The sequence below is a fragment of the Malaclemys terrapin genome, chromosome 6 (genome assembly GCF_027887155.1).
Source record: "Malaclemys terrapin pileata isolate rMalTer1 chromosome 6, rMalTer1.hap1, whole genome shotgun sequence".
NCBI classification, from domain to species: Eukaryota; Metazoa; Chordata; order Testudines; family Emydidae; genus Malaclemys; species Malaclemys terrapin.
The window spans coordinates 102,687,044-102,975,401 of NC_071510.1; the positions used below are offsets into that span (position 1 = coordinate 102,687,044).

General features: G+C 42.3%; 1 protein-coding gene across 2 annotated transcripts; it reads right to left on the reverse strand.

The window, feature by feature from the left end:
- Positions 1-65,693: 65,693 nt before the first annotated feature.
- PARP8 (poly(ADP-ribose) polymerase family member 8) lies at positions 65,694-237,285 on the reverse strand. 2 transcript variants are annotated; one of them, XM_054032717.1, is made up of 26 exons: positions 236,429-237,285; positions 235,444-235,498; positions 158,494-158,531; positions 156,678-156,767; positions 154,300-154,370; positions 151,013-151,090; positions 138,895-138,989; positions 133,766-133,826; positions 128,216-128,306; positions 124,419-124,485; positions 121,968-122,093; positions 118,642-119,230; positions 116,482-116,535; positions 116,283-116,378; positions 95,254-95,346; positions 91,178-91,303; positions 89,805-89,870; positions 88,483-88,550; positions 88,058-88,106; positions 79,203-79,315; positions 78,923-78,995; positions 77,492-77,561; positions 76,213-76,289; positions 74,493-74,562; positions 73,542-73,626; positions 65,694-66,103 (listed from the first exon to the last, which is right to left on the reverse strand). In XM_054032717.1, the coding sequence occupies exons 1-26, from the start codon at positions 236,517-236,519 to the stop codon at positions 66,001-66,003; spliced, it is 2,595 nt and encodes an 864-aa protein (XP_053888692.1). In that variant the 5' UTR covers positions 236,520-237,285; the 3' UTR covers positions 65,694-66,000. The 2 variants fall into 2 exon arrangements, with proteins under 2 accessions (XP_053888692.1, XP_053888694.1); XM_054032719.1 differs by having other exon boundaries at positions 118,642-119,206; positions 236,429-237,283.
- Positions 237,286-288,358: the final 51,073 nt, after the last annotated feature.

Sequence of the window (288,358 nt, forward strand, 5' to 3'; positions counted from 1 at the left end):
TCTGGAGAACATACAATGGGATTTCACCCACCCCATCTGTTTATCTTTCACCGAACACGGAGAGGGGGTGGGGGTGGGGGGGGACTTCAAACTATTAGCTGGGAAGTGAAGATCTCTGTCTAGTCAAAGGATTTTTCTGCTTGAAATTACATCCCCGTAGAAGAAAGGAATTCGGTGTCTTACCTGACTGTGTTTAAGGAGTTATGATGACCATGTTAATTTCTGCACATATATTTTCCTGGCAGGTGCGTTTCCAAACTGATTTAACCAAACCTAGCTTTCTCCGTGAAAAATATTGTTTTAAAAAGATTAAGGGACATACAGTACGATCTATGATGCTGTGCATAACTTCTCCTGGTTCTTGGTCTTTTTCCCTGGCACCCCGATCCTGGCCCATTCCCACTGTTCTTTCCTTTTGCAATCTATGTGGTTGTGCTTGTCCCTTTGTGACTTGTGTGTGCGCGTGTGTTTTATTTATTTATTTTCTAGCTGTCCTTTTGTTGTTTGCTGTGTGTATAACCCGCAGAAATGAAACACATATGCAACTCTGTCTCCTTACATTTTCAGATGTTTCTCACACTATTGTCTGGTGCAACCCATTGGAAGTGCGAAGTGAAAACAGATGTATCAAAGATGAAAACAAAACATCCACACAAAGCCTACGGGCGTAGAGACTAAATCGGGTAAATTCCCGGAAAATAAATAAATAAATAGCATGTAAATGGATAATGTGCCTCTAGGATTCGTGGCGAGCACAAGGGGGCATTTTGGTGAGATTTGATCATTTCCTTCTGCCTGGACAAGAAGAAATCAATGGGGGTAGGGATCTATAAATCAGCCATCATGTCAGGACAAATCAAAATAGTGCTTCTATTATTTCAATCAATACACCATTTTTATAACTAACATCTGATCTACACGGCGTATTTGTGTTGGAAATTTGCAGAGCCGCTTTGCACAAAAACAAACCATTAACATACGTGTCAATCACATTAAAAATGTTTGGAAAAGCTGTAATATTTCCGCCCGGGGCGGGGTAGCAAAACAAAACAAAACCAAAGCCCCGTTTCCAGTCCCTATGAATAAGCTTCAGAAACTTGTTGCAAAAAATATTTTTATGTGGCTAAAATCAATGAGCGGGGGTGGGAAGGCAGGGACATAAACAGCATCCTGGCAAGCAGGGAGAGGGTTCTCATTATTTGAAAAGGCTCCTTAAGATTATCCTATAGAGGTCGCATTAAGAGTTCAAATACTTTTTTATAAACCCGGACAGCTCCACCCCACTCTTTCGAAGGAGCAGGTATATTCGGCGTGTAAAGCACTAATTGCTGGGAGGGTGTGTCTTCCTACGGGGGTTGCAGTTTGTTTTGTCAGTAAGCAGATAAAGTTCAAATAATTTCCCAGGTTTTTGGGGGGGTGAGGGGAGGAGAGAGAGATGCTGATGCGGTCTCAGTACTAATCGGAAGAAATCAACAGCCAAATAATGTGCTGTGTTGAAAGGGTCACGGTTCCTCTTCGTTTGGATCAAGTTTGTGCCGTGAATCTCTCTTTCTCTACTTACACTCATGTCCAGATAGATACAGAGATAACGAAGATAACAGATGGGTTTTCCCCTACAACTTGGTGTTCAGTTCAGTGCCTGGGTTGTTTGCAAATCCACCAAATAATTCATATCAAACAACCATTTATAAACCATTGTCTTTGTTCCTTTGAAACCGTACTGTCCAGCTCCATCTGTCTGCTATAAATGACTAATCCTCCTTGATACCATTCCTGATCCATTTCTTTCCAGTAGAATTGAAAAGGGGGAAGGGATTGATAATCTCTAAAGATGGAAAACCCCAACAGCCACAGATCCTGCGCATTTATTGCTTAAAATTAAACAGATGTCCCCCAACCCCGCCCTTTCCCTATGATTTAATTTAGGACAAACACGTACATTTTCATAAATAAAATTCCCTGCGAAATTCTACGAGTTTAGCGATTTCGTTCGTTTATCTAAGGGCTAAATATCACCAAGCACATATGATGCTAATTTAATTATGCCTATTAAAAATGTATTTTAGTCCTTTCGGAGAGGCAGTATCATGCGCCTTTGAATATTAAAATAATGTTTCACTTTCCTCCAACGATGAATTCTTCCCATTTTTGTGACATTTTCCCTGGTACACTAAGTACGAGGTGATCATCTTTAATTCATTGTTTGGTTGGAGTGGGGGGTAGGACCTGAAAGGGCTGCAGATTTTTCCACTAGAAAAGATAAATAGGGTGGAGAGGTTGTTTGGATCCTAATCTTCATTCCCCCACGGGTTTTGTTTGCTTGTGTGTTTGTTTCATTTTAAGTGATAAGATTTTTGTGCCTCTCTCTAACCTCATTGGAACAAAGAACCTTTGAACCTCTTTTCATGTGAACAGTAAACGCGTGTTCACACCATACCCTGGACACATTTGCTTTGCCTCTCGCTCTCCCATTCCCCATGATTATATTTCTAACCTAATTACTTATTTCACTCTTTAGTCATATTTCCATATAGTCCCCCCCCCTTTTTTTTTTGATCCAAGATCAAATGAAAGCTTTATTGTATTTTCAGCTGTCTGCAATATTATGATTACGGCTAGGATTTTCACAACCAAAGGGTTTAAAATGTTTAATGCATTTGGGTCTTTTCTACAAAACGTTTATGAAGGAGGCATCAGGACTGAACAACAAGAGAGTCAATACCCAGCTTTTGCACGGAGACAAGAACACATCTTTGTGTTGAACCCGCTGGCTTTGCTCGCTATTTGGAATCTAATGCAATGCAAGGTAGATACGAGCAATTGGAGGCGCAGGGCTGTGCGGGTGAATGCGTTCAAAATCCCGATTTCTGCGGTTCCTAATTTTCACAGCCCTGGGAGAGCTGGACGCTGGGTAATTAGCCCGATGCAGAAACCAGCAGGTTCCTTCGAGTGGCCTGGCCGGTCTTTCCATCTCCCCTCAGTGCGGGGTTCTGGACTCAGCAGCGCCGGGGCACGGAGCTACCAGCCAAGAGGCTTCGCCTTGCCAAGCCGGCGCTGGCAAGAGAGTAGCAGCGCCGGGTAACATTGCAGTGGGGAGCCAGTGGGCTCCGGAGGAAGGACGCACCCTGTCCTTCATCAGCAGGCATTTGCCTTCGGCGGCTGTGTTGTTTTGATTGAGCAGGCGGGGACTTTACAGTGGGGAAGGGCTTGGAAACGAAAATTCAATTACATTGAATTAAACTTTGCCGTAAAGGACAGATTTGAAGTTACTTTAGCCAGCCACACACGTGTGTGATAGCGGTGTCTCTCCTTAGGTACGGATTACGCACACTGCATCCACGGAGTAGGTTTCTGTGCCACACACATATCTGTTCTATTTGCCCAGCTATACACACGGTGCCCCTATAGCTGAAATTAACAGCGAAAAGTACACAAAAATATAACACACCCGTTTTAACTGTATATAAATACATCGAGAAAACTTGGATGGCAGAGATTTTTTTTAACAAAGGCGTAATAAGAATGCGATTATTTCTTTCAGTGGTTCCGTATCTTTTATTAAAACGAGGCAGCAGGCATGGTTTCAGCCGAAAAAATACCAGCAGTAACCAATGAATTAACGAAGAGGGTTTTGATGATTATTATTGTTATTCTGGTAGCCTACTTTGGGATGGGCAGTCCAGTCCCAAACCCAGAATCAAACGTTTCTTCGCGTTTCGTAATTTCAAAGTGACTTAAGTGCTGGATCATCAGCTTTTCCCTTTGTCTGCCCCAGTTGTAAATAATGGCTTTGAGATTAGCTAATTACGGTGCATTAATCACTGATAGAAAGGGGATAAATCAAAGCTTTGTACGAATTTTCAGACGCACCACGGTGGCTGCGCATAGTAACTCTATCTGCAGCAGATAGGTGCTGTTTAAATGACTGGGGCTGCAGAGTAAACCACATCCACGTCACTATAAAATGAAGATTTTATTTATACATACCAGTTGTGCAGTTAATTGGGGGGGTTCAGTCTAGTTTTTGTAAAAAGAATTCGTATGATTTTGCAATCTGAAGCCAGCAACGTTTGACCTGCGCTGTATTAAACTTCTTGGGGGGGAAAGCAGACAGATAGATAGATAGATAGATAGATAGATAGATAGATAGATAGATAGATAGATAGATAGATAGATGTCGGAAATCCAGTTATTGTAATATTTTTTCTGCAATTAGATTCCATAGAACTCTGTATAACAACATCCACAACATTAGATGCTACAGTAAAAGGGGGGGGGGGAGGGAAGTATCTAACAACCCTCAGTCTAGCATCAGAAAAAAACCCTGCCTAGCTCTCCCCATTCAAAGCACGACTTTTGTTACCAGTAATGTAGATTATTTCTATAGTATTTTGACGTTTCAATATTAGACGGCGAGGGATCCTGTAATGAGTCGATGCCATAAGCAACAAGCCAGGTTCCAGTCAAAATGTATTCAGCTCATGCAAAGAGTGAACTATGCGGCAGAAAATCCAGCCCCCCTCTCCCCCCCGCGCACTTAAAATAGATTTTCCTTCTCTGGACACAAGAAAGTGGCTCCCTCTTCTCCCCCAACCCTTGTCTCATTTAAACCAGCTATTCCCTCTAGCACAAGGATGTAGACGGCTTCTTGAAAACTGTGCTTTACTCCAGGGTTTCTGCTCTCCTAATTCACACAGAGACCATACCTTCTTCCAGGCTGCGAAGCCCTTCCCAGCAGCAGCTAGCTCGCCTGCCCTTAAAGCTGTCCCAAAAGTGTAGCTGGAGAAGACTCCATAGCCCAGACCCCCAGCCACTAAAGCTAACACACAATAATATAGTCTGTCCTTTGCTGGGCAATGCTGCCAAGTGCAGGTGGCCAAGGCTCTGAATGCTAAACCCTCTGAATGGCACAGCCTCCCCCCTTTTCTTTAGTCAAGAACCTTATAATTAATTTTAAGTTACTCAATGTACCGTATCATTAAAAACAGGCTGGAAAAACAGCGTCAGAGACCCAGAGAGAGGGGGAGACGGGGAGAGCGAGAGAAAAGGGGTGGGGAGGGGAGTGTGTTTTGCATAAAGCTTTGTCTTTAGTGGTGGCTGGGCTGCCAAGGGTTATAATGCTAATTGCACAAGATTAATGTGGAGCTTGTTCGCCTCTGGTTACTAAGATTTATTTAAGCCCAGAACTGCCTAAGACCCCAAGGATGTATAACAGCTACATACCAGCCTGCCTCCCAGGAGCACAAGCTGGGGAATCCCAGGCTCAGCGTCCCCGGAGATTTGTGGCCAAAAGCTTCCCCATGACAATATCACCCTGAAGAATAAAAGCGCCGTTTTACGGGCGAGGTGTTTAAAATGTCTTCTCCTCTTTTTTAGTTGTGTTGTTGTAACGACAGACATTTCTTGGCGTTTGAATCTCTCCCGGCTCTGAAAGGACAGTCCTTGACTGTGCCTAGTGAGGATACAAAGCCGATGCAGCAGCGCTACCTAGTGGCCGACGTGGGAATAGCAGAGAGGAGAAGCATCCCCTCTCGGGCCCGTGCAGTTGTACAGCGGTGTGATGCTGTCACTTAGCGGACTGAGAGGGAACTAGGTTGAGCTTCGGGGAAAGATGGGGACATTTTGCCGGGTCCTGTTTAGTGGGGATTATAGGACAAGCTGCGACTACTTTTAGGTGAGATAAGCTCAGCTCCTGCTGCAGACACTACTTGAGCTTTTGGTTAACGTCTTCTACAAAGTAATTTCTTTGGCATTTGGGGTCTCTGTTGTACCTGTAAGGTACCAGAATAAGGGCATCTGTCCTGGGCAAGGGCAGATGCCCTTATTCTGGTACCTTACAGGTACCCCTCTCTGTGTGGGAGGTGACATGGGGAATGGCACTGGTTAAATTTGACCCAAAGTAGGAGAAACAATCATCTTATGGTTAATACACTAGCCTGGAACTCAGGCGATTTCTGCTCAGCTCTCAGCTCTGCCACAGACTTTCTGTGTGACCTTGGGCAAGGCTCTCTGTACCTTAGCTCCCCAGAGCAATACTCCTTTCCTCCCACCCTTTGGCTGCCTTTTCTCTTTGGGGTGTCGGTCTAGTTTCTAACAGCAACCAGTATCAAGTGCTGCCGAGGATGAAATCCTTCAGAAGGCAGTTATGGGACAGGCTACCTCAGGGACTGGTTCCTTCTCACCCCCAGTAAGTATCGGTTGCCTTATCAGGGATACATGAAACTTCATATCACTTCCAAAGCTCTTGTTTATTTTTAAAATACTATTATTCTCAACATTCTTGTTAGGCACATAAAATGTCCAATCTTTTTTGAATCCAACTTGTTTTTGGCCTCAATGATATTTGTGGAAATGAGTTCCACAAGCTAATTGTGCACTGTGTAAAAACATATTTTCGTTTATCAGTCTCATACCATGTCATTTAATTTCATATTGTATTGTAGAAGTTCCCAATCTACCTTCTCTGCAACATTCATAACTTTTTATACATGCCTCGTGTCTCCTCTTATTCATCACCTTGCTAAGGCAAACAGTCCCATGCTTTTCAATCTCTATTCATATTAGTGTTCTCCATGCCCCTAATCAACCTTGTCACCCATCTCTGAAATTCCCCCTTTTCTGCACTACCATCCCTGAGATGGGGTGAGCAGAACTGAACACAGCATTCCATACCAGGGTATATGATTTATTTATAGAATGGCCTAGGCATCTTGACATTTTGTGGTTTTGACCACTGAACAGAAATCTTCTCTGGGCTGTTCATAGTGATGTCTGAGTTTTTTTTTGCTTGATCTGATACCATTAATTTAGAACCCAATAAAATGCATGATTAGTTCAAGTTATTCTCTCCAATGTGCATTGATTTGCATATATCAACACTGAATTTCATCTGCCAACATGTTACCCATTCATTTAGTTTGGTTAGGTCTCTCCAAAGTGCCTGGCACTTCCCAGCCTTTACTAACCTAACTTAACTTCTCTTATAATGTGTTCAGACAGCACCTTGCACAATGGGGGGCCTTCTCTCAATTAGGACTTCTTGGCACATCCGTAATGCAAATGATAATAATGTGACTGTGGGGGGCTGGGGGGGGGTGTGCACTTGCATTAAAATTGTAAAATGTTCTTACTTTACTTCTATTCGGGGTGTTTCTCCCATGGTTATTTACCATTGGAATCTGACTTTTATTTTACAGGCTATTGTAAGAAGAAGAGACCAGCATAAACACTAGCTTACAGTCCCTAGCTTGTCTCTTTTACTGCATTGTTTTGTAGTTTACTGGGTACTCTTTCCACACAGAATCTATAAACTTGGATAGCTATTTAACTAAAGTGCTTCACAAAAATATTATCTTTCTCTAGATTTCATAGAACTACATTTTAAAACTGCTTAAGTAACAGTGAGGCTGCAGACTAAAAGGCTGGTGAAACAGAGGAACTGAGGGCTCAGGTTAATCAATTTTTGTCACTTCCTAGCCTGGATTGTACAGCTTGCTAGCCATTTTTCTTGCCTAGCTTTGGGTAAGTAATTTAAAAAACAAGTGTATTAGAAGAAAGTCTCATTCAAGACAGGGCCCCACTAAGTATTTGCACTCACATTCACTATACTCTGGCTTGGGAATTTGATCTGGGTACTAAGAAAATAAAATTTCTCAGAAGCAGGATAGGAGCACTAAAAAGGTCCAGAGTCTTCATTAGAATTGTTCTTCCTCAAGACTTTCTGTTGAAGTCCTTTGTGAGAAATAAGGTACCCTTCAATGCCACTAGCATCTAGAATGCAAAATATGAATTTAATGAGGTCCTTAGTTCAATTCCCACCTCTGCCACAGGATTGCAAAAAAGCCTTGGGCTAGTCATTTCGTCTCACTTTGCCTCAGTTCCCCATCTGAAAAATACAAACAATGATATTTCCTTTCTCCCATCCTTTATCTGGCTTGTTTATATGTAGGTTGTAAGTTCTTTGTGGTAGGGGCTGTCTCTTATTATGCAGGTATGCAGTGCCTAACACAATGAGGACTCAGGTTGGGTCTCTAGACATGACTCTAACACTAATAATAATAATCCCATATCGGACCATACCATCGTACCACTTCTCTGTACAGCCAAGATGAACCAAAAACATAATTTTGCATCCATAACTTTACAAATAAACCACCATAAACAGTAATAAGTGGTGATATCTTGTGCCTCTCACTGTAGACAGCAGCCATGCATGCTCACCACAGGCTCTGATTTACTTGAAACTGTGGTAGGTTTCTTCCTCTGCTAGCCACCAACAACTGATTTCTTGTTCTTTCAGTAATGCTTTTAGAAAATGCTTGGGGTTGGCCCCAGGCAACTCAGAGCAGAATATGGCTCTGAATATTTAAATTTATTTGCAAATTCCCAAAGGTATAGTAGCTTTCCTGAGATTCACTCATAAAGAATACAGAGCATCAGTGCCTAAAGATCAAATGAGCTAACCTCAAAATGCTTTGACTATTGGGATGGAGCTGTATGCAAATGAAATGCTGGCTCGCCCAGATCAATATGCTGTCAAATTGAGACTGAAAGGACATGCTGCAATTTGCAGTCTTCCCTTCTGCTATATCCCCAGTTATCCTGATAAAGTGAAGGGTCTTGTTGACCCCTAACAATTGCCATTGATAACTGCCGAGAAAGTGCTTTGCCCATGGGGGTAATCCAACAGGAAGGACCCAGCTGACACATGAATGAGATAAGCTGCTTTAGAATTACTTTCTTCACTGTTATTGTCAGATCCTACAAAATCTTGAATTTATCCCTTAGAACTTATTGCTACAGGAATCTTGCCCTGGATTTAATTAGGAGTCAATGGCTCAGGCCCTCAGCAGGTGCAAATCAGCATAGCTGCTTTTGTAAAGGGACCACTCACAGTGCAAGAAACACAGTCTATTTACAGTACTGCAAACTGGGAATGTGCTGCTTTATTCAACTATATAACAGACAATTTTGGGGGGATGGGACACACCTATTAACTAAACAGGAAGTTTACTTTACTGCACTAAAGTGAATGGCGTTATTCCAGGTGAGGATCTGAGTCATGTCTCTTTTGCTACCTCATGAACATCACTCAAAGTATTGTCCAAGGAACATTCTCTATAGGAACGTAAAGAAGATTTTCTTTCGTGATGTCACTTATAAACTCTTTTAATTGAAATGCACAGATACTGTTATATCTTTTAGGAGATTCTGCTGATGCAGCTTGTTGTATCACCTGCTGACGAATATGCAGCTGAATCTGAAAAAAAAATCAGATCTGGATTTGGATGTGGATGAAACTTTGTTCAAAGGCTGGGGGCAGTGAGGTCTTGAGAGCTTTCTCTGGGTCCATCTCTAGCCTGGCATTTGCTGATGAGGGCGAGTTAGCTCTTTCATTACTTTCTGCATGACTGTATTCATGAAATCATAGCCACTGAAGATGGGAAAGATCTATGTTGTCATGTAGTCATTATTATATTATTAAAATCTAAAGAAACTACTTTAAGATACCACATGAAACAAGAAATCCACTCAAAAGGCAGCAAGTCTTCCAGGAAAGGCTAAACCAATCCCACAACCTCACCCTCAAAACATCTAATGAAGACACAAAGACAAAACAATGGAAAACAGGTTTAACTCTGAACATAAAATCATAGGACTGAAAGGGACCTCCTGGGTTATTGAGTCCAGTTCCCTGCTATTGGAGGCAACTCTATGATACAATCCCATTCATACATTTCTCAAGCTCTGTCTTAAAACTAATTAGGTGTTTTGACCTCACTACTACTTTTAGAAGGCTGTGACAGAACCTCACTCCTCTGATGCTTAGAAACCTTCTTCTAATTTCCAGCTTAAATTTACTCATGGCCAGTTTATACTCATTTGTTCTTGCGCTGACATTGTCCTTTAGCTTAAATAGCTCCTTTCCCTTTTCTCAAAAAAAGAACAGGAGTACTTGTGGCACCTTAGAGACTAACAAATTTATTAGAGCATAAGCTTTCGTGGACTACAGCCCACTTCTTCGGATGCATATTTTTGCAGATACAGACCATTCCCCGATCATCCTAGTAGCCTTCTTTGCACCTGTTGCAGTTTCAATACAAAAGAATAATTCTAGAGAATTTAGTTTCCTCATGAAGAGAGTGTGTCACATAGCTCAAAAATTATGCATGAATGAGCACAAATCGTTGCCATGTAAATATGTACACATGGTCTCAATTAAAAGAAACCAGTTGGCAACACCTATGTTAATGTGTTGTCACAAGTTAAATGCTTCAGCTCATCACCTTAGATATTTTGGGGAACTCATTGAAAACTAGTGACATAGGGCTTGATTCATCCTAGGGTTATGCTTGCAGAAGGGTAGAAGCATCCGAAGCATCTGCACGTCTGCCCTGAGGAAGGTTTCAGTATTGCAAGACCCCCAGATCTCCTGCTTTGTCACTGAGCCTGCAGAACTACTTAGTGCAGGGGTGGCCAACCTCTGGCTCCAGAGCCACATGCACCTTTTCAGAAGTTAATATGCGGCTCCTTCTACAGCCACCGACTCCGGGGCTGGAGCTACAGGCGCCAACTTTCCAATGTGCCGGGGAGTGCTCACTGCTCAACCCCTGGCTCTGCCACAGGCCCTGCCCCCACTCCCCCCTTCCCACCCCCTCCCCTGAGCCTGCTGTGCCCTCGCGCCTCTTCCTCTCCCCCCCCCCCGAGCCTCCTGAACGCCACGAAACAGCTAATTGGGAGGTGCTGGGAGGAAGAGGGAGACGCTGATCGGCAGGGCTGCCGGTGGGCGGGAGGCGCTGGGAGCCGGGGGTGGGAGAAAGCTGATGGGGGGCTGCTGACATATTACTGTGGCTCTTTGACAACGTACATTGGTAAATTCTGCTCCTTCTCAGGCTGAGGTTGGCCACCCCTGACTTAGTGCTGGCTGGACAAGGAATATGATTGATTGAGCATATCCTTAGAGCAATCTCTGTTGCAGCAGCTCCTCTTGAGCACTTTCTGCAAGTGAAAGCTGTTTACCTGGGGAGAAACCTCAGCACAGAGTTGAGATGCAAACAACACCTGATTTCTTCCTGATGTGCAGTAGTCCTTCACCAAGAGAAGCCAATTAATCCTGAATATTTTATGTATCCTCATAAGCAACTATTTCCTTGGCAAGCTGGAAAAATATCTGTGTACTAGGGGTTAAACCACAGAAGGATGGAATGCAAGCAAGATAACTACTAAATCAACGAACCCATAATTGTAGGAGAAATGTAATAAAAGAATTAGAACATAATGCAGTTTAGCGGGAAACTCTCCTGTAAAATCTTTGAACGGTATTATTTCAAGTCAAAACTCATGTAGGACATAAAAAATGAGACTCATAGTGCTGTAGAGGAGCATAACCAATATACCCAACATTGTACAAGTACGTGAAAGGAAAACAACACAATGTAGGCTAAGTGGAAAGGTGCTGGTTGAGAGACATCTTCAGTGCTAGCAAGTTAACATCTGAGGTCAATGAGGTAATGTACAAGTTCCAAAGGCAAGTACTCTACAATCAAGAGCAAGAGACTGTTGATAATATCTTATCATAGGGTTAATGTCAGTGAGCATGTGAATAGCAGCAAATAAACCAGTTCATGTGGAAATAATAAAAGTATCTGGAGGAACATTAAGCCCCACCATCATTGTTAGATTTCATAGACTATAAACATAAATAAATACAATGCTTCCTTTATTTCCTTTAAAGAAATTTGTGCTCACGAAAGATCCCAGATTGGCAGCACTGGAAATCGAAATTCTCCTCTTATCCTAAGAAGAGTTTTGACATAGGCAGATATCAGTACCAGCTTCTCCTCACTACACCATCGAAGTACTGTCACCAAGCTCCAGCACTGCTTTAGTGGTAGGAGGCTATAATTTATATTCCAGGCCCATTCAGATCCTTGTCTCTCTGCTGACAGTGCCAATTAGTGCCAATTCAGTTGTGTTTGTCCAAAAGGAAGTAGACTGAAATCACCAACTGAGGCTTCACAGAGTCTGTAAAATATGCTAGTAACAGCTTTTTGTTACCAATGTGCTAATCAGGATTTGAATTGGTAACCAGTGTACAGCAAGTGATCCAAAACTCAAGGTGCTAGGATGGCTTTATGAATGTCTGTCTGTATTATTTTATCCCACCATCATCACATGGCAATCAGGTACCACATTTTCAATCTTAGGCACCTGATGTCCTTATTTAGGGTCATTAATAAGTGGCCTGATACTAAGAGATCCACAACTCTCCTTGCAGTCAGTTAATCACTGCTAGTTTGCAAATATCTCCCTGACCCCACTTAGAACTTGTGTCTTATTCCTGCTTCAGTTCCTGTTGTAGCAGAGAAAGTTGTTATGCGGTGCTATAAGAGCAAATGGAATATTGTTTGACTCATCCTTTGTGATTTCAGAGGCAGCTGAATGGACAGAAGGTAACAGACCAACAGACTTCTAAAGATGATTTATCTCCTGGGTTGGAAGACTTACTCATCTGCTATAGTGGGGCTCAGAATTGTCAAGACATTCTGGCCAGATATACTTTGCACTTGTGAGACTGAATAAAGCTACTCTTAGAACATCCCTAAAAATTGGTTCCCTGTTCTCTTCTCCCTGCCCAAATCAAATTCAAACGCCTTCTTCTCCCATTCAAGGGAAATGGAAACAACTTCAACATTTCAATTTTATTCCCCATGAAACTGTTTTCTCTTTTTACTGCTACCTCTACTTTAGTATGTTTGATGAGCAACCTTAATGGAAATATTGAGCTATATATCCTATAGCGTGACCAAAGCAATGCAAGGTCCATGGGGGAAGATGCCAATGCTACAGGCAAGTCTTGATATCTAGGAATGAGAGCTGCTGAAATACGGTTAGTGTCAGTAAGCACGAGACAAAGCACCACGTTTGCCAGTGTAACATCTGATGTACTTTTTTAATGATCTCTTCCACAATAAGGCAATATTTGGATCCATAGGGTGTACTCACATGGCCCTGAATAGTAGTGCTTTTCTAGATGGGCCTGAACTAATATTCTATTGGCTTATATGTCCCAGGAGTTTAGCTCTGCAGAAGCAATACACTTGAAGAATATGGGTTAGTAAACCTCTCTTTATCTATAATTGTGACTTGACAAAACACTCATGCTTTGTAATGTGTTAAGTAAGCGCAGAGAAGTGACAGCTGTCCTACCGGAAATCGTAATAGTAATAGTAATGCTTTACACTTACAAAACACATTTCCGTGCCAGATCGTCCGCAGCTGAGGATCAGGACCTTTATCTGGAGATGTCAAAGCACTTTATAAAGATGGTTCAGTATTTCCACCTGTGACAAAGTGGGGTTTTATTCATCTTGTTACGTTGCATGTGAGTCTTACTGTCCTATACTAATACTGTGTGTACCTCCATTTCCCTGTGTACTGCAACAATATTTTGGTGGTGGGAATTGGGTGTGTGATTTTTGCTGTGGCCCACGGGGCAGGTCAGGCTGGCCAGCTGTCTGCACTTATGTAACCTGAGACCCAGGAGGGAGATGCGACCAGGTGACACCTTTTGCCTGGGAAGCAGGACAAAGAGGACAAGGAGGAGCAATGGGTGTGTAGGAGGTCGGATCGCTGGTAGCTGGGCAATCTGGCCCAGGACTCCCCAAGATGGACTTGGCTGAAAGTCACTGATTTCTGTGATAGCAAGCTCTGTTCTACACTGTGCTCCTGTCAACTAATACACCCTTCTGTTCTACATGCTGGCTGAGAGTCACTGCTGACTGAGGAGTTAGGGTGCAGGACCCTCTGGCTTCCCCAGAACCCTGCCTGGACGGACTCGCTGTGGGAAGCGCACGGTGTGGAAGGGGATGCTGAATGGTCCGAGGTCAGACCCAGGAAGGTCGAAGCTGTGTAAGCTTCTTGCCCTGCCAACAGTGTGTTCAGAGAGAGGAGGCATGCTCCTCCAGAGTCCTGACTGGCTTTGTATGGAGTAGTTCCCGAGCATTGGCCCGGTGACTCCATGACACCACCATTTTCTGTCTTTGATACTTATAGGGCCACCTTCAACATAATAGCTGAATGTCTCACAATCTTTAATGTATTTACCCTCATAACACCCATGTGAGGTAGGGAAGTGCTGTTATCCCCATTGTGTAAATGTGGAACTGAGGAACTGAGAAAGTATGGGTACAGTCTACATTGCAAGATGACAGTAGACATACAAGGGCTAGCTTTGATCAAGCTAGTGTGCCAAAAATAGAAATGTAGTCACAGTGGCAAGATGAGCTAGCAGCCTGACTAAGTACATAAGGTCCCGGGCAATGATTATACTCTGGGTGTCTAGCCCATCCCACTGCCTGTGCTATGCAGCTACTGTTGTTCTATTGTTGCATGCTAGTTCGATCAAAGATAGCACACGTATGTCGACCCAAGCTGCAGATTACACCTCCATCTTGAAGTATAGACATACCCTGTGTGATTTGCCCAAAGTCATGTAGGAAGTCTGTGTTGGAGCAGGAAATTGAACCCTGGGTAGTGTCCTAACCATTGGACCGTCCTTCTGCTATTTTACGGTTAACTGAAATGTCACATTAGTTGTCCAAATCCACACAATGAGTGAATGGCAGGCAGGAACAGATACCAAATATACTGACTGACTGACCCTCAGCCTGTGCTCAGGTTGGTAGATCTGATACACCTAATGGATTCCTGCTCCATAACCAAATTATGGTTCACCTTTTATGGAAAAGTACTCTAAAAATTAATAGGGATCATGAAACTAAAGGAGTTCTAGAGGAATGACTGTAAAATCCTATAGAATTTAATAGCAAATGCTATCCTCCACAGGATTTGTAAAACTGAATTATAGAATTTAATTAATAGAAAATTATGACCATGCTATAGAATGTATAGGTTAGATTAAAACTACCAGAGAGAGATTATCATTCTCAATTAAAGACTATAGGATTTTTCCATAAAAGAACTGAGGCCTTATAAGCTTCTTATACAAAATAACTCTGACATCTCCCACATTTTTGGCAGTATCAGTTCTCTTTCACAAAGTCAGTGTTTTCCAGTGCAATAAGGATGATAAAAGAGATGGCTGGACTTCAGCTAGATGCCTTTGAAAAACCATACTGTGTGACCAGCAAGCAGATGATTATCTGTCAAACATATAATCCAATTTGTTAAGACCTGTTGGAGGTCTTAACATCTATTATGGAGGCAAGCACCGATTTGTACTAAATCGGAATTTACTCCAAACTGAAAGAGATTCAACATATTTAGCTTTAACTTTTTTTTAGAGTCAGGCCCAAACTGGAAAGTTCAAAACTAGATTCTTATTCTGATCTGATCTTTGACAAAGCTTAGGCAAGGTGTTTGGCTGTAGGTTTTGATTTGGCCAATTACTGGAAGAAGAAGCTAGCCATGATATTTGGATCCAAATCTAGATTCTGATCTGATTTTTCCTAAAGTTGAGTGGTGTTTGGACTTGTGGTTTTGGTTATGGTGGATATTTCTTCATTTTTAGTTACCTTTTCACCCATCATTGTTCTTTCTGCTATTAGCTAAAATTGGAAGTACTGAAATATTATGAATCATGCAAACAAACAAACCTGTACTCACAAGATTTCTGACCAAGTGAAAACAGGAAATGGTAGAACTCTTTGGTTTTGTGAGATTTTTCAATCTGATTTCCACACAATAGAGTTTCACAACTTAGATGAGCATCTTTTTGATGATTATCTGAATCTACTTCCAAGCCTTTGTGGTTAGGTGCCCAGTATTAATCAACACATATGAAATACGTCTCCTTTTAGTGAATGAATTTGGAATATAAATAATTGCATAAAATCTGATAGTGTCATGACACAGCGGTTAAACACTTGTAAGATTTACAAAACTCCAAACCTGTGTCTTCTTCTGCATTTACCCATCTTTCCTATTGTCAGTTACTTTCTCAGAATTATTCTATAATCAGGGCTTTTAAAGTTAGTCTATAGCAAAGTGCACAACTTTGTGGCGTTTCCCTCTGTGAGAGCTGTGAAGAATGTTATATTCAATCCTGGATAAGTCACTCTGCCAAATCAAGCATTTCTCAACATCTGGAATCCTTTAATTTCTCCTTGGCCAGTCTGAAAGTGTTCCACAGGGCAGGAGTCTAACAAATTCTAGAGAGATCATCCAAAATGACTGCTGCTTCTAATCTCCTGGTATGAGAAATTTTGGGCCAGGTACTGACATTCTCAAAATTACCTGCATTAGGATCCCTTACTTCTATTATGTGCAAACTTTCCAAGTCTGATCTACTGTTCAAAATTTTGTATTATCTTCCAAGGAGTGATTTTGGCAGCTTTTCTTGTGATGTCATTAGAAAAGTAGTAGGAATGATTTATAAGCATACAGCTTTGAAGTGATTATTTAAGGTATTTGATTAACTATGTACTGTATTTCGCCTCACATTCATCTGCAGGAAAAGATGCATATATGGGATGTTTTCCAGATCTCTTTTCATTAAAGTGAAGAGGTCATCACTTTTTATATGATACTAACTTAAACTGTGTTTTATACTGCAGATTATACTGTGTGTGCTTAGAAAATACTTCACAGCAGGCAAGTCAGGTGGAAAGCTGTACTTTCTATTTTCCCAAGAGCCAGTTGTCAAAATCTTCTTTTCCTCTCAAAAGTTAAAGGCTTTTCTGTTAGGGTGACCGGATAGCAAGGGTGAAAAATCAGGCAGTGGATGGGGGATAAATAGGCGCCTATATAAGACAAAGTCCTGAAAATCAGGATGTCTGGTCACCTTATTTTCTGTGCACTTTTAAACTGATATCCAGCATGCATTCCTTTAAAATGTCTGGGATCCTGTGGCTCTTTCTAATAACTATCAAAGCACACCAGACCATCGCAGAACCAGAATGGGGATATTGGCTAGCAGTGGCGTAGAATCCAAAGCATAATAGACTTGATACAAAGCCCATTGAAGAAAAATAGGAGTCTTCCCATCAACTTTGAGGCTTAACGTTAATACCTTCCCTATCCCAAGAGTCTAGAGCCTCTTTTTATAACTGTTGTTTTGTAGTAAATCCTTGAAATTTCAGGACTACTACCTGGTTTATTTTATTATCTGCCACTGTCTTGTAGGGTCAAGTGGAGAAATCAATGAATTTTCCTGTAATCATCACATATGGCGACAGTTATAATATTGAACAGTTTCTAATATTCTGGTACACCTGTACTGAGTCATCCTCTCTTTACTCACTATGGTATATCATGGAAATTAGGTTTATTTACAAATGTACACTATTAAATTGGGCCAGTTTACCAATTGGTTTAGGGTAAGTGTGAAGAAAGGGGAAGAACACTGAAAAGTCAAGGGATAAAATATTCACTGTTGGTTTCTAGACTAGTATGTTAGTATTGGTTAACATGAGTACCCTTGGAAAAAACCTTCTTCGTAGGCAGTTCTGCAATCACTTTGCATATGCAACTTCACTGAATTCAGTGGGAGTTTTACATGCACAGTGGCTGCAGAAAAGGCACTATGAATAAGTGTATTTCTGTAGTCTGCAACATAACTAGCATTTTAACTGCATAAACTATCATGATTACAGAACTGTCAGTGATATTTTTCTAGACAATTTATAAAACATACATATCAAGCAATTCAATATTTAGTCTTGACTTAAAGCATTTATGGCTACATAGCATTGTAACTATACAGATGGAGTTAGATAGACAAATAGACGCCTCATTTCTGATGTCAGTATAAAAAAAGGAATCTAAAAGTAACCTTTTCTCCTATCTACACTATGCACTATAGTTATCATGGCCATAATCACAGCGCTTTTTGTTTCTAATTTTCTCTTTTCCTCCATAGAGCACCTTCCTCTTCATGTCAAGTTCATTCTACAGTCTCATATTTCAATTGCACTGGTTCAAGAAAGTGTCATGTTGTGTTGGATTCTAAGAATAGGAGGTGCTCATCAATCAACAGTTTTACAGGGTACTAATCCTCACCGCAGTTAGCTGATTTGGTACTCTAGATTTTGACCACTGCCATGGTCAATCACTGAGCAGTTCTATTCATCTTCATCATCTACCTATTCTTATAGATTGTTTTTCATCATGGTCACCTAGATAAAAAAAAGAAAAAGAGGACAAAAGTCATCAAAACCCATGTCTCCTGAGAGAAATATTCAACGTGACCTGAATTCTTCATGTAATGCTTGAAATAACCTAAGATTAAAAAAAAACAGACTATGAACAAATAAAGTGAATCTGATTGTATAAAATAAGAGTTTTTGTTTGTAATAAATGACCCTTTTCACCAGTTGAATGCTTTACTTTTCTCAAAAGGTTTTCATGCACAGAACCTGCACTGTCTGTGTATTTTCTCTCTCTTGTTTTATATGCTGTACTAAAATGGACTGGGAATTACTCAAAACAATAGTCACTACGAGCTAACAAAATGTTACTCCAACTGTAGTTACCAAATATATAATGTGGTTTACACTTTGGAGAATAATACCACATTATTTTTCCATGAGGATTATCTGTTGTAGGTGAGGCAGCTAAAACCCTCACATCATAATGTTCATACTCTACAATTAATATTTTCACCTGACATTCAGTAAGAAGAGAGATATGAAGGAGTGTCTTTTCACCTCAGGAACAATCTCCCATGCAGCAGCATTTCCACCAGCTCCACTTGCCTTACCAGCATCACTGAGGAGCTGGAGCAGATACTTGGCATAGAAGATTACTCCTCCTTCACTAGGCCCCAGTTTTCCATTAACATGACTATAGCTCTATGATAGATGACTGTTGGAAATAGCAGGTAGTCTCACCCTACACCCAAGTGGATGACTGTCTTCCTGAGGTCTCCCTATGTCCCAACCTCAAACTGCAAGAAGAGGTCAAAACATGATGAGAATGAAATTCATCAGCTGATAGTGAGCTCCCTAGACTCTACCTAAGATTCACAATAAGATATGACTTTGTGAGTACTCTTTGGGACTAGAAACCACATGAATACATTCCCCACTACACTCTGCTGGGCTCTCTCACCGAAACATCAGTCTGTCCCCGCTAAGCCAAATGTCAGTAAGCATGCGGGAGTCTCCCCATCAGTGACCTCCAGATGCCCCAATGAGGCTGAACAAATGGACAGCGGGGATGTTATATGCCCCAAACGTCATAGACACTAGGGCAAATTCTTTAATGAAAATCTCCAGTACCATTGTAAAGGAGGATGAGTTGGGTGCAAGCTTTATAAAAAGCTAAGAGTGGGACAAAGTGAGAGAATGGTTATTAGTGTAGAAAAGAAAATTATAAAATTATATGAAGCAAATTGGTGGGATACCCTGTCAGGATTGGCCCTAATCTTTTTGCTGTCTTCAGCAAATATGAAAATGTCTTTTTCCATTTCCCAGGCCCACCCTTCTAGCTCCCTCTTTATTTTTCTAACATGTTTTATTGGATTATTTATTGTAACCTTTTAGCAGTAAGCTTTCTATTAAGTGTTTTAATGACACTAACACTGTCTGTTCTGCCTCCATTTCACCTTCCCCTCACTCTATTTTCTATTTCAATCTTTTTTCTATATATCTGTCTTCTGATATCTTTTCCTCCATTTCAGTAGGTTGTATTTGTTGATATTATGTGGCAATTGATCTTTGTCTTTACTATTCACTCCTTTCATCCTGCTGCTTCACATTCCTCTTGCTTCCCTCTGTGCCCGCTCCTACATTCACTAGTCCTATATATCATCACTGGTCCTTCTAATTCACTCCTTTCTCCTCTTGCTTCCCCTTCCTCATCAGTCCTTCCAGGGTTTTTCTCAGTCTCTTGCCTTCCACTTTTAAATTTTCTCTCCACTCTACCCACCACAACCCTCTCATACCCATCTCCTTCTCCTGTCCCCATACTCAAAGCCTCATTCTCTTTCCATCCCCACAAATCACATCCATATATACTTGCCCTCTCCTCCCACTACCTCCCTCAAGTGTCATGTAACTGTTTAATTAATTACTATGATGACTGAATTTCTGAAATTTCAATTAATTTTTTTCACACAAAAAATCAAGCATTTTTCACAAATAAAATTCAGCATTTTTTCAAATGGATGTAATTATTCTTTGAGGTTATTTTGGAGGCTTCATGAACTTAACAAACTCATTTTATATTAATAAAAGTTGTTGGAGGAATCTTCAGTGCAGGTCTAGCTTCCTCTGCTGCAGGAGAAATGGAGCCCACATGCTTATGTCTCTGCATAGTCATCGATGCCAGCACTGAAAGACTTTTTCTCGAGGGGACAGTTCTCAACAGAAGCCATTGTTAATGTCAAAGCAAATCAATTCTAATAGGAATAAATGGACTCTATATTAGGGAAATAAAAGCCCCAATCCTGCAAATATTCTGGTGAGTAGTCCTATGGACTTCACTTCCAATTGACTTAATGTGCTTAAAAGTAAGCATGTATGTAAGTATTTGCAGGTTCGGGGCCTGAGTGTCGAGGACTAATAGTATTGCATGGGCCCGGATGTGGATGCTAAAACATCTAGAGCTGGATGAGACAACTGGAAAGTCGGGCCTGATTCTGCTCCCAGTGAAGTTACTGTAATTCAAAGGCTGAGGTGAACCCTGGTCAAATGCAATGCTTTTTCTGTCATAGCTAAAAGAAATACAGGTGTTGAGTCTTATTTTCTCGTGTAGTTTTGACGGGGGGTGTAGAGAGTCTGGAGAGTCTTTTTCCCTTTTGTTCCCCTGCCCAGGGTCCAGACACTGATAGTCTCAGACCCAGCGCACAGGGAATAAAGCTTTCACTAGAGTAGCACCAGCATTTGCAAAAGGGTGAGATTCAAACTATGGCTTTGCCCCCATTGTACCTGCAGGCAGAGTGGGCCCTGCAAAAGGAAGGAGGAGAAAGCATGCTGCATCCTTACATACCATGGTGCAGCCTACACAGTCCCTCAACACAGTGGGCTACTTGTGTCTCCCTGATGCACAAACCCTCCTAGACCTCCCCATGGGGCAGTGAAATCTGTATTGCCCTCTAGTGGGCCAATGAAACAGTAGCAATGCAATAATTTGCCTCTCTCTCTTTTGTATTGATTTATGCATCGAAAATTAGAACTATGACATTTGCAATAATCAGTTGATTAATCTGACATTTTAGATCAAATATATAAACAAATTGTGCTAAAAACAGCCCACAAAAATGCATGAAAATAGCAACAATCCTACTGAGGCACTAGAAAGCAAAAAAAAACCTCTTCCCCATCAGATATTTAGCTAAATATTCCAGGGGCTTTAGGACCATATTCTAACATCAACTTAATGTCATTTCTGTCTGCAAAATGTCTCTTATTTATCATTGCCAATCACTGTCCCGACACTCACCACAGCACTTCCAGCCTTTACACTCCTAGACATGAGTCTGTAACAGCTTCACTAAATGAGCATGAAGAAAAGCTTGAAGCTGAAATTAATAAAAGATGCACTCAGTTATTGGTTTTTTCTTTGTTTTGTTTTTAATTAAAATCCTATTTAGGCTGAGCATTGGTTAGGGATGTGCAGAAGCTATTTTATTATATTTGTTTTGATGGTAAACATGAAAAATTAAAGTAAATGCTGACAGGATTTGCCACTTCATAAACAAAATATGAATACACTCACAGCACAGTCTATCTCACAGCACAGCTGTCTGGGGCCTCAAAGAGACATTATCTTAAAAACTCACCTAAACAAATCTACTCATATATCAAAATGCATTTGGCTGGGGATGATATATAGGTCATCCACACACCGTTCATACTTAACTGCTGTACTTGGGTTTTTCAATTGCCAGCATTTAGTTCCACTCCACACTCCATATCTCATCATATATATATGGTTATCTTTGTAGCAGCTCCAGTATCAGTCCAGTCACTGAATTACCATTTAAGTTCCAAACCAGTGAAGCCCATAAACTTAAGTGTAAGCATGTAAGCAGCCCCACTGAAATCAATGGGACTGCTTCTGTTCTGAAATCTAAGCATAGATGTGAGTGTTTTGCAGTATCAGGGCCTTAGCCCAGATCCTGCATTTAAGGGGGAAAAGTAGAAAGAAAATCTAGAGAACAGGGAAGATTAATACTCTGGGATTTGCGAAAGGGGATCTCAGGGAAGACGGCTGGGTCATGATATACTGATGGCTGTACAAATAGAAAGTGACATGCAAGATGTGTTCAACCACTTTACTGTATGTCCTAGAATACTACAGGTGAACCCTTTAGCAAGCCTGGGGCCCACACCTGCCCATCTTCACACACATACCGTCCATGCATAGTGAACCCACTGCAATATGACTTTGTTAATTAAAAAGAGGTGCAGGGGAACCCTTGATATATTGCTATGCCAGAGAGACTTGACAACTTGACAATATCAGTATAATATTATATGTGCAGCAGCCAAGTCAGGAAATGACTGAATTTAGAAAGGAGATTATGGAGCAAACAGAAAAGCCTCTCAACTATCTAGTCTATCCAAAGATTACCAGGGCTAGAGAAAAAACTAAGGCCTGATATATTATTGGGTGCAAAACTCACAGTTTCAGTGAATTATAGACATGGTGCACTAGACTCAGCAAAACATCTGGCACATATATTGCAATTTGTGGAATGGTCCATCTGTATCCTTGCATCCCACTATGTGTTGTCTCCAAAGATGCATCTGTCTAAGCAATGGGCAGAGATATTCAAAAGCAAGGTGCTTTTAGAGAAGTTATTGATTTCATATCCCAGCAAACAGAAAACTAATGAGAGATCCAGGGTCTTGTGCTTCTTTTCTAACTTGTAACTGATTCTCATTTAAACTGAGCTGAAAAGTTTCTGTTGTCATCAGTACCCAGTAGCACATGCATAGCCTAGAGGAGCAGCTAAGTCTAATGTATTATCTTTCCATCCCTGTAAGGAAAACAAACCAGATCTTAGAATCTGTAATTACAAAGAAACAACACTTCAATTTGATATACAATGAAAAGAACTCACAGGAGTGAGTCACAGAATGCTATCATCATACCTCTTTGTACGCTGCAAAGTAAACCATGTGACTGAAATAAGGAAAAGTCAAAGAAAAGCCAAAGAAAGAACAATAAGGAATGATGGGCACAGGAATGAAGGAAGAGGTGGGAATACAGGCATAGTCTGGTACTGTATTAATTATAACTATTGTTTGTATTACAATAGTGACAAGAGACCACCACCATAACTAGGGAGTCCATAGTGCTAAGTGCTGTATATACACATGGCTAGAGATAGTTCCTGCCCCAAAGATCTTACAGTCTTTGCAGGATCTCTCCTATCCTGCCAAAAGAACCACAACATTAATAGTCAAGCTACCAGATCCATCGAAAAGTGCACTGGTAAGAGACAAACTGAAAAAACATAGGGGTCGTTAGTATAAACAGCACACAGTAAAGTACTGCAGTCAGCAGATCCACACAGACCCAAGTGTCTCAAGTTTAACTCTCTCTCTTTCTATAAAGAGAGTGGTCAAAAAGCAGATATGCTTCTTCAAATGTGGTCTAGCCAGTGCCCTACAAATTGATAGTACACGTAGATGTATATGCTGCAATACATCTGTGTCCATTTTCTCAGTGCATTGAAAGGACTACTGTACTACCTTAGTGATGCTTTCAGCAAGGCAGCTGAGGTGTTGTTGGAATGGCCAGCTGTGAGTGGATGGGCTGTTGTGGACACAAATCTGGTATTTCAGCTTTGGAGAAGGACTAGTTTAATTTCATGTTTTGTTTCTAATAAAACAAGCAGGTTAAGAATGGGATCCAAACCTCAAAGCTCTCTCATGCAATAGGAATTACACCGCTACCTCAATATAATGCGACCCGATATAATACAAATTTGGATCTAACCGGTAAAGCAGTGCTCCAGGGGGCGCGGGGGGGGGGGGGTGGGGGGAAGGGCTGAGCACTCCAGTGGATCAAAGCAAATTCAATATAATGCAGTGTCACCTATAACGCGGTAAGATTTTTTGGCTCCCGAGGACAGTGTTATATTGAGGTAGAGGTGTATCTTTACTTTAAACTTATTTTCTAACATTAGCACTTTCCTGGAGAGCAAAGAATTTTCTAAGACCTTACCCAGTATGACTGTTATGATTATTTAGTGGGGGCTTATCAGAAAGTCAGACACAGTTCCTTGATTCTCTGCCCACCTCTGTCCCAGCCTCAGTTCCAGCATAAGGGAAGGCAGACTAGGGGCTGTTCTAACCTATGGTAGCTGGCAACAATCCCAATGGATCTGGCTACACCCCTGACACAGCCCCTATACTGGGAAATTCAATTTCAACAGAAGAGTTTCAAATTCATTCTCATTTTTTTCATCACTTGATTCATTATTTCTCTGTTCAGCAAATCTGTTGCACTTTTTCCCCCTATTAATAATGTTGTGAGTAGTCAGGTTTCCTGTAAACAGCAGGTCTTAATTATCCAGGGTGGTCTCCTAGGACAGGTGGTCATCTAATAAAGGCACTTTCTAAAATAGGTTCCACTTTATAATACATGTCTTGATGCAAACGGAAAGTGATGTATTACAGCGAGGAACTGTACAAGGAAATAAACAAGTACAGATAAGAATCTCTTTTTCCTTCACTGTCACAAAGCAAGCTAACGGAACATTATTCTATAAATGTCATCACCTCTTGGAATATTTTAAAACCAAATTATGCATGAATTAATACAATTGAAATGTAAATGAAGTAGTTCAATATGGCCACTAGAGACAGCGAATGGCACCACACTGTCTCACTCTCTGCTTCATCTTCAGAACATTCTTTCATTTACAGGGGCGAAAATAAGAGCTTTGAGGCTGAGAGTCTGGGAGTTTGGTTGTATTTACTGTAATCCAGTTTTTCTAAGTGACAGTAATGCATGCATGCAAAAACCCAAGACAAATCCAGTATATTCATTTACATCCTGAGGACTGTCTTGAGCCCTGACTTCTTTCCTGTCTTGTCCTTGTACCTCGGGATTCCTTGATGCGCGCGTGCACACGCACACACACACACAAACACCTCCTGAGAATCTCAGTTCATCCTTCACCCAAGGTTGCTGGCAGCTGTGAAACCAGCACTGGGGAAATTATTTATAGCACTGTTATGAAATGAGGACTCTTTAGCAATGGTAGCTGTTAAAATTGCCATAAACATTATGTCTCTGGGGACATCGATGATATAGGTAGTGGTGAGCAGAGAGGTGTGCTTTTGTAGTCATGTCTCAAGATGCTAGATACTTACAATACTCTTTTTTTTTCACTCCATATACAATGCTAAAGCTTTGTGGTGATTCACTCAGAAACCAGAATTATCAGCGTGATAGAATAACACATAGTTTTCTCTGATGAATATTCACATGTTGAGGAGTGTGACCTTTAAACTGGGTTCATTTGGAGAGGAAAACGTATGGGAAAGAAGGAAGATGTGAGATCGATATTCAATTCATACAATTTAATAAATAAGTAATCTGTACCTACTGGCAGGCATATACCAAAATCCTACTGTCTGTAGTAGGTTATATTGCATAGTCCCAGAAATAACGAAGGGGAAATTCTTTCTGTTTAATTGTCTGCAAGTGATAGAGAGATATTTTGGCATGAGATCAGAATAATTTGATACATCATGCGCCCATCACAGAGACCGTGGTTTGAAAGAATCACAGAGGTGATATCCATGATCCCATGTAGCCGCATGTGGGTAGGTTGCAGTGCATCACTCCGCAGTGCACTTCTTGATGGCAGAATTTTAATCAAAAAAGACTGTCAATGTTTGAGGCCACAGTGTTGCTCCTGAGGCATCTTGCTGTATTTCTAACCCACCAAGAAACAAATAAGGCCGGTAATCCCACAAAATAGCCTGGGTTTAGGAGATTTCCAGCTCATGTTCCAGGAGATTTCTAAACCAAAAGCAGTGGCTATTGGAAAGTGGGTCGATGAAACTGACACACAAAGGTTCAGTATGCTCAGAGCCAGATTTCAGTGGCAGCTAAAGAGTATATTGTATCTCACTAAAAATAAGACAGCAAAGCCTACCCTGAATCCCCTAAGGAGCCCTGACTGGCAAACAAAGGCTTAGCTAAGATCTGAAACTAACTTCCGGGTGCTTATCTGAAGCAAAGCTCTTTAGGCTAGAAAAATACTTGTTCTGGACAAACCTAATTTTATTGATTGATGGTGATGTCACAGAATACACCTTTGTATCACCTGAACATCGTGCACAAAGAATTTGAATACTGTATAATTTGACCATTCTAAGTGCACTAGTTATGTACTTCCAGCGTGTTATGAATTGCAAGAGGATAACAGCGTTATGCAAAGAAATGTAAAATGGGTTCTGACTTCCCCTTCATTCAGGTAACAACAAGTGTCAACATTAGCTTTGTTGACATTGGCATAGGCAGTAGAATTTGTTGTTCAAAGGAAGCACTGTTCCTAATAATCCACTCAGAATAAGCTATTTAAAGAGCTCATCTGTTGAAAATGTTTCATATTGAATGGCTTGTTTAAATATTAAACACCATCTTTTGTTGTTGTTGTTGTAAAATTAATATTACAGCCAGATAAGGAAGTTACTCACCTTGTGCAGTAACTGGGTTTGTTGAGATGAGTGTCACTGTGGGTGCTTGACTCCAGGTCAAGGTGCGTCTCTGCGCCTTCGATCAGAGATTTCTGCAGCAGTACCCGTATGGCCCACACACGCACGGTGCCTACCTCGAATGTTGCCAACAATGGATGCGTGGCCCAGACTCCTCAGTTCCTTCACTACAATGGAGCCTGCTCCAAACTCCGAAGTAAAGGGGAGGAGGGTGAGTAGTGGAGCACCCACAGGGACCCTCATCTCGAAGAACATCAGTTACTGCACAAGGTGAGTAACCTCCTCTTCTTCCTTGAGAGGTGTCCCTGTGGGTGCTCCACACCAGGTGACTTAAGAGCAGTATCTCTTTGGATGGTCGGGACTTCGGATCTTGTAAGAGAGCTGTTGACAAGACAGCTCAACCCACTCGAGTGGCCAATGATAGACCTTGTGTGAGAACGTAATGTTTAGCAAACGTAAGCTCCAAAGCCAGGTAGCAGCCCTACATATGTCTCAAAGTGGGACATTGTGGAGAAATGCTACTGAAGTTGACATGGATCTAGTAGAGTGTGCCTTGACTGAAGCTGGAGGTTGAACGTGTTTCAATTGGTAACAGGCATATGCAGTCTGATATCCATTTAGATAGTCTTTGGGTGGATATCTCCTTGCCTTAGATTGTTGGGCTATATAAATGAAGAGTTTGGGGGAATCTTTAAATGACTTAGTTCTATCCTGATAGAAGGATAATGCTCTGCGAACATCAAGCATGTGCATTGTTGCCTCAAATGTATTAGCATGTGGTTTTGGGAAGAAGTTTGGGAGATGGGTTCATTTAGATGAAAGGACGAATGCACCTTAGGAAGAAATTTAGGATGTGTTTGAAGAGTGACCTTGTCTTTAAAAAAGGCTCTGCCATTAGCGCTCCAAGTTCCCCCACGCGTCTAGCAGATGTAATTGCTACTAAGAATGTGGTTTTCATGGAAAGGTGTAGAAAGGAGCAGGTTGCTAATGGTTCAAAGGGTTTGTGCATCAAGATGTAGATCCCATGGCTCAGCAGGTGGTATTATGTCTGAGTACAACTTTGGATGCCTTTGAGGAATCTTTTAGTGACAGGATGGGCAAAAACAGTAGTGTTATCCACCTTTTGGTGGAATACTCTGATTGCTGCTAGGTGTACCTTTACTGAGCTAAGAGAAAGCCTGGCTAATTTGAGTTCTAGAAGATAGTCTAGTATCCATGGAAGACGGGCGGAATCAGGAGGGGTGTGTCTGGCAGTACACCAAGCGGTGAACCTTTTCCATTTCTGCATGTGGGTGTGCATGTGGAATGAGTTCTGCTGTGCAATAACACAGTTTGAACTTGTTCGGAGCATCCTAGTTCTTGGCTTTGAGGAGCCATGCTTTGAGATGGAACATCGCTATGTTGGGGTGTTGTAACTGGCCCTTGCATTGTGGTAATAGGTTGTGGAGAGGGGAAAGCAAGATCGGAGGACAGGTGGACATCCTTGTTAGAAATGGGCACCACAGCTGTCTGGGCCATGATGGAGCTATTAGGATGACCTTGGACCTGTCTGTCCTTATTTTCTGTACCATCCTGTTCAGCAGTGGTATCAGTGGGAACGCATATAGCAGAGTGTCCAGCCATGTGATCATGAATGCGTCTCCCAGAGAAAGTTTTCCCAGACCTGCTCTGGAGCAGAATGTGGGACATTTCTTGTTAACTGCAGTTGCAAAGAGACCCAGTTGGGGAAAGCCCCAGCTCTCAAAAACGCCATGTAGGATAGTGTTGTCTATTTCTAGGGGAAAGGATCGACTGAGTTCATCCGCCATGGTGTTCTGAGAACCTGGTAGGTATGAGGCTGAGATGTGAATATTGTGTTGGGGGCACCAGTTCCAAACTTTCATAGCTTCGGTGCACAAGGAGTGGGATTGAGCTCCCCATCGTCTGTTTATGTAAAACATACATGCGATGTTGTCTATCATAACCCTGATCCTGCGGTTTTTGATGAGTGGGAGAAAGTGGAGGCAGGCATTGCGGACAGCACGGAGCTCTAGAAGCTTGATATGAAGTGTGGCTTCTGTGGAGGACTAGAGGCCCTGAATCATAAGATGTTCCATGTGTGCTCCCCAGCCGGTGAGGGATGCATCCATCATGATTGTAACCAAGGGAGGATCCTGTCGGAATGGGATCCCTGAACAGAGGTTGGGAGGAAGAGTCCACCATAATAGTGAGTCCTTGACCTTTGTGGGCATAGTTAGTAGTCTGTTCAGTCTGTGCACATTCGGTTTGTAGACTGTGGACAGCCAGACTTGAAGGCATCGCATCTCGAGGGGTGTGTTCTTGACTACAAAATTGCATGCAGCCATGTGACCTAGAAGCTGTAGGGAATCTTGTGCAGTAACCTGTGGACTGCTCCATACTCTTGCTATGATGATCTTCATTGTGTGGAATCTGTCTCTTGGAAGTGATGCGAGCCCTGTAGCTGAATCGAGGTGGGCTTCAATGAAGTCTAGTTGCTGGGTAGGATGTAAAGTAGATTTGTTTATGTTTATTTGTAGGCCAAAGCCGCGAAAACAATATATGGTTGTTTGGGTCACTCGAGTGGCTTCTGAGACTTCAGGAGGCAATTGTCCAGGTAAGGAAAAATAATGATTCCCTTTTTTCTGAGGTGTGCTGTTACCACAGCTAAAATTTGGAAAAGATGCAGGGAGCCATTGAAAGGCCAAAGGGTAAAACCCTGTATTGGTAATGATCCGCGCCCAACGCGAATCTGAGAAAATGCCTGTGGGCAGGATGTATAGTGATGTGAAAATACACGTCCTGCAGGTTGAGGGCTGAAAACCAATCTCCCTGCTCCAGCTCTGGTATTATTGGTGACAAGGTAACCATCCTGAATTTCTGTTTCTTGACAAACCTGTTTAGTCATTGAAGATCGAGAATAGGTCGCCACCCCCCACTTTTCTGTCAAGAAATAGTGGGAATAAAACCCCTTCCCTCTGTGTTGAGTGGTTACTGTCTTCACTGCTCCTAGTTGTATAAGATGTTGCACCTCTTGATGGAGCAAGTGGTTGTGAAGAGGGGTGGGGGTGGGGGGGCATGGATAGGAATGGGATGATATAGCCCAATCACATGATTTTGGGGCCCATCTGTACACAGCGATAGCTTCCCAGTTGGTGAAGAATGGGAGCAGACAGTGTCCAAAAGGATGGATGGTTGTAGTAAGTGCTGGAGTGGGTGGGAAGTTTTCTATACCCTTGACCAATGCTTCAAATCTGCTTTTTCGATGGAGGGGGTTGAGACACTGCTGATGGTGGGGGGCATCATCGTTGGGTTCTATTTCTATGGCACTGTTGCTGATCATAGTGTCTTTGATGTTGTTGTTGGGTGTACGCGGGATATCTTAGGCGCTGGTAAGGCTGATATCTGTATTGTGTCCTCCTTGTGGCCTTGTGATGCCAAAGAACCTTAGCGTGGCATGTGAGTCCTTCATGGTATGGGGGACCTCTTTCATCTTCACTGCAAACAGCTTCTTACCATCGTTAGGGAGATCTTCAATGGTGTTCTGTATCTCCCGTGGGAACGAGGAGGAGCCGAACCATGAGGCTCGCTGCATAACCACGGCAGTAGTGGTGGATCTGGCAGCCACGTCAGCAGCATCAAGCGCGGCTTGAAGAGCTGTACGGGATCATCTGCTGCTCCAAGACTATGGCTTTAAATGGTTGTCACTTGTCTTCAGGAATGTCATTAATAAATTCCGTGAATTTACCATAGTTCCTGTGGTCGTACTTAGCTAGTAGAGCTGAGTGGTTTGTTACCCTGAATTGTACGGTGGAAGAAGAATATACTTTGCGGCCAAATGAGTCCATTCTCTCGGTGTCCTTATCAGATGGAGTAGACCTGAAATGTTGCTGTTTGGTTTTTTGGTTAAATGTATGTTAATTGAAAGCATCTTGGTTATATGCAACAAAAGATTCAACCTTTTGCAGGGTTAGGAGCAACATGGAATTCTTTGCTGAACTGGTTCACTGTAAAGAAGCACTGTGTAGAAAACTGGTCAACAAATACGGATGCAAATTGTACAGCAGCCAGCTTTATTAGACAGTGAATCTGAAGCAAATAAAATACCAGCAAAAATTTTGAGGTCACTACAGAGACATCCAAAATTGCTGCATAAGTCAGTGACACTGACAGCATATAATAATGAGAAGGCTGATTTACAGAGAACACACTGCTTTCGAAAGGTAAAGAAAGCAAACTTCTCCTTGATTTAGTGCCAGCCCTGGGGCTTGTGCTAAGTGTAATGTGGAAGCTTATTCAGAAAGCTCACATTATAAATATTGAAGCGATCTCTGTAGTCTTTGACAATGGAGTCTGATGATGTCAAAGGAAATGGGATGCTTAAGAACGACTCTCAGAATAAAACTGAAGGACAAGGCATAAGCAGTGGTGCATGGAGCCAGAATAGTATTGGGCTGTCTGAGACATAAATTAAAAATGTAAGCATATATCTATTGCTAAATAGGAACAATCCAGAAGACCGAAGAACAAACTGAGTAGGTCAGTTCACTTGTTTTGTGAAAAAGAATAGCTTAATCCACCTCTGCTTAAATCCCAGTGGACGGACAGCCATACTGTCACAGCTCCAGTTCAGTGCCCCCAGCTGGACATTGTCAGACTACTGTGGGGGAACCCAGCTGTTGAATCCCCATAGCAATTTACACACACAACTGCTACATACTTGCTTGTCGCTCTGTCAGATTCCCCTCTTTAGGGCCCACCCCGAAACTGATTAATAAGCAAACGATTTAAAACTAGATGTAAAGCACAGACTGTAACAAAACAAGTATGAATCATTTTTTCATTCAGCAGAAATCATTCTTACTACCACATCTCAAATATGAAAGAAAAATGCTCCTGGGGGGTGGCGATGACATCTGAAAGGGGTTAGGTAAAACTGGTACTAAAGTTAGCATTCAGAGTCAGTTTATAACTAGGGAAAGGGATAGTATTGTACGTGAATGAAACCTCACATGAAAGAAAAATCTAGTTATCCATAGCCAAGGTCCCTATTTATCAAGGTAGTTAAGCAGGGGCTGATCATTAAACAGGGAAGCAGTTGCAATGAGTTCAATGGAAATACTGCCATGCTTAAAATTAGACTTGTGCTTAAGCTTCAGAATGAATCAGGGCCTAAATTAAGTGCCAAATACCCGACTTGCGAATCCTTGTACCGGCAAATAGTCTTTACTCACATAAGTAGTCCCATTGAATCCAACAGGAATATCTGTTTGGGTAAAGGTTTGGAAGTCTGGTCCTTAGCATGTGCATAATTAGCTTGCAAATTACAAATGTATAATTCAGAGATTCAGATATTTTAAAGCTAGAAGAGACCATTGGGACCACCCATATAACACAGGCCATAGAATTTCACCCAGTGTCTGTTTGAGCCAGCACTTGTCTTTTAGAAAGATATCCAGTCTTGGCTTAACGACAGCAATTGATGGAGAATCTATCACAGCTGTAGGTAAATTGTTTCCATGGCTAATTAGTCTCACTGTTAAAAATGTGAGCTTAATTTCCAGTCTGAATTTGCTTGGCTTCAAGCATCCAGTCATTGGCTCCTGTTTTACTTTTTTTTCTGCTAAAGAGCCGTATGCTCTCAGAAAACCCTCCTCCCCAAAATATCCAAAATGTTGGAGAACGAAAGTGAAATAAGTGCATTTAGTCTGTTACAACCAGACATGATTTGTTTTCCCCTGGAACAATTGTACAATTACTACATTTAAAATGTGTTGCAGCTGATGTTGTGGGACCTTACAGAGTTAACCACTATATATCACAACAGCTTTCTGAAATCAGCATAGATTTAGAAATTAAGCTATACAGGAAATAGTGGTAAGTGTGTTAGTTTACAGTAGAGCAAGAATGAGACAAGAGCCCAAAGGAGTTAGGTGCTGAATCTTTTTTATGTGCTTTTGTAAATCCCACTAATTATCTATCTGCATCTTTGGGCACCTAAATACCTTTGCTTTAATTTTGACAACTGTTGACTGTTCTTCTTGGTCTAGATTTGCAATTTCTTGATGATGCCATGTTAATTTATTATGTTTATTTATTATCTTGATTATGCTAAATTCAGCACAAGTACAGCATAGCAGGTGGACACAAAACAGAAGGAGTAGGTAAGAGGAATAGTAGAGACTCAGAACTTGTTGTATCCCAAAGCAGTCAGTGCTCAGAGACCCTTTCTTTCCCACATGTGTGGAAATAATCTAGAGAAAACAGCTGTAAAGTCAATTTTTTAAGACCAACAAATAAAACGAGTAATAAGCAAGGGTTTCAGTAGTAGGATGGGAAATGTATTATATGGCAACTGAAAAATCTTAACTACAAAACCAGTAAGAAGTGAACTAGAACAGACTGGGCTTGGGGCAAGGTATTGTATTGTTTCAGCTTAAAGTGTTGCACTTTCTTGGATATGAAAACAAAAGAGATAAATTGATGTTAACAGACGATATAGTTGATCCCAAAATTAATTGCATAGTTTATAGGAGGAAATTTAAACACACACTTCATATACACCTCTACCTCGATATAACACTGTCCTCGGGAGCCAAAAAATCTTACCGTGTTATAGGTGAAACCGCGTTATATCGAACTTGCTTTGATCCACCGGAGTGCGCAGCCCTGCCCCCCGGAGCACTGCTTTACTGTGTTATAGCCGAATTTGTGTTATATTGGGTCGCGTTATATCGGGGTAGAGGTGTACATAATTTGGAAAAGTAAGATTTAATGGAACAACCAAGTGAAATCATACAAGTATTATATAACACAGTGGTCTCCAAAGTGAGGTGTGCGCATACCAGGGGGTACGCAAGAGGATTCTTCAGGGTGCACAGAAGGAGGAGCGCTGCTGGAGCAGCACCACTTCGACAGTTCGGGCGGGAGTCCGAGCGCCTTTTATTTTATTTTTGCTTAGGGTGGCAAAAATGGTAGAGCCAGCCCTGTGGCACGGCTGAGGGTGCACGATCAAAAAAGTTTGGAGACCACTGATATAACAGACAGTAACATGGCTATTATAATTTAGCTAAGGTTGAGAAGGAGTTTATAATAAATCTGCTAGTGTAATGACAAATGCCCCAAACCTGTATCTTGTCACATCTTCCATAAACCCCAGTAAGAGTTCTGAGGGCACAAGGAATGCAAGAGCAGGTCTCCAAATAAATTTTAGCAATGGTACATCTATGAAAGAGTGAGCTGGATTCTATAATCTCCAACAGATCACTTATAGAAATATCAGGCAACATTTTCAAAAATGACTTGGGCATTTAGGGCCAGATTTTTAAAGGTATTTAAGCACCTAAAGATACAGATAAGTGCCTTTGAAAATCCCACCAGGCACTATCTGTATGTTTATGCACCTAAATGCCTTAAAAAAAATCCATCCTCTATAAGCCTAAACTTGTATAGACATATCCAAGCTAGCTTTGAGCTAGATCTTCCAGATACTGAGCAGTGAAGCTGTTGCACCAGGGATACAAGTCTTCCTGGAGCTGTGTGTATTTAGTTGGGTGGCTAGTCAAAGATTCTGCAGCTTCATTACTCTGGCACCCAAGTTAGCTCAGGTCTGGCTACACCAGCTCCAATCACATCCCACTATTCAGTGTAGACACACCAAAAGCTTCACTAAAAGCCAGATAAGTGTCTAGGTGACTTTTGAAAATGGAACTTAAGCTCCTAAGTCACTTAGGTGCTTTTGAACATTTGATCCATCATCTACACTGATGGTAGAATCTTTCTTGCTGAGGAAGTGGTCAGAGACAGAATAAAACACAGCATGCCTTTCAGACACTTTGCAGAATTTTCTGTGCCGGTGGCAGGAGAATAACCTTTTGATTTATAAGCTGAGCAAATCTGATATACAAGCTGTACTGGGCAAAATATATTCAGCTTGAAATAAAAGGGCTCAGAAATTCTTCCTTGTTGAGTTTGCAGGGCTTCCATTAAAATGCCCTTTTCCATTTTACCACATTTTTCAAGCAAAGAAAAATTCAGTTGAAGCATTTTCCCTCCATCTAGATGCATGTAAAAAGGCAATTCTTTTTCCCAATGAATGTTTGAATACTATCTGAGTTGGCTGTGAATGGTTACATGGTTGAAGTCACATAGCATTGGCTATAATCCACTGGTTGATACAATTTACCCCCATGGGCTCAGGAGGACACCATATGACTCTGTTTCTCTGAGGAAAATCTTGGTGCTTCTCCTCTCTGCTTTCCTCCCTCCTACCTCTTGAGTCAAAATAATAATTATGTAGCTTGGGAACTGATGGCGACTAGTAAGAATTGATTTCTTGGTGGATCCTATAAGCTTCATCCCCATTTTGAATATTTAGCATGCAGTTTTACAAAAGTTTCAGAGTAGCAGCCGTGTTAGTCGGTATCCGCAAAAAGAACAGGAGTACTTGTGGCACCTTAGAGACTAACAAATTTATTAGAGCATAAGCTTTTGTGGGCTACAGCATCCGAAGAAGTGGGCTGTAGCCCACGAAAGCTTATGCTCTAATAAATTTGTTAGTCTCTAAGGTGCCACAAGTACTCCTGTTAGTTTTACAAAAGGAACACAGACCCAAATCCTCAAAGATACTGATCTCTAACTCCCATTGATATCTTTGAGGGTCTGGCCCTCAGACCTCTGTGAAACATCAGAGAAGGCCATACCACTGACTGATGATCAGATCAGGCACCCTCAGGGTACAGGTTCAAGTACAAACCCATGTGGGAACTCCAGACATGTGACCAGAGTGCCAGGGTCCCAATGCACTTCCTGGGACCTCAGCTTGCTTCTCCTGTTAGACATTGGAAAGACTGCCCACTTCATTCCTTGTTAGAATGGCCTTATTACTATTAATTAGTATTGCATTGTGGTAGAGCCTAGGATCAGGGCACCACTGTACTAGGTGATGAACATACGCAGAACAAAAAGACAGTCCCAGTCACAAGGACCTCATGGGCGTACTTTGGAGAATTGTTCTATGTGCCCTCTCCTGAATATATGCATCCTCATCATCCTCCCCGCATGCCTACATTTGGCTCTTCTGGATAAGTTGGCCCAGTATGTAACTGGCATCCATGATTTTCCATGTGTGTGACCTTGGGCATTTCATCTCTCTGTGCCTTACTTTCTCAATTTGTAAAATGAGGATGAATAATAACACACCCTACTTCACAAGGGTTTTGTCAGGCTTACTGCAGTCATGTCTGCAGAGGGCTCAGATATGATGATGATGATCATAATGAATAAAAATAAATGCCTGTTAGTGAATAATACATACAAATAAATCAAATACATTTCTGGGCTTGTGTATCACAGAAGGCAACACGTATTTTTATGTAGGAAACATTAGGCTAGAATAGGACCTTTTTTAATGTATATGTGTTTTAGCTCCGTATTTATCCTACTTACATATTAGTATAAAAATGTCATGAACGTTATGATTATAAAACATATGGTAATTATGCTACCTCTATGCCACATGGAGCATCTGGCTAAATCAATGTGCTCAGCAGCAGGCAAGGAGAATATACTTTTTACAATGCTTTCAGACAAGCATGTGTTTAAAATAAACAGACCCATTTACTTTTATCGCTTGGCTACCAGCTCCAAACAGTTAATGATCACTTTTAATATTAGCCATTTGTATTAGCATTCTCATTTTTTTCTATATATACATATATATTGTAAACCGAGAAATAAGGAAAAGAAATCAGGGGACTCATATATGCAAAGACCAGCTTGGTGGCAGCTGTCTTATGTATCACTATTTTGTTGCTACCTTGGGAGATGATACCACATGACAACAAGTAGGATTTATTTGAATAGATCCCATGTGTGTTCCTCATGGTGACATCTGGGGCCAATCTTTCTATGGGAAAAAAACAGGCAATTTTCCTCTTTGCTTTTGTTTAATTCCCATGTAAAAATTTGCAGTTACTTAAGCATCATAGACATGCCAATATGCATTAAACGGATGCTTTTCTTTATGGATCACATCTATGCTTTCCTTCCAACTAATAAACATAAAGACTGAGGAAAGGACATGCTCTCATTGTGTAAGGCTCTTGAAATAGAAACCTGAGTATTACAAGCTATAGAATATACTTTGGTGGTATCTACAATCCCTAGTGGCTCACATCTCAGGTTAAATGATAGCCCATACTCAAAGACCAATAGAAAATGAAGAAAGAATCATACCACATCCCCAGATAATCACCTCTCCTAGACTAACGTTGAAAAGGGATAGGTTAGCATTACAGCTTTCTGTACTGTTTGTTTCGCAGACATAAAAGTGAAAACCAGAAATTGTTCATGTTGGTAACATATTTTATTGTTCCCAAGCTAAGAAGTTGTGTTTATCACTCCTGTTTAAAGAACATGCACAAACTAAGATTTATAAAGACTAAGTGCTTATAGTTCCTTATGCACCCCAGTACTTTAGTGCTTTGTATTAAATGCATTTTGGCCATACAACCTAACATATGGCCACATGCCATATTTGATCATGTTTTTTAGGAGCTCTAACAGAGCCGCTGAATGATTTCATTATCATCTGACATCATTCATCCCAGTTGTAAGAATGGACTTGCATTATACAAATACTAGTTTGAAGGAGAAATAGTGTCAAGCTGAAACATACAGCTCAGCAGAATTTTTGGAGACTTCTTACTGTGTACATCATCATTACCCTTTAGATAAAATTATAAAACAGAGTAGATTCACTGACCATCATTTATCCAGCTTTACTTTTTGTCTGACTCTGTGGTTAGTAGTAACACATCTCGCTGCTGGCAGAGGACCCAAGGTCAAATCCTGATTTCAGACCTTCATTCCTCAGGCAAGCAAGTAGTAAATACTTGACTCCAGTGGGAGAAAGTCACTACTGGCTGATCTGGCTAGGAAAGTCCTGGTGAAGGAATAGAAATATATGGCTTCAAAGTTATAACTTGAGAATTCCAATTCAACATTCCTTTCTTCCTCCATTCTCTGGTACCTGGATCTTAACCAATCTTAGTAAGGCTAATAAGGACCTGTTATAGCTGGCAAGGCAGTCAGAGTAGCAATACAGCAGTTTTGGGGGCAGAAGAGGCATTTTCTATGTGATGATTTATAACTTCTACTATTGAGTTATATTTACTCCTTTCCTTCACGGGGCTCTCTCCCAAGCTTGGCATAGCTATTTGCTGATGGCCTGTATTGGTTAAATAAATCAGTTTTAAAATGTCAATGGAAAATGAATATAGCTGGTTTAGAAGAGACCATCACTGTGGTAGAGTGACCCATAGCCCAGGGGTCTATGGTTCATCGTTACCCTCGCTATCAGAATGCTAAGGTGGAAGGCAGGATCCAGTGTAAACATTCTTCTGAAAGGTGAGACATAAAACCAGATGGATGGTCGTTAGACTTGAGCTCAAGACATTCCTAGCCTCCAATCCAGTACCAGGATGAGCATTTATTTAGGAAGATGCTTAAGAAGTTTTGCAGATCCCTTCATGTTGGGAGTGATCTGCCCTAGTAAGCACAAGGAATATATATTTATAGGCTACATCTACACGACGGCATTTACAGCGGGCGCAGCTGAACTGATGCAGCTGCGTGCCGCTGTAGCACTTGTGGTGGAGCCGCTGTAAGCCAAAGAGAGAGAGCTGCAATGGGTAAATGCGGCCTCACTGGGGTCAAGGGTTTGGACCATAACAACAATTTACACACACCCTAGTATATCAAGCTGTGACCGAATTTTCCCCTGTATTCACACCCGACACACTATTGTAGTAATCTTTGTACAAATATGCCTCGTGAGGTATCATTTGAAAACTAATTCACTGGTCAATAATATCAAGGTGAACTGTGCACAGTAACAGTATATGTAAAGTTATAAACATAAGCTGAACGTAAGTTTGAAATGTGTTTACCTGACAAGTCTGGCTAATCCAGTAACTCAAAGACAAAGGACAAGCTGATGCCTCTAACCTGGTGTCTTCAAAGTTGATGGGCAATCACCTATCCAGTGGCCATTCTTCAGCAAAGAAACGGGGCAGGAACAAACAGATCTGCATCTTAGCAAACAACAGTGTGGAACCTTTCAACATGAGACTCCATGACGCTAACCTCACAGCGGGAATGAACTTTATCTAGGGATTACACTCAGGAAAATTAATTTCAAAGGGCAACTGAACTATAAAGTGAGGAGCAAAAACACCCCGGGGTATCTCTCACTATCTGTCTATCTTTCTTTCACCTAAGAAGACAAAAAAAACAATCTTTAGAATTTGGAAGCAGATCCTAACCTGAGAATTTGGACAGCAAATTTACTGGGAACATGTAAAGGATTTGACTTTGAAACAAGTCTAGTTTGTTAAGTTTATTTAAGTACAAAGAAGTAGGTTTTGAGTGAGTACAAGTACAGGCATTAAAGGCAGAAATGGTTACAAGATAAATAAAGATAAAATGCTTCTTAGTACTAAAACTTGTTTAATTCTTTAACTAAAACTAGTCCAGAGTTGTGGTTAAACTGGGCTGTGTGGTAACTCCATTTGAAGTACCAAACTTTGGGATCTTGATCCCTTTAGAAGGGCAATGGACTTAAAATATCTGAACTGTCCATGAGAGGGCTGGACAGTGCAGAACACATGTTTTGGGGGAAAAATTGGGGCTGGGAGTGTTGGGGTCACCCTATAAGTGGCTAACCAGGATGGTGGAAGCCAGCTGTTTGTGAGTGGCCCAGGTGGGAGCTACAGTAGCAAAGCATTAAGAGGCACCAAAGGCTTCAGGGCAAGGGTGACACAACACGTCACTGGTCTGGAATGTCATACAAGCCTAAAAAAAAGCTTCTACTGCTTGAGCTAAAGGAGATTTCTCTTAGCTGGTAGCAGGAGTAGCATCTTTGTCCACCTTGAGTGCCAGCCACTACACAAAAACAAGTATATTAGAGATACATCTCTCCACTCATTTCAGCTAAGATGGGTTTCAGAAAAGACCTGGAATGCCCAGAATCCGTGAATCAGTAAAGGAGGTTAGAATGTGTGTTTTTACTTCCCCTTTTGGGGGGGGGGGGTTAATGAAGTCCTTATGAGATTCTTTCATTTCATAAAAAGCAACAGAGGGTCCTGTGGCACCTTTAAGACTAACAGAAGTATTGGAGCATAAGCTTTCGTGGATGAATGCCCACTTCATCAGGCCACTATAAAGTATTTGTCTTGCGTCTGATGAAGTGGGCATTCACCCACGAAAGCTTATGCTCCAATACTTCTGTTAGTCTTAAAGGTGCCACAGGACCCTCTGTTGCTTTTTACAGATTCAGACTAACACGGCTACCCCTCTGTTACTTTTATTTCATAGATTCATAGATTCTAAAGCCAGAAGGGACCATTTTGATTATGAAGTCTGACCTCCTGTATAGAACAGACTGCAGCACTTCCTAAAGCGTATCTTTTAGAAAAACATTCAATTTTGGTTAAAAAATTGTAAGTTATAGAGAATCCACCACCACCCTTGCTAAATTGTTCCTATGATTACTCTCCCTCTTAAAAATTTACACCCTTTTTCCTGTCTGAATTTGTCTAGCTTCAGTTTCCAGACATTGAATCGTATTATACCTTTCTCTGCTAGGTTGAAGAGGCCACTATAAAGTATTTGTCCCCGATGTAGGCACTTATAGACTGTAGTCAAGCCTCCCTTAGCCAGGTGCTCAGAAACAGGCCAGAGCAGAATATGGCTGCCCAGTCACTTAGCAGCACTTTTTACAGAAAACACATGAACTCCACCGGCTGACCTGGCTTCCAGTTCTTTTTTTGGGTCTAGCTTCAGATGCAGTCTTTGTTCTATGAATCTCTTTGTGGTTTGATCCTTGCATAGCTTAACCTGCTTCTTTCCTGACATTTCATCCTGGCAATTGATAGCAGGCAGGAATCTCATGCTGAGGAAAATGTAGTCTCAGTACTGTATTAAACACCATCCTCCCCTACCAGGGAATCTCTTTCCATCAGGGAACCCTCTTGGGTCAACATGCCTACACCTCACTCAAGCAATGGAAGGCAATAACTCTCTCCTCCCCATCTCTTAGTACCAAGAATGGATGCCAGAAAACATACATTCCCAAGATACTAGTTACCATTACTAACTAGAGTAGCTTTTGTGTATGCTAAAGCATGTGCCGTTTTGCCCTTGTTTTTCTTTTTCATTTCCTTCTTGGCGTATGATACATTTATATATATGTATGTCTTTGTCTTCTTCTTTCTATGTACCATCCCTTTGAACATGACAGGTTGGGAACCACTGCTATAGAGAATATGGAGGTTAATGAAAAATGAGTTACTGGAATAGTAGGAAGAACACAAATCATATCACTTGATTTTCAGGAACAGCTAAATTACTACCGTTAGCTCCTGAGTCTTTGACACATGCCTGCATTTTGTTGAGAATGAGGTTTCAACTCTCTAACATAGACAGATTCTTTCCAATTCTCCCATTGTTTCTTTGTGCATGCATGGCTGCACAAAAAGCCTGATTTTTCTGATGCAAGATATTGCTCCTCTGAAAATTACCAGATACATATACTGGAAAGATTTTCTAGCTTTAGTTTAGTAACACATATTTTTCAGGGGAAAAGGAATACATTTATTTCACATACTCTTGATGATGGGAAAGGATGTTTGAAGGTTTAGGCTATTACTTTCATTTTTTCCTGTATGTTATCAATGTTATATCCTAGAACTATGCCACACTATCATGATCAGTCCAGCAATTGAGTAGGATGGAGCTTACACTTTCCACATATTTTCATATTTCTGTAAGAATGCTATCTTATTAGCTCATTTTTTCTAATCCAGAAAAAAGACTCTTCCTTCCCAAATATATATAAAACACTTGATCAGATGCAAATGACACATGGACAGCTTAGAAATTTCCTGAAAAAATAGCAAACCCAACTAGCTGAATAACACAGCTGTTAGTAACATTGGGCCAAATCAGGCCCCTATGATCCACATGCAGGGTCCCCTTTGTAACATTCCAGGAGGAGGTAATATGGGGAGAGGATTCTTGCCAACAGCCTGGCAGTAGCCCACAGAGATTACCTGGGAAAGTTAATACAGCCAGAGCTATATGATCTTCCCTAATAAGCACCCTACATGATGGGGAATGCTCCCCGAAGAGCACTAAAGTCCATGGAACTTGTTCAGGAAAACACTTAAGCCTGTGCTTAAGAACTAACCTAAAAACATGCTTAAGTGCTTTGTTCAATAAGGACCTACATGAGAGCCTGAGATAGCTGTGGCCAGGGAAAGTCCCTGATAGTTCAATGCTGTTAGACCTGTACTACCAGGGGCAGACAGGGTAGGGGTAAGGAGAAGGTGAGAGACACTGAGGTTCCAGTGCTGAAGTGAGACACAGGGTTGCCACATGGAGGGCCTTGACATCATGCGGATTCTCCAGGATCTAGATTGATGGGCAGACCTAGTAGTTCATTCCTCATGGGGCAACTCTACCCACCCACTCAACAATCAGGGAGAAACTCTGTTTGGGGATCCTCTCAGAAATTTCCTTTCCCTTACCAGACTGAGGTCCTACTTCTGGAGGGGTGATCCACTGAGTTCAAATGGAGCTGGTTATTTAAAGTTACTCACATGATTAAGTGGGCCTTAAATTGATACCACATCATCCCAACATAAACAAAAAGTTTCCACATGGACAAGAGCTGAACATAGCTGGGAAAGAAAGGAACACATTTAGCTCACAACAGAAGGGCTTCAATGAAGCAAAAAAACAAAAACTCCTTCAAAATATCCAAACAGTGCAGCATGACTTTCATCAAGTGATCACATTAGGTTGATTAATAACTTCAGGAAATGACTACCTCAATTCAGATTTTATGTGGACCAGCACAAGGGTGCAGGGAAGTCTGCATTGCATATTGCTACTATACCTTTCAACTTTTTATGGCCCTCATGAGAAATGTGGCATTCATAATGGGGGGGGGGAATAAAAATCATAGAGGGCATCATAAATCTACAGGACTAAGTTGTAGAAATCACATCTTTAAACTGACACAGCTGTGATTAACCAGCAATGGCTTTTACAGTTCGAAAAGTTTTTTTGTTAAAGTTATTTGCCCCGAGAAAGTTTCTGGAGGGAAAAGAAAAGTGAAGAGTGTTTAATCAAATCCTTGTTTAGGGGCTAGTCAGATGGCGTGAGTTAAATCACAAGCTCTTTACTTTACTTCTGGAGGTTTGGGTTTGAATCCTGTTTAGATCTCACATAAAAATAAGTGTGGTGGTCTCCACAGTCAGAAGTCTCCAGTGAAAGTTGACTCACATCATAAAACCACCCACATGATCGAGTAGTCTTTGTTCAGAGAAGGACTGAAATAAATCGGCATAATTGCCCATAAAGATTGAGGTGCAGTGACACAGCAGTGTTTGGAAGCTTAGAAAGTCCTTGACAATGTAATGCCAATAATTGGTCCCTTGCTTTCATGTACACCAAATTCACCACTGAACATTAAAATGAGCTGGGGGTGGGAAAGAATGCAAGCTATTCTTGTTTGATATCGATATTCAATCTACTATAGGGCCTGGTTATCCACTGCCTTACACCTTGAATGGTCACTTACACTGGGGCAAAGTGTGTGTAAAATGCTACTGTAACATGCTGCTGACGACAACCAGAGATAGAAGCCACTGTGTTACCTCTCTGCCTCAGCAAGAGTGAGCCTTGCTGGAGATGAGACCATGTGTCAGCGAACTGCAACACCAGTCTGTCTTCCTCACCAGCAAACTCCTCAACCTCTCCCAGTTCAAACCTTGCCTAGCAGATAACAACCAGTGAACTCCAGCCCCCGAGCTCCTCTGAGGTGATTCTCTACAACACACAGCCCCATCACTGTGCATTTACTGAAGCTATTATATTCACTGCTCCTTTAAAGAGTCAGTACATTATAGCTTATTAATTTAACTGGATTAAACACACCCTTCCCTTCAAACACAGCACTGAATTGATTTAGAGTAAAAACAAAACACGTTTATTAGCAAAAGGACATAGGTTAAGTCAGGGGTTCTCAAACTGGGGGTCGGGACACCTCAGGGGGGCGTGAAGTTATTACATGGGGGGTCACAAACTGTCAGCCTCCACCCCAAACCTTGTTTTGCCTCCAGCATTTATAATGGTGTTAACTATATTAGAAAGGGTTTTTAATTTATAAGGGGGGTTGCACTCAGAAGCTTGCTATGTGAAAGGGGTCACCAGTACAAAAGTTTGAGAATCACTGGGTTAAGTGATACCAAGGAGTAAGGATAGAAATGGTTACAAACAAATACAAGTAAAAATAAACTTTCTAATGACTAAGACCTAACTTAGCTACCATCTTTGTTCAAGGTGATTTTTTCACCATTCTTCCTTTCCCAGTAATATCTGGCTAACTCTTAGCCAGGATCCCCACAGAGTACAAGGTGCTGGTTTTCCTTGTCTCCTCGAGAAAAGGATAATCCAAAGTTTGTCTGTGTCCTTATATCTCAAAATCTGCCTATGTTTCAAGAGTCAAATTGATTTCCTGGGATTCAGTCTCCTATTCCCTCCAGGAGGGCCAAACTCCATCCTGATTAAGGCGTTCCCTAGTTTGTTCCAATATGATGTTTCTTGTTGCAATTTTGCTATTTAAGTTTTCTCTTCCTGCCATCGCTGATACAAATGAATAGCCCATTGAATTTGGCTAGGCCTAGTTTATCAACTCCCCTGGCATGCCTGGTTTAAACACCTTTTAGTCACAGACTTTAAAGCAGAATATGAGTATCCCTAATTCCACACACAGCATTGTCACATACAATTCACAATGCATTACTGACCAGAGTGCTATTCGTTTTCAAATTATACCTCGTAAGTCTTATTTTGTACAATATCATTGCAGTAGTATGCAGTGTGTGAACACAGGGGTGCCTAGGGTCAGAGCTACCAAAGCAGAATGGTAACACTCATTTTGCCTGGGTACAAATACTACACGAGATGCAAAGAAGAGGAGAATCAGGCCTTAGATACTTGATCTTCCACCATCAATAGGAGCTTTTTATTGACTTGAATGGACAAAAGATCAAAGTCTAGATGAACAGATATCCTAGCTTTGTACAGTATATGTACATTTCTTTTCTTACTGTAGATATGTTTAATTTTGAGGTAGGTTGATGTGGTACATGGTGTTTCCCCCCCAAAGCATTCATGCACACTAGGTTTGATTGAAAATATATTCTTTGGATACTAATTACCAAACTGGACTTGGGTGGGTGCAGGAGTTCCCCTTTTTATACTGCATAAAGGAAGTTTCCACTGGATTATACTATGAACAAGCAACTAGTTCCAGTGGGTCGTGCAAAGTTGTTCCTTGGATTCCCAGGGAATAGATGATAAAACCAACTCAAAAGAATCAGTCCAGCTTTCTGCTTCTGGTGAAGCCATTTGTGATGCCTGAAAAATTGTTGCCTGCTGGTGCCAATGCACAGACACTCATTAGATGGAACGAGAGCATATTCTGGGTGAAATCTTAGCTACACTGAAGTCAATAGGAGTTTTGCAATTGACTTCAGTAGAGCCAGGATTTCACTTTCTATATATGTATACATGCAAATAATCAGTAAATACTCTCCTTAGAAAACAGAAACTCCAGTTGGCCAGGAGAATATTAAAAGCTACTCATGTTGTAGGACACTAGCGCTTTGGAGGGGACTCACAATAAACTCAATCCATGTCTGGAACCAAAACCTTTACTCCATCACTACTCAAAGAAGTGTCAAAAGGAAGCTCAGACTTTACTAAAATAAAGAGATTTTTGCTTTTGAAATTCAAATAAATATCTGATTAAGGAAAATAGGTGGAAAGCACATGGCTGCTGATGAAAAAGACTGTTTCTGACCAAAACTGGAAATTGTTCAAGAACATTCATCAGTGGGAATATATGACCCTGGTAGTGCAAAGCAGAAAGGATCTGATGAGTACATGACGGCTATACAAGCTAAAACTTCTCTAAAGGCATAGCTGCCATTAAACATAAAGGGAATTTTAAATTTACTCTACCAATTTTGCCTATATTAAAAAGAAATTCTTAGTGCAGGTAGCATATATACAATTAATTATTTGGCCTTGTCCTTGCCCTTTTCTTCATGCTGTTTTGGACCAACCTCCTAGCTCCCCATATACAATACCAGTCTATTCAACAAATATTATTGGTGCAAAAAACCTTAGATAGAGGAATGTCATTATTAAGGAAAAAAGAGACTGTTAAGCATTATAACTAGACAATCACACATTTCTTAATGAGTAGCAATGTATATGCATTGTATATATTATCAAGTAGGGTCATGATAATTTTGTAGTGATTTATTCTACTTGCTACGGGATACACTTGAGTGCTCTTATGTTGATCACTTTTACATCTGAACAGCTCATTTAAAAGGAGTTTGCATTGTGAGATACAATAACATACAGCCCCTTTCTAACACGTCAAAATAATTTCCTGTTGTACTGCAAGTAGCTAAACACACAACATTGCTGTGGAAAGTTCTCATTCTTTGATTACAGATGTCTGGGTGTTGTACAAAACACACACACACAAATATAATAAGAACACTGAACAAAAAGGACAATTATCTGTTCCATACCTGGCGTTCTTCGAGATGTGTTGCTCATGTCTATTCCACAGTAGGTGTGCGTGCTTGCCACGTTCACCGGTGCTGGAAGTTTTTCCCTCAGCAGTACCTGTAGGGGGAGCGCTGCTGCGACCCCTAGAGTGGCGCCTCTATAGCGCGCTATAAGGGGAGCCACACGCTCCCCCCACCCTCAGTTCCTTCTTGCTGGACCAACTCTGACAGAGAGGAAGGAGGGCGGGATGTGGAATAGACATGAGCAACACATCTCGAAGAACACCAGTTACGGAAAAGGTAACTGTCCTTTCTTTTTCGAGTGCTTGCTCATGTGTATTCCACAGTAGGTGATTGCAAGCTATGTCTGATGGAGGTGGGTAGGAGTTCACAGATTCCCTGGCTGAAGCACAGCTCTACCGAAACCAGCGTCATCCCTGGCGTGAGAGACAATCGCATAGTGCGACGTGAACGTGTGTACTAAGGACCAGGTAGCGGCCCTGCAGATGTCCTGGATAGGGACATGGGCCACAAAGGCAGCTGACGAGGCCTGAGCCCTTGTCGAGTGACCCTTTAGGATAGGTGGTGCGGGAACCTCTGCTAGGTCATAGCATGTGTGGATGCACGGTGTAATCCACCGGGAAAGCCTCTGGGTGGAGATTGGTTGCATTTGGCTGAAGCAACAAAGAGTTGCGAAGACCTGCAGAATGGCTTAGTCCGATCCAGATAAAAAGTCAGTGCTCTGCGCACATCGAGTGTATGGAGGTGGTGTTCCTCGTTAGAGGCATGAGGTTTGGGGCAGAGGACAGGCAGGAAGACGTCCTGGCCCATGTGAAAGGCAGAGACCACCTTAGGGAGGAATGCAGGATGTGGGCGGAGCTGAACCTTGTCCTTGTGAAAGGCTGTGTAAGGGGGGTCGCAGGTCAGGGCCCTGAGCTCCGAGACCCGCCAGGCTGACATGATAGCCAGGAGGAAGGCTACCTTCCATGAAAGGTGAAACCATGAGCATGTGGCCAGGGGTTCGAATGGGGGCCCCGTGAGGTGGGATAACACCAAATAGAGATCCCACTGAGAAACCGGGGTTCTAGCGTAAGGAAAGGACCGGTCTAGCCCCTTGAGGAAACACCTGGTCATGGTATGGGAGAAATCTGAGCAGCCCTGATCGGCAGATGGAACGCCAAAATAGCTGCCAGGTGCACCCTGACGGAGGAAGGGGCCAGGCCTTGAGTTCTAAGGTGGAGGAGGTACTCAAGGACAAGTTGGAGAGGGGCAGACGTTGGGGAAGTACCCCACTCGCCCGCCCACCTGGAGAACCTGGACCACTTTGTCAGGTAGGCTCGGCACATGGATGGCTTCCTACTTTCGAGGAGGACACGCCTGACCCCTTCCGAACACCTTCTCTCCTCCGCATCTAGCCATTGATCAGCCACGCTGTCAAATGGAGGGTAGCCAGATCGGGGTGGAGGAGGCGGCTCTGGTCCTGGGAGAGTAGGTCCGGACGGAGCAGCAACAGCCGTGGAGGGGCCACGAGCAAGCCCAGGAGGGTCCCATACCAATGTTACCGGGACCAAGCTGGGGCGATCAGGAGGATGCATGCCTTGTCCGTTTTCACTTTCTCCAGGACCTTGCCGATGAGGGGAAACAGGGGAAAGGCGTAAAGAAGTTGGCCCGACCTTGACAGGAGGACGGCATCTGAGATCACGTTCCTTCCCACCCCTCCTCTGGAACAGAACCGGTGGCAATGCCGGTTCTGTTGGGTCGCAAACAGGTCTACTTGGGGAGTACCCCATGCTCAGAAGAGCTGGTGAGTGACCTCCGAGTGGAGCGACCACTCGTGTTGGGAGGAGAAAACCCTGCTCAAGCTATCGGCCTGTGTGTTGTTGATGCCTGGCAGGTGGAAAGCCTTCAGGGAGATGTCGTGGGCTATACAGAACTCCCAGAGGCTGAGGGCTTCCCAGCAGAGGGCCGAGCACCTCGTCCCGCCTTGCCTGTTGATGTAAAACATCGCGGCGGTGTTGACTGTGAGTACTCTGACCACCTTGCCGCGTAGCTGTGAGCTGAACACCACACAGGCTAAGCATATCACCCTGAGTTCCCTGACAGTTATGTGAAGGGACAGCTCCATGGCTGACCACATCCCTTGGGTTTGTGAGTTCCCTATGTGGGCCCCCCAGCCAAAGTCCGACGTGTCAGACACTAGGTCTAGTGACTGGGTCAGGTCCCGGAAGGGAATTCCCTGGAGCATATTGGTCGGGCAATATTGTAGCGTGGTGATCACCGGTGCCGGAACCGAGAGGACTTTGTCCAGTTTGTCCTGGGCCTGGGAGAACTCTGAGGCCAGCCAGAGTTGGAGGGGCCTCATACAAAGCCTGGCGTGGCAGACCACGTACGTGTACGCCGCTATGTGGCCCAGGGGCTGCAGGCATGCCCTTGCCGTGGTGATGGGGAACTCTGTGACCGAGGCTATAAGCCCCTTCAGGGTCTGGAACCTGCCCAGGGGAAGGGAGGCTGTGGCCTTGGAGGCATCCAGGAGAGTGCCTATGAATTCTATGTGCTGCACTGGAATCAATGTCGACTTGGCCTCATTCACTAGGAGGCCCAGGTTGGCACAAGTAGCCAAGAGCAGGTGCACGTGGTTCTGTACCTGGGACCACAAGCTGCCCTTGAGCAGCCAGTCGTCAAGGTAGGGAAATATCTGTACCCCCTCAGCGTCTGAGGTGGGCCATCACTACTGCCATACACTCTGTGAATACCCTGGGCACAGTGGACAGGCCAAATGGGAGGACCGTAAATTGGTAGTGGTCCTGTCCCACTAGGAAACGGAGGAAGCGTCTGTGCCCTTCAAATATATGGACATGGAAGTATGCGTCCTGAAGGTCCAGGGCCGCATACCAATCAACAGGGTCCAGAGAGGGTATGATACATGTCAGAGAGACCATGCGGAACCGGCATTTTGCCATGAACACATTGAGGCCTCGCAAATCCAGGATGGGCCTGAGCCCCCCTTTCGCCTTGGGGATCAGGAAGTAACGGGAGTAAAACCCTTTCCCCTGGAATTCCCCCGGAACATTCTCCACGACTCCCAAGCTGAGGAGCCGACACACTTCCTGCTGTAGCAGGGGTAAATGCGACGGGTCCCACCTGCCGTCTGAGGGAGGGGGGTGGGAGGGTAGGGTTGAGACAAATTGTAGCATGTACCCCTGGGAAATGGTGTTGAGGACCCATCGGTCCGATGTTATTCGGGACCATTCCGCAAGGAACGCACACAAGCGGTTGCTGAAGGCAAACTTTATTGGTAGGAGGGTCCTCTCGGGGGCCACCCGGGTACCCTCCTGCAACCAGTCAAAAATGCCTCTTGTCCTGCTGCTTGCCCCTGGAGGGCCCAGGCTGTGCGGCAGAGAGAGACTGCCTCTGAGGTCGCCTTTTTTGGGTTTTGGGCCTCTTGTAGGCGGGCTCATATCTCGGCTGGGGCGCAGGGACGGAGGCTTGCGGCTTAGGCTTTTCCTTGGGCGGAACGTAGAGCCCGAGGGTTTGAAGGGTAGTACATGAGTCCTTCATGCAGGGGTGGCTCTATGAATTTTGCTGCCCCAAGCACGGCAGTCAGGCAGCCTTCGGTGGCATGCCTGTGTGAGATCCGCCGGTCCCGCGCCTTCGGTGTAACTGCCACCGAATTGCCGCCAAAACCGTGGGACTGGCGGACCTCCTGCAGGCATGCCGCCGAAGGCAGCCTGACTGCTGCCCTCACAGCGGCCGGCAGGCCACTTCCCGTGGCTTCCCGCCCCATGCACGCGATTGCTGTTTGCTCTCGAACAGGTCTTTGCCATCAAAAGGAAGATCCTGCATCACAGACTGCACCTCTGCGGAGAGCCCGGATAGCAATAGCCACGAAGCCCTGCGCATAGATACGGCCGAGGCCATGGATCGAGCAGCCGTGTCAGCTGCATCTGATGCCGCCTGCAGAGCAGCCTTTGTGGCGGCGGTGCCCTCCTCCACCAGTGCCTTAAAAACCTTCCTTTCGTGCTCCGGAAGGAAGGGCTCAAATTTCAGCAGCAACCCCCACAAGTTAAACTCATAGCGACTGAGGAGGGCCTGGTGGTTGGCCACCCGGAGCTGGAAGCTGGCCGACGAATAAAGCTTCCTGCCAAACGAGTCCAGTCTTTTAGAGTCTTTATTTTTGGGGGTGGGTCCTGGTTGACCCTGTCTTTCTCTATGATTTACGGACTCCACCACTAAGGAGTTGGGGGCAGGGTGGATATAGAGGTATTCGTGCCCTTTTGTGGGCACGAAATATTTGCGCTCTGCCTTTTTCGATATCGGCGCAAGGGAGGGCAGCGTTTGCCAGAGGGCTTGGGGGTTGTTAGCCATCTCTTCGTGCAGCGGGAGGGCTACTCTGCCCGGTACCGAGGACAAGAGTACTTTGAACAGCGAGTCCGAGGGTCCCTCCATCTCCTCAGCTTGGAGTTGGAGACTGGACACTACTCGCTTCAGTAGCTCCTGATGAGCCCTGAAGTCCTCCGTGGTGTGGAGGGGGGTTAGGCTGCAATCTTGTCATCTGGTGTGAGGGAGGGGGCCGGTACGGGGCTCGGCATGTCGGCTGGTACCACGGGATCCACCCCTTGGTCGGACTCCTCGTGTGGTGCCGAGGATCCATGATCCGCTGATCTATCCCTTGGAGGTGTGGATAGCGCGGCTGAGGGAGTCTCCGATGCCCCTGCTATCAATTGAGGGCCAAGCTGGGCGTGCACGGGGGGCCAGAGGATCCACTGGCACCACTGGCCTTGCCATGGGGGTCCTTGCCATTGACTCTGCTGCGGCACCGGCAGCACCAGCTGGTCGGGTTGGCCCGGCTGGGTCGTAGGGGGCCACGTGTGGGTCGAGGTTGGGGTTACCAATGACCTGTCTGTATTGTGGGAGCGGTATGAGCGGTGGTACCGAAAACGATGTCTGCCATGGGACCGGGACTCCAACGTTGAGGAACAGTACTGCCTCAAGCTGCTACTCCTCGAGACACTGCGACGCCTGGATCCGCGGCGATGCAGAGCTGGCAATCCCCGCTGGGAGTTGTGGGCACGGTGCCTCGAGGCAAGAGAGCTGGAGCGTGACCGGTGATGGCGCCCGTGTCAGGAGTGGCTTCGGTAGCTCCGCCGAGAATGGGAGCGTCTACGGCGTCTGTGCCTGTCCCGACGATATTCTCTACTCGGCGTGGAGCGGTGCCTGGAGCTCCGCTCCGACGGCACCCGACCAGACAACCTGATGGGTGATGAAAGCAGAGGCCGGAAACTGTGTCCAGACCGGACACTGAGCGGCGAGCGGGCCCAAGAGCGGTCCCCTGACCAGGATTTGCATCGGGTCGGCATCGACTGTCGAGAGCCCAGCAGCGGCTTGCATCTAGAGCGGGATCTGGGATCTGGCGGTGCCCCAGGTACCTGCAGAGTTATAATGTCTTTGGCTGTCTGCAGGGCCTCCAGCGTCGAAGGCATCCGGACGTCCGGAGAGGCCTAAGTCGACGTAACCGGGCTGCTTCGCTTGGAACTGGGGCTGCCCGACACAGGTCTAGCCTCACCCCCTGCTTTCTCTTGATGCCTCTGAGAGGACGGAGCCTTTCTCTGCTTCTTCGACCGGGAGCAGCGCTGGCCACCGGAAGGTGCCGGGAGATCGCTGCGCACCGAAGATGAAGTGCCCAGTGCCGATTCCGCTCGGTGTACCGGGGTTGGGGCCAGTGCCGACTCCATGAGAAGGTCACGAAGTCTAATGTCTCTCTCTTTTTTTTGTTCTGGGTTTAAAGGACCTGCAGATCTTACAGCGGTCACTGATGTGAGATTCGCCCGGGCAGCGGAGACAGTCGGTGTGCGGGTCACTTCTAGGCATCGAATGCCTGCAAGACTCGCACCATTTAAACCCTGGGGTCCGGGGCGTGCCCTGGCCCGAACTCTAACTAACTAACTTAACTGAAACTTTATTGAACTAACTAACACAGGTACTACTAACAATGAAATGAGTTCTGGGATGAGCTGCAGCAAAGCTGGAGCAAGTAGTTCCGATGCACCGTCACTGGCGGCAAGAAGGAAAGAGCACGCGGCCTCCCTTATAGCGCGCTATAGAGGCGATACTCCAGGGGTCGCAGCAGCGCTCTCCGTATGGGTACTGCTGAGGGGAAAACTTCCGGCACCGGTGCACGTGGCAAGCACGCACACCTACTGTGGAATACACATGAACAAGCACTCGAAGAAGAAATATGTGGTCTAGAACTCAGTAAGCTTTTATATTTACATAAAAAGAAGTGCTTTCCAAACCCATGGGTTTGTATCCATGCTTTTTGTATTACAGGAATAGTATTTATATTCATGACTGCACATCCCCTTATGTCAATGTTAGCACCGAAAAATTAGCATTGAAATACAAATATAAGGATAACTCTGAGCGAGTGAGTGACAGTTAGGGAAACAGATTGGAAATTCAGATCACATCAGCTTGAGCTAGATATGTAGAATCTGATGTGATTAAAAAAAGAAATACTCCACGCCCCCCCCCAGCCCAACTTGCTAATTTTTCATGATGAAAGCATTGAAAGGACTACCACGGCCACCCCCCCCACCCCAGAAAAGGATGACGGAGAGGGGAAAAGGTAAAGAAAATCTATATTGTCCACCAAAGAATGTCACAAATATGTTCCCTCTCAAGCAGTAGCCATGAATTGGAATGTTTAAGCTAAGAGCAGGTCAGTGATTGTTGCGGAGACTTCCGCTTTCTAATATTTAAGATTTGCATGTCAGCCTGCTAAGCACAGCATTTGAATTGCAGATGATAATAGAGAGGCAAATAGTGGAATAACACAATTTCATACAGATGGAATATCACATCAGGAACAACATGTCAGCTAAATGGCAACATGTATACAAGCGCGTACTGCTGGCTTCTGGAAATTACCAAAAACAAGTTTTTAAATCCTCCAGCCTAATATGTAGTTGGAGAAAAGCAAGCAAACTAGCTCTCATGTTACCAAAACAATGAATACAAAGAAACTGTATTTGTTAAAGGTGTTTTTGAAATACCCAGAGCAAAATGCTCTATGCTTGTGAATGGCCATAGCTCCACTGATCATAGAGCTGTGAAAATTTACAGCAGCTGAGGATTTGGCCCCCAATAATTTCTTCTATTTATAGGTACTGGTAAATTAATTTTGACTGGTTAGCAGCCAAAAAAATAAAAGGGGGGGAGGGAGGGGAAGGAGGAAGTTAGAAGGAAATGTATGGTTAATCACCTATTCAACAGTCAGAGTGAAGAAAGGAATATGATTAAATATTTCAGACACAGTATTGAAATAAGTACAACCCATCCTCTTCCATCTTTCTAGAGTGTTCTCCTAAAATGAACCACTGAAAAAAATATAAATTACCACACAGGACAGAAGCCAGAAGATCAGCAGCAAAGAAAGTGACATAGTTTTGTTCACGAATTTAACAGTAATTCTGATATTACTCCAAATATCTGCTGGAAGAAAGAGAGATGTTCATCATCCTCTGTACACAGCTGCAGTGGGACTATTGCCCAAAGTGATGTATATGAAGTGGGTTATCATTGATCCACTCAGCTACAGGGCAGTGGCTCTGATCTAACCAACTACAATTTTCTTCTCATTTCTCCAAAACAATGAAAGCTTTCACTTTCAAAGTTACATATTGAAAATACTTTGCTGATGATAAGCCCTGGCTTTTGTTGGAACAGAGCTTAAGTCAGGAGTTCCTGTATTTTTTCCAGACGTGTTCTCTGGAGACTCCTCTGCAGCAGTTGCTGTTCCTGCTGCTAATGTTATTCCCATTGCCGCACCATTTTTCAGTTTTGTGGTATAGGCTCAAATCCGATCTGTTCAGGCTAGTGATTGATACACATGGTACTACTACTAAAAGTGTCTTATAACGAAACCAGAGGCTTCAATTTCCTTTTGGTGAATCCTGCTTCACTCCCTCTGAATATTAATGAAAATGTTTGCAATACATAAGATATGCTGAGAAGACTATGCTTGGAAAGTTCTATACTTGACCCACTAAAAAGAGAGTTGATTTAGAACATACCATTAGTATTTCTTTCACATGGCACTCTTGTCTTGATGCCAAACTTTTGCAAGTTTGCCATGTTTCTGAATACTTTTTATCTGCACTAAAGTATATGTATCTTCTGCTCACTTTCAACCTAGGCATTTCTAGAGTATCCATCATTATGGGATACATGCACTGGTACTTCCTATATTTTATTGCATTTTTTTCTACACCAAGGGACCAATCCGGCAGGATGCTGCGTGACCTCAGCTACTATTGGCTTAGTTGACTTAGGTACCATGATGGCAGGCACCTTGTCACTGATAGACAGACATCTTGAAGGAAGTGCTCAGGACCATGCAGATGAAGCCTGCATTGTTGTGAACTGTGTAAAAATTATCTGCTGCAATTTGTAAAATAATTTAAGGAAAGAAAGCCCGTCAAGTGTGTAAATACATTTTAATGAGTAGAGAGCATATTGTTCACAAACAGTCATAATGTTTTTTCTTAGAAAACGTTCTGCTTCTGGGTTCTGTCAAAGAAGCACATCAGCATGTGCATTTGAAAGATTCTTTGCTCTGCTGTAATAATTCTGCATTGCTGTCAGTTAATGTTTAAATTGACAAGGTGGGTGAGATAATATCTTTTATTGGACCAATTTCTGTTGGTGAAAGACACAAGCTTTCGAGCTCCAAGCTTTCGTCTCTCAAGAACACCTGAAGAAGAGCTCTGTAGAGTTCAAAAGCTCATCTCTTTCACCAACAGAAGTTGGTCCAATAAAAGATATTACCTCACCCACCTTGTCTCTCTCATATCCTGGGATCAAGATGGCTACAACAACACTGCAAAAAATGTTTAATTATGATTTTTCCATGTCTTTTTTATGCCCCAAAATGCAACTGTTGAATAGGCTAACACAGTGTGTAATAAACATTAGCAGAACTGAATAAACTCATTTACTACCCTGCTGAACAAATCTGAGGATATCACATTGGGAAAATGATGTAAGAATCTTCATGCATATTGAGAAACAGTGGGTATGTCTACACTTCAGTGCCTGGCCCATGTCAGCTGACTCAGGATCACGGGGCTTGAGTTAAGGGGCTGTTTTATTGTGGTGTAGACATGCCCTCCCACCTCGCAGGATCCTAAAGCCTGGGCTCCAGCCAGTGCCCAAATATCTACACGGCAATTAAACAGCCCATTAGCTCAAGCCCCACGAGCCCATGTTAGTTGGTACGGCTCAGCTACTGTTTTTTAGTTGCAGTATGGACATATCCAATCAAATCCAGTAGGTAGGGCACTGGACTACAACTCAGGACTCAAACCGGTGAATACAGACGCTCCTCGACTTAGGCAAGCGTTCCGTTCCAGAGCACCTTGCGTAACTCAAATTTTGCGTGTCGGAAACGTATACCTGACCATTACACACACAAAGAAAAAACAAACAAAAAAACAAAAACTATTTCTAGTTTACGGAATTTTTTCCGTAAGTGCAGATTTGTGTAAATCGGGTTTGCGTAACCCGGGGGAGAGGGGAGGTGAGGGGCAGGGGCGGGAGGAGGGGGGCGTCTGTAATGGATTTTTCAGATTGCTGGCAATTTAAAAAAAAAGATTCAGGTCCAAATGAAAACACAATTTTTGGAAATTTTCAGTAAATCAAAAAGTTAAAAAAAATAATTTCGGGTCAAATGAAATGTTTCAATTTTGAGCATTTTAAAACATTTTAAATTAAAAAATGGAAAAGAAATATCCGTTTTCTAATTTAAAAACTTAAAGTCATTTTGAACTGAAAAATCTAAATGTTTCCTTTAGAAAATGTTGAAACAAAATGTTTTGCCTTTTGGGAATTTTATATCAGTTTTTTTTTTCCAAAACAAATAATTTGGCAAAATCAACCTGAATTCACAAACTGGGCCAGTGTTGCTGAATCCACATTTTTCACCAAAAAAAGCTTCAGATGAAAAATTTTGTCTATCTCTACTCAGGAAAAAGGGTTTAATCTTGGCTCCCCTGAAATCAATGTGGGTTTTGCCATTGACTTCAATGGAGCCAGGATTTCACATCTGGATTCTTGCCCTAGCTCTGCTACCGCCTTACTGTGTGACTTTTGGCAAATCACTACTTCTTTTTGTACCTCTCTTTCTCCTCCTATTCTATTATACTTTAAGCTCCCTGGTGTATTGGCTGTATCTTACAATGTGTCTATAAACTGTACAATATGGGCCCAATCTAGATGCTACTGGAATTAAAATAATTAACTTTTTAAAGTATCACCGAAAGCTTCTTCTCTTACATATTTATATGGAATAAATATGGATAAAACATTAATTTTTGGAATTCAAAATCATAGGATCATTCACAATTCCTCAATCCAAAATCTGTAATCTGAGGTAGTAATATTACTAATGTTAGCAAGCAGAATCTAAACTGTTCAAAAGATAATAGTTCATATTCACCCCAATAACTCAAGAATTACTTCAGCTTTGTAGGTAGTGGGAAACAATAGTACATTCACTGAATTAATAACCATTCCTACAAATGTCTGTGTATTTTATGAGTTGCAGATGTGCATTTATATGTTAAACATATCCTATGTTATGAATGATATGGGTCTTTATTTTTTTCCTAAAAGCACACAGAAAATGCACGCTTTTACACAAAATGCAGGACACAGGTTTTTTTTTTTTAAAAAGATATTATAAAATGTGTCTTGTGACATTATAACTATACATTTTATATGGTACTGTACATTCAAAATACATAAATCCCCTCTCTGCATCCAATATCTGTATTTTGAATCAAAGATATAATATAACACAAAGTAGTAGTCAGTTAAAGGTGACACAACATTGTTTTTAACTTCTATCTCAAGTGTATTTAAAAAAGGGTCACTGCAGAGAATATTTTTTAATAAGCATAAAAAACTTGGCATTAACTTTTAAGTGTCGTGGAGGTCATCAAAAATGCAGAAACAATAACAGACTTCGCTAAGGAGAAGAATGATAACCCTCTAACAGAGTTCTCAAAATAGTGGCCAAAAACACAGTACTTGTTGAACAAATTCAGATTTATTGAAAGTAAACATTTACATTGGCTACAATGTTATAACTGTTACAAAGCTGGATAAAAGGAGGCTTAAATAGCAATAGAAAGCAAGTGCAGTAAAAAGTGAATAGAGAAAATATTTGGCCTTAATGATCTTTTGGCAGTATTTACAATATATACATATTGTTAAATATTTGTAATAACTCTAAGGCACCATAGGCTAAATAGCAGGCTGCAATACTATTTTGTGCACAGAATTCAAGAAATTTATTGGAAGAAAAGGCTGTATAATTAAAAGAAACATAGGCATATTTTAATGTTTACGTAAAGGAGTAACTGTATTTTTTAAACTCAAAAGGTACAGTAATTATTGGGTGAATTTAAAAAATATTTTTAGAACATTAAATTATGCTGAATGCCTGTGTATAAGAACTCCATTTTTACTGACTTGCTGGTAAATGTTTAATGAAATCTATTCTTCAACAGTTTTTCATACTCTAGATATGTTTTGTCTAAAATCTACTTGTTTTTTTTTTGTCCTACAAAAACGTATACTTAATATATCATATCAAAATCCCAATGCAAAGTTTAATGGGTAGTAATATACATCACTGCTGCACTAGCAGACTAAAATTTAGCAGGAACAAACTGCAAAAAGGTTTTCGTATTCAGTCTACCATGCTAAAATGGCAGCTCTGTGCATTTTATTCCATTTGGTCTCATCAGTGGGTGTGGCTTCAGCTAGTGAACATAAAGCTAAAGCACATGTATCCAATATGGTGGAAAAAGAACAAAATACTTACAAACCCAAAACTTCCAAAGCAATATTCCAAAACTCAACCAACCGAACAAAACCTTCAGAAATAGAACTCTCCATTACTTATCAGCATTACTTGAAGTATAAATTTCCTTACAGTCATGAGCACTACTAGTGGTGAAACTAAGTATAGTTACAACCATGACAGAGGAGACTGGAGATTTTTTTAATGACTTTTTCATCTTACATGTGATATTTTAACTGCTCTTCAAACAGAAGACCTTGTTTAGCTTAGTCAATAAGTTTGCCTTTCATCTTGAGGTAGTGTTTGTAATGAAGAAATTCAGCAGGACATCAGATTAACACCTCAATTCTGCAAATAAAGTGTCATAGGATCCTAAGTGCCCAAAGAGACAACCTGAAATTTAGTCTATTTTAGTTAGGTTCTTATAGTGCCCCTCTCACAAGGATGTACAATACACATGACTGTATTCTTCAATCAGGAAGAGGCAGTTCTAATGGCTCACTCATATTAATTGACGAAGGATGCCCAGGTTCTTTAACAGGGACTTGAATTTATAGCCTTTCCTTAATCCCATTAACTATCAAGATTGCTGTTGACTTCACCATATTACCAATAATGAAATTAAATACAAGTTTAGCCCTGCTAAAATCCACCCAGATTTACTGATTTAAAGATGCATAGAATTCTACATGATGGTCTCATTTGAAATGGGCCTTTGCTTCATAAGCTCTTTTAAAATTTACTGTGACAACAAGACATGACCAACACATAAAACAACAGTTATGTTTGTTCATCAAAGGCCCAATCCTACGAGGGCTGAGGGGGCTCAGCACCTTGAATGGGGCGTTCAACACATTGCAGGATCAGACCCCCCAAGCCTTCATGTTGTTTGAAAATGCTAAGATTACCAGAGAGCTTTTAGTCATGCACATTTACCTCCTTGACAAAATTTCATGACAAATACTTTTTCTTGCTTGACTTAAATTTTCTTGAGCCAAGAAAAAAAATCCATTAAAATAAATTTAATGCTTAACTGATTAGGTCATTTTTACATTTATTTATTATTTTTTTTAGTAGAGAATCTCTTCACATGTATTGAATTGCTTCTCTTCCCCTACTTCGTACTCAACAACAACTATCAAAAAAGCTAATTATTTCAGTGGTAAAAATTGTTTACAAATGTAGTGCCCTGGACCTAAGCAGAAAGTCTTCCTTTTGAAATTGTCTTATCTTTTTAACAATGAAAGAAATTATAATCTTAGCATTGTTCATCAGATTCACTTTTAGTACCAACAGCTATAACATTAAAATCATACAGCATCAGTAAACAGTTTTTCAAAGGTTTTAAAAAAAATACAAGTGTAAAAAAAGTATGGAGTCATTGATGGTGTTCCCATAAAATATCTGGAAGCAGATTGTTACACAAACCATTAAGAGTTACCGAACCAGAGTCTCAGATCATGTAAACAGGTGAGGATATGTTAAAGAAAATGAAGCTACACTGATTTACATCAGCTAAGAAGATGGCCCACAGTGTTTAATCCCTTGAATGCTAAAGTCTTGGCTGAATTTAGGAGAGGTTTAAAAAAATATTTTTCCTGTCTTGGTGTAAACGTATTGATACCAAAAATTGGATCCTGTGGTGAACATTTTATTATTGTGGTGAAATATTATGAGTTTAATTTTAGTTCCACTGCAACCCCCTATTTCTGGGGTCTACAACTTGGGATCACATTATGTAGACAGAGGTTCCCTGTCCCAAGACCCCACATAGAACTCTCCATAGGGTAGCAGATGTGTTTGACTGCACAGCTCCATTTGAGCTACACTGCTAGGGGGCCGAAAATGCCAGAGCTCCATAGGCAGCACAAGGCCTTTGTACAGATGGCCTTGGCTTTTTCAGATCCCCTGAGATCCGCATAGATCTCAAGGGGTCTGCAGGGCTTGAGGGAGGGCAACTTCCACCCCCTAGATGGAACCATCAGGGAGAAATCCCACAAAAGGGACCTGACAGAGAGCTTTCTACCTATTAGGCGCCTCCCTCGGGCTTTACTATGGGAGGGGACATGCTGACTGTGCCAACGTTCTCCTTAAAGGAAGTAACTGAGGACGCTTTTCCATTCATAGATACGATAGCACTCAAAAATATTTTCCTGTCCGAAAAAAAAAGATGAAGTTATTGGGTTTCAAAATGAGTTTCAATTTAATTCTACCACTACTCATAATGTGGAGGTTTTCCCTTGTTCTGCCTTCCGAGGCCCTGACCCTACAAGGCTGAGTGATTTCAGTGGGAGTTGTGGGCTCTCAGGAGGTGATTAGCGCTTTGCAGGCTCGGGTTCCTGATCACGAACATGCAGCCTTCAGAACTAATTTGCTTTCTTGGGGATAATTAACAGCACTTCTTACAGAATTAGGCGCATTGCAGAGATAAGGAAAATAATGATGGTAAGAGAAACGGCACGCTGTCAGGGCTTGATTCTGCCATGTGGTCAGTGCTCTTAAGTCCCACTGAAATCAATAGGAAGTCACAGCACCTCTCAGAACCTTGCAGGATCAGGCCCTTACTCCTTTCAAAGTTACTGTTAATGCTTAGTTTGTATGCACGAGGCTTTAAAAAAATTACTATCCACCTAAACAAATAAAAGTTCAACCACAGTAACAGTAATGGAGCAATAGGGGGGAGAGAAGACCTGCAAAGACAAAATCAAAGGGGTTAAGATTGACAATTCAAGACCACACACCGTCTTTAAGGGCCACAGCCCACAGATGGGAATGAGCAAATGGAACAACTCCACAGTTCCTTTGGAGTCACTCAGCACTAGCACAGTCTCTCAAGTCTTGCAGGTGGCTGCAGAGGGCAGAGGGCAACAGTGGGAGACTGAGTGGAGGGCTGAGAGGAGATTCCATAGGAATCCCAGTCCCCATCCCAGTGAGGAGTGCACCATGCGGCTCAGACTCCTTTAGGTGACACTAGAAAAAGAATGATTCTGCCAGTGGTGTGGAGAGGAGGACAGAATCAATGAAGTTGCTGGGACCCAGAACTTGAGGGCTGTAAAGAGCTGGCTCCAGGGATGAGTTTGATTCCCTTCCTCCTGAAAGCTGCCCTGCAGCACCACACTGTACATTAAATCATATGAGTGTCTGTGTTTGCATGTAGGACCATGACTGTTTATACATATAGTGCTTTGCATCCTGCTCACCCAACTGTATGTCTTCCCCCAGGTTTTGTCCCCATCTCTGTTCCTAAGCTCGGTGCGACCCTGCACCCTACCAGTACTCTGTGTTCCCCACACACTGTGTCCCCTATGCTCTGTACTACTCTGTACCCCAGTGTTGTGTCCCCCCAGTGTCCTTACTCTGTTCTTATGCTCTGTGAGACTCTGTACCTCACCAATACTGTGTGTTCTCCCACACTGTATCTGTGTGTATCTCCCACACTATAACTCTGTCCCTCTTGGTGTTGACCTGCGCTTTGTGCAACTTCCCATGCTCCATGTTGTATCCCTCAAGTGTTTTGACCTCCCTCCTCTCGCAGTATTTTGGATTCCCTGGTCTCCCCATCATGCTTTGTGTTCCCATACAATCTCCTGGTTACCCTCTCATGTTCTATGCCATCCCCAAGTGTTTGATCACACCCCCAACGTTTTGTATCCCCTGGTAAGTGTACCCCCAGTGTTCTCTGTCCCCATGGGCCCCCAGCACTGTTCCCCGCCCCAGATCATATGTACCTCCCAATGTCCTGTGTCCTGTTGTGTTCCTACTCTCTCAGGGGCTGGTCTCACCAACAGAGGGTGCCTATTGAGAGAGGTGTAAGTAGGTGAAGTTTACATCCTCCCATGTGCTCCGGGCTTGAGGGAAGGAGACATTTCTCTCCACTTCCAGTGAATGCACCCTGCAATTGAGAAGCTGGACTTTTTCCTTTGGCTTCCCCGCTGGCTAAGTCTGGCAGCACCTCTGTTTTCAGTTGGTAAGACAAGTCTTACCATTGGCTCATCAGTTGTTAAGCAGCCCCCCAGGGGAAGAGAAGAGTGCCAGACTTAGAGTAGGTCTACACTTACTTCCCGGTTCGGCAGCAGGCAATCTATCTTCTGGGATCGATCCCGGAAGTGCTCGCCGTCGACGCCGGTACTCCAGCTCGGCGAGAGGAGTACATGGCATCGACGGGGGAGCCTGCCTGCCGCGTCTGGACCCGCGGTAAGTTCGGACTAAGGTACTTCGAATTCAGCTACGTTATTAACGTAGCTGAATTTGCGTACCTTATTCCAAAGTGGGGGGTTAGTGTGGACCAGGCCGTAGCCAGCGTGGGAGGCAATGGAAAGAGTCCAGCTCTCTCAGCAGTCAGTATGGACTCCCTACTGCGGATACGAGACCAAAGAGAGGAGCGGACACACACTGGGACAGAGGACATTCATAGATTCATAGATTCTAGGACTGGAAGGGACCTTGAGAGGTCATCGAGTCCAGTCCCCTGCCCTCACTGCAGGACCAAATACTGTCTAGACCATCCCTGATAGACATTTATCTAACCTACTCTTAAATATCTCCAGAGATGGAGATTCCACAAGCTCCCTAGGCAGTTTGTTCCAGTGTTTAACCATCCTGACAGTTAGGAACTTTTTCCTAATGTCCAACCTAAACCTCCCTTGCTGCAGTTTAAGCCCATTGCTTCTTGTTCTATCCTTAGAGGCTAAGGTGAACAAGTTTTCTCCCTCTTCCTTATGACACCCTTTTAGATACCTGAAAACTGCTATCATGTCCCCCTCAGTCTTCTCTTTTCCAAACTAAACAAACCCAATTCTTTCAGCCTTCCTTCATAGGTCATGTTCTCAAGACCTTTAATCATTCTTGTTGCTCTTCTCTGGACCCTCTCCAATTTCTCCACATCTTTCTTGAAATGTGGTGCCCAGAACTGGACACAATACTCCAGTTGAGGCCTAACCAGCGCAGAGTAGAGCAGAAGAATGACTTCTTGTGTCTTGCTCACAACACACCTGTTAATACATCCCAGAATCATGTTTGCTTTTTTTGCAATAGCATCACACTGTTGATTCATATTTAGCTTGTGGTCAACTATAACCCCTAGATCCCTTTCTGCCGTACTCCTTCCTAGACAGTCTCTTCCCATTCTGTATGTGTGAAACCGATTATCCCTTCCTAAGTGGAGCACTTTGCATTTGTCTTTGTTAAACTTCATCCTGTTTACCTCAGACCATTTCTCCAATTTGTCCAGATCATTTTGAATTATGACCCTGTCCTCCAAAGCAGTTGTAATCCCTCCCAGTTTGGTATCATCCGCAAACTTAATAAGCGTACTTTTTATGCCAATATCTAAGTCGTTAATGAAGATATTGAACAGAGCCAGTCCCAAAACAGACCCCTCGGAACTCCACTTGTTATGCCTTTCCAGCACTGGGACGTGGGGACTGCGGGAAACAGTGCTGTGATTAGAACTACCGCCCCTTTACCTCCTTTGCTTTTACTTGGTCACAGGCTTAAAGCTGTAGTTGGGGGTTTGGGAGATTTGGGGAAAGGAGTGAGGAAAAGACACTTTTGTTCCATCCTGCCTGAAAGATGGAGAAATGTTCCCTCTTCCCCCCAAAAGTTGTAGCATCTATGGGTACTCCTTATGTGGCTGGCACAGGAGGTCCAGTATGCACACTGAAATTGGCTCATTGCCCTAGTTACACTCAGTCTCCCCAGAGCAGGATTTAGGCTGTGAATTTGCTGTAACTGCGGGGAGGGAGAAGTATGTCACTTAGGGTGGCTCCGACCCCCTCTTGGCCCCACCTACTTGTTGCACATCCCATATTTGAGGAGGCCCCCTGAAATGGTGGGCCATCATTCCACTTAGCCACTGCAGGACTCCTCTGTGGACTTGTTCCCTGCTGCACAGCCCACGCCTTACTTCCCCATAGTTTTTCTAGGTACAGCATTTCATCACATGTTCTATGTTTCATCACACACTTCAGCTCAGCCTCCTCCCAGTTCAGCCATACGTGTATATATAGCAAGAGGAACTAAGGAAGGATGGTCAGTCCAGATGTCCAGCCTCAATTCTGAGTTACCTTGCATTTGTGCAGTCCGACCCTTCACACTACCTAACTGCTCCATGTAGATGGATCAAGTCCAGGAATCATCCTTGGTGCAAGATGTTAAACTGCGCTGCAGTGCCACTGGTTATTAGTGGTGTCTCCAGAGATGGCCTGGTTCCAAAGAGGCCCTTTAGAGAACTCTACATTTATTCTGGAGAACTTCAGTTTTATCCTTTTGAGTGAGGATTATTTTGTGATACAGGGAAACAGGAGTGACGAGGCAAGAAGCAGAGTAACTTGGAATAACAAAAGACTTTCAACAATAAATCTCTAACCCCTAATATCTCTGTACACTATGCAATTATCTAGATGACTTATGCTCTGTTTAAAAAAAACAAGCACACACTGGAGTCTTCCTAATAACCATCATGTTAATAACAGAACAGGCCACTTCTGGAGGGCTCAAGGTGTGGTCTTTATGGTAATTTTTGTGTCTATCTTCTCCCTTTTCAAGGCTGCAAGGGAGTAAGTGGAGATGTACAGAGAGGGGATTTGAAATGTTGTCAAAAGAGAAGGGCATGATCCTGCAAGATGACTTCAGTGAGAGCTGAGGGCAATTAGCACTTCCTAGGAGGTGCTTAGCACCTTTTAGGATTGGTCCCTGGCCCCTAAGTGTGCTGCCAACATGCTCATACTGTGGCAACCATTTTATTATTAATACTTGTAATTCCTAATCATAAAGATTTAATGGATTTGCTTTGTTTCCTTAGGGATGAATTAACAGTATTTCACCAAAGGGAACTCAAGAGTAATTCTGACATGTTTGTAATATGAAAGGTATTGCTATTTCTTCCTAAGTGGACACGCAACTGAAATACATATAGGTCTTGATTCAGCCAGGTACTTAAGCACATATCTAACTTTAATCACAAGAGCAATGCCACTGAAAACACCTAAGTATCTTGCTGAACTGAGGTGATAGGTCATTGTAAAAAGTGGTTTACAAATGGCTTCACTACAAATTCACTTCTCAGCCCCTGGAACTCTGGTCAGCTCACTTGGCTTGCACCTTTTAAATAATGTAACTGAACTGTTTACTGGATGATATCAGTTTCTTTTGAGAGAATGAAGAAAATTAGTCACACACCATCAGCGTAGTTATATTTCTCTTGGCAATAACTGAATACTGCAAAAATGTTTTCTTCTTTTAACTTTTTTTACTCTAAATTCTAGCTGCATTTGCATACAGTAAAATGAATCTATGATATTGTAAGTAACCACCCTCTTTAATTTGACATGTTCCAGAAACCATTTTTACGGTGTATTAAAATATGTGAATATTCTTATTGCAAAGTGTCCTGTATAATGCAGGTTCTCCACTATAAAATCTTCTCTCTTGCTTATATTTCAGTCATTCTAAATTTAAAATACCAGTATACAGTACTAAAATGGTCCAATTAAAGAGTTTAATATAAAAATATCAGCACAAAACTCCTTTTTAAATTGTTTATTGTGAGCAACCCAAATGTCTCTTTAATTGCTATTAGTTGTAGTATATTAATGGACTTTGTACCCCTATAATTGCTAACTCATACCATTTCAGGTATTTCAATGAGATAAGAAATACTAAGTAAGAAAAAAGGAAGTATTCAAAGGGTTAATTTGTTTAGTAGTAGTAGTAGTAGTAGTAGTAATAATAATAATAATAAATTAGTTTTTCGCATCTTCTTCAGTTCAAAATCCAGCTTTGAGACTGAGGAAGGCTTCCAAATCACATCAATTAAATAGGAGTGGTCCTTTTACCCAGTTGCAGTTTGATTACCGATGACTCGAAGAATCTCTTTGTGAATGCCTGTTTCTTGTGTATTTATACTTGTATCACCCACTTGGCCATCTTCATAACTAAAAAAGTACAGACAAAAAATAAAATTGTAATCCACTCTTTATTCACCATGCAATGACATTGGTTATATACTTTACAATGCTCCTTATTTAAACACTAAGCCATGAATATTATGTGGCGAGTGTAAACTCCAGGAGTGTGAAGCTGTTTGATGGCAGGATATGCCCTTTCACAGAAGAGGCCTAGAGTTCCAACCAGCAAAACTGAAGTCCAGCAGGACCTGCTGGGGCTGCACTACTGCCTACCACTGGCTCACTGAAAGCCGTTGGCAGCTCACCAGCTACGGGAGGTCATATGCAAAGAGCTTCCTTTCATTACCGTCACTGTCTCTTGGGAACCTCCTGGAGCGGAGTGTTATGAAAGCATGTGTCAGTTACTGCACTCTCCATCTGCAGTAACTGATCCTTTGTCTAAACTGGGGATTTGTTCTGGTATCAGTTACTTTTGGTCAGTCACTTAGGATATGTCTACACTGAAATAAAAGACCCGCAGCATGGCTGTGGCTGGCCCGGGTCAGCTGACACTCATGGGGCTCAGGCTGGGGGACTAAAAACTGCTGTGTAGACGTTTGGGCTCAGGCTGAAACCTAGGCCCTTGGACCTTCCCCACCTCATGAGGTCCCAGAGTTTGGGCTCCAGGTCAAGCCCAAATGTCTACATGGCAATTATATAGCCCTGCAGGCTAAGCCCTGAAAGCCCAAGTCAGCTGACCTGGGCCAAACACGAGTGTTTACCTACTGTGTAGACATACCCGTAGGGATCTGTACCTGTGCAAGTTTCAACTGCAGATACAGTAAACCAGTGCAGCTTACTCCTGCTTAGAACAGGGATAACAGGAACTGGTGTAAAACAGTTTACCTTGTCTATACTAGGTGTTTACATTGGTACACAAATACCAGTGAGTGGCCACCAATCAGGGCAAATCCCCAGTGAAGACAAGACCTCATTTACTGCAAATTTGAAATCAAGGAAGCTCTGGGTGTCGATATATAGTGGTCTGTTAATGAATCAAATGTGATAAAAGGACAAAGACAGTTACCTTTCCCATAACTGGTGTTCTTTGAGATGTGTTGCTCATGTCTATTCCACAATAGGTGTGCGTGCTCGCCACGTGCACCAGTGCTGGAAGTTTTTCCCCTAGCAGTACCTGTAGGGGTGCGCCCCTACTGACTCCTAGAGTGGCGCCTCCATGGCGCGGTATAAGGGGCGCTGCGCGCTCCCCCCACCCTCAGTTCCTTCTTGCCAGACAGCTCCAACAGAGGGAAAGAAGGACAGGATGTGGAATAGACATGAGCAACACATCTCAAAGAACACCAGTTACGGAAAAGGTAACTGTCTTTTCTTCTTCAAGTGATTGCTCATGTGTATTCCACAATAGGTGATTCCAAGCTATATCTGTTAGAGGTGGGTAGGAGTTCACAAACTCTTGGGACGAAGCACAGCCCTGCCGAACCTGGTGTCTTCCCTGGTGTGGGAGACGATCGCATAGTGTGACGTGAACATGTGAACTGAAGACCATGTGGCAGCCCTGCAGATGTCCTGAATGGGGACATGGGCTCAAAAGGCAGCAGACAAGGCCTACGCCCTAGCCGAGTGTGCCATTACAATTGACAGCGGAGCGATTGCCGCCAGGCCATAACTGGTATGGATGTACGAGGTGATCCAGTTGGAGAGCCACTGAGTGGAGATCGGCCAAATCCTCATGCATTCAGCCGAGAAGATGAACAGCTGCGAAGACTTCCTGAATGGCTTAGTTCATTCCAGGTAAAAGGCCAGAGCCCGTCTCACATCCAGCGTGTGGAGGCGGCGCTCCTCACTGGATGCATGGGGCTTGGGGCAGAGGACTGGCAGGAAAATGTCCTGACCCATGTGGTAGGTGGAGACCACCTTCGGGAGGAATGAAGGATGTGGGCGGAGCTGGACCTTATTGTAATGGAACACTATGTACAGGGCCCTGAGTTCCGAGACCCGTCTAGCTGACGTGATCGCCACCAGGAAGGCTACCTTCCACGAGAGGTGCAACCAGGAGCATGTAGCTAGCGGCTCAAAGGGGGGACCCATCAACCGAGTCAGCACCAAGTTCAGGTCCCACTGAGAGACCGGGGGTCTAATGTACAGGAAGAGATGATCCAATCCCTTAAGGAATCGGCCAGTCATAGCATGGGAGAATACCGTATGCCTCTGCCCCGGCGGGTGGAAGGCTGATATGGCTACCAAGTGCACCTTGATGGACGAAGGCACCAGGCCTTGAGCCCTAAGGTGAAGGAGATGGTCTAAAGTGAGGTGGATCAGGGCAGCCATGGGGGAAATGCCCCACTCAGCTGCCCATCAGGAGAACCGAGACCACTTTGCCAAGTAGGCTCGACACATGGAGGGTCGCCTGCTTTCCAAGAGGACTCGCTGAACCCCTTCCGAGCACGTCCTTTCCTCCCTGCCTAACCATTGAGCAGCCACGCCATGAGGTAGAGTGCCGCTAGGTTGGGGAGGAGGCGGCCCTGTTCCTGGGAGAGCAGGTCTGGGCAGGACGGCAACAGCCACGGTGGGGCGACTGCCAGGCTCTTGAGGGTCCCGTACCTATGCTGTCCTGTCCGTCTTTATATTTTCCAGGACCTTGCAGATCAGCAGGAACGGGGGGGTGGAGGGAGGCATAGAGAAACTGGCCTGACCAGGATAGGAGGAAGGCATCAGAGATAGCGCCCAGTCCCAGCCCCCCGGAGCAGACCCAGGGACAGCGCCGGTTCTGCCGAGTCACGAACAGGTCCACCTGGGGAGTTCCCCACTCTTGGAAAAGTCTGTGAACCCCCTCTGGGTGAAGAGACCACTCGTGCTGAGAAGAGAAGTCCCGGCTCATGTGATCCGCCCACAAGTTACAGGCGCACGATAGGTGGTAGGCCTGTAGGCAAATGTCATGGGCTATACAGAAATCCCACAGCCTGAGGGCTTACGGGAAAAGGGCAGAGGATTGGGCCCTGACTTGCCTGTTGATGTAAAACATCGAGGTTGTGTTGTTCGTGAGAACCCTGGCCACCCTGCCCTTCAGGTGCGAGCAGAAGGCCACGCATGCCAGCCAGACCACCCTGAGCTCCTTGACGTTTATGTGGAGAGCCCAGGTCCTGTGCCGACCACAGACCTTGGGTCTGAATGTCTCCCACAGGGGCTCCCCACCCCAGGTCCGACACGTCGGACACCAGTTCCATCGACAGAGGCCTGCCTCTGAACGGGATCCCACGAAGCATGTTCCCTGGGGAGGACCACCATTATAGGGAGGCGATCACCGGCTCGGGCACAGTGAGGACCTTGTCCATCGTGTCTCTGGCCTGGGAGAACACCGAGGCCAACCAGAGCTGGAAGGACCTCATCCTGAGTCTGGCGTGGCCAACCACATATGTGCACGCCGACATGTGACCCAAGAGCTGGAGACATGCTCTGGCTGTTTTCACGGGAAACCTTGTGACTGTGTCGATGAGCCCTTTCAGGGTCTCAAACCTGTCCAGTGGGAGGGATGCCCTGGCCGACGTAGCATCCAGGACTGCCCCGATAAACTCTGCTGTACCGGAACTAATGTGGACTTGGGGTTGCTCACCAACAGGCCCAGAGTGGCGCACGTGGACAGAAGGAGTGCCACGTGATCCCACACCTGCGACCGGGAGCTGCCCTTGACCAACCAGTTATCCAGATAGGGGAAGATCTGGACCCCCCCGGTGCCTGAGGTAGGCCGCCACCACAGACATAAACTTTGTGAATACCCTGGGGGGAGTGGACAGGCCAAACGGGAGGACCGTAAATTGGTACTGTTCCTGTCCAACCGTAAAATGGAGGAAGTGTCTATGCCCCTCGAATATATGGATGTGGAAGTACTCGTCCTGCAGATCGAGGGCAGCGTACCAGTCCCCAGGATCCAGGGATGGAATAATGGAAGACGGGGAGACCATGTGGAACTTGAACTTCACCATGTACTGGTTCAGGCCTCGCAGGTCCAGGATGGGCCTGAGCCCCCCTTTAGCCTTCAGGATAAGGAAATAGTGGGAGTAGTACCCCTTGTGTCTGAACTCTGCAGGCACCACTTCCATCGCTCCTAGGCCAAGGAGCTGTCCCACCTCCTGCTCAAGCACAGCTTCGTGAGAGGGGTCCCCCAAGAGGGACGGGGACGGAGGGTGGTTGGGCGGGGTAGAAGTAAACTGGAGGGTGTAGCCCCGGGAGATGGTGCTGAGGACTCATCGGTCCGAGGTCAGCCACGACCACTCCAGGAGAAAAGCACACAACCGGTTGGAGAAGGGAAGCTTTATTGTGGGTGGATCCCTGATGTGAACTGGTAGGTCGCCCCCGGGCGTCCTGTCAAAACTGTCGTTTCCCTGCTTGTTTGCCCTAGGAGGACTTAGGCTGGGGGACTGGGACTGTCTCTGCAGGCGTTTCTTATAGTCCCGCGATTTTTTATAAGGGGGCTCGTATTTAGAGTGCGTGGCCTGGTTGGAGCCTGCTGCGGCCTAAACTTAGGTCTAGCCAGAGCCGGAACACAGAGGCCAAGAGTCTTGAGCATAGTGCGGGAGTCTTTCAGGCCATGCAGTTTTATGTCCGTCTGTTCTGCAAACAGAGCCTTGCTGAAAACAGGAGGTCCTGCAAGGAGTTCTGCGCCTCACTGGACAGCCAAGACAGCAAGAGCCATGACGCCCTCCTCATGGACACCGCGGAGGCCATGGACCATGCAGCCGTGACCACTGCATCCAATGCTGCCTGCAGGGTTGCCCTGGCAGCCACTGTACCCTCCTCCACCAGAGCTTTGAACTCCTTCCTGTCACGCTCCTGGAGGGAGTTCTCAAATCTGGGCAGAGAGCCCCACAGATTGAACTCATACCGGCCCAGGAGAGCCTGATGGTTTACCACTTGTAACTGGAAGCTCGAGGACGAATACATTTTTCTCCCAAATGAATCCAGCCTCATTTGAGTCTTTATTTTTCGGAGTAGGGGTTGCTTGGCCCTGCCGCTCCCTGTGGTTGACCGACTCGACCACCAGGGAGTTAGGGGAAGGGTGGGTGTATAGGTATTAATGTCTTTTGGTAGGCACAAAATACTTCTGCTTTCTTTGAGATGGGGGGCAAGGAGGCCAGGGTTTGCCACAAGGCATTTGAAATTTTTGCTACCCCTTCGTGGAGTGGCAGGGTCACTCTGCCTGGTATCGAGGCGGACAGGACGTTAAAGAGGGAGTCCGAGGGCTCCTCCACCTCCTCTGCCTGAAGGTTGAGGTTTGATGCCACCCTTTCCAATAGTTCCTGGTGGGCTTTAGAGTCCTCCTGCGGGACGGAGGGACCATAGTCGCCTCATCAGGGGAGGGTGAGGAGACGGGCGTGGTACTTTGCGTGTCCACCGGCACTGGAGGATCCACCACTTGGTCGCTCTCCGGGCACGGCGCCGAAGATGCACGTCTCACCAACTCCGTCTTGGATGCTGGGAGAGGGAGGTCAATGGCCATTCTGAGGCTCCGGCCACCGAGCAAGCCCACACCAGGGGCTGCGTCGGGGGCCACGGTGCCCATTGGTACCACTGTGCCAGCCATGGGGTCTGGTGCCACTGCACCTGCTGTGGCACCAGAGGAGCAGGCTGTTTGGCCAGGCTGGCCTGTTCCATTCAATGATGACTATGAAGGGAGGCTGGGCTGATGTTTGACCTGCCGCTGTCACTGGACCGGGAAGAGCAGCGGCACCGGGAGTGGTGCCGACCTCGAGACTGTGATCCTGTGGAGGAACAGTACCGCTGGTAGCAGCTGCTCTGCAATCGGCTCCGGTGGGCGGATCCGTGATGGCGAGGCAACAGCGATCCACGCCCAGGGTTGTGGGAATGGTGCCGTGGTGGGATCCTGGAGCGAGACGACGAATGGGAACGGCGTCGACGTTCGTGTCATGACTGGCTATAATAGCTCCTCGGAGACGAGGACCTTCGGCGTTGTCTGCTTTGGTCCCACCGGTGTCTGCTCCTTGAGGCTGAGCGGTGCCTGGAGTCTCTGTCAGTCGGAACCCCGCCAGACAACGTGGTAGGGGTTGACAGTGACCTGCGTGGACTACGCACAGGACGGTCGCTGAGCGGCGAACGGCGTCGGGAACATTCCCTCAACTGCAACCAGTACCGAGTCGGGGCCGACTGCGGAGATCCCAGCAGCGGCTTGCCTCTGGTCCGCGGAGCCAACATTGGTGGTGCCCATGGTACCGGCATGGACATAACATCCCGGGCCGCTTGCAGGGCCCCCAATGTGGAGGGCATCCGGGAAGCCTACTCCGAATGGGCTGGGCTACTGCGCTCGACCTGAGTCGGCGGCCTAGAGGCTGATGGGGACTGAGGACTGACCAACATGGCTCTAGCCTCTCCCCCAGTTTTGCTCCGGTGCCGCGGCAGAGAAGGCCTCTTTTTAGCGTTCTTGGCATGCCCTGTGGACAGGGAGCAGTGCCGACTGTAGATGGCGCCGGGGGGTCGCCGCGCACCGATACCATGGTACCCGGTGCCGACTTGGAGCGGCGTGCTGGAGTCAGCGTCAACGCCGACTCCATCAGGATGGCTGGAGCCAAATGTCTCTTTCTCTCTTGGTCCAAGGCTTGAACGACATGCAAATCTTGCAGCGATCACTGAGATGGGTTTCACCCAAACAGCGTAAACAGTCCGCGTGCGGATCACTCACTGCCACTGGTCACCTACAAATGTCGCATGACTTAAAACCCAGGGCATCGGCATGCCCTGGCCCGGGTGAACTAAACTAAACTAAACTACAGGTACTACTACACTGAACGAACAAGACTTCTGGAGGAGAGCTGCAGCCAAGCTGGAGCAGGGCAATTCCGAAGCACCTTCACTGGCGGCAAGAAGGAACTGAGGATGGAGGGAGCGTGCAGCATCCCTTATATCGCGCCATGGAGGCGCCACTCTAGAGGTCGCTAGGGGCGCTCCCCTACGGGTACTGCTAGGGAAAAACTTCCGGCACCGGTGCATGTGGCGAGCACGCAAACCTATTGTGGAATACATATGAGCAATCACTCGAAGAAGAACATTTTATAACTAGAGTACAACTTAAAGATATGTCACATCTTTTTATCCCTAATTTTGACTTCCTTGGCTTTTCAGATGTACACTCTAGGAGGGTTATTTTTTGGTTTCAGAACAATACAGCGATGCACTTACTATAGTGTGACATATTCATATAGAGAGGGAACAGCCTATAGCCCTTCACCCACTGTTCTTTTTTTTTTGCTTATTATAACAAAAGGTATAAGTAAAATAATCTATTGTCATTGATCTAGCATACACTTCCTTAAAAAATAAATTCTTGAAAAATTGTTAGGAAGACTTTATTTTTGGTCTCTTAAAGTTGTTGCAAAAAAACTGAAGAAAACATGGCAAAAAGGTTTAGGAAATATAAAAGTAGAATTTTAAAGCTAAAAGGAAATATTGTACTTACACAAAGAAGAATCTCGTACACACATGATCAGTGTTGGGAACTACCCATATCTCCCCATGTTTGTGCAGATCAGGTGAGGTTATCACTATAAGGAGAGAATAAACACTGAACAGTGAAAACATCTCTGGAAAACATCATTTAAAAATATCTGTGCTTCCACACATTTTAAATAGCATTGTAGGAATGTCTGTTGCATGGTCTAGAACCTTGGAGTTGGCTGACCCTAGGAGTTAGGACATCAGCTTAATTCTCGCTAACAACCAGTGGTATAAACCAGTGGTATAGGGTACTGTGGGCCAATTAATCAAACTTTGGCACAAAGAAAATTTATGTTTGATGATGAATGGGTTAAAAGTAAAATATGAAAGAAAAAGCAGGGAAATGAGTCATTGATTATTTAGGATTATGCTTCTTCAAATGCTGTTAGAACCCTTTTGAGAGTGACTATATTCATACAGATTGGACATAACTATATGGATTTTTAAGCACAAGCAGAGAATAGAAATCACTTCATGTGTAGTGGTTACTAGAAGAAAAAATTATTTGCCCGAGCTGTCAAAACTGGGCTGGGAATTCCAGATTAGGGAGATCTTCTTTCTGGATGCTCAAACCATTAACATAGGACTTGCTGAGGGTCTTTACCAACTCTAGCTATCTGGTTAAAATTTGGGAGACTGAAAGAATGGTGACCAGTCACTTTCTACACATGATGAGCCCACCTTATTAATGGCCCTAGGTATGCTTGGGGAATGCGTATTGTGGGGAAAATGGGGGGATGGGGCTGCATTGAGATTTAAGACCCAGAAATGATGTAGGCATGTGCACACCTGCCAATGTTGACTTATTAAAAAAAACTAACTTCAATTAAAGCTTGTATTAATTTGCATTTTACAAATTCAAACAGGTACAATGCTGAGAAAGAAATTGGGTTTTAAGGGATTTTCAGCTTACCTTCACATAAGGCTATGCATTTTAAATTACGGCTTTGCAAAAATTGGGATTGCTGTCCTTTTTTCTGTGACTGAGGGATAAAAATGTGGAAAAATTAATTAAAATAGTAAAAGGAAACACGGGTAAAAATGTAACAAGAGTATTGTTTTAAATAATTTATTTACTGACATAGTCTCGCTGGACACATTTGCATTACTGGGTTAAAAATGCAATAGTGGCGATTTAAACTACTTTATCCAATAGCAAAGGATCCACTTAATTAGCAATGTGAGGGCTGGATAATATGGATGGAGAATCATATCATCAATGAGAAACAAGCTAATAAAAGTAGTAAAAGGATAATCAAATCCGGTTGCCCTGGGGTTTTCACAAGAAACCTACATGAGGAGACCAGAATCCTCCAATCTGGCTGGGTGCAGGGCACAGAGAACCACTGTAGCCATCACTCCAGTTCATGAGCTGTATGAGTATCTATATCTGCCATAACACCTCTCTCCTCATTGGTATCAATGGGGTGGAATCCTCTTTCATCACATAACAGTACAATAGTACAAGGGCTCTGTAGCACATTGGCTATAGTAGCATGTATTGCTCTACATGGGAATTTGGCTAGTGCAGGAGTTCTCAACTTCATTTCATCGCGACCCCCTTCCGACAACAAAAATTACTTGACAACCCCAGGATGGAGGACAGAAGCCTGAGCCCACCGAGCCCCACCCCTCCGGGTGGTGGTGGTGCGGGGGCAAAGTCCGAGCCTCATCGCTCTGGGCAGGGGGGCCAAAGCTAAAGCTCAAGGGTTTCAGCCCCAGGCAGAGGGTCTGCAACCTGAGCCCCGCTGCCCACGGCTGAAGCCCTCTGGCTTTGGCTTCAGCCCTGGGCAGTGGGGCTCGGGCTTTAGACCTGGGCCCCAGCAAGTCTAAGCCAGCCCTAGCGACCCCATTCAAAGGGGGTCCCGACCAGCTTTTGGTTCCCGACCCACAGCTTGAGAACTGCTGGGCGAGTGGATAAATGTAGTCATGGTCTCTTTGTTCAAACCCTGCTACTTTACGCCTTTGGTCTCTGAGCTGCTATGGAGTATGGTGACATGACTTACAGAGGTTACAGAATTCCTCTGAAGGCTTCCCCACAACATGTCCCTCCTGTAGTGAGGAACCATGCCGGTATGCATATACTTGTCAAGGGAAATGGGTGTAGAATTTCCTCCTAAGGATTTAGCCATCTGTAAGCCCAATGCCCATCTATAAATAATTGTTATGAGTTTACCTTTGATTAAGCAAAAATTTACCAGCTTAGAGTTTAGAAACTATCACAAAGAAAATCTGTAGTGTGCTATGAGTGGAACTCTAGAGGATTACAAACTAATTTTATAGCATTACCCATTCTAGATCCATACTGCACACTAATTTAGTAAAGACTCCAGAGTTCACAGGCAGAGGTTTGCCAGGAGTGATACTGAATTAAAGATTCAATCGGCATTTCTTCCCTATTTTCTTTTCAAATAGTTCTGCCTATGAAAGGAAATCCACATTTGCTGCAGTATAATCTGTAAATTGTTACTACCAGCGGTTGGGTTATATTTGATCATTACAGTGTCTTTGGATACTGCTGATTGTGTACAATAAAAGAGAATTTTCGACTTTCCAATGAAGGAATATTAATTCCTTCCCAGCAACAAAACCCAATGTGCCTTCCAGATATACCGTTTGATACACTACTGTACCTGTAATGCATTACTGCCTTTACTGCTCGAAGCAGGTTCATCCTTAGCTGACACCTTCTGCTGCTTCTTATTCATCCCTAAAGACATTAAAATTACTTCAGATTTACTGGTGTGTAAAGCATTGTAAGTATAAGATATACATGGAGAGTGAAAGCAGATATTGGAGTGGGGTCAGATTCCTCTGCAAAGCATCCTAAAATTCTTGTTCTCTCTCGCATCACGTGCTACCACCAGTCTGACTCAGTCCCAAGAGCCACACATTTGCACGACAGTTCCAATGCCTTTAAAATAGCCAAAGTACCTAAAAGTAGGTGTAACAGCAGTTACACATGAGCTTAAATTCCACTGAATTCAGTTTAAGTATGTGCTTAAGCATTTTGCTGAAAAGGGATGGACTTCAGTTTAAAGTTAATTGAGCTTTGCTGCTTGTGGTGTGGTACTGGAAAAAGAATTAGAATGAGTCCATAAAAATTTTAATTTAATATTTCATCTTCAATATTTTACTTACTTTTTATTATATTAAATGCTATCTTATTTTGAAGTGAGTGATCTACATAACATTTGCCACATGGAAATCATGCCACTCTCCTAACTCCATGACATTTAACACCTTTACTATTATTTATATTACAATAGCATCAAGGACCTTAGTCGTGGACTAGGATCCGATTGTGCCAGGCGCTGTACAAACACAGAACAAAAAGATGGTCCTTTATGCTACTATATCTTATCCTTTATTCCTACATGGCTCCAATCCAGCAGTGCACCTTAGCATGTACCTAACTTTAAGCATATGAGTAGTCCCATTGACTTAAATGGGAGTACTCTTCAGATTGAAGTTAAGCAGACACTTAAGTGCTTTTTCTGGATTGGGTCCTATATGCCTATGCACAACACACTGAAATACACAGTGTATGCATATTGCATATAAATATATTTGCATGCTGTGGCCAAGATCTTTAAAAACAGAAGTGTAAAAGCAGACTCTCAAGTCCACATTTAGGCTCCTTTCCAAAGTAATGGATGCCAGTTGCCAATTACTTCAGAGGGAGGTCCTGGCTGCTCAGCGCCCTTGAAAATCAGGGCATGTATTTAAGACCATAAATGGGAATTTAGGAGCTTATTTTTTGCATACAGGAGCTCCTGTTTTTGCAAATGCTGGCCTAAGATAGAAATAGACAAAATTACTACAATGATTAAAACAATGAAGCAGGAAAAATCAGCAAATTAAAATATCCCTTTACATTTCCCCCTCTTTAGAGTGATTTATAAATATCACCTGAGTAACCAAATGATATGCTTGACAATGGACTAAGGTAGATCCCAATTCCAAACATTGCACCATGGAGCTGAAAAAGAATGTAAAAAAGGCTTAATATTAATTTGATAGTTTTACAAAGCAAAACAACATGGCACATGATCTAAACTGATCTGGATAATTATTTGCCCTCCCACCACTACAGTATCTGATATTAAATTATGTACAAAATAAATCCTAAGAAAACTTGCAGCAAATATTACACAAACTCTTCTGTATCAAGCTAAAATACTCCTGCATGCCCTAAAGACCATGCAAAATCCATTTTTATGGCACAGACCATTCCAACTGCCTGCAGATAAAGGAGTTTGCCTCAGTTTATAGCTGTAAAATAGTGCTTCCTGGTTTTAGATCTACCAGTGGTAAAGGAAATTTTTCTCCATATTCTGAAGTTATAGATGTATTTGTGTTGAAATTTAACACTGCAATCCATGAACAAATCAATGTCCTGCATGTTATCAGCAAACACGATGATAAACAATAAAAAAATGTTAGGTTAAATCTGAGATGTAACCCTTGATTCCGAAAACAATTATGCGTCTGCATGACTTTATTCATAATACATGTTTGCTGTATCAGGGCCACAGTTGGTATAATTTCTAAATTAGGTAAATAAATAAATGATCACTGTTTAGATTTGTTCCAGAAGTCAGTGATGCTTTTGCCTAATTAATGTTTTTAAACAGGGTTTCCAAGAGCACCTGGTAGAAATATAGAGACAGAGCATATAAATGTGAATAACTTCAGTGACTTCAGAGGAACTGTGCAGGTCCTTATTAGGGTGCACCCAAGAGCTTAAGTAGGGAGTTCTGTCATTCTTCCCAACTTTCTCTCTTCCATCTTTTCCACTGACGTCTCTTTTTCCTCCCTCCCTATTGTACTGTCTCTCTCTTCTTTGCACTCTTTATCTGTATTCACTGAATCCTTTTCTTTTATTTCCCCATCTCTGAACTTCCCTCTGTTAATTTTCTCTTTCCTCTTAGCTTCCCCCATTCATTCACCTCACTCTCATTCTCCTCCATGACTTGGTCCTTATGATACTCTCTTTAGCAGTACTGAACAACACCTCCTAGATGGAAGAAGCCCTGCATCTGGTACTTCCTCTGCCACTGAAGATGCTGCTGTGCACAGCCTCAGTCTGAATCTCTAACCTTGCTGAAGTCAATGGGAGTTTAGCTATTGACTTCACTGGGGCCAGGATTTCACCATCAATGCTTCAGAAGGACCAGTGGAACAACTGATTAGTGTGAAAGAAGGGAGGATATAATTGCACCATGTAGTTTTTGATCACCAAGATGGCCATCTCAACTGCCTCTCCCCAAAGGTGCCCTATGTTTAATATGTAACCTTGTATCTATGGGTCAGATAAGAACCCTTGTATCTATTATTTACCTGCAGCCTTGTATTGGAAGCAACAACTAAGCCATTCCTCAGGATGGAGTGCCAGTTTTCAATGTGTGAACCACTTAAAAATAAAGTGGAAAAAAGGAAAATAAGTAGTGTTTCAAGACACCCAGAATGAAATTAACCATTTTCTCTAAAACAATGTATTTGCAATTGAAAATCTCTAACTCTTAGAATATCTGTGTTTTTCTTTACACATATTTTCAGATGATAAGAGCACAATAAGAACTGCAAGCATTATTTTTACTAATTTCTTTTTCATACTTACTGAAATGCAAAGGTACTTCCATAGAGATTTTTAGCAGCTCTGAAATTGGATTCTTTGGCTGGTGGACTGCTGAGAAGGAGGAACTGATGGGGAGTGTGCATAAACTTCAGTTGCTGTAAAATATAACAGCGCACAAGTGAAAAGATGCTAATGAACACGGACCTGTTGTATTTTCAGAATTAAGTTTTTCTAAGATATTGTGCTGGTTCATGCAATATACTGTTGCCCCTCAAGTCAGACATGAAATAATTTGAAGGCAGTCTCATTATAATAGTTTGTACTTCAAATAAAATTTTAAAAATACCTCCCAGTTTATGAAGTATATGGAAGTGCATGACATACACGACAACCTAAGATGAACCATGCTGACACCACTGAAATAACTGAATTGAACAATTTATTCCTGGTGTTTTGATCAGAGTGGTGTGATGTTGGTAGACTAAGTATCAGCTCATGCCAAATCCCCAGATCTTACAAAAGCACACTGGAAATGGGAATAGTTACTAAGTCAAAAAGCCCCTGGGCATCTCTTATTGTAATGGTACATGAAAAGTATACAACCATGTACTTTTGTGTGGATTTTAGAAAGCTAAATGCTATCACACAACCTGACCCATATCCCACACCCTGAATAGAGGACTTACTGAATCTACTGGGTGGTGCAAAATTCGTAAGCGCACTGAATTTAACTTGTGGATACTAACGAATTCCTTTAGATGCTGATGTCCAAGAAAAATCCACTTTTATAGTGGAGTCTGGCTATGTCTTTTGGATTAATAAATGCAGGAGTCACATTTCAGAGGCTTGTCAATGAAGTGCTGCAGGGGTTACAAACCTTTGCCAGGCCCTATACAGATGACTTGACTACTTTCAGTAGCTCCTGGCAAGACCATTTAAACCAAGTAGGAATTGTGTTACAAAGGCTGAGAGAAGCCAACCTCAACATCAAGGTCTCCAAATGCAAGATGGGAGCTGCTGAGGTATCCTACCTAGGACATAGAGTGGGCAGTGGGTTGCTTCACCCAAGTTTTTAAAGGTAGAAGTTACTTAGAGTTGGCCTGCTCATGGAGCCAGGAAGCAGGTCCAATCCTTTATTGGTCTGGCCAACTATTACTGGAGGTTTGTAAATTTACATTGTGGCCCTCATAAGAGACCTTACAAAAAGAGGGAAACCAGACCGGGTGGTAAGGACAGAGGCTGTGAGATAGGCTTCCAGGAAAGAAGCTTTGTCTAAAGAGACTGCTTTGGTCAACTTCAATTTCAACAGACCATTTGTGCTGTGTACTGACACTTCTAAAACTGGGTTAAGTGCAGTACTGATGCAGGATGGGAGGGCGGGGGGGACAAGTACAAGAGGCATCCCATTACCTACTTAAGCAAAAAACTGACCCCCACTGAACAAAACTATGCTCTCCCTGAGAAAGAATGCTATGCCACTGTCTGGGCAGTTAAGCAACCTAAATCTTATTTGTCTAATAAAAAAATTAAGGTTTGACTGATCACACCCCTTTGACATTGCTGCACCGAGCTAAGGGGATGATTCTAGATTAGCCCTACAGGAATTTGACATAGAAATAATTCATATCAAAGGGAAGGAAAATGTAATGGCTAATGCCTTATCAAGAATAGGGGGAAATGCATGGTAATCGGAGATTTTTTCCTGAGCAGTATCTGTAGGGCCAGCAGTGGCACCCCCTTGAGTGCCGCACCCATGTGTTGGTATATCCAGTGCCACCAGCCCTATACCCTATCAGTTCCTTCTTGCCAGCAACTCCGACAGAGGGGCAGGTGGGCAGGTAATGGAATGGACATGAGCAACACATCTCGAAGAACAACAGTAACAAGAAGGTAAGTAATCATTTCTTCTTGTTCAAGTGCTTGCTTGTGTCAATTCCATTCTACGTGATTCACAAGCAGTGTCAATGGAGGTGGGCTCGGAGTTCACGGTCTTACAGCGTGCAGCACTGCTCTGCTGAAGCCAGCATCATCCTGGGCTTTGTGGGTAAGTGCATAATGGGACGTAAATGTGTGGACAGATGACCAGGTAGCAGCTCTACAAATCTCTTGGATCGGCACCCGAGCCAGGAAGGCCGCTGATGACGCTTGCGCTCTAATTGAGTGCGCCTTGACTATTGCCCGCGCAGGCACTTTCGCCAGCTCATAGCAGATGCAGGCCATGATCCAGAATGAAATCCTTTGAGCAGATACTGGACGACCTTTCATTCTGTCTACCACCGCAACGAACAGCTGCGTTGACTTGTGAAACAGCTTTGTCCTGTTGATGTAGAAGGCCAGCACCCTCCTGACATCCAGGGCGTGCAACCTGTGCTCCTCCTCTGATTTCTTCGGGAAGAAGACAGGTAAGTATGTCCTGGCCAGTATGAAACTGGGAAACTACCTTGGGCAGGAAAGCTGGGTGCAGCCACAGCTGGACTTTATCCTTGTAGAATAACGCATAGGGCAGTTCTGAAGTAACCGCCCTGATCTCAGACACCCTGCGTGCGGACGTTACAGCGAACAGGAATGAAATCTTCCACAAGAGAAGGAGAACAGAGCAGGAAGCCAGAGGTTCAAAGGGAGGCCCCATGAGCCTCGACAGCATGAAATTCAAGTCCCAGGGAGGGACATGGTCCCGGATGTGAGGGTAGAGACACTCCGGACCTTTCAAAAAAATGGGCTGTCATGTCGTGAGCGAAGACCGACTTGCCTTGGAAAGAAGGGTGGAAAGCCGAAACAGCGGCCATGTGGACCCTGATTGATAAAAGGGACAAGCCCTGGAGCTTGAGGTGTGGAAGATAATTTAGGATCACCTGCAGCGAGGCCTGGATACATCATTCCAAAGCCCAGCATGTGAACCTTTTCCACTTAGCCAGGTAAGTTGCTCTGGTGGTGGGCTTTCTGCTATCCAACAAGACCTGTTAAACCCGGGCCGAGCATTCCCGCTCCTCCGCATTCAGCCATGCAGTAGCCATGCTGTCAAGAGCAACACCGCCAGGTTCGGGTGCAGAAGACTGCCATGGTTTGGGGATAGCAGATCCAGCCAGAGAGGTAGTTGCAGCGGGGCAGCTACCGAAAGGTCCAGCAGGGTGCCAAACCAGTGTTAGTGAGGATAATCTTTACCCTATCCTGTTTGATCTTCACAAGGACTCTGTGGATCAATGCCACTGGCGGGAAGGCGTATATCAGTGCCCCCAACCACGAGAGCAGGAAAGCGTCTAACAGGGAACCCCGTCTATCCCCCAGAGTGAACAGAACACATGGCATTTCCTGTTCTGATGGTACGCGAACAAGTCCACATAGGGAGTTCCCCACTTCCGAAAGATAATAATGACCACCTCCGGATGGAGCGACCACTCTTGGCGAGATGGTCCTGCTGAGGTGATCCAAGATGTTCCTGGTTCCAGGCATGTCCGCTGCTATCAGATGAATGGCATGCCGCATACAAAAATGCCAAAGGCGGAGAGCTTCTTGACAAAGGGCCTAAGACCTGGCACCGCCCTGCCTGTTGATGTAATACATCACAGCATTATTGTCCGTCAGGACCTGCATCACCTTGTCCTTCAGGTAGGGCAAGAAAGCCTGGCAGGCCAGGCAAACCGCTCTGAGCTCCCTGATGTTGATGTGGAGGGCCAGCTTGCCCAGATGGGCTCCCCAGCTCAGGTCCGAAGCATCAGAGACCAGGGTAAGCAACGGGGATAGGATCGTGAAGGGGACTCCCTCCAACACTGACCCGGGATCCAACCACCAATCCAGGGATGATCTGATGTGGTCCGGCACCCTGACTACCTGGTCTAGGTCATGCCTCTTGGGGATGTAGCCCGACACCAGCCATGCTTGCAGAGGCCGGAGATGGACTCGAGCACGGCTGACCACGTATGTACACGCGGCCATGTGGCCCAACAGCCACTGAGCCGTGGTGAGTGGGTGCTTCTTTACATGGGAGATCAGGTCCGACATGGCCTGAAAACGCGCTTCTGGTAGGTCGGCTTTGGCCTGCGTGGAGTCGAGAACTGCCCTGATGAACTCTATTCGCTGGACAGGCGATAAGGTGGATTTTTTCTCCTTTATCAATAGGCCCAGGTTGCGGCAGATGGAATGCACCAGATGGAGGCTCCTTTGCAGTTGCTCCTGAGACCTGCCATTGATGAGCCAGTTGGGAAGATCTGGACCCCTCGACATCTCAGGTAAGCAGCCACTGGCGCCATACACTTTATGAAGACCCTCGGGGACGATGACAGGCCAAGGGTAGCATTGTGAATCCGCCAACTATGAAATGGAGGAAATATCTGTGACCCTGGAATATGGAAATAAGTATCCTTCAAGCTGAGGGCAGCATACCAGTTCCCCAGATCCAGGGAGGGGATGATGGAGGCCAGGGAGACCATGCGAAACTTCAACTTTCTGAGAGACTTGTTGAAGCAACACAGGTTCAGAATGGGTCTGAGGCCCCACTTTTGTTTTCGGGATTAGGAAATAGCGGGAACAGAACCTTTTCCCCTTCATGTCCTGAGGGACCTCCTCCACCACCCCGAGCTGCAGGAGGTTCTCAACCTCTTGGACAAGGAGTTGCTTGTGAGCAGGGTTCCTGAAGAGGAATAGAGAACAGGGGTGGGTAGGAGGGAGGGACGGCCAAAAATTGCAGGGGATAGTCTTGAGACACTATTTCCAGCACTCAGCGGTCCGAGGTGACCCAAAACCAGGTCAAAAGGTAGGGATGAAGACAGTCGAGGAAAGAACAAGGTGGATTTGGGGAATTGACTGGGGTGCTGCTTTTGAGCTCAGCTTCAAAACAAGTGCTTCTGGCCCCCTGGATGCTTTGTTGGGCCGGGCTGAGTGGATGAGCAGGAGGAGGAAGGGCGGCAACCGACTAAAGCTTATGTCTCTATCCCTTCTCCTTGTAGGCCCTTGATGAATCTGCCAACGTCTTGGCGGAAGAGGCGGCCGGAACTACTTTTAAGCAGACTACGGCATATGCATGCCCAGAGAGCAAAGGGTGGCCTGAGTGTCCTTCAATCCATGCAGCCTTGCATCCGTCTACTCCGAAAAGAGACTGCTCCCATCAAATGGGAGGTCCTGGATAGAGTCTGCAGCTCTTGTGATAGGCTGGCAGTCTGAAGCCAGGAGCTGTGCCTCCTGACCATCGCCGATGTGACCACCCTGGCCACTGAGTGCGCTGCATCCCATATCATCTGGAGGGAGCACCTAGCCGCCATGGTGCCCTCCTCCACCAGGGTGCCAAATTCCAGATTTTGAGGGAGGGGCTCCTTGAACTTATGGAGGGAATCTCATGAGTTAAAACTGTACCTGCCCAAGAGGGCCTGTTGGTTCATCACCCAGAATTGCAGGCTGACTGCTGAATAAATTTTTCTCCCTAAAAGGTCCAACCTTTTGGCCACTTTATTTTTGGGAGTTGAACAGGTGTGCCCCTACTTGTTCTTTTCATTATCCACAGAGACAACCAGCAAGCACGGAGGTGGATGGGTATAAAAGTACTTGAACCCTTTGGTCGAGATGAACTACTTCTTTTTAGCCGTTTGGCAGTGGGAGGAATGGATAGAGGGTCTTGGCAATTTTTAGGACCCCGTCATGTACTGGTAGTGCGACATGTGCTGGGGTAGAGGCTGAGAGGACATTGAACAAGGTATCCGCCTGCTCGGCCATCTCCTCCACCTCTAGGCCCAAGTTCTCGGCCACCCATTGAAGCAGGGCGTGGGGTTCCTTAAAATCGTCTGGGGAACTGGCCCTCGAGGGTCCCGTGATCACCTCATCCGGGGAGGAGTACGATGACTGAACTGCTGGGGGATGCTCAGGGGCATCATCCCCTGTGGGGGAGGGGGATTTTGGGGTAGGCACTGTCTTCTCTACTCCGACCTCTGAGCGGGTCTGATGCATTGAGCCGGTGCTGCCAGCTGTTGCTGCTAGATGGTGGCAGATGAGTGGTGCGTGGGAGGCATCATCATGACCGGCACTTCCCACATGCTCCAGTAAGGCCACTGCACTGGCCACGCCACCAAGGCGTCAACATAGCCTCGGGTGCCCAATTACATTGGTGGAGTCTGGGCGAGGGGCTGAACTGCCCTTCTATGCTGGAGGAATCCCCTTCTGGAGGCCACGGTGGGACATCAATGCCTGAGTCTGCCTGTTGACCATCACCTCCGGAAACTGGTGCCTGAAATGAGAGGATTGGTGCCAGTCCCGTGGGACTGGAGATGTGATGGGGAGCACTCCCACGGGGCAGGCGACCAAAATCTGCGCCAAGAGGACGACCAGTGGGCAGATGAATGGTGCCGATAGTATGGAGACCGGTGCCTCCCTCTAGGTGATCTGCATTGAGACAGCGGGGACCACGATCGAGGTGCTTGTGACCAAGAGCAAGCCCCAGAGGATCTGGGCTGCAACTCCGTCTATTTGCGGCGTGGAGGTGGAGAGCGCTGTCTCATCTCGGGGGATCAGCGGCACTCCACTGCCCCCTAAGGGCTAGCTTGCCCTCGTGGGGAACTTGGGAAGGCATTGGTGCCATCAGGGGTTTGGGTCCTATACTGCTCCCGGGAGTCGGTGGTGGACATTTTAAGGGGCTAAGGGCTCCGGGGAGGCATGGACGTGTGGCTCTGGAGTGGCCAGGTGGCCTGAACTGCGTCCCTTCCCCATGGCCCTTCTTTCTTGGTGCTGGGGAGCCGTGCTTCCTTGCTTTCTTCTTGGGCACTGGTGATGGGGAGCAGTGCTGGGCGGACCCTGCTGCCAGGGGTGCACTGCGCACTAAGGCCAAAGTACTCAGCAAGTTTTGGCAGGATGGCTCGGAAGCCAGACGAAGGGCAGACTCCATGAGGATAGCCCGCAAACGAATATCCCACTCCCTCTGAGTCCTGGGTAGAAAGTTCTTACAAATATGGCACTTGTCCTTCACATGTGATGCCCCCAAGCACTTGAGGCAGCTGCTGTGGGGGTCACTTACAGGCATAGGCCTGTTACAGTCCGCTCAGGACTTAAACCTGGGAGCCTGGGGCATGCCCCACCTGGGGCAAAGTCCCCGCTTGGACTCTAACTTCTAACTAAACTTAACAACTACTTAACACTAACTACTATCAACAAACTATTTACAAGGCCCTAAGGCTTGAAGTCAGTAGAGACGAAACCGCTAGCCCTTCCTATGCAAGGAAAGGTGCTCCGACTAACCACCACAGGCAGTAGGAAGGAACTGAGAGGGCATTGGGCCTGTGGCGGGTGATATACTGATGCATTGGCGTGGCACTCAAGGCAGCGCCACTGCCGGCCCTACAAATACCACTAAGGCAAAAAGCTCCGACAACCGTGCATGTGGGTGCGTGCACACCTAGAATGAAATTGACATGAGCAAGCACTCAAAGAAGAAAGCAGCCTTGTGTAACACAAATGAAGAACTTTAACAGGAAAGTGCTAATTCTTGTGCATTTGAAGGCAAGTGGTCATTGTGTATGATGATCAGAGACCAAAGACTCTAAGGGTATGTCCACACTACAAATAAAACCCCACAGCTGGCCCATGCCAGCTGACTCAGGTGCTGTTTTATTGCAGTGTAGACTTCCGAGTTCAGGCTGCAGCCCGAGCACTGGGACCCTGCCACTTTGCAGGGTCTAGAGCCCAGGCTTCAGCCATGGGTATTTAATTGCAGTGCATTCCTCTCTCTTCCACCCTCAAAGAAAGAGCCCACATGGGTAGTGACCCTGCCAGCTTGTTTTCTGTGAGAAGGAAGTATGGACACAAGGAAAAATTCTTCATCTCTGGACTGTTTGGATTCTAACAGGGCACAATAAATGAATGACAAGACAGAGATCCCCAGAATAATTCTGGTAGCCCCAAGAGACTGTTGGAAAATGCAGATTACTGCATCTCTGCTACCATTTGGAATGATAAACTGTGACTCAACTGTACATCTATTTTTACCTGCTTAAACCTTTCAGTAACTCTCATTCTTTTTTCTTAGCTAATAAACCGTTAGTTAGTTTACTACAGAAGTGGCTACTAGTATTGTCTTTGGTGTGAGATCTAGGATGCAAATCAACCTGCGTGAGTGATTGGTCTCTTGGGACTGGGTGTAACTTAGAATATTTTGTGATTTTTGGTATAAGTGGCCATTTATCATATAGTTCAGCTTGTCTGGGTGGCAATATAGACTGGAGTGTCTAAGGAGATTGCCTGTGACTCCTATGATTGGCATGTCTAAAGGGATTGCCTGTACTTTGGGAGTTCACACTTAGTACTGGGTTGATGAAATTTATTTATAGACTGTACCAACACTTCCGGGTTTCTGCTCTGCTTTTGACAGTCTGCCCTGAAGTAGGCACTCATGGTCGTGATCCACTCCACAAAGCATTTCAGGTGGCCTTGAATTAAGACTCTGATTTGAAAGGCCACAGATTCAATGTATTATAAACAAAATCAGAGGCATAATACTGTACTTAGGAATGAACAACTCAATTCAAAGAATCCCTTCCAAGTGCCATAGCTACTGATTCATTTTTATAGTACATCTACTTGTGTGCATGCATGCAAAACTGTCTTTAACACACGCCTACAGCTGTAATCCACATCCTAAAGAGACAAAGTGTTCAAAAGGATCTATATTAGTGTGAAATATTGAAGTAATGAATGAGAACAGCAGGAAGAATACTAAAGAAATTAACCAGATATTACCAAGGATGTGTTGTTTCTTCACACAAATAAACAACACACTCACACACACATCACAAGTGAGATTTTTAAAAGCACTCAACGTTGACCTCACTGTAGTTAATGGTAATGCTCCCTCTGACTTAAATGGGAACAAAGTTCTGAAATCCCACCATATTAATATACAAAGAAAATAACTCCAAACTTACCCTGTTCACTGGTAGTTTCACAATATGTGACCTATTACTAGAAATAACCCTGAAATAAAGAAAAATAAATACATGCAGGTATCAATACAAAATTTTCTTCTAAGAAAGTATTGATTAATGGCCATTGACAGAGGCTAGCTGAAGGCCTATGAATCATATACATTCTACTTAAGTAGTGCATAGGCATGGTGCTGGTCAAGGGCTTGAGTCAAAGTCCACTAGAGTCAGTGGGAGTCTTTCCATTGGTTTCAGTGGGCTTTGGATCAGGTCCTAAAAGCTCCCAGAAAAAAAATTAAATGCCAATAATTGTAAATGCCAATACTAATTCTTAGGGCCAGCTAACACCAAATTAAAAATAATAAAATGATAACTCATTCAATATGGTACTGAAATAATTCTTATCTTAATGTAAGTCAGTTCTATACCACTGCAGAAGAGGATGCGCAAGCGGGTCCTGTTTATCCATCTGCTTCTTTATTTCCAAATATGGTGCCTAGAAAACAGTAATTATGCACTTTACTGCTGGATAAAATTTTGTATATATTACATTACACATAGTTTAATCTATAATAAATGAATACATTGGATTCATCATCACAGATTTACTGACATTTAGCCTTGAATAGCTATAACTGCCTTGACAACAACAAGAATTCCAGCAATTCTCTTCCCTTGGGTAGAATTTATAAGCTTACATGTAGCTTCAGAACAAGTATATTGGAGCTAACACTGCTGGTAACAGGAGAGGCCGTCTAGTAGTGTTTGGCTCCGACATTAGGAAACTGGACTGGAACTTCAGTGAAACAAAGCCTCTCTAAAGTACTCTGTGGTAATTCACTCATAACTATTTTAACTGCTTCATAGGTAAAATCAATATTGGACCAGATAATGTTCACACTGAAAACTCCCACTGACTATATTAGGATCATGAAGTAGCCCTTTAAATCTACTAAGCCCAGCAATAATTATACTTCATCCTAGTATTAAAATGGCAACTAGATAATATAATATGCAATATAGTAGCTTAATTCTTATACTAAAATTATAATAGTATTTCGTAAACACATTTTTCATTCCAGAATCTAAAAGTATTGTACAAACTTAGATTAACTGAGCTTTACAAACTTTGGTGAGGTTACATCTATTTAACAGCATGGTAATAGGGCGGTGCTGCACTACTAGTAATCAGTTAACATCAATGGGACCACTTGTGAAGTAAAGTACTACTCAACAGTAGTGTACAAAGGTATCAAAATCTGGCCCAAAGTGAGTATTCAGAAGCTGCATGATCTAAGTCACAGGAGCCCTGGCTCCTAATCCCTCTCAATTTTACTTAAATGAACAAAGTTCTAGTTATAATAGAAATAAAGCCATCACCATAGTATACTGTCACAAAATCAATGACCCTTGCTTTGAAAAATCAAAGACTTGGCTTAGCCTTGCTATTTCCTAAAATGCATGAAGCAGTAGTTGGCCATTATTCTGTTACGATGTTCCATTCCATGGATATTATCTCTTATTTAAGCTTCCAGTGACCAGAATTCTGTTTCATCAGTTTTATTTTGTCACCATCTATATACTGCAGGTTTGTTATTTTTAACACATATTTTTATATTGTTGCAACTCGGTAGCAAAAATAAAAATACAATGCAAGGCACCACCCTACTCCCCCAAAAAAGCAACAAATAAAATCAGGTACATCCTTCGATAAATTACAGTTAAGATACTAAAAGACTCTTATACTTACCTGTGTCATTTCTCTAATAGAAGTAATACTATCCAATGCTTTCATGACTCGATCATAATTCTTCTTCTGATGTAATGTAAAATAAATGAATACATTAATTTTTTGGGGGGGGGAGCTCTTTTATATATAAACATACTCATTCAATGCTCTGAGTTCATATACTTTTGGTATAAAACAACAATTAAGACCAATGACTGACAAACCAAGCCCTCTCATATCTCTACATCCAATATTCTTCTTCCATCCCACATATCAACTCATCCACAACCCAGGAAAAGTCTGGAAGACCAACTGACGCCAGTTACTTTTGTTTAAATTCATTAGAATGCACTGCAAATAAGGAAATCCACTTTGTAAATTAGATCAATTTATCAACAAATGTTAATAACTATTTATGAGTCTGATAGTTATTTAAATATCAGGTCCAGTAGTGCATCTTGCTGTTCAACAGAACATGGGAGCAGATTGAGTGGAGTGAAGGGCCAACAATTAATCAGTTAAAAACCCCAGGAAATTCTAGTGTGCCACTGTTTGGCCTTTGTTAAAAAAAGGTTAAATTTACCCTTATGCAGAGTGTCCATAGTTCCCACGTAAGCTGTTAAAATAGGGCCTCTGTGGGATTTAAATGCTGTGTTGGTTGCATTGGTCTTCTGCAAGCCCTCGGATTGCAAGGAGTGAATTTCATTCAAAATGAATAGAAAGGTCTACCATTGTGTTGTAGGCAATATTCTTTACTTTGTTAGGTTTCAGAGTGGTAGCCGTGTTACTCTGTATCAGCAAAAACAATGAGGAATCCTTGTGGCACATTAGAGACTAACAAATTTATTTGGGCACCCAAGAAAGCTTATGCCCAAATACATTTGTTAGTCTCTAGGGTGCCACAAGGACTCCTTGTTGTTTTTACTTTGTTAGTTATTGCTTGGGAACTCTCTGAAGATGAAAAGTACTACACACGTTTCAAGTATAATCATTATTTTAAAAATTAATATTTTAAGAATATAATCATTTTACAAATAAGAACTTTAGAAACGTAAAATAAAAATAAGCGGATTTAGAGCCACATGGTTAAATTTTCCCAAAGGCCAACTTCACTTTGATGTGTGTAATATGCTCCCAGATGAACAAATTTTGCATCCACAATTTGCACCCACAAACAGAGAGACTGAACGTTTACCTCTAGACAGCTTCAAAACGACATTTTATATTGTCTAAAATATTTCATAGGCTTCATGGCTACACTGTTGTACACGTACTGTATTTTAAATCCAAATCTGTCAGTGTGAAGACACATTATCTTGTGGAATTGGACCTGGCTTTGAAATCTAAAACATGCCTAAAAGCAAACATTACCTGTTGAAGAGACAACTACTTACCCTTGGATTAAAGGCCAGCACCTGAGGATCATTAGGATCAACTACAGAAGGATATGGCTCAAAAATGACAACTTTCCGGGGTGATTCTAATGCCGATCTACACATGGATACTAATAAATCTACCACCTAAAAATAAAGAAAATCATACATAAAGAAATGGCTCTTTCACAGAAAAGTATTTATTTTGAGATTCAATAATCTATTCGTCTCTCCAGAATTATCTTCTGTCTTCCTGCATCATAGAATTTGCTTCTTTGATGTTGTGTCTTTAATTATTATACCCATGATGACCGCTGATTGAATTCCAATGCTTGAATATTTGTTGAAAACCATAAGTCACAGGAGTGGTAATTCTGCATTTTGTAATAACAGCCGCCTGTAAGTGATTTCATATTCATATTTTAGTCTGCATCTTTTGAAATTTGACTTAACCCAGTTTTGAAAATCTTTGTGGAACACAATGCCTCAGATTCACTAGTTTTATTCACTGAATGGCTTGTACAATATGGCTGTGGATATACAGTAGCATCTGATTTTACAAGGTATATAGTTGCATGGTAGTGTAGCTGAAGTCACAATTGTGCCCTAAACTTGAAATAATAGACTGCATTTTGTTCAGGTATAAAATATTTTTCTACATGTTAGATGAGCTATCTGAATCATAGTCTCCAGATCCCTAAAGGGTTAAATGATACTTCTCATCTCAAAAATATGCATTTTACTATATGTTTGAGGATCTTCCATAAGGTACAACTTGGTCTACAGTGGTTTTGAGGCATTTTGTGAGTGAGTGGAGTCCAAGGACTAAATAAATATTGTTATGTTGCAGCAATTTTGCTTGAGAAGAAACTTAGGTTTAGTAGTTGACAAATGTCTGTAATACTGTGGAGGAATAAGCGTTATGTCAAGAAAATTGATAAACCATTTCATCTACTGACGGAAACCCATCTGTTGTATACAGTGCATTCATATTATATACAAGCAGGAAAGAACCTTTTAATTAAAAACTGTGTGTTTCTAAAGTATAGAGTAAACAAAACTCTGTAATTAAAGCACTAATGGCTTTAATTACAGTCCCTTTAATAAGCTTTTGATCAGGCCCTAAGGTACAAATCCTATAAAAATCTCCCAAAATGGGACCAAGGTTTGGCCCTAAATATACTGTAATGCAGAGTACATTGATTTACCATGGAGCAAACCCTAATTCCTCTTGTACATGTGTGGAATCCCCAGATGCAGCAAAACTAGGAGGGAGGACGAAAGCTCTACAGGGGGTATGCATACCTGGGCACAATGTAGCAGATAACAGCTAACAATCTTGCTCAAGGATGAAGCAAGAATGGGATGGGGGAGGGGCACAAAGACAGGGTTGGTGGATCTGCACTACATAGATCCACAGGTCATTGCTCCCCTGGAGAATAGAGTTGTAAAAACCATAGCAAGTATTGCCTTTTAGATTTGCAATAGTGGAACAGTTCATGGCTCAGGCTGAGAGTTTCTTCTTCCTTGCCACTGCAGAGATTACAGCATAGCTTGGAATGTTTGCGCTGTGCACTGATCTCCTGGAATTTGCCCCAGGTTACTGCATGTACATGTGTTTGTGCATGTAACATACACTCAGTTTTAAATAAAAGTTGCATCAGAAATTTCATAATTTGAAAGTAAGTTTGAGGATGAGATGAGTTTTGTTTAAGAAGCACTTGTAATTCCTCTGATCATTCCAGATGGACTGTATCTTGATTCATCATTCAAGCTGTTCTAAAAGTTATCAGATCCGATCACTCAAGGGAAATAAAAGTGAGTTCCGTTTAGAGAAGCAGAATGAAAGTGAGAATCATCAGGAAAGATAGAAGGAATTGTGCGGTAGTGAGTCACACTGTTTTCCCTTCTCCTCCTCTGCTATCTTGGCATGAATGAACAATCTTCTTCTGATAAAAACTATTCTGGCAATTGAAATAACTGGAGACCGCATATATCCTGAACAAGAAGGCTACTTAAGTAATTCCCTCCCCCAGGTTTTTAATGAAAAGTTTAAAATCCACAGTAAATATTAAGATACTCTATTTTCTTCTCAGTTTACAAAACCTACAGACATGGAGAACTTTTCAAAATTAGGTATCTGTGCTGATTCTCAAAGGAGTCTAAGGATATGTCTACACTTTGAGCTGGCAGTGTGCTTCCCAGTGTGAGGAGACATACTTGTGCTAGCTCTCACTGATTAAAAATTGAGTGCAACTATGGTAGCGTAAGTACGTACCTAGAGTGTCTGATGAGCATGAAGTCTGGATAACTAGCTCCTCCAATGCTGCCACAGCTACATTCTATTTTTAGTAAGCTAGTGTGAACGTGTCTCCTCAATCCCCAGCTCAATGTGTAGACATATCCTAAGAGAGTTAGGTGACGATCTCCTAGTGAAATTCTAATCTTTCTCCCTGGCACCAATCCTCAGAAATCCTGCTTTACTCTTTTTGCATAAGCCTGGATTTTAGAGGATATGAAAATACTTGATTTGTTATTTTATTTCAGGATATCTGCCCTGAACCCACTTGCAATTAAGTCAATGGCAAAACTCCCATTGGGAGTAGAATCAGACCCTAAATCTTTAAATGCAGTGGCCCAAATCCTCCAGTGTAGTGCTGCTGCTTTATGCCACACAGCTGGTGAATTTTGGTTCTGAAGTTGGCCTAGTTACCCAAGAATGGATCACCCCAGTGTAGCAACATCCTTTAGTTGTGCAGAGACAAGAGTCATGACTCCTATACCACTTCCCACCCTGTTATTGGCATATTGGCACATGCCTTGAACTTACTAACCACCCACTGATTCTCTCTGGGACCACTGGCAGCTGGTATAATTCAGAGCAGCTTGAAGTCTGCTCTAAATTAAACAGGAAACCAGGCTAGTACAAAGCATGCTCAGGACTGGGGGAGCTGCCATTACACTCTTTCCCCCAAGAGATGTGCTGTGTGCTCTTTGGCCATAGCCAAGGATTGTTTCTGATGACTGATTGGTACAGCACCTGCTTTTAAAAAAGGAGCCGGGGGAGTCTTGGGAATTACAACCTAGTGAGGGTCACCTTAGGGAATTAATTGAAAGGGTAACAGAAAGAAGAGGACAAGAATTTCAAAATTGGATACCTAAATCAAAGTGAAATGGCCTTATTTTCAAAAGTGCTGAACGCTCAGAAGCTCCAATTAAAGTTAATTGAAACCGGTGGGTCCTCACATTTTTGAAAATCAGGCCGCTACACAACTGTTTTTGGAAATCATGGAAAGAATATAGCAACCAGTGTGTAATACTTCACTCAGCCCCCAGGGGATTTGTAATGGATATTGCCCTAACTTATTAAAGTTCTTAAACAATTTTAATAGAATATGATAAAAAGGCAACTTGGAAGATACAATTTAATTGGATTTTCTAAAGAAAAATATTGAAGAAAACAAATAACTACAGGGTAAGTAGCAATATCCTGCCAGTATTTACAAACAAATTTAGAGTAAAAAACCAAAGGTATGTTAAAAGGGCTGCTCCTCTGAATGGAGAGAAGAAACCAAAGTAGTAACAATGGATCAGGACTGTGTCCACTGTTATTTAATAATCAAAACAACAGATGTACAATGTACACCTGTATCCCAATACCATGAAAAGAAGAGGGTTTAATATTTGCCTGAGAGTAACAATTGCTCTTTAAGATAAAATAGGAATTATCTCCAACAAGATAAATGGACAGCCCAGACCTAACCAGGTGACCAAATTCAACTCAGCAGAAGAAAGAATTCAATTTTCAAAAGCACTTAGCATTGGCCTAACTCTGCCACCATTAAAATCAATGGTAAACATCCCATAGGCTTCAACAGGAGCAGAATTTGGGAACTACCTAATGAGCACCTTTAGAATATCCCGCCTATACACTAAAGTATGTAATCACATCTCTACTAGTCTCTGCACACTGTGAAGGAGTTTATAAGAGTTAGCAAAGAGCAGAGATATGAAGAAAGTTAGTAAAAATGGATTAATAGAAATTATTGGATGTGCTATACAAAATTCAACACATGATTAACATTATATAGCTGTACCTGAGCCCCAGTGGCAATTTCATCTGCAGCTTCATTCATTACTCCTAGAGTTTGGAAAGCAAAAACACACAGCTCCCGTTCACATACTGTGGGCTAAGGAGAAAACAACAACAACAAAATGTTAATTGTATTTTTATTCCAATTTGTAAGTATTAATTTTTCCATGTACCACCTAAAATATAAATATAAACCATGCATATTAATTCCCATTTAATGCTATTCTTTTTCCTGGACAAAAAACTATATTAAAATAAAATGTTGAGAGTACATATCAGTAATTTAGGGCAAATTGCATTACAGGGATGTTGTAATTATCTCAAAACTAGTGTTATAAACTCTGGATATTCACAGTTCTGGTTAAATTTAAAAGAAATCCAAACATATTATAGTATGAAAATTCACAGTGAGAGCACCCAAATAACCTTAACTCTGCTCTATCAGACTCTTAAAAACTTCCCATATAATTAAAACCCACTGAAATCTTCTGCACAGGCTACATTGAATACTTTTTCCCTGCATGATTAATAGTAATTCTTCACTTTTACTCTTCGGAACTGAAAATTTCTCTGTCAATGTCTGTTATACTGTTAGTGAGATCATTTGGGACAAATGAAAAGGTCTGACAGTGGGTGCAAATTTCTTAAACACACCTACTTTAACTTTAATTTCTAAACTAAAGATTTACTTGTAAATCCTCAGAAAATTCATTCTGTATTCATAGCGTAACTGCTGTGAATTTGAAGAAGATAATGCTGCATTTTCTCCCGCTTTAAGTGCAAAATTCAATTCATCCTTAACTATGGAGCTGTGACTGACACCTCCATCTTTTATGAAACCATTCATTCATAATGGTTCAGTTACAGTTATTTAACAAAACAGAAACAAATTTAACATATCAAAGCTGAGCAAGAATTATAGGTCTTGTCCATATGGCGATTCAATGCATGGCAAGCTGGGGTATGAATCTACAACGCTCTAGCCTGTTGCTCACTTAGTGGCCATGTGGATTCTGCTGCCACATAGTAAAAGTTCTGTAGTGTGCTTTGATCTGCTGCTGTTTCAACTATGGAACTTTTAGTACACGGACGCAGGGTCCACATGGAGACTTAATGAGCAGCAGGCAAGAGCGCTGTAGATTTACACCCCAGCTTACAAAATAAACCCTGTATGCAGATTCACATAAAGCAAAAAGGATAGAAACAAAAAAATCATAATTAAGTTTTAATTAAAGAGAATAGGCTCTCTAGGTTTTCCAATAGTTCACATTTTATTAGCAAACCCTTGCTCATCACTGAAAGATTATTACTAGATTCACATATTTAAGGCCAAAGTTGTCTATAATCTAAATAGTCAAGAATTAGTGAACAGTCAATTGAGGCAAATAAGCACATGAAAATAGGTTAGATCCCTTGTTGGAATTTTTGAAATAAACAAGAAATTTCTACTTCAACATAGAAATGGTCTAACATGTACTTTTCAGTTACTGCTTGGTGAGTACACTATATTAAACAATTACTTATGAAACTTAAAATTATGTCAAACGGGAAGCTATTATGCCAGGTACCACTGAAAATCGACCACCGAAACACTATGAGTCTTTCGCTGCCATGATAATAAAGGAAGAATATCTCTAAGTTCAGACACTCATGCCAATGTCTATAGAGAGCACTCAGCAGAAATTAAAAATGTACCAAATGCTGTATCAAACATAAAATTTAGCTGGATTTTGTTTCAAGAAATTACTTCACCAGTAATATGCTATAGCTCTGCTCACTTGTTTCATAGCCCTTAAAATATGCACTGGTTTGGTTTCAAAGATTTTTGATTTAAATAACCACTTGAAATCAGTCTGAAACATTCTCACCGCAGTTGCTTTAGAAGAGCTATCATCTTTCAGGTCTAATAGCATGTCATATATTTGATTTATTTTATCTGCTATGTTACATTGCATTAGGTAGCAGGCTAAGCCTAACATGATCCAATTCACTGTGCCACTGCACACTAGACAAAAGGTATTTATTATTGCCACTGTTCCTATCCTCACACATTTCGAAAGGTGACTTCGCTATTCACATTAGTGGGGAAAGCATAAAAGAATTCCTATCCTGACTGTTATGAATAACCAAAATTGTTCTCTGATTCAATTTCACTACACAGTAAGGCAATGACAAAGTTCAGCTATGCTTGCCATAAAGCAAAAGAATTCATAAATAGTGTTTTGAATTCGCTTTGTAATCTGCTGACCTTTAGCAGTGTAATAAGTTATCATGAAAGTTAAAAGTGACACACAAAGGGGAAAAAATTGGGTGTGTGTCCTTTTTTTCTTCATTTTTCAAAGACTCTGTGATGACTAGGGAGCCTGTGTAAATGATGACATCATGAGAAGCAGGAGAGTAAAAATTGAGCTGTTAAGAGGTGATGGGATTTTAAGTCAGGCTGTATAAAATTCTTTGTATTTTATTTGTTTTTGCTAACTCCTATTTAACTTCAATGCCTAATGAACATTTTTGAATGAAATAAGTCTATGTTAAAGATTCCATACCTTTCAATTAAGGTTTTAAAGTTTTAAGAGCTCACAATAAACATATTTTTTACCTCCCTCTGGGCTTCCAACAAAGCAAATAAGACCAGACTTTACATTCCTGACATTCTTAAATTAAAAGATGAGCAGGAAACACCCCTCCCCCAAAAGCAAACAAACAAAAATCTGCCAATCTTCTTTATAAATCATAAAGAACTAAAACGCAGCACAAGTCCCATTTTTCTTCAGATCCTTTACAGATCAACTTTTAACTAAGCAATGGTCCTGGGAGAAGTGATTGTTTTAAGATCAATTCTTTTATTTCTTGTTACATAAAAATGATATTTTTTTGACACTTATCAATAGGCCAGTCTATATATTCCTTCCTCCCATGATGTTATGCAATGAAAAACTAATAAAAGTTAGACTAGTAATAAATGAGGAAGCAATGATAAAGGCTTAGTGTTATAAATTCTTTGATAAGGCATTTATGTGGAACATATAAGAGTGAGTTCTCTGTACTTATCTGTGCTGACTCTTCCTCTCCAACTTCAATGTATATGTTGAAGAGTATAACAACATGCAGTCAGAAAACTGAGACTGAGTGGCACTGCAGCCTCTAGAAGGTAAATGTCTTGGCTGGTCATATCAAGACACCAGACAGAGTATAAAAGGAAGGGGAGTCAGGATTTGTGAATGACTAAAGCCAGGAAGGCCTTCGGGGAAATTACTGCCCAGTGTTTTTTTCAGTTGATTTTCTTTCTGGTTTTGTGACTGGTGGATAATAAGCCCTGAGGAAAGAGCCTTAAAAGCCCTGAAACTTAGAGCTTTATTTCCATTCCCACCCACTAGTTTACACTGAGCTAGAAACATACTTAAAATAAAAAATGAAAGATGGTATTATTGAGTAGTAAGCTGATTCCAGGAACCGGGCCTTTAAGAAAATTGCAAGACTTGCGAGAAAATCATGAGACTATTTGGCAATATTGTGAGCTGTTTACAAAAATTCAACAATGGTAAGGCGGCTGATGTGTGCTGTGACCACTGCTTTTTATGCTGACCAGTCTCCTTGAACTCCCATTGTCTGTTTGTTGTATACACCTGTTGTCTCTTGTCTTATATTTGGATTATGTCTCCGGGCAGGAGCTTTCTTTTCATTCAGTTTTTGTACAGTGCTTGGCACAATATGGTCCTGGTCCATGACTGGAGTTTTTAGGTCCTACCACAATGCAAATAAATAAGTAAATACATACATAAAAATAAATAATTAACTTTAAATTGGCACAACCCCATTTTGTGGATACTTTTATTTTGGTTTACGAACATGATTTAGCATTACATCCATTTGGTTTACGAATATTGATTTAGCTTACATCCATTTCTAAACAGATTTAGTTAAATCAGTACAACTTTCTTGTCTAGACCAGTGGTTCTCAAACATATTTGATCGTTTACTTTTCCACTGCTGCTAGCGGTGGCTCTCTGGCCACTCAGCTCTGAATGTGCACAGTAAGTTTTTTTCCCCTAAAACTTTTCACACCCCCACCCCTGCCTGCCCTCCCAAGCAGGGCGCAACGCCCAGTTTGAGAACCTCTGGCCTAGACAAGATGATGTGGAGATATGGTCTCTTGGACAGTCAGGACGTAAGCCATACAGGGTTTTACATCACCTTGAATTGCATCCAGAAATGAACTGTTAGGAATCCTCTGGTTGCTAACAGGCTGAGATTGCAAGCCCCAAGGAACAGAAGGCAAAAATTGTATCATTTTTTAGACCTGTAGGGTTATCTTGAGTTTTCTTTTCAGCTATCCCCTCTCTCCATGCTCAAAAGCACCTTTGAGAGTGTCACAGCTGCTATGAACAAGAAAGAATAATCAGAGTTTTCTATCTGCTATAAAGCAAGTGGCATTGCCTCAAATGGTGGCCGGGAATAGCAGGTATGTCTTCCAACTACAAAAGCATGTGCCTATATTCCTATATGTGGGCTCATGTTGTCTAATATAATTTCCAGACAACCTTTAAATTAACTACAACAGAAAAACAACAAACAAAATACTCAGAGCTCATGTTGACCTGGTTTATCTTGTCATTTTCTAAAGCTTTCTGAAGTTGTGCTCAGAAGAGCAATGTGTCATCCTCTGAAGTACTCTGAGGGATGCCACACACACACTAATGAGGCTGGAACATGACTGGCACACCTAACTACTATTGATCTAAAAATAAATACTCAAGAAAGGCTCACTTACAGCAGATGTCATAAATGGCAAAGGTGAAACCATTAAAAATCTTCTCACTTGTCCTAATGAAGGAGCTGGTAGTGAAGATAAGATTTATCTTCAAATATATGTGCTGTGTTCAGCTTCTTACAAGGAAGGTATTGGGCTGTCCTTAGGAGAAAACTATCTCTGTTTTACCTTGATTAGATTGGATAAGTGCGGATATGATGGCAACACTCACAGTATGTTGGAACCGAAGGGAAGAAAATGCATCTAGTTTGTGGAATCTGTTGCAAGTGAGCCTTGGGCTTTGTATGTTTATTTCATGTCTGATTTGGTGTGTGTGTTATATCGTAGTCTCATTACTGAGTGATGGCAACATAAGAATAGTTGCTAATCCTCCAGTTTGTGAGCACATACCACCTAAACGGCAATTATATTCTAAATAAATGATATACTACAATAGAGCTGAAACATCCAGAGCCTACCAGGGCCTTTCTTTTGTCTCTCTTATACCACACAACTATGCAGATTAGTCTCCAAGCTGTAATTTAAGGGCTAAAATTTCAAATGTCTATAGTGAGCCCACATGCACCCCAGCTATGTCCACAAATCCCACAACTCAATGTACAAATAATTATTTGTGAATGGAAGTTGGGAGGCAGGTGCTAATGCGAGATTTGTGTACTTTTGGCCAGTGTAATTTAAATGGCCAGGGAGAAATTCGGTTCTAAAGGAGCAATTCTCATTAACTGCAACAGGAGTAGGAGGAAGCTGTATTGTGGGTAACAGCTCTAGACTATGACTTTTGTCCTCCCTGCCTCATAACACAAGGACAAGGGGACATTCAATTAAATTAAAAGGGGGAGAAATTAAAAACTGATAAAAGAAATTACAATGTGCAATTAGACTGTGTAACTCACTGCCACATGAGGTCCCCGAGATAAAGCAATTAACAAGATTCAAAAAAAGGATTTTATATTTATATGGATATCAAGACTATCCAGAGCTAACATAATTTCTTGTAACATATTTTGTGGAGGGATATTACTTGAATTAGGTGGACCTGGAGTCTGATCTGGTCTGGCAATTCCTATGTTCCTGTGACTCCGGATATTTGTACTTAACTCCTGGCTCTGCCACAGGCTTCCCCTGAACTTGGGCAAGTCACTTCAATTTTTTTTCTGTGCCTCTGTAAAATGACAAAGTTTTCAGATATTACAGAAATGGGAGCTATATAAATTATATAGATAAACAGGGTTGCACTTGTTAACTGATAGCAGAATTTGGCCCTTTGAGTGTTCAATTCCAACTTATTGGGTGACCATCCAGTTTCAACAAAAATATTATACTGAAACAGAGAGTATTGGGTTGTACACGATTTCTACTGCAGGAGGCTCAGGACCAATATAGAATATTTTACCATATGTCACAATTTTGAATTCCGGTTTTCTTGTTGCAGATGGAAGACAATATATACAGAAAATATAGTGACCACTATGATAATAAACACTCTTCCTTAAATATAGATACCAAGTGCTTTACAATAACACCTTGAACCAAGGAAGAAAAATACTGCCATATTTCTACTAAAAGACAACTTGCCTATAAATTCACTCAAGCAAGAGGTTCCAAATCATAGAGATCTATATTAATTGATTACCATATTTCTGGAATAAAAGAAATATGGGTATGACTTCATTGAAAAACACTACATCATAGAGCAGATGTTCTTTCTGCCACCCACTCGAATGTTATCACCATCTTGTTAAACTATTAATGGTACTGATAGGTAGAGATGAGGAAAATCTGTTTTTTTCTATCTTGTGCTTCATACCATTCTCCAAATGTTTGACATGGACACTTGGGATGCCAGTGGTTGCCAATAATGTGACATAAAGGAGAAAACCAAGGGAAAAAAGTGGTTAGAGCTCTGAAAAGCAATCCATGCATCCCTTAGTATCTCCATGTCTTTATAATGGAGCAGCCACCAGGAGTGTGGAATGTTACTTTCCAAAATGCCTTGGCATGCAGGAGGCTATGAAGGCTGGAATAATGTGGTGACACTGCAGCAGCCTTTCCCATTTACTTTACATGCAGCCAATGAGAAAGACTGCTCTAATGAGGGAGGAAGAGCCGCCAATTGAGAACCTGAAATATGGGTCTCCATCTCTGGAACAAAGGCAACAAAAGAGGGACTGTAAGGAGCCACCCCAAAAAATAAACAACATCCCATTCCCTGATGATCACATACTTTCCTTAGTACCCAATCTTTAGTGACAATGCCCATTCCCCCACCAGCTTTAAAAACCCCATTTCTTCTCAAGGAAGGTGAAATGTTTGGGACACTTTTCCACTAACAGAGTCAGTGGTGTGTACACGCTATTGTGATGGGATGTATTAGAAATGCCAAAGACAGACAGGCAGGCACTTTGGACATCTCGGTTTAACAATATACTTTCTGGCAAATTTGCGACTGAAACAAAAAAAATAGCTCCTCTTACTAAAAACACAATGGCAAAATTACACACAAGGAGACCTAAAATGTCATCTACTGTGTAACTTGCACGGAACTGCACAGAGCTCCTGTGTAAAAAGACAGTAGGACACATGGAACTGAAAGGCTTCAGAAGTGTAAGTAATGTGTGTGTGTGTGCGCACCTATAATGATAATACTTTGCACTTCTATAGAACCTTTCCATTCCAGGACCCGCAAAAGAAGGCAGGTATTTGAAAAGGTAAATTGTAAGTGTGGGCCTCAGTGTTATAACGTTTGGTTGCCATAGGTGCAAGTAAAAAAGATCAAAGAGAAACCAGCAGAAAGGTATTGACACAAACATAGTGTGGAGGGTCGTCATCCTCCTCCACTTCTTTCTCTCTAACTCCCTTATGTTGCTTAGATATGATTCCTGAAAAGGATGTCCTCAGAGATCAGGGAGTGCTAAAGAAGCTAATGAAAAAATAACAGTGATAGCTAACATCACCAGTACTAGCAGCAGCTAAAATTGGTTTGCTGCTGCAGCTAGGCATATGAGTGACTTTTCTGTTTACTTAATATGAGGACGGGAAGACTGCATGGGCAAATTCAATGTCTCAATATTAGCGTACAGCATTGCCATGAAGAAAAGTCTATAATGTCAGGAAGGCCCTTTATTCACTACTATGAAATGGTACTTCAACTGTGACCAGGTATTCTCTATTTAATTTGACTTCAACTTTCCATGTGATCAGAGCACATTCAGCACAGCTGGAAGCACTGTTACCTACAGGAAGGCAGATAGAGAACAAGCAGAAATAAATAATCCAATAATCTCTCTTCCTGAAACTGTGGGTAATGTTTCCCAAAAATCTCACAGTATTCACGTAAATTTTCAAAAAGCATCACTGAATGCATGTTAGAGACCATGACATGGGCAGGGTATAAGAACCTACATCGATTAAATACATTACAGTGGGTTGGAAAATGGACTTATTCTGTTACCCTCTCCCCCAAATTCAGGTCATATGTTCTGCCTTTTTTCTCTTCTTTGTCCTACGGTATAGTTGTAGTCTGGGCAGAAGAAATTATACTTGTTTCAACTTCAAGTCTTTTCAAACAAACAGATAATATAGATTCAATCTGTGATCTCAAACTGCGCAGGGCTGGCTCCAAGGCAAACCCGTTATGCTGTACTGATGTTGGGGGATTGTCCTTCAGAGGCAACAGGGAACCAATTCCACACCATGGCACCAAGGGGCAAGGGTACTGCTGGAGGTGGCTTTTTTCAGAGAAGAAGAGGTAAAAAACAAGGTATTGAGCACTTGTGGTCATGAAAGATCCTGCAGCCCTCTGGCAAGAAATTGGGCTTTAATTCCAGTATACTGGTCAAACTCCAACTTGGCTAAATACATTCTGCATACGTATACTTTCCCCTGTAGTTCAGTTATTTTCCATTCCACTCCTAAAACCTGTTGTGTAGTACTTCCAACACACTGGCTACTGCATTACACACCAGGGTGGCTGAATTTCAGTGGTAGTTGAGTAATACATATATACACATGGGGGTGAAGTCTTGGCCCCACTGAGAATGGGAGTTCTACCATTGACTTTAACGGGGCCAGGATTTCACCCACAATGAAATCACATTTGAATCTTTCAGGATGAAAAGCGTTCTGAAAAAGTAAGGTTATTATTATTGATATATCAGCATTATCATCTTGGAATTATTTGTGGTGCTATCAATAACAGGGTCTTCAAATACTGCATTTCAGAGTATTTGATTGTTTACATCCTGCTGCTGAAAAGTTAAGAGCAGAGGCATCTGTTCAAGGATGCTGCTTTTCAAAGGAAATAATCTCATATTTAGTTTTGCAGAGCTTTTCTGTGTTTCTCTACTGATTCCTCTGCCCTGTTTTTAGAGAGAACTTAGTCTGAGATTTCAACACAAGATGGCACTCTAGAGGAGATTTCTCAATTCAAAGGAAAATTATTTATATGGTTTTGTTTCTCATCTGACTGAATACATTCTGGGAGGTTCTTGCTCATTTTAACTGTCCCATGTTTCTTTAAGATCTATTCAAATGATGCTAGTTTGTTCCAATGTCCTTGGCTATTGACAGATAAAAAGCACAGAGACAATTTGATAGATGGTACATGCATACTACAAACAGTGTTATGTAAAGGCTGAGTGTGGCATATTTTTATTATACATATTTTAATCAGATGCTTAAATTTAATAAACACTTTTGTTAATGATTCATCAGCTCATTATATTTAAATGTATGCAATAAAAGTACTATTATCATATGCTGAATTCCTAAACCAGTCTCTTTCTTTAATACCATATCAGCTCAGCTGTTGCATTATTAAAATATTTACTCGTTCCCTAGAATATAAATACTAGCTCTAAAGTAATGGCAAGATTTTCAAACTGTATTAAAGAGGTACTATTGCCTTTTTATTATAGCACCAGAATGCAACACAATTTCTTTATTATATTTCTATTTTCAGTTTCTAAAATACACCTGTACTAAGCTGTTGGGAAGAAATTACCCCTCTTGCTTTGTGGCTGAGGGAGATGAAAATGTTGCAGACCTGGAGTGGATGGGAGGCCCAGAAGACAGAAGAGTTGCTTCTACAGCATCATTCTGCCTTCTCCTGATCTGATAAAAACTTCGCTCTCAGTGATCGATGAGGCTCAGACATTGTAGAGTGGAGAAGAGGCAAAAATGGTCCCCGGCTCCACAACCTCAACCTCCCTCAATCTCTCTGATACTCTCAGCATTAACTTACTCCCAGTTGGTTCCCCCAATTCAGTATGCACCTTCCACAGAGAACCCTCACATGTAAACATATCAGGGGAAGCATTGCCTTTAGTTCTGCCCTCATTTAGTTTACATATCAATTGAACTGTTCACTTTTTAGGGCAGGGATTATGTCTCCTGTGCCTTGTACAGCATTAAGGACAGAACTGGAACCCATCCATTGATCAAATGCAGAAAACCAATTACCAGGTACATTTTCTTGTTTTCTACACAAATTATCACCGTGTCTTCTCTTAAATCTTTTTTTTCTCACTTAACTTATGGCTCTCAGGTTTGCCGTAGCAGTTTACCTAATGAATAACACGTAGTCACATTATCAAATTGTGTATTATATTGTAATTCTCCCTTTATAGCATTCTAAAAATTGCCTAGCTGACTGAATGGATAATCCATATAAAATGGCCTTTATCTGCTAGGTTGAAAAGTGAAATTCTCAGAATCTATTTTGTGACTGTAGTTTTGGATCTGAATTGAGATCCTAGATTCGGACCTTGGAGAGCTACTGGAATACAAATGTTTAATAATATTCATGCTCCAACTGCCTCTGATGAAACACTGACAGAATTCTATACAATAAATATAGTTCCTTGAATAAACAAAACAGAGTGGCTAATCCCCCTGAGTTTTTGCAAATCTTGCAATATTGGTGTTTTACTTAATGCTCCAGCTCCTGAAGTCAGGTGATTTTGTGAGAATCTCAGCCTTCATTTTTTGTGTAGTACAATTTTAGTTGTCGTGGTTGTGGAGAAAAGTTTAAAAAACATGACCCGAGGACACCCTAAAGGCTAAAATCCAGGATGCAAATAAAAATAACCCAACTTTTTTGTTGTTGTAAATCTCATGATTTTTAAGCCAATCTCATGCTTTCAGGGCCTTAACTCGTGAATTCTCACTGTTTGGAAATACTGAAATAACTTTTCTCCATATATGCACAAAGTGAAACTTATTACAACTTTTAAAAATTGTTTTCAGTAGTACCCACAATGTGCTAGGTACTTTCCAAACATTCAAGAAAGGGTAGTTCCTATTCTGAGTTGCTCAGAGTGTAAGGACAGACAAGTAGATAAATTAGGAGAAGGGGAACAATAGCAATTCTCCTCTGCAAATGAGACCAATGAACACATATTCAGTAATAAAACATAAAACAAGATATACAATAATATACACAAGGAGGATAAGTTAGTGTTGCAGAGGAACCAACACTTTGAATTCCTTGGCCACTGTGAAGCCCATGAAGACTGCATTCTCTCTTCAGACACCATGCCAGCAGGTGAGACCGACTGGACTATTCTCACTGGCTGGAGTAAGTTGAAAAACCAATAAAAAATGTTGTTTTTGTGCAAAATTTCCAAAAATGTCAAAGTGCTGACATTTTACTGGCATTTTTCAATTGTTGAAAAATTTTGAACAGCTTTTCCAGATTTTTTTTCTGGTCAAAATTTTTTTATTATTATTAATGTCACTGAAAATTTGAAAGTGGGGAAATTTTAACCAGTTCTGGGCTTCACAGTCTGAAAATTCCTTGTCATGTTCACTTGTCACTCTTCTGGAGAACCCTTAATTCAGGAATTGGCTTTGTGCCTGGTCTGACTGAGCTCACGTTCGCTGTCCAAAGCATGCGTCAAGGTGTAACTATTTACCAAGACTTGAAACAGTGGCTGAGCAGGACCAAGTTTCTGCAATGGTTTATGGTGTTTAAGTTTGCCATTATGTCAATCTAATTAATGTCAATCAATTGCACTTTAAATTAATCCAATCTTGCCTAAGATAAACAGATAGTTACTTCAGTATTCTTGTATTTTCTTTGCTTATTGTCTTGACTTCTCCAAGTCAACCAATTCTAAGTCAGGACTTTTGAGTCCATTACTCATTTCAAGAAAAATAAATTGATCAGATTAAAAATATTTCTTCCTAGTTTTTTTTTTATTTATTTACAATGGCTAGATGGTGAATAAACTTTGGATCACAAACTGTCCTTTAGTAAGTGTTGGTAAAGAACCTAACATCCTACCGCAGTGTCAGCAATAATAATAAAAAGAATTATACTCTTCTGCTATAATGTCTTTGGTTTAGTATCTGAGATGAAGGCAGCTTAACACAGAGGCTACACCCACACGATGCCACCCTTGGAGGTGGCAGGTAGTGTACGCGTAGCTACATGGCACTGTGAAAAGCAGGTTGTGTCCACATTGTGGTGTGTAGCTACCAGTGAAAGGCTCTGGCAGAGGAAAGGAAGCAGTGAAAGGCTTCAGCAGCTCCCCACAGCCAGAGCCTTTCCTTGCAGCGAGTATTTTCCTGCAGTGGGGAAAGACTCCAGAACTGGGGAAGCAGCGGGACACTACACTGATAAAAATAGTAGTGTAGACAGGAAGGCCTGGCTTGGGTAAGTAGAGAGCCGTGTAGGTTATGTACTCGGGTACATACCCACACCCATCAGACATGTTTTTTCCTTTTCTCACCCAAACCATGCCTCTGGTCTACGCTGTTATTTATACCTGGGCTAGGGGTCTAATGCATATGTACATTACCCACGGCTGAAAGAAGTGTGCAGGGTAGGTGTAACCAGATGCAAACAAGCAGATCTTTACTGTGGCCTCAAGGAGCTCACCTTGTCTACATCACAATCAGATCTAGGTGGCTCCATTTCCTGGTATATGTCGAATCTACCAAATCTCTTAAAGGCACAGACCATTGCAGTTGCACTGCAGGTGCAAGATTTCAAGGAGAGGGGATGAGAGCACAATGGGCACCCACACTTTAACTCCCACTATGTCTGGCCTGAAATGCAAGACACCACAGCAGCACTGGAAAGGAATGGGTAGGGGACACCATCCTTTGCACCAGTCAGCGGACCTAGTTGGATGCATGAGGCTGAAAGAGATGCTGCATTGTCTGAAGGGAATAGCAGACATCATGCTCTTGCTGCATGCTAAGAAGCTGAGTGAGGAATTTTATCTCCCTGAGCTCCCGCTGGGATGCTGCAGTTCTATACCACGCCCAACAAATGGCTGTATAGGCACAAATACAACTAAATATCCACAACTCCTGCTTATCTTCAACAGAGGTGGCCAAAGGCAAAGCTTCAGAGAGAGAATTTCACCTTAGAAATCCAGCTCAAACCAAGGAGTTCTCAGCACATTTACAGTGATTACTTTCTCTGTCTATTCCCAGCACAGAGCCACCACAACCTATATCTCATGTTCTCCACACTGAGCATGGGTTTACTCCAGAACTCAGTGCTTAAGGACTCTTCAGCAAGGTGTAGTCAGACTCTCTTGAGATTTTTTATCCAGGCAAAAAAGTGCTCCACAAGTAAAGTAATCCCAAAGCTGATTTTCACAAGGCAGTCCCTTAATTGTTACCCTTTTATGCAGAATTTCTTATCTCGGATTCATCCCAAGTTAAGGGGCTCAATGGAGGAGTAACTGAATGGAATTCTATGTTCTCTGTTTTACAGGAGGTCAGACTAGATATCTAATGGTCCCTTCCAGCCTTAAAGTCTATGAAACCACTGAAAATTCCCCATAGAGTAGAACCTTGATTTTATGAACACCAGTCTGAAAAATGACCATTTATATGAACCATTTTTCTCAATGGCAGGGGTCAGGGATTGGAACAAAATCACATAATGAAAGTGATGTTGAAACAAGTCTTTATCACTTCATGTACCGACACCTTTGGGGCACTGGAAATCACTTTGCAGTGGTTTGAAGGACAAGGAGAAAGCAATGCAATGCACCATACACTGCACTATACCCACTGTAATTCAGGTGTGCAATTTTATGAACTTTTTGATTTTAGGAACTCCTCAATTCCAAATTAGTTAATAAAATAGGGGTTCTACTGTACTTTCTAGAGGGATTTCTGGGAAATACTGAAAATACGAGGTATGGAGGAGGCATCAAACTGGGACAGCTCATTTAATTTTTCGGAAGTCATTGCAGAATCTCATTGTACTATCTGTCTTAGATACCAGAATGATTGGGCTGGACCATTGACTATGGGACTCCTCAATGACTCCCAGCTCCAGCATCCCCTTAACTTCAATACTGATCTCTTCTCTTTTAGCCTCCGGGATCCAATATGGTTTAACCTTCACCTTTACTCCTGGATCCGTAATGATGTGGTAATGGATTTCTATGGTTCTGCCTGGCTTTTCCTAGAACACATCACGGTTCTGTTCAATCATTTGGATGACCTCTATATGTTGTTCAGTGGTCAATTTGGGCAACATTTTTACCTGTCCCTGAGATTTATTTTTTTGGGGTGGTGTCTCTAGGGTGACTATATAAGTTTCTCTGTCTTGCCAGAGCTTCAATAGGTTAGTATGGTTGAATTTCTCTTGTTTTTGGCGACCAGGTTGTCAAATCTTATAGTCAGCCTCTCCAATAGCTTCTATAACTTGGTATGGCCCCTGCCATCTGGCGAAGAGCTTGCTTTCTGCTGTGGGCACCAGCACCATTACCCAATCTCCCATCTGGAATTTCTGAACCTTTGCTCGATGATTGTAATAGGTCTGTTGGGCCTCTTGTGCTCCTTACATGTGCTCCCGCATTATGGGGGTGACTTGGGCTATTCTATCCCACATCTGCATCACACGCTCAATGATGTTCCTTCCCTGACTGGGCTCTTCTTACCAGTCTTCTCTGGCAAAGGCCAATATGTTGTGGGGGTGGTGACCATATAGCAACTCAAAGGGGGGAAACCCGGAGGAAGCTGGGGAACCTCTCTTATAGCAAACATTAGGTAGGGTAGCAAGGTATCCCAATTTTTCCCATCTCGACTCTGCTTTCCATATCATGCTCTTCAGCATTCTGTTAAAGCATTCCACGAGGCCATCAGTCTGTGAATGATAGACTGAGGTTCACATGGCCCGTATTTGGAGCATTACACATAAGTTCTTCATCAATTTTGATACAAAGTGGGTCATTGGATCTGTCAAAATCTCCTCAGGTATTCCTACACTAGAGAAAATTTGGATTAACTTCTTTGCTATCATCTTGGACATTGTGTTTCACAGGGGTAGGACCTCTTGGTACTGGGTAGTGTAATCCAGAAGCACGAACACACATTGATGACCTTGGGCCAACTTCTCCAGTGGGCCTATCAGGTCCGTTGCTAACCTTTCAAATGGGACATCAATAATTGGTAAGGGTACTAAAGGGACTCTTAAGTGAGGTTGTGAGCTGTGCAAGTGGCATTCCAGACAGGGGGCGCAATAGCATCGGACTGCCATATAGACTCCTGGCCAAAAGAAATTTTATATGATTCTATCTAGTGTTTTATCTACCCCTAAATGTCTTCCAAACAATGGCTGTGTGCCCTTCAATAATCTCAGGGTACTAGAAGCTGCTCCAGTTCTTGCTACTGTAGTCATACCAACAGGGCGGCTAACAGGGGAGTTTGAGAGGGAGTTCTCATTGGAGGAGAAGGTACCTGTATTTGCATCTGTCCTGTGTGTTCTTGGGTGCTCTTGTGTGTTTGTTTGTAGGGGCCGGCAGGGGCTGGGTGCTGGGACGGACGCCGAGCCCTGAGCAGGGGGCGGGGCTTGGCTGATCAAGGGGCCCATAAAAGCGGCCGCCCAGCCAGGCAGTGGTACAGCTGCGAGCAGCGGCAGCCAACAGGGCGGCTAACAGGGGAGTTTGAGAGGGAGTTCTCATTGGAGGAGGTAAAGGGGGAGGCAGGAGGGCGGGGTGTGTCGTGCGCTCTGTGTCCCCAGGTGCTGTGGGCAGAGACTGCAGCAGCCATGAGCCAAGCAGCAGCAGCAGACAGAATGCAGATGGCTGCATGTGGAAGCTGTGGTATGTATATAGTCCTAGCAGGAGACCCGGAACAAAGGTATGTGTGTATGAAGTGTCGCCTTATAGTGTTACTGGAGGAAAAGATTAAGGGGCTGGAGATGCAGGTAGAGACCCTGGTGGAGTTTAGGCGGGGGTTTGAGCAGCTGATGGAGGATGGGCAAGGCGGGGCTGAAGGGGAAGGCTCTAGGGTGCAGGAGGAGGCAGTAGTAGATGACAGCGAGAGGGGAATGGAAGGAGGAGATCCAGGGAAGTGGAAGCATGTGACTGTGAGAAGTAGGCCAAGGAAAAGGAGGGCCAGTGAGGGGGGAATAGAACTCAGGAATAGGTTTGAGTGTTTGGATAACGAGGTAGAGGGGCAGCAGGTGGTGACTGAAGGTGGGAGGGTGAGGAAGAAGAGAAGAGCTGCTAGTCCGAGAGAGAGGGGGGAGGAGTTGATGGAGACAGCACCAATTATGGGCCACCAGAGGATACAGGAAGGCATAAGGGGGAGCATAAGGGAAGATAGGAGCAGACACAGGTCAGGACTAGAGGGATCGGAGACTAGATTACTAGATCGCACTGTTGCCAGGCGACGGCAGGTGTATGTAATTGGAGACTCTTTACTGAGGAGATTGGACAGGCCTGTGACCAGGGCGGACCCGGAGAACAGAAGAGTGTGCTGTCTACCGGGTGCAAAGATACGCGATGTGGACCTGCGGTTGAAAAGGATCCTAAAAGGAGCAGGTAAGAACCCCTTGATAATCCTTCATGTAGGAACGAATGACACGGCTAGGTTCTCGTTAGAGAGAATCAAGGGAGATTATGCCAGGCTGGGGAAGACTCTCAAGGAGATAGAGGCTCAGGTTATCTTTAGTGGGATTCTGCCTGTTCCGAGGGAAGGGCAGCAAAGGGCTGATAGGATTGTGAGGATAAATAGTTGGCTAAGGGAGTGGTGCTATAAGGAGGGCTTTGGGATGTATTGCCACTGGGAGGCTTTCGGGGACAGACACCTGTTCTCGCGGGATGGGCTTCACCTGAGTAGGGAAGGAAATAGACTTCTGGGAGGGAGGCTGGCTCATCTTATCAAAAGAGCTTTAAACTAGGAAGTTTGGGGAGATGGTTGGGAGATGCACAGTTAATCTCCACGCCAGTTTCCGGTATTGAAAAGCTGAGTGTAATAAGAGGAGACATAGCCGGGGAGATGAGATTGGACATAGGAGGGACAGGGGGGACGAACACAAAGAGGCCCGCAACATACAGTGCTAGTAATGGGAGACAGGCTAAACGACATACATTAGGCTGTTTGTACACCAATGCGAGAAGCCTAGGTAATAAAATGGAGGAATTGGAGCTCTTGGTCCGAGAATTGAAACCGGATATCGTAGGAATAACTGAAACGTGGTGGAATGGCAGTCACGACTGGAACGCAGGTATGGAGGGGTATGCGCTGTTTAGAAAAGACCGGGATAAAGGTAAAGGTGGGGGGGTGGCATTGTATGTCAATAGTGAAATAAGCTGTAAAGAAATAATAGTGGATGGAATAGATAACACAGAGTCCGTCTGGGCGATACTCAAGCTGGGTAAAAGTACTACTAGAGCCTCTCCGGGGATAGTGCTTGGGGTGTGCTATAGACCGCCGGGATCGACCCAGGATATGGATAAGGAATTGTTTAATGTATTAAGGGAGGTAAATACTAATAGAAACTGTGTAATTATGGGGGACTTTAACTTCCCGGATATAGATTGGGGAACAAACGCTAGTAGCAATAATAGGGCTCAGATGTTCCTAGATGTGCTTGTGGATCAATTCCTTTATCAAGTGGTAGCTGAGCCGACGAGGGGGGAGGCCATTTTAGATTTGATTCTGGTAAGTAGTGAGGACCTTGTTGAGGAAGTGGTAGTGGGGGACAACTTGGGCTCCAGTGATCATGAGCTAATTCGCTTTAAACTAAATGGAAAGAGTACCAGAATTAAGTCAAAGACTAGGGTTTATAATTTTAAAAAGGCCAATTTTAACAAATTAAGGGGACTGGTAAGGGAAGTGGATTGGGCAAACGTATTAAGGGACCTAAAGGCAGAAGAAGCCTGGGATTACTTTAAGTTAAAGATGCAAGAGCTGTCAGAGGCCTGTATCCCCAAAAAGGGAAAAAGATTACTAAGCAAGAGACTGGATGAGCGACCAGCTGAAAGGGGCGATTAGGAAAAAACAGAAAGCGTACAAAGAGTGGAAGAGGGGAGGGATCAGTAAGGAAACTTACCTTAGTGAAGTCAGAGAATGTAGAGATAGAGTGAGAAAGGCCAAAGGCCGGGAAGAGTTGGACTTAGCGAGGGGAATTAAAAGTAATAGTAAGAGGTTTTACAGCCATATAAATAGGAAGAAAGCAAAGAAAGAAGAAGTGGGACCGCTGAAGACTATAGCCGGAGAGGAGATTAAAGATAATCTAGGCATGGCGCAATATCTCAATGAATATTTTGCATCGGTGTTTAATGAGGCCAATGAAGGTATTAGGGATACTAGCACCGTTACAGAGGGGCATACGGGATGGGGGATTACCGCATCCGAGGTAGAAACAAAACTAGAACGCCTTAATGGGACTAAGTCGGGTGGACCGGACGATCTTCATCCGAGAATATTGAAGGAATTGGCGCGGGAAATAGCAGGCCCATTAGCGACTATATTTAATGAATCTGTAAACTCGGGGGTAGTCCCGTTAGACTGGAGAATAGCCAATGTGGTTCCTATTTTCAAGAAAGGGAAAAAAAGTGACCCGGGTAACTATAGGCCTGTTAGTTTAACATCAGTAGTGTGCAAGGTGCTGGAGAAGATTCTGAAAGAGAAACTAGTTGAGGACCTTGAAGTTAATGGCAAATGCGATAAATTACAGCATGGTTTTACGAAGGGCAGATCGTGCCAAACGAATCTGATCTCCTTCTTTGAGAAAGTAACGGACTTATTAGATAAGGGAAATGCAGTGGACCTAATATACCTGGATTTCAGTAAAGCGTTTGATACAGTACCCCATGAGGAACTATTGGTTAAAATGAAAAACATGGGGATCGATATGAAAATCCAGAGGTGGATAGGGAATTGGTTAATGGGGAGAATGCAGCGGGTCGTATTAAAGGGTGAATTGTCGGGTTGGAGGGAGGTTACTAGTGGAGTGCCTCAAGGTTCGGTTTTGGGACCCATCTTATTTAATCTATTTATAACTGACCTCGGGACCGATTGCAAGAGTGGGCTGATAAAGTTTGCGGATGATACGAAGGTGGGAGGAGTTGCAAACTCGGAGGAGGATAGGGATACTCTGCAGGGAGACGTGAATGAGCTTGTGAATTGGAGTATCAGAAATAGGATGAAATTTAATAGTAAAAAGTGTAAGGTGATGCACTTGGGGACGAATAATAACAATTTTAGTTACAAGATGGGGACGCATTGGTTAGAAGTAACGGAAGAGGAGAAGGACCTAGGGGTCCTTGTGGACCGCAGGATGACTATGAGTCGGCAATGTGACGTGGCGGTGAAAAAAGCCAATGCGGTCTTGGGATGTATTAGGCGAGGTATATCTAGTAGAGATAGGGAGGTCCTGCTTCCGTTGTATAAGGCGCTGGTGAGACCTCATTTGGAGTACTGTGTGCAGTTCTGGTCTCCAATGTTTAAAAAAGATGAACTCAAACTGGAACGGGTGCAGAGAAGGGCGACTAAGATGATCAGAGGAATGGAAAACCTGTCGTATGAAAAGAGATTAGAGGAGCTTGGGTTGTTTAGTCTGACAAAGCAAAGGCTGAGGGGGGATATGATTGCTATCTTTAAATATATCAGAGGGGTTAATACAAGGGAGGGAGAGGAATTATTCCAGTTTAGTACTAATGTGGACACGAGAACGAATGGATACAAACTGGCCGGGGGGAAGTTTAGGCTTGAAATTAGACGAAGGTTTCTGACCGTCAGAGGGGTGAAATATTGGAACGGCCTTCCGAGGGAAACGGTGGGGGCGACGGACCTGTCTGGTTTTAAGATTAAGTTGGATAAGTTTATGGAGGGAATGGTTTAATGATAAAACATAGTAGCCAAGGAAAACCAAGCAATGGTACATGAACAACATAATGGCCAACAAGGGTCAGGCTAGAGACTCTTGCCTATATGCTCGGGGTATTACTGATCGCCATATTTGGGGTCGGGAAGGAATTTTCCTCCAGGGTAGATTGGCTGAGCCTCTGGAGGTTTTTCGCCTTCCTCCGCAGCATGGGGCAGGGATCACTAGCAGGAGGGTCTCAGCCGATTGAAGTCACTAAAACACAGGATTGGGGACTTCAACGGTAGAGTCCAGGGAAGGGTCTTGCGGCCTGCAGCATGCAGGGGGTCAGACCAGATGATCATAATGGTCCCTTCTGACCTTAATGTCTATGAGTCTATGAGTCTATATAAGAAGTCCCTCTTTATCATGAAGTACAGCCCTGGACCTTTGGGTTTTCCATGAACCAGGACCCCGTTCACTTCAACAATTTCTTTTCAACAACTTCTTTTCTAAATGTGATATAGAGGATCATTGGCTTGGACCTGCCCAAAATTCTTATATGAGGGACCAATACATCCAAGCTCAAGGAGATCTATTTTCATTTCATACCCAGGATTGGTCTCAGTGCAACTGGGCCCAGCCTCAGGTTCACCAACTATCTGAGTTGCCTCCCTGCCTGCTGGATGAGACCACTTACCCACAAGTACCACCTTTTGATTCTGGGCCAAGATTTTGGTCCCCAGTGCTTTATCTTGCCTCCTTTCTCATCCCCAGGTGCAGAAAATAAGTCCCGGGCTAATTCAGAGAAGATGAGAGGAGGGATATTTGCTGGAGTCACAGTACTGGTCCCGAAGCTACTGCCTTCTTCTGACCCCTCCACCAGAAGTAGGTTTACAAACCCTAGGAAGTCTTGTCCTGTGAGCAGCAGGCATGCGAGTTTAGGGACCACTCCTGCTGTCTCCCTTGTGTTTTCCTGAACTTCAATTTGTACAGGAATGGCTGGGCAGTAATTAACTTCCCCGTGAGACAGCTTTTTCCGTCTAATGTACATTAAAAAAAATCTTATCCAAATACAATATTGTGATGCAGTACATCCAGAATAACTTGAGAATATTCTAACAGGTTTTTGTTGTCTATGGCTATTTAAGACATTAAAAATATGTATCACATAACTCAGCCACATTCAGCTTACCCTCAGCATGGGGCCATTCTGAAACACATGTGGTTCGTCACAAACTACGCAGTATTCATTCAGCACTGGTATCCGCTGCTCAGCAAACTCAATAGTCTGAGAACAATGAAAGTGAGAACAATAACATCTGCTTAAAAATAATTAACAGACAGCTCCTGCTTCAAAGTGTTTCTAAAACAGATTAAGCATGACATCCTACCTGCACAAGAAAGCCATTGTCTCGTATTGGAATGCATTTTGCACCATAATTCGGCTGTAAGAAAAAAGGTCAAGCAACTTCAGTGCTAGAGCTAATTAGAAGAGATGCTGCAGGTTTCTTGTGGAAATAGTAAGAACATTTGTATTTTTTTTCTATGAAGGTCTGTGAATTAAACGATATTGGCATCTGGAAATATCTCTAGTTTGCATAGATTAGCCACAATAAATTCATCTGTTTCTTTACCTCTTACCTAGAGAGTTTTTGCTTTATCTGTAAACACCCTAAAAACTGTAATATCAAAAAGAAGCATTGGTACTTTGACTCCATGTTAATGTACAAACCTCTAAGCAATATTTTAAAAATGAATAGAATTCTTTATTTTTTGTGTGTGTATCCTGCTTCTCTACACGTATATAATATGGACTATGTGTTTAGACTTGAATTACTAACATGCCTTTTAAAACAAAAAAAGTAGAAAATCTCTTTCCACTATACTTTTCATGAAACCTCTTCCTTGATCCTCATCTTAATAAGTATCTATGCTCAGACCTTCTTTCTGACACTTTATTTCAAAGTGTTATCCCACATTACTTTGGAAGGTACCTTTGCTACGGTGGCCACTAAGATGTGGAACTCCCTCCCCCTGACATCTGTCTCAGACCATCTTTTTTACTTCAGTGGGAGATGGACCAAGCTGCTTATTTGTGGAACCTTTCTTTTCCCTCCCCTGCTGCTTCTTTTCCTGTACAGAACTCCAAGTATCTTGGCAGGTCTTTGGAAAGGAGCTAGGATTTTAATAAGTAAAGTGCCTACTTAAGTCCTGATGCCATTCCACTGAAGTCAATGGTGTTGCACCTGACTGCCTACGGGCTGATTTCCCTCAATATTCATGTATTATGACAAAAATGTTATTTTTCTTAGCAGTTTTGATTTCCCCAAAGTCAGTGGGATTATTTCTATTGACTTTAAGTGGGAGCTGATTCAGGCCCCTAAAGCAGAGACACCATCGTCGACGGTTCAGAGTGAAAAATGAATCCCAAACATAAGTGATAACAGATAAAACTTTTCAGTTCACCTTTCATTAATTTTGGTTGTACAAGTTACAGAAACAACCAAGTAACATGCACATAGCAGCTTTATAAGTCACACTATATTATTGCCTTTAGATACAGCGAGAGTTGCTCATAGTTGACTTGTTAGGCTAATTTACCATGAGTAGGCTGAAACACTATTAATGTAATTTCATTACAGTTAGAATATTTAATAATATTTTAGACTTACATAGCACCATTCAACCAAGGATCTCAGAATTCTGTCGAGGTGGGGAAACTGAGGTACCATACTTATCAATGGTAAAGTTGTGACTAGAACCCAGGTCTCCTGACGCCAGCTCCCCACATCTAACATGTAAGACAACAAGCACTGCCTCCCAATGCCTTGAAACAGGAAAGCAAACTAGCTCTTACTTACTCTTAAACATCCTCCCTATTTTTAGTGATCAGTTACAGACGGAAGTAACATTGAAGTGTATTTTCTATGTTTAGTAAAATGCATGTTAACCCTTTGGGTTGGGTTTCCCAACCCAAAAAAGAACAACTGTATGGGCATGTATGGGACTTTCCCCAGGTGGCCGCAAGGAGGAAAAATGGGCTTCAATCCCCTGCTCAACCTACCCATATCACTGTCTATGCACAGGCTATGGAGGAAGCAAACACCCATTGAATATTACTCTCCCCCTACACCAGTGTCTTCAAGGAGTGGGTACAGCCTCAACTCCACTCCCTTCAATGTGCTGACCAGCATGAAGGGAGAAGGAACTTACTACTGGATGGGGCCATCAGCAGATTATTTCCCCCATGGAGCAAGAGAGGAACTATGTGACTGAGCTGCTCCTGTGTCACAGCAGCAGCATGCTGCCCCTTACTCAGGGGTAGACATAAAAACTCGGTCTTAGCCTATGTGGTCCCAGTTAGTATGACAGATTTGTATGTGTGCAGGTATTTGTTTAATATTTACCAGAAAGGTAACTTCCAATGTGTTTTATTTAATGTTAAATCCTTCTTGATGTATGCATTTATGTATGCCCTGGATATTAATCCATTTTAAAAAACAAGCAAGAGAAAAAACAAACAAACAGAAAGAATAATGATTATTACGCACAGCAGCTTGCGAAGGTGATGAGGAAGATGGCGTTAAGATACCAATAAGCCCTGAGGTAAGAGAGAGCCTCCTGCCCTCTGCTATGGTGGGTTCTTTGAAAAACTCCATTTTGGATGACTTAGGGGCACTGGAGTATGACTTGCTGAGTAACTTTTGATTCTTCAGTCCATCTAATTCTTCCATTCTAAGATTACTGGAATAAGACCTGCTTAAAAGTTTGTGAGGCTTCAAGGTGCTATTGTGCTCACATCGAGGATCCCCGGAACATGATCTGCTTAGGAGTTTTTGGGGCTTTAGAGTGATGCATTCTTCTTGCTTGACAGCTGCTGAGCAAGAACGATTCAACAGTTTGTGCGATTTAATAGCCATTGTCTGCTCAGCCCTAGGATCACTAGACAATGAACGGCCAAAAGTTCTGTGAGACTTTGTGGCACACACATCCTCAGACTTTACTGTGCTAGAACAAGTCCTTCTCAGCAGCTTGTGAGTTTTGGAGATGCCATCTTGTTCAGATTTCAGTTTTGATTTGTTTTTACCACAGCCAGGTGGAGGATAACTTGGCGACCTTAAAAATAAATAAGGGGAAAACCTAGTACAGGAACAATAAAAAACTCCATGAAACAATAAATACACAACTTTACATATAAATACACATATAATCAAGGTATTTTTTAAAAAAAATATCTGTTTAACGCAGAAGAAAGAGTGACATTTATGGATTATGCAAATTTGTAAACAGATTTCATTCCTAAAAGTATATAATAAGTAGTATGTATATCTGTGTATCTGACTAGCTATAGGCATAGGCCATGATTTAAAAAAAATAGGTGCCTAAATTTAGGCTACTAAGTTCATAATCAGGCCACTTACTTAGGCATCTATTTTTGAAAATCATGGCCATATTTTTCACATGGAGCAATAGACTTCTTCAATCAAAAGGGTAAATCTACTTTGCTTGCACAATTGTTATAGCATGGTTCTTTCAAGCCATGCTAATTTCTTGACACCACGAGCCAGTGGAGTTTTGCAAGCAGATCGATTGCAGGATATAATGGGTTCTTAGAATTTTAACTTCTGCAGAAGCTTGTATCCAGTCACTCACATTTATCTCAACCGAAACAATTCTTAAAAAAAACAAAACAAAAAACAAACAAACCTCCCTCCCCCCCCCCCCCAATAATCTGATTATTTTGTAGAAGACAGTTTGGCTTGATTCTCTTCTCACTTCAAGTGGTTTTACTTCGGTGTATTCCTGATTGGCAGCAGCGTAATGCAAGAGGGTAATCAGGCCTAATATATATATCAAGAAAACAAGGAATCGAGGTGCAGATGAAGCAACATTTATATGATCTGGACTATTTTTTCTAATATTTAAAATTGTTTACCTAGTACTAAGAGAGCTGGTATCAGGCAAAATTAAATCTTTCTGAATCATTTTTCCATCCTCATATCAAAGTGAAACCTTTTTGGTTTGCTCAAAAAGAAGAGAAATGGAATCAAAAGGGAAAACATCCCTTTAACAGGCTGGCAGTGTCTATCCATACTGTTAGCAAATGGTGATCCTGCTGGAAAATATTCTGTGAATGTGCTGACTCACGCTTGTAAATGATTCATTATCATACATGGATATAAGGGAGATGGGAATGGTACTGTTAACAAAGAAAGGAGGCTTAGCATATGGGCTAAACAGTCTTTGGAGAGGAATCTTAGTTGCAGCTGAGTCTAGGGGAGAAGGATTGGGTTGGCTTTTGTATTCAATTTGTGAATAAAACCAACCCCCAGGAAGTGTAAGAGAGAGAGAGAGAGAGAGAGAGAATGTGTGTGTGTGTGTGTTGACATGCTATAGCTTGTGTGAATGTTTGGTACAGAGTGTGAAAACCTCTGGCTCACAATTCCATCTTCCTCTTCTATTTCCTGTAAATATAAATACCCCTTGACACCTCTGTATGGATACAGTATCCAACCCATCGCCAATCTGGGTCTGTTGTACCACTCACTGTTACATGTGAAACTTAGAATACAAGAAATTCGCCAAGCACCAGAGATGCTCAAAGGATCACCCAAACCCGAAGAGGGGGTGATCAGCCAACTCCCCAAAAATAGAAAAAAGTGCTACATCAGGTGAATTACACTACTGAAAGACACAGAGGCACTTAAGTGCATGAATAACTTTACTCATGGTAGTATGAACTCAATGGGATTCAAAAGGACTATTCACATGAGGAAAGTTATTCATGTATATAAGTACCTCCAGGATTGGGCCTTTCAAGGCCTGGTGACTGATTTTCAGAGGTGCTGAGCATGCATGCTTCTAAATGAAATCAATAGGAGGTGTCACTGCACAGCACCTCTGAAAATCAGGCCCTACTCCTTGAGATATCAGAAACATTTTTTTCTGAAAGTGAAGAAAAATACAATTATGGAAAGCAAACTTGGACAGCAATAAAACTAGCAGGATAATATGGCTAAGGCTATGTTTATGTCACGGAAGTCATGGAATCCGACTTCTAAAGACCTCCGACATTCTCTGCTTCAGACCTAGGGACTGCCGGACTCAGCCAGTGGGGGGACCTGACATGGTTCCAGCGTCAGGTGACAGTAGTGACAGGGGGCGCCCTGCAAAGTTCCAGCAACAGGTGACAGACTCCTGAGGGGAGCCCTCCACAGGGTTCCAGCGATAGGCGACAGCCTCGTGTGCGTGTGTGTGTGTGTGTGTGTGTGTGTGTGGGAGGGAGGAGTAACGACTCAGGCGAGTGGCTGGGATGTTCCATTTTCTCTTTGGCAAATATGCTCACCCTGCAGCTCCGAGCTGCTGTGGGAGGAGGGGGAACCCCACAGCTCCCAGCCATCACAGTGGTAGGGGAAAACCATGAAGCTGCAGCAGCGACAGGTCATGTCTTCCGTGAATTTGTATGGTTTATTGCCTCTGACATGTCCGTGACTTTTACTAAAAATAACCATGACAAAATTTTAGCCTTAACTATGGCTAATAAAATAACAGTCTGCCTACTAAACTAATAATAGCGCACACAGCCAAGTTTAACAGTATAAAATGAGTGATTTCCATTTCTAGATGAGTCAGGGTCTTTTAGAGGGTAGGACATGAAAACGCTCCCCCACCCCCGAATAATCTTGGAAACTGCTGTAGTTCCTAGTTAGTTCTTGAAATCATACAAGGTGAGGGCACAAGACCCAAGAGGTAAGATATAAACAGAATACTTCTCTTTGGAGAAAAGTCAACATTTCTGCTAAACTGCTAAATCTTGTTAAGTATGCTGTGGAATCTGAACAGCATGTGATAACAAAAATATTTCACCTGGTATTACCTGCGCAATGTAGAAAAGATGTGCAGAGGGGATTTCACCTTTTTCTCAGACACTTTCTTATTGTGCGTACAATTTGATTTTTCTTTGCTATTTTTCCACTGCTGCGTAACAAACGTCTGCATTATTCTGTAAAGGAGGAAAAGACAATCAAAGCCAAGTCACAGTAATTGTAAAGCTAACACCTGTACATTCATCATTTAAAGCCATGTAGTGGCCTCATTCGAAATGAAGAACTTGAGAGTCACATGGGTGGATTGAGGCCAGTACTTGGCTCTTTAAAAATGACATTGTTATTGATATAAGCTATATAAGTATACATCATATACACATCAAAGATGAAAGATGTGAAAGTATCTTTGTCACAGAGATGCAGAAACAGTGAGAATGTTTAGGTTTGAGATGCATGGGTGGTACTGTTAAAATAGATGGTAGTGTTGGCTTAACTGGCTATTTCATTGATTTTCAAAAATGAAGATCTTCTTGCCCGCAAAAGTGATGAGGGGCCATGAGACCTGTGGCTATTCAAAATTTTTGACTTAACTGCGTAGTTATGTAGATGTACAATCACAGATCTCTCCCCTCTGCCTGACAAAATGTATCACACAAAAATGCATTGTGTATGCCTCTTGTAAAGGCTATCTAATGTACAACTCACGGGTACTATAAGGAATTAAATGTAATATTAGGAACTGATTACTTTTTTCTCAATTTCAAATTACTGCACAGATTTTTAATAATGTTAATTAATCTGCAAGGTTATTAAAACACTGTGCTGATTATTTCTGATTGTTTCTTTAAACCTACCAGCAAAAGATTTCTTTATGGAACCAGAGTAGCAGCCGTGTTAGTCTGTATCCGCAAAAAGAAGAACAGGAGTACTTGTGGCACCTTAGAGACTAACAAATTTATTAGAGCATAAGCTTTCGTGGACTACAGCCCACTTCTTAGGATGCATATAGAAGAAGATGCATCCGAAGAAGTGGGCTGTAGTCCACGAAAGCTTATGCTCTAATAAATTTGTTAGTCTCTAAGGTGCCACAAGTACTCCTGTTCTTCTTTTTATGGAACCAAACTGCCTTTTTTTTCTTTTTTTTAAAGGTGTAGATGTTTAGGGTACATCTACACAGCAAAAAAATCCCCACAGCAGTGACTCTAAGAGACCAGATCAACTGACTTGTGCTTGTGCTTCAGGGCTAAAAATAACTGTGTAGATGTTGGGGGTCAGAGCCCTAGGCTCTGAAACCTGGCAAGGGCGGGTTGTGTCCAGCCCAGGGCTCCAGCCTGAGCCTGCATGTCTACACTGCTATTTTTAGCCCTGCAGTGCAAGCACTGCGAGCTAAGTCAATTGACCTGGGCTATGAGCCTGCAGAGTTGTTTTTGCTGTGTAGATGTACCCTTAAACTTACATTCTTGTCATTTTATTAATAGTAATTATTCATATTAATTATTAATTAATATTAATAATGAGAATTTGCAAAAAGATGAATCGTCAGAATTTTAACTAAACTGAACTAAGTCTTGAACTGGCTACATGAAACTGCTAAATCTTTTCATCTACTGTGCCTTACTGGCCTCAGAAAATCAGTGCCCAAGTGGTTATTAGTTTTTGTGGTAGAACCTCAAAGTCACCCCTCACAGATTGGAGCCCCATTGTGCTAGGCATTGTACATAACAGGTTGCCTGCCTTATAGAGCTTAAAATCTAAGTTGCCATATGAAATAAAACATGGTCTAGATAGTACTTAGTCCTGCCATGAGTGCAGGGGACTACACTAGATCAGTGGTTCTCAAAGCCAGTCCGCCGCTTGTTCAGGGAAAGCCTGTGGCAGGCTGGGCCGGATTGTTTACCTGCCACATCCGCAGGTTCGGCCGATCGCAGCTCCCACTGACCGTGGTTCGCCGCTCCAGACCAATGGGGGCTGCAAGAAGCAGCGCGGGACGGGGGATGTGCTGGCTGCCCTTCCCGCAGCCCCCATTGGCCTGGAGTGGCGAACCGCGGCCAGTGGGAGCTGCGATCGGCCGAACCTGCAGACGTGGCAGGTAAACAAACCGGCCTGGCCTGCCAGGGGCTTTCCCTGAACAAGCGGCGGACTGGCTTTGAGAACCACTGCACTAGATGACCTTCCGAGATCACTTCCAGTCTAGTGATTCTGATTCTCAGCTGCATCCTCACTTTAGATTTCACACACTTTAGACAGTACAGTTTATAAAACTGCAGTAAATGGCAAGGGGAACATTTACAGGGATTACCTGTTATTTGTCAGCACTGTCAAAACAATTTGAAAGGAGGAGGTGGACTTTTTAACTGAAAAAGCAGTCAGGAGCCATTTGGCCCAAAGAGAACTACAACCCATCTGTTAAATGTGTCTTGACCCAATGCAAGAGCTAACATAGGATGATTGTAACAATAATGCATTAAGCAAGATCGTATTAAATTTCTTCCAGAACTTACTTTTTCAGCTGATGTCCCAACCCAAATCTTTCCTTAGTAGAGATTTGAAATACATCCACGGTGGGTACTGCAGAAAATGTAATATTGGTGATATGTGTAAATAGGAATTGCCATGCTAGAACAGGCTATCACAGAGACCTACTTATTCTATTAGTGGTTTGATATTTACAGGCAATATTCTGTGCTAATTTATACTTGGGAAACATCATGGAAACAATGGTGAGGGCGGTACTCTTGCCTGAGCCAGTATGGAACTTGAACACGTGAGCAAGAACCAGCCAGCCAAGCACTTGAGTACCACTTCAGAGTATTGGCCCACCCTGTTTAGCAACCCAACTCCAGCCCTGGCCATCTCATTTCCAAGTAAACGGTTCTAGTCTTTTAAATCTCTTTTTGCAGGGAGCATTATTCTCCCTCACCTTCAAAAGATTTACTGATTTACTTACTCATTTAATCTCTTTTTGGTGGGGAAGTGGAGATTCCATTACTTGCCTATCTTTATTTACTGTTCACTATTCTTTAAAAGCCCTTTGAGACTTTGGACCAAATTCTGCCCTCAATTACACCATGTAAATGCAAAGCAACCTCACTGAAATCAACAATATTCCCCTGTTTTCACACCAGACTGACTGAGGGTAGAATTAGGCTCTTCCCCAAAGAGGACTTGCCATAGATCCTTTAGTATCTCATCAGCACCACACCATATTTTCTGGATCAAAGTGTTTTCTCTCTGAGAGGCCTTCCTACCCAATGCTCATTCCAGAACTTTTTAAAAGTATAGGAGATCTGGAATATTTTTGTTGCAGAAGGTAATTCTGCTCGGAAAAAAGAATATTTTCTGTATGAAATTTTAATTTATTCAAGTTCCCCTGAACTATTATAGGTGTTATTATTCTACTATTATAGAATTAGCCCAATCTGTAAGCATGCAGAGACAGTCAAACTCTACTCAGACATTTATCTGTTCCCTGTCTCTATCTCTTAGAATGTAAAGAAAACCTACTAATTTCATTTATCTGTAGGGTTTATTTTTTGAAGGCATTTCAGTAAAAGATCCAGAGAGCTTGTCATCTGAATGCATCATGTATGAATCCCAATAGCCAATGATTGTTCTGATCTTTCATCAAGGAAGCTCAGACGTTGTCATTTATGTGATAGGATACAGACTTCATACCATTCCCACCATCAATACGCCCATATTTATTGGCTCAGATAATTGAAAACATAAGACATGGAGGCTGGAAACAAGCTTCCAGTTCTAGTATTACCAAAATCCTTTTGTAACATTTACTAGATTGAAATGGCAGATGGCACCAAGCACTTATTGAAGAAATCTCAATTCTTTGAGGCAGGATAACAACCAGCAAATATTACAAGCATTGATATCGTCCAAACAAATGCATTTCATTATTGTAAGAAAAGAAAAGAACTTTAATGATTACACTGAAAAAAAGAGATCCTAAAGATCTGGCTTAATATTTGAAGTTAACTTTTATCAGAATGAAATTGTGATTTTTAAGCATATGTTATTCTGATCATTATTATTTTTTTAAAGGCAATAAAAATGCCAGTTCTAATCTGAAATGCCACTCTTTGCCAGGTGCTCTTTAGAATGATTGTTTCATTTGCAAATAATTCAAAACATATCTTCCGTCTCCCTCAAATTTCCCTTCTTTCAAAGAAACATCTGTTGATTTTTTTTATCCTTTTGTGCAGTGCTATTATTTAAATGCTGTTTAATCTTTCTGAGACAAACTGTGGTTGGATTTTCAAATGGGATGGATAATGTGATTAGCAGTAACAATGTATTTAGATTTATAAATTCTAAAGTGTAACTAAATCTCATATTTCAGAGCATAAGATGATTGCCTGATTGCCTGAAGGGTTTAGGAGCCCTTTTCCACACAATTAGCATGGGATGTGCTGCATTTCAGAATGTGCCATGGTGCATTTCACTTCCTTTTAAACATCAGGTAATGGACACTGCCAGAAGGAGGATACCAGACCAGATGGCAGTGGAGCTGGAACAATTTGTATACTGGGGGTGCTCTGCAGCAGCACCCCCAGCACTCCTAGTTCCAGCACCTATGCCTGATGGACCAGTGATATCATTTAGTATGGAAAATCCATTGCTCCCATTCCTAATATTGTTTCAAGTACTCATCATAGTACAGATAAATTAATTCTTGAAAAATATCTATTTCTGTCCAGAAACTATACTCTAATGAATGGGTTTTGTTTTGCATTTTTAAATATATATACAGTGTATATTCACCTTAAATAGTTAAAGTTGGCAAAATTATATGCAAGTGAAAACAGGATCTTATAATGGCATGTGTTGGGCAACCTTGCAAATATACATATATTTATTTATTCCATATATTTCCGAAACAGGAACCTAGAGGTATCTTATCAATATAAAAAATTCCATACTACTCATAAAAAACGGAAAAAAAGAACATTGGTAGTAATCTGGCTAGGTACTAAATAAGAACAGAAATTTCAAAACACTTGTATTCTGTATAACACATCTGAAACAGCAGCCAGCCATATTTTGCCTCCCTTTGAACATACAGTACATCTGTTTCTTCCATCAGTGAATGGCAGACACACAAGGAAAGATATACATACCATAAGGTAATAACAAGTTATTACTCAGAACAGTGTTTCATGGGGAAAGGTTGAGGAGAGAGAGAGAGAGTTCCTTCATATATTGATATGTGAGATTGAGCTCATTGTTCTTTTTTACTGAAAATCACTGGCAGAAACAGCAACTGCACTATACTCATAAGATCAATAATGGCAAAGCACCTGTCTCTCGCCCTGATCCTGCAATTGACTGCATACAGGCTCAAGGGTGCTTCTGCACAAAGTTAGCTGCAGGATTGGGGCCTATAATTCCTGTTTTAACCTTGTCACGAGTGCAAAAGTTTTATTATCGCTTATGGTCTTGCTAGAACATAACCAGCTGGATAAGGATTTGCAAAGTTCACCCTCTGTTGCTGAGTGTGTTAGAATTTTGATTTCATATTGGAGTTGGCTAACACAATAATAAATTTTAACATAAAGTTACAATAGCTATTTGCAATAAATAAACACATGAACATTTATAAAAAAAATATATTCAAATAGTAAGATGTGGTGAAACAAGACACTAAGCCAAGCATAAATAAGGTACTGATATAATGAACAGATCACAGCTTGCAGAAAGCAGTTGCAGACAATGGAGTCCCTAAGAAATGGCTTACTAGGGTATTTTTCCCAGACAAATCATGACCGGAAAAATATCTTCATTGTTCAGGGGCAGAATTCTCCCACAGACATAGATCTGAACTGAGAGCCAGGATTGGAAGCCTCAGTGGGTGTGAATAGCAGTTCACATGAAAATGTTGTACTGTAACTCCTCCATGTGGATGCTATGGGCATGAACATGAAGGTCCGAGTCCACACTAATGTAGTCCTCTTTGAAGAGATGCAAACCCAAGACTTTTACATTCACATCCGCAGTGTCCACACAGGGGAGTTATAGCACAGCACTTCGGTGTGTACTGCTGTCAACACCCTTTTAGTCCAAACCGCGGGGCAGTGTAGACATGCCCTTAGTATTGATCATGCAAACACTTATGCAGAGGCTTAACTTGAAGTCAATAGGACCACTCACGATAGTAAAGTTAAACATGTGCAGATATATTTTCAGGATTGGGGCTTTAGCAATGAACATGTATATCTGCTACCCTATACATGGCTCACAACTAAGACATCGTACACAGCACAGGAAAAATGCAAATGTGACTAACCTGGACCATTTAAGTACTGTGTAAGTGAACAGTGCAATCGCACTATTATAGGCTCTGTGCGGATTACATCCCAAGCCACAGCAATCTCTTCCTGATTCCAGAGAAAAAGAAAAACAACAAAAATCATTAGCCATCATCAGGAACTGTTTATGTTTTGTCAGTCAACCCTTGTGCTGGTGAAGAAATATTCAATGGAATGTACTCATCTAAGCTATTATTTTCATCTGTTTGTCCACTCCTGGGCTCTGCTCCATCAACTAGGAGATACTAGCTCAAGAGGAGAGCAAAAAGAGTGAACAGGGTGGGAAATACAACTGGTCCCACAGTAGAGGGCTAGAAGAAACCAGATGGCATATTCCCCCTTGCCTTGAGACTAAAGAAATCCTATCACAGGAGAGTCAGGTATTCATGAGGGTTCAGGGGCAAACAGAACCATCCTGTGTACCACGTTTACCTGGGGAAATTATATCAATACAGATGCTAATGCTGTTCCTAGAATCATTAACTTTCACCCTTGTAAAGGGAGGTTATTGCACAGATGTGATGGCAAAGTGAGAAAATAAGGAAAAGAAAAAGAGAAGGTTACTCACCTTGTGCAGTAACTGAGGTTCTTCGAGATGTGTGTCCGTGTGGGTGCTCCACTTCAGGTGTTGGTGCGTCCCAGCACCATTGATCAGAGATTTATGGTAGCAGTGTCCACACGGGTTGCGCATGCACAGTAGGCATCTCGCAGTGCTGTTGGTGCCATGTCTAGCACATGCACGACCCAAGCCCTCCAGTTCCTTCTCTACCGCAGAGTCCTAATGGCGAACTCCGAAGTAGAGGGGAGGAAGGTGGGTAGTGGAGCACCTACAGAGACACATATCTCGAAAAACCTCAGTTACTGCACCAGGTGAGTAATCTTCTCTTCTTCTTCGAGTGCTGTCCCTGTGGGTGCTCCACTTCAGGTGACTGTAGAGAAGTATCCCTCAGAAGGCAGGAGGGATACTTTGGGTTCATTTGCATCGTGGGGGTAAGTACGGTTGGAGTCAACTATGGTGTCAGCCCTAGAGTCTTGAGTGATAGCACAGTGCTCAGTAAATGTGTGGACAGAGGCCTAAGTGGCTGCCCTACAAATCTCTAATAACAGAACATTGTTTAGGAATGCTATAGAGGATCGTGTGGAATGTGCTGTGATGTGTGTAGGAGGGTCTGCTTTTCAAATATGATAGCAATGTTGAATGCATGTGGAGATCCATTTAGACAATCTCTGAGTGGATATCGCGCAGCCTTTTGAAAGTTCAGTAGTAGGAACGAAAAGTCTAGGAGATTTCCGGAAAGGTTTGGTCCTTTCCAGGTAAAACTCTAACACCCGCCTGATGTCCAATGTATGCAAGACGGTCTCTGTTGGAGTCTCGTGAGGCTTAGAATAGAATGTAGGAAGATGGATTGGTTGGTTTATATGAAAGGATGATATTACCTTTGGTAGAAATTTTAGGTGCAGGCATAACGTGACTTTGAAGAATATTGTGTAGGGAGGATCGGCAATGAGAGCCCCTATCTCACTCACCCATCTGGTGGAAGTAATAGCAACCAAAAAGGCCACTTTCATGAATAAATGTAGTAGGGAACAGGTGGCTAGGGATTCAAATGGCGTTCTGGTGAGGCATTTCAATATCAGATTGAGGTCCCAGGCCTGAATAGGTTGACAAACCTCTGGGTAAATGTTCTGGAGACCCACAAGGAAGCGTTTAGTAATGGGGTGCATGAAGACCGATGTCCCATCAATTTCATGATGGAATGCTGTTATGGTCATGAAGTGGACTTTGATCGAGCTCACTGCTAAATCCGAGCATTTCAGCACCAGTAGGTATTCCAGCACTAATGGTAGCGGCGTTGTGGAGGCTGTTACGTGTTTTTCTTGACACCAGGAGGAAAATCTCTTCCATTTTTGAAGGTAAGTATTACACCTGGTCACTTTCCTGCTGTTTAGTAATACGTGTTTGACTTGTTCCGAGCAGGCTAGTTCGCCACAGTGGACCCATGCAGGAGCCATGCTTGAAGATGGAGTTTCTCCAGATTGGGGTGAAGAGTGTGACCATTGTTCTGAGACAGCAGGTCTGGATGGCAAGGGAGAGCTTGAGGGGCGCATATCGCCATATGCATCAGGTAAGGGTACCAGGCTTGCCTGGGCTATGTTGGGACTATGAGGATGACCTTGGCCTTGTCTAGGCGTATCTTGCGTATCACGTGTGATATCATGGGAATTGGTGGGAACGCTTACATGAATTGTGCATCTCATGTGATGAGGAAGGTGTCCCCCAGTGATCGTGGTCACATTCCCGCTCTTGAGCGGAACATTGTGCATTTGCGGTTTGTCGGGGATGCAAACAGGTCGATGACTGGAGTGCTCCACTGGCAGAATATGGATAGCAGGACTCCCTCGTTCATTTCCCATTTGTGGTCTTGAGAGAAGTAGGGTAGCAGGGAAGAAAGGAGGCTGAAATGTTTATGTTGCGGTGTATGCACCAGTTCCACACTTTCATGGCTTTGGTGCATAGTGAGTGAGATCGAGCGCCCCCTTGGAGATTGATGTAAAACATGCAAGCAATGTTGTCAGTCATTACACAAATTGATTTGTTCTTTATGTGAGGTAGGAACAGTTTGTAGGCATTGTGGACTGCGCATAGCTCTAGTAGATTGATGTGTAGCTGAATCTATGCAAGAGACCATTTTTCTTGAACTGTATGCTGATGCATGTGGGAGCTCCAGACTATGAGCGAGATGTCTGTCGTGATTACTACTGATGGGGGTTCCTGTTGGAATGGGATGCCCATGATACATTTTCTGGTCTTGTCCACCAGTGTAGAGAGTCCAGGACACAGGGTGGTACTGTAAGTCGTTTGTGCAGGCTGTGCTTGCTGGTTATGTATACCGAGCTCAACCAGCCCTGTAGGCAGCACATATGTAGTCTTGTGTGTCGTACCATGAACATTGTGGCTGCCTTGTGTCCTGGCAGCTGTAGGACAGTCAAGCCGGTGTTTGGGGGCTGACTCTTACCTCTGTGATAAGGTTTGTCAGCGCTGTGAATCTGTTCAGGGGCAGGAATGCCTTGGCTTGTATGGCATCGAGATGTGCCCCGATGAAGTCCAGCTGCTGGACGGGGACTAGAATGGATTTTCGTTTATTTATCTGTAGCTCTAGATCCCTGAACAGATGTGTGATCATCGTCTGGACTGCGTCCTATGCTTCTTGTTGAGTTGGACCTTTGAGAAGGAAATCTTGGAGGTCAAGGGCTGAAAACCAGTCCCCCCTTTGCAGCGCTAGAAGTATCGCGCCCAGTGTGACCATCTTGAACTTTTGAGTGTGTATGAACTTGTTGAGGTTCTTAAGATCCAAGATGGGTCTCCATCACCTGTTCTTCTTCTGGGTCAGGAAGTAGTGGGAATAGACCCCCTTTCCCTTGTATTGTAAAGGTACTCGTTCCATGGTACTTAGTTGTAGAAAATGATCGGCTTCTTGTCATAACAGGTGCTCGTGAGAAAGGTCCCTGAAGAGGGATAGGGAGGAGAGTAGGGTAGGTGGTCGGTAGGTAAAGGGGATGGTATATCCCGATCATACGATCTCTAAAACCCATTGGTCTGTGGTTATTGATGCCCAGATGTGGTAGAATGGGCAAAGGCGGTGACCAAAGCATGGGGACGAATTGGGTGTAAGCACTGCCTGGTGAGGGAGGTCGTCCAGACCCTCAACCAAAACTTCAAAATTGTGGTTTGGGCAGAGCCAATTGAGAAGTTGATGGTTAAGACTGAGGTGCTGTCTGTCGCTGCGAACATTGACGCTGTCTTTGGTTCTCGTATAGGCGTTGCTGCTGTCAATTAGAGGAGGAGACTCTGGGCCTCTGATAAAATTGCACCTCCTTCTCTTTGCAGATGGGGTGTAGATCCCCAGAGTGAGCAGAATGGCTCGGGAATCTTTCATCGAATGGAGCACCTTGTCCATCTTGATCAAGAACAATTTCTCTCGGTCAAAAGGTAAGTCCTCGACCTTGGTTTGGAGTTCTTTAGGAATGCCTGAGAATTGTGACCAGGACACCTGGCACATCACTACGGCCGTGGTTCTAGCTGCTGTATCTGTGATGTCCAAAGACTCCTGGAGGGCTGTTTCCACAACGAGTTGACCTTTGTTTAGAATGGCCTTGAATTGTGCTTGTTTCTCAATATCCTATAGTTATCATAATCATATTTTGCTAATATAGCAGAATAATTGGCGACTCTGAATTGTAATGTCGCCGAGGAGTAAACTTTTGTCCAAAGAGCATGTGTTGGCATCGGGGGTAGCGACCTGGCAGAAGACTGCCTATGTTTCTGCGGTGCTTTCTGCGGAGATGTCTGTGCCCTCCTCCTTGGTCTGTTAGAGGAAGGCATGTCTCCTGTCCCTGAAGGGAAGGGCGCCCAGATAGGAGGCCGGTGGTCCATCTCTGGTTGGAGAGATTTCTCCATCAAGAGCATTTTGAGGTGGAGATCCCGGTTGCGCTGGGCTTTCATCTTCAGGTTACTACAGTGGGTGCATTTTTGTGGGCTATGTGCCTCACCGAGACATCAGACACACAAGGAGTGCCCGTCAGAAACGGGCATTGGTTTGCAGCAGGAGCCGCATTATTGAAAGCCTGGGAGCCAGCATCTTGAACAGTTAACCGACCCCGCTGTGGGGAAACTACAGGGAGGGTAAAACCGGAAGCAGTAAAAAAAACAAATTTCTAAAAAACTAACACTAACACTAAATACAACTTTATAACTGCCTAACTATCTAAACTATTATTTCTAAAGGTATGGGAAGAGTGAACACTGCCCCAGAGCTCTGTCTTCAGCTGAGGATGGTTGAGAAGGAACTGGAGGGCTCGGGCCGTACGCGCACTGGACCCGACATCAATGGCACTGCAAGATACCTACCAGGCTTGCATGACCCGCGTGGACATTGCTACCATAAATCTCTGATCGATGGCGCCACAGCGCACTGACACCTGAAGTGGAGCACCCACAGGGATCGCACTCGAAGAACTATGTTTCCAGGGAGAAGGGGAGGCTGGGCAGCACTGTTATCTACGTCCTTTGCCACTCAAATCTTTCCCTAGAAGGGAGCACTGGTGGCAAACTATGCAAGGTGAAACTCATCCTAGGTTGTCTCCCCTCTGGGAGCATATGATGTGGTTCCATATAGCTAAGGCCCTATGGCAGCAAAAAAAGCAATGTACTGCCTTTGCCTCAGTTCATAAATTCATACGTTCCAAAGCCAGAAGGGACCATTGTGATCATGTAGATTGCCCTCTTGTTTATTCCCAAGGCAATTCTAAATGAATGTAACAAATAAATAGCTAAAAATATGTTAGTAATGGGTTTGCAGATTGACAAGAAAATGTTTCCACTGAGAACTCAGTAGCAATCAATAATGTGACAGGAGCTTGTAAAGATCAAGAATCCAAAGAGGGGAAATCTCTGACAGAATCTCATATAGGACAGAATTAAATGGGTATTAATGTTCATTATATAATTATATGATTAGATTACTTACATCAAGAAAGCTAACATCAATATGCAGATCAATGTCTACATCATCAATGGCTCCATATTCCCTGAAAGGAAAGAATTATATTACTTTCCAGCTACTGTTCAGCCCAAAAGCATCTATAAGAGGAGAGATCTTAATAAGAATAAAAGCAGTAATGGATATTAAAGTTCATATTTAACTGGGTGAGGCCAACATTTCCATAATGGGTGACTTTTTGCTGTATTGAAAGGGATCAACTAACAGCCTCTGCAAATAATACTCCAAGCCTTCAATAACACAGATAATCACATTTGAGGAACTGCATATCTCAAGGGAATTGTAATGGGCTACTCTGTAATGGACAACACTGGGTAAATGACAGCTATTTACCTCTAGGTTCACATTTGGTTTGTAGTGACCAAAAGCCATTAACAACTGATGGCCGCAATGAAATGACAGCCTTTGTGTAATGAAGTGTTTGAATCCATTCCAGTTCTCAATGAACAAGGTATCCACTCTGCTACAAACAGCATCACAACTGATAGTCTGAACAGGAACAGAAACTGAACCATCATTCACTCTTAAATGCTTGGGTTTGTTCCCCATACAATAGATAAGATTCACCTATGGAAACAGGCAAGGATCTTTGTATAAGGCTCCTAGTAATGGAAAGTCTGCTATGAGTTGCATAAAGCACCTTCTACCTCACCAGTCCTGGGAGGCTTACAGGTGTCTAGTTCATCTCAGAAAGTGTGCAATGCGGGCTGGACAGCCAGGAGAGCAGGCTAATTAATTTCCTCCCTTTAATAGCTGCCACTGAGAGAGCTTCTTTGGATACATCAATGGAGGTTAAAGCTCCCCTTGGTGAAGGAAACCTTCAATATTATAACCACTTGTCCTTCCTGGGGTGAATCCCCCTATAACACTGCAGGCCAGGCTGATGCAGGGAGGTGCTATTTGTGCCTCCCTGAATCTACAAGAGTGCATCTGGCCTCATGTATCTATACCTCAGGTTTTTTGCAGCTGTACTGCACACCATCTTGAATTATTGAATTCTATAAAACTCACTGGGAGTTGTATTTTATTGTATAAAGTTGGTCCCCGCAGAACCGAACTGGGGCACATTGGTCAGGCAGCATGGGGAAGTCTAAGCAGGTGTTGTTTGTTCTGGATCTACTCTGAAGATAAAAAGGTACTTAATTTTCCAGCAACATCAGATGTAACACTAAAGAGAGAAATCACACTCCTGCTCCTTCTCTGGGAAACCCTGAGAGGTACTAAAAAGAGTGTCTACAAACTGCTACAGAAAAATGAAAAAAGCTAAGACCAAGGAGACAGGTGTAGTTGACCTGACAAAATTCCTCTCCCCCTCCAAAAAACCCTGTCTAGTAATTTGGAGAAACTGCTAAAGAATAACGGAACCTTGAAGACTACCCTGTAATGCTGTCAAGGTCAGTGTTAGTTTGTGCTATCTGCCACATGCAATTAATGCGGGACTCCCCAAGGCACAGTTTTAACTCATGCACATAAGTATTTTAAAGTGCTTGAACTTTTACATTTAATGTGTGACTGGTTTGCTTGTGCTGGTTTCTCTCTTGTATTGTCCTCTCATGTTTTGCCTCCTTTCAGTGACCTTCCCGCAGCATATCAAAGAACTGTTGAAAAATACAGGCTAGAACAACTACCTTTCACGTACATTAGACATAAAATTTGTGTTATGTTCCTCTTCCACCTAAATTACTTAAGTGAATAGTATTTTAGAGCAGAATCAGCAGTGTTTTTTCCTTAAACGGTCCCTCTTTAAAGCATAACTGACCAGTGCTTGCTGTCACACATAACTGGGATAGCTTTCTTTTCACCCGTTTCCCACTGCTTCCATAGCCTGAGGTAGAGGTGGTAAGAAAGACCTCCCAGCCAATCTATTAAACTTAACAGTGGCCTGAGATTGCATAAACTGACAATCATGCAAGAATTAAACTGAAAAATTAACTTTAATATTTGAAAATATTCTGTCAATATACTTCAAACTACAGCAGCAGACTGGCCTTGCGGACAATGGAAGGAACCAGCCCACAGGGCAATTGCCCAGCAGCTTAGTCCAGCCCTGTATAGACACAAACCCTGAGCCTTCAATGAACTTGGTGAAGGAGGAGCTTTATGAAGCTGTACTGGCTCCATGGAACTCACTGCTGTAAAAGGGCCTACATTTAAGATGTTGCAATACTGTGTGCACTAAGTAGCTAAGCTCACTAACATGCATTAAAATGCAACCAGTGCAAAAGGTCTCACATTTTTTATTGAATTGCTTGAAGAACCAAAGGCCAGATCCTGAAAGTCTATGAGCAATGCTTATTTATGCAAGCAGGACCATGAAACTGAATGAGACAATTCAAGTGCTAATATTACTCAAGTGAATGAGTGTTGAAGGACTGGGCCTTTGAGCAAAATCCCACCATTAAATAAAAATGTAGGTGAAACAACAAAATACACAAAGCTGAGTGAAATAAGAGGAGATAAAAAGGGTACAACCAAGGAATTTTCATGCTCTCTAAAGCCCACCCCTATTCATAAGGGATTTTAGGGCTATCCCCCCGAATAAAGTTGCAGGAGCTAGGAAATACTTCTCCTACCACAGCCTACAGTGAGGCAGGAGAAGAGGTCATCACATAGTCCTGATGTGGCAGTGCAGCTCTTGAGATCTTTCAAACAAACCTTCAGGAGGCTGGTCCCTCAATAATCAATGTGAACAGACTCTGAGGGGTTTGGTTCATGTGGCAAATAAACAATGTGTGAAGGGTTTGCCCATCTCTAGCATCCAGAACTCAGTGATGAGGAGCTGAATACCATGCATGCCTAGTGTCTGCAGAAACTCCTCTTTTTACCTTTAAAGTTCTCTGGTTGATCGATAATTAGACAGCAGGGGAAGAGGCAACTCTCACAGGGGATGTCTATACAGCAGCTGGGTGAGTGCTTCCCAGAATGGGCAGATAGACACACAAACTCTACTTGAGCTAGCATGTGAAAAATAGCAGTGTGGCTATAGCAGCATGGGCAGTGGCTCGGGCTAGCCTCCCAAGTATGTACCTAGGCGGTCAGGAAGGATTGTATTTGGGTGACTGGTGCTGCCACAGCCACACTGCTATTTTTAGCATGCTAGCTGGAGCAGAGCTAGTGTATGTCTATCCACCAACACTAGAAAGCGCCCTCCACGCAGCTGTGTAGACATGCCCTTCGATATAGTCTCATTCAGCGGGTGCCCCCAATGTCATTGTCAGTTGTACTTGGTGCAGTCAGGGAATTAGGATTAGAGGAGAGGATGAAACTGAATGCCTAATGTTGCATTTTGTGGTTGCCAAAGATATATGGGTATTGTCAACTGCTGAAGAATTTAAGAAGCACAAAAGTTTTCCACATGCCAGAAGCACTCACAGATACCAAATTCTAATGAATTGAGCCCTAAGAGATGGCATAGCCCACAATGAAGAAGATTATTCAGTAAATTAAATGCATTAACATTTGAAAAAGGTTATATTCATTGTTGTAATGTTAAGTGCCTGAGGGAACATATTATAAAGGTATACAGAATTTCACACAGTGTAGCAGTTAACAGTCTGGCAACTAAATGATTATCTCATTCATTTCTTAAGTCATGTACAACTGCTTGGATTTAGATTTCCAATGTCCTTTAAATCGAATGAATTTCCACTTAACTTCAAACGGCAGATAATGAAGACTTTTTTCTTTTAGGAATATCATCCAAGGAATTAAATATATGCCATTAAAATGTACACTTGATAAATTAAATCGGCATGTTATTCAGCAGCACCACACAACTTTGTTTTAAACAATATCTCTTTTCTTAGAATACAAGAGTTAACATATTATATAGGTTCATGGAAATTGTTATATGCAATATATGCAAGATGACCATTAGATCCCGTATAGTTTTTTATTTCTTGTCTTATATCATAGTATCAAGGTGATATTTTCTCCATCACTTTGCAACCAGCTCTGTTAAATCTTGCCTACTGGTCATAATGTATTTATTAATTATTAATTATTATTGTTATTATTAAAATAATACCTCATGAAAACATTATGGACTACATGACAGAGCAAAGATAGTTTAACAAATATTTTGAGTGAAATTATGCTTAACAGTAATTTTAATCAAAATATAACAGCCCAATCCTGTCCCCATTAAAGTTAAAAGCAACACTCTCATTGACTTCAATGTTTACAAAATGGTGCCTTAAGAAACTGTTCTGAGCATAGGCAGCTGTATTAGTAAGTTCAACAACATTACAAAGCAGAGCTCAGAATCATCACTGCTACATCATAATGTTCGTTCACTTTCCATTAGTTGATATAAATTATCACCCTAGAAATCTGTGGCAGTGACGGATTCCGTGACTTCCCGCGACCTCCAAGACTTCTGCGGCTATCAATGTGGTTGACCCCAGGGCTGCCCAAGCAGCAGGCTCCTGGCTCCAGGCTCCCCCTGGGGTCAGCCAAACCAGGTGCTGCTGGAGTGGCTCCGCAACCAGCTGCTCGGGCAGCCCTGGAGCCAGCCACACCAGCCACTGCTGGAGCAGCCCTGGAGCTAGCCACACTGGCCACTGCTCAGGCGGCTCCGGACAGCTGGCTCCAGGAACTTCCCGAACAGCGACTAGTGCGGCTGGCCCCGGGAACTGGCTGAGCAGTGGTTCCGGGGTGGCCGGTGCAGTCACTGTTCAGCGTCCCCCGGCAGCTGGTGCCGCTGACCCCCTCAGCAACAGGCCCCCAGGGCACCCCCAGTAGATGTCACCCCCAGCAGCGTCCCTCTGGGGTGCCTCCCTCCCCCCCAAGATTTAGGCAGGGGTATTTATAGTGTAAGTCATGGATAGGTCACGGACCATGAATTTTTGTTTATTGCCCGTGACCTGTCCATGACTTTTACTAAAAATACCTGTGACTAAATCGTAGCCTTAGTTATGACCCTTTGTATAGTTTGTAATGGCGATCCTACATAGAGGCCTATCTGCAACATGTCAAACACGCCAGAATATAGCCAACTAGCTTCCATTCCCTAAACTTATGCTGCTGATTACCAATTTTATGTCCTTTTTCCAGCCACAGAACTGACAAGAATTTTACCCACTAAAACAATGTACCTGAGAGATACTGCATTAGGCCCATAGATCTCTCTCACTGCTGTCAAATCAGCTTCCAGTTGTGGGTGCTTGTGAAGTTCTCCATCGTAGTTAACCTGCAGATAAATGTAATAAGGTGGGTGTTTTTATTTTATTTTTTTACTAGTAGCAACATTTTCATAGCAACACTAAGTGCAAATATGGTGGTGTTACTCAAGTTGTTTCGTGAATTTCATCTGGTCTTTTCTCTTCTATTGTATGCCTCCATGTTCCATTGATGGTATGTTTACCATGGTGCTGTACCAAAACACAAGCTGCTGCTAAGGCCATATGAAAAAAAGAAAGGAAAAAAATTGACGAAGAAGCGATTTTTGTGAAAAAAATGAAAAATTCACTTTCAATATTTCCTTTCTATGAAGATAAATGTCAGTTTGTTGGTGAGTTTATTTAGCATCTTAACACTTGACCAATTTCATTTTTTACTGGGGGAAAATCAAATTGGCTGTGCAAGAGGAAAGGAGGAACTTATTTGAAAAAATTGTGTAAAATTGGCAAAATTCATTCCAAGTTCAAATACAGGCAGAGCTACCTCATTGTCCTCCTTCAAATTCCTTCTTAAAACTTTCCTTTGGCATGATGCCTATAAAAAACTTGAAATGGCCAGGCCACTTGCATGCCCAGACCACTCTCTATCATTCTGACCCATGTTGTCTCATTGTTTCCTTGTACTCCACCTTCTGTCTGTATCTATCTGTTTGCTCTTGTTTTATGCTTAGATTGTAAACTCTTTGGGACACAGACTGTCTTTTTTCTTGTTTTTGTAGAGTGTTTAGCACAAGGAGGTCTTGGTCCCTGATTCAGGTTCCTAAGCACACAGTAATACAAGTAGCAGAAGTAGTACTACTACTACTAATAATAAATATCTCTTATGGAAAAATCCTATTGCATTTAATAGGGATGAAATCTATGGGGCTCTATAGAAACTACCCAAAAATACAGTATGAAACCTTGGCCTCACTGAAGTCCTCCTTTCTTCCTAGATTTGTATAACTCTACTTGCTAATATTTCTCCAATCTAAAACCACTTCATTTTAAAAACAAAAATATAAACTGATAAAAAGTCACGAGACAAGGAAATCAATCACTTAAAAAATAATTAATTAGGGATATAGTATATAATTTTCAAAAGCACCTAAGTGACTTAGAACTCGTCACTTTGTTATTATTACTGATAGCCTACAACACCATAAACTGTAAAGTGACATGACCTAAGATAATCTTCCTTCTTTATTATTCCTCTTGAAAATGTGTGAATAATATAGTAGGAAATGTATCGTTGTATATCTCCATTGCATATGGGAGGTAGAAATAGCCAATGGAAGTTTAAGATCATAGAACAAAATCAATAGTTTCATTAGACTTGATGAGGTCCAAATAAGTTATATTTGTCTATACTCTATAAGGATCTACAACATATCATTTTAAAGGTATCAGGTAGTGTCCTTTAGGAAAAAATACTGTAATTCATAAATACTTTTACAGTTATAGTGAATATCTATAGATCAGGGGTGGTCAACCTGTGGCTCCGGAGCCACATGCGGCTCTTCAGAGGTTAATATGAGGCTCCTTGTATAGCTGCTGACTCCAAGGCTGGAGCTACAGATGCTAACTTTCCAATGTGCTGTGGGGTGCTCACTGCTCAACCCCCTGCTCTGCCCCAGGTCCTGCCACCACTCCAACCCTTCCACCAAGGCCCCTGCCCCTTCCCCCGAGCCTGCCATGCCCTTGCTCCTCCTCCCTCCCCACCAGAGCCTCCTGCGTACTGCAAAAAAGCTGATTGCGGCAGGCGGGAGCATGGGGAGGAAGGGTGCTGATTGGCAGGGCTGCTGGTGGGTGGGAGGTAATGGAGGCTGGAAGGGGGTAGCGAATGGGGGGCTGCTGACATATTACTGTGGCTCTTTGGCAATGCTCATTGGTAAATTCTGGCTCCTTCTCAGGCTCAAGTTGGCCACCCCTGCTACAGATGGTGTGGTCACCTTGTATCCTGTTACACTAGTTTAAATCTGGAGTAACTCTGCAGAAGTCAATTTCCCCAGATTTGGACGAGTATAAAATGAAATAAGAGCAGAATTTGGCTTTGTCTCGCTGAGAAAGGCAAAGAATGAAGCACTAGAGTCCAATTCGGCCCTTCAAATATCCATGTAGACTTCCCACTGACAACAGTTGTTGTTACACAGGCATAACTGATGGCAGTACTGGGCCCTTGATTTGTATATCTTATGTAGTAGGATTCTAATTCTGAGATTCAGTGGTCTGTATCAAGTTTGACAGTTAGAGATGCACATTTCAACTGAATTAAGCAGTACTCATCTGATCCCCCTTTATAAATGAAAATTAGCCAATGATAATTTGACCACATTTGGAATTCATCAAAGAATCTGAAGCCCATCTGAAACTCATCAGTGTAGCAGCAGCACAAGGTTACCAGATGTACTAAGAACATTTAGGAAAGGGAGGGATCTGAGCTAGTGTATCACTGACTTATTCTGGTCAAAGATGGAAGGCATAGCTCTGGAAAGAGTCTTGTTCCTATCCTCTGTGCTGCAGAAGCTAGGGTCTAATATAGGCAAGGGGGAAAGGATGCTGCTGCTGGGGGACTGGCATTTTTCTGAGTCAGACAGAATAACTTGTCAGGGAGAGGGTGAGTAAGGTGAGGGTGGCAAGACTCCCATCCCTATACTCCTCCCCCTCAAGAAGGAAAAAAACTAGGACCCCATTACTCTCTCAAGTTGCTGACAATCATAAGCTCATCCTTTATTTTTTCATGTTAGATGAGGGAAAAAACGATCTTTTTTTTTTAAATAAAAATTCTGACACCATATATATATACTCCAGAGTTCTCAACCAGTGGTCCAGGGCTCCCTGGGGGGCCACAAGCAGGTTTCAGAGGGTCCATCAAGCAGGGGTGGCATTAGACTTGCTAGGGCCAAGAGCAGAAAGCCAAAGCCCCACTGCAAGGGTCTGAAGCCAGGACCCCAAGCCCTGCCAAGAGGGGCTGAAGATGAAGCCTGAGCAACTTAACTTCACAGGGCCCCCTGTGGTGTGGGGCCCCAAGCAATTGCCCTGCTTGCTGATGCTGGCCCTGGCTCTGATATGCAGAAAAACAGTTGCCACAAAGGTGTTCCGTGGAGTTTTTATAGCATGTTTGGGGGGGGAGGGGCTCAGAAAGAAAAAATGTTGAGAATCCCTGACTTAAACAACATAAATCTTGACATGATGTACTGATGAGTATAGAGTCCTGCATTATGAACGGAGAAGGGTGATTATCCCGTGAATCACAACATACTTGACTTGCCATCTTTTCTCTCCCTATTGTATGAAGCATCAGAAAAATCTGTCCCGAACAATATGTGGGTTGCCTGGCTCCCCAATATAATGCTTCCCCACAAAATTTCTGGTAATGGATGGCTAAGGGCTGGAAAGGACAGCAAATTCTGTGTTCCCCTGTTGGCAAGAGGAACACTATATTAGGAACATATCATATAAGGTATTGCCCATCCCTGTGATACAGCCCTAGCCACATTTATGAACATGCAGAGGTGAGTGGCAACTTTGATTAAAGGCAGAGATTCGGGGGGAGGGATAGCTCAGTGGTTTGAGCATTGGCCTACTAAACCCAGGGTTGTGAGTTCAATCCTTGAGGGGGCCACTTGGGGATCAGGGGCAAAATCAGTACTTGGTCCTGCTAGTGAAGGCAGAGGGCTGGACTCAATGACCTTTCAAGGTCCCTTCCGGTTCTAGGAGATGGGATATCTCCATTAATTTTTTCTTTCTTCTTTTGTTACAAATGCATCTGCAAGTTTACACCGCAAGAGCAGCATGAATAAGAACCAAAAGCAATGGTGTTATTGTTTCAACAAGAGCTGATCTGCTGTTATCTTCTGCAAATGTATAGGGGGTAGAGATTCAAAGGAAGAGTGCACAAAGACTCTCACAGAGCAGCAAGTATAAGGCCTGGTCTACACTATGAGTTTAGGTCGACTTTAGTAGTGTTAAATCGAATTAAGCCTGGACACGTTCACACGACGAAGCCCTTCCTTTCGACTTAAGGGGCCCTTTAAACCGGTTTCTTTACTCCACCTCCGACGAGGGGATTAGCGATAAAATCGGCCTTAGCGGGTCGGAATTGGGGTAGTGTGGACGGAATTCGACGTTATTGGCCTCCGGGAGCTATCCCCCAGTGCTTCATTGTGACCGCTCTGGACAGCACTCTCAACTCAGATGCACTGACCAGGTAGACCGGAAAAGCCCCGCGAACGTTTGAATTTCATTTCCTGTTTGCTCAGCGTGGAGAGCACAGGTGACCATGCAGAACTCATCAGCACAGGTAACCATGATGGAGTCCCAGGATCGCAAAAGAGCTCCAGCATGGACCGAATGAGAGGTACGGGATCTGCTCGCCATATGGGGAGATGAATCAGTGCTAGCTGAACTCCGTAGCAGTAAATGAAATGGCAAAATATTAGAAAAGGTCTCCAAGGCCATGAAGGACAGAGGCCATAACAGGGACGCACAGCAGTGCCGCGTGAAAATTAAGGAGCTAAGGCAAGCCTACCACAAAGCCAGAGAGGCAAACGGAAAGTCCGGGGCAGAGCCGCAAACATGCCGCTTCTACGCGGAGCTGCATGTCATGCTAGGGGGTGCAGCCACCACTACCCCAACCGTGTGCTACGACTCCATCACTGGAGAAACACACAGGGAAGAGGGTTCGGGGTACGAGGAAGATGAGGATGAAGATAATGTAGATAGCTCACAGCAGCAAGGAAGCAGAGAAACTGGTTTCCCCAACAGCCAGGATATGTTTATCACCCTGGACCTGGAGCCAGTAACCCCCGAACTCATCCAAGGCATGCTCCCAGACCCTGAGGGCACACAGGGGACCTCTGGTGAGTGTACCTTTGTAAATATTACACATGGTTTAAAAGCAAGCGTGTTTAATGATTAATGATTAATTTGCCCTGGCAATCTCGGCCAGGACAGCTACTGGAAAAGTCTGTTAACGTGTATGGGGATGGAGCGGAAATCCTCCAGGGACATCTCCAGAAAGCTCTCCTTCATGTACTCCCAAAGCCTTTGCAAAAGGTTTCTGGGGAGGGCTGCCTTATCCCGTCCGCCATGGTAGGACACTTTACCACGCCAGGCCAGTAGCACATAGTCTGGAATCATTGCATAACAAAGCATGGCAGCGTATGGTACCGGTGTTTGCTGGCATGCAGACAACATCCATTCCTTATCGCTCTTTGTTACCCTCAGGAGAGTGATATCATTCATGGTCACCTGGTTGAAATGGGGCGATTTTATTAAGGGGACATTCAGAGGTGCCTCTTCCTGCTCTGCTGAACAGAAATGTTCCCCGCTGTTAGCCATGCGGTGGGGGGGAGGGGTGAAGTGATCATCCCCGATAATTGGGTGTGGGGGGAGGCGGGTTAGTTGGGTTTGTGCTGCATGTTAACCCGGAAACCACAGCCCCTCCTTTTACATTGCAAACCCATTTTAAATGGCTAACCCAACGGGTGCTTGGTATTGGAAATGAGGGTGCTACTGTTTGAAACCATTCTCACATGATAAGAAGGTTAAAAAAGCCAAAAGACTGTGGCTTACTATGGCTGCCTGCAAGCCGAAATCTGTTGCCTGGCACTGCGTGAGTGATCTCTCACACCAAAACAGCAGGCCCTCAATATAAGAGGAAAAATGCGACCTTGTAACGAAAGCACATGTGCTGTGTAATGTGAACAGCAAAATTTAACGTGAAAGAGTGTACCCATTGTTCTCTAAAATGTGTCTTTTTAACCACTTCTCCCTTCTCCTCCACCAACTGCAAATGTTTCTCCTTCACAGAGGCTAGTGAAGATTAGAAGGAGAAAACGGCGGACTCGGGATGATATGTTCACAGAGCTCCAGATGTCCTCCCACGCTGAAAGAGCACAGCAGAATGCGTGGAGGCAGTCAATGTCAGACTACAGATGAGGACGAGCACAGTATGAACGAGAGGAGAGGTGGCGGGCTGAATCGCGGGATGAAAAGAGCAAGTGGCAGGCTGAAGATGATAGGTGGTGTCAGTTTGCAGACAGAAGGCAAGAGTTGATGATCCGGCTGCTGGAGCATCAAACTGATATGCTCCAGCGTATGGCTGAGCTGCAGGAAAGGCAGCAGGAGCAGAGACCGCCACTACAGCCCCTGTGTAACCAACAGCCCTCCTCCCCAAGTTCCATAGCCTCCTCACCCAGACGCCCAAGAACACGGTGGGGGGGCCTCCGGCCACCCAGTCACTCCACCCCAGATGATTGCCCGAGCATCAGAAGGCTGGCCTTCAATAAGAGTTAAAGTTTTAAACTGCAGTGTGTCCTTTTCCTTCCCTCCTCCCCCACCATCCCGGGCTACCTTGGCAATTATCCCCCTAGTTGTGTGATGAATTAATAAAGAATGCATGAATGTGAAATAACAATGACTTTATTGCTCTGCAAGCGGTGCTCGAAGGGGGGAGGGAAGGGTGGGGTGGTTGGTTTACAGGGAAGTAGAGTGAACTGGGTGGGGGGGGGCCGGAGGGTTCATCAAGGAGAAACAAACAGAAGTTTCACACCGTAGCCTGGCCAGTCACAAAACTCGTTTTCAAAGCTTCTCTGATGCGCACCGCGCCCTGCTGTGCTCTTCTAACCGCCCTGGTGTCTGGCATCGTGTAATCAGCAGCCAGGCGATGTGCCTCAACCTCCCACCCCGCCATAAATGTCTCCCCCTTACTCTCACAGATATTGTGGAGCACAGCAAGCAGCAATAACAATGGGGATATTCTTTTCGCTGAGGTCTGAGCGAGTCAGTAAGTTGCGCCAGCGCGCTTTTAAACGTCCAAATGCACATTCCACCACCATTCGGCACTTGCTCAGCCTGTAGTTGAACAGGTCCTGACTACTGTCCAGGCTGCCTGTGTACGGCTTCATGAGCCATGGCATTAAGGGGTAGGCTGGGTCCCCAAGGATCACGATAGGCATTTCAACATCCCCAACGGTTATTTTCTGGTCCAGGAAGAAAGTCCCTTCCTCCAGCTTTCGAAACAGACCAGAGTGCCTGAAGACGCGAGCATCATGTACCTTTCCCGGCCATCCCACGTTGATGTTGGTGAAACGTCCCTGGTGATCCACCAGGGCTTGCAGCAGCATTGAAAAGTACCCCTTGCGGTTTATGTACTCGGTGGCTTGGTGCTCCGGTGCCAAGATAGGGATATGGGTTCCGTCTATCACCCCACCACAGTTTGGGAATCCCATTGCAGCAAAACCATCCACTATGGCCTGCACGTTTTCCAGAGTCACTACCCTTGATATCACCAGGTCTTTCATTGCCCTGGCAACTTGGGTCACAGCAGCCCCCACATTAGATTTGCCCACTCCAAATTGATTCCCGACTGACCGGTAGCTGTCTGGCGTTGCAAGCTTCCACAGAGCTATCGCCACTCACTTCTCAACTGTGAGGGCTGCTCTCATTCTGGTATTCTGGCGCTTCAGGGCAGGGGAAAGCAAGTCACAAAGTTCCATGAAAGTGCCCTTACGCATGCGAAAGTTTCGCAGCTACTGGGAATCGTCCCACACCTGCAGCACGATGAGGTCCCACCAGTCTGTGCTTGTTTCCCGGGCCCAGAATCGGCGTTCCACAGCATGAAACTGTCCCAGTAACACCATGATTTGCACATTGCTGGGGCCTGTGCCTTGTGAGAGGTCTATGTCCATGTCAATTTCCTCATCACTCTCGTCGCCGCGCTGCAATCGCCTCCTCGGCTGGTCCTGGTTTTGCTTTGGCATGTCCTGGCTCTGCATATACTCCAGGACAATGTGCGTGGAGTTCATAGTGCTCATAATTGCCGCGGTGATCTGAGCGGGCTCCATGATCCCAGTGCTATGGTGTCTGGTCTGAAAAAAGGCGCGAAACTAGTATCTGACGGATGGAGGGGCGAGTGACGACATAGCGTACAGGTACAGGGAATTAAAATCAACAAAGGTGGCTGTGCATCAGGGAGAAACACAAACAACTGTCACACAGAATGGCCCCCCACAAAGATTGAGCTCAAAACCCTGGGTTTAGCAAGCTGTTGATTTCACAGAGGGAGGGGGAAGCAAATGAATACAGAACAAATCTATTTTTTATATCTTAAGCTGGCAGACGACGGTACAGCATGACCTCGGCATCTTCTGGATGCTTGGCAGAAAATACTGGGCACTTGGCAGAAAATAGCACACTACGACTGATAGCCATCATCGTCGAGACTGTTCGATAGGACTGAGCATGTCTGCCCAGGTGCCCATGATTGACAGGCACTGCAGTACGACGACGACGGATATCAATCGTAATATACCATCTTCTACCAAAAGGCAAGGGGCTGCTGCTGTGTGCAATGCAGCCCCACGTCTGCCAGCCCCACGTCTGCCAGCACACAGATCGCCAATGAAGGCTACCAGTCATACTGCACCATCTACTGCCAAAAGGCAATGAGCTGCTGCTGTGTATCAATGCAGTACAACGTCTGCCGGCACCCAGATGACATATGGTGATGGTGAGCTGAGCTGAGCTGAGCTGGCTCCATGCTTGGCGTGGTATGTTGTCTGCACAGATAACCCAGGTAAAAAGGCGCGAATCGATGGTCTGCCGTTGCTCTGACGGAGGGGTAGGTGCCTGACGACATGTACCCAGAACCCCCCGTGACACTGTTTTGCATCATTCAGGCACTGGGATCTCAACCCAGAATTCCAATGGGCGGCGGAGACTGCGGGAACTGTGGGATAGCTACCCACAGTGCAACGCTCCGGAAGTCGACGCTAGCCTCAGTACTGTGGACGCGGTCCGCCAACTTAATGAACTTAGTGTATTTTATGTGGGGACACACACAATCGGCTGTATACAACCGATTTGTATAAAACCGGCTTCTATAAATTCAACATAATTTCGTAGTGCAGACATACCCTAAGAGTTAAAGGTCCCAAAAGTGAAAGGTCTGATAAATTTACCGTACTTGAATGACTTATCATTAGACAGTCTCCACATTTAATCTGAGACATGATACAGATTTTTTTGTCCCAACATAACAACAGTGGGTAAGAGCTCATAAAAAGAGTTTAAGTGATTTAGGAAGATAACTCCTAAATCCCATTTCAAAGAGGACCGCATCAAAGCATATTAACAAACGGTGCGTCAGCAGTGTCCACACAGACGGTCTGCAGCAAGCTAATACAGGGTAGATTCACACCCCACCTTGGCATGAATGAATTCTTAATGTAGACAAGCCCTCAGTCCCACTGAAAATCAATAGGACTTAGGTGCCTAAGTCATTTAGCTACTTCTAAACTGTTTACCCAACTTATGTTTTGGGGACATTATGTACAGGTGATTCAAACCTTTCCGCTATGACCAAGACACTATGGGCATGTCTACACGTACAACGTTGCAGCGGCACAGCTGCGCTGCTCCAGCACATCTGGTGAAGAGGCTCTATGCCCAGCAGGAAAAAGCTCTCCCATCAGCATAATAAAACCACCTCCAGAACAGCAGAAACTATGTCGGTAGGAGAAGCTCTGTGCACACGAGCACTTATGTCAGTGTAATTTATATAGCTCGGGAGTGGCTTATTCACACCCTGAGCGACATAAGTTATGACGACATAGGCTGTAGTATAGGCATAGCCTATGTCTTTTCTTCACCATCACTCCCAAACCCTTTCCTCTTTTACACTTTCCCCTTTTCTCACAATCAATTCTCTCACTGTTTCAACTGTCACCAGTTAGAAATGGTAAGATTATCTTTGACTAGCAATTTCTTCTCCAGCTGTATTTTTCATGTGGTTAAATTGGCATTTATCACTTTATAAACAGTTTGCATATCTAGAAAGAGAGAACCCGGCAGAGACTAAATTAGTCCAAAAAAGGGCCAAGTTTATATAACTCAAGGACTGTGTTGAAAAACGGAAGATGTAGAACCAGAAATTAATTAACCAAAATTGGTGTGTCATATATTAGGCATAATCGGTAGACAAAATAATGAGGGGATGGGCTATTCCACCAATCACTCCCTTTTTGGGGTCGTTAAAAGATAAAGCCTTTGGGAGAAAAATACAGAACAGATGGAGGCTACTGGCATGAGTGTCACCATCATGGCGGCCACCCCCACCATCTCCCCAGATCTTCTTTGTCTTAATCCTGATGGCCAAGGAGAGGGACACTGATAACATTGCCACCTCTACCAGCTCCAGCAGAAACCAAAACACCACTTGGAATGAAATAGGACAGGATTTTAACAAGAGAAGCAGCAACAGCTGCTCCAGCTCATCTCAACTAATTTCTTCTCTTTTATCCAAAAGGATGGCATTACCTTCTCTGATACCATCTAGGAGACAATCTAAGAAGGTTTTTATTTTTTTCCTTTTAAAACTCTTTCCAGATAAAGGGAAAGGGAACAAGAAATGTCATCAGAATGAAAGCTTTACTTAGTACTTTACATTTAAAATACTTTAACTGTTTTCTCTTCTTCTCTGTATCTTTAATAAAAGGTTAAAAGGCTTTTCAATGGGGTCTTTGCCATCGTACTAAGCAGGCTCAGGTCTCTGTATACCGAACTCCTTGTTTAACACTGTTTAATGTCAGTCAGTGACTGGTTATGTTAACACCTTTGGCTCATTTATTCCATCTAAATTAACATAGCACACCCTTATGGGGCTTCTCTATTACTTGTCTTCCTATTTGCTCTCTTCATTCATCTCTCAATTCTTCTATTGCATTAATTCTTCATGCCTTTTTTTTCTACACAAAACTCTTTAGAACTCACTTTCTCTTTATGTGGGCATGTTTTCACTATGGAGCTAAATCGGTACTGCTGCAATCGATGTGGTGGCATCGATTTAGTGGGCTGGTGAAGACGTGCCTAATCGATGGGAAAACATTCTCCCATTGATTTCTGTACTCCACCTCCCCGAGAAGTGTAAGGTCAGTTGGCGGGAGAGCATCTCCTGTCGACACAGTGCAGTGTAGACACTATGGTAAGTGGATCTAGCTACGTCTACTTCAGTTACGTTATTCACATACCTGAAGTAACGTAACTTAGATCAATTTACTGCAGTAGTGTAGACCATGCCTGACTCTCTCATTTTATATCCCATCTTATAACCTGTCTCTTTTCCTCTCATTAATGCACTTCTAATGATCTCTTGTCTTCTCTCTTCCTCTTTTTGCTTACTCAATATTTTGTACTCATTCAGGACAATCACAGCTGTTGATTTTTTTGCTTTTGGTGATTACTGTATTTTATTCCCGTCTCTCTCTGTTGTCTTTCCATGGAGCAAGGGTGCTACATAAATAGAATGTAATGTTACCAGTTCAAACACAATCTAGACAAATATTGACCAAAACCTGTTACTATTTAACAGCTAATTGGTAGCTTATGGAATGGTGTTCTCAGTCTGTTTCCTGGTGGCCGCATGCCTATATAACAAAAATCATCCCCATGAACACTGTTTGCACTTATTGGCCCCTTGGTTGATGATTTCTGGACATCAAGAGTAAAGAGAGTGCCCTAGTCAAACACTCCATTGACCTCTCAAAAGAAATAAGTACAAAGAGAACATTTTAATTTCCAGTAGGGACTAGGATATCGTAATAAATAATTCTGCTGAGGGAACAAGAGGGAAAGGCACAGAGATATACTTATTTTTTAAAATCAGCATCTCTAGGTGAATTAGACTACAGAGCTCAGAAAGGAGAAAATTTACTATAGTATAGATCACAAGACTTTTGTAGCTACCGCTTTTACCGTTAAAATGCAGTGCTATTATTTTTACCAGATGTCAACTCCAACGCATAACAGTTTACAACCCTATTTTGCTTCCATTGATGTAAATAGGATATATGCTTTATAGAGTGAACAGTATTTCCTGGAAGCTATAAAATAGATCCCATTTTCAAAAACATCCAAGTTACAATCAGTTTTCTTGTCCTTACAACTGCACAAATTTGAAGATTAATATAAAACTCAAAATAAATCATCTCAGAAGCCTTTCGAAGGACATTGTTTGCAACTTTAAAATTATTGGGAAAATGTTCTCCCTTACCTGTCCCCCATAATAAAACTCTTCAGAATCATTATCTCCTTCAGAATCTTCTTCAACTGCACTATTGTGCCTTGAGTCCTTATTTAAAAAAATAAATAAATGTTAGCAAATGAAACAGGAGAATGACATTTACTTTTCTTTTTTTAGTAATTATGTGATGTTACAAATAAACACTTCACACACTTTATTTAGAGTTTTCATTAGGAACTTCTAGGCAAGAGGATCGTGGGCCTGATTCAACCAATGAATGGTAAAATTAAACTGTGTCCCTATAGGTAGGGCCCAACCAAATTCATGGCCATGAAAAATGCATCACAGACCGTGAACTCTGGTCTCCCCACCCGAGAAATTTGGTCTTTTGGGAGCTTTTACCCTATACTATGCAGATTTAATGGGGTAGACCAGTGTTTCTCAAATTGGGGATCCTGACCCAAAAGGCAGTTGCGGGGGGGTCACAAGGTTATTTTAGGGGGGTTGCGGTATTGCCACCCTTACTTCTTCGCTGCTTTCAGAGCTGGGCAGCCAGAGAGCGGCGGCTGTTGCCCAGGCGTCCAGCTCTGAAGGTAGTGCCCAGCTCTGCAGTCAGCAGTGCAGAAGTAAGGGTGGCAATACCATACCATGCCATCCTTACGTATGCGCTGATGCTTGGAGGTGGCTCTGCCTTCAGAACTTGGCTTCTGGCCAGCAGCCGCCACTCGCCAGCTGCCCAGCTCTGAAGGCAGCAGCACCACCACCAGCAGCCATTCAGAAGTAAGGGTAGCAGTACCGCAACCCCCCCTACAATAACCTCCTCTTCCCTGGCCGCGGCAAGTCTGGGGCAGGTCTGTGGTGGGGCCGGTGGGGAGGGGCACCTCTCCCCGCTTTGGCAGTTCTATGGGGGCGTCGGTGCGGAGGGGCACCTCTCCCCACCGCTGAAGGTCCGTGCTTTGGCCGGCAGGGAGGGGCGCCTCTCCCCGCCACTATAAGTTTGTGCTTTGGCTGGCGAGAAGGGGCGCCTCTCCCCGCTGCTGCAGGTCCACGCTGGGGGCGGCCAGAAGGGGCGTCTCTCCCCGCCACAGCCCTGTGCAGGGCTTAATAGGCAGCTGCGCGCCTGTGCAGGTTAGAAGGAACTTAGGTCAAGACCCTTACAATTACCCGTGAATTTTACCCGTGAAATTTCAGATTTAAATAGCTGAAATCATTAAATTTACAATTTTTAAAATCCTATGACCGTGAAATTGACCATAATGGACCATGACTTTGGTAGGGTCCTACCTATAAGGCATTAACCTAATGTATTCTGGCAAATCAACTATAATAGTCTATATTAATTTGTCAACAACATAAATAACACTTAGATTTTACATTAAATATTCATCTTCAAATCCCTTTAAAGGAATTAACTTATTAATTTACACTCACAATAGGGACGACTCATAGAAAAAGGTACTATTTTATCAATTTAAGTTAGAAAGTCACACTTTAATCCTTGCTTAATGTCATTCAACTGTTTAAGGACATTACTTCTTGTTTTCCCACAAACCATTTGTCATTCACAGCCCTTATGTTAACAGGAGCTCACATAAATTGAATATTTGATAAAATCATAAAGACAAAATTCTCCTATTTGACCCACACTTTATCTATTGCACATTTTGCATTCACAGGAGGCACAAAATTTCCATAATGACCCAGAAATCAACTGTGTGAATTGAACAGAATTTTCCTTTTAATCTTATAGATTCAGAAAAGTGAGATATACTTTTGCCACCAATTTTCATGGCCTTCTATTCTAATCTTATCTCTTTACCTCTGCCTGTAAATTCATACTGTATGCTGTGCATGTGTATATTGAGTGAAAATCGTATTTTCAGCCAATTTCATAGCAATTTTAAGACTTTTTTTGCTGGTAATTTACTGAAGAAAAACAAAAGAATGTATTCAGTCTCCACTGCCTAATAATAACCTTAGTTCCATGGGAAGCATGCTGCAAATATAAACAAAATAAACACACCAACAACAGAAACAAAGAGAAATTAAACTCCTCATACTAGAAGAGTGATAAACCCAGCATATATGATATAATCACACAATGAAGTAAAGACTGTGATTGTCTGGCTCACAGAGATGGTTGGTGTTAAAGATTTTCATTAAAAGGGGGGTTTCTTAAATAAATACCTTAGTTGGATCCTAATTCAATTAAAAAATTTATAAAAAGTTCAATTTCTTTGCCATGAAAATTAAACCTATCTCAAGCTTTTAATCATGAAAATAAATGTAACTTCACCTACAAAATTTTAAAATAAAAATATTTCTTCACCAGGAATGTACTCCATAGTACTTTGTAATTTGTGACTATTTTGGTTCTCTAAGCTTTCAAGATTATTGAATAAAATTCTGTGATCGTGCAAGTCAAAAATTTCCACTGCAACTTCTTATATCAAATAAGGGTCTATATGCTACAAACACAACCACATCAGGAAACCTCGCTGCCACATCGTTGTCCTATATCTCAGTATAAAACAAGTGATGAAACCAGCAAACCATTACAATCAAATATAGACTACAATTCAGGAACTTATCCTTATTCGAGAAAGCATTTAACATTAAGCATGTGCTTAAGCACTTTCCTGAATCAGGGCCATAAAGTGCTTAAGCCCTTTGATTCCAGTGGCAGTAATGTGATAATATGCTTGGTAATAAGGGTTTGCCAGACTGAGTGTCTGTGTGCCAATTTTCACCAAAGACTTCATCTTAATGCTGATTCTTAACTAGATTACTCCTTGAAACCAAGTATAAATTACACACTGGAATCATGGGGCCTGATACTCCAAAAACCACCTATTGTTCACTCTGTCATGAACAGGTCCATTGACTTCAATGGGACTGTCACGCTCACATTAGTAAGCACTTAGCTAGGAAGTGAATGTTTGAAATATCTAGTCCTGTGCATAAGATCAGGTTAGGAGATAACTGCTTTGTGACCAGCTTCTCTGACACAGTTGTACTTCCAAGGCAGAAAGCATTATGGGGAAGGTTCAGTCATCCTAGATTGATAACACTTTGCATATCTTTTAACAGCCTCCTTGCAAAACTATAGATTGTTTGTATACATCTGGAGTGAAATCCTGACCTCTTTGATGTCAATGGCAAAAGTCTCATTGACTTCAGTGGGGCCAGAATTCCACACCAGTGTTTGTTTTAACAAATTAAATGCAAAGGAAATATTAAGTTATGTTCTGTAGTTTGTTACTCTACCTTCCAATGAAAATATGTATAAGGACTACATTAATAAAGCAATACCATACCTCTCCATTTTCCCTCTGTAATTTTGATTTTATAGATAAGCAACAATTAACATCACTGGTTTTTCTTAATTCTAAAAAAAAATAATTAAAAAGGAAAATAGTTAATAGCCATGACAAATCTAAAATCATTTTATTTATGTAATTAAAAAACAGAACTGAAATAAGTGTAGTAGTAGTAGTATTTGCATTACTGTAACACTTAGATGCCTCAGTCATGGACAAGGACTCCACTGTACTAGGTGTTGTACAAACACAGAACAAAAAGACAGTACCTGCTCCAAAGAGCTTACAATCTACCAATATAAAAACAAGAAGCCAAGATGCCTCAGGAATCCATGATTCTACAATACAAAATGCTGCATAAATAGGTGTTTCCCCATCACTTTTATTTACTTGTAAACTGGACTTAAGCTATGTCCACACTTATGGAGGTGTGTAGAGTACAGGACCTGCATATGTAGCTACTCGCTGCAGTGAATGGCAGGCAGTGGCCACACTGACTGCACTGCGGTGTGTGGTTGTATGCCACAGTGAAAGGCTCTGGCCAACATATAGACAACAGGGAAAGGCTCCGGCATTGGGCAGGCAGCAGGACATTATAATAGCTGGGTAAATGCCCTGGGAGGCACAGCTTGGGAGTGTAGAGAGCCATGTAGAGTATATATCCTGGAGGTACAGGTATGTAGGGCCCAAGCCATGCCTCACTGTCTACACTGCTATTTATAGCTGTGCTAGCTGGGTGTGCACTGTCTGTACTGTACATGTCACCGTTATTGAGTGCCATTTTAAATTTCTTCTATGCTGGAATGTTACAAGATGACAATTGAGGTACTGATTTTAATTGGATTTTACATAAGAATAAAAGAAACTGGCAAAATAAAGTCATTTCATTTTCTTTACAGAAACAAAGGTTTTGTTTTGATGTTTAATATAAAATTTCACACTTGATTTAAAAATATTATAACACAGGTATCTTTGAAGGAAAAAATGTATCTTAAAGGTCTGATTAGGATCTCATGGCTGTTTTGCTTCTCTGTAACTCCACTGATTTACATCAGTTTAAGTGAGATCAGATTAAGGGCCTAAAATGTTTGCTTTCTAGCAACTTTGTACCAGTTTTCCATTCCTGCACCAAAAGTATATTTTTCAGGCTAGTTCTATGTTAAACACAAAAAACTATGTTAAAATAACATTATTAAGGTTGCAAAGTCAAGCACCACAAAGTTAGAAAATGATAGAATTAAGGATGCCTGTGCAGTCTCCTTTGTACCCACTTGCTCCCAATCCCCCATCCCTAGCCCCTGTTTCCTTCCCAGGCTTCCAGTCCCACTCTCTTTGACCAGCCAGTCGCAGTTCCCTTTCCCAGCCAATCCCAGGTTGTCCCCCAGCTCCCAGTCTCAGCCTCCACCCTTGCCTCTCATCCCACCCCAACTCCCACTCCCTGTTTTTTTCTCTCCTCCTGGCAGCTTCCAGTCACAGGCTTCCAATCTACTGATCCTGCCACTCCAGCTCTTGTCCCCTCTGGGGTCCAATTTGACAGCTTCCTCCTCCACACTGCCTGGGTCCTGCAGGGAGTCACTGAGAGCACAGGAGAATTTTTCTATTCTCAGTTCACATGCCTAGACCCAAACCCAGCACAGCTTGCAGCAGCTCAGAGCTGCAATTGCAGGGAAAGTCAGCCCTGTGCTGCAACATGCTCATTGTGGACAGAATCTTTGGCGAATTTAGCAGCTGAGCATATGTGAACTGTGATTTTTAAAAGCTTATAACTTAGCCAAATGTGGGCAGATTTTCATGGGGTTGGCATAAGGTACATCTCGGACACTACCCGGGCAAATTTCAAATCTGTTCCAAAGCATGAGGTTGCTAGAGCTTTTCAAAGATAAGGGTGCTGGAATATTTTAACATGGTCAAAACAATGTGTTCTTCCCTAGCTTTGTTCTCAAAAATGGCTAAACCATTTTTGCTGAAAATTTTTAAAAAAAAATCAGCCTGAGGTAGATAACTGACATAGAAATGTTCACCCCAAATGGTTAAAGTTTAGCAAAGTGATAAGCAAATGAAAATGAGGTCTTACAAAGGGAAGTGTTGGGCAGCCTTAATGATAGGCAACTGTGTCCCATTGCATTCAAATAGGACTGCTTTAGCATGATTGCAAGGCATGCAATGAGTGAAAACATATATTGCCTATACACGCCCCAAAAGAAATATTTTAGTTGCTTCTATTCCAAAAGGTATGACCATACCCAACAATGAGCTTGTGAAAAAACTACAAGATGCTCAGCAATCCGTATTGGCATATCATCTTTTATGTATGGGCAGTATCCTGCAGTCCCCCACAAAACTTTAACTTGAAAAATCATTTGACTCAATATTACCTGTTGCGATTCTATGGAAAATTACTGGGATTGACTCTGTTGTAACTAACACATCTTCATCATTATCTGAACTGGAAACATATGTGTTATCTATAAAAGAGAAACAGTTCTTAAGATAATGGGTACATAATAAAGACCTGATCCACAGCCCAATGACACCATCCAAGCAGCCTCCCAGGCTGCCCCACCAGTATGCTTCCATCTGTGACATAAAGGAACTACTTCGTATCTGTGGGTCTCCTACGTGCGCTGAAGTGCCTAAATATGCAAAACATGTAAAAGTAGGAGAAAGGAAGGTTAACTTCCTTTGGCCCTGATCTTTCAACGAGCTCTAGGCAGGATGGACCTCCTGTGCCATGCAGAGTCCCACTGAAGGCAATGCACTGGCCCAGTGATTCACTTCTGGCAGGATTGGGTCTTTCAACCATAAATACATGGTGCTCATTTGGCATCATCACAGCATGTGTTAGTTAATATACAAAGATCACGGAACAATAGGCAATAACATTTCTACAATCTACGTCAGCCAATGTGTATCATTATGGACATTTATTTACTGGCAAAATACTCAATGTCTCCCACAGGAGTCATGCAGATATACTTTATCGGTTCATATTAATGGAACTTTAGTATACTCATTGACAGTATATACAGCTCTTTTGGAGCATAATTATCCTAATATTATGTTACAATTATGAGGAAATGGTTTCAAAGATCATGCTCAGTGCCATTAATACTACTTCTAAAAATATCAGTGATACTTTAATGATTTCAGCAATGTATAAACAATGTGGAGACAAACTTACTATTTAAAATAGTTTTAGTTTCACTTACAATTGTGCAACTTTTCAATAGCTGCCACTTCTGACAGTTGCCACATCACAATGGTTCAGGGACTTAAGGCTTAATGTTCAGCTGTTTCCAATCACTCAGAGATTTGTGAAGCAATTCATTCAGTTTTAGGTGATGATTTCAACATTGTTACTAGTGCCATAGTGATGATGTGACATAGGTAACAGAAATGTATGAAACTGATGTACCCATAATTTCCTGAGCTGTTCCTATAATATCTACAAATTTACCTGCTGAGGATTCCCCTTCAGTCTAATTAACACCCAAACATCTAGGGCAACAATCTGTTCTGGGTTATTAAACATAGTAGCAGTCTGTTTGGTGATCACAGTCTATTCTTGCTCTGCATGGGCACATGGATCCACTCTTACCTATAAATTAGCAAGATTAGGGCCTTAGTCACTTGTTTAGGAGTTTTCTAAAAGGTGGAATACATATTAAAATGAAAAATATTACAAAAAGAGCATACAGATTCTTGTCATTTATAGTAGTTTTGATCTTTAAGACTTATTATGTCTTGATCCTAAAAGGCCTGATGCAACAAAGCACCTAAGCACATGCTTAAGATTAAGAACACAAGTAGTCCCATTGACTTCAAGCATATGTTTAAGTGCTTTGTTGGATCAGAGCCAGACGTTCAGCACTTTACTGGATCAAGCTATATATTTCATACCAAACAGGAGTTAGGTTGTTTTTAGATTATCATCATTGACAGCTTTAGACATGGTAAGCGTCACAACCCCCTTCTCGCTAAACTCGTGAATCAGGTTTTCTCACCCTAACCTGGCTGACAAATGAAGGCTGAAAAGGAGAAATGACTGTGAAAACAATCTAACTAACAGGAAATGATTAGCAAAAGAAGCCCCTAGAACACATTAATGCTCTTTCAGATATCTTCATCTGAACCTCTGAATATTGCTCTAACAATGATATTTGCTTCAAGCACAAGAATGTTGCACTATACCTGGATAATCCTCCGAGACATGTACTGAATAGGATATGCTGAAAGAAACAAAAAAGAAAGAAACAAGAGTGTTAATAACAATAACAGTTAGCAGAAGAATTTTCTCTACTTCTGTATTATCTGTTTATTTATAGATTTCTGACAGCTTCTAAGACAGGAGGCAACAGCTACTTTGACAGCTTTTGAAGTGCTTAGCTCAAAAATGTAATGGCCCATTTCAAAGGTTTACTTCTGCTAAACCAGCTCAGGTCTAAATTAAACTGTCTTAAAAATATCATGATTGCATTACAAAGTGTTCTCTCTACAGTAATATTTCACTGCCTCCATTGAGCCTACTATGTTTTATTTGTTTAAATGTATACATATGTCCCAATCCTACAATTAGTTCCATGTGGGCATAACACTGACTTCAGTGGGATTGTATAGGTGTAGAATAATGGTGGGCAATCTGTGGCCCATCAGGGTAATCCACTGGCAGGCCGCTAGACCATTTGTTTACCTCTGCACGGTCGCCCGGAGCTCCCAGTGGCTGCAGTTCGCCGTCCCTGGCCAATAGTAGCTGTGGGAAGCGGTGGCCAGCACGTCCCTGCGGTGGCCAGCACGTGTTTCCCACAGCTTCCACTGGCTCGGAATGGTGAACTGCGGCCACTGGGAGCTGTGGGAGGCCGTGCAAAAGTAAACAAACAGTCTGGCGGCTTGCCAGCAGATTACCCTGATGGGCCGCAGGTTGCCCACCACTGGTGTAGAAGTCTGCCCACTGGCAGCTAAGTGCTGAATCAGACCCATGGACTTAATTTTTTTAAGAAGGTTAATGTGCATCCTTATTTTACACCAAGCAAATTAATTTTTGTAGCATGCTGAAAGCTTTCCACTGTATAATTCATGTACTTTTCTTTTCAGAATTCATATATATATAATACGTGTCTACCTGCATATCTAAATAATACATTCTGGTGTGTGCACCATGGTCACATCAGTGTAAAACTGATGAGGAAAAAAATATAATGCTGGTCCTCCATAGGTAGGACTCCCAGTGGAATCAAGAGGTGATTCTACATGCATAGGACCTTCAGGATCAGGTCCTTGGATTAAAAATATCCTCAGGCCAGATTCTGCAAACAACTACAACCAAGTTTAGGTCCTGATCCAAAGCCTGTTGAAGTCAAGGGGAGCCTTGCAACTATGATTTAGTCCCAGTGGAGAGTGGGACAGAGGACAGTAGACAGATGTGTGAATAAACCATGAAAAAGGGAAAAAGAGGCAGAGATGCTTGGAAACCTTGAAGTTATGAAAAAGGAAATCAAGGTTAGAAAGTAGAAAAGAAAAGAAAAGAAAAGAAAAGAAAAGAAAAGAAAAGAAAAGAAAAGAAAAGAAAAGAAAGGTTTTGTGCTCCTAGTAATGGAGTGGGGAAGGGGAACTCCTAGATAAAATCTGCACAAAATTTTGAAGTTTCCTCCATTTGAGAGAGTAAAAGGAGAAAATCTAGCTGCCAGACTAAAATTAAATGATGATGTTTCACACAGAAGAAGCAATTTAAAGAGACAAATGTGTTCACAAGGTTAAAAATAAATAAATGCTTAAAAAAGTAAGGGATGTTAATTTGGAGTAAAAAATAAAATCTGCATTTTTATTAGAAACACCGCCAATTTTAAAGCCTAAAATTTAGTAGGAAATCTGTCTATTTCCTATAGATTTCTTACTTCTGATGTTGAAAGAAAACCAAAAATGTAATTAAATTTAATTAAATTCACTGCAAATGGTGGTTTCCCCCAATTAAAATTAAATATTTTCTGAGCGTGCAGGGGAATTTGTACTACCCCTCTGGAAGGGCATAATAATGGGGTGCTCCCCATGTATGCTGCAGCATTCGGAGGCACTGTGCCATATGTAGCTCCCACTGGGGCAGTTCGCCTCCACATCGGCCTTTACTCAGGCCTATCATGCACAATTGAGCTCGTAGGTAGGGAACACAAAGCTGTTCATTTGAACCTGTGGAGGGAAGTAGCATAATGCTTAGGCTTGTAATCGTACATTAGTTACGTTCAACTTCCGGAAAAATGTTTAAAAAACTGAATTTGTTTTAGTGCCAAAACACTTCTCTCATTTCTATGCATGAAAAGCTACATTATTTTTAATGCATTAATGGCAAGCTACTTCCTACTGATTGTACACCTGCTATATTTTAATTGAACCCTTAAAGCAATTCCAGACTTGAACAATCTCTCAAAGACTGGCAGTCACTATTCAACCAATCTCCAACTGATTTCAAAGGCAGTTTGGGCCAAGAGAGAACCAAAGGATTGGGGAGTTAAGTTTGACCACGTCAATGGCAATTGACTTCAAAGAACACTGTGGATGTTTAACACCCCACCGGACTAAAACTTTAGAGAGCAAAAAAGCTTCTGTACTTTATTTTGTCAGTGCTCAGAGCAGGGCCAGCTCTGGCTTTTTTGCCGCCCCAGGCAAAAAAGCCTCCGGCCGCCCCCCCCCCACCCCCTCAGCACGGCAGGGGAGGGCGGCCGGAGCCCCAGGGAGAGGGCAGCGAGCCCCGGCCGGGGCTCCACTCTCCCCGGCGGCCAGAGCACCGGGGGGGGGGGGGGGGCGGCGAGCCCGCCACGGCTCCGCTCTCCCCGGCCGTGGCCCCGCTCTTCCCGGCGGCCGGAGCACCGCGCCGCCCCCCTCCAGGTGCCGCCCCAAGCACAAGCTTGGTGGGCTGGTGCCTTGAGCCGGCCCTGGCTCAGAGAGAGGCAATTGAAATTAACTTAAACCTGGTCTACATACAGTATTACTATTTCAGTTAGGCAGTGGAGCTTCCTGCAGCTGGGGGAGGTACTCGGAGATGGGTCTGATCTCCCCAGAGAGAGGTGTGCAGGGGAAGAAGTGGCCTGTCCCTCCCCAGCCCAGCCAGGACCAGATTAGACCCACCTCCGGGAACCCTCCCCCAGCTACAGGAAGGAGCTCCACAGCTGCTGCCTTCAGAACCCAGCTCTGAAGGCAGAGCAGATGTGAGGGTGGAAATCCCACAATTCCCCTACAACAGCTTTGTGACCCTTTTGGGTCAGGACCCTCAAAAACGACACCATGAAATTTCAGATGTTAACATCTGAAACTGTGAAATTGACTAATTTTAAAATCCTACAATCATGAAATTGACCAAAATGGACCATGAATTTGATAGCCTGGCTACTTATACCAGTATAGTTTATTTCCCTTCTCATACAGGAGTAAGCAAATTTATACTAATATAATTGTCTCCGCATTAGGAAGGTTGCACCCCTAGACAATAACCGCATAGTTAAAGTGGTACAAGTTTTAGGTGGTGGCATGGGCTTAGTGAGGATGCTATCTTAGCATCATTTAGCTCAGTAGTTCTCAAACTTTTGTACTGGTGACCCCTTTCACATAGCCAGCCTCTGAGTGTGACCCCCTTATAAATTAAAAAAACACTTTTTAATATATTTAACACCATTATAAATGCTGGATGTAAAGCAGGATTTGGGGTGGAGGCTGATAGCTCACAACCCCCCATGTAATAACCTCGCAACCCCCTGAGGGGTCCCAACCCCCAGTTTGATAACCCCTGATTTAGCTTATTCCTGTGACAGACAGCAGCTCCTTTGTAGAAGACATCCTAAAGCAAATACATTCCTTGACCTTCAAGCGCAGAACAACCTTTATAATAGAAATATTATTACAAAACATTTGTTACTTTGCAGACAACATTAAGGGAGCATATGAGAAGTTAGAGCGAGATGTCATGTTTCACTGCTTATGATATTTTAAAATAAACTTATTGCTTAAAATAATATCCACATTTATAGCTGCAGCCCTAGTTTAATGATAATTTTATGCAGGGTATGCTTCATGCAAATGGTTTTAAGTGTATATTGTACTAGTTCTCCATTTACAGAGATAATCCTGAAAATCCTTATCTGTATTTTACGGGAGTTCATAAACCGGATTTGGGTGCACATTTGCAATACACTCTATGTTCATCACCGAAGATTTTTAACAGTAGTTATTTTTATGATGAATTGATTATCTTTATATACAGTCTCATCTGAGATTTGGCATTACTGTATTTTTTTAAGTTGGTTGAAATGTTTGTGGGTACAAAGGTATGGATTTTATTTCATTTTCATGTAGTATGTATAGGGAACTGAATTTCACAGATACCATATCTGTGTGTGTATATATAAAATTAGATTATGGCCCACTGAAGAAAAGGCTTCCAAATATAACAAATCTGACAATACATCGATATCTCAGAACATGTTTATTGAAGACAATGCACAGGCTACCATTGCCATCAATATGAGTGCTGGATCAGGCTCTTGGCAAACACATTCAATCTCTTTCACTTGATAATTATATGGGAAGAAGATGATGACAGGTTTATACTAATTTGATTAGAAGAAGCTCAATCCTGACCCACCACCATGACGCAGTACCAAAATCACACCTGAATACTGTGGCTCCAATCCTGCAAAGGGGTATGCCCAGGTGTACTGCTACTCCTGTGTGGAGTCCATTGGCTACATAGGATCAGGCCTATGGCAATAAAACCTTTAAACCAGGGGTGGAGCTCCAGAGCCACATGCGGCTCTTCAGAAGTTAATATGCGGCTCCTTCTACAGGCACCGACTCCGGGGCTGGAGCTACAGGTGCCAACTTTCCAATGTGCCAGGGGCTGCTCGCTGTTCAACCCCTGGCTCTGACACAGGCCCTGCCCCCACTCCACCCCTTCCCCCCCCCTCCCCTGAGCCTGCTGTGCCCTCGCTCCTCTCCCCTCCCCGCCCAGAGCTTCCTGCATGCCACGAAACAGCTGATTGGGAGGTGCGGGGAGTGAGGGGGAGACGCTGATCGGCGGAGCTGCCTGTGGGCAGGAGGCTCTGGGAGCCAGGGAGGTGAAGCTGATGGGGGGCTGCTGATGTATTACTGTGGCTCTTTGGCAATGTACATTGGTAAATTTTGGCTCCTTCTCAGGCTCAGGTTGGCCACCCCTGCTTTAAACAATACTCCACTGCATAGACAACCCCAGTGAAAAAAGCTCTCAAGTAGCAAAACAGTCTACTGAAGCAGAGCAGCTTAACAACAAGAAAAAGTAGCTAACAGTTGTTGCATCTTTGTATTTTAAGATTTCAAGTCATTAGAGTTTTACTTGGATTAAAAACAAATACAAGGGAAAATAAACCACAGCAATGTTCTCACATAATGTTAAGTGTCTGATTTAAACCTGCAAAAACAAATACATTTGGGTTTACAGCTATATATCAACTCTTAACATCTCATTCTGTGTCTAAATATTGCAGGTTTTATGTATCATAGTATAGTTTGCAAAATCATAGGATTGTCCTAGAGCCACACCAGTTAAGCTACTAACGTGCCACAATCCTGAAAACACTTATGCACATATGTAGTCCATGAAGTTCACACTACCCTGCTCTAGCCCACCTGTAGGTTTCTCCTTCATGAAGCCCTTTAAACTAGGTTTCCAGCTGTATGGCACAGAAGGAATGGTACAAAGCAGATGAAGCTCTCACGAGAACTAGGCCTAAGAATTTTTGTAACATAGTTTAATCAGATTTGCTGCATACCTTCAACCAAACAGACTTTACTGGGACATTTTCCAAAGTGAGATATTCATCTAAGCTTCCAACCCAGCTTTAACTCGGCCCCCTTGCCCTTGAGCACCATCTTCTATCATTCAATTTCAGATCACAGACATCCACATTTCCCTCAAAAATCTCTGCATACTGGTTCGAGAGCTATAAACTTACCAATTACTTATGGACTGGAGATCCAAACCACTGTAGCATGGATCATGTATCCCAACATACGAGCCATATACATAATACTGTGCCCGATCCACCGCCTTGTTCTAATTAGCCTCTCAATTTTAGTTAGAGATCCCATGCCTCTGACCTAATCTGAGATAAATCTTTATCATCTTCTTCCTGTACACATGGGTGGCAGGCAAACCCTTTGCATTTTTTGTAATACAGGCTTATGGCTGACAGAAAATGGAAGTGCGGGTGCAGATAATATCATTACACAACAAAAGCACATGCTATTGTAATAAATATATTGAAGGAAGAAAACTTAAGTTTCCTTCTTGTAACAGCTCTTAAGGTCTCCTGCCGATATACAGTGGCGGGGCAGGGTTAAGAGAAGAGGGTGAAGACTGGTTTTCTACCTTAACTAATCATTTCTACACTTTCTGACATCTAGAAATTTGGAATTACAGAATTCTAATGAAGCTCTTTTTGCTTAAGACACATTTACAACCTTAGATCCATCTCATAAAGAATAAAAGTTAGAGATGAAAAAAGACCTATTAGGTCATCATTCTAGTCCATGCATGAAAGCTCAATAAAATGAGTTAAAGACAGATTTACAACCTCAAATACAACAATAAGACTACACTGAGGGCCTACGTTAAAAAAAATTGGAGTGCCAAAAGGATCCATAGTGTAACTTCACTGAAGTGTAACTTTGGGCCAAAGTATCTAATTAATTACTTATTCATTGCTTTTGAAAGGATAACATTATTTAGAACAGACATTTTTACTCTGTATTTTGGAAGTAATCTATAGTATATATTTTAGTTTCTACAAATTACATGGGGTGGGGAGAAGGAACAGGAACAAGCATCCAATTCTGCTCTCACATAAGTATAAATCCGGTGTAATTGCACTGACGTCAATGGAATTATGGTGGAATTATATTGGTGTATCTGAGATTAGAATTTGGCCATGAACTATCACAATTTTATTTCTCTTAATTATCTTCATGTACTGTACAACTGTTTAACAACATTTCATGAATGTCAATGAATTATACTATGTTGTTGTAGCCATGTTGATCCAAGGATGTTAGAGAAACAAAGTGCGTGAGGTAATATCTTTTAGTAGACCTTCTTCTGTGATGAGAGAGACAAGCTTTCGAGCTACACGGAGCTTTTCCTCAGGTCTGGGAAAGGTACTCTGCATCTCACAGCTAAATACAAGGTGGAACAGATTGTTTTAGCATAGACATAATGGGCCACTCCACCTTGAATGGTCCCTTAGAATAACACCTCTGCCATCATAGGACAAAAAAGAAGGTGGGGGATTAGTGTTGTGCCAGTTTCCAGGACACACCTGCTCAAAGTGACACCAGACCCTGCTAGAACAACACAGGTAAAACCTGCAGACATATCTCCACTGCAACAATGATCAACACCCCCCAAACACACCTGTCAAGATCCATGGATCTTACATATGCTTACATGTGATATCATCCAGTGCACTCAACAACAATTATGTGGTATAAATAACAACTGTGTGGGTGAAACCAGACAATGACTATGCTCTCAAATGAACTCACACAGGAAAACAATAAAAGACAAAAACACCCTAATTTGAAAGTGAACACTTTTCACAAAGCAAATAACTTTATATCTGACCTATCAGTCCTCATCTTCTAAGGAAACCTGCACAACACTTTCAAACGATGAGCCTGGAAGCTTAAATTCATTACTCTGCTAAACACTAAAAATCATGGACGACACAGAGATACTGGATTTATGGCTTATTACAACAATCAGTAACTCACTAATCCCCTGACCTTTTTTGTCCTGTGACTGTAGACGTGTTAAGGGGCCACTCCACCTTGAATGGTCCCTTATAATACCTGTGTACTACCTATGCTAAACAATCTGTTCTACCTAGTATTTAGCTGTGACACTCACTGTATCTTTCCTAGATCTGAAAATAAAGCTCTGTGTAGTTTGAAAGCTTGTCTCTCTCAACCACCCTTTGTCAATTAATTATACTGATGATGACTCCATTCCAATTTTTACCTCTTTGCTCTCTCTGTCTTAAGAAGGCACCCAAATCCTCTACAAAATTCTGATCTTCAGCTTTTCTCTCTACCGTCATCCACATCATAGTAAGGCCCCTTCTGCCCCATCAGGAATTACAATTTGGTCAGGACTCACCAAGCCAACTCCTTCCCACTTCTCACACATCACTTCTGCTCAGCTCCATAACTCAGATTCATTTTGGTTCCATATCTGTTCCATCTTGGACATTCTTTCTTGGCCAGAAAACCTCTGCAACTCTGGTTACTGGCCCACATTGACAATCGATAACTGGGTAGTAAGTCACGTGAGGAGCACAGGCAGAAAAGTCATGACTATTTCCAAAAGAAGAAAAGATGGACTAACTCGAAGAGGGAATCTCAGCTCACCCTTCTGTAATGCTTAATCCTTCCGTAATACTTAATGCATAAGTGTTCCATATATATTCTTGGGGGGGGAAGAGCAGGAAGTGATACCAATTTTAAGGTGCTAGTCACCTGGAAAATGGTCAGTTTTCCAAAGGGTAGGTGATTTTTCTCTTCATTTGGAATACATGGTGGAAATTTTAAAAAAGTATAATCGACATTGTGTTAGTCTTAAGCACTTCATTAAGAAGAATTGACTTCATGTCAATTCAAAATCAATAGTTAAAATATTCTTTATATAGAAGGCTTCAGTTTCATGTCTCTCTTAATTTGCTTGTTAATAAATGTGGCATGCATGCCATGCAAATGAGAACAGAATAGACCCTGCAGCCATATGCAGGTTACCTTATAAGGACTAAAGACCTCTTTTACTTACTGAACTTTGCCACCAGGAAGACCCTATCAAAATGCCAGTTTGGAGACAAACATTTTATCTCATAATGAACACAGTGCAGACAACATGGCTGCCTGGTTATAAAGATAAGTTATTTAAAAACAAGCAGAGCACTAAAATATTACTTAAAGTTAAAATGTCACAATACCTCAACTCAGTGGCTGTGCTTCGTGAAGGTCTTTCAGTGTTGAAAAAATCTCACTATTATACTTGTAAGTGAATGCTAAATATTATTAGTAAAATAATTTAAGACTGATGAACAGGCAAAATATTTGCTAGAGCCACACTTTGTGCTACCAAGTTCTGTACTAACTTCCTAGACAGCTGTGTGGAAGAACTCTTCTAAATTATAGCCTCCTTGCTATTCTGGATCTCTTAAACGAATGCAGCATATTTTGAGGTGATCTGCTAAAGACTACATTTCAACCCAGTTTTCAGGGTTATATAAAATATAGGATGATGGCAGCATCATAGAATTTTTATGAAGTAAATGTTCTATGAAATATTGCTAGTATTTATTGTACATATCTCTAGCCAAACTTACTAACTCCCCAATATAATCTTTAATGGACTGGAAATCATATTAGCATGGAAAGCAATCAGTACTTAAGTTTACCAGCTGAAAAGATCAGCAAATACTACTGGTCATTCATTAATGCATCTTTACAGGAAAGCAGCACAATATTAGGTGGTAAAATATATATAGGACAAAAATCAGTTTCAGTTATGTAAAATTACTGCCACAAAAGTACATACCTACATGCACATATTATATTCCTTCTGACGCATCTAGCACCGGCCACTGTCAGAAGACAGTATACTGGGCTAGATGGACCATTGGTCTGACCCTTTATGGCTGTTCTTATGTTATGTTAAACACTGTTCTTACGTTATGATAAACATTTACTTCATAATATTTCTATGATGCTGCCATCATCCTATATTTATATAGCCTTGAGAATTGGGTTGCAGTGTAGACCTTATCAGATCATCTCAAAATGTGGAATACAAATACAAAATGAAATAAATTATACGTGTTAGAAAATCTCACAATGTTTACTGAAGGACATCATGTGACATGATTTAATTCTGAAAATAAAAGTTTGCATCAAGGCTTTTTCAAACAAAAATAAAATATATTGATTTTTTTTAAGTTCAGTCTTCCACATGAATCAAAATAATTGTTTTTTAAAAGAGGATTTTTTTTTTCTGCAGAGGATTAAAATCAAATATAATTAAAAAGTAAAAATGACTTATAAAATGATCATTTCTTTCATTTTATTTATTTATTTAGGCAATACAGTAAGCTGAAAAATTCCAAAAATAGTAATATTAACAATAATAATAATTATAATAAAGGTAATAAGACACAAATCCATGAATAAAAAAAGCTTCATTAAATTTCTCACTATTGAGAACTTTATGGAAGGTATGGAGAAGGGGAGTATTAAATGACTGCAACTAGGGTGTTTTAATTATTTCAAATATATTTTATTTTCTTTTTTGATGGCTTGAGCCAAAGCCCACTGAAGACAGTGGTAGTCTTCAGTGCTTAACAAAAGATTATAGACTAACAACAGAGAGGAGACAACTACTGATGCCTAGAACACTCCTGCTTTCTGTTTTGTTCTGTGAATAAATAAATATTTAACCTCTCTGGTAAAACTTCCAAGAACTATTCCAGGTAGTCTTTACATAGACACCAGTAGTAATGACTTATATCAGCTCATACATGTGACATTGTGCAGTCTATATGGTTTTATAAAAACATGATAATAAGTGAATATAATGTAACTGGGATAGTTTTAGAAAAATATGGTAAAAAGTGAATATAACGTAACTGGCATATGCTTCATGCAAAAGGTCTCTTGTAAGGTATCATTACAAAGCTTATAATCTACTGAGTGTGATCATCCGATTTGTATAAATGTACCACTCTTATATCTAAAACTAGAAATAAAATATAACTCTGAGGGCCTATTGTAATTATGTAAAGTGTGGGCCATTAATGATGGTTTGGAATCTTGATGACTCCCATTGTCTGCAGATGGCTGTATTTACCTGTGAGTCTTCCTGTATATGTGTGTGCTGGCAAGTGAGTAATGAAGTCTTGCAGTGACATGTGATCATGTCACCTGAACTGGAATCCATCTTTAACCTGGTGCTTTTCCAGTGAGGGGGGGTAGAAACCCAGAGGGACAGAGGGTTCCCGCCTTATGCAAAAGATATATAAAGGGGTGGAAGAGAACAAAAAGGAGAGAGGAGCCATCATGAAGAATCCCCTAGCTATCACCTGAGCTGGAACAAGAGCTGTACCAGGGGAAAGAATTGTGCCCAGGCCTGGAAAGTGTCTAGTCTGAGAAGAAACTTACTGAAGCATCTCTGAGGGTGAGATTATCTGTATTCAGTTTGATTAGGCATAGATTTGCGCATTTTATTTTATTTTGCTTGGTGACTTACTTTGTTCTGTCTGTTACTACTTGGAACCACTTAAATCCTACCGTCTGTATTTAATAAAATCACTTTTTATTTAGTAATTTACTCAGAGTATGTATTAATACCCGGGGGAGCAAACAACTGTGCATATCTCTCTATCAGTGTTATAGAGGGCGAACAATTTATGAGTTTGCCCTGCATAAGCTTTATGAAACGGATTTATCTGGGTTTAGACCCCATTAGGAGTTGGGCATCTGAGTGCTAAAGACAAGCACACTTCTGGGAGCTGTTTTCAGGTAAACTTGCAGCTTTGGGGCAAGTGATTCAGACGCTGGGTCCGTGTTGGAGCAGATGGGAGAGTCTGGCTCAGCAAGACAAGGTGCTGGAGTCCTGAGCTGGCAGGGAAAACAGGAGCAGAGGTAGTCTTTGCACATCTGGTGGCAGCTCCCAAGGGGATTTTTGTGATCCAACCCGTCACAATACATCTATATAATCTTCCAGACTGAGCATTAAAACAAAGATCATCATGAATCTGTAGGTAGCTCAACTTTTTTAACATTGTATGAAAATGATTTTTGTGTCCCTGCATTTTGTCCTCAGAAATACAGACCCTCTAACATCATACTTGGACACACGTATTAGTTCAACAAATTTTAACATCTCTTGTGATCCAATACTTGATAAGCTAGCATCAATCATTATTTTATCAGATAGAATTAGCAAGGTATGCTGCTAGCCACTTGAAATGTGTACACCACACTGTCTCGTATCCTCAGTAATCTCCTAATCTCCTTAAACCTCACTTGCCAATGCCACAATAGCATCATAAATGATTCTGAGTAATCTTTTCCTCTGATAATACAGGTGTTGGAGAATGTACATGTGATCATCTGTCCCAGACAAATACATCATTTCTGTCTCATGACAAATTAAAACCATTAAAAAAAGATACAAGCATTGTCATATATTGAAAATATTACTCCTTTCATTTCCTGCAGTAACTCAATGGAAACAGAGATGCTGAGTCAAACGTATTGTAAGTTTGCATTTGTCACTAAGAATAATTTATATCACTGGCCCTTTCACACACCCATGCCTCACTGCATCTGAATCAAGTGGTGAAAGTTATTCAGAAAACAATGCTTGATTTAGCCTGTTATGCAAATAAAAGGGATACAAAATGCTGCAGCTCAACCATTTCCCTTTTGCAGAGTTTCCATTGCATAAGCATGGCAATTCAACTTCTAGTAAATGTACACAGCTTCTAGAGGTCTCAATTGCTCCTAGTCATCTGACAGGAGCATTGGATGAGGATATTTCTAAAATATAAATAATAAAAATTAATTAAATAACTAAATCTGGGAGAACTGAAAAACTGTCCAGATACTTCATGTGAATTACGTAATTATTATATATAAAGAACTACATTAAAAGAACACTATTAAAGTTACAAAGTCAAGTACTCAAACATTAGGAAATGCCAGAATTAAGGTTGCCTGGGCAAATTTAATTCACACCCCACCCTTATGTGTATGCATTATGAAAGAGTCTTAAACTATATAATATAATTTTTCCACAAGATCCCTGCCTCATTCAGCGCACAGAATGATTAGTGCTCACTTAAAGAGCAGTTATTCAATATTTTGTTTTCTCATTGTTCAAAATGTGGCCACGTCTTATTTACTGCATACTTTCCAAACCCCATTCAGTACAGAGAATCATCAGTTTCTTCATAAACTTTTAATAAATTCGTTAGTCTCTAAGGTGCCACAAGTACTCCTGTTCTTTTTGTGGATACAGACTAACACGGCTGCTACTCTGAAACCTATAATATTAGAGTACTTCACAAACACTGATGGATTTATTTTCACAACACCCTTGTGAGCGGGTACTAGTTCCCCATTTTACACAAAAGGGACTGAGGCACAGAGCAATTAAAGTAAAAAAGTATCCACTAATTTGGGATATCAGTTGATAGGACTGGGACCTAATTTTTCAGAATATTTAGCATTATATAGCACTTTAAATGTTCAAAGCACAGCTCCCATGGTTTTCAGTTGCAGCAGTGCGTGCTTCACGCTCAGCACTTCTGCAATTCAGACCACAGTGTCTCAAATCAGGCACTCAGAAATGAGAAACATACAATCATTGAAAAGTTTGCCTTAAGTGACTTTCCTACAGCATCACACAGTCACTGTTGCACAGGTAGGGATATAATCCAGTTCTCCAGGGCAGCATTCAACTGCTTTAACCACAAGACCATCCTTTTCTCCTCCTGCAGTCCCCCTCTTTCATTCATTACACGCCTTGACTAACCCTATCATCTTCATTCAAGGGGTACATCAGGGCTGTGTGCTCTCTGGCCAGATGTGTGTCATCGCCATCAAGCCCTTCCTCTGTCTCCTCCATAACAGGATGATGAGGTTGGTGCTTCAAGAGCCGGACCTGTGTATGCAAACAACGCGATCCTTGTTGCCCAAGACCCAGGAGATGTGGCATCAATGGAGGCTTGCCATGCCATCTATTCGGCAGCCTCTTCTGTCTGGGTCAACTGCATGAAGAGCTCTGGCCTGATGATTGGTGATGAGTGGCAGGTGAGCTTCCTCCTACCCATGCTCTGTGCCATCCAATGAGGCGCAGGTTTGCTGCTCTATCTTGGTGTGTACCTTTCCACCACTCCCTCCATGCTGGAGAATTGGAGGTCAGGGTGTCTAATTGTTGCAGAGGTGGATGGGGCTGCTATGGTGCCTTTCCGTTTGGAAGAGGGTGTTGGTGATCAACCAGTTAGACCTGCCCATGTTCTGGCACCAGTTCAACATCCTGCTCCTACTCCAGGGGACCTGGCCAGCCTCCAGAAGAAGATCCTTGAGTTTCTCTGGACAGGGGTGCACTGGGTCTCCACAGATGTCCTGAGTCTCCCAATGGAGGAGGACGGACAGGGCCTGGTCTGCATCCACAGCCAGGTCCATGCCTTCTGCCTTCAAGCCCTGCAGAGATTCTTTTAAGATAATCACAATTGGGCATGGACTGTTCTGGTGTTGGCCTTCCTCCACAGTCTCCATGGGCTCCGATATGACCAGCAGCTCTTCTATCTCCATCCGAGAGGTCTCCCCCAAGACCTCTCTGAGCTGCCAGTTTTTTACCATGACCTTCTCAGGACTTGCAAGCTAGTCTCTGAGACCAGGTCTATAGCAGCCGCCAATGGGGAGGATCTGCTTGCAGAACCCCTGCTATATAACCCTCATTCTTGTATGCAAGTGGTGGAGTCCCTGTTCGTGTACCTGAAGGTGATCCTGGTTTATGTTACCAGACTAGGAGACTTCCTGCACTACTGTCAGAGGTACCAGGTCATCCTGTGGTGCTCAGCTAGTGCATGGGACTGCCCATCCTGCATGTCCCCCATGTGCTTAAGGAGCTAAGGGCAATCTTGACCCTCATTACTTTTGCTTATCTTGAGCAGGTCCTATGGGAGTATGCTCCTGGCCCATCTCTAGCCCTTAGCCCATTGGAGCTTGTCTTTGGGCCCCAGTTCCATGAGCCTTCCCAACATGCCATCTGAATCTGCTGAATGCTATCCAGCCAGTCCATCTCCAAACCTTACCTCGAGCACACCTGTATACATTTGTGCTCCATACCATCCACTTCTTTGCCCTCATGTCCCTCCCCAACACCAAGTGGTGGGACCTGTTGCCATCTATGGGGGGGCAGGAAGCCCCGGTAGGCCAGTCTATACTCCACTCTTCTTCCATGATCCACTGGGGAGATTAACTGGCAGATCCTCCCTGGAGCTGTGAGCAATGGGCATGTATTTGGCACAGTTCACAGAATCCCCAGACACCTGTCTCTTCTGTGGGCAAGAGACCCTGGAGCACATCTACACAGAATGCATCAGGCTGCAGCCCCTCTTCTAACTCCTCCAGAATTTCTTACTGTGGCTCTAGCTGCACTTCTCCCCTCACTTGTTTGTCCTAGCACAGGACCACATAAAGTGTGAGACCTCCTCATCAACCTCCTCCTGGAGTTGGCCAAGATGGCCATCCACCGAACTGTAAGGAGGAAGCTTGAAAGGGAGGTGCTCTGCAAAAGTGGGGCCTAGTTCCAGTCCCTGGTCTGATCACATCTCTGGGCAGAGTTCCTCAGGTCAGTGTCCACTGAATCCTTAGACACCTTGGAGGAGCAATGGGTGTTGTTGGGAATTCTTTGCTCAGTGTCCCCTTCTGTATCCCTGATTTTCAACTTTTGCCCGTCACTCCCATCCCTGTCTTTTTCATTTGTCGTCTCTCATATTCATTTGCTGCCTGGGTTCAGTGGCTCCTGCCCCTTGGTTGAGGATGCATGACTTTAAATTTGAGCAGGCCTTGGCCCACTCATCCCACTATCTGCAATAAACACACCTTCCAACTTCTGCAACAAATTAGGTATGGTTCTACAGGTAACAGCCTCCTTCACTACAAAACTCTGATTCATTCCCAGACCAGGCCCTATCCTGTGTAGTGAATGAGGCAGGGGACCTGTGGAGAAAATAGTATGTGATCATATAATTAAAGAATGTCAGACTGTATCATAAGGCATATGGACAAGAGGGCTGAATTAAGGTTGCACAAACAACTTTAATTGTGGCATTGCCCATTGTTTGAGAGCTTGACTTTGTAACTTTAATAATATTGTTTTGAAATCATTTTTGTGTGTAATTTCCTAGGTTTTTTTTTTTTTTTAAGTAACTGAAAAAAATAAAAAAGAAAGAATTTCCATCATTTGGCATCATATTGGCACCAATATGGATCATCAGCACAGTTGGAACCTTTAGATCCACCACCCAGACCTGTGTAACTTGAACTAACAAAGTAACTGACAGCAATAGCAGGGTGCCATCCTCTATGTGGAGCAGCACTAGAATAAAGACACACACTGTGTCACTGGGCTTTACAGATTTTTGCTGATAGCAGAGGAATGGTGAGACTTAGGAAACTTGGATTGCAGTCCAGGCTCTGGAGGGGGTGTGTGCTCTAGTGGGCACAGACTCTTCTTACCCTTTACCCAAGCTTGACCCCCATCTGCCCCATCCTTTCAAACTTGTCCTTGTCCCAGTCTCTTCCCTACTTCTGGATCCTTTTACCACTACCATTCTCTTTGCCTACCCTGTCCCAGTATTCACTTCTCAAGCTTCTTATCCCAGCCTCAGTCGCCTTGTCCAGCCAGTCCCAGTTCTCCTCATCTTGGCTCATAATCCAATCTGTGTACCTTCCCCACTGTGATCTCCAGTTACCTCCCCTCACTCTGCCACCAAACATGTTCCCTGTTCCTACTGGCTCTCAGTTCCAATCTCCCACACTGGGATCCTCGTCCAATATCAGTGTCTTTCCACCCTCTTACCCCCACCAACTACTTGAGCCAGTTTATTTGCCCAACTAGGCTCACTTCTCCTCTCTTCCCACCGTTCCTTGTCAAGTCTGTTTCCCCTCACCTCCTTCCCCGTGCCCTGATGGTTCTCATTTCCAGTCTTTCCTTTGCTCCTCAACCAATCTCAATCTCTCAACCACCTACTGGCTCCTAATAATGTTTCACCCTATTTTCCTCCTCAGCTCCCAGATCCAGTTTCCTTGCCCAGCCAATCTTAGTCTCCCCCTCCCATCCCAACTCCCAGGCCCAATTTCCCTCTCCCTTCCTGCTTGTTTCAAATCCCAGTGTTCCAACCCTATCCCTTACCCCACGGGTTCAGCTTTTGTTCCTTTCGCATTTGAATGAGGCATTTGAATACTTCTCTGTGGACAGAACCCTCAAGGAACTTAGCTACTAAAATCAAGGAAGTCTTTACCAAGCAGGCATGAACTGCAATTTGTCAAAGACTTATAACTTGAACAAATTTGGGCTGATTTTCACAAGAATGGAAAAAGGCATATCCCTGGAAAAGGCACAACCCTAACGCAAAAGCCAATAAATAAAGCTGTAAGAAACCATGGAGGGTATGTACTGTACAATCCTATTATGCCATAAAGCAATGGAGGTGCACCTTTTCCTTACATGACAAAGCATTTGGCTAAGGAGTCATGTTCTAATTCTCCTTCTGAGATCACTGTATAAATTCATTGGCATTTTGCTTATTTATCTGATCAGGTGTCTGACTGCCTCTGCTAGTATGGGTGTTGAAAAAAAATAATAAAAAATGAAATCTTTTGCTATTTACTCTCCAATCCTTCAGTATGTTGGACAGTATCAGTATAATGGCATCAGTAATTTTACATTTCCCATATATCTAGTCCACAATACTTCCAGATATTAGTGAACATGCCATTTCTGTGGACTAAAGGCTATTTTTTTTCCTTTAGGTTAATGTCTATGGCCTGTTAACTTCAATGGGAGCTGAATGAACACATTCAAGGACAGAATTTGGCCTTCAAACTATAAACTTGGCCTTCAAACTCTCTGAAAATGTCCACGCAGTGTGCAGAGGCGGTCAAAAAAGCAAACAGGATGTGAGGAATCATTACAAAGGGGATAGAGAGTAAGACTGAGAATATATTATTGCCCTTATATAAATTGATGGTATGCCCTCATCTTGAATACTGCATACAGATGTGGTCTCCTCATCTCAAAAAAAGACATACTGGCACTAGAAAAGGTTCAGAAAAGAGCAACTAAAATGATTAAGGGTTTGGAACGTGTCCCATATGAGGAGAGATTAAAGAGGCTAGGACTCTTCAGCTTGGAAAAGAGGAGACTAAGGGGGGATATGATAGAGGTATATAAAATCATGAGTGATGTGGAGAAAGTGAATAAGGAAAAGTTATTTACTTATTCCCATAATACATAATACATAATTTCAAATGAAATTAATAGGCAGCAGGTTTAAAACAAATAAAAGGAAGTTCTTCACGCAGCGCACAGTCAACTTGTGGAACTCCTTACCTGAGGAGGTAGTGAAGCCTAGGACTATAACAGAGTTTAAAAGAGAACTGGATAAATTCATGGTGGTTAAGTCCATTAATGGCTATTAGCCAGGACGGGTAAGGAATGGTGTCCCTAGCCTCTGTCTGTCAAAGGGTGGAGATGGATGGCAGGAGAGAGATCACTTGATCATTGCCTGTTAGGTTCACTCCCTCTGGGGCACCTGGCATTGGCCACTGTCGGTAGACAGGATACTGGGCTAGATGGACCTTTACTCTGACCCGGTATGGCCTTTCTTATGTTCTTATGTTCTTATGTTAAACTGAGAAAAGAGTTTTATTTTGGCCTTGTCTATATTCAATATATCAATCATATAGAGCCCGTTTTCTGTTAGGCATGTACAATTGCACATATATGTTTGCATACACCAGATTTTTTCACGAAAATATGTATGCACACAATTTGAATAACTGCATACACACATGGCCAATTATCCACCTAACTGCCCACGTGCACACACAGACTCCTGGCTTAGTAACCACACTGGGGACTGGTACACATAAATTAGGCATGTGCAACGGCATGTGCCTAGCTTTTAAAATTTGGTCGATACTACGTATAAACAGTATGTTTTATAAAAGACCATACCTGTGGCATTACAAACAACACACAAATGTTTTAAGTTTTCTCTCAGAATCATACAGTAATTCGTATCTGCTATACAGTCTCATTTTTTTCCTTTGCTCTTCATTGTAGTCATTGTGAGGAAAATTCCAGAATATTTTAATACCTGAATTTCCTTATGGCCCTTTTAAAGTCACAGGGTTAGTATGGAGCCCAGAAGCAAATTTTGTATACTTTTTATTTCTTGGTAATTATGGATGCCTCTTCTGGACTCCAATGCCATATAGCATGGAGGACCAACTGTAATAGTGGACAGCCAATTAGAAATGAGTTTGGGGGACAAGAAAGGCCATGAAAATTTTTGCAGGGAGGTGATAGCACCAATCTCTAGGGAACAGGTGATACAGCACCTTAAATACTGAATTCAATTCTGGGCACTTCAGTATTAGAAAGATGTGAACAAACTGGAGGAAGCTCAGCCAACACCATCATAAATGATTGTTGGCTAATGAGGAAAGTAACTAAATATGTGTAGAAACAAAATAGGTTCAGAAAACTAATTGGATAGAGCTTGGACAAGCAAATACCTGGTTAAGGGGGCTGGGGAATATGATGAAAGTAACTAGTATATAAACATTAAAAAATAATATATTTATAGATGGCCCAGGGGAGAAATAACTAGCTATATTTGGGTGAAATTAAAAAAATTTAACTATGCTGAATACCAGGAATATTTTTTAGTGGTGAGCCTTGTTAAATAGTGAAACAGTCTCCCAAAGAAAGTGGTAAAGACAGCTATATTCCCAGTTCTATCCCACTGACAAGGGGTATTCCCTTGGGCAAGGCTGTTAGGCCTATGTTTCAAAAGCATACACTAACTTAGAGGTCTTCAACTGTAGGCTTAAATTTCAGAGACACTGAACAACTGAAACTCCAACAGAAGTCATTGGGAACTGTGGGTGCTCAGCATCTCAGAAAATGAGTCCTGAGGGGTTAGCTTTTCGAAGGTATTTGGGCATCTAAAGTTATAAACCTATTTATTTCAATGGGAGTTAGGCAGCTATCCTGCTTGAAAATCCTACTAAGCACCCATCTGCAACTTTAGATGCCTGAATACCGAGGGCAAAATTGTCAAAGATATCTTAAATTAGAATCCCACTGAAAACTAGGCCCATAGTAGACAGTGATTATAGTTCATTCCATTTGGATAGTCACTCACCTTCATCATGATAGTAGGGTTGCCAACTTTCTTATGGCACAAAACCAAACACCGCTGCCCCACCCCCTACCCCATACCTTCCCCAAGGACCTGACCCTTCTCTGAGGCCCCATCCCCGCTCACTCCATTCCCCCTCCGTCGCTTGCTCTCCCCCATCCTCACTCACAGGCTGAGGCATGAAGTTGGTGTGTGGGACTGGGGTGAGGGCTTCAGCTGGGGGTGCAGGCGCTGGGGTGGGGCCGGGGACAAGGAGTTTGGGGTGTGGGAGAGGGCTCCAGGCTGGGGTAGGGGGTTAGTGTGCGGGGGGGGGGGGAGTATGGGGTCTGGGATGGGGATGCGGACTCCAGGTGGGGCCAGAAATGAGGGGTTCAGGGCACAGGAGAGGGCTCTGGGCTGGGGCAGGGGTTGGGGTGCGGGAGGGTGAGGACTCCAGCTGGGGGTGCAGGCTCTGGGGTGGGGCTGGGGATGAGGGGTTTGGGGTACAGGAGGAGGTTCGGGGCTAGGGCAGGGGATTGACGGGTTTGGGGGGAGGGGTCCCGGCGGTGCTTAGCATGGCTCCCAAGAAGCGGCCACTAGGTTCCTGCAGCCCCTAGGCGCAGGGCGACCAGGGAGGCTCCACAGACTGCCCTCGTGCCTACAGGCGCTGCCCCCACAGCTCCCATGGGTCATGGTTCCCGGCCAATGGGAGCTGCGGAGCTGGCACTAGGGGCGGGGGCAGTGTGTGGAGCCTCCCTAGCCATACATGCACCTAGGGGCCATAAGAACTTGGCGGATGCTTCCAGGAGCCACATGGAGCCAGGGTAGGCAGGGAGCCTGCCTTAGCCGGCCCCCGCTGCGCCGCTGACCAGACTTTTAATGGCACAGTCAGCAATGCTGACCGGAGCCACCAGGGTCCCTTTTCGACTGGATGTTCAAGTCGAAAACTGGACGCCTGGCAACCCTATCCGATAGTGTCATGAAGCTCTGGGGAAGTGGAACTGCCTAGGGGTGAAATGGAACAGTAAAGCTGTGCTGCTTTTTGCACCAGGGAAATTAAGGGGGGAAATACCAAGTTATTTTCACTTTAGAATGTATATAGCAGAAGGTTTGAAAAATAAACAATACTGCTTAAAAAATACAATTATATATTAAAGTTGAGAAATTTTTACAGTAGCATAGTTTCAGAGAATCATAAAATCATAGAAATGTTGGACTGAAAGGGACCTCGAGAAGTCATCAAATCCAGCCCCCTGCTCCGTGGCAGGACCAAGTAAACAAGGACCATCCCTGAGAGGTGTTTGTCCAACTTGTTTTTAAAAGCTTCCAAGGATGGAGACTCCACGGCCTCCCATGAAAGCCTATTCAAGAGCTTAACTACCCTTACAGTTAGAAAGCTTTTCCTAATATCTAACCTAAATCTCCCTTGTTGCAGATTAAGCCCATTACTTCTTGTCCTACCTACTGTGGACATGGACAGCAATTGATCGCTGTCCTCTTTATAACAGCCCTTAACATATTGGAAGACTTAACAGGTTCCCTCCTCAGTCTTCTTTTCTCAAAATTAAACATGCCCAGTTTATTAAGTGTGGGGTTCCATGCGGAGCAGATAAAACACACGACCAATGTGGTTGCAAGCTGAATCCGAATCTGTTTATTGCAAGCTTTCTTTTATAGTTTTTCTCAACATTACATAACACAATTAGGCTATAATAACACATCTATGGATTGGACAAGAAGGAGAATCATGTGTTTATCACATGTATAGCCCCACACCGATTGGTTCAACTGTTCCTTACATAAGGCCATGATTTGTTTACCTCATCTTATATAATACTAGACCACCAGGGGGCCTTACATAAGGCCATGATCATCTTATATAATCCTAGACCACCAGGGGGTCTTACATAAGGCCATGATCATCTTATATAATCCTAGACCACCAGGGGGCCTTACATAAGGCCATGATCATTTTATATAATCCTAGACCACCAGGGGACCTTACATAAGGCCATGATTTGTTTACCTGGCAAGTGTCCCATCGTGACCCTTACCTCCTCATGGAACTTTTCATTAGGTTGGTGTATTGATGATACATCCCCACACCTCCCCCCTTTTTCTTAAATAAGGCCTATAGGAGGGTCCAACTAACATTAGGACAATTACTAGCCACCTGACTACTTTTTTTTTTTGAACCTATAAAACTGACGACAGGTGACATTTAACAACTGGGACATAAATACCCACGAAAACCATTGGGGATCCGATGGGGTGGCCATGAACAAGCAAAAAGGGCTTTTTGGCCAGTTTGGTTCGCCCAGGTGATTCAAACATTTTGTCGTGGGTTAACAAAAGGTACAGAGTTTGGACATACAAAGACCCCTGCTCCTATAATAAGGAGTCCGAACAAATAGAAGCACAGCATTATCAGGTGTCTAGGTTGTAGCAAACAACAAGTGCAGGTCCGGTGTTGCGGGGCCGTTGTTTGGCTTCTGTGTGGCGGCATGGTGTTCGGGTAGCAATATCATCTGCCGGAGGGATCTTATCCGGTGGTTTTTTCCTATATGTCCTTTCAAAGTTAGATAAGCCTGGCTCCGCCATTCTTTCCAACCTATTCCGCAACTTCTCACCCTGCCCCGGGAACTCCGCCCGGAACTCTGGGGTACAAACATCACTGGTGACAGGAAAGCCGGGCTGGTTCAGGGCTCGCAATGTGTGGGACTGCGGGGGATGGCTCTCACCGGCCAAATGGGACAACTGATTCAGCATGTCCTGTAGCTGAAGGCCCAGTTTGTACATTCCCGCGTTTCTGCCCCCATTTCAACAAACGGGACAACGCGTCAGAGGGAAGCTTCTCTCCCCGCTTTTTAGCGATGCGTAATAAAAAATTATGCACCGTCTCCTTCTCTGCAGACAAAGCAGAGCCCATTTTATTAAAAGCAGCCGCTCACCTGTGAGCTCACGAACGTCTCTCTCGGACGACCAGGAGCCGGTATCCTCCGGTACCTCCTGCCGCGGCTGCCACCTCCGCCTTTTCTCACCGAACGCTTCAGTCGGCTGTGAGCTCACGAACGTCTCTCTCGGACGACCAGGAGCCGGTATCCTCCGGTACCTCCTGCCGCGGCTGCCACCTCCGCCTTTTCTCACCGAACGCTTCAGTCGGCTGTGAGCTCACGAACGTCTCTCTCGGACGACCAGGAGCCGGTATTCTCCGGTACCTCCTGCTGCGGCTGCCACCTCCGCCTTTTCTTACCGAACGCTTCAGTCGGCTGTGAGCTCACGAACGTCTCTCTTGGACGACCAGGAGCCGGTATCCTCCGGTACCTCCTGCCGCGGCTACCATCTCCGCCTTTCCTCACCGAACGCTTCTGTCGGCTGTGAGCTCACGAACATCTCTCTCGGACGACCAGGAGCCGGTATCCTCCGGTACCTCCTGCCGCGGCTACCATCTCCGCCTTTTCTTACCGAACGCTTCAGTCGGCTGTGAGCTCACGAACGTCTCTCTCGGACGACCAGGAGCCGGTATCCTCCGGTACCTCCTGCCGCGGCTGCCACCTCCGCCTTTTCTCACCGAACGCTTTAGTCGGCTGTGAGCTCACGAACGTCTCTCTCGGACGACCAGGAGCCGGTATCTTCCGGTACCTCCTGCCGCGGCTGCCATCTCCGCCTTTTCTTACCGAACGCTTCAGTCGGCTGTGAGCTCACGAACGTCTCTCTCGGACGACCAGGAGCCGGTATTCTCCGGTACCTCCTGCTGCGGCTGCCACCTCCGCCTTTTTTCAAACCATGTTCAGTTTTTGGTCGTGCTCCAGTTGACACTGAGCTTGGCAAACCATTTAAATTTTGGTAGCCTGCCCTCTTATTCCCACAGATTCCCTTGCTCTGATGATCTTTGTGAAGAAGGCCTGTTTCCACCTTAACAGGGCATGGCTGTTTGCGCTTTTTGGAAGAAGGAGTTCTGGAAGGAGAAGAGCCAGCACTGAGAGCCTCTTCAATATCTAAATTCAATTGTTCCAGTTTCTTCATGAGAGATGACATAGAGTCTGACCACTCAGATCCTTTTTTTTGGTTGGATCTGCTTTCTCTTTGCTCAGCTTTTGAGACAACACCTGTTGGGTCTACTGTCTGAGAACATTGATCCCTGCTCCACTGGCGGCTGTGTCTAGTATGATCTCTGCTAGCTCACTCTGGGCAAAGTCCTGGCTGCCTTGATGTCCAAGCCGAATCACGTCGGGGTCACCATTTGTGGGGTTCCATGCGGAGCAGATAAAACGCACGACCAATGTGGTTGCAAGCTGAATCCGAATTTGTTTATTGCAAGCTTTCTTTTATAGTTTTTCTCAACATTACATAACACAATTAGGCTATAATAACACATCTATGGATTGGACAAGAAGGAGAATCATGTGTTTATCACATGTATAGCCCCACACCGATTGGTTCAACTGTTCCTTACATAAGGCCATGATTTGTTTACCTCATCTTATATAATACTAGACCACCAGGGGGCCTTACATAAGGCCATGATCATCTTATATAATCCTAGACCACCAGGGGGTCTTACATAAGGCCATGATCATCTTATATAATCCTAGACCACCAGGGGGCCTTACATAAGGCCATGATCATTTTATATAATCCTAGACCACCAGGGGACCTTACATAAGGCCATGATTTGTTTACCTGGCAAGTGTCCCATCGTGACCCTTACCTCCTCATGGAACTTTTCATTAGGTTGGTGTATTGATGATACATCCCCACAATTAAGCTTTCCTCATAGGTCAGGTTTTCAAAACTTTTATGATTTTTGTTGCTCTCCTCTGTCCTCTTTTCAATTTGTCCACATATTTCCTAAATTGTGATGCCCAGAGCTGGACACAGTACTCCAGCAGAGGTCTCACCAGTGCTGAGTAGAGTGGAACAATTACCTACTATGTCTTACATACAACACTCCTGTAAATATACCCCAGAATCAAATATGCCTTTTTTGCAGCTGCATCACACTGATGACTCATATTCAGTCTGTAGTCCACTATAACCCCCAGATTCTTCTCAGCAGTACTACTGCCTAGACAGTTATTCCCCATTGGTAGTAGTGCATTTGATTTTTTTCTTACGTGAAGTACTTTGCACTTGTCTTTATTGAATGTCATCTTGTTAAATTCAGACCAATTCTCTCATTTATCAAGGTAAGTTTGAATTTTAAACCTGCCCTCCACAGCTCTTGCAACCCTTCCCAGCTTGGTGTCATCTGCATATTTTATATCCATACTCTCTACTCCATTATCCAAGTCATTAATGAAAATATTGAGTAGTACTGGACCCAGGACTGACCCCTGCAGGACCCCACTAGATATGCCCTCCCAATTTGACAGCAAACCATTGATAACTACTCTTTTGAGTATGGTCTTTCAACCAGTTGTGCACCCACTTTATAGTAACTTCATTTTTCTAGACCACATTTCCGTAGTTTGCTTATGAGAATGTCAGGTGGGACTGTGTCAAAAGCCTTATTAAATCACAATATAATACCTACCGCTTCCCCCATCCATTGAGCCAGTAACCATGTCAAACAAGGAAATTAGGTTGGTTTGGCATGATTTGTTCTTGACAAATCCATGCTGGCTATTTCTATAACCTTATTACCCTCCAGGTGCTTACAAATTCATTGTTTAATAATTTGTTCCAGTATCTTCCAGGCACTGACATTAAGCTGACTGGGTCCTCCCTTTTCAAAGATAGGTACTATGTTTGCACTTCTCCACTCTTCTCTCTCATCCTCCAGGAATTCTCAAAAATAATTGCTAACAGCTCCAAGATTGCTTCAGCTAGTTCCACAAGTACTCTAGGATGAATTTCATCAGGCCTTGCTGACTAGAATACATTTAACTTAGCTATATATTCCTTAACCTGTTTGGGCTCACATTCCATTCCTTCCCCCAATTGTTAATATTAATTATGTTGAGTATCTGGCCATCAATAACCTTTTTAGTGAAGATTGAAGCAAAACAGGCATTAAGCATCTCAGCTTTCTTGATATCATTAGTTCTCCTTTCCTGCTTAGTAGAGGACCTACACTTTCCTTCATCTTTCTCTTGCTCCTAATGTACTTAAAGAACCTCTTCTTATTTCCTTTTATATCCCTTGCCAGGTGTAACTCATTTTGTGCCTTAGCTTCTCTGATTTTGTCCCTACATGCCTGTACTGTTCTTTTTTACTCCTCCTTATCAATTTGACCATATTTCCACTTTTTGTAAAATTCCTTTTAGGTTTTCAAGTCATTAAAGAGCCCCTTATGGAGTCATATTGGCCTCTTACTGTTCTTCCTATCTTTCCTTTGAACTAGAATAATTTGCAGTTGTGCCTTTATTATTGTCTCCTTGAGGAACTGCCAGCTTTCCTGAACTCCCTTTTTTCCTCAGATTTTCTTCCCATGGAACCTTACCTACCAGTGGTCTGAGTCCGTTAAAGTCTGCTTTTTTGAAGTCCATTATCCTTATTCTGCTGCTTCCACGCTTTCCTTTCCTTAGAATCATAAAATCTATCATTTCATGATCACTGTCACCCACATTTCACTTTAAGATTTACTACCAACTCCTCCATGTTAGTCAGAATTAAGTCTAAAATGGCTGTCCTCCTTGTTACTTTCTGGAACAAAAAGTTGTCTCCAATACTTGCCAATAACTTGTTGGAAATTTTGTGTTTTGCCATCTTACTTTCCCAACAGATGTCTGGATAGTTAAAGTTCCCCATTACTACCCTGTCCTGTGTTTTGGATATTTCTGTTATTTTTTTTAGAAATGTCTTAAAAATTTCTTCCTGATTTGGTGGTCTACAGTAGACCCCCACTATGACATCACCTCTATTTTTAACCCTTTTATCTTCACCCAGAGACTCTCAGCTGGCCTTCTTCACACCTTCTTCTGGATCTCAGAACAAGTGTATATATCCTTTATATATAATGCAACCCTTCCTCCCTTTTTCCCTTTTTTGTGATGTACTAAGTAACACATTAAATAAGCTTCAATATTTTTCTAGAGGTATTTCTAACAATTATTCTACACCAAGCAGGGCCCTTTCTTATGAGGGCATGCACTTCCTGGGGGATGCTGTGGACCCTCAACTACTATTGACATGAGTGGGAATTTAGGAAGCTTAGCACCTGGCAGGATCAAGGTCTAAATGCTTAAAGGAAAACACAGCCTGAATCGGGCAATCGTGGAACAGCTTTAAATGCTAACACAATTTACCATATGAGTTAGTAACATCAAAACTAATAAAAACAATTTCAGGGAGGATTTTCAAAAGAGTCCAGGCTTGGCCTAATTCTGCTCCCATTTTAGTCAATGGCAAAACTCCCATTGACTGCAATGGGAGCAGAGTTAATTCTGTATTGAGTGCTTCTGAAAAATCCCATCTTAATCTTTTACTGGTTTTCATAAGTGCTAAATAGCTTATGCGGACATACACACACCAACATACCTGAGAACATCACAAATATTAATGAATGTACCCAAACAACACTTCTGTGAAATAGTTAGCAATTATTATCTCCATTTTACAGATGGGGAATAGAAGCACAGAAATTAAATGATGTGCCCTTGGTCATACCGGAAGCCTGTGGCAGAGACAGAAACAGAACTCAGACCTCTTTGATCATTAGCTCTAAGATCACCTTCCTCCTGTAAAGTTCTTATTTTTCTTCTTTAATCCTGGTAAATCTGATTTGTTTTAAAACATGGTATTTCCAAATTAGGGCCCATTGGGAATCCTATCTTCCATCCACGGGATACCAATAACTCTCATTGACTCCAACTGAGTACAGGTATTTTTCACCCTTGCTTGTAGGCTTAAGACCAGAGCTAATGAATGTCAAGTAAATTTTTCCAGCCTGGAACTATTCAGTTATAATATATATTTATTCCTAGTCAGATTTCTATGGCTGCAGAAACTTGCATGAATCTGTTTATAACTATTTCAGACAGAAAGGTAATATCCAATATCAGCAAAACAATGTAACACCCTCAGATGCAGGAAGCTATAAATGTTACTGAATGTAGTGGTTTTCTTGTAAGTGTGGTGCAACATAATGGAATCATGGCTAATATGGAGAAAATTACTTTGTTTTCAATTCTGAGATGCAAAAATCTGGCATTGTAGCTTCCAAGATAATAAAGTGGAATCATTTTGATTAAGACAATTGTTACATGTTTATAATATATTTAAGATTTCTGATTTTGTCTTTGGAACTTCCTTTTCATATTTATGACTGAAACTTTATCCCAACCAGAGAGTCCATTTCATCTCAGTGAGAATGCCTGATGAACCCAAATGACTATTTGATTGCCATTGGTTCCCATCTCAAGGGAATTCTGCTTCATTGAGTCCACACCAGATAAAATGACTACAAATAGAATTAGATGGATAATAATTGGTTTGATTTTTACAGGACTGGTCACACTCCTGTTGTTCTATGATTGCCATTACTCCTTTATCATGCAGTTCATTCCCATTTTATTACCATTATTGGGAGCCAAGGGCTGTGGATGTTATAAACAGGCATTAATTACAAGACTGCAGTCACACAGGAGGTCTCTATACTTGAGTATCCTGGTTTAGTCATAGTCTCACTACATCAGAGACTCTATTATAACAGAGTTTTAAAATACAATATAGATATAATAGATAGATAGATACACACTAGTACAGAAGAGAAAAAACAAAATTGGGTGAAAAAGCTATCTCAATTAAAGTATGTAACTTTGTGTCAAACAAGCTGGGGGGGGGGGCATTTTTTTTTTTTAAGTGAAATGTGACTTTGCAATATGGAGCATGATCAGCCCGCAGGAACTAAAATATGACCAAGAAAGAAATCCACATTTTCACAACATATTGTGCATTGGAAATGAATCTGCATTCTAAAGTGACTCCAGTATATTTCAAATTCATTTTCTTATCCAAGTGATCTTTTGTAATTATATACCACAAACTCGGTGAACCCTGTGCAAATGCATTCTCTTCATAACACCGCTTTACAACATACACAGCACCTGACTCCCAAGAATGGTGATAAAATTAAGATAAAGTAGTACTCACAGAAAACTAACAGTTCTTATTTTTTCCCTTTAGCTTTTAAATCAGAATCTATAACACTTTGAATCAACCATCAAAACAGACCTAACAACAGAGAACTATTAAACTTGAATTTGATTAGTTAAAGTGTATTTTCAGGGGGAAAGTATCTACTGTAAATGTAGCATTTCACTGTAAATGTGCCTAATGAAGCAGGCAAATATAGGCAATCAACAATTCACACACACAATGTATTTTCAGCAAGTTATATTTGCCTGCATCAAAATATTTGTGTCAGCAGAAATTATGCAATCTAATTGTAGGAAAGCAGGGTATACCCTGTTCGGCCAAATAAAGCACTACAAAATTAAATAATTCACCTGAGGACTCTATTCTCCTTTTGATGCTTGGACACGTCCCCCACTGACCTTAATGGATCTCACCCCCACGTGTTTTATATTGAGAGAACAGAATTCTAATTTAAAGATTTTTGGTATCTCCTTTAACAAGCTCTTCGTGCAAATGTGATACATAAATGGATTTTTAGAAAGAATCTGCATCAAAGAATTCGAGTCTTTCACTGGGAGCCATTTTAAAATAAAGAAATGGAAAACATTTGTTTCAGTAGATGTATTTGTTGAAGCTAATTCTCCCTGGCTTGGAAGTGGTACAGAGAACAGAGGAGCATGGAGTTGCAGGAGGGGAATAAGATGCTGACTAGCATGAAAGAGTCTGAATGAGCCATGGTGGGTTGTGTGAGGGGACTGGGGAGGTGTGTGTATGTAGTGGGTGTGGCTGGGAATCAGGAGAGACATAGAAATGGACAGGAACTGTAAATAGTTAACATTTTCTAGGTTTAGAACTTAAAGTCCCTGATCCACCAACACTGAAAGTGACGGGAGTTTTGACATTAATTTCAATAGGCAAAGGATTTTTCCATGTGGATTAAAGCCTCCTCCTCACTCTGCCCATTCCCCTTCACCACAGGCCACTCTGGCAAATTCCCTGACCACACCTCACAATGGGGTGCTCTGCTTTGGTGGGTCATCGGCTCCCTTCATGTGGACCTTATTTACCAATACAGCTTGAATTTTGGGGGTGCATAACTTGTCCTCACTGAAGTCTAAGGGAGTTCAGTCATTGATTTCACCCTTGGCATTCATAAAACTGGGAAATTCCTAAACAAAATCTTTGTTAATAGAACAAAAAGAATTAATGATACAGGTGTCTTTCAGTGGAGTCCAGCTATCCTACCCAAAGGGGGTGTGGAAAGGACTGTGCCATATCCCTCTCCACATCTGCCCAGATAGCAGGCTGCACTACAATAAGGGATAATCGGGGTGTGTCTTACCTGACCTTCTTTCTGTGCATTCAGGCAAGGATTGTGACCTGCTCCTTATGGTGGTGCAGCCCTGCGGCTCAATACATCAATGTTGCCCAATGATTTTTTTAGGCAACAGGGAGTAAGACAGAGAGGAAGCCTTTGCCATAATGCAGCCACAATGCTGCACTATTCCTGGCTTTAAATTGGATGTAGTTTATTTCTATGTAGATAAATATCATATCACACAATGTTTTACACATGGTGATAAATTAAGGATTTTGGCCTTAGGACATCTTAAAGGATAGCACCTAGGGATCACCAGGCTAACTCAGGAGGATGTAGTCTGGTATCCTTTTGTTTGACTTTTTAAATATTCTTTATCACCAATGCATATTCTGTAACGTTACATGTAATCAGGCGAGCAAAAGTCCTAAAAGCTGGCTGCTGAGCAAGACAGATGAAAGTAAATCATCTCTTTTGTTTTATGATTCATTCAGAAGCGTTTCATATGGATCAAATGGGGGGGAGGGGGAAAAGAATAATTTGCCCAAATTGGCTTGCTCTCAAATCATACTGCATTGAAACAAACTTATGAGAGGGTTCAGGGATTTTAGCTTTGTCTACTTACAAGTGAAAGTGATGCAGGTAGTATTAATCATAATACAAAGCCACTAGAGAAACTCCTTGATTAGAACAGATTCAACAAACTGCAGGCGATTCCTTGACCGCCACGCATTAAAAGTGCATCTTACATATAAGGCCCTTGGCAGGATATAGCTCTTTGGGTTCGATCCTGAAAGGTGCTGAGCATCTTCAACTCACACTGAAGTCAATAGAAATAAAAAGCTATTCAGCACTTCATGTAAGTGCTCAGCTCTGTGAAAGATCAAGCCACTAGCAAACAAACAATTACCAGTTCCCCATTTATTATTTCCAAATACAAATGGTCCCTGTGCACCCAATAAACTATGATCAAGGTAATTCTAATTCCCCTTGTAATTATCACTACTTAGGAGCCTATACAAAGCAGCAATATAGAATAATCCAATAATGCTTTCTAAACTGTTGTGGCTGTGAAAGATCTTATTCATTTGAACTTACAAGGTAAATAAATTAACAATTAATAATAAAATTTCTATACTTTTACTGGAAATATTAACTCAAGGACCTTTTAAGTCAGTTTGCCTAGATACATGTTTGTGGTGCTGTATTTGGAGGGTTTTTTGAACATGTATAAAAAAATAACATTTCCAACCCACTTGCCTGGTTGCATGGAATAAGCACATGGAAGTGTGGTCTAGTAGAAAAACAAAACTGGCCCTGAGGAGGCCTAAATTCTATTCTTGGAACTACCATTAACTATTGATATTATTTTGCGGAAGTCACTTAACCCTGTGCCTCAGCTTCCTCTTCTTGAGATTTATAAATTAAAAGTGCTAAATATTATTATAAAACTATAGTTTCTTAAGTGAAAAATTATGTCCTAAAGTATAAATACCTCAAGCCAAATTCTCAGCTTGCATACACCAGAAGAACTTCACTGACTTCAACAGAGCTATTTTGCTTTACACCAGCTGGTGGTCTGACCCCACAAATCCAATAACTCTAGCTCAGAATTCCAAAAATTCAGTTTCTAAATCAGTATTCATTGTTGACAGGAAACAGATTTTTTTTCTTTTGCAAAGCTGTTCTTGTTTTGCAGACGCTACAAAGTAAAATCACCCTGTGATTTCAACTCCATAAAGGGAGTGCAAGCAGGATCAGGCCTTTTGATTGGTAAATCAATTCACATGCAGTTAAAAACTTCTTTAATATCTGTTGCAATCTAAAAATATCTTTTCTGGATGACTCATATGCCATAAAGAAGTGCATCTGCTGGTGGAAGAATGGAAGCTGAAGTGCTTCTGTTTACTTTTTTCTTGAAGTCAACAGCGAAGTAACTCTAAGCTTTAGCATGAAACAGACACAGGCCCCAATTCTGCTAGTTGCTCCAGGCAGGTTAATCAAACAATACTATTTTGTGATCCCTTTTGTGATCAAAATATTTTGAGACAGATGAATATCACCATCAGAACCAATAAACATTGCTGCACTCACACTAGAGTTTGATCCTGCAGTTGTTCTACACCAGAACAAGACTGAACCAGATTGAAACCAAGGGGTTTTTCCATGCTTAAGTCTACCTGAATGGGATTTGCATTGTTTTCTCTAATTCACTTGTTATTATTATCAGCCTGATCCTTCTCTCATGCCAAAACTCCCATTCACTTTAATGGGAGCAAGACTGTGCCAAAGGGCCAAATTCTGAACAACACTCTGCCAGTGGCATAAAGCGCCTCCTCAAATCCCCCTGGTCTGGCTGGGCCATGCAGCCCAGGTTGAATGAAATCCTGAGGGGGGACCCCCACATCGCTAAGCAGCAGCAGCCCCCTCTCCCTGAAGTGGAGTTGAGCACTCCACCGTTTGCTGTATGTGGCACTGAAGGAACTGAGGCCTGATGAAAGGAAAGGTGGATCCTTCCCTGGAATCCCAGCATGGGAGCAAGGATCTCCACAGCTGTCTGAAACCTGGGGAGGCAAAACAATCCACAGCCTGCAGAAACAATAGCTCCAAAATGGACATGCCAGCCAGAGACCAATCAGGCCAGTGACTACCATGGATGGAGACTGCCACGCCCCATCCCCCAAATTGTGGGCAACTGAAAATCAGAATGGACAGAGCACAACACAACGGGGCCTCCCCTCCCCCTGTATTTGAGGGACTACCTGCAACCCATCTCCTCCCTCATGTTCTCATAACCATTCAGACACCATCCTGACTGTCCTCACTACCAATCAGGCCAATCAGTGCCAATCCCCCATACAAAGGTGTTACAAGCTAAGTCTCCTCTTTCTCCCATATACAGTCAGAGAGGTCAGGATTTCACCCTAAGGGCTTTCTTCTCCCCCCGCCCCCCAAGTCACAGATATGTATTAATGAATGGTTTTACAGCGATTTGAAGATATAAAAACTGCTAGGTATGATTGGGTAGTAATTATGGAGTAAAGTGTGTTTGAAAGGATATCAGCAGTTTCCACGCAGACTGTATTTCCAGTTCATATTCAATGTATTTTGGCTAGGATGTTTGATTTCTAAAATTTCAGTCAAAGATTTGGTCATTCTCGCATACAGCCTGGCCTAGCATTCCTTGTGCACCCAAAATGATATTAACGTCAAAGTGATTTTTGAGTACACAAAGAATTAAAGTTCTGGCCCACAAGAATCTAATATCATTTACTATTCTGGGTTAAATCCATTGAAGAAAAAGGAAGGAAACCTACTCTAGATCGACCACCCACAATGAGGGACATGGTGGACAAAAATAAACAAATGAATAAATGTGTAAGTATTGATTAAACTAATAGCTGGTCATAAAGATGGATTAAATGCTGGCCGTATTTGCCAGAAACAGCAATGCAGAAATACTGGCTAGAGCCAAATGCACACATATATCTGACAAAACAAAGGTCCGATCCTTTGCAGTCAATGGGAGCAGAGTATGTTTAGCTCCTTGTAGAATCATGCCTAAAAGGACAAATCTCTGGCTCTCATTGAGGACCTGAATGGCCTATCTACCGTTACTGTCCTGAGTAATACCACTGATCTATCTTTTGCAAGATTGGGTCTTCAATTCTCAAAATGGTCCTGAGCAGGATAAGGATGTAAAGAAACATCTCCAATGGACTAAGAAATATAGGATTGGTCCATATAGGGTTTAGGGTTCCACCTATTTTCAAACAAACATCAGAACGGAGCCCTAAAGCCTGATGATTGAAAAGAAAGATTAGAAGATACCTATCTTAACTTTTCTAAATCCATCCATGTCCCATACCGTAACACTGTGTAATGGAGAAGGGCAAATAACGGTGATTTATTTATCTTTCCCTCAATTTCAAATGGACCTGGATGACAATCTTGTACTTTTACTGATAGTAATTTTTCCATTCTTCCACATATCCTTTGCAGAGGAGATAAACGCTATACTTTCAACACCTCATTAAGATGTGTTGAAGTTGGAGGTTTGGCAGAGATTTCTGTGCTGATTTGTATTTCACAATGATTATTATGAGAGATGGACAAAAAGAGGAAAAAGAGGAAAAGAAATATGAGGCATGAAACAAACGAATAGAAAACAAACTGGTAAATATGGACAAAACCATGATGATCAGGAATATTTCTTTTAGGATTAAATCAAGTGAAACTTGATTTCATATAATCCCCATCATCATATGTCTTTTTGTTTAGATTAAATTCACACTTGACTTTCCGAACAGACTCTCTCTCCCCTAAGCTGGACCCAAAGAGCCCTAAAGCTTTTTGACTCTGAAAGCCACTAGAAATGAAGAACATTTCTTTCCCCATCTCTATTGCATCCTCTCCCCTGAATAACGCAGCCTGATAAACTACACTAAAAATGCAACAGATAATGCATATCAATTCCAGCTCATACTTACAGTGGTAAACCTAAATAATTATAAATTTTGGACCAGTTTTAAGATGAAATGTATAATCTGTAGGAATTTTTGCCTGTGGAAAAAATATTGCTGTTAAATTATTTTGACATTTTAATAAACTAGATGTAAGATATAAAATAAAACCTGGAAAGCACTGTCCTTCATGAAAAGAGAACTCTGCAGCCCACGGTTTCTGGGAAGCACTGAATAAAAACCCTTTTTCTTTTTTGTTTACAATCTTAAAGGGGGCACGCTTATGGAAGAACACATTCGAAAATCTTTCACTAAGGATTACGACATGTTTAAGTTATGTTACCTTACAATTCCTGAACTGTTAACTTTTGTTTCTTATTGTTGTCATGAATCACTTATTGGTTTATTGGCAATAATTGACTGATTCTGGCATAGTTCTGGACTGGCAGTCAGAAACCTCTTCCCTAATAAGCCTCTCTCTCTCCTCCCCGGTCTCCGATTTATCTTGTCAATGGTTTTATTCTCCCTCTCCACCACTTTGTTCTATATTTCACTCCCTCATCTTCTTTTTATTTCAGTCTCTCTTCTTTTTCTTGTTTCCAGAGCCTTCTGAGATTTCCATATTTCACTCCCCCCCCCCCATACACAACCCCTAAACTAGGTAGTTAGGGCTGGTTAAAAAAAAATCTAGTTAAACTATTTTTTATGGAAATTTGGGTTCTTAACTAATTTTTTTTTTTTTTTTCACAAAAAGGGTCTGCTTTCAATGGAAAATTTCTTTCTTTCTTTTTTTTTTGGTTAAAAAATGAACACCTGAAAACTTAACAGTATTTTTATTTTGAAATGTTGCTGCTGAGCCTCATGGGAGTTGTAGTTTGGTTGTTTCGTGTCATCATTCTCCTCTATGGATTATGTTCCACCAGCTGGACTACGTCTTTCATATGACACATAAGAAAAGCAGCTTTGGACACTTATTCCTGTATATTATCAAAAGGTTATCAAGTACAACAAATCCCTGACAGCAAATCAAGAGCAGAAGTTCCATAAAAGCAACTGGGCAACTCTGGATAACCGGAATACATTGGCTATGTCTCTGGAGTTACACCAAGGATAAATTTGGGCCACTGTGCTTCTCAGTACCATAAGCAGAAGGAGCACAATAAATCATAAGGAACAAAGGTCTTGTTTTCTCTCCAACTTCCTTAAGGAAAGGAGACAGTGAGAGCAGGAGGGAAAATTAAAACGTTTTCCATCTTTTTCTATTAATCATTAGTTGGTCCTAAAGTATCATATTAACTATAATACATATGTATATAATTATTATTCATCACTTGTATTTGTTGACCTGAATTTGATGGGTGAATTTTTATGGCTCGCCACTGATCGCATCCGACCAGAAGATTTATAGGTTCTTATCCAATTCAGACTACAGAGTTCAAGAACCCAGAGAGTTCTATATCGGGAGAGGACTCTTGGGGTGCTTGGCGAGAACGCATATACTGAGGACAATACCAAATTGATAAAATCTTTATTGCCATTAGCATAAAAACAAGGAATGCAATGAAACTTATAACTGCAAATCAGTAAAAGAATTTCAAAACTCCTGCTGGTAACATTTTTATTATAAGTACCTTAACCTAACATACTCACACCCTTCCTTGGGAGCCCAGTAATAGGAGGTGAAGGACCAGCCTCACTCCTGGCATGCCCGATTATGCGATGGTGCTGGCTTCCCCGATGGTTAGGAATTCTGAGTAGTTATACTATACTGCATAAATTGACGGATAGAGTGATAGAAGATAGTTCTTTTCTTCTATCTAGCTACTCTAACTCCAAAGCAACTACAAGAAGAAGGTTTAAGAAAAGAACTAACCACTATTCAACCCTTACAGGGCATTTTATAGGATCCCGATCTATGTAATTCAGGCCCAACATACTATACCCAAATCTTGTTTCCGTACCCTAAAAAATTTATGGGTACCCTTCTCCTATAGGTTAGTGGATTATGACACTTACTTTCTGAATATATTAATTAAACTTATCTCATTCCAAAACTGCCAACCTAGGCTCTCTTGATGACCTCGAGTTGTGGTGTACCCTGTGGTTACCAACCGGTTGTAGAAGCCGGATAAACCTCTGATGTGATGTGGATAGTTCCTCCCTTATGTTCCCCAAAGTTCAGCGACCATTCTTAACGGTGCCAAAGGTTGCCAGCTTTTATGCTAACATATTTATAACTGATTATACTTTTTGCTATATAGCAGTTCTTACCGGATCTTACAAGCCGGTAGGCTTCTTGCATTTCAGGATTTCAGCAAAACTTATTATTAGGAAATACATGTCTTAACACATCCTAAATTCCAAGGAATTAATACTGATAAAATATAAGAATAAAATGGATTAATTTCAGAAAAAGAAACATATTAATTAATACTACTGGGTGGATTAATAGGATATAATAACTAGCAAAATAATCCTATGGGCTATACATTACAATAGCATCAACAAGCTTCAATCAGGATCACGGTCCCATTGTGCTAGGCATTGCACAAACACATAGTAAGAGAGTACCTGGCCGAAAGAATTTACAAACTCATTAAGATTAATGTTAATGTACTATCCTGTAAAAATGCACAGTACACTGCATTACAGTATGAGTGAAATTCATGGAGCTGCATGTGTGAGACCTGCATGTGTGAGGCCTCACCTTCCAGCATGAAAAGGTAGCAGAACACAAAACACAGCTCTTGTGACTTTAATTCAGGGGTAGGCAACCTATGGCATGTGTGCCGAAGGCGGCATGCGAGCTGATTTTCAGTGGCACTCACACTGCCCGGGTGCTAGCCATCAGTCCGGGGGGCTCTGCATTTTAATTTAATTTTAAATGAAGCTTTTTAAACATTTTAAAAACCTTATTTACTTTACATACACAGGGTACAATAGTTTGTAGAAGGCAGTAAACCAGGGGTAGTCAATAGGGCCAAATCCAGACCGCCAGATGCTTTTGAACAGACTCCGAAATCTTTTCGTTTACTTATTATAATTATTGGGTTTTTTTTTATTATTTTCTCTGGAGTCTGGACCTTGACTATACCTTGACCAACAAATTTGGATCTTGACAAAAAAGAACTGATTACCCTTGCAGTAAACTGATTTGTCTGTGCTAGTACAGGAGAATGTTGGAGAATCACTTATAAATTTCCATTAATTTAGCTAAAAGTATAGGCACCTAGGCAGTGCACAGAAGTGCAATAGCACCCAGTGAATATTTTTGCACATCACAAAACCATTACACAATGTAACACAGTTCATCATAACTGACAGTTTTTGGTCAGGAGGGGGTCAAGAACTGACATAACACGGTATATTACAAAGCAGGCTTGACATACATTGGCAGGGAAGCTAGCACTGCACTATGCCCAGCTTCAGTTAGCTCAGTCATTCTATTTCTATTTACCCCAGCACGAGATTCACCCAAAGAGGTTTTTTCTTCTCTCGGTGGGAAAAGAATAACTAACTTCAGCTGAAAAAATGAACTCAATTAAACTTCTCCCTGAGCTATCCTCCAACCTATTATAAAGTATTTACACAAAAGCACTTAAAGGGGGTGCACCAGCCTAATTAGAGAATACACAGACTTCTGCATTAAATCAAGATTTTCCCTTTCTCCCATTCATATTCGGACACAGTAATTAGAAATACATCTAGCCTAACTAGTTATTACAATAATAATATTGGTATGATTGGGGCAAGATATGCACATCTTGCAGAGTAAACTTTGAGGACTGCCAGGCAGACTATTTTGATCACCTAAGGAATTAAAGCACAAAAAGCAAATCCCACTCTCCCCACATTCACTAAATTATTATACTTGGTGGCAAAGTTATTAGGCAGTTTAATATGATCCTCCTAGAGTTACAGAGGAGTGTTTAACATTTTGCCTATTGATAAATACATGATAATGGGTTCTAGTTAAATTATTGTTTTGATTAGTTTGAAGTCTGTTCATTAGCAGAATTCTATCTTCCCCCATGCATTATTAAAGTTCCTCCTTTGATTAATCACTGTGTACAAGAAAGCATATTATTGACACGGCTCAAACGTGAACACATATTATGTCAACAATGCTAAATTACCTTTCCTTCATTACCTAAAAATGCAGAACTAAAACAACAGGCCTAATAAAGCAACATTTAACTCTTCACGCAGCGCTAAAGGATGATTCTTCACTAACTAATTTTGACATGAAGCATAAACAGCCACGATTTAAAAGAAAACAGCACCTATTTTGTTCAGTACAGCAATCTGAAGGGTTTATATGGAGAGAGTGACTTAGGCCTCCCTACTTCCCCATCAGCTGCATCCAGGAGACAGAAGCAGAAACAGAGAAAGCCATGAGGGGCTGTGCAGACAGAAAAGCAGGCTATGTAGGTCACTCCCCCTCCACATAGCCATATTTGTTTCTGCAAAAGAAACACAGGACTGAGGTCACATAGGAAAAGTGTGCAGAGCAAGGAGTGGAGTGGAAAAAACAGAAAAGAGATGAACTAAATAACTCATCCCCTCACAGATTAAAATCGAGTGTCAAGAATGTCCTACATGCTCTCCAGTCAAATAAGATAACAAAGCCCTTTTCTGGTAGACCTTACATTCTAAATGAAATGTAGACCAACAACAAGATCCTCAACTGGAATAAAATGGTATGGCTCCCTGAAGTCAACAGAGCTACAGTGATTTACGCCCATGGAGGATCTGGCCCTTAATGTGCAAAGCGGAAGTTAGTATCCAGTCTATATAAACGCCAGTACATTTCTGTCATGCAAACAACATCAAGTGAAAGTATGAAATACAGTAACAGGGGGAAAACCATGGTTTCATAACTAGACGAAAAAAATAGTATTTATTAGCGACGGCAACAAAAATATATATATTTCCATGAGCATCTCAGAGAAATTATCATGAATCTCCATAAAATACAGCATAATTTCTTTGAAATCTCCAGAAAAGTGGAAAAAACAACATAAAAACAAATGATACAAACTATCCCCCATCTTAATTTTGTCTCTACCTTGTTTATACACTTTCCAGACAGTCAGACAAAACTACAATTACAACCTCATGTAGTAGCCAGCACCATTCATCAAGCTGTAAAGTAAATAAGTTTGACAAGTGGACCACCAAATCTAATAGTGAACTTTCACACTTCTCAAAGTGAACCCTTTTCTGTTAGCATTTCCCTTCAATACATATGAGTTTGTGAATTACCCTTTTCAGATGATATACAAACAATTCCAGAAAAGGACACAAAGTTCCTTAATTTGTACTGATGTCTAATTACAACAGATGGTTCAAATAAAAATGTAAATGTGCTCACTTATGACATGTCAGATTAATGACTGATGAACTGTCCAAATCCAAAAGGGCTCAAATCCTTGCCAGCTGGGGAGAGTGCCTGAAATATAGGCATGAGGATGTGCAGCTTTTCTCCCTCAGCCAAGTCCTTAAAGTCTGACCCTCAAACTTAGCATATTTCCAGCTCTTAAAACATAGATATTTTAATATGCCTGTGGTGAATATAAGAGCATTTACTATTAGTTTAACAAGCCATATCAGGAGCTACCAAATGCAGGAATAACCCAGGACATGGAATTTAGCACAGTTTGTCAAGGGTCAAGAGGGACACAAGCACTTTCATACAGTGCCTCATAATCAACCAGCTAAGACTGCAAAGGAACAGAAGATGGAAGTGGACTTTGAGATAGTAAATGCCTGATTTTATTTCAAAGGTTACTACCAGACAAAGTGTTCCTGAACCCAAAGATTCAGCTGGATTATGCTCCACAGAAGCTAACGTGTCTCCAACAAACTTATTCCCTCATCATACAACACCTTGTGACACCAACTTACCAGGGGCTGGGCAGGCCCACTGGCCTTTTTTCTGATGCCCACTGTAATCCTACTCTCTTCCCAGTCCATGCACATCAGCTATAGCAGAAGCCAGAAATTATAATCCTGTCACTGCTGCTCCACTGTGAATCATTACTACAGTGAGACTGAGGAATTATGCTGATAGCTGGTAAGTGGGAAACTGGCTATTACCAGAGACTAGTGCAGATGTGTATGCTTACAGAGTCTGTATGAAGAAGAACCATGAATGTCTACTATACCTACTGCTGGAGTATGGGCTGAGGGATTGTCCTCAAATCCCTTTCACCAAAAAATACAAGTTTGCGGGAGAGAATGTTACAATGGGCCTATAATTTAGAATGTGGGGGAAGTGGGTTAGACGGTCATTCCTCAAGGAGCCAGGAGGAGGAGAAGGCAGAGAATCACTACCACTAAAGATGTTAGGGGAGCAAAAGGCCATCAGTATGCCTAAAACTGCTGCTAGAGGGGAATGGACCTCTCCAGGAACTCACTCGATTCTCTGTGGCCCCCTGAGGCCAACTATGCCTTTGTTTCCCTCAAACAGGGTTTGGCTTCTGCCCCCGCTTTAGGGCTGCCTGACTATTCTAAGCCTTTTACCCTTTTATGCCACGAACAATCTGGGTGTGCACTTGGAGTTCTCACTCAGATGCACGGAGACAAGAACCGCCCATGGCTTATTTCTCTACCACTTTGGACCCTGTTGCCCAAGGCTTGCCCCCCTGCCTGCGCGCTGTGGCTGCCACGGCATGCCTAGTCAAAATGTCTGAATCCCTTGTCCTCCACTCTCCTCTTACCCTCATGGTCTCTCACTCTGTGGAAACTCTCCTGCTACAACGTAACACAGGGGGGAGGGATAGCTCAGTGGTTTGAGCACTGGCCTGCTAAACCCAGGGTTGTGAGTTCAATCCTTGAGGGGGCCACTTAGGGATCTGGGGGCAAAAATCAGTACTTTGTCCTGCTAGTGAAGGCAGGGGGCTGGACTCGATGACCTTTCAAGGTCTCATCCAGTTCTAGGAGATAGGATATCTCCATTAATTAATTAATTAAAAATTAACAGGCCACCTCTCCTCCACCCGCCTTACCAGGTACGAACTTTTACTGCTGTCAGCTTCGTATATCACCGTGAAGCGTTGTTCTCAGTTAAACCCCGCCATTCTCCTTCCTTTGTCTGATGACGGTGAACCCCATGACTGCACCCTGGTAGAATGGGCGGTGACGATCGCCAGGGGCGGCACCTTTGCTTGATCATAGCAAAAGCGAATGCAGGCAGTGATCCAGGAAGAAATTCTCTGAGCAGAAATAGGTTGACCTTTCTTCCTGTCGGCCACAGCAACAAATAATTTCATTGACTTGCAGAATGGCTTGGTTCTTTCAGTGAAGAAGGCCAGAGCCCTCCTGACATCCAAGGCATATAGCCTGCGCTCCTCCTCCAACTTATGCGGCTTTGGAAAGAAGACCGGTAAAGTAAATGTCTTGGCTTGAATGAAACTGAGAGACCACCTTAGGAAGGAAGGCTGGGTGCGATCTTAGCTGGACCTTGTCCTTGTAGAAGACAGTGTAAGGTAGCTCTAAGGTGAGTGCCCAAATCTCAGATACCCAGCGGGCCAACATGACCGCAACCATAAGAAACTTCAACCTTTTGAGAGACTTGTTGAGGCGGTGCAGGTCCAGGATAGGTCTGAGGCCCCTTTTGCCTTCATAATGAGGAAGTAATAGGATTAAAACCCTCTTTCTTCCATGTCCTGTAGAACCCCTAGGCTCATGAGGTTTTCTATCTCCTGAACAAGGAGTTGCTCGTGAGAAGGGTCCCTGAAGAGGGACGGCAAAGGGGGATGGAAGGGTTGGTCAGCTACAAACTGCAGGGTATAGCCTGATGAGACCATGTTGAGCACCCAGCGGTCTGAAGTGATATGGGACCAGGCCGACGGGAAAGGGCGGAGGCGTTTGAGGAAGATGGGAAGCAGTGACTGGGGTGTTGTCCTTGGGTGCACCCAAAAAATGACTGCTTTTGGCTACCATGATCCCTAGAAGGACCGGGCTGAGCAGGAGGACGAGATGACGACTGATGGCATAGCTTAAAACCCAGGTCCTTATTCTTCTTTTTGTAGGAGCTGGAACAAGGGGTACCCCAAGACCTTGACAACGGCAGAGGCAGCGGGGGGCGGAACGGCTTCCTGGCCTGCTGAGGAGTATGAAGGCCTAAGGAGCGGAGGGTGGCCTGGGAATCTTTAAGGCCGTGGAGCCCAGCATCAGTCAGATCTGAGAGGAGCCCCGTTCCCTCAAATGGGAGGTCCTGGAGGGTAGATTGCATCTCCTGGGACAGCCCAGAGATCTGTAACCAGGGAACTATGCCTCATGGCTATTGCAGAGGTGATTACCCTGGACGCCGAGTACATGGCATCCCAGGCCATCTGGAGGACACCTACCGCCTTGCCCTGCTCTATAAGAGTGGTGATGCTCTCTTTGAACTTGCCGACAGTGTCCCACAGGTTGAAACTGTACCTGCCAAGTAGGGCCTGATGGTTAAAGACTCTAAATTGGAGGCTCGCTGTGGAATAAATCATTCTGCCAAATAAATCTAGTCTCTTGGCATCTTTATTTTGGGGGTGCCGCTCGCCTGACCCTGCCTGGCCCTTTCGTTGACAGCAGACACAACCAGGGACCCCGCAGGAGAGTGTGTGTATTGGTATTCAAACCCCGTCGGGGACATGGTACTTCTTTTATGCCTTCTTAGATGTGGGCAGAATGGAAGATTGGGTCTGCCACACCAACTTGGTGATCTTCAGGACCCCCAGGTGAACGGGCAATGCAACCCAGGCTGGGGCAGAGGAGGAAATGACACTGAAGAGGTCATCAGGTTCCTCAGCCAGCTCCTCGACTTCCAAGTTCAGATTGGCCTCCACCCTTTTAAGGAGGGCTTGGTGCTCCCTGAAGTCATCGGGGGGGCTACCAGTTTCTAAATACAGCCCTCCTTGTGTGAGTCAGATAACACTCTTCCAGACATATCACTTGTCCCCTCAAAACAATTAGAATCACTACCTGAAGTTTTCAGATCTGGATAGTCATACAGAAGACATAGGCAGAAAGATCACAGGTGTTGTGAAGACCTTTTGCTCTGTTTGTCATCCATCTATAGTGAAAAAGCTTTCAGATGTACTAGGGATGTCAAAGTCTCCCCAAGCAATATGACTGATATGGCAACAAGCAAAAACTTAAGTTCTCTTGCAAATTGTGAAAAAAGCAAAGCACTGAAATGCCCAGAGTTATGGACTCTAACTTTGAAGAGATGGAGTACTGTCTGCTTGATTGGTTTAAGGATCTCAAATGAAGGTACTCCTGCCCTGAGAAGACTAATGAAAGAAAAAAACGGGTAAGTTGCTAGGCAGATATACGAGCTGCACTATAATTTTAAACTCTGGTTATCGTACTTCTGTCCATAAAGTTAAAATCATGGGGAACATAGACCAGCTTGTTTTGTGCCTAAAATGAATATAATGTTGTTATTATTATTATTATACTAAGCTTCTGCAGCACTTATCTTCATACTGCCTTACAAATATTAACTAATTAATCTCACAATGCCCCTGTGAAGTAGTTAAGTACTATTATCCCCATACAGAGGAGAAACTGAAGCACAGAGAGCATCAGTATCAAAATTAAAACAGGTGTCTCTGGCACCCAGTTTTGCTCTGACTACTAACCACATTATTCTCTAATCATAAAATAATGACCTGTGTGCTATCAAGATTTACAATGCTGACCATCTGGTAATGCTAGCACAGAGGACTTAGGAGGCGATAGCCAAGATGTACAAACAAATGCAAAACAACTTGACATTTTTAATTTTTGCCAATGCAGCTGATTCCTATAGAGTAAAACATTTTGGTGTTTAAACTACATTAACATGTCTGCCATTTCTTTATAATACAGTCACTGTGTAAACAGCTAGATGTCAGAAACCTTTTTTTCCTTTTTTTTTAAACTGATTAATGTAAGAAAAACGTTGCCCTCTTTCAAAGCTTTCTTTGTCACTGTGTTCCTGCTTGTCAAACTCATTCTGCCCACACAATAATCACACCTATGAAAAACATGAGGTAATGAAATTACTGATTCTCCTTCTTCAAAACTGTATTCACCATACAGATCAAGTTATAGTTTCTTCCCTGAAACATATCATTAAGAAAACATACTGCACAAACTTTTGGAACCGTCACTCCTGATCAGTTATTCTGTGAAAGGTTCACGCTGGAAGATGTTGGGCACAGTTCAGCTTTTTATTTGAATGAGATGAGTTATGATAGTGTGGCAAAGGGTCAGGTGCACTTTTTATAAAAGGTATTTCTGAACAAAGAAGTAAAGAAACAGAAACAACAAATGATACAGAAAGCAATGTGCAGGAGAGGGAGTTGGAAAGGAGGGGTGAAAGACTCAGAATGACAGAAAACCTGCATGAGACAACTGGAAGCTGGCTTTGAGTTGATAAAAAGGTTCATACTAGTGACACTATGACAGATGAGGAAAATTGTTCCAGTAATCCCACAACCTAGTGAACCTGAGAGTGGGCAAACCAATGAACTAGGGAAAGTAAAGGAGCTAGCACAATCAAAAATTGTAGCTATCTTTAGCCTGGAAACAACTCTTCTGTGCCTAGAATACAGAACATAAACTACAAAAAGTCTATATACGTCTTTGCAAACAAAATCCCAAACAGAGAAAGTGTGTGTGTGTGTGAGAGAGAGAGAGAGAGACTTTTTAAAAAGCACAACCACCAATTTTTTTTAAAGGATCTCTATCAGCATTGTTTAGGATCTCTATCACTGAGTTCTCAAAAAATTATTTTGATCTCAGAAACAGATCAAGTCTCAATTCCAATAGATACCACATCTCCCTCTCCATCTATGAACCACCAAAAACAGTTGTGGTCCTGTGAAACAGCACAGATCACAAGCCCAGAATTAAGTGTGTAAAAGCTAGGGACAAAGTATTCTCATTCAAGGAGATCTGGCCGAGGAACAAACTGCCAGAGATTAGATTATTTCAGCGTCTGATCATCTTTAGGAAATATTGCAAAACCTTCCTATTTGATAAAGCTTTTCCATCATAACCAGAATGACATTCTGTACATCAACTACCTCTAATATCTAAAGGGAGAAGAAATTCCACAATGTCTGTAAAGGAACTTCACTAAGCAATCAATTTTACATGGAAGGCACTCAGGTTCCACGGTGATGGGTGGAGCTACACTGCTGATATAAGGAAACACAACCCAGCTGATATAAGGAAAATATAAGGGTCCCTGTAAATGCCTTTTATAGGCCAGAAAGACTTTCCTACTAGGAACACAAGTATTCCCTTATCCAGGAGTGCAGCAGTGGATTCAGTGCTCTCCTGTGAAAACAGGTGCAGGATTAGAAGAATTAGGGAGTGCACAATTCTGTGCAGCGCAGAGCCCAGCTCCATAGGGACTTCCTCTGCAAGGGAGCACACAGGGAAGTGAGAACAGTCTCTGCTACTATTAAGACCCTCCAGTCCTCCACCACTAGGACTGCAGATGCTCTACTCTTGCTCCACAGCTTGAGAGGGAATATCCTTTTTCCCCTTTCTACCACAGGATTACTCAGACTTGGTGCTGCTGGGAGTGAGTTTGTTCCAAAATGAATGTTGTTCCACATCATCTTTATCCTTGTTAACCTGTTTTAACTCAAAGTATAAAGTCAAGACTTCCATAATATCAATAAACTCTTTATTACCTTCATCTGGGCTGATGAAACTGCAAGAATTTCCCACAAAATGCTTACGAACTCCTGGATGAATACAGGCTTGTGTCTGCTAGACCAGGGGTGCTAAACCTTTTTCTTTCTGAGCCCCCCCCCTCTAAAAACATGCTATAATAACTCCATGGCCCAGCTGTGCCACAGCCACTGTTTTTCTGCATATAAAAGCCAGGGCCAGTGTCAGGGGGTAGCAAGGAGAGCAATTGTCTGGGGCCCCACACCACAGCGGGCACAGCAAAGCTAAATTGCTCAGGCTTTGGCTTCAGCCCCAGGTGGTGGAGCTCGGGGCCCCGGGCTGCAGTCCCGTATGGCAGGGCTTTGGCTTCCTGCCCTGCGCCCTAGCGAGTCTAATGCCAGCCAAGCTGGGCTGACCTCCTGAAACCTGCCCACAGCCCCCTAGGGGGCCCCAGACCCCTGGTTGAGAACCCCTGTGCTAAACATCAGGCTCTATTATTTACCTTATTATGACAAAGCTGCAAAATGCTTCATGAACATTCAAAGCAATTATACTTGCATGTGGTTACTTACTGCTAAGTCTTACCTATTCCATATAATTTATCTATTCTACTTAAGAAGAATCTGTTTTTAAACTTATCTTGGGCTAACGAACAGGTGGCTCTGAGAAGAAGGATAAAGGAGTTTGAGGCAGAAGTGGTGTTCTCGTCCATCCTCCCTACTGAAGGAAAAGGCCCGGGTAGGGACCATCAAATTGTGGAAATAAATGCGTGATTATGCAGATAGTGTTGGAGAGAAGGCTTTGGATTCTTCAACCATGGGATGTTGTTCCAGGAAGAAGGATTGCTAGGAAGAGATGGGATCCACCTAACAAAGAAAGGGAAGAGCATCTTCGCAGGCAGGCTTGCTAACCTAGTGAGGAGGGCTTTAAACTAGGTTCGCCGGGGGATGAAGACCTAAGCTCTGAGGTAAGTGGGGAAGTGGGATACCAGGAGAAAACACAAGGAGGAGGGTGCAACAAGGAAGGCCTCCTGATTCATACTGAGAAAGCAGGGCAGTCAGCTACTTATCTTAGGTGCCTGTACATGAACGCAGCATTCAGGAATCAAAATACTCAAAAACCAGTGGGAGAACACTTTAACCTGTCTGGTCATTCAGTGACAGACCTGCGGGTGGCTATATTACAACAGAAAAACTTCAAAAACAGACTCCAAAGAGAGACTGCTGAGCTAGAATTGATATGCAAACTAGACACAATCAACTCCGGTTTGAATAAGGACTGGGAATGGCTGAGCCATTACAAACATTGACTCTATCTCCCCTTGTAAGTACTCTCACACTTATTATCAAACTGTCTGTACTGGGCTAGCTTGATTATCACTTCAAAAGGTTTTTTTTCTCTTAATTAATTGGCCTCTCAGAGTTGGTAAGACAACTCCCACCTGTTTATGCTCTCTGTATGTGTGTATATATATCTCCTCAATATATGTTCCATTCTATATGCATCCGAAGAAGTGGGCTGTAGTCCACGAAAGCTTATGCTCTAATAAATTTGTTAGTGTCTAAGGTGCCACAAGTACTCCTGTTCTTCTTTTTGCAAGAAGCATGGGAAACCAGCAGCAAGAATTGGAAGTCCTGAAACTATGATGTGATTGGAATAACAGAGACTTGGTGGGGTAACTCACATGACTGGAGCACTGTCATGGATGGGTATAAACTGTTCAGGAAGGACATGTGGGGGAGAAATGGTGGAGGAGTTGCACTGTATGTAAGAAAGCAGCATGGTTGCTCAGAGCTCCAGTGTGAAACTGGAGAAAAGCCTGCTGAGAATCCTTGGGTTAAGTTTAGAGGCGAGAGCTACAAAGGTGATGTCATAGTAGGCATCTGCTATAGACCATCAAACCAGGAGGATGAGGTAGACGAGGCTTTCTTAGGACAACTAACAGAAATTTCCAGATCACAGGCCCTGGTTCTCATGCGTGACTTCAATCACCCTGACATCTGCTGGGAGAGCAATACAGCAGTGCACAAACAATCCAGGAAGTTTTTGGAGAGTGTTGGGAACAACGTCCTGGTGCAAGTGCTGGAGGAACCAACTAGGGGCCGTGCTCTTCTTCATCTGCTGCTCACAAACAGGGAAGAATTGGTAGGGAAAGTAGAAGTAAGTGGCAACCTGGGCAGCAGTGATCATGAGATGGTTGAGTTCAGGATCCTGACAAAAGGAAGAATGGAGAGCAGCAGAATACGGACCCTGGATTTCAGAAAAGCAGACTTTGATTCCCTCAGGAAACTGATGGGCATGATCCGTGGGAAGCAAATATGAGGGGGAAAGGAGTCCAGGAGAGCTGGCTGTATTTTAAAGAAGCCTTATTTTGAGGGCACAGGAACAAACCATCCCAATGTGCAGAAAGAAAAGCAAATATGGCACGTAACCAGCTTGGCTTAACAGAGTATCTTCTGTGAGCTTAATCACAAAAAGGAAGCTTACAAGAAGTGGAAACTTGGACAGATGACTAGGGAGGAGTATAAAAATATTACTCGAATATGCTGGGGTGTAATCAGGAAGGCCAAAGCACAATTGGAGTTGCAGCTAGCAAGGGATGTGAAGGGTAACAAAGAAGGGTTTCTACAGGTATGTTAGCAACAAGAAGAAGGTCAGGAAAAGTGTGGGAGCCTTACTGAATGGGGGAGGCAACCTAGTGACAGATGATGTGGAAAAAGCTGAAGTACTCAATGCTTTTTTTTGCCTCAGTCTTCACAGACAAGGTCAGCTCCCAGACTGCTGCACTGGACAGCACAGTATGGGGAGGAGGTGAGCAGCCCTCAGTGGTGAAAGAACAGGTTGAGGACTATTTAGAAGAGCTGGACGTGCACAAGCCTATGGGGCCGGATCTAATGCATCCGAAGGTGTTGAGAGAGTTGGCTGATGTGATTGCAGAGCCATTGGCCATTATCTTTGAAAACTTGTGGCGATCGGGGGAGGTCTCGGACAGTTGGAAAAAGGCACATATAGTGCCCATCTTTAAAAAAGGGAAGAAGGAGAATCCGGGGAACTACAAGCCAGTCAGCCTCACCTCAGTCCTTGGAAAAATCATGGAACAGGTCCTCAAGGAATCCATTTTGAAGCACTTGCAGGAAAAGAAGGTGATCAGGAACAGCCAGCATGGATTCACCATGGGCAAGTCATGCCTGACCAACCTGATTGCCTTCTATGATGCGATAACTGGCTCTGTGGATATGGGGAAAATGGTAGACGTGATATACCTTGACTTTAGCAAAGCTTTTGATACGTTCTCCCACAGTATTCTTGCCAGCAAGTTACAAAAGTATTTATTGGATGAATGGACTATAAGGTGGGTAGAAAGCTGGCTAAATCGTCGGACTCAACTGGCAGTGATCAACAGCTCGACGTCTAGTTGGTAGCCGGTATCAAGTGGAGTGCCCCGGGGTCGGTCCTGGGGATGGTTTTGTTCAACATCTTCATTAATGATCTGGATGATGGGATGGATTGCACCCTCAGCAAGTTTGCGATGACACTAAGCTGGGGGGAGAGGTAGATACGCTGGAGGGTAGGGATAGGGTCCATAGTGACCTAGACAAATTGGAGGATTGCGCCAAATGAAATCTGATGAGGTTCAACAAGGACAAGTGCAGATTCCTGCACTTAGGAGGAAGAATCCCATGCACTGCTACAGGCTGGGGAACAACTGGCTAAGCGGCAGTTCTGCAGAAAAGGACCTGGGGATTACAGTGGATGAGAAGCTGGATATGAGTCAACAGTGTGCCCTTGTTGCCAAGAAGGCTAATGGCATATTGGGCTGCATTAGTAGGAGCACTGCCAGCAGATTGAGGGAAGTGATTATTCCCCTCTATTCGGCACTGATGAGGTCACATCTGGAATACTACGTCCAGTTTTGGGGGCCCCCACTACAGAAAGGATGTGGACAAATTGGAGAGAGTTCAGCGGAGGACAATTAAAATGATTAGGGGGCTGGGGCACATGACTTATGAGGAGAGGCTATGGGAACTCGGGTTATTTAGACTGCAGAAGAGAAGACTGTGGGGGGATTTGATAGCAGCCTTCAACTACCTGAAGGGGGGTTCCAAAGAGGATGGAGCTAGGCTGTTCTCAGTGGTGGCAGATGACAGAACAAGGAGCAGTGGTCTCAAGTTGCAGTGGGGGAGGTCCAGGTTGGATATTAGGAAAACCTATTTCACTAGGCGGGTAGTGAAGCATTGGAATGGGTTACCTAGGGAAGTGGTGGAATCTCCATCTTTAGAGGCCCGGCTGGACAAAGCCCTGGCTGGGATGATTTAGTTGGGGATAGTCCTGCTTTGAGCATGGGGTTGGATTAGATGACCTCCTGAGGTCTCTTCCAACCCTAATTTTCTATGATTCTAACCTCCAAAGGGTCTGTGCCTTTTCTAAGCTTTCTCTCTCTTCCTCCCTCAGACCTCCTACCTGTGAAATAGAAGATTTTCATAATACTAAATCAAGATGAAATAATCAGATTTGAGAATCACATGGAACTCTTCATGTAGAAATCTTTTGAATACAACATAAACAGAGGAACTTCTTCCTACTTAATGAGAAATATCAACTCTAAGACTGTCAATTTTCCTTTTAGTAAACATACTGTATTTTGGTACTGACAGAGAATTTGTTGAAATATCACAACTGGAGCAGTCAGAGGGTGCTGGTGTGCACTACCTCTGTCTGTAGAAAAGTGCCTCAATGCCACATACTAACTCACTGCACACACAGCTAGCGGAGACTGGTGTAGGTGGAGCTCACACTTCTTTTGGAGAAATGCAACAAAACCATTGCATATTTTAACCCTGAATGACTTAACAGTATCTGTTAAATACATGAAAAGTATTAAAAAGTGTAATTCATCTTTCTTGCAGACCCATGGAATCACCTGACTTCTGTTTGTTCCCAGACATCTTTAAACAAAAAGAGGATTTGAAATAGATTAAATTTTTCTCTAGATTCTCCCACATGTTTATATCACACTGAACTGCTCAAAGGATTATTTTAATATGCATAGTGGATCAGTGACCAGAGACAAAATGGCTTCTGATCATGTTAGCCGAATCCTCTGCAAAATAAAATGTAAGGTGCTACTCTGTACTGAGCTAAAAGAACAGGAGTAGTTGTGGCACCTTAGAGACTAACAAATTTATTTGAGCATAAGCTTTAGTTTCCCTGAAGTTAAAACAGTGCCTCTTGTGTCTATCACTTTACCAAATAATATCTTTCATTTAAAATTAAACATAGTGATTATATCTGTAAGAAACAGTAGGTCCAGAAATTAAAGCAAGGTAAGCAACACAAATGCCTGTTTGTTTTAATACATTTCAAATATTCTTGAGAGAATTTTCATGAGAAAGCTTTGCTTTGGAACACCTTTATTGATTTTATGCAAATCCATGTAAATAAGAATTGCTATATTTTAGGATCAAAGATGTTTCTAGTCTGAAGGCTAGGAAAGAAAATACAGAGGAGCATAACCCACAATGTTCTTGCCAACATTAATAATAGCCAAGAGTAAAGACACAATTGGAAGGTGTGGAGGGCCTTATTCTCTTCTCATTACTCTCGGGATTATACTGATTTCAGTGAAAGCTGCTCCTGATTTACAATGACATCAGTGAGAGGAAAATTAAACTCATCTAATTCAGAAAGAATTAGAAACCAGTTCTCTCCTCCCACTGTTATAAAAGAAATCACTTATAGTATCTAAAAACAAGTTTGAAAAGAAGAACCTTTATGCTCTCCCCCTTCCTTTAATCTGTAATTTTAAAAACTTCTTAAGATTTTTGTATGAAAGACAAATACAAAGGTGAGAAGCAGGTTTAATCTACAATATATGGTATGAACTTTTATTTGCTGTAAGATTAAAGATGGAACCATATCCAAACACTCCTAAACATCTTCCGATCTAGAACCCTCATCTGGGATTTGGGATCCAACGCAAAATGAAAATTCATGGAGCAGGTTCATGCTTCCAGGTTCCAAAATCGCCCTACTTCCCGTTCCAATCAAATCCACATTATGCTCCACTGCCTCCCACAATAGAGATGGTCTTGTCTTCTTCTCCATTTCTCCTTCTGATCAGCCCAGATTCCAGCCCCACCCTTTATTTATTATTCATCTATCATCAAGACTCTTCAGCAAGGGGAGCTTGCAGTCTTGCTATAGAATTCAGATTTTTATCCTTTTACCCTTGGTTCTGGTTCCAGACATGAACATCCCCTATTTTGATCCATCTCCATTCTCTGCCACAAAACTCCCACTGACTTCCTTTGGAGCAGGATTGGTGAATGCATTTAAAGTCCCACGGAAATTAAAAAGATGTTGCAAACTCCTCTTTCATCTCTCTCCATAATGTATGTATGTATTCAATTTTGGCACAGGAGCCAAGAAGTAAAGCATTTTAATAAGCAGACTGAGCCTGTTATAGCCAAAAACTATTCCTTAATTAATTCAGTTTTAATTTGTTTACCTGAAATCAAAATGGTTTGTAATTCAGCCAGGATTTAGATCCAATGGTTGCTGTTACAAATTGCAATCAACAATAAAAGTTATAGTGTTGCAAACTAACAAGTTAGGGCCAAAACTGAAGCTGCTTATTATAGGCATGGCCGGTAGCATGACCTATTATTAAGGATGCCTGCCACGTCCCATGATGAGACCCTGTTTTCAGTTGCTTACAATTTTGCAAAAACTCTAACTGCTTGAACTACTGAAATTTTCCATGTTGGTCATCTGCCTCAGGCTGAATTCCCCTCTCTCCGCTCCCCCCCCCCCCCCCAAATTCAGTCAAAATGGTCCAGCTGTTTCCAAGACCAAGGATAGAGGGAAATCCATTGTTTTGCTTATGTTAAAAATTCTTGAGACCTTTTCTTTGAAAAGCATTTTAGCTGCTATGTTTCTTCTCGGACTCAAGATCTCTACCACCTCACCTTTTCTTTCTCATCTTTCCATTTCTCCCTCAACTCTATGTTTCCCCTCTCACTTCCCTTAAGATTTATACTCTTCTTTCTCTTTTCTCTATATCCTTCTCCAATCTTCCTCTTCTCCCCAGAGTCCTCCAGTTCCCCCAACCCCATTCTTTCCTTCTTCTCAGGGCCCTCTCTATCCGAGTTTTGCCATTGGTTATAATGAGGCAACTCCAACTAGCAGTAGTTGTGTGCATGGACCAAAAACCATATTATGACCACAGTTTGACTTTTAATCTCTGTTTGGCTGTTGAAAGACAAAAATCAATACTAAAAGTGAATGACCATTATACCAACAATTCCCAAGACGGTTCTGTAATGGATCCCCGGGATCTATGCTATGCCCCAGCTTTTAAACAGTTACTCAGATGAACCCCTTCAGTTTGCCAGATCCTCTAGGGGTCCCACTCTGCCTTAAGAGCAGATAATGTGGCCTCAACACCTCCGAGACTGAACCGCAGGGCTCCAGCACTCCTCTTCCACACTGTGAGCTCTACCCAGCAATTCCAACTGAGACAGACTTCTGGTCAGAGACTTTTATACTCTTCAGGGACTAGTGTAGCTCAGCAAGTGAAGTGACACTAGAGAGTCTTTTTAAAACAGAGTAGGGTTTATTAGTCAACTGGAACACAGCATCAGAAAGTCCTTAGGTTAGCATAGAGAAATAAAGGTTAAGAAATAGTCCATTCTGGCAAAGACAGTGTTTCACCCTGCCAAGCTGCCATGGAATCCATTTTGGCTGTCTACCCCTGCATGGACAGCGGGTAATGGAGGCTGGGGGAGGCTAAGCCTCCCTAAACCTTCACTAATGTTTGCCACTGCAGTTCTGAGGCCGGGCTATGGCAAAGCTCAGTGCTCCCTGGGTGGCCTGAGCTGAGGGCTCGGCGCCGGCTGTTGGGCTGCTCCAGGTGCCAGCCGGCGGGCCGGACGGGGTTCAGAGGTGCTCCGGGCACCAGCAGGCCGGCCTGGGTTCGGGGCTGTGGCAGCAGGCTGCCCGGTGAGAGTGGAGTGGGGGCAGGGTCTCAGGTGGAAGAGGCGGGGCAGGGGGCTAGCCTCACCGAAGAGGGGTGCATGCAGCACCCATGTCCCCCTGTCTCTTTGTCAGTCCAAGGTGAGAGCTACTCTGTCTCTCCCAAAAGCTAACTCTTTTCCCAGCCACATGTCACCCTTTGGTCCACTGTCCAAAACCTGCATACGTATGTTGAGTTCACATGTTCTGCCTGCCAGAAAGTTCCATGGATAAGTGTCAACTGTTCAATCATTGTGGCTCCCATTATCTTTGCAGATCCTTGATTCTTATGGGTCAGTTTCAGCCAGTCCTTTAAGGGCCCATTGATTACTCCCCAGACAGTGACCAACACCTCATGTTTCCTGATCTGCCCCAAGAAAAGCTTTTAAACCCTTTTTCACCCACTGGAGACCAATGCAAAGTAGAGAGGGAAACTGAGGCACACACAGGAAATCAAAAATATTCTAGAAAATGTCCACTCTGTCACAGGTTATAATGAAATTCAGTATTTCCAGTGATGTCACTAAACATCTGAGTCTTTATGCCACATAATGAACTATCACAACAGAATACATTCAGTTGTGAGGCATATACCAGAGCTATGGTAATAGGGCAACATTTGCATAATCAAATTGACTCTAAGGATCCGTTTTAGAATTGACCTAACAGTACTAATCATTGCTGAAAACTAGAGATGTCCATACTGATATAACAATATGTCACTTTATCCTTTGCGACAAATAATACCTTCAGCATGATTCAGATATCTAAATGCAAATATTTGCTCTCATATCATATAGATTCTGGGGTCCATAAACTCATGATTGGATTACGCTGATCCATTAATACAGTATTCCATCTGTGAAATATAATCCAGATTTCATATCCTCCATTCTCTGTAACTTTTTAAGAACACCGTGTTAGAGAACACATCAGAATGGAAGATGCTTATAAAGAATGATGCAATACAATTGTTTCAGGTACATATGGTTGACTATATTTATTTTGCACTCTGAATACACGGAGTCAAGTTATGAAAAGAACTAATCATTTTTCTTTATGGGTGAGGCTCACACAAATGGAGAGGGCTATCATATCCTTCACAATTCAGTGGCCCCAGGATCTCATGCAAGTGGCATAAAGGGGCTGTGGATACTATTGTACTCAATAGGCAATAAAGGAGAATGGACCCATATATTAGTATTGCATCATGGGTCTGTATTGAAGAGTGGATTTAATCTTCCCAGCCACTTCAAATTCTGCCCACATAGGCAGACAAATGATTCAAGGGAGGGGTATGAATTTACACCAGCTGAGAAACTAGTCAGCAAACCACAAATACTTTGTCTTTTATGCAGATGTTGGGAATTTTAGTCCAGAGTAGTAACTCATTAATTGACTCCGTGACTGTTAACTGTGAGACTCATTATGAATTTATGAATTAGTAAATGAAACAGATAGTTACAAAAGCTGCACACTAATATTAAAATATTTCCTTAGAGGTAGGAAGAAGCCAGTAACCCTGTGTGAATTATAAAGTTTGCAGATTAGAGAAGTTTTACTCTATATTGCATTTTGTAGTAATTTTTTATGAACTCCAAAGAGTTGTTAAGGACTTGAATCATCTTTTCTTTTCATAACAAATGAAGCCTCAGATTTCTCTCCTAAGAAATGCTAATGTGGGCTATCAAATATTATTTATCAGAGCATATCTACTCTATTATTAACTATCTTACTGTTGTAACAGTGAACAGCTGAACACTGGTTATTATCTGAATAATGCTGAAACTCCAGTGCCCCAACAGAATCCTAAACCACATTAACTGATGGAGAATTCTGAAAATATGGGCAAAGGTCATATAAACTTTGTTGAGGATTCTCCTTTAATTAATGGAGACTGAGCAGCACATCGATTCTTTTTCTGGTAAGGCTATTCACAGTCTCTGAGATGGTAAATGCTAATGAAAATATAACAATGACAAAGACACGCACTGAGTATCTGAAAACTATGCCAAAGACATATAATGGCCCAAACTCCAGATTTACTCTGATGAACAGTAACCGGGTGGCCTGATACAGCAAAACACTTAAGCACAACCCTAACTTGAAATGGGACTACTTATATGCTTAAAGGTAAGCATGTATTAAGTGTTTCACTGGATCAGGGCAAATACCAGAATTTGGCCAACTGAGTTCAGTACTTCCCTCAGTTAGTTCTGTGTAACTTAAGTGAAATGAGTGAGGTGACAGGTGTGACTGATGGCAGAATTTGGCCAGTACTAGGAAAGTTAGGCTCAGTTCTTCCCCCAGTTGCACCTATGCAATCCCATTAACTTCTAGAGTCTTGTGGGGGATAGGGGAGAGAAACAGGCTAAATATGTAAACCTTTCTACACCCAACTTCCATTCAAATACTAGGATATACACCTTCACATTTTTAAAACCACCTTTACCAAACAAGGACATTCCATCAAAGAAGCAGCTTACATCACGGAATGGGTCACCCAAATACCTGGAGAGAGATCTTGCTTCAATACAGAAATAAAAACCCCTCTGACCACAAACCTAGCACCCCACACTGGAACCCATACAGGGAATCAAACAACTATAACCCCATATTTGATGGGAATCCCAGCCTGAAAGAAATCTTGCCTGAACCCTTTTTCCAGCTGTCAAACAACCCTCCGGCCTCTCCAAGCTCATCATCAGAGGAAAGCGCCTCACAGACCAGGACGCACCAACTCAAAGCGGCACCAGACCCTGCCAGAACAATAGATACAAATCCTGAAGACATATCACCACTGCTACTATGCTCAATACCCCCCACAACACACCTTTCAAGATCCCTGGATTCTACTCATGCCTATTACAACATGTAGTATACCTCATCCAGTGCACTAAATGCCCCAATAACAACAATGTGGGTGAAACCAGAAAATCACTATGCTCTCGAATGAACTCATACAGGAAAATAATAAAAGGCAAAAGCACCTCATCATCTGTGTGTGAATGCTTTGACAAAGTGATCATTTTATATGTAGCCTATCAGTCCTCACCCTCAAAGGAAACCTGAACAACACTTTCAAAAGCCGAGCCTGGGATCTTAAATTCATAACTCTGCTAGTCATTAAAAATCATGGACTGATCAGAGACACTGGATTTATGGCTTATTACAACAATCTGTAACCCTCTCTTTTTATCCTATGATTGCAGAGATGTTAATGGGCCATTCTACCTTCACTGGTCCTTAGATTATGTGCTAATTACTTATGCTAAATAATCTGTTCCACCATGCATCTTGCTGTGAGGCTGGAAGTACCTTTACCAGGCATGAAGAAGAGCTCTTTATGGCTCAAAAGCTTGTCTCTCTCATCCACAGAAGTTGGTCCAATAAAAGATATTACCTCACTCACCTTGTCTCTCATTAAAATATCAGTCAGTAGCAAGACAAATGTTTGCATTATATTCAGGTCTTAAGAAACCTGAATTGACCCACTATTACAGCTATAAACTGACCTATCGAAGACAGCAGTAACACAGATATGCCCAATGTTAACACACTTGGCAGTTATGACCAACTGATCTCAAAACAGAAATAGCTGAGTAGGAAAGTCCTGACATCATTGTGGGCCAATCAGTATTCACCCTACAGCTTAAAATGTCATTCACTTTCTAGAACTATGTCTAAATAATCACAAGTCCATTGAAATCACCAGATACTGAAATCAGCTTGAAGTTTACTAGTCGTAACAGACTTTCACCATGGCAACCACTGATCCCAGCCAACTGTATTGTAATTCTAGAATCCAGTATAATCAACTAATCTAATAAGAAATTTAGAAATACTGCAGGCAGAACAGTTTGTGTTTTATACCTATTTGAACCTTTAATGCATTTCAGCTAGATACAAAAACTGATATTTAGAAATATTAGAATAAGATGTAATGCTAATCCCATTCATTCCCCAAAATGAAATGAAGTAAAATTTGGCAACACATTCTAACTGATCTAATGAATACAGAATGAAATACTGTGATCATACCAATGTAATATATGCCTATCTCCAAGATGGCACAGGAACTATTAATGATTTATCATTATTTTTATACGATTCTTTATTAAGCTATCTATTTATATTATGGTGGTGACTTCAGGGCCCAACCGAGACCCCTTCATCTTAGGCTTTGTACAAATGCATAGGAAGAGGCAGTCCCTGCCCCAGGGAGCTTACAATCTAAATAGACAGGAAAGGCAAGTGTAAGAGAAGGGACACATTATTATCCCTCTTTTAAGGGATGGGAATTGGAGACACAAATGGATTAAGTGCCTTGTCCAAGGCCACACAAGAAGTCTACATCAGAGCCAGTAATTAAATACTGAGACCCAGTCTGGTGTCTTAACCATAAAATCATCCTTTATTTTAAACTTTCTGGGCACTAAACAATCTGAAGAGGTGACCTCCAGGTTTTCCATTTGTTGAAAACACAGGTCTCCTATTAGGAGACTGCACTCTGACACACACAGCATGAGTCTTGTCTTCCAATAACTAAGCTCAGGCTTAAGATCTCTTTATAGTGTGTTTAACATTTGGATTCTCTCTGTTTAACAAGCTCTCTGCCAGCAATAACCAATAAGCAACATAGCAGAAAGTTTATATGTAACCAGGTAATATAATAGTTATTTATATTGTGCTTGTTTTTATATAAAAAGGTTCTAGTCCAATTTAAGTAAATAAGTACGTATGCTGCTTGTGCTTACCTTTTCTATAGCAATGAACACAGTCCATTTAGCATAAGTACAGAGAGCCATATATAGCCAACCAGAAGTGTATGGAATTACTCCATATTTGCACTGGTGTAACTCAAAGCTTAGTCTGACCCAGAGGCTTTATTCTTTTACCACTTCCTCTATTTTTCTTTTCAAAGAGTCATTAATGCGACACTAACAATAACGAAAGGAAACAGTGAACCTTTTCCAGTTGCATGATTCTAACATGTACAGTCACATATTAACACTCCCTGGAGCAGCGGTGCCCAACCTTTGCAGCACTGGTGGCCGCTGTGGCAACTTACCAGGAGACTGAGAGGCAAAACTAATTTGCATATATATTTACATAATTGTACACAAAGATGTTAATCAGAGATCATGCACAAATATTTTTTCCATTTGTGGAGCATTACGAATATCCACAGTGCTTTAAAACAAAAACGAACGAAAACACAGGAAGAACAAAAGGAAGGAGCATCAATGAGAAGGCTGGTATGGCTTTTCTAAAGTCAACTTAGATGTTTGACGTTGCTTGAAGTAACCCTACATATTGCAGGTTTGAGTCTATTAGCCAATTGCTGTGCGGTTTGATCTGCTCCGACTCACAATAGAAAAGATCTGTTCTTCTTCAAACATTCTCTGCAAACATTCTTAGGAACGTAGTCCCAGAACCTCCCAGGTATTTGGGCAGCTAACTTTCATTGATTTTCATGGGAATTAGGCACCTAAATACCTTTGAGGATCTGGGCCTTAGTCATTCTCAACCTGAAACTTGGACCCTTTGGAAAGCCGTGAAAAATTCAGTGGGAGGTTATACAAGGAGCTGTGGTCTCACTTCCCTCAGTTCCTTCCAATCACCATAGTCTCAGAGCTCAGCACTCCCTCTACCCCTTCTGTTGTCACTTTGCTGCCCACATTACAATTGTTTTCTGGTCATAACGTTTCTTAAAACTTTGGGATATAAGTTATTAATTGTAGCTGAATGTATGTAATTGTGTGGTTCTGTTGCATTTGTCAGTGAGGTTCAGCAAGAGACATGTTTGTTGGTTCCATCAGCCAGGGTCATGATTTACTCTGACACCATTGGAAAATACTGATTAAAATGATGCCCATCAAGATCACGACCCTGGCTGATGGAACCAACAAACATGTCTCTTGCTGAACTAAGGATTTTTCTCTGATGTGTAAAAGCATACAACAAGATAAGAAACTAGTTGTGAAGTATTGCTGTATTTTGCACACACAAAAAAAGATAAAAAACTGGAAATTAATTGTAAACATCTTCCATGATTTTTATTTGGGCACTACAGAAATCTTAAGAGATATTTCACTCTAGTCAGAAATGTTTATCACTGCCTAAAGCAGGCAGGTACCCAAACTCCAACTGCAAATATTTTAATATTATAAAGGGAAAGATTTTTTTTTTCAGCCACCCACATATTAGACATCAGAAACAGAATGATGTGTATTAGTGAATGTGTGAACTATTTGATTAGGAGTCTGAGTACCCTCTGTTATATAAAACCTCTCAGGCTTTTAAATATCTCTGGATATAAATATAATTTGGAGATAGTTGATGAATATCTCATTTATATCCGTAGACTGCAAGTTATATGGGCCCATGGTGCCCATGCTCCACCAATATTCAGGAAGGTGGGACCGGCTCCACCAATGTTTGGACTTATATTTTCAGAGCCATCCCGTCCATAGGACGGACCGGAGCAACCATCCTGGGCCACGCACTTTGGGGGATGTGGGGTACAAGGCAGCCTGGGGAGATAACAGGGGACCTGATGCCAGGAGCAGCGAGCATCCCAGCCCCAGCCCGCCCCACTCCGCCTCCTCCCGCCCCTAGTACGCCCCCACTCCACCCTTCCGCCAAGCTCCCACCCCACCCCACCTCTTCCCGCCCCTGCTCCGCCCCCACCCTACCCCTTCCCGCCACCTTCCACCCCTCCCCCAATCCCTCGCCCCACCTCTTTCCAGCTTCCGCCCCCTCCCCCAAGCGATGCTAGGAGCTGTCGGGGTGCAGCAGCACAGGCTGGGGCCGGACCGCTTACTGTTGCCGGCGCCAGGCCCCCAGCTAGCGCCACAGGCTGCCCTGGACCTGAAGCATGGGGCCCCCAGAGCACGGGGGTCTGGCCGGTTGCCCCGGTCCGTCCTATGGATGGGGCGGTTCTGCTTGGACCCATTCTGGGCACCACCAAAAATTATACAAACCTGGAACCCATGTCTATATCTATTGTGTGTTGCTAATTTATTATGTAAAATTAGCTCAGTTCAATTATTCATATAGAATATTTCATGTTTCTTAACAGCGTGAATATCGTGGACTAAATTCAGCCAAGGTACATACCAGCTTTTGCCAGCAAAAACTTAGCAAAGCACTTACAGAAGACAATCTACTACAGGAATGGGTCGTGTTCCCAGAAAATAACTGCAGCCTACCCTCCGCTGGAATGATTTGGTGGGGGGGAAAAGTTATAGTGGTCCTCTGTGACATGAAGCACCTCTCTATTCACACCCTACACACTATTGTAATAATCTTTGGACAAATTATGCTTTATAAGGTATCATCTGAAAACTAATAAGTCTCTGATCATTAATATCCTTGCATTACGTATGCACGCAATGGGCATTAAGAGTTATGAATATATGCTGGAATTATAACTAAAATGTGTTCAATCCAGGTATGTTAAAGGGAGTTGTTAAACAGGTCTATGCTAAAGAAAGGAATGTGTTTACCTCAATTTACATATAAGCAGTAAACAGACCCATCAAGCTAACAAGGAGTGAAAGCAAGCCACACAGCAGAAGACAGCATGGCATCTACACCCAGCAGGAGAGAGAAGCTTGGTTTGGGTTTTACTTTTCAGAAGAATCCATTTCAAAGGTTTATTGGTCTATGGAGAGAGGAGGGCTGAACCTCAAGTGATAAGCCACAGAATCAAATGACTGTATACAATATTTTACTATATTATAAAAGAGAATAGACTGAGGTGTTTTCTGGAAGCTAATGACACACTGGTGACTAATATCAGTATAAAATTTATGTATTAACACTATATAAGGAATTACGGATACTCATTGGTATTCGGCTGCACGTTTGTCCAGGCAGGAGGGAATGTCACAGCTATCTATACCTGTCTCTTATGTAAATTAAGCATGGTAGAATCAAACAATGGAAGTCCCATTTATATAGAAATCATATAGGGGGATGGGAAGCGCACAGAGAGGGAAGAACAAGATGAGCTCAGCTTCCTGGGGAACAGAGCAAGCAGAGCAGACAAGAGGGCTTCCTACCAACTGAAGCAAGGTCATTGAACTTTGGGACATATAAGCAAAGGCAGAAGCCATCTTTGGCATCCATCACTAGACAGACAAAAGGGAACAGAGCTCTTGCAAGCTGAGAAATATGGGTCCTTCAACCAAGGGGATGTTGACGTCTCTGTTCTCTTAGGTAAACAATCTTTATGTAAGTAGGTTTCTCGCCTATATTTAGTTCCAAAGAAAGCCAGCACCTTGTACTTTTGTGGAAGGTCCTGTCTGAGGGAAAGTCAGTCATAGCTGGGGGGAAGAATGACTGGTGAGAGAAACCATCTTGAGAAAAGCCTGTTTTGCTAGATTACGTTTTAGACGTTTAGAGCATATTTTGTTTTACTTGTAACTCTACCTTCATTCCTTATACTTGAACTCACTTAATCCTATGTATATTTTGTTAATAAATTTGTTTCATTTTTACTATACACCAACTCAGTGCTGTGTTTACATAGAAGGGTGTATTAACTCCCAGTTAAGTTAATAAGCTGTGATTTGTTTTATGTCTTTACAAGAACAAACGAACCGTATTATTTCTCTGAACTGTCCATGAGAGGAAATTCTGGATGGGGAGTGTGTTTGGGTCACCCTGCAAGTAGTAACCAAGGCTGCTTGAAGCCAGAATGGGGCTGTAGGGTTGTAGACAGGCTGCTGGGTCAGTGCTGCTGAACCAGGGCTGGCTAGCACACAGACACTCAGGGTGTGGCCTCCATGTTGGCAGGCTGGTTGAGTAGGGCCTAGGTTGGAAGCTACAAGACCAAAGCATTGTGAGGCACCCAAGGTTACAGGGCAGGTTGTGACACAACCCCTCACTGGTCTGGTCTGCACTCCAGACTGACATTTACACAGACCAACACGTTTGTAGTTCTGGATGGGCAAGTGGCATGGCCAGCTCAGCCAGGAAATACACTGACTCAGTACAGCCCCCTCAGCAGTCTCTGCTGATAAAATCCCAGTCATAGCCTAAAACTGCCCCTATATAGCAAACCCTAAGGAAGGTGGAGGTTGGAGGGAGATAACGCTTCCTTTGGAAGAAAACCCTCCCTGGGGCCAGAATGACTCACAGAGTGTAATTTACATCTCTGTGACAGCTGCAGTGAATCTAGCCCCAAATTGTGACCTAAAGTGCCAACATAAATAAATGTGCTAATTTCACTTTGTCATGTAATTCCTAGTTCCTTTTACATTTACATTTTGTAGAATACTGAAATATTAACTATGACACAAGAGTTATTCTGTTACGTGTTATTAAGATATGGAAAGCATCTGTAGTTACCTGTGGCTTTTATTTAAATTTCTTTAGTAAGCTATAGCAAATTATGGGCCAGATCCTCATCTATTGTAAATTGCTGTAGCTTCATTGACTTCCATAAAATATGTTGATTTATACCAGCTATAATGTATAATTATATCGAAATATTATAGACAATTAGTTTGGCTGAGATAAGCTACAACCACAGTGGGCGTACGATACACATAGACAGACTAGTAGTGAACTGCTCGTGATTTTAGTAACAATTTGCTCAGAATTGATGGTAAAAGATTCTAGAAAGTGAACATTTTAAACTCTGTTGTGAACACCTGGTACTATACTGTGGAAACTGCCATACCAGACAAGCCCAATAATATTTCTAACAGTGGCCTTACTTGATGCTTCAGCTGAAGATTTGAACAACCCACAGTGCCTTTGGCCGATTATGCAATACAAGGGGGCTGGGTCAAAACTAATTCAGGGGGGCTGGGTCAAAACTCCTAATTGACCCCCGCTGATGATCAGCTTATGCCCTATGGCAGAAGGATTAATAGCTTTTGTAATTTTTATCCTGACTAATGTAACTGTGACTCCTATGCTCTTCCTATCCAGCAAATGCCTAATCCTTATTAGCTCAGTATGATGCTGAGGCTTTCCACTCATCCATTTCTGCCTTGAAGCCAGATGGTGCTAGCTGCCAAAAGTATTTATGCTCAATATATGTGTGTTTGTTGTCCTTGACAAAGACCAGGTTTTGGCTGAATTGTTGGATCAATGTATGTTTTCTCATGCCTGAATAAACGGTAATTCCTTACACAGTGGTATTTTTTACAATATCTATATATTGAAGTTTAATACATGGACACAATATGGTGTCCAATTATCCAAAACAAGAAGGATAATATAAAGCAAACAAGAGACTAACTGGTAGTTTAATAGAAGATTTAGACTTAGGTACACCAAAACCTACTGAGGTTTGTTTTGTTATGTGTAGGTTTTATTTGTTTGTTTTTTATATGTTGGGGTTTTTTGTGGTTAACAGGGAAATACAAATATCCACAATATAGCACAATGTGTAGAGTAGAGCAATTTGTCAATGAGAACAATGAAGACAGAAAACAAATATAAGCAAAGAACAATGGAATGGCAAAATTATAGGGTAATAAGGTCCTATTTGGTCAATAATAATTTACAAAATCATTAAGATAAAGAGCCAAATTGTGGTCTCATTTAAATCTACACAACCTTACTGAGGTTAATAAGGTTGCACAGGTGTAAATGAGAGCAGAGTTTGGCCCACAGACCCCATCACTATTTAACTCTGGAAAGTGCACCTTTAGAAAGCCAACGTAATATACCAAATAGTGTACTACTCTTGTGTTATTCAAACATTTGCAAAACTATGAGATGTGTGGAAGTCGGTCTGCAAAAGAGTAGAATAAGTCCCTTTGGCTAGCTGATTCTTTTGACTCCCTAATTTGCACACCATATACTGAGCTCATTTGAAACTCTTATTGGCAGCAGTAACCTCTGAAGTAATTTCCTTCTTCAGAATATTCCTCCTATTGTTCTACAGACTTGCCCAATCTCTCTCTTCTCCCCATTTAACTCACATATTGGACCTACAAAAGGTCCTCTTTGGACGTGTAAACCTAATTACAAAATTCCACCATCCTGAAAGACAAATGAGCCTCCTAAGTATAAAATGCTATAGCATGGTTTAAATATAGAACCTCATTAAATCTCTATAAAATCTTATTCGTTTAAATAACTAGTAAATTCTGGAGGACTTGTCCTGGAGAGAATGACCCTTCCCTTGTAGACTGCAGGCTCCACAGGTAATCAATTATCTCAATATTTGTGTTTCATGGGCTTGTTATACCTCAGAGAGCTCTTTACGGGTCTAAAATAACGTGAGATGTGTAGAGTCCTGAAAATCTGTGGATATCCACTTTATATCTGCCAAACGCTGCAGATGCGGATATCCGTGGATCATGTTTGCGGATCGCGGATGAACGCGGATCCAAATTTTATATCCACACAGGGCTAGAGATGTGATCTTTTATGGTATTTCCACACTCTGGACTAACACACTCTGAGATGACCACAGCTCACATTATTGCCAGTTAAGTCAATATAAACCCTTTTATGCATGTTCACAGATTGCTCTATATTAAAAAATGGTCATTTTTATTCTCAATTAATGATTTCACCTATAAAATGCTTTGATGCTGTTTTGGTTAATACTGAATGCTGATTCAATATGAGTGACAGATGAAGGATTGTTCATATGGCCTAACAAATTATGTTTTAAGAATGGCTTCAGTGACAATCTGGTACCCAGATACTAAGGCTTAAAAAGATACAAAAAGAAAAGTACAGCTTTGACAATTCGCATTCTACCTTTACCCTCTGCATTGGCAGATACTTGATAAGAATGCATGAAAGAAAGCTTTCATTCTTAAACTGCAGGTTACCCACCATTTAAGAAAGTACTCCAAAATGAGCATGTCTTCAAAGATAGCAGTAATAAAATAGAACGCTGTACTTCATAGCTCCCCTAGTGTGAAAAATCAACTGCATGTTGAAAGAAGAACAGGAGTACTTGTGGCACCTTAGAGACTAACAAATTTATTAGAGCATAAGCTTTCGTGGACTACAGCCCACTTCTTCGAAGAAGTGGGCTGTAGTCCACGAAAGCTTATGCTCTAATAAATTTGTTAGTCTCTAAGGTGCCACAAGTACTCCTGTTCTTCTTTTTGCGGATACAGACTAACACGGCTGTTACTCTGAAAACTGCATGTTGATTCACTGAAACAGTCCGGTCCAAATGAAACTCTCATTTATCCTGCTGTAAACCCAGGGTAGATCTACTCACAATGGCGTTACTTCAGATTTATGTTAGTGTAACTGAGATCAGGAGTTTGCCCTCAGTAAGTGCTTTTATGACAAAAGAATCATTCTAGACTTTTAAATACACCCTCCATAAACTCCAGCTCCTAATTTGACACAAAAGCATTCCCAATTAATTTCATATCTTCACTGAGCATGGATAGTTGAGAGGCCTGATCCAAGATGAATTTATCAACATTGAAGATGGTGGGAAAAGAAAGAGGGAGCATGAACAAGAGCAAAAGAAAGAAAGAAAACATTCTATCGTTTGCAGAAAAGTCCATGACCTGGAATGCCATCTCTATCCTTTAGGCTATCTTTCCTACTTGAAAGCAAATGTTGTCCGCCATAAATGCCATATTACGTGGAAAAAAACAGTTAGTGCAAAATTGTAATTTTCTAGAACTATCCATAAATAAATTAGAAATTCCTATCTGTGAACAGAAAATGAAATCGCCATTTGTAACAACATTTAAGAAACCAAGATTTCAAGATTGCATCCTAGACCATATTTGATCAAATGCTTTTGAATGCTTAGACTGTTATACTGATGGAGTGGAACTTATTTCTTTAATTATCTACCACTTGAGGGTCTTCTTTCTGCAATGTTACATTTCATTACATATAAGGCATGCCTGTGGTTTACTTCTGATCAATGCTTCTACTATTCAGGGTGAAAGCCGGAAGGTTTGCTTCTTTTTTTCTTTTTCAGTTCTTTAATCAAGGAAGTTCCGAGAAAGCACAATGGAAGTCTGCCTCAAAAATTGTCTAAGGTCTGGTCTATACTAGAAATCGACCTCTCGGGGATCGGCGCTCTAACTCCACCAGCGGAGGTGGTAGTAAGCGCCGCCGACAAAAAGCCGCAGAAGTCGATTTTGCCGCCATCCTCACAACGGGGTAAGTCGGCTGTGATACGTCGAATTCAGCTATGCTATTCACGTAGCTGAATTTGCGTATCTTAAATCGACTCCCCCCTGTAGTGTAGATGTACCCTAAGAGACTTAGAATTTGGCCCTGAATAGTGACAGCCCAATTGCTACTTTAAGCCACAACCCACCACAGGGGATCATGCAGGAACTGTCTTCAGGGGTCTTGTGGGAGGGTGGGCACTCCACAAACATTTAGCAATTTGCCATGCCCTTTCTTACTGCTATCTGGCGGGGATGAGGGCAAGGCCATGGATCACTCCCACTGGAACATATAGCACCGAAAGCAGGACTATTGTTATGTAGTCCATGTGCTATGGGAGTATAGTGCCTAATGCAAAGCCCAATAAAGTTAATGTAAGTCTTTCCACTGAGAATCCAACTCATAAAGATGACTGTGCCCAGCTCCTAAACAAGGGTGCAATGGGGGGAGGAGGGATACTCTTCTTCCCCACCTTTGTTCTCATGCATAAAGGCTGGGCACAATCTGACTCTTAGTTGTTTGACAGCACTGGGGGCTCTACAGATGGGGCCCTACCAAATTTATGGCCATGAAAAATGCATCACGGACCATGAAATTTGGTCTCCCCCCATTAAATCTGGTCTTTTGTGTGCTTTAACCGTATACTATACAGATTTAATGGCAGAGACAAGACTTTCTCAAACTGGGGGTCCTGACCCAAAAGAGAGTTGCAGGGAGGTCACGAGGTTATTTTAGGGAGTTGCGGTCTTGCCACCTTTGCTTTTGTGCTGACTTCAGAGCTGGGCGGCAGGAGAGCGATGGTTGTTGGCCAAGCACCCAGCTCTGAAGTCAGCGCCCCGCCAGCAGCAGCGCAGAAGTAAGGGTGGCAATACCTTACCATGTCACCCTTACTTCTGCGCTGCTGCCTTCAGAGCTGGACAGCCAGAGAGGGTAAATGTATATATATATATATATATATATATATATATATATATATATATATATACACACACACACACACACACATACATATACACCTACTGACAGATATCTAGAAGTCTTTATTTGTGAACACTGAAAACCACTGCACATTAGTATGGTCTAAGGGGAAACATCAGCTATGGTATTGCTCACTTTACAGACAAAAGTGATCTAAATAAATTTTGTCACAGTGAACTTGGCTTTTAAATTTGTTTGTCTTATCATATTAACTCTTTAACAATGATGGCCCAGAGGTCTATTTTTAGGCACCTGATGTGTTAAAATATGATAAAAGCACAGAAAGAAGTTGCTGAAAATATTTTTGAACATATATTTAATCACTTTTCCAAGCAGCATGCTCAGATAGAATGTTCTAACCTTGGTGCCTAAATGTATGCACCCAAGTCCATATTTAGGCACCTAAATAAATGGTCTGATTTTCAAACGTGCTGAACAACCACACACTAACATTGACTTTAGTGGCAATTATGGATGTTTATCACCTCTGAAAATCAGATCACATATTTAGAAATACAAGTTTATGTTCCTAAAATTAGGCACCCAGATCTGAATATTTTGGTCTGAGCACCCTGCTAGAGGCACGCAGCACTTTGCAGTATCAAAACATCCACTGACCTCCATAGGACCAGGATGGGGACCATAATCCTTCTAAAACAGATTATATTTTACAGTAAGTAGTAGTGATGATGATCCAATTTATTTCCAACATTAATGAGTTTCTAACAGCAAGGAAAGAAAGGCATCAAAAAGAAATAAGAACCTTCTAGAAAGACAAACTGAGTATCAGAAAGGAAATATGAGTAACATTAACTGAGTAAAGCTGAATTCTTACTTTCCCTGATCCTTTAACATTTGTATTTAATTTTCTACAATTTCCTTTTAGGATGAATCACTTACATAAACAGTAATTTATCTACTGAAATTCTAAAAGCACCTACCAATGAGGTATTATGGAGAAGTGTTTAACTAACAGCTGCATGCATTAAAAGAATGCCCCGAATATACAATCATTAATAGTAATTAGTAATAAATACAGATGAATAGCGCTGTCGGGTATTATTAGCAGGAGACAAACACTCTCTGCTTTAAAGAGAGATTTTAAAGCTGAAATAAACTCTAGTTCAGGGATCAGCAATCTTTGGCACATGGCCCGCCAGGGTAAACCCCCTGGCGGGCTGGGCCAGTTTGTTTACCTCCCGCCTTTGCAGGTTCAGCCGATTGCAGCTCCCACTGACCGCAGTTCGCTGCTCCAGGCCAAAGGGGGCTGCGGGAAGTGGCGGCCAGCACATCCCTTAAAACAAAGTGGGGATATACAACTTACTGGATATTTTGGAATAAAAAGTGGGCACATGAGCACAAAGCTGTGCATCTGTAGCATGTATTGGTTTTGTGGAAACAAGTATATACTTGAAGTATTGCACGTAGAACGCACAGGACAATGGGAAGAATCACCAGCCAGAAGAATGTTCTCACCAACAGCAGTTTCACTCCCTGGCCTCAGGCCATTCTTTTATGGATTCATAAACAGAGGACGCCCAACAAAAACAAGCCACTCAGAAGAGTGGGTTCCAATTTTTCAGCTTCTAAGCTAGCTGGGAGGGGAAATTACACCACTCCATCTAGGCCAGGGGTCTCAAACATGCGACCTGCGGGCCGCATGTGGTCCGCAGAGTTATTTCCTGAAGCCCGCCATAGGAGCCGACTCCACCAGCAGCCAAGCTCCCCTCCCCCCTGCAACCCCTCCTCCTCCCTCGAGCGCACCACGTCCCCGCTCCTCTACCTACCTCCCAGCGCTTCCTGGTGCCAAACAGCTGTTTGGCGATGCTTAGGACTTTCCAGGAGGGAGAGGGAGGAGTGGGGATGCAGTACACTCAGGGGAGGAGGCGGAGAAGAGGCAGGGCCGGGGCTGGGATTTGGGGAAGGGGTTGGAATAGGGGCAGGGAGCGGGCGGAGTTGGGGCAGGGACTTTGGGGAAGGGGTTGGAAAGGGGGCGGGCAATGGGTGGGAAGAGGCGAGCCAGGGGCGGGGGCTCATGGACTAGATGAGCAGACTCAGGTATGAAGTTCAGCATGTCTGATTCTTTGCTGTGAGTAGTTGGGAAGAATGTTTGTTAAAAGTGGCAATGTATTTTGTATGAATAGTTACTTTAAAAAGTTCCTGCCATTACAGCTACGTTGATAGACTGTTAGTGTAGATCATCATCAGTGTTACTGACCACATAAGGAATAGTTACAGGTGTTCATATTTTATTAAAACCCCTCTTCGTATTACAGTTTTTAAAAAGTTAATACATTGACTTTTAATAGCATACTATATTATTCTTCATTTTTTTCATTTTTGACTATACTTTTGTATCGTTGTATGAAAAGGTTTCAGTGATGCGGTTCTCGGGCCAATGTAGTAGTCCTCATGTGGCCCTCATACTGATTTGAGTTTGAGATCCCTGATCTAGGCAGTCACTGCCTCTGCCATTTCCCCTTTACTTTTATATCCCCACCCTCAACTACATATGTGACAAGTAGGGGTTTGAGCTGTAACCCCTCATGAGCAGAGGCTTGAGGAGACCTTCAGCAGTATTGTACAATACTGTTTTATAGCTCTCCTCACTGATAACGCTACTTAAAAAAAAGAGGAGAATTGCCATGCTAGCACTGGTGACCAAAATCTCTGTTGCAATGCATTGGCTAAAATCATGCCAAAGTAAATTCTAGAGCTGGTCAGAGAAACTTGAATGGAACCATATTCTATCAAAATTGAATCACCATGAAATCAGGTAGATTTTTCTAGAATTTCATTTAAGAAGAAAATCAGGAAGCAAGTTCCAACAATATAGAAATGTCTAATTTTGACGTTTTCGGAATGAAACATTTCAATTTTTCATTTTTTGTTTTGGATTTTTTTTATTTTGTGTATTACATATTATAATACAAAAGTCAAAATAAAAACAAATTTTGATCAACCAAAAACAAACAAAACAAAATTTCCCTTCCTGAAGAATTTAGAAATGCTTGGTTTTCACTACGATTCGGAATGAAGCCAAACTTCAAAATCCTAAAATCCTTCATGAAACAGAATTTTCATCCTCTGTACAGCTCTAATAAATTAGTTTAAGAAGCCATGTAGATAGACCTAAAAAACCTGTCAGTATCCCATTAAAGCAAAAAAAATATTAATCACATCCACTTATCCTCAGGTTGCTGAATGAGAAGTTTTGTGGCTAACACCCTGCACTGACACTTCAGTCAGCTAGGGTCTGTATCTGACTTCCTGTGTAATCTTGTGGAAGTCACTTACCCTTTATATGCCACAATGGGGATGAAGATATTTCTATGCCTCACTGAGGTGGGAATTACATCTCTAACCTGATATAACGCTGTCCTCAGGAGCCAAAAAATCTTACTGCATTATAGGTGAAACCACGTTATATCGAACTTGCTTTGATCCGCCGGAGCGCGCAGCCTCACCCACCCCGGAGTGCTGCTTTACCACGTTATATCCAAATTTGTGTTATATCGGGTCGCGTTATATCGGGGGAGAGGTGTAATTCAATTGTTTAAGTGAGGTACTTTGATATCACAGTAACAAGCACCATGGAAAAACCTGTAATTATATAAAAATCAGGAACAAAACTTAAAAAAAAAGACAATAAATGTTTACATTTTACCATAACTTTAAGGAAGAATACAGAGGAAAATTCTCCTCAGAGCTGAGCCATCTTCTTAGATCAATTCCATACAGAAATTCAGCTTTCCCTGCATGGAACTGTCATTGTTATCATCATTCTGCTCATGTAGGAAGGACAGAACATCAGAGTCAAGAGCTGCCAGGCAGACTGGAAGGGAGAATTTTGCCGACAAAATTAATCTATGTGTTTAGTTCCCATAGGCCTTGTCTTGTTTCTTTAAAAAATGCCTCCGTAAAAGATCTGTTCTTCTCATGCACAGTCTTCATTGTCACAGTCCCTCACTGCCAATGGGAGTTATGCACATATATGAGTGAAAAGCACTTGACCTGATCATCTTGTTTATCAGAAGAAAATGTAGTATATTCTCTCAGGACAACCAGGCATTCTTTTCATGCAAACTAAGTCAAATTATATCTATAACCTGAAAACAACATCAGGGCATTCATTATGTAGCTTCATTACAAAGGTGACAGATCAGCACTTCTGTTCAGTTTGCTGAGTTTTGGAAGAACCAGTGTGCCACAAAAGGAGTTAGTAGGACAGCAGAAATAAGAAGGGATTCTAAAAACCAAGATTCTCAATGTGTTATCATTTTAACATCCTCGTTAGTTCTTGCAGTACAAAGTATAAAGAATCCAGACGTTTCTGATATCCTGCCAGCAGCAGTTAAATAAGGGTAAATCTTGCACAGTCACAGCACCTGAAGGAGCATGTCACTTTGTGAGAAATATCTCCTAATTTTCCTATCGCTTTCTAAAAATGAAATTAAAAATGATTAAATTGTCATACAATGTGCTTCATATTTAGTGACCACATTATACAACAAAGATAGGTTTCACTAATAAATTCCTAATTACAGGATTTCAAAACCGGCAAGCACCCCAGGACTGTCAAAAATACCAATAATTTAGAAATGTGATGTGAACACAGTTCATTTTAGAAAAATGAAGTGTTGCCCAAGCAGAGGCCAAAATGATTGATCGTGCTTCACAGGGAAAGGATTATTTATGATAATCCATGCAACAGAAATATGTTTGTTCTTAAAGAAATGTCTTCCCCCCCCCTGTAACTTTTCAAGAAAATTCATTCAAATGCTGGCCGGTCCACTGTAGTCATATTTATGCCCAGCCTAAAACTAGTCTCATATTGTGTAAATCAGTGGCTCTCAACCTTTCCAGACTACTGTATCCCTTTCGGGAGTCTAATTTGTCTTGTGTACCCCCAAGTTTCACCTCACTTAACTACTTGCTTACAAAATCAGACATAAAAATACAAGTGTCACAGCACACTATTACTGAAAAATTGCTTACTTTCTCATTTACCACATAATTATAAAATAAATCAATTTGAACATAAATATTGTGCTTACATTTCAGTGTATATTATATAGAGCAATATAAATAAGTCATTGTCTGTATGAAATTTTAGTTTGTACTGACTTTGCTAGAGCTTTTTATGTAGCCTGTTGCAAAACTAGTCAAATATCTAAATGAGTGATGTACCCCCTTGGAAACCTCTGCGTACCCCCAGGGGTTCATATACCCCTGATTGAGAACCACTGGGGTAAATAATATAGCAGCTCAATATAGTTTATAGGGATACAAGCTGGAATTGCTCTGTATGTAGAATGATAGCAAGATCATGCCCATAGGGCCTGATTCTGTACCTACACACAAGTAGGAATTAAAAATAACTCAGCTGAAATCAGTGTAAAAGCAATGTAAGTGATATCAGGACCAGGACCTGAGATGGGTAGTGTGCAGCCTGGATCTTTCCAGCAGCACACTGAGAACTACAGTGGTAATATGTGATGGGATAGTGCAAGTCTAAGGAGAAAGGGTACAATGCAGTTAAATTGGGAGAATCTCTCCCTAAGTAGAAAATACTCACAAATATGAACCTTAGAACAGTTTAAAAAAAAAAAAAAAAACACGGGCCAGAACTTCAGCTAGGAATGAAGCAATGTACATTGACTTTCGTGAAATTACACTGATTTATAGCAGCTGAGAATCTGGCTCTGAGTCAAAAGTTAAAACCACTAGTAAGTAGACTTAATATACCTAATGACACAAACGATACGCAGAAGAAATCCCTAGGTCTGTTTAACCTGCTGACTTTATAGGCCAGTCTTTCCATAAGGGTGAGCACTCCTAGAAAAAGGTCATCAATCAGTTAAACAAAAAATACTCTACGTAGCATCAGATATAAAATATATTTTCTTGTTTCATGTATTTTGCTCTTGCACTGTAAGTAAAAGCAAAATTATACTATGCACTAGCTTTGAGTTTCCAGGACTCCCTGAAAACATAGATAAGGGAAGTAAAGCACTAAAGGATAGAATTGCAAAATGTGGCTACAGACAGCATCTTGTAATCTTCCTTACCAACTGATCCATCACTTAGCCATTAAAATTTATTTCTCAGTAAAAAGGCCTAGAGTACATCCCTTGTCCCATTTCTTGAGAGCATGCAGTGGTGCCAGCACAGAAGATATAAAATCAGACAACTGCAAGTGTCTGAGGTGATAATATCAGGAGTATCACCTGATACTTATTCTACTATGTACCATGAACTAATAAAGGTTTTGTCATTTAGGGGTAATGTGAACAGGGCTTGGGTTGGTGGCCAACCTCAGAGAGGGGAATGCCCAATACCCAGTTTTAACTTGGAGGGGATACACTCCCAAGTAGGGAACACATAGAAGGCCACTATTACAACCCTCTATAGAGTCTGCATTAGTGGCTGCACAGTTGATTTGAGTCCTGGCTTTGGGTTACATGTGTAAGTATTACATCCTCTGCAGCCATGCATAGTTCCCCTGCATGAAGCTCATTTACTCAACTTTGGCATGGGAAATCAGAATTTGGCCCTTAATGCTTTGCACTTTATAAAAAAAAAGAAAGCAAACAGAAAACTCAGCTGCCAATGCACCTCTGTGTGCTATGGATATTCTGAAAGATTGGGGGTAAAAAAACAGGAAAGATGAAAAGTCAGTATGAATCCCTTATTTTAAGCTATTGATTATTTTTAAGTGTCCTTTAAATGTCAGAAGAAATGTAAACTTTGAACATGCACTATGGAAACCTATTTGTATCATCTTCTCAAGGTATAACATGAGATTTTAAATTCAATTTGAATTTTCCAGATACTGAAACTGGTTCTCGGTGGCCAGGCCAGGCCAGTCAAACTCCACGTGTGATAGATCTGCCTACGTGTTGTAAATCCCGGATTTGGACAGTCATGATTTGAGCAGTCAGATTTGGGCACCTCTGATTAGTAAAAGTGAAAGCATTTTGCCACCCCCTTCAGTAGGCGCATGTGGAGGCCATTAATGTGACAAAAGTAGTTTTTGAACAAACTACAAATCCATTTATCAGTTATGGTTCTGATCCTACAAACTGACCTGTGCAGGTGGACCCATGACCCATGCTGCACAGAACCCCACTGGTGTCAACAGCATCCTGTTCAGGTATAGGCATCCACCTGGAAAGATCATCTTTCAGGATAGAGGCCTATAACTCCTAATGATCCATTCCCTTTTAAACTAAGGTGGCCTGAAAAAAGTAAGCACCAAAGATACTGAACCCTTGAAGCTACCTAAATCAAGAGACTTCTCTTTAAACCTGATAGGCTATATTTAGTCTTGGATTAGCCTAGATTAAGATTATAGTTTTATCAGTAAATGTCAATTCCACCATACACACACAAACCCATGAAAAATATTTACATAGTTGATAACTGAAATGTATATATAGGCAAAGTAAAAAAAATTCTGCTTGAGAATTTATTAGCGTTTGATTTAAGAATATTTACTTTTTATATTTTGACATGTGATATTGCAATTTGAATCTCAATATCTACTGCCATTAAATAATTACTGTCTTACACTCCTCCCATAATTTCCTACAACTGTGAAAATTTAAAATCAATACAAATGGGAAAATGCTTAAAAATAAATATTGATTATATTGTATCAAAATTATAAAAAATAAATTCTACTAAACCTAGCTATACTTTATTATTTTGTTTAATGTGAACACAAACACGATATCAATTCACAAACTAAACAAACAGCTGGAAAAAAATCCATTCACCAGCAGGACATTTAAAAAAAAAACTTGAGTTCCTTTGAAAACAGACAGTTATGCAGAATCCAGGCTAATGATATAGCAAAAGTAATGAAATGCAACTGAAGAAATTATATAAATTGCAACCCCCTATGCAAATAATAAAAATTAGTATCCACTTACATATACACCCCAATTTGTGAATAAACTAAAATGTGCTTACAAGCACATAGATTCATATTTGGTTGTTTAACTGATTGTAATCTGCAACACAAACTTTATTGACATTTTCATTTAATTCCTCTATAATGTTCATTTGTTCTATTGCAAAATGATCTGCATCTATTAGGACCAAATTCTGGTCTCCCTGTGGTACTCTGGTGTAACAGAGTAAAATTTGGCCTATTCTTCTTTATTAGTTCTTATTGAATGCAAGATGTTTACAAAATCTGACTATGTTTTTTTGTTTTTCTATACCATTTGCACCAGGCAATAATTTTACTTATCTGTGTACACTGAATATCAAGACAAATAAGTTACACAGAGGAAAACTCTGATGAATAAGTCTCTGATGAATGGGATCACCTCATAGATCACCTGCTCACTAGTTATTTATGTCCCACTGAATGTTAATCATTTGCTTTCATTGCAAAAGAAAAAGAAATTACTATCCCAAAAAATTAAGAATAAAGGAGACACTAGCCAGCGAATGGGAAATGAAGTTACTCATTATTACAGAGAAGTACCTTTTGGAGCCTCCAATATAGGTGAAGGTGAAGGTGGAGTCTGAGTACCTGAAATCTAAAATACAAAGAGTTGCATTATTATAAATGACCATTTCTAGTTCTTGGGTTTTGTCTAAAATAGCTGATGTCTCACTCGCCCTCATTCTGCTACTGGTAGGGGGGTTAACATGCATCAGAGCACCATGCAGCAGGAAACCCCCCTCCCCTTTGCAACAAGTGCCCTGGTGCTATGGCAACGGCAGGAATTTCCATTGTCAGTGAAGGCAACAGGCAGCAACAAGCCAGGCAGCTCAGGCAAATCATTAAATACTGTAAATATTAATCACCATAAAGCAACAAGCAAACACCAAGGCTTTGCACGAAAAGGACTCATTTATGACCTGCTAATATTCCAGCTCTGGATAAATACATTTAAGGAACTAGATGATCAAAATAAAATCTAATTTTCTCTAAGGCAAGAGCTAAGCAGCCCCAAATGGCAACGACCTAACCTGAGCAGCTACAAACCGGGCTGTATTCCACCACCACCGCCAACTGCGCAAACCAACTCGGCTCCAAACCGAAAGTCTTGCTGATCGCATTAAAAACGACCGTGGGCTGAGGGGCTCCCTCTGATCTGAGGACTGGCGTGGTGGCAGATGCTAAGAACAGATACATTGCTCTCTCCGTGTGTATTGCATTCCTCCCTGTGTATAAATATATTCCACTTCTGTATCTGGTTTCTCATACAGTACCTGTTCTGCCTTCTCTTGCCAGTGTGTTTGTGTGTGTTGGGAGGAGGGGGGGGGAAGAAGACTTATTTCACACACACACACACGAAGACTTAAGGGCAGCGATCGCCACTGTAACTGTTGCAAAATGACAGCAGAAATGGGACAAGTGAACCCCAACCAAACATGTCGTGCTGGGGAAACGTTTGAAGCAGGCAGAGAGGGAGGGGAAGAGAGTGGCAGCTGGTAACCTGGAGCCCAGGCGGAAAACTCACCTGCAAACAGGCAGTCCTTCTCCGCCTTGCACTTTTGGATCACAACGTCAATATCCTTCTGAATCCTCTCTTGTCTTGAACACATCCCCATGAAATAAATCCCAAGGGGAGGAAAAAGCAGCCTTTATCCCCACCCCACCCCCCTCTCTTCCAGTTTCAATATTCAGTTATAAGATGGAACCTCTGGCTTGACTGCAGAAGTATTTCCACCCCCAAAGTGATCCACTCGGGTGAAGAAGGAGGAGGAGGAGGAGGAGGAGGAAGCCGATGTTGCATGCCCAGATGTGACCGCCCAGATGTTGCTGCTGCTGCTGTTTGATTGCAATTTCCTCTTTTGCTGACAATAGATCCAGCTGATGAGGATGCTGGTGGTGGCGGGGGTGACACAGAACCCCCCGCGCACACAGCCCCTGCAAAAACCGCTCACATTCCTGCCCGTCCACCCCTGACCGTGCTGGGCTCTCTGAGCCGGAGAGACGAGAGCGACAACAATAACAATCACCAGCGGTGGCAGGAGCAGCTCGGCGAGCGGCAGAGACTGGAGGCGCACACACAGTCACTCCCCGAGAGGCCGAGACGGCTGCTGCAGCTACGCCAAGCCGCAGACCCTCCCCTCGCCGCCGCTGCTGCTGCTGCTGCTCTCAGCCCCAGACAGACACTCCGCCTGCCACACGTCCTTTGCTCCGCTGCTGCCGGCCTGCTACTGTTATCCGGGGGTGTAAAAGCAGCCGGCGCCGCCCAGGGCAAAGGCACCCAGCGGAGGCGGAGCGGAGCGGAGGCAGCTACCCAGAGCAGTCCAAGGCTGGCAGTCAAACAGCATGTGCAATAGCGGCGGCCGCCGCCACCAGGACTCTCCCTCTGGCGCAGAGGTTACTGGCGCCACACAGCGCTCGATGCAAATGTCCCGCGATCCAGGTCGGGTCGGTCGTGCGCTGGTCTAACGGCCGACAGTACCCCGGGGCACGAGGCGCGAAACCGCCACCTAGAGCTACACGGACAGCACGAAGCCAGATAGTACGGGGGCGGGAGAGAGACAATACTTATAAAGCAATTTCTCGGGTGGGAAATAAAAAAAAAAACAAAAGACCAGGAACCGGAAGGGGGCAGCAGAGCTTCAAAGCCCCAGACGGGGGCAGTTCGGCCAGCAGGGCCCCCTACAGTCATGGCAGCTGGGGGTGCACCCAGCCCCTGGAGCAAATAGACTCCTCTCCCCCACCACCCACCCCAGCAGGAGCTTGGGGAGGGAGCTGGCCAAGGCGGGGGGATTAAAGTCCAGCCAGGGGCCCGCCAGATCCACCAAGCTGGGGCAAGAGGCCAGGGACACTGGGGAGCTCTCCCCCAGCTGCAGAGTTGACTTCCTGAGGGCGCAGACAGGAAGAAGGGTGGGGACATAGGTGCTGGAACTATGGCTGCTGCTACACCCCCTGGCTTGAAATGGTTTCCATCATATACAGGGTTTACAGTTTGGTTCAATGGCTCTCAACACACACACACACACACACTTTTTTGTGTGTGTGTGTGTGTGAGTGAGAGAGAGAGAGAGAGTGAAACCCAGCTAAGACCACTTGTTCCCCATCCCTCCGGAACCTGGTCCAGCAGGGGAAACCCACTTAAGTGGGCCTATATACCCCCAAACCCCATGGACTAGCATTGAATGAAGCTCGCAGGAGCAGTGGTGTCAGACTACTTTCTTCAGTTTTGACTCTGGCTATTTTTTCTCTTTGCCAGTTCTCTCACCATTTCATCTTCCTTCCCTCTCCCTCAGTCATTACTTCTTTTCCTATTTCTGTGCTCCAATGAACTCATCCCCTCCACTTCCCTGCTCCTCTCACCCCCTTATTTATGTGGGTGGGGAGGGTTTATTTTTATATACATCAACCCTATGGAACTAATATTAAATTTGTCACCCATCTCTGATTATACTGCGTATATATCACATCCCATATCCACCACTCTTTGACAATCCTGTTTTAGATAGTAACCTCTTCAGGAAAGGGACTTTTACTCTGTTGTATAGTGCCTAGCACCATTGAGTCCAGATCAGAGCCTCTGGGTGCTTCTGTAATACAAGTAAATAAATAACCATTATAACGCAATTCAGAAGGAATGGCGAAGTCTCACTCAATACCTGCAACACCAATTACCCTTCATCAGCCCAAGAGCTAGGTGAATAATTCGTAACAAATAAATGGGAGTGAACATAACAAAAGAGGATTTGTTTAAAAATTCAAAAGTATATTCGTAGAATTTGTTGTTTCAGTCCTCACCCAGCTCTAATCAGCTACCATGGATTATTCATTATTGAGCACAATTGCTTTGGTGCATTTTCATTAGGCAAATTTGTATTAATCATGTATTGTTGATTTCAGGCACAGGGGAATAAATGTGATCTTTATTTTATTATGTGTTTTAAAGTGTAAATACATTTAGAAAAAATGCCCTAAAAATGACATTTTCTGGGGTTCCATATTTATCCTTGCTCCAATTTCATTAAACAAGAAAAAGTGATAATGGGGGAACAGAGATTAGTGAGAAAAGTGAACAGATACAGCTCAAAGACAACAGAGTAGTTCTAGATTGATAGAAATACTGTATTGTGCTGTGAATCTCCACCACTAAGCAAAGAATGGTTATAACAGAATTTGGCCTTCCAAACACTTCAGTGATGCTTGAAGTGATGTGGTCATTCAGCAGAGTCTAGGCTACCCTGCAAGATTTTACTGTGTCTGAATACAGTTAACAACAATTGTGTTCACTGACACCATTTAATGAGACTTTATTGGCACAACATGTTATACAAGCTTGGTCAAAGTGTATAAAGAGACCCCCCCGGGTATCTTCAAACGTTATGCTGTGGTTTTAGCCCATGTCTGTTTGTCATTAGTATCCATTCCTGATCAGATGTCAGGTTGCTATGTAGTGCAGTGCTGCTTCTGCTGCATCTCTCCTTTCTCCCAATGCACGATGCTCTGCAGGATAGTGCTCAGCACAAAGCAAGATAAACCATGTTTAGATCACACCTGCCAAGTGTGATTAAAGTCCTGTAAGAGGCCACTTGTTCGCTCTTCCTGCTAGACTAGGGGTTTAATCACAGTGAGGGTTTAAATAGTTAGCTGACATGATGCTGTACAGAATTTGTCCTGTTCTTCACTGACCAACCCTTTTTTTCAGCATCATGTTCTTTAACATGCTTGATGACTTCCACGTTCAGCCACAGTAAAATTTCATAGACCAGACACTAGTGAATAAAAACTTCATCTATAAAGCAACACCACTGGCTTCAGTGGAGCTAACACAGAGATGAATTTGGTCCATGATTTCACCACCTGGATTCAAATAAAGTAGAAAGCCTGGTGCAAATGTCTATATCAACATACTGTATTTTGTTTATTAATCGTGAACCAAGCTCAGTGCCTTAGTTTAAAGTTCCAGATAATGAGCCAGTTTGGTCTCTGGAATCTCTCTGCTGACTCTCGTGCAGTTACACTATGGATAACTGAGCCCAGCATAACAATATTAGGATTTATGAGCAGTCAAATTAATAAAAATGGATTGAAGATGGAACCTGTTGTAAAACTAAGGAGACAGTATTGTAGAGCTAAAAAAAAAAAAAAAAAAAAACAAATAAAAAACCCCAGTCTTTCAAAACATTCAGAAACTGAACAGACCTAATATCCTAAATGTTATTGTAACAATGATCCTCTATCTGCACAACACCATATGCTGTCACCAGAGTGATGTTGCATATTATATCAATGTCATAACCAAAATCTTAAAAGCTTTATAAATAATTTAAGGTTCCATGTGAATTCAGATTCAACTATGGATAACTGAGGACAATGAAAACAATATCACTGGAGACTGGAGTGGTCTCTATCCTGAGATGTTCAATGCATGTCATTTCTGCTATAGCCTTGAGTCCAGCTCCATCAGTCAATGAAACAGGTTTGCATTCCTGTGAGCCAGATTTTTCTCTCTTTCACACAAGTGTAAATCAGGTAATTCACCTGAAGTCAATGGAGTTATACCACTTTGAAATCGGTGTGAGAGAAGGAGTGTTGAGATAACCAAAAGGAAGCGTGTTGAAACGATGAGTGGCCAGTGAATAAGAAAGCTGTCTAATAAAAGCCTAATCTGGCAGCTCCTTACTCACACAGTACGATTCTGTCTCCCTGACACTGACCAAAGTCCTTTCACCCAAGTGGACTACTTGCACAGGAAGGTACTACCCAACAGTGAATAAGGGTGACAGAATTAGGCCACTCGGTGAGTAGTCCCATTGATTTCTACTAGGACTGTCAAGTGATTAAAATAATTAATTGTGATTAATCACGCAATTAATCATGCTGTTAAATAATAATAGAATACCATTTATTATAAATATTTTTGGATGTTTTCTACATTTTCAAATATATTGATTTAAATTACAACACAGAATACAAAGTGTACAGTGCTCACTTTATATTTATTTTTATTACAAATATTTGGACTGTAAAAAGCAAAAGAAATAGTATTTTTCAATTCACCTAATACAAGTACTGTAGTGCAATCTCTTTATCATGAAAGTTGAACTTACAAATGTAGAATTATGTACAAAAAAATAACTGCATTCAAAAATAAAACAATGTAAAACCTAAGAACCTACAAGTCCACTCAGTCTTACTTCTTGTCCAGCCAATCGCTCAGACAAGTTTGTTTACATTTGCAGAAGATAATGCTGCCCACTTCTTGTTTACAGTGTCACCTGAGAGTGAGAACAGGCATTCACATGGCACTATTGTAGCCGGTGTCGCAAGATATTTACGTGCCAGATATGCTAAAGATTCATATGTCCCTTCATAATTCAGTCACCATTCCAAAGGATGTGTCCAGGCTAATAATGGGTTCTGCTCGATAATGATCCAAAGCAGTGCAGACCGAGGCATGTTCATTTTCATCATCATGAGTCAGATGCCACCTGCAGAAGGTTGATTTTCTTTTTTGGTGGTTCGGGTTCTGTAGTTTCTTCATTGGAGTGTTGTTCTTTTAAGATTTCTGAAAGCGTGTTCCACACCTCGTCCCTCTCAGATTTTGGAAGGCACTTCAGATTCTTAAATCTTGGGTCGAGTGCTGTAGCTATCTTTATATATCTCACATTGGTACCTTCTTTACGTTTTGTCAAATCTGCAGTGAAAGTGTTCTTAAAATGAACAATATGTGCTGGGTCATCGTCCGCAACTGCTATAACATAAATATATGTCAGAATGCGGGAAACAGAGCAGGAGATACACACTTCTCCCCCAAGGAGTTCAGTCACAAATTTAATTAACACATTTTTTAAACGGACATCAGCAGCATGGAAGCATGGCCTCTGGAATGGTGGCCAAAGCATGAAGGGGCATATGCATGTTTAGCATATCTGGGATGTAAATACCTTACAATGCGAGCTAGAAAAGTGCCATGTGAATGCCTGTTCTCACTTTCAGGTGACATTGTAAATAAGAAGCGGGCAGCATTATCTCCTGTAAATGTAAACAAACTTGTTTGTCTTAGCAATTGGCTGAACAAGAAGTAGGACTGAGAGGACTTGTAGGATCGAACTTTACATTGTTTTGTTTGTGAGTGCAGTTATGTAACAAAAAATCTACATTTGTAAGTTGAATTTTCAGGATAGAGAGATTGCACTTGTATGAGGGGAATTAAAAATATTATTTCTTTTGTTTATCATTTTTATAGTGCAAATATTTGTAATAAAAATAATAATATAAAGTGAGCACTGTACACTTTGTATTCTGTTGTAATTGAAATCAATATATTTGAACCTGTAGAAAAACATCCAAAAATATTTAATAAATTTTAATTGATATTCTATTGTTTAATAATATGATTAAAACTTCAATTAATTGTGATTAATTTTTAATTGTAATTAATTTTTTTGGTTAATCGCATGAGTTAACTGTGATTAATCAACAGCTCTAATTTCTATGTTAAATTATTTTTTTCCAAGTTTTCTATTAAGATTTCTGAAGTGTGTTAATGAAATCTAACCATCAGAGGGGTGAAGTTTTGGAACAGCCTTCCGAGGGAAACAGTGGGGGCGAAAGACCTCTCTGGCTTTAAGATTAAGCTTGATAAGTTTATGGAGGGGATGGTTTGATGGGATAAAGTGATTTTAGTCAATAGGTCAATAACGTACCATCGCTGGTAATTAGTAACAATGGTCAATGATGGGATATTAAAAGTTACTACAGAGAACTTTTTCCACAGGGTCTGGCTAGAGAATCTTGCCCGCATGCTCGGGGTTCAGCTGATCACCATATTTGGGGTTGGGAAGGAATTTTCCTCCAGGGTAGATTGGCAGAGGCCCTGGAGGTTTTTCGCCTTCCTCCGCAGCATGGGGCAGGGGTCGCTTGCTGGAGGATTCTCAGCGATTTGAAGTCTTTAAATCATGATTTGGGGACTTCAACAGCTGAGTCAAGGGAGAGAATTATTCCAGGAGTGGGTGGGTCAGCTTTTGTGGCCTGCATCATGCGGGAGGTCAGACTAGATGATCATAATGGTCCCTTCTGACCTTAGAGTCTATGAGTCTATGAGTCTAAATCCTAATAAAGACCAAAATATGTAGTCATACTATTATAGGGATTGCATGTAGCTTAGGCTAATGTGACTTATATGTGATGAGTAAGAAACTATCTTCCTATAATTAGAACTTTGTGAGTTTGATGCTTTTCTTGGTACTATCTTCTGGCTAGTTAATAGAATCATGGTGAATTAGTCTTCACCGGTTAGTCCACTCTAGTCTAAGAGAGAACACTCTAGCTGTATTCAAGCTAAACTAAACTGACTTGTCTCTAAAACCATCCTTTTTGTATTTCTGTTACAAGAGGATTTCCTAAAGAAAGAAAAGCAAGGATTTTAAGTTTCACCCCAAACCTTCCCAGATAGCAAAAACACTGTCTCCATCCTTACCTGCTCTGAGCAAGAGGGACACTAGTGAGATACAAATTTCTAAGACTTTTATATCTAGTGAATTTGCCCCAGTTCTAGCCATTGATCACCTTGCACCAATGTTGCTGCACTGGTGCAAACCAAAAGTACTGTGGTGGAGTTTCTCTCTGCTGGGCATTGATTGCTGTAATCAGGATAACAAATGTAAAGTTGTAGACTATCTAGTGGGAATTATTAACCCCTGATAAAATAATCTATGGGTAAGGGCCTACTTGAATTGCAGGATGATCTAAAAATAATTGTGGCAGAGTTGCGGACAAGACATGGAAACTCGTGGAAAAATAATAATGGATTTTATTAATTGTGGTAATTTGGAAAAGCCAGAGAAGACCTATTTGTTTAAGAAAAATTGCTGGAATGATATAAACACTCAAGTATTATGTTATACCTGCTAATTTTTTTTTGATAACCAGACATTTTGCTGCAGCTATATTACATTCATTTTTTTAAAAAGTGACTGGTACAACATAAAATTCAGAAGACTAATAGTCTTAACACAACTGCTGTAGAAATCAAGTCCAGTCACTTTAGCCTTTTACATTTTACAGGTATTGAATGTTAGTGCAGTACTAATTGCATTCTCAAAATTTATGCAAAATTACGGACTGTGCAAAGTAAGCTAGTTAAAATCAAAATTGCAGTGGAAGTCTAATATTGCAGGATTCGTAATTTCCGCAATATTGCTATGAAGTAGGGCCTTATCCATGAAATTTATTCAGAAAAGGCCAAATTGTGCTTGGCCTTTATGTGAGTGCATGGCAGTGAGGGTGGAGAAAAAAATGTAAGGAGTCTTTCCTAAAAATTGTGTGTACAATGTAAAGACAAGCAGGATTGCTTGAGGGAAGTTCAAACTCTGCAATCTTTGGGGCACACAGAAAATCAAAGGGGGGTAAGAAGGCAGTGAGCAGATGGGGATGGCCACATCCTACCGTACACCTGTCAGTCATACAGAAGGTAGTAAGATGCATGCCATAAAGGGGGTAGCAGCAAGCATGCAGCCTCTGTGCCCTGAAAGAGCTGGAAGACAGACTGCCTCCAGGAGCTCTCCCGGGGGCAGTGCAGTTCCTACCAAACCTCCAGATAGGCTATGCCAATAACACAAAAATTCCAGCTTCTGAATTGTGAGGTCTGTAACAGTAATGCTCCTCTCATTCCCACCAACACAGAATCTGAGTGAATTGTAAAAATATCTTTCACCAAAAGTCTGCTAAAAACAATTACATGTTTGTACTCTGCAGAAAGAATATTCAGCATCTTCAGATAAATATTCCAGAACCATTAAATTCTTGAACCTATTGGCCATCACTCAAACCTTGGTCTGGACTAGGATTTTAAGTGGTGTTAATATGTTCTAACACTCTAAAAGTCTGATGTAGATAAGGCAGTTTATACACTAGGATAAAAAGTGTCATTTAAAATATGATCACTAATGTGATAACTATTTAGTATCCTGATAGAGATGGGGTAACTTGTTCTTTCACATATGTTGGCAGGTCAAGCAGAACACTTGGGGATAAGTTTAGAATACACAACCAGCTAATACATGTTAAGCTGCAACCTGTCCTATCTGCATTAAGATTTTAATGTGTTTTTAAAACGCAGCTCTTAACCAGTAGAGCAGGATGGGAATTTTTCAACTAAAAGATTTTTCATTGGAAAATGCTGATTGTCAAAACCAAAACTGTTCATGGAATGGTTTGGTTTGGATGAATTTTTCAACCCTAAAAAAATGAGAAAAAAGTTTCAAAATTGTCAAAATGTTTTATTTCAGAATTTTCTAAACAAAAATACTCCAGTTTTCTGGTTCAAAGTGTTTTCTTTTGGTTTCAGAATTTAAGCTATAGTAAAAAATAGTTTTTAAATTAAATAAATCTCAAAAATATTAAACATTTTGAAATTATTAAAATGAAGTATTTCAATTGACCTGAACCAATTTTTTTTTTTTTTTTTTTTTTTTTTTTGGTGACAATTTGAGATTGACTTTTTCTCCTGAATCTGGACAAGAAAGTTTTTTGATATCTCAAAACTTTTTCATGGAATGTGAAAACTGTTTCCCACGCAGCACAAGTGAACAGGCCCTTATAGCTAACACACCTTTTATTCTAATCAACACAAACCTCAGATGACTTGATAACGTGAAAGCAGGAAAACCAGGTGAAGCTGAAAGTTTTATGTTAAAAGGTTGAGAGAGGTAACACAAAATGGCACAAAACAGACACAGAAAAAGGAAGATGAATATGAGAATATTTTAAAGCAACAAGATCTGAAAAGAAAATGCAATGATAAAGCAGCTAATGGAATTGATGACAAACTTCTTGGGATTATAAATGAGCTCAACCAAGATTGTAAACTCCCTGAGGAAGAGACTAGTTTTACCCGGTACAGCACCTGGAACAACAGAACTCCAATCCATAACGGGAGAATCTAGATGCTACGGTAATACAAATAATAAATAACAAAACAAATTAATGAGAAACAGAAATGGAAAGATTTGGATTAGAGTCTTAATTAGAAGTTAAGCAATTAAATTAGAAGTTAAGTAAATTAATTCATGCACCAAGACTGAAACACTCAATAAGAGCCTTTAAGTTGTGTTGACAAAAAGCTGACAAGAAACAGTATATGAATTCTAGAGTCCTGAGAGTCAGAAATGGAGTGCAACCAAGCAAGATGAAGTACTAGCACATCTGAAAAGAAAAGCAACATTGTTTCAGAAGAAAACTTTGAGGTGATGAAGTTCTTCAGAGCGAAATAGATAATTTGAGCACTTTAAGTAGAAGTGTTCATTTGTCTGTATGGACTTCAAGTAGGAGTATGACAGAGAGAGATGGAGTCCAAGATTCTTTGAACTTAATTGAGTAACGGGGAAAAAATAGCAAAGCACTAAAAGATGAGCCAGGGACAAGGACTTATTTTAAATTCATAGCTGAAATATTCAAAATAGCTGTAATTTTTTTGATGCATTATATTCAACAGCAAGTCCATCTCATATAAAATAAGGCAAAAGAAAGCACTAATGCCCAGGCACAGACACATAGGATTGCCTATGACCGTGGCACCACATTTGGCCAAAGGCCAATTTTCATCCTATGGACACCACAAAGGGCCACATTAGTGATGTCATACGTGACAATCATATCTCTCTAGTTTCTGCTGCAATGGGTGCTGGGATCACACTTCAAGATGCTACTACATCTTAACATTAAACTTTCTGATTCTATTAACCTTACTATATCTTCCTTCTTTTAATAATTGCTCCTTTTTTTCCTCCACCACTAACCGCATTTCATTCTCCATCTTCAACAACCTCAGTCTCTCCCCATTACCCATATTCTTCCCACCCTCGTATCTTTAAACCAATTCTCCCCAACAAGAACATCAAGGTATCCCTTTTCTAACAAGTTGCATTCATACCCTCCTTCTTTCCCTTCTCCTTCATCCCATCCATCCCTCCAATTCCATTTCACACTCCCTTCTCCCCTCCCCATCTAATTTCCTCACTTCCTCACGTTTCCCTGTTCTTTAGGGTGAAGTGGGAGGGGAATGAGTTGCATCTTCCCTAACTCTGCCCTGAAAGAGACAGGAGCTGCCCAGTGGAGCTTGCTCTTCCCCTTTAGAGGCAAGGGGAGTTTCATCAGCTCTCTGCTTTCTTCACGACCTGGCCTGAAAAGAATCCAGAAAAGACTGATGGTTGCTCTAGATTATATAATTTTAGAAGTTTAAGGTAACAGAACCAAGGGAAAAAACAATACTTTTAAGGGGAGTTTAATTTTGAAAATGAGGGCCCCAGCCCTTAAAAATCATTTTCAATTAAGACTTATGAGGCATCTTTTGATTAGGACCTTAAGAATTTTACAGAAATTTACAGCTGACCTACCAGGTAATTTACAGTTTGCAGTCTTGAAAGCCTAAATCCACTTTATTTGATGTCATTTTAGTTGAGGAACACTGGAATATATGCCTTTAATTTTGTACATGCAGATCTATGAAATTTAAGTAATTCTCTCACCACCTGTGCCCCTGGATAAGACACCTGAATTAGGTTCTAATTTTAAAAGTTACATTGATCAATGTACAATAGTTACTGTACATGTTTATTCTAAATCTCATAAGAATTTTACATTTGAAATTTACATGGTGGGAAATGTACTGAACAATTATCCTGAATGTGATTGCTTTTATGGATGAGATCTATAAGTCTGTCTTTTCCTGGTGACTGCACATCTTAAAGTTTGAGTAGTGATTTAAAGACCAGTGAACGTCAGTTTAAATGCTACAGCAGTGCACACTCTCTCAGTCTGTCAATAAAAGTAACATAGTTCAGTTTGATCATGGCTCAGTTTTCAGTGCTCCAAACACTATACTTTCTTCAGCCAAAGCTTTTAGTAAACCTCATCATTCAAGTTTCTTGTGTGATGCTTTATACTGTGACATATATTGTGTGTCAAATAGCCCTAGAAATAGTCAAGTCTATTTTAAAAATGTATTTGTTTAGCCTTGCTTTATACTACTTCATTGATGACTGCAATGTGCTTCAAGATTCTTATTTGAGTGCTGCTACAGATGAAAAAGATAGATTAGGTAAGAACATGTTGTATGACAGAGCTGAGTAACTAGTGCAAAACACTAATAGTCATTTTGATTTTTAAAGAAATTCACTTTGGCCATGCTTATACCCATTCCACATTCACCTTGAATGAGAGAAAAACACCCACAAAGAGTTAATTTCAAAGATGCATGCACAATTATTTCCAAAAACTGAATATTTAATTTGTGTGTGTGAGATTTTGAACCATAAATTCTTGGACGCTCTACCAGTCAGGGGTTAGAAACAACCGTGTGACTTCTGACTAACCACAATTAACCAACACAGCTTGAATAATAAATAGTCCATGAAATTACAAAAAAGTAATTGAATAATTCTGAAAAAGGAATACATTCAGGAAAATCTTGATCTGCTCTTGGAATATCAATGAGCAGAAAGTGAAGTTATAACCATCAAATACATTTTTATTTTTCTCAAATATAATGTACTATATTATGTTCCAAATTCAAAGAGACTCGTTTTGGGGTAGATATTTAGCTGGGATTAGACTAGTCTTCTTGTTTGGAGATGTAAATTGAACTTCTTGCCATCCCCCCAAAAAAGGGTGGCAAACATTCATTCTGGGTATAAATATTAGCCCTTGGATGCTAAACTGTTTGATGTGTGGGCATAAATTGTTGCTCAAGGAGATGTATAGACAGCCTTTTGAAATCAAGTTGTCTACCTTCTTTGTGGTGCTCATATTGACCATGCAGAAGTTACTCTATGTGGTAAGCCCAAGGTCACACCTTAAGTACCTGGCAAAGATGCTCTCCTGTCACCTATTCCTTTGCCTTAACCACAGTAAGAGCTATCTTCCTCATTTCTCAATCCTTATCATATATTCAGAAGTTATAATTCCATCAAGGGGTTCTGGCAGTTCTATGAAACCAAGACTGATGCTTGAGAGGTTTGGGTAATCACTAGAATCCTACAAAAGAATTATAAGCTTTCACAGAAACGAGAAAATTTGTCTTGTTGATTTTATATGTACCTGGATTTGATGTATTTTCAAGCTCTTCCATTTTCTCTTTTCTTTCTCTCTTCCTAAATGCCACTGTCACTAGGAGCAGTGCCTCTTTTTTCTTAAATGAAACTGAGTGGTCACCACCTGAATGACTTATTTTGCAAACCCTGCTGGAGCCACCATCTATTTTGGTTGAATTTTGTATTCCCTGATCTCACACCAGACCCATCAGTACAAATGGTGCATGTTCATAATTATTTGGCGCAATAGCCTATGAATTATGAGGTGGTTTCACATGATTTTAGTGTATCTAACACTGTGGTTCTTGTACTACAAAACCAAATTCTGCTCTATTCAGTACTTGACAAATATTTATAATAGTGACAATAGACTAACTCTAATCAATAATAGAGAAATCTGGAATGGGAGATTATATATCTATATCTCAAGAAATCACCATTGAAAACCAGGTCATTATTTACAAATTTCTCTATTTTTTTAAAAAAAGAACAAGGAGTACTTGTGGCACCTCAGAGACTAACAAATGTATTTGAGCATAAGCTTTCATGGGCTAAAACCCACTTCAGCGGATGCATGCAGTGGAAAATGCAGTAGGAAGATATATACACACAGAGGACATGAAAAAATGGGTGTTGGCTTACTAACCATAACGAGAGCAATCAGTTAAGGTGAGCTATTATCAGCAGGAGAAAAAAATCTTTTGTAGTGATAATCAGGGTGGCCCATTTCCAACAGTTGACAAGAATGTGTGAGTAACAGTAGGGGAAATAGGTTTTACTTTGTATAATGACCCATCCACTCCCAGTCTTTATTCAAGCCTAATTTAATGGTGTCAAGTTTGCAAATTGATTCCAATTATGCAGTTTCTCGTTGGAGTCGGGTTTTGAAGTTTTTTTGTTGGAGTATTGTGACTTTGAAGTCTGTACTCGAGTGACCAGGGAGGTTGAAGTGTTCTCCGACTGGTTTTTGAATGTTATACTTCTTGAGGTCTGATTTGTGTCCATTTATTCTTTTGCTTAGAGACTGTCCGGTTGTCCAATGTACATGGCAGAGGGGCATTGCTGGCACATTAATTTGCAAACTTGACACCATTAAATTAGGCTTGAATAAAGACTGGGAGTGGATGGGTCATTACACAAAGTAATGCCTATTTCCCCATTCTAATTTTTTTTCCCTACTCACACCTTCTTGTCAATTATTGAAAATGGGCCATCCTGATTATCACTACAAAATATTTTTTTCTTCTGCTGATAATAGCCCACCTTAACTGATTACTTTTGTTATAGTTAGTATGGCACCACCCATTTTTTCATGTCCTCTGTGTATATATATCTTCCTACTGTATTTTCCACTGCATGAATCCACTGAAGTGGGTTTTAGCCCATGAAAGCTTATGCTCAAATACATTTGTGAGTCTCTAAGGTGCCACAAGTACTCCTCGTTCTTTTTGCCAGACTAACATGGTGACCACTCTGAAATCTATTTCTAAACAAGGAGATATCTACAACTGTATTTTAGGTCTGATGCATCGTTATCACCAAAATGATGCAAACTGCCTGGTCACACCTGAATCTTTGCACCATATGTATGGTTGAAAAATAAATGCTTGCTTTGAGTGGAAGATGATAGCTTTTCTTTATATATCTGCTGTTCTCCTAAATCAATTATTAATCTGTCAGTCATTGTATTTAAACTATTTTGGTTTTACAGAGATGCTGTTTATTATAGTTTAGGTCATGGTGTGCAGAGCAGTGATAAAACGTTACATAAGAAGATTTATCTCAGTCATTATGCCTTGGTGATATCTGCTATGCACCAACAGACTGTTCAGTAATATAAACCCTATTTTATTTTTTATTAAATTAATTTTCCACCCTCCTACATAATTATCTAAATTCTCTAAACTACACAGATATAGCTCTTGGCACAACATTGTATACTGACAAGGGAATGTTTAAAGAGAAATGTAGCTGGATAGACTCCTAAAATACTCAGGGAGCTGATTTATACATTCGGGTAAACTCAGTTACAATACAAGAGCTGGATAAATAATGTGAAAAATTGTTCATGGACTCACCTGCAAATCTTTTTCAGTTTGGCTACATTCCTACCCCTTTTACTTGCTTGTTCACAAAAAATATTATGGAATGGCTGTTTTCTGGATATGTAACCAAGAGAATTCTTGTATCAATATACTTACATTTGAGGCAGAAATGTTTGACCCCTATTTATACAGTCAGTCATACAATCAGGGGGCCGACATAATAATATGTGACACAGCTGACCAATCACACTTCATGAGGAAATAGTCAGATATATGGTTGAAGTGAATAATTTGCAAGCAACCCACTGCCTCAAATATGTTCACAAAGTATTTGTTAAACAATGACACACAACGCAACACATACATTCATAAAAATCAGACTCCAACATGTTGTGGCCCATTTACACCTGTCCAGTAAAAAAAGGGGGTTGTAAAACCTGATAGACTTAACCAGCTAAGGATTTTTTTGGCATGGGGGAATCCTCAGGTGATGTAGAAGTGTAGGAAGCAAGGCCAGAACAATGGGTACAGTTGGAGTGAGTTTCCCTGCTCTCCAGAAATTCAGGGATGGCAGAACAGTCCTTGATGGCTATTCTTGGCTGGCATAGTTCAAAGCAGTCTTGAGGTTTCTCTAAACTATGATAGGGAGCAGGCTGGCGTCAAGTCCGCCACATAACCAAGGAACTGCAAGCAGCATCTTTATGCCCTCTACCCCAAAGCTGCATCCAGTGTTGATTGAGTACAGCTAGCAATCTAGCCTAAATCTCTTCAAGGATAATTTGGGAACAGGAAGAGTGCCAAATTAGCTATTACTGATTAAAATTATTTTGCCCAGCACTACACAGAACCTAATCATCGTATGCTTGATTTTTTCCTGTTTGAACGTGGTTATAGTTTCTAGCTATTCTGAAGACTACACAAAATCTGATCACCTGATTATGCTTTCATTACACTGACTACAGTGAAGTTACTTCTGATTTAGACTGGTGCAAATGAGAACAGAATTCTTAGAATCCAAATAGTACAGAAATGAATTCATCTGATACAGAACATGTCATTACACTTTGCATGTCTTAGCTATCTTAGCCATCAAAATAAAAATAATATTAATAAATGACAAAGCTGAGTTTATATCTAGAAGAAAATAAAGGCTAGATTCTTTAACCCTCATTCACACAATTATAACAGTCATGCAGATACCCCATTTACTTCAATGGGAATAATTGTGGATAAAATTCATCCTGATGCAGAGGAGTCGCACAAGGACCTCCCTGCATTTAAACCCTACATAGGGGTGCTGCAGCGTGGGGGAGTCTGTGATCCAAGGACCTCTTGGTGCCAAATAGTAGAGGGTACAGGAGGGCATAAGGGTTACAGGAATCCCCTGGATCTGGTATTGACATTCTTGTTAAAAGCAATCATGTATGGTTTCTACTGAAAACCTGTGTCACATTGGTCTTCGCAATCTTTGCAAAACATAGATGTAGATAATATGGCAAAGAGATTTATATACACATACAGACATACATATACACACACATACAGAGAGAGAGAGAGATTGTAAATTACATTCTCAAGGCATTGTAGTGAATGACAGGTTGAGACCAGGGCCAGCTCTACCATTTTTGCTGCCCCAAGCAAAAAAAAAAGCCGCTCGGACTGCCACTGCCGGAACTCCCAAAGCAAAAAAGAAAAAGCTGCCCGGACTCTGCCGCCCCAAGAATGGACGGAATGCCGCCCCAGGCATGTGCTTCCTCTACTCGTGCCTGGAGACAGATTCCACCAGGTAGGAGTCACTTATCTCACTTATCTCCCTAGCTGACCATTGTGTATTGTGTGTACTCCAATAGAAGTCTATTGGCATACTAAGTCAAGTGCTAATAAAGAGTTTGTGGTGACTTTAGAAGGAAAATGAACAGTAAACAGTGTGGGAGGGGACACCCTCCTTTAGCTGACAACAGAGAACTGATCTAATCTCGAGGGGGTGCAAAAACACACCCTGGCATCCTTCATTGGGGGAGATAAGCTGCCAGTAGCCTTTGTTTCTTGAAAGTAGAGCCTCAGCCATCCTGGTTAAAAAACACAGCGAAAGACTTTTGGGTAAGCAGAACCTTATTAGACAAGATGGCTTCTTGTTGAGTTTCAGCTATAGAATGTACATTATGGTCTCATTTTGTATGCAACCCTTTGTTTCCTATATTTCTGTTTGCTAGCATATGAATCTCTATTCTTTGTTAAATAAACTTACACTTGCTTTTCTCTATGAACAAATCTAAGTGCTTTGTGTTAAGTGGAGCTGTGTTCTAAGTGTAACTAGTACGCTGTGTGCGGTGCACCTTTTGGAACAGAGGAGCTGGTAATTCTGAGAGCATCCAGTGAAACAGAGGCTGGACACTACAGGGGGATGCCTGGAGGTTGGAGTGTACCTGTCGCTAGCCTGCAGGAGGGATAGCGGAGCCTGCTTGGGCAGAGATGCAGGTCCACCGACAGGGGGGCAAAGGGAGCAACTGTCCAGGAGCCCAAACGATTTAAAAGGGCCTGGGGGCCCCCAGGTAATGCAGCTGCAGCGGCCAGGATCCCTGGTCCTTTTTAAATCACCTGGGGAGGCCACAGGTCTCCTAGGCACATGCGTGACTGGCCAATCGTGCCGGCCCACGGGGCCCCCAAAGCGTGGGGCCCGGAGTGGTCGTGCACGCCTAGGAGTGACGGGCGGTCCCAGAAGTGACGGATTCATCACTTCTGCCCCAGGCCCCGCCCCCCTAGGGACGGCCCCCCCAGCCCTCAGGCCTGGAATTTCTGTCGGCAGGCCTGCAGAAATGGGTGTGCTTGAGTTGCCTGTGGCTTGGAGTGTCAGGGAGCTGATCCCTAGCAGGTACAAACAAGGCTTCTCACACTGAGGGCAGGTGTTAGTGAGTGGCCTCACAATTCTGGGTTGCCTTGCAGGGTCAGCCAGCTGTGTGGCCCTGCAGAGGTATCAGGAAATGGTCTCCATACAGCCCCATAAAGACCACTGTAGAAGGGCTCTGTCTCCAACCACCCCCTTTGAGGCACAGGATGGTCCTGTGGGCATACTGCCCACAGCTCCTTGGTTCTTGCAATAATTTACTCCAGACTAAAGTACTGAGAACAAGATACCCTTTGTGGGGGTCTTATTTATTAACTTTTTTACAAATACAAAACTTTACCCCTCCAGGCCAAACCTTCTTCTGGGGTCAGGGTGCTAATTCAAACAGGCTTCCTCACAAGTTCAGGAGTCTGACAGTGCTCCTTTTGGGGTCCGTATAATAGTTCAGGTAGGCTTCCTCTCCTTAGATCAGAAGTCCCCCAGCCCTCCCTCTGGGTTTAATTCAAACCAGCTTCAGTCAGCAGCCAGCTTCTCCCAGCAGGTCCCTTTCCACTCAGTCCTTTCATCCCTAGGCTGGGAGGGGTCAGCACACCTCCTCCTGCTTGAGTCTTTGTTATTAGGGAAGAGTTAGCATATGCACTGCCCTTCTTCTCAGGGCTTCTCCTATTTGGCTGGGAGAGAGGGGAACTTTGTCCTACAAGCCTCCTGGTCTCAGACCCTTGAAGGAACAGTAGCACAGGTTTTTCCTCAACCACTAACTATTCCCGCAGGTCCACTTCCTCTCTCCTAGTATATGCCTCTGCCATTTCCAAAGCTCTTGTTTACATCAAAACTCCTGAAACCTGACAGGGCTATGCCATGGTCAGGCTGGCTGACCCCTACCCCCTTAAAGGAGAAAGATCACCGCTGTTACAGCCACTTTGGGTTTGGACTGACAGCATAGACTCATAGACTCATAGACTTTAAGGTCAGAAGGGACCATTATGATCATCTGGTCTGACCCCCCGCATGCTGCAGGCCACAAAACCCTTCCCTGGACTCTGCTGTTGAAGTCCCCAATCCTGTGTTTTAGTGACTTCAATCGGCAGAGACCCTCCTGCTAGCGATCCCTGCCCCATGCTGCGGAGGAAGGCGAAAAACCTCCAGAGGCTCAGCCAATCTACCCTGGAGGAAAATTCCTTCCCGACCCCAAATATGGCGATCAGTAAGACCCCGAGCATGTAGGCAAGAGTCTCTAGCCTGACCCCTGTTGGCCATTATACTATTTACGTACCATTGCTTGGTTTTCCTTGGCTACTATGTTTTACCATTAAACCATTCCCTCCATAAACTTATCTAACTTAATCTTAAAACCAGACAGGTCCGTCGCCCCCACCGTTTCCCTCGGAAGGCCGTTCCAATATTTCACCCCTCTGACGGTCAGAAACCTTCATCTAATTTCAAGCCTGAACTTCCCCACGGCCAGGCCTGTGGATTCACAATTCTCCAGATCCAATGCTCCAAGTTCTCCTAGTAACTGGCCATGAGGGATGCAGCTGCTCTGACAGGTTCTATGGTAGCCCATACCCTTTCCCCTGGGAGATAAATGTTACTTCCCAACCTGCATCAACTCCAAATACACTAGGCTGAAGTGAGTTTTCATCCTGTGTGACAGAGGATTACTTGCACAAGTAAGAGTTGCAGGACTAGGCCTTTAGTCTTATTTCTTTAAACATGGTAGAAATTACTCTATGAATTGTTTTTGAACAACAAATGTAAGTCATGAGGAAAACCAATACACAGGAAAACCATGGTTACTCATATATCTGATCCTAATTTCAGAAATCTATTTCCTTTAGTACCATATGGCCCATCAAATACTTTACAATTTATGATATATATGAGAGAGATATTTTAATATCTTTTACGAGAGACATGTAATGTTTCTATTTGTTCAGGAGCTAATATCTGGGCATCAATATAGTTTTATATATTCTGTTTGGGAATCTGTGCAGCTTTGAACATTTTAATATACTTAAATTATGTGTCTCTTCCAGTTGTTACCAATATATTGGAATCAAATGTATTCTGATTAATTTAAAAAATAATTTGTTTCATGGCCCGTGGAAGCCTTTTCTCTGTAACAAAGCACAAGTGTTCTGAATACACGCACACAGCACATAACTATAGGAATCCATTTCCTCCTCTCTGTGGTGGGCTGAAGGTGTCTCCAGGTTCCTTTCCTATCAATATCTGCCTTCACAGCTCTAATCTCTTTCCTATCTACTCCTCACAGTCTGCCAAGGCAGTGCTCCTTAACACTTGTGCAAAGAACTTCAGCAATATTGAGGAGAGTTTTCCATCAGAATCACATAGTGAAGAAGATATTCTGTAGATAGGGTCTTCACCAGCGGGTCCTTCACTCGACCCGGGTGTGTTCGGCGGCGCTGAAGGACCTGCCACCGAAGACCCGCCGAAAACTCTCGTGGGGCCCCCTGCAAACTCTCATGGGGGCCCCTGCGGGGCCCAGGGCCTGGGTCAAATTGCCCCACTTGCCCCCCCTCTGGGCAGACCTGCTTCTTCTTAGCGTATGCACAACGTGCCTCAGGTGACACGTGACCAGGATTCATCACCGAATTTGGTCTGCTGGTAGGATCATTAGCTTCCCCGGCTTGCGCTAGATACTGATGGGGAGTGCAACATGAACACTGATCCATGCCCCCTATTAAGGGTCATTTTAGGATATATTTTTGTTGAGTACTTTTCATATCCAACCAGCAGAGCACCAGCACCTTTAGGCTTGGCAATTCATAGCCCCGGCACCTCTGGATTTGCTGCATCAGTTATGAATGTAAAAAAATTGCTTGAGTGCCGGCACCTAATTGCTTGAGCCCCTTCACACCTCTTTTATTATTACAATTTAAGCACTGCCATGCAGTGCTTCCTTTTCCTTTTCCTTTTCTTAGAAGCTACTTGTTTTGTTTTGAGAGTACAAAAGAAAGATAAAAATCAATCCTTTGTTTTTGAAGCTGAAGTGACTACATGTAGTTTAAGCAAAGCCTGAGGAAAAATATTCTGTGTAAGCTATCAACTTCTTGTTAGCATGTAACCATATCCTACCTTTAGGCTGCACTGTTTTCTGATCATGGCCTCCTATGGAAGTTGCTTAACTGAAGCAACTTAAACACTGTTAGAAGTTAGATATAAAGTTTGAATTCAATTGTGCAGTACACATTTAGCAAAACATCAAGAGTAGTTTTTCCCAGACATGGCGTGCAGGATAAGACTTTTCACTGTGTACCACTATTATTAGTTTTAGAATGCATTTAAAAATGTGTGCTACAGGGAAATATTACACATTCCAAATTAGCAAAAGAAAATGATGTGTTAGTAATTATGTAAAAAGTCACAGAGGGTCCTGTGGCACCTTTAAGACTAACACAAGTATTGGGAGCATAAGCTTTCGTGGGTAAGAACCTCACTTCTTCAGATGCAAGTAATGGAAATCTCCAGAGGCAGGTATAAATCAGTATGGAGATAACGAGGTTAGTTCAATCAGGGAGGGTGAGGTGCTCTGCTAGCAGTTGAGGTTACACAGTGAAAAGCACCTCACCCTCCCTGATTGAACTAACCTCGTTATCTCCACACTGATTTATACCTGCCTCTGGAGATTTCCATTACTTGCATCTGAAGAAGTGAGGTTCTTACCCACGAAAGCTTATGCTCCCAATACTTCTGTTAGTCTTAAAGGTGCCACAGGACCCTCTGTGACTTTTTACAGATTCAGACTAACACAGCTACCCCTCTGATACGAGTAATTATGTAGATTGCAATAGCAGCCATCGTGTGCTAAGCACTTTCCAAACACATGGGAAGGAGTAGACCTAACTAAAGAGTATATAATCTAAGGCCCTGTCTACTCTGGCAAGTTTCTGCATTGTAACTCCCGAGGTGTACTCACTGCCAAGCCACTTAGTGCGCAGAGACTGCGCAGTTGCAGCGCTGTAAGAAAACCACCCCGACGAGAGGCGTACAACTTTCTGTGCCAGGGCTACAGTGCTGTGGTGCCAGTGTAGACATCCTGGTCAATTACAGTGCTGTGATTGGCCTCCGGGAGGTGTCCCACAATGCCTGTTCTCACCTCTCTGGTCATCGGTTTGAACTCTACTGCCTTGCCCTCAGATGACCAACTGTGAGCCCCACTCCTTAAATTCCTTAGGAATTTTGAACGTCCCCTTCCAGTTTGCTCGGTGACACATGCAGTGGTCGCAGCGCATCTTTCTAGGTGATCATGCCTGCTCCATGCACCAGGTGATCCCCTGCTTGGAGCAATACCGAGCTGCTGGACCTCATCAGCATTTGGGGAGAGGAGGCTGTCCAGTCCGAGCTGCGCTCCAGCCATAGGAATTATGATACCTATGGACAGATTTCACGATGCATGACCGAAAGGGACCATGACCAGGACACACTGCAGTGCAGGGTCAAAGTGAAGGAGCTGCAGAACGCCTACCACAAGGCGCGGGAGGCAAACCGCCATTCCTGTGCTGTGCCCACGAGCTGCCGGTTCTACAAAGAGCTGGACACGATACTCAGGGGCGACTCCACCTCCACTGTGAAGGCCACTGTAGATACTTCGGTGGCTCACATGCCAGTCGAGAGTGGATTGAGCCAGGAGGAGGAAATCTTGGATAAGTATGTGGAGGGGGACCCAGAAGCAGAGGACGACTCGGAGGTCAGAGATGCATGCAGCCAGGAGCTGTTTTCTACCCTGGAGAAGACTAGCCAGTCACAGCTGTTGGAGCTTGGCAAAGTGCAAACAGGAGAGGAGGCCCCTGGTAAGTGGCTTTTATTTTGGGAATCGCTGAAACGATTGGGGGGCAAGAGGGTTTCAAAAAGTAGGCTTGGGTCTGTATGATGCGTGTACCACCACATGCCTAGTCTGAGTGGCGGAACTGGGTGTTGATTCCCTCTCTTCATGGGAATCTGCCTCAGAGATCTCCACAAAACTCTCGGAGATACTGGGCAATCCGCAGATTCTTTGGCAGAGCTGCTTTGTTTCTTGCCCCATTAAGGGTAACTTTCCCACACCGCTCTGCCATCACGGGGTGGGGGACCATTGCTGCACACAGGCGAGCCACATAAGGGCCAGGGCAGAAGCCACAGTCTTGGAAAAGACCCTCCATTGATTCCCTGCTCACCCTCAGCAGCGAGATATCTTTCATAATGAACACAGTTTGTGGAAAATGTGAGGACAGTAATGATTATAACCCCCCCCCACACACACACACCATGCTGGCTCTCCCCAAGAGCCATGTGACCAGTGTACAGTATGGTCCCAGAACACTGATTTCCCCTGTCCCTGTGGTTACTCACCATTTTGGGGGTCTTGTGGCTAATATGTGCTTGCCTGGTGTCAGCCAGTTAGTGACAGGTATGTGAATAGGCTGTGTTTTACATCACTGAATCAGTGGTCCATGTGTTGCAAACAATACTGCTTCTGTAAAATGTTGCATTTTGGCTTCACAGGTATGAGCTTGGGACCCCAGCCTCCCTCTTTGGTATCGCCAGCTGAACAGCTGCGCAGAATTAGAAAGCGGCCACAAAGAACTAAAGAGGACTTTCTGCATGATGTCATGATGCACTCCATGACCAAAAAAACAAGAATTGAATGAGTGTCAGGACAGCAAGAAGAGGGACCGAAAGGAGAATGTGGCGTGCCAGAATGAAGCCACGGAGCGGCTCTTAAATGTTATGGAGCGCCAAGAGGACACATTCCAGGCTCTACTAGCACTGCAAACCAAGTAACGGTGCGCCCGCCCTCCCCTGCAGCCGCTGTTGCAAAACTCATTCCCATGTGCCCCGCAGACACCGCCAACACACTTATCAACCTCCTGGCTCCAGTCTGTACCCACTACATTCCACTCCTGCCTCGTCACAGTCCAGTCCTGCGGACTCCCAGTAACCACTTCACTCAACACCTTTCCCTCTACAGTTTAGCCCTGCTGAAGTACAGTACCCACTGCACTGAACTCTAAAGGAGAAGGTAGGATATGATACCTGGACATACACAAATCTTTAACCGTCCCAGAACCCCACCTCCTCCTGGCACCCTGCCTTCCCCCGACCCCCTGTGTTTTTTTGTTTGTCTCTCTCCTCCAGTTGTTGTTTTTTTATAATTAATAAAATAATTGGTTTGGTTTGAAAGCAATGTTTATTCCATTAATTGAAAGCAAACAGAGCCCTGCAAAGCAACAAGCAATTTTCTTACACCTTCATAGTGCATCGTCTGCACCAATCACAATCACCTCCTAGCATTACAAGCACTGCACTTCTGAGCATAGCAACAAATATTAGTGGCTTTCAGCTTCAAATTGTTGCCTCAAGGCATCCCTGATCCTTATGGCCCTGCGCTGTGCCCCTCTAATAGCTCTGGTCTCTGGCTGTTCAAATTCAGCCTCCAGGCACTGAGCCTCAGCAGTCCAGTCCCGAGTGAAGCTTTCACCCTTCCCTTTACAAATATTATGGAGTGTACAGCAAGTAGCTATAAGGATAGGAATATTGTCATTGGCCAGGTTCAGCATCCCATATAGGCAGCGCCAGTGGGCCTTTAAATAGCCAAAAACACACTCAACAGTCATTCTGCACTTGCTCAGCCTGTGTTGAACCACTCCTTGCTGCTGTGAAGGTGCCCCATGTATGGCTTCATAAACCATGGCATTAAGGGGTAGGCAGGGTCTCCCAGGATCACAATGAGCATTTTGACTTCCCCTACGGTGATCTTCTCGTCCGGGAAAAAAGTCCCTGCTTGCAGCTTCCTGATCAGGCCAGTGTTCTGAAAAATGCGTGTGTCATGCACCTTTCCGGACCAGCCTACGTTAATATCTGTGAAATACCCACTGTGATCCACAAGCACCTGGAGAACCATTGAGAAATACCCCTTCTGATTAATGTTTTCGGTGGCTAGGTGGTCTGGTGCTAAAATTGGAATATGCATGCCATCTATCGCCCCTCCGCAGTTAGGGAAGCCCATTTGTGCAATGTTATCCACAATGTCACGCATGTTTCCCAAAGTCACGGTCTTTCGGAGCAGGATGCGATTAATGGCCTTACACACTTCTGTCAACACGAGTCCAACGATCAACTTTCCCACTCTAAACTGGTTCCATAGTGCAATAGCCACGTGCTTCTCCAATGGCAGGGCAGCTCTCATTCTTGTGTCCTTGCGCCGCAGGGCTGGGGCAAGCTCATCACACAGTCCCATGAATGTGGTTTTCCTCATCCAAAAGTTCTACAGTCACTGCTCATCATCCTAGACGTGCATGACGATGTGATCCCACCACTCAATGCTTGTATCCCGAGCCCAAAAGTGGCATTTCACTGTGGTCAGCACCTACGTGAATGCCACAAGCAATCTCATGTTGTAGCTACTACACGTGGCGAGATCAATGTCAAACTCCTCGTGCCTTTGTAGTTTAAGGAATAACTCCACTGCCACTCGTGATGTGTTAGTGAGAGCAAGCAGCATATTGGTCAACAGTGCAGGATCCATTCCTGCACACCGAAGACGCAGAACGCACAGTACACAAACCGTTGAAAGATGGGGCCAAATGCGGACAGAAGCACAGGGATTGCTTGGATGTGAAGCAAGGCATCATGGGGCACTGGGACAGGACCCAGGATGCCCCGTGACCCCCTCCGCCTTCCCACAACTCTTAGTGGCAGAAGAGAAGAGATGCTCTGTGGGATAGCTGCCCAGAGTGCACTGCTCTGAATACTGCTACAAGTGCCACAAGTGTGAACACACTATTGCGCAGGCAGCTGACAGTGTGAACACACCACAGCGGTTTCCCTTCAGCGCTCTCTTAGCAATGCTTTAACTGCTGGCTCTGTAACTCTGCCAGTGTAGACATACCATAAGATGACAGGTGAAGGGTGTGGACAAAAGGGATGCAACATATAAGGAAAGTGATTAGGGTTATAGTAAGTATGTAACAGATTTTGTTTGTTGTCCCTCTACCCCCAATTTAAGCATGCAAAAATTCTCCTCCATAATTAAACCTCATCTTCTCCCATGCAGATTCCTTCTTCAGTTCTAATATCCTTATGCCCCTCTCTTGATATACAGTTATTGACTATAACATAACATTTTATACTCTGGGATTAACATAACATTTTGTACTCTGTACCAAAAATAGCAGACCTCTTACCCATTTTTAATAAATGATCTACAAACAGAAATAGGATAGATTCTACAAATAGAACCATCTCCAATGAAATAGAACTACCCCGAAACAGCGCTGAAAACCATAGAGAATCCCAAATTGTCTGAGGAGCAAGGCAGTCCCTTAAACTCCTGACCATAATAAATATGTATTTCTTCCTTACTCAGATGGTGAATTAATCTAGCCCAAGTAATAAAGATATATTTATTGAAATTGACTGAAGAGTATTATTGACAATAACCAAAGGGACTGGATGTTTGCTTCAGGATCAAACTCAAATCATAAATATCCCATGTCTTGATATTTGAACTCTTGGGATTGGCAACACTGATCAGTCTGAGCTACATACAAATCTTAAAATATGAAGTTAAGTATTTTAGTAGTTCAGATTTTCATTGTTCTTGTTTGAAATTATTCTATTTGTAGATCATTTACTTATTTATTCTCAGATTGTGAAAAGCCCTTCCTCCTTGAAAAGTCTGGCAGTAGTGGTAGATCTTCCACATGGAGTGAGAGGGATAATGGATAACAAGGGCAGTTTAACTTTGCAACAGCAGATCCAACATTCATTATATTCACAGCAGCTGAAATGCCACCTGTTAGTTTATAATACCTCAGCCTCCATTCCTTCCTCTGCCAATTACCAAGGAGCATCGGGGGGGTGGGAGGGGTGGGAAGGGGCGGGGGGGAAGCGGCGCAGGGGAAAAAAATCTTTTGAAATGAATGCTATAACTGGAAGAAATCATTGCCAAATCCCAAAGAGACAAATGGATGACAAATTACATGCATAAGTATATAGGTAAACTGCTGACTGTAGTACCACATAGGCAGTTTTTAGTGCAGCTTAAAAGTGGTGGATGAGCAAATTTTATACGTATAGATGTATTTTTGCTATAAGAAAGGCTAAAACATTAAGATTACAGGTAGTATTATTTTACTTCAGACAATAATGTGTTGATGTTTTAAATTTCACCTACCACTTTACTTCAACGAACAGCATTGTCTTTACCAATCATTTTCTTCAGATAAGAAATTAAATATTAAAAATCTGAACTGACATCAAATCTACATTTTTTTAAATGGGTGGAAATAAAGAGGGAACTTAGAAGGCTATAATTTACTGCACTTTTATGGAGCTTCACAGTACTTAATAATTTAAGAGTTTGCTTTTCCTGGGGCAATGAACTGTATTTTTATAGATGACTGTGTAAGTTGCTTTCAGAAAAAAAAAATAGCCCTTTGGTGCACAATATAATCATTGGATGAGAATTAAAGGGACACTATCCACTGAAGCTCAGGATCAAAAATTTGTATTTGGGGTGTGTTTTTGTTTTAATAAAGGCATTACAAAATCTAATGTTGAGAAACATTTTCAGATAGATCATTCAAAATTTTAATTATGGTGACCCTTAACCCTAGCCGATTGCCTTGTACAGCCCACCGATTTGATGGATCTTTCAACAGAGTGAAGTAAAAAAAGTTTGATGGCATTAAATTAACCTTGTTAGAAATGTAGGCCCAGATTCTCTCTTGCTTTCAGGGCACAATGTTGCATCGCCAGTGCAAATTTGCTCTAAACCTAGTGTATCTGACCACAGCAGGGCTGGTGTAAGGGGTGAGGTTGTGCAAAAAGCAGTATGGTCAGGGCTTCAAAGTATCACCAAATCCCAAGCATTCAATAACGAGTCGCCTTCAAAATAAAGAGATTTTTTAAAAATCCCCTGGTTTTAAAGTCCAACACCAGAGTTTTGGTTCCTTTTGTTTGCCATCTTTGGTTTCCGGGCCACTATGGTACATCCAGGTCATGTTTTCAAGCTTTTGGTAATGAAGGCTGAGATTCTCACTTAGTCACATGCCTCCAGGAGCAGAGGTTTGAAGAAAAACACCAATATTGTGAGATTTGTGATTAAAAAAACAAACACAAAAAAACACAAAAGTTGGTAACACTGCACCCTGGTGATCCCTGGTTGCCATAATGAGACCAAGTATCAGAGGGGTAGCTGTATTAGTCCACAAAAACAATGAGGAGTCCGGTGGCACCTTAAAGACTAACAGATTTATTTGGGCATAAGCTTTCGTTGGTAAAAAACTCACCCATAATGAGACAATTGACACTTGGTTGAAGTTTTGAGCTGCTGTAATTAATTTGGGGGGAAGGGAAGGGAGAGACAGATTCAATGTATGGCAATTGCAGGAGAGAGGGTGTGCAAAGCTGGCTTAAAGTCAAGCAATCCTTGGCCATATTCAAGAATCTTGGGCGTAACTCTTCCAGAGCTAATGTTCAATTCCTTTTATAGGACCAAATCATCAGAGGCACTGAACACCTGCAGCTCCCGTTGAAGTAAGAGACTCAGCAGGTGCTCAGCATCTCTCTGGAGTTGGTTGATAACACAGTAGCATACTCTGAAAGCAGCCATGTTAGAATTTATTTCCTCCTTAGTATGTTACTATGATATTTTACATTAAGAGGCTCCACAGTGGGGGAGGCGGGGGGAGGGAGAGAGAGAGAGAGAGAGAATGCTAACTTTGACACAGTCTAAGACTAACAAAAATATACAGAACGAGAAAATTGAACAAAGCTTCAAACGGACACTTAAATTCAGTGCACAGATACCAAACTAAAATTAGATACTAAGGTTCTCTTACTCCCCATCTCTTTCTTAGGAATAGGAGAAGCTATCCCAGTTGTAGCCTCAGCAGGCAAGCCTGATTTGCTAGTCACTGCCTGGGAGAACCTTAAATTAAGCACAGAGGTCTTCAATGCACTCACCAGATGAGCCTGAGATTTTGATTCTATTCCAAATGACAGGTTTCAGAGGGGTAGCCATGTTAGTCTGTATCAGCAAAAACAACGAGGAATCCTGTGGCACCTGGTGCCCAAATACATTTGTTAGTCTCTAAGGTGCCACAAGGATTTCTCGTTGTTATTCCAAATGATGCACCTTGCAGACAGCCTTTGGCCTTGGCTACACTCGGGAATTCACAGCGCTGTGAAGCATGAGTGTAGTCGCGCCGCCAGCGCTGCGAGAGAGCTCTCGCAGTGCTGAATCTACTCCACCTCTCCGAGGGGAGTAGCTTGCAGCGCTGCGAGCGAGCGTGCAGCGCTGCAGGCTCTGATTACAGTGGCGCTTTACAACGCTGCACTTGCTGCGCTCGGGGGGGGGCGGGGGATTTTCACACCCTTGAGCGCAGCAAGTTGCAGCACTGTACAGTGTCAATGTAGCCAAGGCCTTTGTTGACTTATCCTTCCTTCCCACACCCTAGGAAAACTTGTGCCACAGGTGTCCATCCTGTTAGTTTCCTTGGCAACTTAGCATGTGGTTCAAGGAGCTTCCCTTGGCACATGCCATTAAACCTCATATCTAGATTTAAACATTTTCCTGCAAAGCAACCCAAACACAGTAGCATTGTGCTAACCCATGAGAAGCAGAAAGCTCATAGCTTTTTCTGCACTACAGAATTTTCTACTGAAAGTTGAAGCTCTGGCTGCTGACATTTGGATGGGTCACTTCAAATCAGTATTCTCATACAAATGAGCAGAGTGCCTGTTCTCAATGCCAAATGCGAGTCAGTGTCGATCACTGATATGGGTTGGTATTTCCAAATTTGTTCTCCCTACACATGAAATAAAGGGAGTTTTTTACAGTGGCTTGCTATGCCTGGTTATAATCAACAACTTCTAGGTTCCATTGAGTCTGAGCTCCTGATACCTGGTTATCTCATTTTAATTCCTGTTTGGTCTTATCTGAGGGCAGGGAATGGCAGCTTTGTTCCTTTTCCTTCAGGGTATTCATGTGTCTCTAAATGTCTGCAAACAGAGCCAGATATTGGAGGATAGACACATTACAGATCATAGAGATGATTACAGTTACAAAAATGCAAAGATGTGTTGTAATGACTTGGTCAGAGTGAGGGGAAAGGGCTTAGGGGAGAAGAAGGGGCTCCTCAGAGTTCTAATAAAAACCTAGAGGAAAAATACTTCTTCCCACCAAATTGCTAAGCCATAGGAGACACAAATTGATGACAGGCGACATGCATAAAAATATAGGCAAATTGCTGATTGTAGTACCACATCGGCAGTTTTAAATGCAATTTATAATGGTGGGTGAGCAGATTTTCAGGTACAGAAGGTGGATTTCTTGCTCCAAAGAAAATAAACTAGACAGCTGAGATGAAATCTGAGACAGCATTTGAATTCTAACATAAACCACCCATACAGAAGGGGGGGAAAGGTGAACAAAAGCCCTGACTTGAGAAAGTTATACAAAAGAAAAAAAAATCCTGCCAGAGGAAAAGGGGAAAGCAGTTTAATTCACGGATACTTCTTCTATTTATGTGTTTGTTTGTTTATTATGGTGGGGGAGGTCAGAGAGAGATAGAGTGTAAGTATTTTAGGCAGCTAAAGATTCAGATGAGTTCCTATTGTTGGATTACAAAAGTGCCTATCTGCCTCTCTCTCATGGAGTTAAGCACCTAGGCACTTTGTAAATCTCCTAGGAGACTATCTGCGTCTTTAGGTGCCTAAAAAACCTTTTAAAATCTGACCCTTAGATAAAATCTTCAAGGCAGGGACCATAACTTTTCATATATTTTTTAAAGAGACATGTAAACTTATGGTGCTATATATACACATAAATAAATAAATAAATAAATAATTTGAACACACTGGTAATCACCCAATTTTCATGGACTGTCTCAGCAATAGCGTGTTTACATGCAGGCAAAAATGTAGATAACAACTGCATGGGAACCCAAGGACTCCCTTATTGAAAATTTCTGCCTTACTATTCACAAGTAGAACCACCAGAGTTTTACATCTTATTCAAAAAATGACAGTTCTAACACCATAGTTCCCTCTTATTCCATTTTGGTTCAGTACGGATTCTGAGGGAAGCATATCAATAAACTGATCACTAACACCACTTCCTGCAGCAGTCTGGGTTTTCCTTGGAGACTCACATCTATGTAAAATGAATCTGGCCCTCTTTAACTTCTTAGATCTGAAGAGGTCACAGTCTCAAATTGGTATTGCGGCGGGTAGAAGAAACAACCAATCCTATATTAAATGTTAGATTTTAATCTTTAGTGGGGAAAGTGATCCAAAAGAGCAGAGTGGATTATATTGTTACCCCTTTTGACCTGAGTACTAAACCAATCTTCAGTTTGTTTTGTAAATCAACGGTTTGTTTCTGTTAGGAGGAGAAATTGATGAAGTCAGGTATGTTTTTGAGGCAATCCTGTTTATTTACAAAGAATATATCAAGTTCTGTTTCCCTGAACACCCTAAGAATCAAAACAACAAGAGATCATTTTTCTGCTTACAATTCCAAGTCTATTTCCAGCCATCACTCCACTCAAAAAAAGTTCTCTTTTAGGGCTTAGCATAGTCCTTTTCAGACAGGACAAGATTAATGCAAACTAGAAACTGTTTAGTTCATGCCTGTGGCATCCAGACAGGAGAGTTACAGTCCAGCACTTTGTTGCTCACTGCTATTTACATCCCCCACAATCCAAACTGTGGGGCAGCTAAGAGTAAGCCTCCACTTTTTTTAATGGTCACACTACAAGTGCTTCTTTGGTGGTCTCTGGAGCATCCTTGCTGCCTTCTATGTGCACTTTTGTGTTTCCTTACATACACTCCGTCAAACAATACCCAGCCCGTCACACGTCCATTCAAACCACACGGGAAAACCCTCAGGCTAGAGTAGGAGTTGACCGATATGGTCTATCATGTGGCCTGTGTTTTGGACAAGGGGGTCCTCCTGTTTCAGCTATCTATTCCATAACAGAATTTAATTGCTTTTTATATTTATCCTGAATGAAAGGTGGCTATTATGCCCACAAGCTTCAAAAAGGTTTCACCCAATCTTCAGCATAACGAAATTTTTAAAAAATCAGCAGCAAAGCTGGCACTTAAAGGGTCAGTATTATCAGAAACTGAATGCAGGCAGATGGTGTATAGTCACAGGTTAGTAAACTATTGGTACACTACAACAGGACATCATTGGCCAAAAAAACTCTTTCAGCAAGGAATGATGAAAGTTTCTGACATTAAAACATGCAGTAGGAATTGGATGGCTCAGGGGAATGGTAATGGTTTATAGAGCGTTTTTTTTCTGCTAACTTACTGGTTCAAATCCAGCCTGCATTAGCAATAACTGAACATTGCTACTATCAGGTAAGTGTTCAGTGGCCTATGTAAAATGCACAGACACAGAAGTATTATTCCACACTGTATGTGGATAAGAGTTCTCCTCTTGCACAACACAACTGCACTATTCATTTTTAGACATTGCCTTACTGGAAAAAAATAGAAGGAATTCAGAGAAAGGAAACAAAATTGAATAGCCTCTTTGTCTGACTAAGGAGGTCTTTATGAGAAAATAATAAAGCGCTAAATACATAGCTAACCAGTGTCTGAGAGTAGGACATGCTAACAGTCTACAAATATCTCAAGGGTGTAAATGCAAGGGCCAGTCTACACTAGAATTGCTACAGCTACTGATGCAGCTGCATGACTGTAGCACTTCTGGCAAAGACACTCTATGCCAATGGGAGAAAGCTCTCCTGTTGGCATAATAAAACCACCTCTGTGGGAGGCGGTAGTTATGTTGGTGGGAGAAGCTCTGTTGCTGACATAGCACTGTCTACACCGGTGCTTAGGTAGGTGTAATTTATGACACTCAGGGGAGTGGCTTATTCATACCCAAGTGTAGACACGCCCCAACAGTACAAGAGTTCTATTTAATGTCAGAAGATGCTATAATTAGTAGTAAAAAGAAATTGAAGGGACATCAGCTTTGAAATCTTGTCAGTTTCAAAAAATGAATTTAAAGTAGCATCAGGTATTGCAAATACCCTGGAGTGTCCCTGCCAATTTCTGTGGTTTAAAAGTCATGTTTTCCTGTTTTGGTCTCAGAAAGATCCACACACACACAAAAAGGGGAACTGATTAACTGACTACAACCAAAGTACTGCAAAATGCACAAAGTACATAAGCTGAAACAATGGAGGAAATCTATAGAGTTCTTTCCTATCTTGATTATCAGTAGTAGTAATAGTAGACAATAAATAAAAATCAAGTAGAAGTGGGATTTTTAAGCTGACATTGCCCCTTTAAGTTAAAGAAAACTGAGGCTAAGTAGTAGGAAAATCTTTCTATCATTGAGGTCAATTACATTGTAGCTTAATCTCCTAAGGAAAGTAGAGGATGTCTCATCAGTTGAGACAGATACCTGTCAGGTCTGTTTTTTCTTATACTTTGTCAACATTTGTACAGCTGTCATGCCTATAATGGCTCTCTGAATTGAAACATAATTAAAAATAGACTGGATTTTAAAAGAATCCAGAACATACAGTAGGGAACATTCATGCACTTCCAAGGAATGGACTGGATGATCCAATAGGTCTTTTCAGCTCCAGTTTCTCTGTATTAAAGTATCTCACTTTATTTCCAAGTAGGGAAGTGTCCACACCTCAGAAACAACCAAAGCAGCTCAGATTCCTTGTAGGCAGGGCCGGCTCCAGGCACCAGCTGAGCAAGCAGGTGCTTGGGTTGGCCAAGGGGAAGGAGTGGCACGTCGGGCTTTTCGGCGGCAATTTGGCGGAGGGTCCTTGTTCCTCTCGGAGGGAAGGACCTGCCGCCGAATTGCTGCCGATGAAGGAAGCGGCGCGGTGGAGCTGCCGCCGATGGTGTGCGGTTTTTTTTTTTTTTTTTTTTTCCCGTCGCTTGGGGTGGCAAAAACCCTGGAGCCAGCCCTGCTTGTAGGTAGGCCAAGCAGTAAGACCAAGGCCTGAGTAACCAAGTTGATCAAACAGTGCTCGCCCACTGTATATGGTGGTGATTCCACATCAGATTTGAATCACGTTGCCTTGCCACTGTGTGGCATTCACAGATTGATAAATTCTATGGTCAGACAGGATCACTATGATCATATAATCTGATCTCCTGTTTAATACAGGCCATACAATTTCCCCAAAGTAATTCCTGTTTGAACTAGACCTTCCCTTGACTTAAAAATTGCTGGTGAGGGAGACTCCACCACAACCCTTGTTGTTCCAGTGGATAATTACCGTCACTATTAAAAATGTCTGCCTTCTTTCCAGCCAGAATTAGTCTAGCTTCAACTTCCACTTTTGGATCTTGTTAGACTAAAGAGCCCATTGTGACACTGCACCCCATGTTCTTCATAGTGCTATTATTATATGATTATAGAATTATGATGTATTTTATGCAAAACAGATCATGTAAGGTGTCATTGGAAAAGTTATGATTTGCTGAATATGGTTATCATATTTGTACACATGTATCATTTTTGTATTTGAAGTTATAAATACTGACTATGTATCTGTACATCAAGTGTATTTACACCTGGGTAATACCCACTAGACAAGATACTTTCAGTCTAGATAGTTGGTTGGGAAGGGCCTGTTCAAGGCAAGGAGACATTAAAGAAAACAATAGGCCTTAGGAGAAGTTTATCTCCCACCTGCTGCGCCTTCCTGAGAACACTTCAGACAGCCTGTGAGTAATGGCTGCTATGACTCTACAAGGACATGTGATAAGACCACAACTCTCTGGACTCTATCTTGGGATGTCAGTATTTTTCCATAAACCCATCTGGGAACCAAGTTTTGAAACCAAGGGTTCCTGCCATATGCTAAAGCTATATAAGGCAGGGAGCGGCATCATCTGTGGTTCTTCACTCCCCACACAAGAAGACTTCTGGAAACACCTGAGGAACAAAGACTGAACTGGGGGAAGTGCTTGACCCAGGTTAAAGGGATTTCTAGCCTGTGTCTGAAAGACCTGGGGATTCCAAGCTGTAAAGCAAGTGTAGCTTGTCCCTTAAGAATCTGCAAGCCTGCTTGTACCATCTCTCAGGGTGAGAATTTGCTAATTCATATCCTATCTTTCTAGTATCTTAGTTTTAGCTTGTGTTTTTTGCTAGATAATCTCCTTTATTAGTGATAGCAAATAGATCAATCAATTAAGATCTATCTTTTGTAGTTAATAAACTTGTTTTTGCTTTATCTAAACCAGTGAGTTGGAGTGAAGTGCTTAGGAATCTTAGCTGAGAGAGGCTGTTGCATATTCCTCTCCACAATGGGGGGGGGGGGGGGGAGGGGAGCAAACTCTATGAGCTTACACTGTACAGTTCCCTGTGCAGTGCAAGACAGTATAATTTTGGGTTTATGCTCCCGAGGGAGTGCATGCCTGGAGAGCTGAGAGTTACCTTGGCTTTAGCCTTTCTACTGTTGGTTCATGCAATGGCTAGTCAGAGAGCCTGCATGTCACTGGGTGTGTCCCGCCCTGTGTGCACTGGGCGCCAGCTTCTAATTTTCCCTAATTAACCCCCACTCAACCCCTTCCTCCAAGGCCCCAACCATGTCCTACCTCTTCCTGCTCCACCCCCGCCCCACCTCTTGCCCGCCCCCTCCCCAGAGCATGCCTTGTCCCCGCTCTTACCCCTCCCTCCCAGTGCCTCCTGCACGCTGCTGAACAGCTGTTCCACAGCATGCAGGAGGTACTGGGAAGGAGGCGGTGGAGTTGATTGGTGGGCGCCAGTGGTGGGTGGGAGTGGGGGGAAGGGAGGAGAGGTTGGCTGCTAGTGGGTGCTAAGCACCCGCTAATTTTTCTTTGTGGGTACTTCAGTCCTGGAGCACCCACAAAGTCAGCACCTATGCTTATGTGTATGCTGGTGGAAGTGTAGGACCGGGAGCGGGTCTGCAGCTTGTCACAGCAGCACAGTGTGAGAGGGAGCCCAGGTTGGTGGGTCGGAGGGCTCAGTGGTACCCCAGTTCCAGGTGGCACCCTGGGGGGGAGGGTGGAACCCCGTCACATCCATATTTAAATTTTTGTTCACCATGTAGGTGCTTAAACTGTGATCAATTCAGCCTTTAACCTTCTCTTTGTTAAGGTTACTAGATTGAGGTCATTGAGTCTTTCACTAGAAGATATATTTTCCAATCCTGTAATCATTTTGGTGCCTCTTCTCTGAACCCTCTCAAATTTATCAACATCTTTCTTGAATTGTTGACACCAGATCAAGACACACTACTCCAGCAGTGGTTGCGCTGTGCCAAACACAGAGGTAATTTCTGCACCCAGGATTACTCTGCGTATGCATCCAAGGATCACATTAGCCCTACGCTGTTGTTTCCTATGGATATATGGAGCACTTTAATTTCCAGTGCAAACAGTTAAGTATCCAGAGGCAAATATGCAGCATAGGATAGTTAGCTAAGCTTGCAAAAATTCATTGAATTTGGGGCAAAATGAGTTTTTTATTTTAACTGGCTTCCCCATCCATAGTTAGTCTGGTTTGGATTATACACTCTTCACCTCGGGTGCTAAAGAGGAGTACACAAAGTCACATTTCCTAGATGCCAGCCAGTCTTTTGGGACACCGGTTATCAAGATCTGTTATACAAACCAAATATCTAGGACTACACAGGAAGTTTTATGATAGAAACAATATGTAAATTAGTAGTGATAGGATATTCACATGACCTACACATTTTATTTTCAAACCTTTCTTGAACTGAAGGGATAGTGAGAAAGTTGCACTAAAGTAGAACATATTCACAGGAAAATATGGCAATAAAGCTATGATGGGTCATATTTATTTATAGAGAACAAATAAATTAACATGTAAATTATAATCTTTGCCCTCTCCCACAGGAGAGGAAAAGAACTCATGAAATGTCTTGAGTTAACCTTTAATGAGTTTAAGGCATTATCTGGGTGTGGCTCTCCAATAGCGCCAGTGTCCATCTGAGAGCCACAGAGAAATTCTGCATACCTTGGTGCAGACCTTGCATTACTCCTTGCACCCCCTCCCCACTTATTTCTTTTATGGCCCTGCTTCCTTTAAAGATGCAGAACACTTTTTTTTTTTTAAACTAAGTGAGGGAACACAATGCACGCTTTACTAACTGTGTTAGTCATACCATAGATCAGACAAGCTGTACAGCTGGCACAAAGACAAGGGAATGGAAACTATGTAGTTTCTAGATACAGTTGGCTCAGGTTGCAAGATTCTGACTTTTTTTTAGGTTCCTCTATTGTAAACTCTCGCTTTTATTTTTGTAGGTTCTGTGATCTATTACTGGAGATGCACAGAGCCTGTCCTCTCTCACACATCAACTTAATGATACCGAAGAGTACTTAGCAAGAGACTGTCAGCAGCAATACAAACTGGCTTGCAGAAGAGTAGAGTATATAAAAAGATGCACTGTTCAATCAACTGGTGGATTAAGTTAAATAGCATGCAGGCCAGATCACATTCTCCACTTCCACACAGATTTACCTCCTCCTTGTTTCTAGGCCTGGCAGGGTGGCTCCAGGAAAGCTGGATTGAGGTGAAGGAGGTCGAGAGCACCAGAGCTATTCTCGAGTCCAAACCTCTTGCATGGATATTTGTATCTTCACAGATTCCCTTAGCTCACCATGTTCTGGTGGCTGGAATCCTCAGATCTGGCCTAATATTCTTAACTCCCACTTTTATTGTCTACAGAAATTATTAACAATTAGAGGAATTGCTTTTCTTTTGCAAATTCTATATGTATTGTTTGATAGCCCTTGCCTAAAATAAATATTTGATTTTGACTTTTTTTGGATGTCAGAAAACAAGACTCATGAATTTTCAGTGGTCCAGGTGACTTCTGCTGTACACAAAAGCTGGGGAAAATATAAATCATAAGATCTTTCTTTTCTTAGGTTTTCTTTTCCTTTCTCATGAGAAGGTTGCAGTCTTCAGATGTACTGGCTGTAAGAATAATGATCAACTATCCTGCAGTGATAAATTGAGATGCACTAAGTGACCCAGCAGGTCCCTTCCTATCCAGTCTATGAGTCTATTATTTCCTAATCAAGATTAAGTAAAACAATGACTAAGGGAGTCAGAAGAGATGAGGGGCATATTTTCCAGCCACTCTGTTCATGGAATCTATGTAGGTGACTTATTTAGCAATATATTCCTGCTTTCAGGCTAGGGGGCTCTGTAGGGAAGCGTGCAAAGTGAGTGTAGCAGCAGTTAGCAGACAGACAGCCTAGACTAAGGTGATTTGTCTGTTCAAGTTCTTGTGTTATCATTCTGAATATTAGAGTAATGTTAGGTTATAACCTTCCCACAAGAATCCTGTTTTGATCTAACTTCTGTTTGTATGCTGTGACCTTGCTGCCCAACTGGAATTCCTTAGTCAAAAGGTTTCAGAGTAGCAGCCGTGTTAGTCTGTATCCGCAAAAAGAACAGGAGTACTTGTGGCACCTTAGAGACTAACAAATTTGTTAGTCTCTAAGGTGCCACAAGTACTCCTGTTCTTTTAGTCAAAAGGAGCAGTCTTTCCCTATGTGCCCCCTTGTGGCCAGGTGTGGCACAGCAGCTGAGCCCCACTTTACGTTCCCTGATTGGGCATCAATAAAATCCACTTTAATAGGTCTGGGCAAGGAGAAGCCAACACATATTAACAAAATAGCATGTCCCCTTAACAAGGTTTTATGAGAGGAGCAGTTATAATCAACAGTTCATAAGGCCCTCACCATAGGACCCTGGTTCAGAACTACAAAACTTAAAATCCTCAAATAAACTCTGAGTTTGGTCAGCCTAGTTTCCTGGAGCCTGAGAGAGAGAAACCACAACCCACCTCAGCCTGCACAGCTTCTATTTCCCTCACCTTTGCTCAGCTTCATGTTCCTGTTCAGAAAGCCCAGCTCTGGGCAGGGCCTCCTTGATTACACTCCAGGCTGGCCCTGGCCATAGGCTCCAACCTGTGCCTTAAAGGGATGGTTCACTCCTTCACACTCCAGTTAAGAACATAAGAATGGCCCTAGGAGGTCAGACCGATGGTCCATCTAGCCCAGTATCCTAATTCCAACAGTGGCCAGTGCCAGATACTTCAGAGGGAATGAACAGAACAGGGTGATTTATCAAGTGATGATTGAACTTGGCATCTATAATTTCTATAGACAATGCCAATGACATGATAGCATCCAAACACTTGGCCTGTGTGGAAAACCATGGGATTCACACAACCATTCCCAGCTGAGCCAAAAACTCAGCTGACCACATCCTGGACCTGATCTTAAATGACAAAGCTCGTGCAGCAGTGGATGCTTTTGACTCTTCTACATTTTCATTACCTCCTAAGATGGCAAATTGTTTTAGTTGCAGGAATTTCCCTGTCTTTATCACTTATTGAAGCAAAAGTAACTATCAGTGCATGGCACAAGGAAGAAGCTGCCAGCAGAAAACATTTTAATGGGTCAGTCTTCCTATGTGACATTAGACAACTCACTTAGTACCTTCTGTAACAAAGTGACTCAGCCATTGTGCCCCGGTGTGGTATTGTAGATTTTTCCTCTTTATAGCCCCATTGACTGACCATTGAGATCTGCTGGTGGTCCCCTTCAGCTGGTAACTTGGCCCTCCAGCCTGGTCACTTTTAGTCCAACCCCTTTCAGGGTAAACCAGAGTTCAACTCAACAATAGCCCTACATCTCAAATCAAATCAGATCACTGGCTCAAGTCCAGGCCCACTAGTCCTGCTGGCTTCATGCTAGCCTCCTCAGCGAGGTTGTAGGGGGACCCAGTCCCTCCCTCTATCCTAGGTTCCAGCCAAGTCCAGTTCCAGGACCTTACAAGAAGTGATTAAGACCTGTCTCATCAGACCTTTTGAATTACTTCCTGTGTCAGCATGTTTTCTCCTCAGGGGGCTTGCATTATCAGCAGGGTTCTGTTCTGGGCCCTAGCTCCCATATGGCAAAGAAAATTAAACCAACAAATAAAAAAAAAAAAAAAAAAAAAAAAAGAGGACTAGGCCTCTTGTCCCACAAGAACCCTCCAGCCATCTGTATTACTCCTCCACACTCTCAGGAGACTTAAAGCAGCTTGGCTTTCTGCTGTGCTCCTCTCTGGAAGCTAAGAATGAGAGATCTGTCCACTTCCAAGGACTAGGGATCTCTAGGCTGGGCTTCTCTCTTTCAAGGCTCCTCCTCCAAGTCCAGCATGCTTCATAGGTGTGGTAGGACAGGGCCACATGAGCCCATAGCTGCTCTTTAACCCCTTCCTGTCTAGTGCAGGGTTTGTATATCCCATCACAGGATAATAGTATTTCTCTACCTCATAGTGGTGTTGGGAGGATAAATACATTAAATATGGTGAGAGTCGCACAGATACTGTGGAAATGGGGGCAATACTGAGATAGATAGATAGCTCAAAGTTTCTTCTTACAAGATTGTTTCAAAGAATGGAGGAAGTCTGTCACAGGGATCTGAGTCATCTAAATGCTCAGATAGACTCAAGAGCGTAACATTAAATTGTTTTATATTATTCTCACAAACCTCAAGTTTTTTAAGAATTGGTGCTATTCTTAATCAAAGCACCTACTATGGTCTTGATGCAGTCTCCTCTAAGTGGTGTTTGGGTTTTTTATTTGTTTGTTTTTTTAAACGTAGTCCTCTAAAAAGTTACATTTGACAGTCTCTAAAACTAACTTCAAGTTGAATTGATCTAAATGTGATTGTAAAACCTAAATGGTAGACAAAATTGTATCAAATGATATCAGTTGTGACAATACAATGGACAGACGATAAATTATCAGTAGCTTCAATAGCTGCCAAGGAAATTGTGATGATGAGAAGCTAGGAAAAAACCCTTTGCTTTTTTCTACCACTTGTAGGAGTTGCAACATCTGAGACTTCAGGACAGATCCTCAGCCGGTACCTGTTGGCATTGTTCCATTGGCTTCCATGGAGCTGTGCCGATTTACACCAGCTGAGGATCCGACTCTGTTGGCATGTCTGCACTGCAATAAAACACAGCTGACATGGGTCAGCTCACTCAGGTTCAGGCCTATAAAACTGCAGTCTAGACATTTGGGCTCAGACTGGAGCCCAGGCTCTGGAACCTTCCCCCTAGCCTGAGCCCAGACACCTACACTGCAATTTTATAGTCCCGCAGCCCATGCCCTGCAACTCCAAGTCAGCTGACCAAGGCCAGCCATGTATGTTTTATTGCAGTGTAGATGTATCCTATATGTTTTTCTGTAGCGCCACATTTTCTTGTGGAAGGTCCTTTAAGAGGCAGTGTACTATAAGCTAGGTGATAAGTAGGGGAAAACAGATAATTCTTTTTGCTTATCCCTGCAAAATTTAGCTTAGGGCATATTTGGAAAAATATATAAAATTATCAAGAATTTCAGAATCCAACCCCTGAAATGTAGACTGTGTGAGAAGCAAGAGCTACATCTTAATTAATATTCATGTTTAATGTTTTATTTTGAAGTCAACAACTATGTACCAGTCTTTCTTAGGCCTTGTCTACATGGGAAAATTTTCTGTTGATTATTTGATTTAAAAATGCCAACATTTTCCATTAATGTTATTCACAAATTATTCACCAGCTGTAGACAAAAAATATTTTCTTTTGAAAGTTTCTTATTGCAGACAAATGAGTCAGTTTTGTGGGTTTCCTTCCTTTTTCAAAACCCTGCTGTCACTATGTGCAATTTCCTCAACCACAGGCAAAACATTTGCAGACCAAAAAGCACACAGGCTCTCCAAGAGAGGCTTTTCTGGGTGCAAGGAACTAGAAATATTTGCAGGTCGATTTGTTGTTTTAAACACTTTTTCACAAAGAATAATATCAAAGATTACGCTTGACTGAATCGGACATTCATTTTAACCAGTCTAAAACTCTGCCCCTCAACTCCATTTGTGTTCTATATAAATTTTGTTTGTACATTAGCTCTCACTGCTTAGTGAAGATACATGCATCATTTCATTCGCAATAAATATTTTTCAATATATCTGTGTCTATTATAAAAGATGTTACCGGTGGGTGAATTTAGTGCATGTGAAAAACACCAGAATGATAAAGAGAAGCCTTCGGTCGTTGGGGTTGTCAAAAGAACAGGGATAGCACAGCTAGTGACAGGAGACTGCAGCTACAAGATATGTCAAACTCACGAAAAAAAAATCACAGAAATTGGGCTAGTTTTTGAGAAGAGAGGCAGGGGTGCATAGCAGGCTCACCAGTCCCAGACTGCATGCCAGGGGGATCTAGTCACATAGAGTGTTAGGGTTCTTAGGGATTGGCTTGTTTTGGACTTGTTTTGAAATGAGATTAGCTTGATTTTTGGCTTATTGTGAAAGTTGGGGTGCTTATTTACCATGTGAAAATTGGCAACTGTGCTGCAACTTGTAGAAAAGCTGAAATTGCATGTTAATGCTTTTCTTGCTTTATTTAGGCCTGGATCCTGCAAATGCTTATGCACATTCTTCACTTTAAGAATGTGAGTAATCCCATTGAAGTCAATGAGACTACTGACATGCTTACAATTAAGCACTGTTCGCAGGACTGGGACCTTAGTCTATAAGGTCTCCAGGATAGGGAGAAATGTGCATTTCATAAGCTACATATGCTCTAAAATTAATAATGATAGTGCAAACTTCCTCATTCCCTCCCAATGTGCTTCAATCGTTGCTGAGATAAATTGCTTCTAATTCTGCCTCCCTCACTTTGTCTAACCTCAAGATTTTATTATGAGTCTTGTGATGTCTGAAGTTTCTCCTCAAAACTCCAGCTCATGGAGTCTACATGAGAATCTCAGGTTTCTTTTTCATTAAAAAAAGGGGAGGGATAGCTCAGTGGTTTGAGCATTGGCCTGCTAAACCCAGGGTTGTGAGTTCAATCCTTGAGGGTGCCACTTGGGAATCTGGGGCAAAATCAGTACTTGGTCCTGCTAGTGAAGGCAGGGGGCTGGACTCGATGACCTTTCAAGGTCCCTTCCAGTTCTAGGAGATGGGATAAACCTTCTAGACCTACAGGTTGTAGAAAAAAGCTTGAATGTGTGACCCCAGTGCAACTTAAGGGCTCAAAAATCAAAACACAAATGAAAATGAACCAAAATGTATTTATTTATTCACTCAATATTTGGGCCCGACTACTGATTTTTTAACACGGAGTTGGCAATCCCTGTCCACTTTTGTCCATTCTTTGACTTTTAACTTTGGTTAACTGATGCTGCTATTATGTCTTTTATAGTGGCTGTTCTACAGTCTTCTGGTGAAAAAGATATATCCTACAAATGGTAAACAGTTCAATTGTTTACATTTTCAGGAGAAAACTGCAATAAACTACATAAATGCAATATTAAGGATGAACCGTTCTATTTCCTCATTTAAAAAAATCCAAGAAATTCAATAAAAACAATGCTAAAGTGAAGTTAAAGGGTCACTGTCAACTTAAAATTTTAGAGGCTGATACATTTTTAAAATTCAATTTTCTTACAAGCACATTAAATCACACTGCCTGAAATATTTGGCAAAACATTCAATTAAAAAACTATAATTTTTCTGCTCACTGTTGATGCTTACATGAGTCTTTTGGACAGGTCTTGGAGTGAAAAACCAAATATACTCAGGCCTATCTCTTTTCCTCACTGTGCATACTCCTGCCTGTCTCCAGATGTTGTCTCAGGCCATGTCTACACCTACCACAGATTGACGCTGCTGTGATCGACGCAGCAGGGGTCAATTTAGCAGTCTAGTGAAGACTCACAAAGTGCTCTTCAGTTGACTCCGGTACTCCACCGGAACAAGAAGAGTAAGGTAAGTCGACAGGAGAGCATCTCCTGTTGTCGCCGCACAACGTAGACACCGTCGACGGGAGAGCGTCTCCCGTTGACACAGCACAATATAGACACCGCAGTAAGTCGACTTCAGCTACGTCGACTCCACTTACATTATTCACGTTGCTGGAATAGTGTAACTTAGGTCGACTTACCCCGGTAATGTAGACAAGGCCTAAGTTTCATGCCCCCACCATTGCTACTCCCACTGGTGCTTCAAGGGCAGTACAGCACAATGGTGGGAGATTTCCCAATGTAGTCTACTACATGCAAGTCCTTTGATGATTTTATCTTTGCAAAAGAAGAAAACAGAAACTTAAAAAAAGAATGCGGATGCTTGAGAAAAAAATTCAGGAAGTGCAGCGATCACAGAAAGAAAGGAAGCAGATTATCATCAAATTCATGCTTTTCTGTTTGCCCTGATACTAAAGCTGATTTTTTGGAAAACAAGGTTATGTGTTTCAGTGATACAGCAACAGCCTCAGAGCAGCAGACCCTGTGACAAAAAAATATGCACTGATGTCACAAAGGGAGAAGAGTTTAATTATTTTTAGATTTAGATTTAATTAAATCCTTATCAAAACCTATAGATGCTTGTACAGTATCTTTGTAGGGCTGATCAGGTTTCCATCATAACTCGCTTTCTCCCCCCCCCCCCTCGAGTGCTGGGTTTCTAGGAGAATGTTCATTTAATTGAAAAGCATCTGCTTTTATAGTAAATTTCAAGTTTTTTTGGCAGAAAACTTCAAATTAAAAAAAAAGATTTTTGGCTGCAAACTTTTTGGTTTTCAATTTTTTGATGAAAAGTCAAAACTTTTCCATGGAAACAAAACCTACTTTCTAACCAGCTCTGTATGTTTGTGGATTTTTTTTTTTTTAAATGTGTTCCTGAAACACCAGCTTTCCTCTCATAGCCATTCATAACACCCCAACTAAGATTGCTAGGTGGATGTCATCTTTCTCATGATGGCACCACAATCCACACCCCCACAGGCACTATGGGATAGATCCCCAAAGACACCTAAGCATTGTAATGCTGACTGTTGCAGCACCTAACTTTTAGGAGCCTTGCCAGTCAGTGGAATTCAGTCCTGAGTTAGGTGCCTTGCCTCCCTATAAAATGAATAGCCAGAGTTAGGCATCTGAGTGGTATTTGCAAAAGCCAGCACAGTGAGCAGGGAATTCCCTAAACTAGCCAGTTGGAAATGCTGAGGAGATAGGTGGGGGCCTATATTCTGCCCCTCAAAGGGAGTTAGGCACTTAAGTCCTTTTGTGGATCTATAGCACTATGTCCATATAGAGGCCTACCTAAATTGTAGCAAATGACATGGAGCACACTTAGGAGTGGTTTTTCAGTACTCTAACATATTCATTCCTCAAACCCAGGAAAGGAAGGTCGTCTCAGTGAAGTCTACTTCTCCAGTCTTGCTAGTTACTGAGTGCCACCTGGGAAATCGTGAGAATTGAAAGTACTCAGAACTTTCCAGGAAGTCCACAGGAATTCACAAGATCAGGCCTGTATTTCATGCTCAGATTCAAGTTTCAAACTTGGTTCATTTCTTCAAGTTTACCTTTGAGTAGCAAATGAGCATGGAAAGATTTAGTACAAGGAGTGAATGCTTGGAAATGCTTCTGTAACATTGTTCTGCAGTCTTAAAGTTGTTACTACTAGAGCACATAATACTTATTCTGGCTTCAGGAAACAATATTTATCACAGGGAGATATTTTTATTAGAGTTACATGTTAGAGAACTTAGCACCATTCAGAATACAGCAGGGCAATTTTTTTTAACCAAAACTGCAGATTGGGGTCAATTAAAAAAAGATTTCAAAAAGTGTTTTGTTTCAACATTTTCAGAAAAATGTTTCAGCTGTTTGATTGGAAGTGACTTTGTTTTGAAGTTCATTTCAACGTCATTAAAAATTTTAAAAAGGATGAAAAAAGTCAAAACACAAAACATTATTTCAAATTGAACAAAATGTTTTGTACAACCCCAAATGATTTTTCCTGTTAGTTGATCTTGCTCATGGGTCAAACACTGGCAGCGCCAACCCTGTAGTACTTTAAGTGAGAGCAAGGATCCAAACATGCCACAAATCCAACATCTACTGGGTATGTCTTCACAGCAAAGAAAAACCCACAGATGGCCTGCGGGATGGGAGGGTCCCAGAGCCTGGGCTCCAGCTTGAGCCCAGAAGTCTTCCCAGCAATGAAACAGCCCTGCAGCCTGAACCCCACAAGCCCGAGTTGGTGGGCACAGGCCAACCATGTTTTTTTTTTTTTTTGCTGTATAGACATACCCCCTCTGACCTCCTCATGGTGCAACATAGGTACCTTTAATGAGTAGTGAATAGGAGGGGGTTGCCTAGACTTGAGATGGCTGGCAGTCTAGGCATTTACTTAAGCCAAGAAACTGACAAAATGAGCAAGAATAAAAAAAAAAATACTAGATCGGACAACACCCAGCCCAAAATAGGTTCATTCCAGCCCTTTGGAAACTTTGCTGGGAAAAAAAAAATTGGCTAGGAAAGAAAAGTTTGTTCAGTGCCAAAACATGAGTGCACACTGGAACATGGAATGTGAGAACTCTATATCAATGTGGCAGAGCCAAAATGATAAAGGGGAACAAAAACCTAGAGCTACATCCTTTTCCATAGATACCAGTTTGTGAAATATTGGACTGGCAGTGGCAAATTTTTCATAAACCGATGTAGAATAATTTTTTCTTGAAGGACAGAATGCCGACAGAGAAAGGTGCTTTCATATTATCAGAAAAAGCTTATTGTTCTTTGAAAATCTATAGGTGCAGCTCACCACATAGGGCTTGTCTTCACTACGGGGGTAAGTTGACTAAGTTACGCTACTCCAGGTACGTGAATAACAGAGTCGACATAGCTTAGGTTGACAGTGACACTCTGTATCTGGGGGGGAACACCCTGCACCACCATGTTCATCCTTATGGTTGTATGGTATCCAATGAAAAGTTTGTCATGTTGGGTGTCTTCAGAAGGCTCATAATGTTATAGGTTGTAATTTCATGTATATAGTTATGAGGCTGAAAATGTGCCCTCATGGCTTAAAACAACCCCAAGCAAAACTCTCCAGGAACAGAGGGGCAGTTCACACCTCATCAGGGCATGTATGGGACAAACCCAGCCCATCCTCACAGGAACAAAGGACACTGGCCAAGGCAGCAACAAAGGATATGTTGGACTCTTGAGTGAGTCACCCCCCCTTCCCTTGGTAAGTCAGGGAGTATGATGAGGTAATGCTCACCTGACCCTGAAGGGGAGGCAAAGCCAAGAGGGAAGAAAGAACACGATGAAAGGGAGAAATGTTTGCCATGCTCTTCCTCTCTTTTCCATTTCCATCTACAGACATCACTACCAAGCGACTGAAGCGCTGATCAAAGGGGAGAGCCTGGCTGAAGAGCAACCAGCCAGCCTGTGGTGAGAAGCATCTAAGTTTGTAAGGGCACTGTAAGTGTTAGATCAGCTTAAAATATGTTTTGCTTTTATTTCATTTGACCAAATCCAACTTGCTGTATTTTGACTTATAATCACTTAAAATCTATATTAATCATCTCAGAGAGCTGGAGTACCAGTTTCAACTGGAGAGCGCTCAGCCATCAATTTTACGGGTCTTCACTAGACCCACTAAATCGATCCCTGCTGCATCGATTGCCGCAGCAGCATTGATCTCCCCATAGTGAAGACCAGCCCAAATAATGAGCATTGAACTACAAGGGAAATGTGGCCCTGTGACTATAATACAAACCTATGCACCCACAAGATGCAGGAGATAATATCATAAACCAATTGTGCAATGAACTTCAGAGACTTCTCAAACCCCATCTAGAGATTTTTTGCTCATAATGAGGTACCTTAATACCAAGATTAAGGTGGATAAGAAGAACAGGGAAAAGGAAGGAATAGAATTAAGAAATGAGCGAGATGACAGACTGATTTTTGCTTCAGTTCTACATTATTACACATACAACACTTCAGCACAGGTGAGTCCATATAGAAGAATGGATTTCTAATGAAGGTACTACAAAAAACATGATCAGCTTCATCTTAGTAAGGCCATGCTGGAAAACAAGTGGACTAGACTGCAAGGTCTACAGGAGCCTAAACGCAGACTCAGACCATCACTGGTTGCAACAGTCAGAATCAGACCAGTCCTTTAAAAAAAAAAAAAAAAATAAATAAGACAAGAGACTATAATGGTGAAGTTTTGAAAAATACAGACACTATGGTAACCTTTCAGAACACCATCAGTGGCTGCTTTGTCCCTCTTAGACCTAAAGGACACAACGATAGAACCTCTCTGGGCAGAGATGAAAGACATAATTCCTACCATGAGCAAGGAGTATTTTAGGGATGCAATTGTATCCAAAAAGGAAAGACTGGGAAACAGAAAAAAACCTACCAAGAATAAAAAAGGAAGCATATCAAGAACATCTGAAAGCTTAAGATTGCCCTGAGGAGAAAGAAGTACAGACAGCTCAACAAGGAACTAAAAAGGCTAAAGAAAAACTGGCTTGAGAGAGAAAATGAAGAGCTTAAACCACACTTACAAAAAAAAAGTAATGTGAGAGGGGCTTTTTCAGAGAGTTAGATTTCTATCAAAGGAGTCACAGGTGTTAAATAAGCCATGTGATGTTCAGGGACCTATGGAATAGATAAAGATCAAAAACTTAAAAGATAGAAAGCATATTTTCATCAGCTATTGAACATGTATAGTCAAGTAGACCCAGCTGTTCTTGAGGCTATCAACTGCAACAAGAGGAACAACACGTATTGGAAGCAGAAACTGAAGCCACAATCAGGTTCCTGAAAAACAAGGCACCTGGTCCAGTTGGTATCCCATAAAATATGGCACAAGAGGCAAGGTTATGCTCCTTTGCAGACTATTTAACCTCACTAGGATGAAGGGTGAAATCCCTGAAGATTGTCAATGCTCAATCATTGTATCAATCTTTAAATAAAATGACCCAATAGACTGCAATGACTACAGACAAATACGTCTTATAAGCATTCCTAGCAAGGGATTCTGTACAGTGATTTTTGGCTGAATGAAAAGAAAAATGAAGTAAATCCTTTCTGAGTCATAAATTGGCTTTAGACCTGTATATTCCACTGTAGATCAGATATTTATTTTTCGTCGTATCTTGGAGACATGCACAGAGTTCAGAAGTCCCCAGTTTTGCACGTTCACTGACTTAGGTTCCACCATAACAAATGACAACCGAAATGAAGAAGGCATTGACAAGAGGATAGCTTGTCAGCAGAAAGTTTGTATTTCTTAATATAAAAATGTTTGGAATTTTAAATCAATGTCCCTGTCAACTAAAGCCAGATTATATACAATACTCATTTTACCCACATTACTTTATGGTCATGATAATGGGTACTGACAAAGTGTCTGGAGCAAAAGCTGTAAACATTTTAAATTCGGTGACTATGGCATATCCTGGGCATGACAAGGCTAGATAGGCCAAGAAATGATGATAGCCATAGAAGACTGAAAGTACAATGCATAACTACAATCATCAAAAGGCACCAATCACAGTGGTTTAGTCATTTTGCTAGAATCTTCTATGGAAGAGTGCATGGTGAGATGGCCATGGACATCTAAGGAAACAGTGGTATAACATAGTATATAAATCCACCCAGGCAAAACCCCAGCAGGCCCAAATGGTGATTCAAAACAGCCATGAATGGAATCTGTTCATAACCTCAGCCCTAACCAGCCTTGTTATTGGAAAAAAAAGAGATGATTATGATGAAAATTTTTTGGTTTTGCATGACTTGAAATTATTTTTTATTTTGGCCCCTCCATATATATATATATCTGCACACCTCTGATTCAGAGAACTGGTCCATCAAGTCCAGTTACCTGTCTTTGATAGGGATCCAGAGAAATAAAACCCAGTCTATCAGCCCCCCACTCCAAATAGACAGCTAGTCTATTGTACATTCCCTCTATTCACTCAAAACAGCCATTCCCTTTCCCCTATATTATCTTTGTATTCTTTGCTCCTTCTCTCTCTTCTCCATTCATTCTCTTTCCCTTCACTCTCAGTCCTCCACATTTCTGACTATCACCACAAGTTGTTTCCCCTCCTCTGTACTATTGGAGCAGTAAAATCCCACCAGGTCCTAATGAGCAGGTCTTGATGACTCAACTTCAGAGACAAAGGCCAGGCGCCATCTCTAATACACATTTGGGTATTGCCAGGTCAATGGGTTTCCAATCACTTTTGACAATTCCTTTGTTATTCCATGTAGTTGTATTTTTGCCCCATTAACTGCTTTTATAAATACACCTCTACCCTGATATAACGCAACCCAATATAACACGAATTCGGATATAACGTGGTAAAGCAGCGCTCCAGGGGGGCGTGGCTGCGCACTCTGGCAGATCAAAGCAAGTTCGATATAACACGGTTTCACCTATAACGCGGTAAGACTTTTTGGCTCCTGAGGACAGCGTTATATCAGGGTAGAGGTGTACATGCTACTTGTTTGGGACTAGCGATGCTGTCAGCCTGCCTGATCAGGAAGGTTTCTGGGTTATCAGGAAGAATGGGTTGAATTTCTTGCTTCAGTAACCGATAAAAAGAAACCGATGAACCAAAAGTTCTCATGGGCTCTGGGAATCAGTGAGAGGTACTTGGATAAAATGCTACAAGTATTAATTAACACAATGTTTATTTTCGGCAATATCTGATATATTGAGGCTATTTTCAAAGCTCAGTTTGGGCTCATTTCACTCAGCTGACGTGACAAGTCATAGCACAGACATTCCAGGTGACTAAATCCACAAATCAACAATAAGCAGTTTTCAGGATGTTATACTTGATTTCAAGATTTTTCGATAGTCAAGCATCTGCTCCAACTCAGAGATCGTTGCCCATCTGAAACTGTTGCAATTTTCTAATGATTGCCATGTGAAAAGAAGTCTCCCAAAAGTCCTAATATATTTCTAATGTGAGGGGGAGAGAAGTAGGTAGGCAGGGAAGAACAGGGAAATATTCTGGACATTTCTAGATGGACATGAATTACACCAAGGATGGATTTAGCTCATTGTTTAAGCAGCAACTGCACTCTCTGCATCTTGAATCATGGGTCTGCCAAAATGTTTTGAACCTTAAAGCAAAGGTGACAATTTATTAAACCCATTTTTTTGCCAGAATCTCAGTTTTTCAGTGGTGTCAGGCTGTTTATAACTCTGGTGGTTTGTGAGATCTTTTTCCTTAAGATATCTTACCTGAGAGTAATCCACTATTCAATATTGCAAGTTCTGGACCTTAAACCAGAATATTTTTTAAATCCTGCTGAAAACATTTTTTCCTCTGTGCTATAATCTGTTAGATATTCCTTTAAATTTTGCTGGATTTTTTTTCTACTAGCTGCTTTCCTGCATCTGATATCATGAGTGACAGAATCCAGTACCTCATGAAGGAATGGTTTAACGGATTGTGCTTACCCCATAAATAGACGTTTGTAGGGTACCATGTAACCATGGGACCTAAACAGTAATCATTAGTCAGATGGTGAGACTGAGAGATGTGCCAACTATAGTATATGACATATCAGATTAAATCGCTATATACTGCCTATTTAATACATCAGGTGTCTGATTAAAAACTACAGATGGACTTGAACCAAAGGCCCAGATTCAAACATCTCTGAACTTTAAAGACATTCACATTCAGATCCAAACTTCTTAGCTCAAACCCATCTCTAAAACCTAGTGATCCCAATGTTTAATAAAAAATGGATTTATTTTCACAGATGATGCCTACATTTCAGTACAGCAATGATTTGAAGATCTCTTTTTGTAACATACGAATTCCGGTTGGCTTTATTAAGTTATTATGAATTGCTGTATCATGCAAAGCCTCTGTGTCAAAGTGTATCCACTATCCTTGATAGGGCCTTCATTCAAATCAAATGAGTACTTTATTTTAATGACAGTGCTTTGACTGGACAATATATATGGTAAGGGAGTTTGCTCAAACTGGGAACAGATACTTCCTCCTCTGTCTGAAGGGAGGTAGAAAGTGGAGAACAGTGGAAAGTTACCAAAACAGGACAAAGACAGGTTACCGCAGCAAAAGGTTGGAAAATGCAGGGCCACCCAGAGGGGGGCGGGGGCAAATGGGGCAATTTGTCCCAGGCCCTGGGCCCCCCACGAGAATATAGTATTCTATAGTATTGCAACTTTTTTTAATGGAAGGGGCCCCCAAAATTGCTTTGCTCCAGGCCCCCTGAATCCTCTGCGCAGCCCTGGGAAAATGTCATGGGAGAGAAGTGGGGAAGGCATGCAGGAAATTTGGGCATAGGAAGCCAGGGCACAGACTGACCAATGTCAGAGGGAGCAAGCTGACCTAGGGAGAAGTCTCCATGTTTCAGAATATAAGCCTGTACTGGAGTAGAAGGACTCTGCCGGTGTCAAAAGGACTCGGAGCCCAGCCCAAAGAATGCCCTGGAGTAGTGAGGAAACTGAGGCAAAGAAATTAGTGTAGGGTTTCAGGGGAGGGGCATTTAATAGATCTGTGTATTTCTCATGTAGTTAAGGAGATTTCTTGAGCTGCTGGGAGGGGGAAGCCCAACCAAATCCATGACAACTATTTA

Coding starts and splice junctions, on each gene's coding strand:
- PARP8 (XM_054032717.1), bottom strand. CDS start 236,519: ATGGGGATGTGTTCAAGACAAGAGAGGATTCAGAAGGATATTGACGTT. Junction 151,091..154,299: donor TACAGAGGGAAAATGGAGAG/GTATGGTATTGC, acceptor TTTTTAAATAAG/GACTCAAGGCACAATAGTGC. Junction 122,094..124,418: donor TTGGGACATCAGCTGAAAAA/GTAAGTTCTGGA, acceptor CCTCCTTTACAG/AATAATGCAGACGTTTGTTA.